This window comes from Neoarius graeffei, chromosome 28 (assembly GCF_027579695.1).
Source record: "Neoarius graeffei isolate fNeoGra1 chromosome 28, fNeoGra1.pri, whole genome shotgun sequence".
NCBI lineage: Eukaryota > Metazoa > Chordata > Actinopteri > Siluriformes > Ariidae > Neoarius > Neoarius graeffei.
Window position 1 is genome coordinate 20,432,632 of NC_083596.1, and position 231,648 is coordinate 20,664,279.

General features: G+C 41.3%; 1 protein-coding gene and 1 pseudogene across 1 annotated transcript; both read left to right on the forward strand.

Moving 5' to 3' along the window:
- Positions 1–66,961: 66,961 nt before the first annotated feature.
- Positions 66,962–192,682, forward strand: spns2 (SPNS lysolipid transporter 2, sphingosine-1-phosphate). The gene is made up of 13 exons (XM_060912930.1): positions 66,962–67,488; positions 102,473–102,538; positions 141,057–141,193; positions 157,337–157,488; positions 163,625–163,691; positions 171,978–172,120; positions 172,344–172,472; positions 172,628–172,817; positions 177,030–177,095; positions 177,644–177,742; positions 182,030–182,193; positions 185,162–185,198; positions 189,623–192,682. Exons 1-13 carry the CDS (start codon positions 67,251–67,253, stop codon positions 189,632–189,634), a joined length of 1,500 nt encoding a protein of 499 aa, XP_060768913.1. The 5' UTR covers positions 66,962–67,250; the 3' UTR covers positions 189,635–192,682.
- Positions 192,683–221,021: 28,339 nt separating this feature from the next.
- Positions 221,022–223,843, forward strand: LOC132875433 (uncharacterized; annotated as a pseudogene).
- Positions 223,844–231,648: the final 7,805 nt, after the last annotated feature.

Below are 231,648 nucleotides of genomic sequence, written 5' to 3' on the forward strand. Positions count from 1 at the left end.
AGTAAGTAGCTTCTCATCTCTGAAACAACTGTCAGAAGATGTATCCTGTGGTCTTGGAAAAGATGTTACTGTGTTTTGAAGGGTCAAATTATTGGCCTGCATCAAGCAAAGAATACGACTAAGGAGATTGGTGAAATGACTGGAATTGAGTTAAGAACTGTCATATGCATTATTAAAACCTGGAAGGATAATGGTGAACCATCAACTTTGTGGAAGAAATGTGGTCAGAAAAAACTCTTGACTGAAGATTAAACGCTTAGTGAAGTTGAATTGTAAAAAATTGACAGTAGAACTCATGGCTATGTTTAACGAGACCGTCAATGACGGCGTAGCTCACTCTGGTCTGGTCCAGAAGGGATGATCTGAAGTGGGCCACCTTACACAATAAATGTTGCAAGCTATATATCTCATCTCATTATCTCTAGCCACTTTATCCTGTTCTACAGGGTCGCAGGCAAGCCGGAGCCTATCCCAGCTGACTACGGGCGAAAGGCGGGGTACACCCTGGACAAATCGCCAGGTCATCACAGGGCTGACACATAGACACAGACAACCATTCACACTCACACCTACGGTCAATTTAGAGTCACCAGTTAACCTAACCTGCATGTCTTTGGACTGTAGGGGAAACCGGAGCACCCAGAGGAAACCCACGTGGACACGGGGAGAACATGCAAACTCCGCACAGAAAGGCCTTCGCCGGCCTCGGGGCTCGAACCCAGACCTTCTTGCTGTGAGGCGACAGCGCTAACCACTACACCGCCCTCAAGCTATATATAAGTTATATATAAGCTATATATAGAAGCTATATACACCCTAGGAATACCTGCCTATTTGCCAGAAAGAATCCAAAACGGTGAGGAAGTGACCAAGAAGAAGCGATTTTTGTTGAACTGCTCATTAAGGATTAATTAGCCCATATCTTCATTATTAATTGCAATTATGCAAATTTGGGTAGAAGCCATATGCACCTCAGGTAGACCCACCTTCCTGCCAAAAAGAATAAAAATCGGTGAAGAATTGAGATAGAAGAAGCGATTTTTGTGAAATATGGATGATGCTGGACGGGCAACACATGATGGCGTAAGCTCATCGCCTGTCGGCCGGATGAGCTAATAATGAAAGTAAGAGTATTTCTACATGCACAATACAACAACTCACAGTATTGGGACTAAACAGCTATGTGGCCATAGTGAGGCTAATCAGAAAAAAGGCTTCAATTTGCTCGGGAGCAAAAAGATTGGATTCTGGAGCAATGGAAAAAGGTCATGTGGTCTGATGAGTTCAGATTTACTCTATTCCAGAGCAATGGGTGTGTCAGGGTAAGAAGGGAAACACATGAAGTGGTGCACCCATCATGCATAGTGGCCACTGTACAAGCCTCTGGAAGCAGTGTTATGATCTGGGGTTGATTCAGTTGTTCAGGTCGAGGCTCAGCAACGTTATGGGGCAATAAAATGACATCAGCTGATGATCCGATGTACTGAATGACCAGGTCATCACATCAATGTATTTTTCTTCCCTGATGGCACAGGCATAAAATTAGGGTTCAGATTGTGAAAGAGTGGTTCAGGCAGCATGAGGAATCATTTTCACACATTAAATAGCCACCATAGAGTCCAGACCTTAACCCTATTGAAAGTCTTTGGGATGTGCTGGAGAAGACTTTATGGAGTGGTTTGAATCTCTCATCGTCAATACAAGATCTTGGCAAAAATTTAATGCAACCCTGGATGGAAATAAATGTCGTGATGTTGCATAAGGTTGTAGAAACAATGTAATGGCGAATGTGCACCGTAATCAAGGCTAAGAGTTTTCCCCCCCACATAGTTGGTGATAGAGATTCCCCATAAAGAAGTCAACAATGGCATGGTAAAAACAGTACTGGGCTTCTTTTCCCTAACCACCAAACCCAAGGCTTCACCAAATTTTTGATCCCACAATCTTAAATTATGTACATTGTAGTTAGATAGTTGACTTGTGCTCTATTGAAGTTAAAACAAAATAGAAAATGAGCACATTTCTGTTTAATGTCCTGCCAAAGCTTTGGCCTCAACTCTTGTTTTGCAGAGATATTTTCCCACATTTTTGTGTTCTTTGCTTTGAAATGTAGAAGTGGGAAATGTTGAGCTGAGGTCAGATTTCCAATCAGACCAAATGTGTAGTGTATATGATTTGTTTATCATTGCAGTACCCAATCTTTCTCTCTCTGGTAGCCATAGACCAGAATGCAGGCAAACAAGCACAGGGGGTAATTACAAAGATCACAGTGCCTAAAAATACTCTAACATAGAGAAACGCCACGATCCGATTACACCAGACTTCCAGAAAGTGCTTTGCAGAGGTATGTGCTCTTTGGCTGACATAAATGATGACTGCTAGCTTGCTTTTGTTATATTCTACTGATATTTATGGCCAAGTATTTCCAACATGACAAACAATAAAAACAGAGGATTCCATCCATAAGTCCTCTTTTAGCCCAGAATGGGAAAAATACTGGCATAAGATTTCCTTTAAAAGATTGAAAAAAAATGTGCACTAGAGTTTACAAGTGCTTCTGAGAGAGCACACACTAAAAAAAAATCAATATTGCACAATGTGGAGCTCATTTTATGACTGCTGAAGGTATAGTATGTGAAAATATGTGACAATTCCAGTGTTATTGTGTACTTGTGCATAGACGGGGTGGAAAAGTAATGAAGTATATGTACCCTTGTTACAGAACTTAGATTAGCATAGTGTAGTGTAGCTGAAGGATTCGCAGGTGAGAACACTTGACAGGGACTGTGATGTGAACACTCCTTCAATGGCCCCTGCTTCACCAAGCCTGTCTACTTGGGGGTTACACTTGACTGGTCCATCACATACAAGGACCATATCACCAAGACCAGGGCAAAGGTGGGATCAAGGAATGGTATCCTCAGGAAGTTGACCAATACAAAGTGGGGTGCCGATGCTAAGACAATCCGTACCATAGCCCTGGCTTTATGCTTCTCTACAGCAGAGTATGCTTCACTGGTCTGGAGTAGATCAGCTCATACCACCAAAATTGACCCAGCTTTGAATGCTGTTTGCCGGGCTGTCACTGGCTGCATGAAACCCACTAAGGTAGATGACCTTTACTTGCTGTGTGGCATTACACCCCTAGCATAAGAAGGACTGTTGTATCCCAGAAAGAGAAGCTGAAACAGGAAAGTGACCCTCACCACCCTCTTTTCAATCATGTGTCAACGGGAAAGAGGCTGAAATCAAGGCACAGCTTCATACATTCTGTTGAGCCATTGAACAACAGCCCTCACAACCAGCGACTGTCCCTGTAGACCAAACATCTTGTCCAAGCACATCACAGGGTGTCCATCAGCCTGAAGGAAACCCTTCCCCCTGGCTCCAGCAAAGTATGACCCTTCTGGTCATGTCTTGACTGTATGAGAACTGCTGTAGGCCGCTGCAAAATCAATCTAGTGAAGTGGGGTATAGAGAGAATGATGACACCAGCTGCCTGTGTGGAGAGGAGCAGACTGTGCAACATCTACTAGTTTGCCCACATCTGCCAGATCCCTGCACTCAAGAAGACCTGGAAGCATTGTCCCCCTGTGTGAAACAATGTGTCCAACACTGAATAGGGACAGTTTAATCTAAAGTTGTTGCGTAGTGACTCGAGAAGAAGAAGACTGAACTTATACCTTAATGGTACTTTTGGAGTCAAATTAAATCATACTACTTAAAAAAAATTAAATGGTCAACTTTGTTACATATATTTCTGATCACTGTTACAGAGTAACATAAATCATGCATTTAAGCAGAGAAAATTGTATGTGTAAATATTAAAGAATTACATTGAGACCAAATCAAATATAACAGTACCTGCCAAAAGTCTACACTTCAGGTGCCAAATACTTAGAAAGCAGCAATGTCTGAGAGAGGGGAGACAGATGAACATCCCTGACCCAATTTTTAGGAATCTTCAGTTTTAATATTTCAAAGGAAATCATCTGATAATGATCTGCAAATTATGCAAACCAAAACTTGTAGAGACATCAGCATTTTGCAGCTCAACATCCAACCTGTGGAAACCAGTGGAGATCCTGGACTCTGGGTGGCACCAAGCAAAGAAGCCTTTTCTCAGGGCATGATGTACACTTGCCTTGGGATATTTTATCTTCAGGTGCTCATTTAAGGTCAGGTCCCACGATACTGATAACTATAACTAAAATCAGTCCCCTGCAGTTTATGTGGTTGGCGGTCACACCAGACCGATGACGATACCCAGGCCTGGGTTTATCGGTATCAGTGAGATTGCTTCTGGAGCAATTTTTCCAGGCCTGAACCTGATCCAATAAAACATCTGACCAATCAGGTAATTGTTTACATGTGACGTTGTCTGAGAATGTGCTGTTTTTTCTGGGCATCTATGTACATCCTTGTTGCATCATGAAGTCACGGAATACGGATTCATGTAAAATAAAAAAATACAAAGCATGGATCTTTTATTCACGGTTGTGATATCTTCCATGAAATATCAATAGTAAATTAATAAAGCAAACATATAAATACAGGGAAGATATTTTAATTATGAACTTAGGTAGTCCAAACATTTCATTGTTTTAGACTTCTTAATTTTTATCCGGGGGCAGCACGGTGGTGTAGTGGTTAGCGCTGTCACCTCACAGCAAGATGGTCCGGGTTCGAGCCCCATGGCCGGCCAGGGCCTTTCTGTGTGGAGTTTGCATGTTCTCCCCGTGTCCACGTGGGTTTCCTCCGGGTGCTCCAGTTTCCCCCACAGTCCAAAGACATGTAGGTTAGGTTAACTGGTGACTCTAAATTGACCGTAGGTGTGAATGTGAGTGTGAATGGTAGTCTGTGTCTATGTGTCAGCCCTGTGATGACCTGGTGACTTGTCCAGGGTGTACCCCGCCTTTCGCCCGTAGTCAGCTGGGATAGGCTCCAGCTTGCCTGTGACTCTGTAGAACAGGATAAAGCAGCTAAAGATAATGAGATGAGATGAGATGAATTTTTATCCGTAATGCATCATCCGTATGAAATTGGTAACCAATCTGTAATATACTGAAACGTCCGTGACCAATCCATAAATTATTAGCATCTGTATTAAAATATGTAACCACGCTGTATTTTTTGTATCCTTTTTTAAAAATTATCATTTCTGTAATCCGTAGTCCATGACTTATCCATATTTTATCAACCACCGGAGTGTGTGCATGGGTTGTTTTGAAGTCCAAGCTGTACAGTATGACCCGAAATAATATGTTACTACTTGGAAAAAACTTCCATGACTATTCTTAAGTTGCATGCATTTATTTGCCTGAGTGGCAGGACCAAATGATATTATAGTTGGGATTATAGTTGTGGTGTGACTGCTCCAGACTGGAACTAAATTCAGGCATAATTGTAGTTATACGTATAGTTATTGGTGTTGTGGGACCAGGCCCTTACACAAGTTGTGTTGCTGTGCCAGGCTAAGTTATATTAGCATAGCTTACACTTAACTCCACCATTTCCCCAAACTTCATGTAGTACTACCAAACATTTTATTTTTTCTCCATGGTTTTAGGTGGGGTATAGCTATACTTAGAATGCTGTGAGGAAACAGATTTTGCTGGTCCCGTATTATGTTAAGGAAGTACAACACACCATTTGGCAATAAGTTAGAGGCTTGGGTGTTTGGAAGAGGTTTAATTGCAAAAGTGTCAATAATTTGACTTGTTTTACCATTTTCTAATGCATTTTAATGATCAACTTGATCAAGTTGAATAATCATTACATTTGATTCCTGTGAAATCCACCATTTTAAAATTTGGCCAAATTCCAAATGACTTCCTATTTACTATGTAGCTACTGTATATGCACTACATATAATTTAACATAATGATAGAGTGCCATCTAGAAACCACATAAGCACTTGCCTTTAATCCCAACAACAATCAGGGATAGAATATGCAGAGTTAAGAAGCAGATCCCATCCCCTGTCCCCCTTGTAATATAATTTTAAAATGGAAAACAAATTCAAATTAGTAATATGATGATATAGTATTGAGTAATGGGAAGAATTTTTTGGGACTCCCCCCCCCCCCCCCCCATTTCCCCCCAAATGTGGTCACCTGCTTATTCCCATCCACCAGCCAGCTCTCTTCTATTATACTAGTCATTATTGCCCGTGAACCTGATTTCCTCTGAATAGTGCTCTTCACAGGGGCTAAATTGCTCCCCGTGTCTCCTCAATGACAGATTTGGCCCTAGCGGAAGTCTCTGGTGAGGAGCGCTGATTGCGAAGTCCCGTACAATCGAAACTCCCAGGCGAGTGGGGGAGGGGATTCCCCACCAAGGCTGCATGCAGTATGTTAGCGTGAGCATGTACCCTATGGGAAATGAGTAGTGTGTTGGATTAGTGCTAATCCTATGTTTTGGAAAATCGAAAATGTTGTCTTGGGCCCCTCTGGGGTGTCACCAATTCATGTGCAAAGTATGGAGTCAATTTGCATAGGTGAACAGACAGAAAGCCTTCCTTTAGTAGTATAGATGATAGCAACTAACCAGAAGAGATGAAGGCTAACACATGCTTCCTCTGAGACATGTGAAGCAGCCAACCAGATCTTTTTGAACTACTGATCATGTTATAATACACACAGAGGAAAGCTCTATTTACCCTCTTCCACATACATTAACTTACAGATACCCACAATAGGCTAATCCATCCATTATCCGTAACCATTAATCCTGTGCAGGGTTGCAGGCAAGCTGGAGCCTATCCCAGCTGACTATGGGCAAGAGGTAGAGTACACCCCGGACAAGTCACCAGGTCATCACAGGGCTGACACATAGAGACAAACAACCATTCACTCTCACATTCACACCTACGGTCAATTTACAGCCACCAATTAGCCGAACCTGCATGTCTTTGGACTGTGGGGGAAACCGGAGCACCTGGAGGAAACCCACACAGACACAGGGCGAACATACAAACTCCACACAGAAAGGCCCCCGTTGGCCACTGGGCTCAAACTCAGAACCTTCTTGCTGTGAGGCGACAGTGCTAACCACTACACCACTGTGCCGCCACAATAGGTTAATGTCACTGTGATTGACGGGGTGACAGAGTAACACCATCCTATCCACCCATCAAGCTTGTTGCTTTGGCTCCTGGCCACTGATGGGGACCTCAGTGGGAACTCACACTCTCCTGATGAATGCTTGATGGCAACATTTAATTAAAAAAAATCTAATTGGAGAGCTCTAACAAAAATTGCATGAAACATTATCTCTATTTCTACTTAAATATAATCTGATGTTAAAGAAAGCAGTGCTTGGAGGTTATGTTAATGTAGAGAGAAAAGAGGAAGACAAAGAAAATCAGTGTGAAAGTCTCAGTTCTGAAGAAGGAACTCATGTTTGGGGTTGGTTGAGGTTTTGCAAGCAGCCACTGTATGAGGAAATCACTTCAGGATAGTAGCATTAATAATTTAATTAATAGAAAAATGGTGTCTCTCTAGCACTGTCTTTACCTGTATATCATCCCTCTCTCCCTCTGCCTCTCCTGGCTATATTTAGACTGTCTGGTTCTTTCCTCCAGTAGAGATGGCCCAGATATTCACACTTATTTTTTGCTGACATAAGTGCGTTTTTATTTCTTATGGTAACACAAAACACCTCAATAGTTGTAAAGAATACATGTTTCACTCAAAAGATAAGAAAAACAATTAGCATTGTGACTATACAGCCATGGGAAAGAAAGAAAACCCTTCTTCAATTGTATATTTTTATTGATCTGGGCCTATATAACAATTGTGTGGTCCTCACCAACTTCTACAACAAATACCCTCAGGTGCCAACAAACAACAACAGATTTCAATATGTAATCTTTTTTTCCCCAAAAAGTAAACCAACATTCAGAAACTAGGTGTGCAAAAATAAGTACACCCTTCTTACTTCCATAATCATTAAGAAAAAATTAGCAGCAAGGTGTTATGAAATGTACAAGATTAATTAAACATCAAGAAGTGTGACGACTTCTATAAAAGCAGAACTTTGGGTAGTTTGGTGTTCTGGAGCACTTAGGTAATGCTCTACATCATGCCAAAAAGAAAGGACATCGGTCATGACCTCAGAGAAGTGACTGTTGCTGTTCATCAATTTGCAAAGGATTATAAGGCCATCTCCAACAATTTGAATTTCACCATTCTACAATGAGAAGGATTGTACTTTCTCTGTGCAAGGTGTACTTACTTTTTCTCATGACTATACATATCAATAGCTGGTATCAAATGGTGTAGACTGTTTTAAAAATCAAATTTCTAATTAGTTTCATTCAAACACTGTTCCATCCACCTTTGTTATAAAAAAAGGTGAATTGACCCATGTGTATGGACCATGCCTTTTAAAAAGATATATTTCTCACTCATGTTGAGTGCCCTTACAAAAAAGAAGTATATTCAAGTGTGCTTCTAGTATACTTTGTTTAAACTAAAAATAAGAGTACGCTTTCAGTTTACTTTTTATTTACTTATCAGAGATATACTTAATAAAGTTATACATAAGTATACTTGGCTTATACTGAAAATTATATAGAAAAGTCTAAGTATATTAAGCTTATACTTAAACTTTTGATCAGGATATACTTAACAAAAATGTAATAAAGTATTAAAATATTTGTGCCTTATGTTTAAGTGTACTTGGCCTGTAGTTGTGCTTCAGCATTGACAACTTTTAGGTATGTCTGTGGTTCCATGTCAGTTTTTTTTTTTAAATTTCTCCTGAGTGGGATAATTAAAATTTTTTTTAAATTTATTTATTTATTTTTCTTTAGAGCTTGGATGTCAATTTCAGTTATCATTGCCATGTTTTTATACTTTGTCATTTAATACAATGTTGCTTTAAATGTTGATTTTTAAAGAAAATGAATATGTTCTTAATCCTGAGTATCTGTTGCTATTTTGTGAATTCTTACTTTTATAATGTCATTGTAACTTAAGGTACAAAATACTTAAGTTGTCTACTGGTAGTGTGCATGAGGTAAGGGTTAGGGCTAGAAAACTAATAGTATACCTAGAATGGTAATTGCAGTATACTTCAAAACTAAAATGTTGACAAGATGCATATAACCAGTAACTAATAGTATATTTGCAATATGCTATAAAGTGTACTTTTATAAACTAAAAAGTGGACTAGAAGTGTGTAACGAGTAAACCAATAGTATATTTCCAGTACACTACAAAATATACTTTAGTAAACTAAAAAGTGGACTAGAAGTATAAAACAAGTAAACTCATAGTATATTTCCAGTATACTATGAAGTATGCTTTTGTAAACTAAAAAGTGGACTACAAGTATAAAACTAGTAAACTATTAGTATGTAAGTTTACTTGTGGTATACTTGCAGTACAAAATAAAAAAAAAATACTAGTTGTATACTGAAAGTTTACTTCTCTTAGAGTTAAAGTATACTTTTTATAAACTAAAAGTGGGCCAATTTAGTCCCAAGAAGTATTAGGTTAGTTTACTTACAAGTATACTGTAAGTACATTGATCTCAGTATACTTGGTACACAAACGTATACTTAAGGAAATATACTTTACTTAAGTCTACTTAATCAAATGAAATTGAAGTATACTTCTTTTTGATAAGGGTGGCTTGGGAGCATGTTTTTATTTTAAGGAAAGCAGAAAGATGTCACTTTTGATTCATGGCAGATCAACCACAAAACACCAAGCCATGACATTCCTGCTGTCTGTAATTGTAGTTTGGTGTTTACTGCCTGTTTGGTTGTTGGAACATCAGTAGCGTGCATGCAGTGACCTTGAGTCAGCCAGACATGCAGAGGCAGACCAAAAGATCCTGGATATCTGGCTGAACGTATGAGTAATGTAAAAACCCAACAAATAAATGTGTGAATGTGTGCTGACTCTTCGTGTATGGAAGCATGCTGTGTTCTGAAATGAGGAAGTAGTCCAGCACTCGCTGGCACTATGCTCAGACGGTATGACTTCCAGGCTAAAATAAGAGCGAAGTGGGAGTCCAGAGAAAGAGGTCATAAGAGTTGCAATGCTACTGCGCAGTTCAGACACCCCTTGGCTTCAACAACGGCAAGTAAAATAACACACTGTGTGTGTGTGAGAGAGAGAGTGCAGCTTTTCAGAGATCGAGAAGCTAACAGCCTTGGCTTAACAGGAATTGGTCTAATTAGCTGTTGAAATCATTAGATAGAGAGGGGAACCTGGTTAATGGAAACCATTAAGCCAATTTGCATTAGGAAGTGTTTGTTTTCATTATGAAATTGTTAAAATAAGAAGAATATTAAGTAAATTCAAATTACAGGTTTATATTAATGCGCTTATTCCACTTATGTTAACATTTCTAAAGTAACAACTTAGACAAGGACTTTTATAGTTGGCACTCTACGTATAATTTTGTATGCTTTATGTAGAGTGCCAACTCTATAAAAAAAAGTGTCAGGTTGCAGGCACTTATGGATGTACCGTATGTGCAGGGGAGAGCAGGGAAGCAAACAGGAAACGTAGCCAAATCGCAAAACAATACTCGAAGTCAGAGGCAGGCAGGGGTCGGTTGGTCAATCGGCAAACAGAGCAATGAAGAGAAGACTAGGAAAGGTAAACATAGCAAGGGTTGAAGAAACTAGAGACAGGCAGAATTAGAAAGGCTTGGTATGACTGGGTAAACTTAGAACAATACTTCGCTGTGAGAGAGGCTTAAGTAGCGTAGCTGATTAACAGGTAATGACTGTCAGGTGTACTAATATGCCGGAGACAGGGGACGCTGTGAATCTTGGGCGTTGTAGTCCTGAGAAGCCATGTTTGAAGTTCATTTCGAGTTGTTGCTCTCAACGCCATTACTGACAAAAAGTCCTTGTCTAAGTTGTTACTTTAGAAATGTTAACATAAGTGGAATAAGCGGGCGGCACGGTGGTGTAGTGGTTAGCGCTGTTGCCTCACAGCAAGAAGGTCCTGGGTTCGAGCCCCGGGGCCGGCGAGGGCCTTTCTGTGTGGAGTTTGCATGTTCTCCCCGTGTCCGCGTGGGTTTCCTCCGGGTGCTCTGGTGCACTGGTGACTGGTTAACTGGTGACTCTAAATTGACCGTAGGTGTGAATGTGAGTGTGAATGGTTGTCTGTGTCTATGTGTCAGCCCTGTGATGACCTGGCGACTTGTCCAGGGTGTACCCCGCCTTTCACCCGTAGTCAGCTGGGATAGGCTCCAGCTTGCCTGCGACCCTGTAGAAGGATAAAGCGGCTAGAGATAATGAGATGAGATGAGTGGAATAAGCGTGTTAATATAAACCTGTAATTTGAATTTACAAACAGAACTACTCTCAGAGCTGCTCTTCTAGAGAATTAATCAACACCTTCTGACCAATCAGAATAGAAAATTCAACTATACTGTGGAATAAATTATTTACAAAGTTTATCTTAATTATTTACATGCATTAGTTTACAATAGATAATACTATAAAGCCTATATTAACCTATAAACATCATTTTGGTTATAAATACACTTTGAAATATAAACATTAAAATACAATGTTTATAGGGCGGAACAGTGGTGTAGTGGTTAGCACTTAGCCTTACAGCAAGAAGGTTCTAGGTTTGAGCCCAGTGGCCAATGGGGGCCTTTCTGTGTGGAGTTTGCATGTTCTCTCTGTGTCTGCGTGGGTTTCCTCCAGGTGCTCCGGTTTCCCCCACAGTCCAAAGACATGCAGGTTAGTTTAATTGGTGGCTCTAAATTGACTGTTAGTGTGAATGGTTGTTTGTCTATGTGTCAGCCCTGCGATGATCTGGTGACTTGTCCAGGGTGTACCCCACCTCTCGCCCATAGTCAGCTGGGATAGGCTCCAGCTTGCCCACAACCCTGCACAGGATAAGCGGTTACGGATAATAGATGGAATACAATGTTTATATTTTAAATTAAATGAAAATTTTAATACTCCACAAGTCACATGTTCAAAAATAAATTGCATCATGAGTGTGTTCACAGTGCTGAGCATCAACAGTGTAACACCACTGTTGAAAAATAAATTGTTCTATATTAATACAAACGTTGTATTTTTTAAAAGTATACCTAAAGGAAATGAATGATATACCCCAATCAGCCAGAACCTTAAAACCACTAACAGGTAAAGTGAATTGCATTGATTATGTTTGTTACAATGGCACCTGTCAAGGGGTGGGATATATAAGGCAGCAAGAGAACAGTCAGTTCTCAAAGTTGATGTGTTGGAAGCGGGAAAAATGGGCAAGTGTAAGGATCTGAGCGACTTTGACAAGGGCCAAATTGTGATGGCGAGATGACTGGGTCTGAGCATCTCCAAAAGGGTACATCTTGTGGGGTGTTCCTGGTATGCAGTGGTTAGTACCGACCAAAAGTAGTCCAATGAAGGACAACCGGTGAACTGGTGGCAGGGTCATGGGTGTCAAAGGCTCATTGATTTGCATGGGGCACGAAGGCTAGCCCATATCGTCCAATCCCACAGAAGAGCTCCTGTAGACACCTTTCTGTTTTAGTAACCATTAACTTTTTCAGCAGTTTATGCGTCAGTAGCACTACAACTTAATCAAATACTGTCTGGTAGGGAGATGATTCTCATCTCATCTCATCTCATCTCATCTCATCTCATCTCATCTCATCTCATCTCATTATCTCTAGCCGCTTTATCCCGTTATACGACCTGGACAAGTCACCAGGTCATCACAGGGCTGACCCATAGACACAGACAACCATTCACACTTACATTCACACCTACGGTCAATTTAGAGTCACCAGTTAACCTAACCTGCATGTCTTTGGACTGTGGGGGAAACCGGAGCACCCAGAGGAAACTGACGCGGACATGGGGAGAACATGTAAACTCCACACAGAAAGGCCCTCGCCGGCCACGGGGCTCGAACCCGGACCTTCTTGCTGTGAGGCGACAGCGCTAACCACTACGCCACCGTGCCGCCCTGGAGATGATTCTATAGTAGGTAAAAGGGATTTTGAATGTCCATGATGGACATTTTGCTGGATGGAAACAATAAAAACTTTGTGGCAACCATATCAATCAGATTTAGCTAATGATACTATTTACACAAGTAGATAGTCATAAGCTCTTTCTACCATCAAGTCAGCATTACAACTAGTGAGGAGCTGTGTGCCATGTTATGGACAGACACTGTGGGACGGAAGAATAGATTGATACCTATATCGAAAGGCTTGTTAAGAAGAAATCTGTTATTATTATGAGCTACTATCACTTTTGGTATTACCTATCACACTACATCAGTCTTCGACTCATTCAATATCATGCTAGCTGAATGGAATATATCTGATATACCACTCAAAGCCAGCCAATATTATTTAAATATGTCACTCAGATCTGCGATGTATTTCATATGAAAAATGTGAGTTTTTCAAAATGAGAAGATAAACTTCATATCTTGAAGCCAACATGTGATTTTCTTTTTATTATATAGACACATTCACAAACAGAAAGTACCCAAATTTATCAAAGCAATTCATCAATATCCTTACGAGGGACATACTGAGAAATGTGTCACGGTTGTAGTTCTCCATGTCCCGGTTGTAGCTCATATGAAAAATATGAGTGGTATATTTCCCAGTAAAACACTCGTGTTAATGTAATATCAACAAATATTGTTGAGTATTAATCTTTGATTATAGATGAAAAAGGAAGACACCCACACCCACATCCATGTGTAGCCATGAATACGTCTCGATTTCCAATTCCATGAGCAATGTTAATATTTGCTGCATCACTGCTTTCCTAGAGTGCTGAAATAACAAAAGGAGAGAACAAGGAGAAAGAGAAAGACAAACAGTACAAAGTAAGCAATAATAAAAGGACAGAAAGTGGCTTTGACCCCAGATCAGCAGAATATATCCAATAAGCATCATCAGTGCAAAGTCCTTCCAACAAACGTTCCAGTTCCCAAAGCCATTCTAGTGCTTGTGGTCTGAAAATGAGTGGCTTAGCATCGAAACTAAAATGTAACCTCATCTCTGATCTGTGTGCCCAGGCTAAACCACAATCCCAGGGTAAGAATAACTCCATCCTGTTCCAAAACACATCAAAATTGAAAAGTGTTTGTAATGAAAAGTGGCACTTTTTCAAGTTTATGGGTTATGAAAACAGACAGGTTTGAAAATGATAAACAGGAAACAAGTGTTGACAAGGCCACCTCAGAGAAAGGGGTTGGAGCATGCAGAGCTTTGCTTGCACATTATCACTGATTACTTGCTGTGTAAGTGCTGTCTTGCAGAAATGTATCAGTGGTATGACACTGTCAACTCTGTTGACCAATACCGTAAAATTAACCCAGTAAAAAAAAAAAAGAAAAAAAGATGGCATTTAGCAAACTGTGGGTGGTAAAAGAGAGCAACTGGACTTGCTTGAAGATTCTTGAAGACATTTCACCTCTCATCCGAAAGGCTTCTTCAGTTCTGTCTGACTAATAGGGAGTATCAGGTATTTAACATAAAGCTTTGACCACTTTTTCAGGAGTTGCTCCCAGCCACTGGTTCAGATATGTGGATGACACCTGGGTTAAAATCAAAACCCATGAGGTGGAAGCCTTCTCTAAGCACAACAATGCAATGGATATCAACATCAATTTCACTCTGGAGGATGTCAGTGGGAATAATCTAGCCTTCTTGGGTTGTGATGTACACATTAGACAAGACAGAACCCTTAGCATCGAGGTCTACTGGAAACCCACACACACAGACCAGTACCTACTCTTCAACTCACACCACCCACTGGAACACAAATTGGGGGTCATTAGGACCTTGCAACACAGGGCTCAGAACATTCCTACAACGATAGAGGGAAAAGAGAAGGAGCAAAATCACATCAAGAAAGCACTTCAGAACTGCGGGTATCCTAACTGGGCTTTCTTCAAGAGCAGAAAAAGGAACATAACGGACAAGGAAGATAACAGGAACAAATGCAATAACATTGTCATTCCCTACATTTCTGGTCTATCTGAGAAACTCAGGAGGATCTTCTACAAACACAACATTCTGGTACATTTCAGACCCAGCAACACCCTGAAGCAGAAACTGGTCCACCCTAAGGACAGAATACCCAGACACAAACAGGACAACGTACTGTATGCAATTCAGTGCAGTGAGGAATGCACGGACTCATATATTGGGGAAACAAAACAACCGCTTCACAGGCACATGGCTCAACACAGGAGAGCCAGTTCCTCAGGCCAGGACTCTGCTGTGTATCTTCATCTTAACAACAAAGGACACTCATTTCAGGATTGCAACGTATGCATTTTAGCAAGAGAGGATCATTGGTATGAGCGAGAAGTTAAAGAAGACATTTTTGTCAGCCTGGAACGACCATCACTGAACAGAGGTGGTGGTCTAAGACACCATTTATCAGCCACCTACAATGCAGTCCTTGGCACACTTCCCAGGCAACTGAATGCACACCAAAACCCAGCTGTTTTCAGTGACTCACAGGAGGACAGAGAGAACTAACAACCCATTGATCACCCCAAAGACTCTCTAGGCCATTCACCCCCAGCCCCCAGTGACCCACACCAACAGGATGACTCGACGACACCTTAGGATTGCTTTTCATCCATGAGAGGATAAATACCTGATACTCCCTATTAGTCAGACAGAACTGAAGAAGCCTTTTGGATGAGAGGTGAAACGTCTTCAAGAATCTTCAAGCAAGTCCAGTTGCTCTCTTTTACCACCCACAGTTTACTATGACCTGGATGACTGAGAATCTTCACAGACATGGCATTTAGCAGACACTCTTATCCAGAGTGACATACAACATGCCCAGCATGCTTCCCAGGAAGCAGTTGGGGGGTTAGGTGCCTTGCTCAAGGGCACTTCAGCCTTTCCTGCTGGTCTTGGGAATTGAACCAGCAACCTTTTGGTCCCAAAGCTGCTTCTCTAGCCATTTTGTGTATCATATGTTGTTAAATCAGACTGTTTCTCAACAAAAGACGCAAAACAAACATCAGGTCACTTCACATTATCCCAGATGCAAGTGTGAAACTGTATAGGTGGAATTTTTAGATGCATATGATGTCTAGTCCGAGAACACACATGCTTACACACCAATTCATTCAGCCAATCTGCACATTTTTTTTATCTGACCCACAGAAAGCTATCAGAAACAGAATGGAGCAAAGGTACACTGGGTCAGACTGACTGTCTTTAAACAGGAACTGGAAGTGTATAGGCCAGTTCTGCTGTAGACAGCAATAACTGCTGCTTGTGGCTCAGCCGTCTCCTCTTGAGATATGGTCTTAGACAGCTCATGGACTCTGGGAGCTTCTGGAACAATGGACAAATTAATGATCTGACTGGTGTGTCTGTTAGAAACATGATTAAGGTTGTATTTTTACGAACAAAGCTTGTATGGGCAGGGAGTTGGGGGATGGTGGTGGATAGGTACAGGGTTCCCTTTACCCAGTCAAAGGAAATATCAATAAATAGCCTCAATGAGGCTGTAGCTCATACCGGCCAAGACGCCCATAAAATCGTAAATATGGCAGGTGGCACCACCATCTTGACAACTTTTATGCACACCCACCTGGGGAACATTGTATGTGAGTTTGATCAAAATCCAGTCAATCCTGTAGGCAGTGTAGAGATTTTTGTAAATTGTGCACGGACAATGGACGGATGACGGACGACGCGTGATCGCATAAGCTCATCTGGCCTGGCCTGCGGCTGGATGAGCTAAAAATCACTTGATGAAATCACTTTTGATAAAATTTTGAGGAAAGGTGGGACATGGACCAAGGAACAGTTGATTAGATTTTGATGCAAATCCGGATATGTACGTGGATCTAGGATTTATTTATTTTTTGTCTTTTCCCAACATAACTCAAAAAGTAGTGAATAGATTTTGATGAAATTTGGTGTATAGCTTTTGTATTATCCTAAGTTCAAGTGAGTTGATTTTGATGTTGATAATATGTGGCTTGGCGAAGGTATGCACTCTACTCTACTGAGTGCCCTTCTAGTTCATATATTTTTCTCCTTCATTTTCACTAATCACTTTATCACTTTTGCTCAGGGTGGTGGTGGATCCTGACCCTATTCTAGTCCTTTCCTGCATACTGTCCACGTCATGGGCATTGCCACCATTGAATGTGAAGGGGACGTGTCCCCTTTACATTTCATAATTCTTCGTTTGGACCCCCCACATTTAACATGAAATATTAGTTCACCCAGCGCCATTTCTATTGCTTCGTGAAAGAATCCATTCCACTTGATCGATAAGAGAATACACATACCACTGAAAATCCACTCCAGGTTTTCCGGGCGTTAACTACAACAACTCACAGCGCGCGAGTGAAGTGAATCTCAGTGCAAGCAGAGAAATGTTGGTGCAGCTGCTCGAAAGTGGAGGAGGTGACGTCAGGCCCATTGCCACCTCACAATGTCTAGCTTTTGCTAAAACCTTATTCTTTTGTGAAATGCCCTCAAAATTAACCTTAGGCCACGTTAAATTAACGTTCAACTAAACAATGAAATAAGCTTAGCCTAATGGGGTATTCTTGGTTGATGATGAATTGTTTGCAGTATTTGCTCCCTCCCCAGACACAATGGACATAAGGAAATTCTTTACAAAGAAGCGGAAAGTCAGTCAAAATTTCCCCACAGGACAGGTTTTTTTGTCCCAATGGAAATGTTAGTGCAGTTAGCTGGCTAGTCAATGTTAGGAGATGTATCAGCTAGCTTAATGTTAACTATCATTTAACTCAAACCCAGTAGGCCTACCTTATTGTAATACCAAGAATGAGGTCAAGTCTGCTCTGATGATATTTATTGATTCCCTGTTGTGATTTGAAGAACTTGTTTTGTCTGGTCTTTGCCAGTTTTCTGGAAAGTAACATGGGAAATCAGTGTATGGGGAAGGAATAGTAGAATGGAGAGGGATGTTATTCCAGGTGGATTGTGAAGGAAAGGGGGATAAAAGTTATGAAGTGGTAGAAATTGTGGTGGCACCAATGTAAGAAGGAGTTATATCTATAAATCTATTTGTTATATTAATCTGTAAATGTTACTGTAGTACCGCCATTGCATGTAAGTTGACAAAACTGCACTTGTTCATTGTGTGAAGTTATCTTTTATGTGTCATTGCTTGACAGTGTAATTTTGTGTTATGAAGACTGCATGATGCCATGTCATTTTTGTTATGAGTATCTCAGAAAAAAGTAAAATGCACCCACTAAAGTCACTGTTGGTGGTGAACAAAATTGCACCTGTTCATTTTGTGAAGTTATTTTTTATGTGTCACCATTGCTTGACACAGTGTGATTTTGTGTTATGAAGTTTGCATGATGCCATCCCTTAGCAAAAAGTAGTATACTTAAAGTTAATTTTATTAAGTATGCTTCAGTATAAGTATAGCAAGTATACTACAGACCATGTACTTTTAGTGTACTAGAAAGTATACAAATTTAATACTTTTTCAGACTAAATTGGAACATTTCAAGTTTATAAAAGTATACTTTAAAGTTCATTTTAAGTTTGCAAAAGTACACTTTAAAGTATACAACAAGTACACTCATCTATATACTATCAATGTACTTGGTATATCCCTCTCGTATGCTTAAAGTATACCACAAGTACACTTATCGATATACTGCCATTGTACTAGTTATATACTTCGAGTCCCTATTTTTAGTTTATTATTGTATACTTTAAGTACACTGTTATAAACGTTGGTTATTTCACTAGTTTACTTGTTATACTTTAAGTTTGCTTGGCATATTACTTGTAGCTTACTATTTATATACTGGAAATATACTCCTTAAAGTATTCTTAAAGTTTACTCATACTGTATGTACACAAGAGTGTGATGCATTTACAAAATCACAAGACAGAATGTTGAAAACAAGTTTGATATATTTTCAAACATTTCAAACATTTCAAAAACAAAGACCTATGAAATCAAGTCCTTCCTTACTGGAGAAAATAAAAGAAAAAAGTGCACATTTGCATGTAAAAATGTAAACATAATGGTCTCTTGATCAATAAAGTCAAGTCAGAAGTTTTTCTGGTTTTGTGTATGATTTTAAGGTACATAAAGATAATGCAATTGAGCACACATACTATATACTGTAAAGTTTTAAACGCCAGCATTATATTATATTAATATATAAATTAAATGTTAAGCATGAGTCAATGACTTGACCTTATCATGCACTTGGAGCAAGATATACTAAGTATTAGTACTTTGTGGCAGAAAAACGTAAAGTATACTAAAGTATAAGTTTTAGTATTAAAGTGTAAGTGTAAGTCTTAGTATTAATGTACTTAGTCTTAGACTTTTGTTTATACTTTTCAGTATAAGCCAAGTATACTTCACTATACTATTCTTAAGTATATAAAATATAGTTTATAAAAAGTCAACTTCAAGTATACTTCCTCAGTTTTAGTAAAAAATAAGTATACTCATAGTACACTTGAATAAACTTCTTTTTGCTAAGGGATGTCATGCCTGTTCATTGTGTGAAATTATGAATATTCTTAACAGTTGTTACATCTAAAACTAAATAAAAAAGGAAACACAAAATAAAAAGTAAAATGCACCCATAAAGTCATTGTTGGTGATAAATTGTCACATTCATCTCATTATCTTAGGCATAGCAGTGGGTTTAAAAACAGGCTGATGAATATATGGACTAGTTGAATGAGGACTTATTGTTGAGTCTCTAAAATAGTCATTGAATTAAGTGACTTTTGTAGGTAAAATTAGGTGTTTAACAACCTGTTAAAATACACCAAAATGCAGGAAATGGCATCTAATTAATTAAAAATTTTCTGGGGGAGGACCCCCAGACCCCCTGCCAGTCCCCCCCCCCCCCCCCCCCCCCCGTTAAAAATGCTTCTAACACCCCTGGTCCACATTTATGAACAGCTATTTTAAGGTTGTTGTTTTTTTTTTTTTAAATATAACACATCACTTACAAATTACTTAAGACCATTACTGCAATTTAACATAGTGTAAGTCAGACTCCAATAAACACTTTAGCTTTTTAGTTTATTAAACTATTTCTTTTAATTGCAGATTGATTTTTTTAACAGACAAAATCAGAATTATCTTGCTGAGTATAACTGAGTAAATTGTGTACAATCAAATAATTTAGCTGTATTTTCTGTAATTTTGGTCATCAACATTAAGTATTTTAGACCTGACTGTTAACAATTTTTGTTTATTAATAAAATATATACATATTTCTTACATTTCAGGTATAATATTTTCTTCTTTTTTAATTAATTAATTAATTAATTAATTAATTAATTAATTAGCACTAGTAGCGCTGGCACAAATTGTTACTCTCAGGATCTTTTTATCTACTGCTCTTATTATTATTATTACCTCGCCTGGGATGGAGTCCACCAGGGGGCAAGGTATTGTTTTTGGTGGATTTTCTTTGTTTCTTTGTTAATGATGTTACGGGAAACGGCTGGACCAATCTTCACAAAACTTTCAGGATAGATTGGTCTCAAATAGAACCTCAAACATTTGGGGGGTCATCCGGTGAAGGTCAAGGTTTTTGTGGCTACTGCTTCATATAGAGGTGGTAGCCACTATGTCATCGTGCTGTAAGAATGTAAGAGTGTAACAATCTTGCAGTACGATCTGTTCTGATTGGCTGAGAGCAGCAGAGAATCAGAATCAGAACCATGTTTATTGGCCAAGTATGTTCACACACAAGGTCAAAATCAAGGTCAAGGTCACCAAAAAGGTCAAAATAATTTTTTCACGATATCTTCCTTCATATTCATCATAAGTGCTACCAGGCACTGTTTGTTTTGCCTGGCAACACATTATTATTATTATTATTATTATTATTATTATTATTATTATTATTATTATTATTATCCTAATGTTTTTAGAAGGTTACTGCTAAAACCCGTGACATGGAATGTAACATGACGTGACATCACTCGGGCAGTGACCTCCCCGCGATACAGGATGGGACAGACCCATGATATACAGGACAGGATGGACGGGACGGGACACCTACCTTATTGTCCATGATGGGATATAATTTGTTAATTAATAAATAATTCATTGAAAAATTCTTGTGTTGACTTGTCATTTCTTCTTCTCATGTAATACTCGTAATCTAGGTGTCATCCTGCCATTGTAATACTGGGACGTGACAGGACAATGAAACGGGATGGAACGGGATGTGGCATGACGTCATAAACAATGACAATGAAACACCAGTTCCCATCTATGCAGGGACTGTATTCTTGCATAGAGGTTGGTGCAATTAAAGTTTATTCTTGCATATGGTTTGGTGCAAACTATACCATGACACATGACAGGACGGCTATGGTAAGATCCCCCAGGACAGGACGTGACAAGAGTTCAATGTCTGTGAGCGATAATAGGTCACATCACGTCCCGTTCCGTGTCAGTGTCTAGTAATAGTCTTTTTAGAACGCTATTTCTCCCTCAGTTTTCAACCAATCATCACCAAATTTCACATGAAGAATTTGCTTGCTTGCTTTGCTTAAAGCTGTCCATCGATATCGACGATGATGTCACTCCATGCCGTCTCTCTCTTGGTGAGTTCTTCATACTTGCTGGCTCCAAGCACCACACCCTGATACAGTGCTTCAGCAGGCGGGCTAAACCATGTGAGGGGCCACATTACTGTGGTTAAACCTGCGCTTGGGTGTCAGCATAGGATCATAGACTAGACACCCTGCAACCCCATCGTGAGCCAGTCGTCTTGGTCTTTCCCTTGCCACTGGAGCTATCACGGGGGGCCAAGATAGTGGACTAAGGGCTGTGCATCCTCCTTCCACTTAAAACCTCCTTTGCACATGTTTCACTTCACATGAAGAATATCTCTGGACTGAATTACATTGCTATGACTTTTGGTAGTGATTCGGATCACCAAACCAGAATGATCCATGAAAAATGGGATTTTTTTCAATTACTTAAAACTCTGTCAATTTCCATTATTTTTTCAATCAGTTTTTTTTACTTTGTTCAGGGCGACAGGACACAACTTCTCCTCACTAAGCATCATTCTCTATCTCTTACTGTTCCAGATCTATAGGGTACGGTGACTAGACGTCCCGGTTTCTAACAGCTAGTGCAAATTACTGTCACTTTAGTTACAGTCTCTCTCTAGTTTATTTATTTACTTACTTACATAACATTCCTACTCATGGACAATCCATTAACATTTTTTTTAACATAAGTGATGGGTGGCCAAAATAAGAATTCACACGACATGCGATTTTAGATAGTAAAAAACCTCTAAAGAATCTGGATGTTAAAAAAAACCCATATAATTTATGCAGTAAAGGTTTGTAAACACTGCATGCACAGTCAATCTGTGTACTGGCCTGTTTTTGTGAGGTGAGAGGAAACAGTAGAACCCAGACAGGAACTTTGCTCAGACAGTAACCCAAGCTCAGGATCGAACCGATGACTCTGGAGCTATGAGATGGAATACTGCACTTTTTTTTTCATTTTCTCTCTAATTTGGTCTTGGCCAGTTCTCTCCAATGCCGATCATATGACACCAACCATCTAGAGAGGCTGAATGCTAACACATGCTGCCTTCAAGGCACATGAAACCAGCCAATCAAAACATGTCAAACATCTGCTCATGTTGCATCACAGGGAAACACAACATACTCAGAGGAATGTGTTATCTGCCTTCTTCCTCATACAAGTTCACATATGCTCCTGCTTGGCCACTGTCATTGTAAATGATAGGGGAGAGGGAGAATGCTGTCCCTCCCATACTGAGAGTATGGCCAAATTTGTTCTATTGAAGTCCTGGCCATGAGATGACTCGTCCCTCGTCCTGACGATAGGTTGAATGGTTTTCTGTTGCATCTTTTTATGTTGAACCCTTTGGAAGAGAGTATCTGGAATCTAAACTTCTTTGGTGATGTTGATGTTTCAGTGTCTAAATTTAGTGATGGAAAAATGAATCGTTAATTTTCTGGCTGTTTTCAGCTGTTTCCACTTCCAAAATCTATTCCATGCATGTGCTGCCTTGAGAGTATTTATGCTTAATGTGCAAGCCTAATTGGGTGGGCGTAAATCTTGTTTTGGTTCATTTTAAAAATATCCTATGTGCACATGTCTACATGGATCATTTCAAACATTTTAAATAATTCAGATGTACAGTGTCTTGCAAAAGTATTCATCCCCCTTGGTGTTTGTTCTGTTTTGTTACATTACAAGCTGGAATTACAAGCTGGAACAAGGCAAAACTGCTCCAACTCCTTCAAGTTAGATGGGTTGCGTTGGTGTACAGCAATCTTCAAGTTATGCCACAGATTCTCAATTGGATTGAGGTCTGGGCTTTGATTAGGCCATTCCAAGACATTTAAATGGTTCCCTTTAAACCACTCCAGTGGAGCTTTAGCAGTATGTTTAGGGTCATTGTCCTGCTGGAATGTGAACCTTCATCCCAGTCTCAAACCTCTGGCTGAGTCAAGCATGTTTTCCTCAGAATGGCCCTGTATTTAGTGCCATCCATCTTTCCTTCAGTCCTGACCAGCTTTCCTGTCCCTACAGATGAAAAATATCCCCACAGCATGATGCTGCCACCACCATGCTTCACTATAGGAATGGTGTTCATGGGGTGTTGGGTTTGCGCCACACATGGCATTTCCCATGATGGCCAAAAATATCAATTTTTGTCTCATTTGATCAGAGAATCTTCTTCCATGTGTTTGTGGAGTCTGCCACATGCTGTTGGGCAAACTTCAAACGTGATTTTTTTAAACGATGACTTTTTTTCTGGCCACTCTTCCATAAAGCCCTGCTCTGTGGAGTGTACGGCTTAAAGTGGTCCTATGGACAGATACTCCCATCTCCACTGTAGATCTTTGCAGCTCCTTCAGTGTTATCTTTGGTGTTTTTGTTGCATCTCTGATTAATGCCCTCCTTGTCTGGTCTGTGGGTTTTGGTTTTGCTATAATGGATTTAATGGTGCTCCCTGGGATATTCAAAGTTTGGGATATTTTTTTATAACCCAACCCTGATCCATATTTCTTCACAACTTTGTTTCTGACCTGTTTGGAGGCTCCTTGGTTTTCATGTTGCTTGTTTTGTAGTGTTGCAGAGTCAGGGTCCTTCTAGAACAGGTTGATTTATACAGACATCATGTGACAGATCATGTGACACTTTGATTGCACACAGGTGGATCTTAATCAACTAATTATGTGACTTTTGAAGTGAATTGGTTGGACCAGCTCCTGTTTAGGGGTTTCATACGAAAGGGGGTGAATACTTATGCATACTCCAGATTTCTGTTTTTTCATCTTAACTGTTGTTTGTGTCACAATAAAACAACAATTTGCACCTTTAAAGTGGTCGGCATGTTGTGTAAATCAAATGGTGCTAACCCTCCATTTTAATTCCATTTTAAATCCATTTTAATTCCAGCTTGTAATGCGACAAAACAGGACAAACGCCAAGGGGGATGAATACTTTTGCAAGACACTGTATATACATACACAATAAGATATTTCCTGAATATGAGAGGGCATTTAAATTGTCGTTCATACATGAGCTCAGAGCAGCCTGCTCTCATTGGCCCATGGCATAGCAGGGGGAAAAGTTATGATAATGTATTATCTGTCATCCTGCACTGGGGCTGTGCTACACAGGAAGGAAAGCAGCAGTGGAAAGGGGCCAACAGGGTCGGGGACAAAGTCACACAGAGACACATCACAGCCAGAGAGCGCCTGGGAGATAGCGATAGAGAGAGTACAAAATTGGAGACAAAAAGGAAGAGGTAAAGATAAGACACCAGGTCCTGGCAATTTGTAGAATATCAGGTGTAAGAATATTTGAAATTTCAATATATTTATGTCTAAAAAGTTTCTGAAGCTGAGAAAAAGAACTTTATATATTATAATATAATCGAGTGAAATTGCGAGAGTAATATTAAGCCATGTGCCAAAACTAATATAGCAGTAGATGTATCACTGTGCTTAAGAGGCACAAAGTGCCTCCAGTTTGTGAATATCTGCTTCATTTATGCAAAGACTCAGATTAGAGGTGAAAACGGAGGCCAGCAGGAGGACAGGGCATAAAAAAAGAAAGCAACAGGGCACTGAGGGTGTCAGCCTGAGGCCTCTTGCTTTGATCCAAGAGGGCTGACTGGATTAAAACACACACACACACACACACACACACACACACACACACACACAAGACTACAGCTAAGAGAAGAGAAGCTGACCGGCATGCTAAAGAGGGAGAGAGCCAGAGACAGAGAGAAAAAAAAAAAACCCAGAGCAGATAATACCGATTAGAACTACAACAAATAGATAGAAAAGAAAGGTATTGATTTCTGCCAACATTTAGTGATAATATTCAACGTCAAGCTCTTGCTCTCATACAGACTTCACCTTTCTCTCTCTTTCTCTCCCTCCAGTTTCTAATGGGTCGACCATTTCAGCTGAGTCAGAGACTATTTACTATTCAAAGCCCTGATGTCCTTTGACAACTAAAAAGCCTGGAGTGTCCAGCCTGCCCGAGCGTCTCGTATTCACGTATCCAACTCTCACTGTGGCCTCAACCACCATGTGCGTCATTATAGGTCTGCACAAGCCACGTTTTTAAAAACAGTTTTCCTGAGGAGCTCGCCCAAAACACTGACTAGGTTTAGTCATAGGGAAAATGGCCAGCACTCACACTGAAAAACAACTATTTGTGCACATGTTTCCATTTTTAATTCGATTCGTCAAGTGTTATGGTGCACTGACTCAAGTAATTTTTTTTAATCGAAAGCATGTTATGCTGCTCTAGTCATTTATTGTTAAATTATGAAACCAAATACAATAAAAAAAATGATGCTGTCTGCCAGACATACCTTGCTGTGTAAGATACAATGTGAAATGTGAAATTGTGGATTTACCAATTTAAAGGAGAAATCCAGTTGGTTTTTTTTTCAACCGACTCTTTATCTACCACATTTATATGTACAATTACCATAGATAAGAATTTTTACCTCTGCCAACTGTGTTGGAGGAGGTTACATTTGTTTGTTTGTTACCTCGCCCGAGTCCACCAGGGGGCGAGGTATTGTTTTCAGTCGGGTTTCTTTGTTTTTTTTGTTAATGATATTACGGGAAAATGGCTGGACCAATCTTCATGAAACTTTCAGGATAGATGGGCATTGGTCTCAAATAGAACCTCCAACATTTTGAGGGTCATCTGGTCAAGATCACCAAAAAGGTCAAAATCGTTTTTGTTGTGGCTACTGCCTCATATAGAAGCGCTAGCCACTACGTCATCATGCTGTAAGAATGTAAGAGTGTAACAATCACGCACTGTGCATGTGCATACACATGTTCTGATTAAAATGGCCGGTGAGTGTATACAATTTGGTTCACCATTTGAAATAAATTAGACTGGGCAAAAATCTCAGAAATACCTCCAGAAAAAGGTCTAGCGGCAAATTTGAGGAAAAGTTGGTAAACATGCTATTTCCCATAATTTGAGGGTGCTGATTCCAAATATTTTGTTTACCAAGCTGAATTTTGAGTTTTAAGCCTGCTAATTAGCATAATAGCATAGCAGTCATACTAGGCGAATGAATATTTTTTGTTTGTGCGATAACTTTTGAAAGGGTTGATGGATTGTCACCAAATCTTCTATGCTGATGCTCTAGCATGTGTACATGAATGTCTACATTTTGGAAGCCAACGGTTTAAAGATGGCTGACTTTCAAGATGGCCGACTTTCAAAAAATGTTAACAAACAAGTCCCATATTAATATGCAAATTACAAGGCTTAGCACTCAAAATCCAGCTTGGTAAACACAATATTCAGAATCAGCACCCTCAAATTATGTAAAAAAGATGGTTTAACAACTTTTCCTCAAATTTGCCACTCGAAGTCCAGTCATACTAGGCGAATGAAGTTCTCTTTAATTGAACATATTTCGTAAAAAGTCCAGTAAACAAATATCAACATAATGTATAAATATGACATAAATATTATAACAAAAGATAGAAATCACCACATGATCCTTGATTAGCATTATAGTAAAAACAAGGCTATATTGCAACTTTTTAAAGCTAACATTTTTCATTTCATTCATTTGATGAACAGAACTGAAACAAATTCCTAATACAGATGTTTGCTAGAGTTGGACTCTAGATGACTGGTCATTTTTATTTCAGCAAGTCATTAGTCACTGTTTGCTATCATCAGCTTTGATCCTTTATTGAGAATAGTCTACTGCTTCACTGAAATATTGTGATATATTACATGTCATCGAGATGCTCTCTAGTCATTCCTCCTACGGTGGTGGACAAAAATGGAAGAGCATGCTTGTTTGAGTCCTTCCATGTCTGGTCCTTCTGGAGATTGTATCATTTCCCAGAAATCGAAAAAAGATACAATTTACAAAGGAACAGCTCAAGGCCTACAATCACTTAAGGCATCTGCCGAAGAAAGACAGAAATTTCAAGATGCAGCTAATATTGATCAGATCCACAGGATTTTGACCATAGGGACTAGGGATGAAGGTGAAGTATATTGGCATAAGAGCTGTTTCGCAACTTTTACCGATAAGGGTAAAATACAACGACTAAATAAACCATCACATTCAACCATAACTACACCTCAGACTAGTTCAAGACTACGAAGTAGGACATCATCAACCGACCGGAAGCTCTGCTTATTTTGCCAAGAAAGCAAAAAGTCGAAGAAAGAAACACTATGCTCTGTTATGACATTTAAAGTCAGTCAACAAATAATTGATGGTGCAAGGTGTGACCATGCTCTTTCTGTACGTGTGGCAGGGGTAAGTGATTTGATAGCTGCTGAGGGCAAGTACCATCCCAACTGTTAGAAGAAATTCATTCGAAGAGTATCGCAGTCAAGAGGAGAAGCAAATGATGAGAAGGGGCGAATATTGATGTGGCAGCAGTTTGGACTAGGGATACACACCTTACTTCATGTAAGTTAGCAGTTCTTTCTCTAAACTTCTTATCTCACAATTTTAACACAACTTAAAAGAACAAACATCAAACACACCATAAAATCCTGATGTGTGACTTTTTCTTTCCACAGTGACTTTTTGCATTGACGAGGAGAATGTTTCAAGTGTCCATGGAGTTGGAGAGGCACTCTCTGTTAATCTTAAACTGCTGTAAATAAATTTGATTTGTATTCATTCTTAGTTTGATTTCAAGTTTAAGACTAATTAAAATTGTTTATTTTCTGAATGCTGTTTGCTTTGTTACCTTTATCCCATCTGTTATTAATAAACGTCATATTATGACTCCTGCTCTACGTTGTTTTATTACCTTGATTCCATGCAATATGTTAAGAAAAGATTTTGTTATGACTCCTGCACTATTTTAGCACTTAAATATGAAATTCGAGCCTAATGCTATGTTGTTTAACTGATTAGTTTAGAAATAATAATAATAAATGAAAAAAATCGTTTATCTCATTTTAATATGCAAATTAGAAGGCTTAAAACTCAGAATTCAGCTTAGTAAACAAAATATTCAGAATCAGCACTCTCAAATTATGTAAAAAACATGGTTTACCAACTTTTCCTCAAATTTGCCGCTAGAACTCCTCTTTTGTGAAAATTGTACTAGTCTAAATGGACGAGACTAAAGAAATCACTTTCAGACATGTTTATGTTTCTTACAGAGGGAAAGTGCATTCCACTGAGCTCGAGCGCCTGGCCATTTCCAAGAAATAAGAGTTTGGGTCATGGCGACAGCGTGTGTATATCAGGCTCGGTTCGGAGGTTTCAGTTTCGAAAACTGTACAGTAAGAGAATAATATAAAAGTACAGACACTTGGTATATTTTACTTCTGTGATTTTTTAAAATTGTTCATTTTTGTGGCTACTGCCTCATAGAGTACATATATGTGCTATATTTACTATACAGACATGGTATCAGAAGACAGTTTTATTTATAAGTGGTAGCCACATGTACCCATAGGGTACCTATTTTTTTTGCAATATCTTCCTTCATATTCATCATAAATGCTACTGGCTGAGGTTTGTTTTGCCTGGCAACACTTGTTTGTTTGTGTATTTGTCTGTTCTCAACATAACTCAAAAAGTAGTGAACAGATTTTGATGAAATTCTGAGGAAAGGTGAGCCATGGACCAAGGAACAATTGATTAGATTTTGATGCGACTCCGGATATGTATGTGGATCCAGGATGTTTTTGTTTGTTCCCAATGTAACTCAAAAAGTAGTGAACGGATTTTGATCAAATTTGGTGTACAGCTTTAGTATTATCCTTGGTTCAAGTGATTTGATTTTGATGTTGATGATATGTGGCTTGGCGTAGGTATGTGCTCTACTGAGTGCCCTTCTAGATTTTAATGTGTCCATGTACAGATTAAAAAAAATGGAGAACCACCTTAGTCAAAACTTAGATTTGAAGTCTTTGGGCAGTTATTAAATTCAGTCAAGAAACATAAAATATATGACTATTTACTGTGAATTATAGTGGCGGCTTATCCAGAGGGGTGCAGTGTCCTATATTCGCCTAGTGTATAGAACCTTGGGGTGGTGTTCAACGACAGACTCTCCTCCTCAGCGAACATTGCTGCAGTTACCCAGATGTGCAGATTTCTCCTTTACAAAATCCAAAGGGTCCGCCCCTTCCTTAACACCTACTCTACTCAGCTCCTGGTCTAAGTGCCGATCCTCTCCCATTTGGTCTACTGCAACTCTCTCCTTGCTGACCTTCCAGCTTCTGCCATCAGACCCCTGCGGCTCATCCAGAATGCTGAAGCCCACCTGGTCTACAACCTCCTTCGGTCCTCCCACATTACTCCTCTGCTTGCTACCCTTCATTGGCTACCTGTTGCAACTCACATTAAATTTAAGATGGTGGTGCTAGCATTCAAGGGGTGAGGTCCAGCATACCTCCAGAGACTGATCCGATTCTACACACCAGTCAGATCCCTATGCTCTGCTGCTAATGGTCTCCTGGCTCCTCCTCCTTTCCACTCCTGCCCAGCCTGCTCAAGACTGTGGTCTGTCCTGGTTCCCTGTTGGTGGAATAACCTTCCCATTGAGGTCAGAACTGCCGACTCCCTGACCACCTTCAAGTGCAGACAGTCTTCAGGCTGCACCTTTTCCCTGCTTCCTTGCCCACTGTGTAATTGCATAGCTGTCTTGACTAACCCAGGCTGTGTACTGTCTAGCCTGGTCATGATGACTTAGTGTTAGCTGTTGGAGTTTTATTTTTCTCTCTTTAATTGTACTTTTTCAGCTCATTTGTATGGTTGGCTTGTTTTTCTTGGCTCTTTGCTGTTTGTTGTTACTTCAACAGAATATTACACTTAGTGTTATTCTGACTTGTTCATTTAATAATAAGTTCAATTTATATAGCACCTTTCTCAAAACCCAAGGTCGATTTACAATTATAGGGAAAATTTTTTTTTGCAGTGGCACTATACTGCAAAAAATGATATTTTATCAAGTTAGAATATCTTGAATCTCATTGAAACGGATGGCACGGTGGTGTAGTGGTTAGCTCTGTCACCTCACAGCAAGAAGGTCCTGGGTTTGAGCCCAGCGGCCGACAAGGGCCTTTCTGTGTGGAATTTGCATGTTCTCCCCGTGTCTGCGTTTCCCCCAAAGACATGCAGGTTAGGCTAATTGGTGGCTCTAAATTGACTGTAGGTGTGAATGGTTGTTTGTCTCTATGTGTCAGCCCTGTGATGACCTGGCGACTTGTCCAGGGTGTACCCCGCCTCTCACCCGTAGGCAGCTGGGATAGGCTCCAGCTTGCCTGTGACCTGTACAGGATAAATGACTACAGATAATTAATGGATGGATGGATGGATGGATGGATAATTGAAATGATGTAGCATTTCCTATTAGAAGAACACAAGACACCAACTCTGAGATTATTAAAACTAGTTTTAGGTTGTAACCAACTTATTCCAAGATGTCTTGTCGAGTAAAATTATCTGTCCATGCAGCAAGATAATTTCACTAGTATTAAGTAATTTTCTCCTCAAATTCAGTTTTCAGTTTTTTGCAGTGTAGAACTTTCTTGTTTAGAAGTTCAGCACTTTTGCACTTGTTGTACATTGCTCTAGATAAACGAGTATGCTAAATGCCTGTAACATAATAAAATGTAATGTAATGTAATGTAATGTAATAAATATATATATATATATATATATATATATATATATATATATATATATATATATATATATTAGTGCTGTCAAGCGATTAAAATGTTTAATCACGATTAATGTCGCGACTGTCATAGTTAACTCGCGATTAATTGCAATTTAATCTCACATTTTTGTCACACGAAAAACCATTGTAATTCTCTTACCAGCATAAAAAAGTGAATGGGCTTGTTTTGTACCAATGTTTTTTTTATTGCAAAGCATAACACGTCTTGACACAGCCACTGCAAAGTGAAACCTAAGTTGAGCACCATGGCTCTTCGTCCCGAGGCTAGCAAGAGAACCAAGAGTGAAGAGATCTACTGCTTGAGTTAGTCTATCAGAGAGACAGGTTACACAGTGACGGTAGGCTTGACATGCTTGATTATAATATAAAGTACACTATTATATTAACTTTAAGTTGTTCGTTGATAAATATTGCATTGAATCTGATCTTTACTGTTTCAGCTCACTTAACACATTTTGTACTTTTACACTTTCTGCCTGTTGATGCGTCGCGCTGTCCAGAGGCGGCCAAATTTGCATATTACAGGAAGGATTTGTGGGATAGCATTGAGTTTACAGTTCAGAGGGATCTGGCTTCTTTAGACGCTGTCTTCTTAAAACTGAATAAATATTTAAAAAGAGCCAAATGAGCCAGTCTTTTGAACGGCTCTTTTCAAAGAACGGATCACAAAGATGCGGATCCCATCAAAGAGCCATAAATCCCATCTCTATATATATAAATAATACACACTGTATCAGGCATTCAACAAACCTGAATAAACTCATTCACAACTCCAGACAGTTTAAAAATTTAGTTGAAAAGCTAATTACCTTCTTTAAGTTACCAACAATTTTAAAAATGTTGCTATTTGACATATCAACCAATGTTCCATCGAATTGTGGTGCAGCATACTCACTTCCCCGTTTAGCTACATAGTGGTCAAAAATGGGAACTGCACCTGCTTGAACAGAGGCCCAATGGGGCAGGAATTACGCTACTCCATGCTTGCTCGTAACATTTTTAGTGGAGTGGACAGGACAGTTAACGAGAGGGTTGCCAAATTGGGCTGGATTTACAATACGCGGCCAAACATTTTTAATAGCAAATAATCTAAATAATTTTTTTTTTTTTAATCCACAAACTAAGTGCAGACAGTGTATTTATGATGTACAGAACCATTCATGTTGTAAGATAAATTGGTAAATGGAAAGAGAGATTATGGCCTGGATAATGTCCAAACATCAGAAATACACATACACCATGATGACCTTGTTTCCCATGCGGATGACTTTCCAAATAACTACTATCTAGCTATCACAGCCAATACAAGTGTGATAGCCTCTTAACTTATGTTGTTATTATTGTCGTTTTGCCCCACAGAAATCTATGGTCAGCTTCGAACCCACACATATCATTGGTAATTTATGACTGAAGAAGTACTCCCATCTCTGAAATGACAAATTATACAGACTTACTGCTCAATTGATAAATATCTTTGACTGAATATCTGACATACATAATATAAATACATTTGATGTTTGACTGCGAAAATGTTGCTTGACAGAATACAACTTTCCCAAGACTTTGATTATAAAGTTTGAGTTTCTGGTTTTCTGTTCTTTTTTGCAGTACTGGGAAACATTGAAATTCTTATTCATGGTTTTGACAAATATGCTACAGAGAGACATTAGATTGAAGAATAAAAAATTCCTTGAAGTTCATAATAATAATAATAATAATAATAATAATAATAATAACACACACGTTTTCTACTTTGTGAAATTAATTCCCTGCATCTAAGACTTTCATCCAGAAACATTTTTTTTTAAATCAAAAGATTCCACTTTAACCCTCTTTTCCTCTCTGATTCCAAGAATTGGTTCGAAATCAGCAGAACTGTGTTGGCTCAGCTTCAGAGAGACCTTACAGATGAATGCGCTCATGCTAATGGTGATGTCATGATCTATTATCATTCCTGTACATTTACACCTGCTACTCAGCACGGTGCTGTATGAAAAGGCAGGTTGGGTTTCAGCCAGGACACTTCCGAGTCAGTCACAAATCATATTACAGGTCATGATGAGCACATGGAAAAAATCAGATGAATAGGAACGAAACCTTTTGCTTCTCTTTGGAATGGCATGTGTGCAATTTGTCTGAAATAGAATTGTAATCCATGTACATTATAGAGCTGCTTTATGGTCTACAAGATTACATGACAGAGCTGCTAGACTCAAAAGTTGACACTTCAAAATATTCATTTCAGATATGGTTTTAGTGAAATACATGATCAATAGGATCATGCAGCTAGTGCTCCATGTCTCTATAGCTGTAGCCATTTTCTTATCTCATCTCTTAATCTAGGTCCACTACCCCAACTTTTTTCAATTTAAAGGAATACACCAGCTGTTTTTAAATCTAATGTCTATCTAGTGCATCTGGAGTGTCCATATAAGTACCCTGGACAAGAATTTGCATATATTTCCCAATACTGAGAAAAAAAAGTCTTATCTACCGTAAGTTGTTCTCTCCAATTTTTCAACACTGGAGCACTATAGTAACAAGTCCATCCATTGCCGCTTATCCTGTGCAGGGTCGCGGGCAAGCTGGAGCCTATCCCAGCTGACTATGGGCGAGAGGCGGGGTACACCCTAGACAAGTCTCCAGGTCATCGCAGAACTGACACACCAAGACAAACAACCATTCACAGTCAATTTAGACCCACTAATTAGCCTAACCTGCATGTCTTTGGGGGAAACCGGAGCACCCGGAGGAAACCCATACAGACACGGGGAGAACATGCAAACTCCACACAGAAAGGCCCCCATCGGCCACTGGGTTTGAACCCAGAACCTTCTTGTTGTGAAGTGACAGTGCTAACCACTACACCACCGTGCCGCCCCCGAACAATTTATACTTATGCTTAACATTGTAGAATGTCCTTAAGACAAGTTAGATCCTTTTATTGCTTAAGTTATTGTAGCTGTAAACAGTTGTTCACTCATCAGCCTTTTTATTTCACAATCTTGAAGTCAATGAGACAGAAAGTTTGCAGCTTTGTCCTGAAGATTCTGCTGTATCAGGAAACTTACTGACTATTATGATATGTTTTTCTTTGTTAAACAACAGTGATTTTTAAAATCTGTAGATAATGTGTAGCATTCACCATACAAGTCAATGTAAATGAGCTAATACCATGGAAACAATAACATATTAGAAACAGCACATTAATTAACAATTATTCCATGAAATCGAGTCATACATGAGCTGATAGCTGACGAGGCGCGTAATGCCGAGTAGGCTATAAGCCATGTACAATGAGATTGAGTGGAATAACTGTTTTATTCCATCCACATTCACTGGATTTTGAGAAACAGATCATTTTTATTTTTACATTTTGCAAATTCGATAAATAAAACCTTTATACAAAACGTCCAAGAAAATAATTTCCGCTTAGCGGACACATGACAAATTGCATACATGCAGAATTTTAAGACTTAAAGGTTTCCGTTTCTGGTTGAGAGTACGCTGTACGCATTCTGGCTGCCGCTTCTCACCGGAGCGTTTTATTTTTTTTCATTTTCCCTTTTGTTTTTCTTTTTTGTGTTTGTGTAGTTTGATGCTTGTTTTTTGTTTTTTTTGTTTGAGTGTTTTGTCCGCTGGTTGTGGCGTAGCTCCGGACCCAGTTTTGGGCGTCAGTTCCTTCCAGGCCTTGGTTCGCCATTGGTGATGCCTGTTCTGCTCATTATGAACTGCAGTGAGCTCGTTGCTCTTTTAACATCAGGCTTGTCCAGTGCTCTGTGCAGTGGTGCATCTGTGCTTGGTGCGGTGTTTCGAGTGATGTTGCCTGGTGGTGTTGCAGCGGCTGTGCAGGCGGTGTAGGATTTATCTTCATGCACGTTTTGGTGGGACTGTGGCAGCTACACCATTGGAATGACATCCTGACCTTCTTTTGGTGGCCTTTTTTTTTCTTCCTAATTGTAAAGCGACCTTGGGTATGAGAAAGGCGCTATATAAATTCAACTTATTATTATTATTATTATTATTATTATTATTAAAGATAAAGAATGTAAACAAACCAGCAAAATCTCATCTCATCTCATTATCTCTAGCCGCTTTATCCTTCTACAGGGTCACAGGCAAGCTGGAGCCTATCCCAGCTGACTACAGGCGAAAACCAGCGAAATGACAGGAACAATTTGTGAAAAATGCTATAATAATTATAATAATTCTTGAAAAATAAAAAAAATACGTTCTTGCCATCAAATACTTTCATTCCATATTTTGTTGCTTTTTTTGTATTTTTTGAGGTTTTGTTTTCAAGTAGAGTTTTTATTTTGTCCTCGGTTGGTTCAGCAACACGCTCCACCATTTTGTTTTCTCTCCTCACGATATATGAGCTGATATCCTAGTCATAGAGTAGCCAATCAGAGCGTGTGATTGCCCATATCTAATGAATGTGGATAGAATAATACTATTTACTTTTTTCGCAGTGCGGTTTCCATCAAATCCTGCGCTCTGATTGGCTGGCGAGTGGGTCCGTATCCTACGTTACGGACCCCGGTAATGGACCTCTGGCGACTCGCTTGTTCACAACAACAACAAACATAGTAGCATTTTTTTGTCAACATTTATCTTTTTTTTTATAAGATTTATTTATAAGATTATCAAAAATCTTATAAATTTTTGCCAGCATTTCTCAGGAGAATAGCATTAATTTTACAGCATGGATAGCGATAATGACAGTGTTCACAGCGAAAGCGAGTTTTACTACCCTGAGGAAGAAGAAATAAAAGAAAACATTTCAGGAGAAAGCTAAAAACCTCTAACTTGCTAATGCTGAGCAAAAACATGGCTGAATCCTGAATGATTCCTATTTGTATAAATAGGGGACTACATAGGTGGCAAAATGTAGTTTTTTTCCTGCCATGGAAGTGCACTTGCATACCGAGGAGAAAGCAATTTGCATCACAGCAGTGAATGAGGATTCAAAATGGCGGCTCGGCTCAGCTCGGTTTTCACTTTCGGGCGCTCTCATTTTCTGTTAGAATTTGGTAAAGAAAAAATAAATATATTATTTACCAGCTTAAGATCAGTCTGTATGGTGAAATACCATGACCTCGGCCTTGAATACTGACCTCGGCCCAGAGGGCCTCGCTCAGTACTTTCAAGACCTCGGTCACAGTATTTCACGATACAGACCTCCCAGCTGGTAAATAACATTATATATATGCTTGTGGTTTAGGTCACAGCCAGAACTGCTGTCAGAGCTGTTGTGATAGAAAAGTAGTCAATATTTCCTGATTCAACCACACTGTAGTGTTATTTAAAATCGGAGGTGGCCAGTAACGAAGTACATTTACTTGAGTACTGTACTTAAGTACACTTTTTGAGTTTCTGTAATTTACTTGAGTATTTTTTTTTTGGAAACTTATGACTTTAACTTCACTACATTTGAAAGACGAATATCGTACTTTTCACTCCATTACATTCTTTCAAGCTCCTCGTGACTATGAAGCAGCTTTGAAAGTGGATGTTTTTTTCTTTTCTAAAATGTGATTGGTTTTTTCGCAGGTGACACTGAAACAGACTCTCAGTAATCACTAGGGTAACGTCCGTAGACTGGATAAAATCAAGTTCAGTGATTTCTCCACAGTGTTATTTACGTAACACGATCAGTTGATGGCAGAATGGAAGGAGGCGGTTCTTCTGGGGAACGCACACACTCATGGCTATAGCTAGAACCCATGTTTCAGTTTTCTGAAAAGAATAAAGAGTTGTTTCGTTTTAAATGTTTGCATTGTTTGCCGAAAACAAACCACATCACAGCCAACAAAAACTCGCCGTCCAACCTGCGGAAGCATAATGAGATATATTCAGAGCATTTTTTAAGGATTTTCCACTAGGAGACCAACTGGTCTGGGCAATACAATCACAGGCCCCAGAGTCCATGTGGCTGCACCGCTGCGGCATATTCTGTGATGCAAATTGCCGAATTACGAATCCTCGTTTCAGCCAGCATGATATCAACATAGTTAATGCAGTGCCAAGTTTTCCTTGTTAAATGTATACTTACATGGTACTTGGTTAATTAATTGCAACTGATTGAACCAAATGATAAGACATAACTTGGTTTAAAATTTGGTCTCCCAGTGAAGCTGGTTTGGCATTGACTAGGAGACCAAATCTGGTAACTATGTTAAAAATGCTCTGGGTATATTAAAATAAAGGTATTGAAGACAAATGTCTCCCAAAGAGCATACATAAGTACATACAGTATAAAAACGTCTATTCTAGGATATAGATTTGCATGTACATTTCCTTCCCAGATTGAAATTAGTTTCAGGTTGATTTTTAGTTCATTACGCTTCAGTGAGAATATAGAATGTTAAGTTTAATGAAACTGGACCGGTCACTTCCTTGTTAATGAGACTTATCACTTCTTAGGAAACAAAACAGAGGCTTCCTTCTTAGATAATAACTATGGCATGTTATCCAAAACAGTGCACGTACACACACACACACACACACACACACACGCACGCAAACATAACCTTTGATCTTCCCAAAGGCGTGTGTTGCTTTGGCTTATCAGTTACGGCATATACATACAATACCCACAAGCTACTGGTTGAGCCTCATGAGGCCAGCAGGGAGGGACATATCCTGGAAATGTACTTGTAGAACAGAGGAGTTAAAGGTCAAAGGCCACACTGTTTCATTTGTCATGTTTTAGTTGTCTATTTTCCTCCCTAGTCCCAGGTCATGGAAGTCGTATTAATTTTTGTGAAGGCTGCTGTTTCTAAGTACTGTGGATTGGACAGGAACTCATAAAGTATGATCAGACCCATCTGGTTATGCCACTGTTATAATGATATACTGATCTAGTGCAAGAATGCAGTCCTTAGCTGAACAAATCTATCCCTCTGATATAAGCAAACTGGAAAATGCCACTTCAAAGCTTCAAACCACCTTGTTGATGACTTCCCTTATCAAAAAGAAGTATACTTCAAGTTCATTTGATTAAGTAGACTTAAGTTAAAGTATATTTCCTTAAGTATACTTTTGTGTACCAAGTATACTGATATCAATGTACTTACAGTATACTTGTAAGTAAACTAATCTAATACTGCTTGTGAATAAATTGGTCCACTTTTAGTTTATAAAAAGTATACTTTAAGTCTACGAGAAGTAAACTTTGAGTATACAACTAGTATTTTTTATTTTGTACTGCAAGTATACCACAAGTAAACTTGTATACTAATAGTTTACTAGTGCTATACTTGTAGTCCACTCTTTAGTTTACAAAAGCATACTGGAAATATACTATGAGTTTACTTGTTTTATACTTCTAGTCCACGTTTTAGTTTACTAAAGTATACTTTGTAGTATACTGGAAATATACTATTGGTTTACTCGTTACACCCTTCTAGTCCACTTTTTAGTTTATAAAAGTACACTTTATAGCATATTGGAAATATACTGTTAGTTACTGGTTATGTACATCTAGTCCACTTTTTAGTTTTGAAGTATACTGCAATTACCCTTCTACAGTGCCTTGCAAAAGTATTCATCCCCCTTGGTGTTTGTCCTGTTTTGTCGCATTACAAGCTGGAATTAAAATGAATTTTTGGAGGGTTAGCACCATTTGAGTTACACAACATGCCTACCACTTTAAAGGTAAAAATTGTTGTTTTATTGTGATACAAACAACAATTAAGATAAAAAAACAGAAATCTGGAGTGTGCATAAGTATTCACCCCCTTTTGTATGAAACCCCTGAATAAGAGCTGGTCCAACCAATTTACTTCATCTCATCTCATTATCTCTAGCTGCTTTATCTTGTTCTACAGGGTCGCAGGCAAGCTGGAGCCTATCCCAGCTGACTACGGGCGAAAGGCGGGGTACACCCTGGACAAGTCACCAGATCATCATAGGGCTGACACATAGACACAGACAACCATTCACACTCACATTCACACCTACGGTCAATTTAGAGTCACCAGTTAACCTAACCTGCATGTCTTTGGACTGTGGGGGAAACCGGAGCACCTGGAGGAAATCCACGCGGACATGGGGAGAACATGCAAACTCCGCACAGAAAGGCCTTCGTCGGCCACGGGGCTCGAACCCGGACCTTCTTGCTGCGAGGTGACAGCGCTAACCACTACACCACCGTGCCGCCCAATTTACTTCATAAGTCACATAATTAGTTGATTAAGATCCACCTGTGTGCAATCAAAGTGTCACATGATCTGTCACGTGATGCATGTATAAATCAACCTGTTCTGGAAGGACCCTGACTCTGCAACACTACTAAGCAAGCAACATGAAAACCAAGGATCATTCCAAACTGGTCAGAGACAAAGTTGTGAAGAAGTATAGATCAGGGTTGGGTTATAAAAAAAATCCCAAACTTTGAATATCCCACAGAGCACTATTAAATCCATTACAGCAAAATGGAAAGGATATGTTACCACAACAAACCTGACAAAAGAAGGCCCCCCACCAAAACTCACAGACCAGGCAAGGAGGGCATTAATCAGAGATGCAACAAAGACACCAACAATAATGCTGAGGGAGCTGCAAAGATCCACAGCGGAGATGGGAGTATCTGTCCATAGGACCACTTTAAGCCGTACACTCCACAGAGTGGGGCTTTATGGAAGAGTGGCCAAAAAAAAGTCATTGCTTAAAAAATCATGTTTACAGTTTGCCCAACAGTATGTGACAGACTCCCCAAACACATGGAAGAAGATTCTCTGGTCAAATGAGACAAAAATTGAACTTTTTGGCCATCATGGGAAATGCCATGTGTGGCGCAAACCCAACACCCTGAGAACACCATTCCTACAGTGAAGCATGGTGGTGGCAGCCTCATGCTGTGGGGATATTTTTCATCTGCAGGGACAGGAAAGCTAGTCAGGACTGAAGGAAAGATGGATGGCACTAAATACAGGGCAATGCTGGAGGAAAACCTGTTTGAGTCAGCCAGAGGTTTGAGACTGGGACAAAGGTTCGTGTTCATCCAGCAGTCTCAAAGGACAATGACCCTAAACATACTGCTAAAGCTCCACTGGAGTGGCTTAAAGGGAAACATTTAAATGTCTTGGAATGGCCTAGTCAAAGCCCAGACTTCAATCCAGCTGAGAATCTGTGGCATAACTTGAAAATTGCTGTACACCAACGCAACCCATCGAACTTGAAGGAGTTGGAGCAGTTTTGCCTTGAGGAATGGGCAAAAATCCCAGTGGCTAGATGTGCAAAGCTAATAGAGACATACCCCAAGAGACTTGCAGCTGTAATTGCAGCAAAAGGTGGCTCTATAAATATTGAGGGTTGTTTTTTTTTTTGGGGGGGGGGATACTTATGCACACTCCAGATTTCTGTTTTTTCATCTTAATTATTGTTTGTGCCACAATAAAAAAAACAATGTACACCTTTAAAGTGGTAGGCATGTTGTATAAATCAAATGGTGCTAACCCTCCAAAAATCCATTTTAATTCCAGCTTGTAATGCGACAAAACAGGACAAACACCAAGGGGGATGAATGCTTTTGCAAGGCACTGTAGGTATACTATTAATTTTCTAGCCCTAACCTGATATGGAACCACAGACATACCTAAGAGTCAACAATGCTGAAGCACAACTACAGGGCAAGTACACTTAAACATAAAGCACAAATATTTTAATACTTTATTGCACTTTTGTTAAGTATATCCTGAGCAAAAGTTTAAGTATAAGCTTAATATACTTAGACTTTTCTATATAATTTTCAGTATAAGCCAAGTATACTTATGTATAAATTTATTAAGTATATCTCTGATAAGTAAATAAAAAGTAAACTGAAAGCATACTCTCTTATTTTTAGTTTAAAAGAAGTATACTAGACGCACACTTGAATAAACTTTTTTGTAAGGGTTGTAGTAGCTGTGTCAAGGAAATTGCCATAAACTATTACTTAACAAGAATCAAAATACTTGTCTCTTGTCCCCAAAAGATGTTTCTAGTATCTCTTCCTGTTTCCTGGAGTTGTTGACCCGTGTGCTTCCTACAAGATAGCTGTGCTGTCGAAATTAATCTTAATTATCATACAAAATCCTTTCACTTGTATCATTTGCTACTGTACATCCTACAGGTAATGACAAGGTGATGTTTGTCAAATGAAACATAGCTTTAATTCTTACTGAGGGGAAAAATAAATAACATTCATCATTAAGGTCATACTCATGGCTTTTTAAAAATGCAATTTCAGGCCACACTATATCTGTTGTCTCAATGGAAAAACAGCTTAGAAAACATAATCATAGTTAACGTACACTCGCAGGTAAAATGGTAATAAACTATAACTTTCCTTGGCTTACCCTTATCTTTTGTATCTTTCCCTGTGTCCGAAATCACTCACTACTCACTATACAGTGGACTATATAGTGAGTTCACCATTTTGTAGTGCTGTCTGAATGTATAGTGAGAATTACTGCACCCTATATAATGGACTCACAGTATCCCACAATGCACCGTGAAAAGTACCAATGGGCACTAACCAAGCAATATATACCATCATGCACTGTGGTCAAGCTGAAAAAAAAAAAAAAGTGTGTTGGGGTGAATGGACAGAAGAAGAAACACATTATAAATGGACATTTGAGTACAATTAAAAATAGTAAGGGAATTGAAACTAAGCTAAAGCGGAATAAGACAGATAAAATACAAGAATAAAAGTTACAGTGCAGAGCAAAGAATTAATCAAAAGCCTCAAATTTGATTTAATAAGAAAGTATTCAGTCTTGATTTAAAAGAACTGAAAGATACACCAGACACAAAGTACTTTGTATTTATTAATGTGGGAAATACGCTCAGTATAATATGGATTTATCACAATAACACATGCATGTACTTATTATTTTGAAAACCCGCCAGCCGACTGATCTGGCATGTTTCAATTGTGCGACAGAAATGACGTAAATAACGGCGCGACAGAGTAGTGTCTGAAAGTGTTTTTTTTTGTCATTTTACCAATGAGCTCACTATATACAGTGGTGCTTGAAAGTTAGTGAACCCTTTAGAATTTTCGATATTTCTGCATAAACATGACCTAAAACATCATCAGATTTTCACACAAGTCCTAAAAGTAGATAAAGAGAACCCAGTTAAACAAATGAGACAAAAATATTATACTTGGCCATTTATTTATTGAGGGGAAATGATCCAATATTACATATCTGTGAGTGGCAAAAGTATGTGAACCTTTGCTTTCAGTATCTGGTGTGACCCCCTTGTGCAGCAATAACTGAAACTGAACATTTCCGATAACTGTTGATCAGTCCTGCACACCGGCTTGGAGGAATTTTAGCCCATTCCTCCGTACAGAACAGCTTCGACTCTGGGATGTTGGTGGGTTTCATCACATGAACTGCTCGCTTCAGGTCCTTCCACAACATTTCGATCGGATTAAGGTCAGGACTTTGACTTGGCCATTCCAAAACATTAACTTTATTCTTCTTTAACCATTCTTTGGTAGAACGACTTGTGTGCTTAGGGTCGTTGTCTTGCTGCATGACCCACCTTCTCTTGAGATTCAGTTCATGGACAGATGTCCTGACATTTTCCTTTAGAATTCGCTGGTATAATTCAGAATTCATTGTTCCATCAATGATAACAAGCCGTCCTGGCCCAGATGCAGCAAAACAGGCCCAAACCATGATACTACAACCACCATGTTTCACAGATGGGATAAGGTTCTTATGCTGGAATGCAGTGTTTTCCTTTCCCCAAACATAACGCTTCTCATTTAAACCAAAAAGTTCTATTTTGGTCTCATCCATCCACAAAACATTTTTCCAATAGCCTTCTGGCTTGTCCATGTGACCTTTAGCAAACTGCAGATGAGCAGCAATGTTCTTTTTGGAGAGCAGTGGCTTTCTCCTTGCAACCCTGCCATGCACACCATTGTTGTTCAGTGTTCTCTTGATGGCGGACTCATGAACATTAACATTAGCCAATGTGAGAGAGACCTTCAGTTGCTTAGAAGTTACCCTGGGGTCCTTTGTGACCTCGCTGACTATTACACACCTTGCTCTTGGAATGATCTTTGTTGGTCGACCACTCCTGGGGAGGGTAACAATGGTCTTGAATTTCCTCCATTTGTACACAATCTGTCTGACTGTGGATTGGTGGAGTCCAAACTCTTTAGATGGTTTTGTAACCTTTTCTAGCCTGATGAGCATCAACAACGCTTTTTCTGAGGTCCTCAGAAATCTCTTTTGTTCGTGCCATGATACACTTCCACAAACATGTGTTGTGAAGATCAGACTTTGATAGATCCCTGTTCTTTAAATAAAACAGGGTGCCCACTCACACCTGATTGTCATCCCATTGATTGAAAACACCTGACTCTAATTTCACCTTCAAATTAACTGCTAATCCTAGAGGTTCACATACTTTTGCCACTCACAGATATGTAATATTGGATCATTTTCCTCAATAAATAAATGAGCAAGTATAATATTTTTGTCTCATATGTTTAACTGGGTTCTCTTTATTTACTTTAAGGACTTGTGTGAAAATCTGATGATGTTTTAGGTCATGTTTATGCAGAAATATCGAAAATTCTAAAGGTTCACAAACTTTCAAGCACCACTGTAGTCCGCTATATAGAATTCCCTAGATAGTGAGTAGGGACTAGTGAATGAGTGAGTGATTTCAGACACAGTCATTAATCTATTTTTAACCAGGGTGTATCTTTAAAAGAGATTTAATGTCCTTAATTGTACTGAAATGACTTTTGAAAGTAATGCTACAGTATAAAAATAAACTAATGTGTACTTTTCTAAGTACTTACAAAGTGTATACTTAAACGTACCACCTCAGCAACAAGACACAGTACAATTTAGTACGCTTTTTTTTCAAATGAAAGTGTAGTTATATCTGTTATCATACTTACAGTGGTGCTTGAACGTTTGTGAACCCTTTAGAATTTTCTACATTTCTGCATAAATATGACCTAAAACATCATCAGATTTTCACACAAGTCCTAAAAGTAGATAAAGAGAACCCAGTTAAACAAATGAGACAAAAATATTATACTTGGTTATGTATTTATTGAGGAAAATGATCCAATATTACATATCTGTGAGTGGCAAAAGTATGTGAAGCTTTGCTTTCAGTATCTGGTGTGACCCCCTTGTGCAGCAATAACTGCAACTAAACGTTTCCGGTAACTGTTGATCAGTCCTGCACACCGGCTTGGAGGAATTTTAGCCCATTCCTCCATACAGAACTGCTTCAACTCTGGGATGTTGGTGGGTTTCCTTATATGAACTGCTCGCTTCAGGTCCTTCCACAACATTTCCATTGGATTAAGGTCAGGACTTTGACTTGGCCATTCCAAAACATTAACTTTATTCTTCTTTAACCATTCTTTGGTAGAACAACTTGTGTGCTTAGGGTTGTTGTCTTGCTGCATGACCCACCTTCTCTTGAGATTCAGTTTATGGACAGATGTTCTGACATTTTCCTTTAGAATTTGCTGGTATAATTCAGAATTCATTGTTCCATCAATGATGGCAAGCCGTCCTGGCCCAGATGCAGCAAAACAGGCCCAAACAATGATACGACCACCATCATGTTTCACAGATGGGATAAGGTTCTTATGCTGGAATGCAGTGTTTTTCTTTCTCCAAACATAACGCTTCTCATTTAAACCAAAAATTCTATTTTGGTTTCATCCGTCCACAAAACATTTTTCCAATAGCCTTCTGGCTTGTCCACGTGATCTTTAGCAAACTGCAGACGAGCAGCAATGTTCTTTTTGGAGAGCAGTGGCATTCTCCTTGCAACCCTTCCATGCACACCATTGTTGTTCAGTGTTCTCCTGATGGTGGACTCATGAACATTAACATTAGCCAATGTGAGAAAGGCCTTCAGTTGCTTAGAAGTTACCCTGGGGTCCTTTGTGACCTTGCCGACTATTACACGCCTTGCTATTGGAGTGATCTTTGTTGGTCGACCACTCCTGGGGAGAGTAACAATGGTCTTGAATTTCCTCCATTTGTACACAATTTGTCTGACTGTGGATTGGTGGAGTCCAAATTCTTTAGAGATGGTTTTGTAACCTTTTCCAGCCTGATGAGCATCAACAACGCTTTTTCTGAGGTCCTCGGAAATCTCCTTTGTTCGTGCCATGATACATTTCCATAAACGTGTGTTGTGAAGATTAGACTTTGATAGATCCCTGTTCTTTAAATAAAACAGGGTGCCCACTCACACCTGATTGTCATCCCATTGATTGAAAACACCTGACTCAAATTTCACCTTCAAATTAACTGCTAATCCTAGAGGTTCACATACTTTTGCCACTCACAGATATGTAATATTGGATCATTTTCCTCAATAAATAAATGAGCAAGTATAATATTTTTGTCTCATTTGTTTAACTGGGTTCTCTTTATCTACTTTTAGGACTTGTGTGAAAATCTGATGATGTTTTAGGTCATATTTATGCAGAAATATAGAAAATTCTAAAGGGTTCACAAACTTTCAAGCACCACTGTAAATAAGCAATCTTACTCCATTCAAAACAGATGCATAAAATAAAAAATCACTTAATTTCTTTATATTTTGTGTGCAATCAGATGAATAAACATTTTAAATTTTCAATTTTTTTGTACACCACGTTGCCTCATAGTCTTCATTCCACTTGTGCCTGTTCACATTCTTACATTTAGACACAATGCTACGGTACAAGCATAAAAACCAAGGAACGCTACAGAACAAAAGATGTGTGAACTGATATGAATGCTTGAGTTGATCTTTCGTAATGAATGGGTTTGGCCGAAGGGGAAGCTTAACAGAGCCTTTTGTCTAAGAAGATTAATTGGTCTCACACTAGCCAGACGAGACAAATTTGGTGAAATTAGCAGAATTTTTTAAAAAATTCTAAGGGTTAAAAAAGGACACAGTTGTAAATATACTACATTCTCCTGAACGCTCATTCAAGCTGATGTCATGTTATTGTGAAAATTGATATGGAATAAACCAAATATGAAGGATGATTCTTATCCACCAGTATTCACACTCTTCTCAAGGCTCATCACTGTTAAACTCTAATATGTATTGTCAGTGGTCATTAGTTCGAGTTAATGGCTTTTATTAAAAGTAACTGAATAAATGATCTTAATGATATTAATCATGAGCTGTCCAGAGTGCTGAAGACGATTACATGTCCTTCACAAAGACGAGTTCGAGATCCAAAATGAGACACGAGAACATGCTGATAATTTGTATGATGATTATCTTTTGTAACTTGTGTTATACCAGATATTTAGGAGTATCTACCTTTTCAAATTTGAGTTACAAAATGACAAAGTTTAGATAAGACAGAGCGAAATGTAGCCAGGTCGAATCACTTTGAAAAACTCCTTTAGAGCCTGTCTTCCTGAAAAAAAAAAAAAAAGATTGTGCACAAGAGCATGTAGCTCTGCTGAGGTTTAATCTGCCTAACAGAATAATCAATAATCTATCCAAACATATACATCAAACAGATTGTACTGTAAGGTCGATTATCTCATGCAAACTATGGCCTAGGTTGCACTAATACTGCTGACCCTTTTCAAAAAGAAGTATACTTCAAGTTCATTTGATTAAGTAGACTTAAGTTAAAGTATATTTCCTTAAGTATACTTTTGTGTACCAAGTATACTGATATCAGTGTACTTACAGTATACTTGTAAGTAAACTAATCTAATACTTCTTGGGAATAAATTGGTCCACTTTTAATTTATAAAAGTATACTTTAAGTCTAAGAGAAGTAAACTTTGAGTATACAACTAGTATTTTTTATTTTGTACTGCAAGTATACCACAAGTAAACTTATATACTAATAGTTTACTAGTTCTATACCTGTAGTCCACTCTTTAGTTTACAAAAGCATACTGGAAATATACTATGAGTTTACTTGTTTTATACTTCTAGTCCACTTTTTAGTTTACTAAAGTATACTTTGTAGTATACTGGAAATATACTATTAGTTACTGGTTATATACATCTAGTCCACTTTTTAGTTTTGAAGTATACTGCAATTACCCTTCTAGGTATACTATTAGTTTTCTAGCCCTAACCCTTACCTCATGCACACTACCAGTAGACAACTTAAGTGTTTTCTATCATAAGTTACAATGAAGTTATAAAGGCAAGAATTCACAAAATAACAACAGATACTCAGGATTAAGAACATATTCATTTTCTTTAAAAATCAACATTTAAAGCAACATTGTATTAAATGACAAAGTATAAAAACATGGCAATGATGACTGAAATTGACATCCAAGCTCTAAAGAAAAATAAATAAATAAATAAATAAATAAATAAGGCGGCATGGTGGTGTAGTGGTTAGCGCTGTCGCCTCACAGCAAGAAGGTCCGGGTTCGAGCCCCGTGGCCGGCGAGGGCCTTTCTGTGCGGAGTTTGCATGTTCTCCCTGTATCCGCGTGGGTTTCCTCCGGGTGCTCCGGTTATCCCCACAGTCCAAAGACATGCAGGTTAGGTTAACTGGTGACTCTAAATTGACCGTAGGTGTGAATGTGAGTGTGAATGGTTGTCTGTGTCTGTGTCAGCCCTGTGATGACCTGGCGACTTGTCCAGGGTGTACCCCGCCTTTCGCCCGTAGTCAGCTGGGATAGGCTCCAGCTTGCCTGCGACCCTGTAGAACAGGATAAAGCAGCTAGAGATAATGAGATGAGATGAGATGAGATGAGATAAATAAATAAATTAAAAAAATTATCCCACTCAGGAGAAAAAAAAAACGTGTATGGAACCTAGACATACCTAAGAGTCAACAATGCTGAAGCACAACTACAGGGCAAGTACACTTAAACATAAGGCACAAATATTTTAGTACTTTATTGCACTTTTGTTAAGTATATCCTGAGCAAAAGTTTAAGTATAAGCTTAATATACTTAGACTTTTCTATAAACATCAGTATAAGCCAAGTATACTTATGTATAACTTTTATTAAGTATATCTCTGATAAGTAAATAAAAAGTAAACTGAAAGCATACTCTCTTATTTTTAGTTTAAAAGAAGTATACTAGACGCACACTTGAATAACCTTTTTTGTGAGGCCAACTGTAGTTAACAATGCTAAACTTTAACTTCGAAGTCAAACTGCTGTTGCACAGCAAGGCTGCTGTGTAATACTCACGGGCTGCAGTCCAAGCAGCTGGGTTACGCTGGCCTGTGATGTCCAGCAGAGAGTTAACCACAGTGTAGCACACCGTAGCTGTTCTTTTCAATTTCTTTTCACATGAGTGGCTTGATGGCATTTATGCCAAAGCGATGCCAGCACAAACTGTCCAAGTCAAGTAAATAAGGAACCTATTTGAGAGAAAGATTATATGATCTATAATTGTCTTACTGTGGTGTAATTTACGGCTTCTGGATGCTTCCGTATGAACCCAGAATTTGGGAAATGCAAGAAATTAGTATTTCTCTGAAGATACCAGATGACTGAGAGTAACATCAGATATTACATTACATTACAGGCATTTAGCAGACGCTCTTATCCACAGAGACGTACAACATACCCAGAGCAGCCTGGGGAGCAGTTGGGGGTTAGGTACCTTGCTCAAGGTCACTTCAGCCATTCTTGTTGGTGGTCTAGGGAATCAAATCGATGACATTTTGGTCCCAAAGCTGCTTCCATTCGGCCACGGCTTCCCCTGGATATGAGACCAGCAGCCGTGAGAGTCACTGGCTGGCTGAGTGACTCGCTCACACAGATTATGGTTTCAGAATTATTACTGTATTTCTACAATTTATGCTTTGTTTTGGAAAAAAGAACAATAGTTTGAGTGGTTTGGCTGTATCAAGGGATTATAGCCAGGAACCTTGCTCCACTGTAAGAAAAAAACCCCATTTTTTTTTTACGATGATAACACTAGTGTGATTAATATTAAGACAATTTGATTCGTGTGACTTGAATCTTGCTATCGAGCTTTCAGTTAAAGCTGTACTGCCTTTCAGATTTTTCAAGTGTAGGTCATAAAAAGAATTTTCCCCGACAGATAATTATTTTTGTTTAGTGGACCGAAAGATACTGAATTTGAATCACAGACTTCCAATTTTATTAGGGTTTTTTTTTAATAGAACAATTAATGAATTTAGGGCCATGTGACCCTAAATTCTCTGCTATTTTTTCCTGCTTCACCATGACCCAATTCAAGATACTACATCATGCATGACATAGTGGGCTTTCCCCGTTCACGCAAGGCATTGTGGGATACAAATTTGAAACAGGAGAGAAAAATGGAGGACGTGAGTGTGTGAATGAAACATGAAAGACTCTACAGTAACGGAAAGCAAGAAGAAAAGATGTTATGTTATCAACAAAGGAAAGGAAACTTAGGACCAAACTAATAAATATCGGTGCTCAGCGAGCACCTTGGTGTGATCAGCTGTTTGTTTAGCGACAGAATGATGTAATTGTCAGTGCACAGTCAAAGGTAAACCTGCGCATGCACGCACGAACTTCCTCTGTCTGCTTGACTGCACAAAGCAAGCAATTTCATGCACATTATTTGCTTTAATCCCCTCAAATTAAATAACTTCCCAGCCACAGAATGGCCTGATATTTTGTGAGATATTACAGAAATAAACATACATCAAAATGGCCGTTTCAGAGAGAACTATATTTCACAGATTTTATGAAATCGAAAGGCCGTCTAGCTTTAAACCCTTTCCATTCAAGCGTCCATGCTAATTCGGCTTATACTGTAACTATATAGAGAACAGTAAAGGGATTGGACTCTGATCACAAGTAGATGGAAAAGGATCACACAGAGACTGTGTTTGCAAAAATTCAAGAAAAGTGTTTGAAGTTAGAGTTCCCATATGCACGGGATCATAACATACCATCATCAATATTCTACTCATGTCCTTTCGGCTACTGTGACAGCTGTATTTACAGCTCATATTTTGTATGTGTCTTTATTGTATGAAACAACAACTTTTGCAGCTGTTGTATTTTATGTCCTCTTTCGTACCATGTTCATGCATTCTTGCGTTACACAGCAGACCTGGAGAAACAACAGCTCATTTTTACTTTTTACACATGGATGCTTTATTATAAGTTTATGTAGGTCATCTTTTGCTTTGCACATTTGTAAACTTTCCTTGACTTCATCTACAAAAATCAGTGAAAAAAGGGACCACTATCGGACCACTCCTGAGCTGATATTGTATTATTTGGGTGGTGGAAGATTTTCAGCACAGCAATGGCACTGATATGGCAACATCAAACAGCGACATCTTTGATCATGTGGTTCACATTAAGTCCATTCCTAAATCCAATCAGCAATGACGAGGTTTCTCACCTGACCTCAGAGCAGTTGAATAGGATACTTTAGGTTTGGCTCCTAGACTTAATTGCTCATTACCTTTAGCTCTTATACAACCACGATTCCAAAAAAGTTGGGACAAAGTACAAATTGTAAATAAAAACGGAATGCAATGATGTGGAAGTTTCAAAATTCCATATTTTATTCAGAATAGAACATAGATGACATATCAAATGTTTAAACTGAGAAAATGTATCATTTAAAGAGAAAAATTAGGTGATTTTAAATTTCATGACAACAACACATCTCAAAAAAGTTGGGACAAAGCCATGTTTACCACTGTGAGACATCCCCTTTTCTCTTTACAACAGTCTGTAAACGTCTGGGGACTGAGGAGACAAGTTGCTCAAGTTTAGGGATAGGAATGTTAACCCATTCTTGTCTAATGTAGGATTGTAGTTGCTCAACTGTCTTAGTTTTTTTTTTGTCGTATCTTCCGTTTTATGATGCGCCAAATGTTTTCTATGGGTGAAAGATCTGGACTGCAGGCTGGCCAGTTCAGTACCCGGACCCTCCTTCTACACAGCCATGATGCTGTAATTGATGCAGTATGTGGTTTGGAATTGTCACGTTGGAAAATGCAAAGTCTTCCCTGAAACAGACGTCATCTGGATGGGAGCACATGTTGCTCTAGAACCTGGATATACCTTTCAGCATTGATGGTGTCTTTCCAGATGTGTAAGCTGCCCATGCCACACGCACTAATGCAACCCCATACCATCAGAGATGCAGGCTTCTGAACTGAGCGCTGATAACAACTTGGGTCGTCCTTCTCCTCTTTAGTCCGAATGACACGGCGTCCCTGATTTCCATAAAGAGCTTCAAATTTTGATTCGTCTGACCACAGAACAGTTTTCCACTTTGCCACAGTCTATTTTAAATGAGCCTTGGCCCAGAGAAGACGTCTGTGCTTCTGGATCATGTTTAGATACGGCTTCTTCTTTGAACTATAGAGTTTTAGCTGGCAACGGCGGATGGCAGGGTGAATTGTGTTCACAGATAATGTTCTCTGGAAATATTCCTGAGCCCATTTTGTGATTTCCAATACAGAAGCATGCCTGTATGTGATGCAGTGCCGTCTAAGGGCCCGAAGATCACGGGCATCCAGTATGGTTTTCCGGCCTTGACCCTTACACACAGAGATTCTTCCAGATTCTCTGAATCTTTTGATGATATTATGCACTGTAGATGATATGTTCAAACTCTTTGCAATTTTACACTGTCGAACTCCTTTCTGATATTGCTCCACTATTTGTCGGTGCAGAATTAGGGGGATTGGTGATCCTCTTCCCATCTTTACTTCTGAGAGCCGCTGCCACTCCAAGATGCTCTTTTTATACCCAGTCATGTTAATGACCTATTGCCAATTGACCTAATGAGTTGCAATTTGGTCCTCCAGCTATTCCTTTTTTGTAACTTTAACTTTTCCAGCCTCTTATTGCCCCTGTCCCAACTTTTTTGAGATGTGTTGCTGTCATGAAATTTCAAATGAGCCAATATTTGGCATGAAATTTCAAAATGTCTCACTTTCGACATTTTGATATGTTGTCTATGTTCTACTGTGAATACAATATCAGTTTTTGAGATTTGTAAATGATTGCATTCCATTTTTATTTACAATTTGTACTTTGTCCCAACTTTTTTGGAATTGGGGTTGTAAGACTCGACACTTCCAAACAGCTTGCTGAAAGATATGCAAAACATATAATAGGCTGAAATCTGACATAGTTATGATATGAAAGTGAGAGCATAAGAGAGTAATTGGCAGTTTGTTAAATGCAAATGAATCATAATGCTGCAGGACGGTGGTGTAGTGGTTAGCACTGTCACCTCACAGCAAGAAGGTTCTGGATTCGAGCCCATTGGCTGACGGGGGCCTTTCTGTGTGGAGTTTGCATGTTCTCCCCATGTCTGTGTGAGCTTGGAGGAATTTTAGCCCATTCCTCTGTACAGGATGTTGGTGGGTTTCCTCACATGAATTGCTCGCTTCAGGTCCTTCCACAACATTTCGATTGGATTAAGGTCAGGACTTTGACTTGGCCAGTCCAAAACATTAACTTTATTCTTTTTAACCATTCTTTGGTAGAACGACTTGTGTGCTTAGGGTCGTTGTCTTGCTGCATGACCCACCTTCTCTTGAGATTCAGTTCATGGACAGATGTCCTGACGTTTTCCTTTAGAATTCGCTGGTATAGTTCAGAATTCATTGTTCCATCAATGATGGCAAGCTGTCCTGGCCCAGATGCAGCAAAACAGGCCCAAACCATGATACTACCACCACCATGTTTCACAGATGGGATAAGGTTCTTCTGCTGGAATGCAGTGTTTTTCTTTCTCCAAACATAACGCTTCTCATTTAAACCAAAAAGTTCTATTTTGGTCTCATCCGTCCACAAAACATTTTTCCAATAGCCTTCTGGCTTGTCCACGTGACCTTTAGCAAACTGCAGATGAGCAGCAATGTTGTTTTTGGAGAGCAGTGGCTTTCTCCTTGCAACCCTGCCATGCACACCATCGTTTTTCAATGTTCTCCTGATGGTGGACTCATGAACAATAACATTAGCCAATGTGAGAGAGGCCTTCACTTGCTTAGAAGTTACCCTGGGGTCCTTTGTGACCTTGCCGACTATTACACGCCTTGCTCTTGGAGTGGTCTTTGTTGGTCGACCACTTGTGGGGAGGGTAACAATGGTCTTGAATTTCCTCCATTTGTACACAATCTGTCTGACTGTGGATTGGTGGAGTCCAAACTCTTTAGAGATGGTTTTGTAACCTTTTCCAGCCTGATGAGCATCAACAACGCTTTTTCTGAGGTCCTCCGAAATCTCCTTTGTTCATGCCATGATACACTTCCACAAACGTGTTGTGAGGATCAGACTTTGATAGATCCCTGTTCTTTAAATAAAACAGGGTGCCCACTCACACCTGATTGTCATCCCATTGATTGAAAACACCTGACTCTAATTTTACCTTCAAATTAACTGCTAATCCTAGAGGTTCACATACTTTTGCCACTCACAGATATGTAATATTGGCTCATTTTCCTCAATAAATAAATTACCAAGTATAATATTTTTGTCTTGTTTGTTTAACTGGGTTCCCTTTATCTACGTTTAGGACTTGTGCGGAAATCTGAAGATGGAATATTTATTTAGGTCATATTTATGCAGAAATATCGAAAATTCTAAAGGGTTCACAAACTTTCAAGCACCACTGTATATAAGTTTTCTGGTTGAAATAACGTTCACTGATGTACCCTACTTTAGCTGTTTAAGGGTTTGGCGTTTTTACTGTATGATTTTTCAGTCATTAATAAGGAGAATCAAGAGAGAAAATGAGGACGATAACCTAAAAAGGAAAAGAGAGTGAGATAACTGAAGCAAGTAGCTTAGCTGTCTTCGAGCATGAGCTTGGGTCTGCTGTCTACTGTCGACATGTTTTCCATATGCCTGCATGGGTTTCCAGCAGGTTCTCCAGTTTCCTTCCACCTTTCAAACCAGTATCAGAATCAGTTTGATTGGCTAAGTATGTTCACACACACATGGAACTCCAAGAAGAAGAATCCAAGAAGTCTTTATTTGTCACACGTACACTCAAGCACAGACTTAAGCACAGTGAAATTTAACCCATCTGAAGTAGTGACACACACACACACACACACACACACACACACACACACACACACACACACACACACACACACACACACACACACACACACACACACCTAGAGCAGCAGGCAGCTATGCCACAGCACCTGGGGAGCAGTTGGGGGTTAGGTACCAGGCTCAAGGGCATTTCAGCCCAAGGTCGCCCCGTGCAAACCTAACCTGCATGTCTTTGGACTGTGGACCTGAAGGAAACCCACATAAACCCGTCGGCCACTGGGCTCAAACCCAGAACCTTCTTCCTGTGAGGTGACAGTGCTAACCACTACACCACTGTGCCGCCCATTTAGTTCTAATACAGTAATACAGACAATATACAGACAGTGGCCCTCATTTACGAAACAAACATACGACAGAAAACTGGGCGTACACTCATTGTGGATGTGAGCAGAGGCTATGATCAAATCTCACCTTGTGTACACAAGTTTTCGAGTCAGTACAGACGTGTGGTCAGGAAAGTAACTCCAGCTGAGTGGAGAATTGTTATTAGACTATACAGTGATGCTTGAAAGTTTGTGAACCCTTTAGAATTTTCTATATTTCTGCATAAATGTGACCTAAAACATCATCAGATTTTCCACACAAGTCCTAAAAGTAGATAAAGAGAACCCAGTTAAACAAATGAGACAAAAATATTATACTTGGTCATTTATTTATCGAGGAAAATGATCCAATATTACATATCTGTGAGTGGCAAAAGTATGTGAACCTCTAGGATTAGCAGTTAATTTGAAGGTGAAATTAGAGTCAGGTGTTTTCAATCAATGGCATGACAATCAGGTGTGAGTGGGCACCCTGTTTTATTGAAAGAACAGAGATCTATCAAAGTCTGATCTTCACAACACACGTTTGTGGAAGTGTATCATGGCATGAACAAATGAGATTTCTGAGGACCTCAGAAAAAAACATTGATGATGCTCATCAGGCTGGAAAAGGTTACAAAACCATCTCTAAAGAGTTTGGACTCCACCAATCCACAGTCAGACAGATTGTGTACAAATGAAGGAAATTCAGGACCATTGTTACACTCCCCAGGAGTGGTCAACCAACAAAGATCACTCCAAGAGCAAGGCGTGTAATAGTCAGCAAGGTCACAAAGGACCCCAGGGTAACTTCTAAGCAACTGAAGGCCTCTCTCAAATTGGTTAAGGTTAATGTTCATGAGTCTACCATCAGGAGAACACTGAACAAAAATGGTATGCATGGCAGGGTTGCAAGGATAAATCTACTGCTCCCCAAAAAGAACATTGCTGCTCATCTGCAGTTTGCTAAAGATCACGTGGACAAGCCAGAAGGCTATTGGAAAAATCTTTTGTGGACGGATGAGACCAAAATAGAACTTTTTGGTTTAAATGAGAAGCGTTATGTCTGGAGAAAGGAAACCACTGCATTCCAGCATAAGAACCTTATCCCATCTGTGAAACATGGTGGTGGTAGTATCATGGTTTGGGTCTGTTTTGCTGCATCTGGGCCAGGACGGTTTGCCATCATTGATGGAACAATGAATTCTGAATTATACCAGCAAATTCTAAAGGAAAATGTCAGGACATCTGTCCGTGAACTGAATCTCAAGAGAAGGTGGGTCATGCAGCAAGACAACGACACTAAGCACACAAGTCGTTCTACCAGAGAATGGTTAAAGAAGAATAAAGTTAATGTTTTGGAATGGCCAAGTCAAAGTCCTGACCTTAATTCAATTGAAATGCTGTGCAAGGACCTGAAGCGAGCAGTTCATGTGAGGAAACCCACCAACATCCCAGAGTTGAAGCTGTTCTGTATGGAGGAATGGGCTAAACTTCCTCTAAGCCAGTGTGCAGGATTGATCAACAGTTACTGGAAATGTTTAGTTGCAGTTATTGCTGCACAAGGGGGTCACACCAGATACTGAAAGCAAAGGTTCACATACTTTTGCCACTCACAGATATGTAATATTGGATCACTTTCCTCAATAAATAAATAACCAAGTATAATATTTTTGTCTGAGTTATTTAACTGGGTTCTCTTTATCTACTTTTAGGACTTGTGTGAAAATCTGATGATGTTTTAGGTTATATTTATGCAGAAATGTAGAAAATTCTAAAGGGTTCACAAACTTTCAAGCACCACTGTATATTCTGACTGGCATATGCACCCACATCTTCATCACTTAAAAATATGTAGCGTATAGCAAAATATTATATTTTGTAATGACCTACAGTACTGTGCAAAAGTCTTAGGCACCCTTTTTTTCATACAAACTTCCTTACAGATTTCTATTTTATGACTTCTACATTATCAAGTCAGTACAAAAACATTTTAGAGTCCCAAATGTTTGTTCATTTTCCAGCACAAAATTAAATATTACAGAAAAAAAAAAGTTTGTATCTGAGCAGCATATTACATAAGAGAGCACTTTTCAGATTAAAAAAAGAAAACATAATGAAGGCTGCTGGGTTTTGCTGCAAAATTAAGAAGTGAGTGTGACAGTCAGTGTCCAGAAGAACTGTGGCTGGTTCTGGAAGATGCTCAGTAAAACCTACAGCTCATTTCCGCATAAAACTCCACTCACTGTACCTGAGACTATTTTTTTTAAAGCAAAGGGTCGTCTCACACCAAATATCGACTTTGTTTCATTTATTATGGCTTACTGCTGTTTATAGTATTTAAAAAAAAATTTAATGTTGAAACATTTCATTTCCTTATTTTAAGCCATTTTTGGTCTACAGCCTAAGACTTTTGCACAAGACAGTATATATTGAACATACAGGTATGTTCAAATTGTTTGCAGTGAATGGGGTTAACAGGTTTTTTGGCACAAGATTAAATTGTATTTTATTTTGAGAGAGTGATGAGTGGTTATTAAATCATCTTTGCCTCCCAAGGCATCCAGCGTGGTGATGTTCCAGCACAGGGGGCGGAGGGCATGCTTTCTCTCTCTAAAGAAACTCCACAAACGTGTAATTTTTGGTGGCAATTTTAAGCTCTGACCATTTTTCTTCACCTAGCCTGGATGTAAAGATTTGCGAGATAAACTATTATGTCATTGTTACTTTATACAGTATATATGCTGTAGGTTTAACAGTTATTCCACGAAATCTAGTTGTTAAACGGCACTCGTATTTGCTTCATTGTTTGTTTAGTGCTGTTTTGGTTAACCAGGGAATTTAAAGATCAAGGACACTTACCAAACATGGTTCCAACTGAACGTTAAAGTCCTGAGTTGGTCTCTTGGGGAGTTCAGTGTGGAAAGCTGTGGATTATCTGGCTCCCAGGTACCTTATAATGAACACAGACTGGAAAAGGAAAGACAGCTCAAGTTAAACTAAAAGAAGACCAGTGATAACATATGAACTTTGGAATTTTTTTTTTTTTGTATTTTGGGGGTTTTGTTTTCGAGTTTTTATTTTGTCCTCAGTTGGTTGAGCAACATGTGCCACCATATTGTTTTTCTCTACTTATGGTATATGAGCTGATATCCTAGTAGTACAGTAGCCAAACAGAGCGCGCAATTGCTCATATCCAGTGAATGTGGATAGAATAAATAATGGATATATAAATTAAATTAAATATTCCAACATCACCTGGATTTCGATTACTGATGATAACATTGTTGACGCCTCCCTGGGGAGGTGTTCCAGGCATGTCCCCCTGGGAGGAGGCCCCGGGGAAGACCCAGGACACGCTGGAGGGACTATGTCTCTCGGCTGGCCTGGGAACGCCTCGGTGTTCTTCCCGAGGAGCTGGCCGAGGTGTCTGGGGAAAGGGAAGTTTGGGCTTCCATGCTTAGACTGCTGCCTCCGCGACCCGGTCCCGGATAAGCGGAAGAAGACGAGACGAGACGAGACATTGTTGACCGCAGCAATGATTTCTTTCCATACTGCATTTTTTGGACTCCCTGTGATGCTAATTTTCAGGCTGCCAAATAGAAATAATTCCTTCAGTTGGACTTGAGACGTTAGAGCTTCTATATTGAGAGTGGCAAAGTTTCTCTTCTTGCCTTATCCATGGTGTAAAGGCTAGAGGCGTGGCTTCTAAACCAAGAATATTTAGGAGCGTGATTATTTAAATGACAATGGTTTTCAGTGACCAAATTTATAAATGTCCGATCATTCTTTTGCTGTGATTGGCAAGATACGCTGATTTGCACCCAGATGTGTGCTGGTTTCTATGCTAGATTGATAAATGAGGGCCAATGGAGCACTTGCATGTGACGTCACAGCCGATCCAGATTGTGACAGACACCATCGTGTCGGTCAAACGCCATATTCCGCCTTCTACTTCTACTTCTGGTTCTACTTCTGCTTCTACTTCTACCTTTTCTTCTGGAAAACCCTACTATATACAATTCTACTACAACGGCTGCGGCTACAAGCTCTCCCTACCTGTGCACGTTTTTTATGTTTTGTGTGTGTATTTTTGCGTGTTGTTCGTCTGTACCGGACTTCAATATCCACTACAACCGTATGGACTTACTGGACATTGGTTTCCAGCAGAAAATGACGGTTTGTAGCGATTTACATCGCATGCACAACATTCCGGACGAGAAAAAAAAAAAAAAACATTCCGGACGAGATTGCGAGACCAGCGGGGTCTCCGTGGATTGTTATTGGAAGCAAAGCGAAGGAGGCGGCGCCGGGAGCGGAAGCAAAAGCGAGGCTACAGGCAGAGCCGGCCTGTTGACTAAGCTCAGAAAACAGCCACTCAAATCTCCACTGCCAAGCCTCTACCTCTCCAATGCCAGATCCATGTAAACAAGACGGACGATTTGGAATTACCTTATTCTATTCTATAATCGGCTGGTCAGTGCTATACTCAATACTTAAGTGACTTACCCATCCAATGAGGATTATTTTCTTGTTTACAAGATGCCACATTTGAGTCGCTGACAAATCCTGAATTTCTGTAAAGAAAACTGTCCAGAGATTTATAAGCACGCAGTGCTTCACCACTGAACAGCGAGGGAAAGTTGATGAGGTAATCATACACGTCCAGGTATTCCGCTGGCAGTTCAAAATCCGGTCGTGAAAACTCCGTCCGGGAAAACTCCGTCCGGAAAGCCATAAGGGTCACAAATCTGTAGATCGTTTATTTTAGACATATAGTAAGTAAGTAAGTAAGTTTAATTTGTATAGCACATTTAAACACAGCATACACTGACCAAAGTGCTGTACAGAGTCAATATTTAAAAGACAAATGATCAAAAGAAAAATAAAAAAAATAAATAAAATAAAACTATAATAATAACAACATATATCTAGTTATCTGTTCATTAGAAAAATGAGCCGTGTAGTCCGTCGGTTGAAATTGATCCATTCTGTACATGAGTGCAGCAGTATTCAGCGGTGTTTTTGACCGACAAGATGGGGGTTGTGTACTTTCCGGTCACGTGACTGCAAGATCTCTATAGACACGTAATTTATAGACAATACACAATATATAAGCAATATGTAGATTATATAACTGACATACAATATACTTAGAGAGCAAGTGTGTGTGGTAGTCCAAACCAAAACAAGAAGAAGAAGAAGAACAAGAAAAGGAAGAAGGAGAAGAAGAAGAACAACAACAACAAGAACACGATGAAGAACAAGAACCAGAAGAAGAAGAACCACAAGAAGAAGAACAAGAAGAGAAAGATAATAAGTGATAATTTGAGATGGTATGATGTTTTGTTCCCATTAAGTTCAACAGTAACAAGTGTTGCCAGGCAAAACAAACCTCGCCCGGCCTTTCCGTAGACCTTGACCTTCACCTTGACCCAATTACCCCCGAAATTTACACAGGTAATCTACAGACCATTGCCCACCTACCCTGAAAATTTGAAGTCAATTGGTGCAACCGTCTAGATGCTAGATTGTTAACAGACAGACACAAAAACAAACTGCACTGATTACAATACTTTACCCTGTTTACTCCACCGCGGTCGAGATAATAACGCATCAGTCCAGGGGATTAAAACCTGTCGTGTGAGTATCAGTACAGTACATTACCTGTAGATGTGAAGCAGAGTGTAATAACTGTCTGATAAAACAGGTCTGATATAACAGCAGCTATGATACTGGCCAGCTATTAATGAGGGTGATGGCATGAGGAAAGAAACTGTTCCTGTGTCTGGTAGTTCTGGTAAACAGGGTTCTGCCGTGCCAGCTGGAGGGGAGGAGCTGAAAAAGGTTGTGTCCAGGGTGTGAGGAAGCTGTCATGATTTTCTCTGCTTGCTTCCTGATTCTTGAAGAGAACACATCCTAGTGGCTTGGCATGAGAGCACTACGACAGGTCTATTAGCTACTATAGGTTGCCCCTGAGGGTGTGAGTGTGTATGAATGTGTGTATATGGTGCCCGGTGATGGACTGGTATTATGTTCAGGGTTCATTTTTTGTGGGATAGAATCCTGATCCATCCAGGATAAAACAATTAATGAAGATGTATGAATGCATGACTAATAAAAACTTCAGTGAGAGCACTTTATGAAAGAACAGACATCGACCTGATAAAAATCGCAAGTGCTGTAAGTGAGTGAGTGTGTATGTATCTTGGCACGGCACAGTGGTGCAGTGGTTAGCACTGTCACCTCACAGCAAGAAGGTTCTGGATTCAAACCCCATGGCTAATGGGGGCCTTTCTGTGTGGACTTTGCATGTTCTCCCTGTGTCTGTGTGGGTTTCCCTCACAGTTTTTATTTTTATTTTATTATTTATGTATGTTGTGTGCAGAGGTGGACAAAGTACCCAACTTCATTACTTAAGTCAAAGTACAGATCCCACTGGTTAAATGTTACTCTGATACACGTGAAAGTTGTACAGTTAATTTTTTACTTAAGTTAAAGTACTGAAGTACTTGCTTTTAAAAATACTTAAGTATTAAAAGTACATTTTCTGTCAACGCATCGTTATATTATTGCCACAACGCATACAAAACCTAACACCATTACCAAAGACAGAAATGTGAATTCACAAAATGAACGCATGCTGTGCCATCATGGTGGTTTAACGTTAAGCTAGCTAGTCAGTGAAGCTCCACCTGACATGCTAGCAAACTCTTTTCAAACTCAAAATCATATTGGATAGCTAATGCTACTAGAAAATAAATATTTCTACATTCTGTTTATTTGGCAAAGATTATGCTAAAACATATTTCTGAAAGGACTTCAGATAAGTTAATGTTATTCATGTTAGCGTAACTCTGTTTTTACATGCTAACGAACAGTGTCCAAATTAACTAGCTATGTGTTAGCATTAGCCATGAACAAGGCGACGGCAACTTGGCGGGCAAATCCATAGAAAGTCATTTGACTAACCAGACTGCATAGCTATTGCAACGTTATCACTAGCTTGAAAAGCACAGACAACTTTGTTGCAAGGTTTCTCTGGGAATAAAACGTTTATATACCTCAATCTGCTTCCGCAGGTTGGACGGCAAGTTTTTGTAGGCCGTGATGTGGTTCATTTTAAGCAAACAAAACAAACATTTCAAACAAAATTAATCTTTAATTCTTTCAGAAAACTGAAACATGGGTTCATGGACCATGAGTGTGTGCGTTCTCCAGAAGAACCGCCTTCTTCCATTCTGCCATCAACTGATCGAGTTCAAATAACGCTGCTGAGAAATCATTGAACTTGATTTTATACAGACTATGGACGTGACGTGACCCTAGTGATTACTGATAGACTGTCTCAGTGTCACCTGTGGAAAAATCAATCATGTTTTAGAAAAGAAAAGAAAGAAACATCGACTTTCAAAGCTGCTTCATGGTAACGAGGACCTTGATAGAAATGTAGTGGAGTGAAAAGTAAGATATTTGTCTTTCAAATGTAGTGAAGTTAAAGTCAGAAGTTAAAAAAAATAATACTCAAGTAAATTACAGATACTCAAAACATGTACTTAAAGCATATACGCAGAACCATGGCCTCACTTTTCGTTTATAAATGCCTTGAGACCTCAAGAATGGCACAGGAATAGTTTTAAGCGTTAACAATAAATCTAATATCGTAATTTTTATGATTAAAGTGATTCATATAGGTAGCGGGGGTGGCACGGTGGTGTAGTGGTTAGCGCTGTCGCCTCACAGCAAGAAGGTCCGGGTTCGAGCCCCGTGGCCGGCGAGGGCCTTTCTGTGTGGAGTTTGCATGTTGTCCGCGTGGGTTTCCTCCGGGTGCTCCGGTTTCCCCCACAGTCCAAAGACATGCAGGTTAGGTTAACTGGTGACTCTAAATTGACCGTAGGTGTGAATGTGAGTGTGAATGGTTGTCTGTGTCTATGTGTCAGCCCTGTGATGACCTGGCGACTTGTCCAGGGTGTACCCCGCATTTCGCCCGTAGTCAGCTGGGATAGGCTCCAGCTTGCCTGCGACCCTGTAGAACAGGATAAAGCGGCTAGAGATAATGAGATGAGTTGAGATATAGGTAGCGGTCTGAGTGAATGACCTTGACGACTGTGACATCACAGCAGGAAGTCTATCGGTCTCATCACCACTTCTGCTATACTAAAACACAGAGCTGACTGCAACTTTGATCCTCCATTTTGAGCTAATTTATCGCCATGCCACATAGATGTGTTGCTGGCTGGTGCAGCAACATGACAGAAGGTGGATTTATGTTGCATTCATGGCCCAAGAATGTTCAAACTGCAAAGATTTGGATGCGTTTTGCGAGAAGTTCACGCACACATTGGGTGGCTATGAAGTGGTCTCTCCTCTGCTCTGCACATTTTACTGAAGACTCATACAAGACCCCTGATCTGTTGAGGAGTGTTGGCTATAAGCCAGTATTGAAAGAGGGTGCAGTAGAAACAATGAAAGGAAAGTATTTATTTATTTATTTATTTTAAAAGCAAAGTAAGTTCAGTTGCACCAGTTCTCCTGGAGTGTGAGCTGAGGGTTGTTGGTAAAACCTGGGATGGAACGGGACGGGGCATATTATCACTCAGGCAGTGACCTCCCTGCAGTTGTTGCTAAGGGTAGTACCGACAGCCTGCGACTAGTTGGAGACACAACAATTGCGATAAAATATGCGAATTAGTGACAATTTTCACTTGGAATCATACTGAATTGATATTCGCATATTTTATCGCAATTGTTGTGTCACTAACTAGTCGCAGGCTGTCACAGCCCAGTGAGATACACTTGCACTTGCACTCACGGAAACTGACTTGAGAAGGGTTCGTGACAGCTTTGCGACACCAGCGACGCATTTGTGGCTATTTTGAGAGAAATTTTGTCGCATGGATTTTTTGAACATGTTCAAACTTTCAGTGATGAAGGAGCGATACTTTGCGACTCATGCGAGGAAATTGAGAAGCCCCGCGAATGTTTCAAGACACTTTTGAAACTCTCTCACAAATGACGTTGGCAATTTGTCGCAAGCTGTCGCAGCCCAGTGAGATACTGGCTTAAAACCAGTGATGTTCCGTTCTGGGTTTTAGTAATTGCCAGAGCCAAGCAGTAATGGCGGAATACACAGTATGGAGAGAATGAGTGTAGCAGCCGTCTTATTTCTAAACTGGATATCGCTGCCATCTCGCCCTTATGTGGAAGAAGCGAATGAACGGAGAACTGAACGGAGAACTGAAAGTCAGATTGTTTCAAAACAATCGGCCATGAGATCGGCCTTCAAGAAGCGAGAACACAGACGGGTAAGCTCCGACTCTCATTTGGATATAAAACAACAAAAACACGTTGTTTACCTGCATTTAGATTAATACATGTAACTTGTATTGTGTGTTTAAGTTACCGGTATAAGATTATTTAATTTGCTTCAGAATGTGATTGTCTCAGTTTATCTGATTATTTAATGAGCCTTTTACGTTTGATCAGTGAAAATGCATGCATGTACATGTATGTTGCATAAGTTATAGCACCTATCCTGTTTTAATGAGAGTCAACCCACAATCAATGAAGTCAAATCAGTCTTACAGTAGTTGAGCAAGTGGGTAACGGTATTTCTTACTTTCACCATAAATTTTTATTTATATGACTTTGGCCTATAGCTGTCAAAGGCCTCGGCCTTAAAACCGGTTCCCGCTGTGACGTCACTCACTCAGGGCTGGCTGGCTCAGCGGGGCGGCTTGAATCCCAAATTTGCGGTCGATTTTACCTCTCAAAAATATATATTTTTTATTCCTATTTATGCAGAATACAAGAGTCAAGGATGGAGATACTATCCACTTAGAAATTTATTTAAAAATAAAGGTTCTGCGTATATCATTGTTCAAGTAAATGTACTTTGTTACTGCCCACCTCTAGTTGTGCGTGTTGTATGTTCTATTTTATGTAGTCTTGGGTGGATGGGTTTTTTTCTTCACTATTTTTATGTGGTTTTGCACTTCTCATCTCATCTCATTATCTCTCGCTGCTTTATCCTGTTCTACAGGGTCGCAGGCAAGCTGGAGCCTATCCCAGCTGACTACGGGCGAAAGGCGGGGTACACCCTGGACAAGTCGCCAGGTCATCACAGGGCTGACACATAGACACAGACAACCATTCACACTCACATTCACACCTACGGTCAATTTAGAGTCACCAGTTAACCTAACCTGCATGTCTTTGGACTGTGGGGAAAAACGGAGCACCCGGAGGAAAGCCACGTGGACACGGGGAGAACATGCAAACTCCGCACAGAAAGGCCCTCGCCGGCCACGGGGCTCGAACCCGGACCTTCTTGCTGTGAGGCGACAGCGCTAACCACTACACCACCGTGCCGCCCGGTCTTGCACTTTAAAGCTTTTGTAAGCTTGCTTTTAACTTGTTATTTTTTAAAAGCTAATTAGCTTTTAAAAAATAACAAGTTAAAAGCAAGCTTACAAAAAAAACAAGTTAGCTTTTAATTCTTGTACTTGGTACAATGGAGCTGACTCTAATTCTGATTCTAATTCTGATTCCAATTCTAATTATCTCTCATCTCATTATCTGTAGCCGCTTTATCCTTCTACAGGGTTGCAGGCAGGCTGGAGCCTATCCCAGCTGACTACGGGCGAAAGGCGGGGTACACCCTGGACAAGTCGCCAGGTCATCACAGGGCTGACACATAGACACAGACAACCATTCACACCTACGGTCAATTTAGAGTCACCAGTTAACCTAACCTGCATGTCTTTGGACTGTGGGGAAAACCGGAGCACCCGGAGGAAAGCCACGCGGACACGGGGAGAACATGCAAACTCCGCACAGAAAGGCCCTCGCCGGCCACGGGGCTCGAACCCGGACCTTCTTGCTGTGAGGCGACAGCGCTAACCACTACACCACCGTGCCGCCCGGTCTTGCACTTTAAAGCTTTTGTAAGCTTGCTTTTAACTTGTTATTTTTTAAAAGCTAATTCGCTTTTAAAAAATAACAAGTTAAAAGCAAGCTTACAAAAAAAACAAGTTAGCTTTTAATTCTTGTACTTGGTACAATGGAGCTGACTCTAATTCTGATTCTAATTCTGATTCCAATTCTAATTATCTCTCATCTCATTATCTGTAGCCGCTTTATCCTTCTACAGGGTCGCAGGCAGGCTGGAGCCTATCCCAGCTGACTACAGGCGAAAGGCAGGGTACACCCTGGATAAGTCGCCAGGTCATCACAGGGCTGACACATAGACACAGACAACCATTCACACTCACATTCACACCTACGGTCAATTTAGAGTCACCAGTTAACCTAACCTGCATGTCTTTGGACTGTGGGGGAAACCGGAGCACCCGGAGGAAACCCACGCGGACACGGGGAGAACATGCAAACTCCACACAGAAAGGCCCTCGCCAGCCACGGGGCTCGAACCCGGACCTTCTTGCTGTGAGGCGACAGCGCTAACCACTACACCACCGTGCCGCCTGGTCTTGCACTTTAAAGCTTTTGTAAGCTTGCTTTTAACTTGTTATTTTTTAAAAGCTAATTAGCTTTTAAAAAATAACAAGTTAAAAGCAAGCTTACAAAAAAAACAAGTTAGCTTTTAATTCTGTTGTACTTGGTACAATGGCAGCTGACTCTAATTCTGATTCTAATTCTGATTCCAATTCTAATTATGAGTCTATAAAAACCCAGCCACTGGGTTTATCCAAGACAGTGCGTACTTGGTGCCAGCCTAGATAAAGCGTGGAATGAAGGACCAGTGTGAACTAAACTGGTTTATTGACCTTCTGGAACTATTATTTTTATCTCATCATCTCTAGCCGCTTTATCCTTCTACAGGGTCGCAGGCAAACTGGAGCCTATCCCAGCTGACTACGGGCGAAAGGCGGGGTACACCCTGGACAAGTCGCCAGGTCATCACAGGGCTGACACATAGACACAGACAACCATTCACACTCACATTCACACCTACGGTCAATTTAGAGTCACCAGTTAACCTAACCTGCATGTCTTTGGACTGTGGGGGAAACCGGAGCACCTGGAGGAAACCCACGCGGACACGGGGAGAACATGCAAACTCCGCACAGAAAGGCCCTCGCCGGCTACAGGGCTCGAACCCAGGACCTTCTTGCTGTGAGGCGACAGCGCTAACCACTACACCACCGTGCCGCCTATTATTTTTATTATCTCAGCTATTGAAGTAGCCACTAGTTGTAGTCTCTGAGAATCTCCATTACACTTTGGACTTCCTGTTAGTCACGTTCACTGAGCTTGGACCCAAAAACAAGGCGACCAAACACATTTCTTGGGTCTGAAGTGGACATTCTTTTCATTCCAGCCGCAGTTCAGGTGCCTGTGTTTTGGGTGGGGCTTCCTGCGTTCAGCCACGCCTCTCTCGGCTGCCTCTTAGCGCCTGAGAGCACGCGAGCCGACTGTCACTGCAATCTGACGGCCAAACATGAACCGAGCTCGGCGATCTGAACTCATCCCCTCCGACATTAGCACTTTTTACATCTTGATTGCTTTTTTTTAAGTTGCTCAGGGGAAGAGCTGCGATCTTGGGTTTTGTATTATTATTATTATTATTATTATTATTATTATTAGTTATAGTAGATCAGAGCTCCTGTACAGGCTACCTGAGACACTGTCAGGTCACATCCCTTGCGCTGGATCGCTCGTGCGACAAGATGTGTGTGGAGAGCGACGGCTGCGAGCTGGAGGGCTGCGGCGGTGCGGCGGCGGCGGAGGTGCGCACGCTCTCGGGCAGCATGAGCGCCGCGCTCAAGGCGAATCCCGAGCTGCGCGCGTGCAAACCGGGCCAGAAATTCCGCGCCGCGCTGCTGCGGTGCCGCTCTCCAGCAACCGCCGCTGGGATCCTCAGCTTCGGCAACGTGCTCAATTACATGGATAGATACACGGTAGCCGGTAAGAAGCTGATTTTTCTCTTCAGCTGTCTTCTTTGTGTGGATGTGGAGCGCACGGGAATGGACCGTGCACCCTCTGCGTTTTTATTTTATTTCATTTTCCTCCACAATCTGATTTAAAGAAGGCACTGAAATAAATACTCATTTGGCTGATGGTTCACTAATTAAGGCGTTGAGTAGTTGCAGAACAGAAGGTTCTGCGTTCGAAATTCGAATCCCAACACCCATCAATTTAAAGGTATTTTATAAAAGCATCAACCAAATGAGCGCATATCCTGGCTTATGTTTCACTTTATAGCTACTAGGCTAAGTGTACATCTATTTACAGTGGGTTTTTTTTTGCACTTCTTTATTTTGAATCCTGCTGCCAGTAAATTTCTGTAAAATTTACACTCAACTTTTTGTTTTTTTTTAAAAGTGCTTTAATGACTCTTAGATCCCCAGTGATGTAATCAACACAGCTGGATATCAATAACGGCTTCGAAGACTTAAGCCTAAGTGACAGGATATTGACTAAGTTTGCACAGTGTCTGATCAATAATCTGACTTTTGTGAATCTGTGAATCTTTCATCAACGCAAAACAAATGCCTTGTGCCTGAAACTCAGGTTGGATGTATCATGAGGAAAGAATGGCTAGTGAGTGAGTGAGTGAGTATTAATTAATAAGGCGATCAGGTAATTCAAGCCTGTGACTAAGGATCTGTTGTGTCATCATATAAGCATCTGTATTTATTCGTAGAAGGAAGTTTTACTAAAACTTGTCTACCGAGCAAAATAGAGCTCAGGTGTCAGACATGATTACGTGATATGCACAAACACAGTTATAAAATAATTTATAGTGAGGCTCATGGGGCGGCAGGGTGGTGTAGTGGTTAGCACTGTCGCCTCACAGCAAGAAGGTCCTGGGTTCGAGCCCAGTGGCCAACGAAGGCCTTTCTGTGTGGAGTTTGCATGTTCTCCCCGTGTCTACGTGGGTTTTCTCCGGGTGCCCCGGTTTCCGCCACAGTCCAAAGACATGCAGGTTAGGATAATTGGTGGCTCTAAATTGACCGTAGGTGTGAATGTGAGTGTGAATGTCTGTGTGTCAGCCCTGTGAGGATCTGGCAACTTGTCCAGGGTGTACCCCGCCTCTCACCCATAGTCAGCTGGGATAGGCTCCAGCTTGCCTGCAACCCTGTAGAACAGGATACAGGGATACAGCGGCTAATAATGGATGGATGGATGTTTGTGCTTGCTGGGAATTTGTCAGCATGATCTGCAGATGAATTACAACAAGGTTGTTCCTTGTTGATAAAGAAAGTGATGAAAAGGAGATTTGTGATCAGTTTCAGACATTGTGTAATGATGGAAATGGAGTTAGAATGATAGGAGAAATGTTCAAGTCAATTAAGTATTGATGCTGAAGAATCTAAAGCTGAACGGCACAAGATATATTTCTGCTCATTTAACATGTGCATATTTAATAACGGTTTGACGGTGATCTTAGGTGACGAGCCAGCTTGCGTTTCTCATCTCATAAATAACTAATGGGCTTATTTCCAAGGAAATTAGAGAGAACAAAATAATTTGGACCGCACATGATTACGTCTGTCAACTCTGTTGTTGAAGTAGGGTATGTTTTCATCTCAGTTTGTTTGTCTGTTCCCAACATAACTCAAAAAGTAGTGAACGGATTTTGATGAACTTTGGAGGAAAGGTGAGCCATGGGCCAAGGAACAATTGCTTAGACTTTGATGCGAATCCGAATATGCGGCTTGGCGGAAGTATGCACTCTACCGAGTGCCCTTCTGATTTAAACCTGAATTTGGGATGAGATCTCAGTCCATATTCCATAAACTTGTTGAGAAAGCATGTTATTTTCTGTGTCTCAGTGAAGCCTTTTCATTCATTACTGTTGAACTTAATGGGGGAAAAAAATCATACCATCTCAAATGATCACCTATTATCTTTCTTCTTCTTCTTCTTCTTGTACTTCTTCATTCTTGTTCTTCGTTCATGTTCTTCATCTTCTTCGTCTTGATCTTGTTCATCTTCGTTCGTCTTGTTCTTTATTTGTCTTGTTCTTTGTTTGTCTTGTTCTTTGTTTGTCTTGTTCTTTGTTCGTCTTGTTCTTGTTCTTCATCTTGATCTTGTTCTTCGTCTTCATTCGTCTTCTTCTTGATCTTGTTCTTCGTCTTCGTTCATCTTGATTTTATTCCTTGCCTTGTTCTTCATCTTGATCTTGTTCTTCGTCTTCGTTCGTCTTGATCTTGTTCATCTTCGTTCGTCTTCATCTTGATCTTGTTCATCTTCGTTCGTCTTCATCTTGATCTTGTTCTTCGTTCGTCTTCATCTTGATCTTGTTCTTCGTTCTTCTTCTTCTTGATCTTGTTCTTCGTTTGTCTTCTTCTTGATCTTGTTCTTCATTCGTCTTCTTCTTGATCTTGTTCTTCGTTCGTCTTCTTCTTGATCTTGTTCTTCGTCTTTGTTCATCTTGATCTTGGTCTTCGTTTGTCTTCTTCTTGATCTTGTTCTTCGTCTTTGTTTGTCTTCTTCTTGATCTTGTTCTTCGTCTTTGTTCGTCTTGATCTTGGTCTTCTTCTTCAGCTATCCAGAAAACCAAATGCGCTTATAATATGCATGTAGACATACATACATATGTTTTTTCTCCTCTAAGAGAACACCTATAGGTTCTCAGACAAGAGCTCAAGTCCCAAACCGTAGCTCTGTTCCACCCTAAACTACTCTATCATTTGGATTAAATGCAGTTTAATAAAAAGCTGGGATTCTGGCTGTAAAAATTCATCCAGAAAACACATTTGAGAAGAAAACTGCTGTTCCTGAGCTCACTGTCTCTGTTGTGGTCACTCATTACTGTTGCAAAGTCAGTAACACGGACCACAGACTGATTAAGTCGATGGAAGAAAGAAAGCGCAGACTCGACTCGCTGCTGTAAAACTTCTAAAATGAGCAGCAGTCGTTGTAGTTCAAGCGATGAATTCAGACAGGCTGTCATTATGTGCAAAGAAAATCTCTATTACAAGGCTGCAACTTGTTTGTATTATATTAGAGGCCATAGATGACATGTTTATTCATGTACAGAGGGACACGAATGGACAGTAAACGCACATTATCCAACAGGGTTGAGGATCATATTGCGATATGAAGAGGAAATGCTTCTAGTTAGAAGTTGTGCTTGTCAGAGGACAGAAAGCAAAAGCCATGAATCTAGTGTAATGTAGTGCCTGAAAGTCTATAGAAATCATCTGCAGTTTGCAGTAAACACAGCCAACCTCATATCTACAGTGCCTATGTGGGAAGAACTGAACACTCTTGCAGCACTGGTGCAAGTGGTCATGTGATTCCTGAGAACCGGAGTATATACACTGAGACGCGATGAGGAAAAACATTTTTTTGAAAGCATATCTTATCTGAGCATCTCCAGAACTAAAGCTAGTGTTACATCAGTCAGTCAGGAAGCATTAGTAGATGAAATGGATTGATGGGTGAATGTGGAAAAACAAACTTTACGTCGTCACTAACGCAGATTTGAACGTAGTAGTCCAGTACACTTTTTATTCAAGTTTGTAAAGAGAGATATGCAGAAGGAAAGAGAGAGAGACGGAGAGAGAGCGAGAGATGTGCTGTATGTCAAGGACTGCAGTGAGAATGCAGCAGAAGATGGTGTGTGAAGTGCGAAGTGTGTGGGGGGTGCGCATGTGTGTGTATTGTATGCTGCAGCTGTGTATTGCACAGTGTGTCGAGCGCTGGGGTTCTCCTCTGCACCTCCCTGCCTGGCTCATGCATTATGCATAAGGGGAGTGTGTGCAGTTGTGTGTACACATGTGTGTGAAGGACTTGGAAAGGAGAGGAGAGGGTTGATGCAGCTGTCCTGCAGTGTTGAGCCTGACCACTCGTGTGTGTGTGTGTGTGTGTGTGTTGAAGAGAGGAGAGGAGGGAGTGGGGGTCACGGAAATCTCCTCCCATCTCTGTTCAATCATTTCCACTGCAGTCATACTGCCAAGAGCATCAATGTAATGAGACTCAAACCTGCGTGTATGTGCATGTGTGTGTGTGTGTGTGTGTGTGTATGAGGCAGCGATGCAGCTCGAAGAGGGGCTTAGGGAAAATTTCGAGGTAATTCCTGACCTCATGCCTGAATCACTACATTGCCGGTAAAAACAGGATTGATTACCCCAGAGAACTAGAGACTGGTTCACGCTGATGAGGTCATAAGTTTGGATGCACAGAGACACACGGTGGAAGAAGGAAGGACTCTTTTGGTGGTCACATACTCGTAGAACTCGGCGATCTATTCAAAGCTTGTAAAGCTCATATTGGTTCAAGCTGTGTTCAAAGCGTCCTCAGTGGCAGGCCATGCTGCAAAAAAAAAAAAAAAGCACCGTGAACCCTTTACACGTTAACATTCTCATACTCATACTAGTTTTATTCCAGTGTTAATTTTTAACAAGGCATTTCTTCTAAGACGAAGTTTTATGAGCTGTGACAATGCTGAGGGGGGGAAGCAAAGGAATTAAAGCAGATCGCACATTGCTTTCTTGCTCCGAGGGAACCCATGATAAGTGCTAAGGGTTAGAGAAGCAGCTTTGGGACCAAAAGGTTGCTGGTTCAATTCCCTGGAATGGCTGAAGTGCCTTTGAGCAAGGCACCTAACCCCCAACTGCTCCTCAGGATATGTTGTATGTCGATTTGGATAAGAGTGTCTGCTAAATAAACGCTATGTGTATCAGTCAAAATTAATAATAATTTAAAAAAACCACACACACACAGAGGAATACTTTTTTTTTTAAATTTGCGGTTTGGTGTCTGTCTTTAATTGGTACCTGTGAGCGATGCGAGGTATGGTGAGGTTCTAATTTGGCGCTTGACCACATGGTCAAATAGTCGTCGCGGTGCAAAGGCTGTTTTTAGGAAGGAAATGGAAAATCAGTGTGTTGTGAGCTGATTGCTGTGTGACTGAGTGTGGAATATGAACTGTGTGTGTGTGTGTGTACACAGATGCAGATTTACACCACACTGCACCCTTGTTGTCTGCTTTATTTCCCCATTGGCCCGTTGCTGCGTCTCTGTGTAGCGTGATCTCTAGCGTGCCAGACAAATCAAACTGATGAAGTGAAGGTTCGTGAACTGTTTTTAAACTGATTATATTTGTGGTTTGGCTTCCGTAGAGTTGCGTTTCGGGGGCTGGCAAGACACGCCGAGGGCAGACATGGAGTAAACCCCCTGGCGTAGGCTCAGATTATCCTCCAGATAATCTGGGATTAGAATTTGAAGGAAGTGGCCACTTCAAGTTATTTGATCTCGAGACGCTCCCCGTGTCCGCCAGCTCATCTGCATGTTTGAAGAAAGCACTTGAGCAGTGCTTAAATACCTCCAGTTGCCATGTACGGGTCAGGAAAACGGACACAGTGAAAGACATGTTTTATTCGAGATGATCCAGTTTCACTTGCCATCTCTAATAACACTGAGAGAAAATCCTCTATTTCCTCCCACGCACACAGACGTATATATACACGAACGCCTACACTTGTGGCCTGGCTGTCATCTCCAGCCCTGTTTCCTTCTGCCAAGACATGAGAAGGCGATAACACCTATCAGCACATGCAAGGCGTGCTGCATTACGTCATGTTTGTCACTTCTGTGCCCCACCACACGCGCACGTACACACACACACACACACACACACTGCTTCATTTACAAATTAACTCTTGCTTTAGCAACTCCTCTTATCCTTACCTTCATTAAGATCTGATCCTGGATCTGTCCTAAATATGGACAGGGTGGAGTGTGCTCAAAAAGAATCATTGACGTCGAGAACGAGAAAACTCCTACGTACAGCCGAACACAGCCGCGTATTTACACACATCCACTACAGATTGCCAGCCTGCGTCGGAATAAAACTTTGAGGTCGGCTGCAGCCATTTCAGCCCTGATTGCCACCTCTTTTTCTCTTTCTCTCTCTCTCTCTCGCTTTCTTTCTTTCTCTCAATCTCTCGCCCTCTCTCACCTTCTTTCTCCCTGCCTCTTTGTCTCTCTCGCTTTCTCTCTCCCTCTCTCTTTGTCTCTCTCTCACACTTTCTTTCTTTCTCTCTCACCCTCTCTTTCTTTCTTTCTCTCTCACCCTCTCTTTCTTTCCTTGTCTCTCTCACCCTTTCTCCCTCTTTCTCTCTCACACTTACTTTCTCCCTCTCTTTGTCTCTCTCTCACTCTCTCTCTTGCCCTCTCTCTTTCTTTCTTTCTTTCTTTCTTTCTTTCTTTCTTTCTTTCTTTCTTTCTTTCTTTCTTTCTTTCTCCCTCTTGCTTTCTTTCTCTCATTCTCTCTCACACTTTCTCCCTCTCTCTTTGTCTCTCTCACACTTTCTTTCTCCCCCTCTTTGTCGCTCTCTCTCTCTCTCTCACTTTCTTTCTCTCTCACCCTCTCTTTCTTGCTTTCTTTCTCTCTCTCTCTCTCACACTTTCTCCCTCTCTCTTTGTCTGTCTCTCTCTCTCTCTATTTCTCTCTCACACTTTCTTTCTCCCTCTCTTTGTCGCTCTCTCTCTTTCTCACCCTCTCTCTCTCTCGCCCTCTCTCTTTCTGTCTCTCTCACACTTTCTTTCTCCCTCTCTCTTTCTCTTTCCTCTATTTACTACCCGCATATTAAAACGGCTCCCAAACAACACCACCTTAGATCCTTGGGGGGGGGGGGGGGGGAGCCTTCGTAATTGGGTTTTATGGGTTTGTCTTGCTTTTTCTGGAACCCTCTCAAAGAACAAATGGCTTCCACTTCTGCTAAAGTTTCTTTCCATACACTTGGACCCACTGCATGCCTTTTAAATCCTATCTGTACAGTATAGTAGGTTTCTCCAACATATGTTTTCATTACTGCTAGGCCTACGCGCGATATACGTATACACAGGACATGTGTTCAGTTTTAAACTACAGATGCTGTGTGTGTTTTTATTTGGAGGAAAGTGTGTGTATAGACAAGAGTTACATCATCTCAACAGAATGGGCATTAATGTGGGAACAGCTAGGTAGGTGGCGAGCTTTGGTTTTAATCCGAAGTCTTCCTTGTGTCACGATTTACTGAGATTTTCAGCCCCTGTGTGTGTGTGTGTTTTTGTTGGGTCATATTTAGCTGACGGCAAGACCTTCCAAAGCAAGACCAGCTGGAAATAAGCTGTGCCTCTTCCTCCGTTTTTGCTCTGTGGCTTTCCTGTGGTTGCCGTAAGCATTAGCCTGGCACGCTACTGCACTTTCACTGACAACCAAGGGCCTCCTCAGGAGGTCTGAAAGCTGGAGAGAGAAATGCTGTCTCTGTCATGTAAAACATCTTGAACGTGGGCGACATTGATACAATTTCTCTGACCCCTTCAAAATACATCTTGTTTCAACCTACTTTTAGACAATTGTACTAATAATGACAATGCCCTACTTCACTAGTGGGTCATTTTTGCTTTTTCGACCAAAGAAAACGCTGAATAAATAGAAGCAAAAACACCTGCCAGTGCATTTCTCTCATTGCAAAACAAGTCGAGAAAAGTCTTGTACAATAACAAACCATTGAATAATATCGAATTACCTATATAATAATAATAATTCTGTCTTTGAATATATGCAAATCAATCTATTATTCCTCATTACGAGGAAACAAATACTGTATAAGGCTGTTCAGCTGCTTGTTCAGCTGATTTCTCCACATGATTATTAAAGGAGAACTGAAGTCATTTTTAAACTTGCTTTATTTCTTAATTAACATGTTATTCAATTACGTTTTCATTTTTATTAACCTTATATCGTGACTCGTATTGGCATATTATATACTTATCGGCCTTTTCGGTTTTTAGCCATGTTGAATTTAGTTCGTTTGGTCCACGGCAGGCGTCGCTTATCCGTGTGATCTTCACGGGACGTGAAGTGTCAGTGCCGCCATTTTGAAAACTGTTTTCCAAACGAAACATTGCACAAAAACGAGTTTAAAATGATGATTACTGCCTACTTTTTTCAAACTTTCCTGATTGCTATGAAAACAAACAAAACTTCAGGCTTGATTACGTCAGCATTCGAAAGAGGGTGCGCGCGTCTTTTGACAACGTTGGCAGGTGTTCGTCACTTTGATTTCCGCTGTCCGTTTTACTTCCGTCCTACGATGTCTCGCACAGGTCTCAGTGAATCTCGTTTACGGCCATTGCTTTGACATATGGACTGATATATTATGTAGCATATTTCAAACACTCATAACTTGCTATAGCAGTGACAGAATAGCTATCAAAAATGCATTCGGATATTTAATAAAATGAGAGAAATAGAATTTTGATAAATTTGACTTCAGTTCTCCTTTAATCCTGAGCTTGAAATTGCCTTATCTGATTTAAAATAATGCATTTCTAGAAAGAAGTCGACCTTGTGCCTCAAATAAAAAAAAAGAGATGATTTCAAGGTCTTATATTCAGTTTATAAAACACAGAGGTGGGCAAAGTACCCAAGTTTATTACTTAAGTCAAAGTACAGATCCCACTGGTTAAATGTTACTCTGATACATCTGAAAGTTGTACAGTCAAATTTTTACTTAAAAGTACCGAAGTACTTGCTTTTAAAAATACTTAAGTATTAAAAGTACATTTTCTGTCAATGCATCGTTGTATTATTGCCACCTAATGCCTCTGAAGCAACCGACTGGATTTACTGACTAGTTTGTAGAATCTGTAAACCTGAAGTTTCACCTAATGCTAGCAAACTTTTCAAACTCAAAATCATCTTGGGTAGCTAACACTACTAGAAAAGAAAGATTTCTACATTCTGTTTATTTGGCAAGATTATGCTAAAGTTAACGTGATTCATGTTAGCGTAACTCCATTTTTACATGCTAACTAACAGGTGTCCAAGTTAACTAGCTATGTGTAAATGGTAGCCGTGGACAAGGCGACGGCAACTTGGCAGGCAAATCCATAGAAAGTCATTTGACTAACCAGGCTGCATAGCTATTGCAACGTTATCGCTAGCTCTAAAAACACAGACAACTTCATTGCAAGCTTTCTCTTGCATACATGAAAATCCCTCACCTTTCGGCGAAATTCGCCGTTTTGAAACCAAAATGGGTGACCTACGTGAATCGTGTAGATCCGATGAGAAAAAAAATTGGGGGGGGGGGGGGCGCAAGGAGGTCGCTTCGCACCCATAGACAGTTCATGCCGGTTTGCGCCTCCTCCTCCTGCTTTGATATGTACTGCACACATCAGTCAGAGTGCAGACCAGACCACCAGAAGCTGGAAACTGGATTGAGTCATCGGACTGAATTTCCAAACTTTCTTGATTGCTATCAAAACAAACAAAACTTCCAGCTTGATTACGTCAGCATTCGAAAGAGGGCACACGCGTCTTTTGACAATCCCTGTGTCCGAAATTGCTCGCTACTCACTATATAGGGCACTGTATAGTGGAGACGCCATTTTGTAGTGCTGTCCATGCTGAAAGAAATCAAAAGTCTCAAATTTGATTTAATAAAAGACAGCAGCAAAGAAGAAAGTATTCAGCCTTGATTTAAAAAAAAAACTGAAAGCTGCAGGTACTTCCATATCTTGGCAGGCTGAGTGGTATGCTGGGGCACCTCTTGCCAGCAGACCAGGATATCCAGAGGGAACTTGTGCGGTTCAGTGTTGACCTGACCATCCCCAGCTTTAAGGAGGGAGAGAGCATCGTGGAGTGGTGGGGTCATGTCATCGACAAACCAGACAAGTACCCCTCCCTGGATGCAATGGTTAAGTGTTGCCTCTCCATCTTTCATGGACCTAGAGTCCTCATTTAGTCTGATGAATGATGTAATTGATCAAAGGAGTGGCAACATGAATGTGGAAACATTTAATGCAATACAGACGGTCAAGTACACGCTGGGGCGGCACGGTGGTGTAGTGGTTAGCGCTGTCGCCTCACAGCAAGAAGGTCCTGGGTTCGAGCCCCGGGGCCGGCGAGGGCCTTTCTGTGCGGAGTTTGCATGTTCTCCCCGTGTCCGCGTGGGTTTCCTCCGGGTGCTCCGGTTTCCCCCACAGTCCAAAGACATGCAGGTTAGGTTAACTGGTGACTCTAAATTGACCGTAGGTGTGAATGAGAGTGTGAATGGTTGTCTGTGTCTATGTGTCAGCCCTGTGATGACCTGGCGACTTGTCCAGGGTGTACCCCGCCTTTCGCCCGTAGTCAGCTGGGATAGGCTCCAGCTTGCCTGCGACCCTGTAGAAGGATAAAGCGGCTAGAGATAATGAGAGAGAGAGAGAAGTACACGCTGACATCCAGGGGGAAGACAGCTATGCAGCTCTTTAGAATGGAGGATGTGAAGTTTGGGGAAGTGGACAGAACATTGTGCAAGAACATTAACTCTGCAGCAGCCACATACAAACACCAGCAGAGGGTGAACAAGGAGGAAAGGCAGCAGAGCAAGTATGGCTCTCAAGCAACTTGCAGTGCTCAGCAGGCCAAGAAACAGACTGCTGAAGGAGAGAAGCGGGCAAGGCTGAAACATGTGGCAACTCGGCGAAAGCAGGCCATGGAGACACTGGTGGTCCAGGCAAATAAAAGCAAAAAAAGATCACTATTCCTTGTGTGTTCTCCACTTTCTTCGTTCTATTATTCACATTTTTTTTCCAGGGCATAATTTCATTATAACTACATGTATTTGAATTTGTATTTGTACTGTATGTCCTTGTGCAAATGTCAATACAGTATACTTAGTAAGGACGCTATAATATTTATTCTGAGGGTGAACCCCCCAAACAAAATAAAACAACACCAGAGGCCACGTCGCCACTCGCGCACCCTTCTCACCTTTTTCACCCCTGACCCGTTTTCATGCCTGCGCTTGGAATAAAACGTTTATATACCTCAATATGCTTCCGCAGGTTGGACGGCGAGTTTTTGTAGGCCGTGATGTGGTTTGTTTTCGGCAAACAAAGCAAACATTTAAAACGAAACATATCTTTAATCCTTTCAGAAAACTGAAACATGGGTCCATGGGTGTGTGCGTTCTCCAGAAAAACCACCACCTTCCATTCTGCCATCAACTGATCGTGTTCAAATAATACTGCTGAGAAATGATTGACCTTGATTTTATGCAGTCTATGGATGTGACGTGACCCTAGTGATTACTGATCGGCTGTCTCAGTGTCACCTGCGAAAAAACCAATCACGTTTTAGAAAAGAAAAGAAAAAAACATCCACTTCAAAGCCGCTTAATAGTAAAGAGGGCCTTGACAGAAATGTAGTGGAGCAAAAAGTACAATATTTGTCTTTCAAATGTAGTGAAGTCATAAGTTTCCAAAAAAAAAAAAACTCAAGTAAAGTACAGATACTCAAAGTGTACTTAAGTACAGTACTCAAGTAAATGTACTTTGTTACTGTCCACTGATTTAAGGTTTCTATTATTCAATTTGTAGTCTATTGTACTGTACGTTTCTACCGGATGTCATTTTTGCAGTGCATAACGATACTTACTCTGTCCACATTCACTGGATATGAGCAGTCGCGCGCTCTGATTGGCTACTCTACTACTAGGATATCGGCTCATATACCGTGAGTACAGAAAAACAAAATGGTGGAGTGTGTTGCTGAACCAACCGAGGATGAAATAAAAACTCTACTCAAAAATAATACCCTAAAAAGCAACAAAATATGGAATAAAAGTATTTGATGGTAAGAGCGTGTCTTTTTTTTAAAGAATTATTTTAAAAATTATTATTGTCGCATTTTTCACAAATTGCTACTGTCATTTCGCCAGTTTGTTTATGTTCTAAGCGGAAATGACTTTGTCGGACGTTTCGTATGAAGTTTTTATTTATCGAATTTGCAAAAAGTACAAATAAAAATGCGCCGTTTTGTCAAAATGCAGTGAATGTGGATAGAATAAAAGTTATTCCACTCAATCTCGTCGTACATGAGCTGATAGCCGACGAGGCACGTAGCTACGGTTTTTGTTAGATCTTTTCACATTTCACAAACGGGGGGGACTTTTAAGCAATTGATCTTTTAATACTGACCAAGTAAAGAGCCCACACCCAGGCGTTCAGCTCAGTGTATAATGTGTGTGTGTGTGTGTGTGTGTGTAGTCGTGTATAAATACACATGCATGACACTCACTGACAGATATTCTAGTTTTTTTGTGTTTTTTTTTTTCTTTTCTATTGCAGTCTCACAAAGACACAAGTGTAAGCATTCAGTGACCCATCGTACTAAAATAAGCAGATCGGTGGCTGCTCGAGGCTCACAGAAACCACCGTGTGCATTGTGGTCTGTGTTTTGATGGGTTCCTCTTTCACCAAGTCATGCTCTTTAAATGAAGCGTTGCTGCTTCATTTCCTTCTATAGCAATAGCTGTTGAGCTTGTAATGACCCCGATGGCGCATTTGGGGTCTGCTTTTAGCTCGATGCATGCCTGAACAGATCCGGAGATTTTGTGTGTGTGTGTGTGTAAGTGTGACGGGACGAGGTGGCAGGTTTGATGGACAGATGAGAAACAGGGAGGAATTGGAGCGGTGACCCCTGAGGCGAACACACCTGCGTGAAAGGGTATGCCAGAGAGGTTCTAGGTTCTATGGATCAGAGTTGTATGAGATCAGAGATGACCTCTGACCCCAGAATGATGTGTTTGGTATGATCTGGGACCTGAATCTCATCAGAGCACATCAAGCTTATCATCTCATACTCATTCTGCTCAATCAGGTAAAAAAAAAAAAAATCCACAAAGCTCTTCAATACGATAACAGTATCATTACACAAAACTGACTTCTAGGAATCGTTATACATTGAAGCTGTCCGTGTGCCCGATATATAATTGGATTAGATCTGCAGTAATATCAGGGTGGATGATGTGTGTGGACAGAATTTATGCCTTGTGTCATTTATAGATATATAAATATACACAATCCCAGAAATATCATCTCCAAACAAGTAGACATTTGTGGACTAAAAGCAGCAGAGTAAAGCTTGGCTTTGACTTTAAAGTCGCCATTGGAGTCTTTCCACAGTGGCTACACTAATATTTACACTGGCCTTTATAGCATAGCAGTGTTTGTCGAGTCTTTATAAAGGAAGAGATCTTGTCATCTTTGCCCCATTCACGAGTCGCCGAGTAAATAATCAACCTCACCCGGGGATTACATAGCCTGTTTATCTCCAGGCCAAGAAAGAGCCGATCATCTGTTGCGTGTACGTGTTTGTTTGTTAAAGCGTACATGCAGTATGTTCGTATGTGAATTTGCCTTTGTGCGCTTTTATGACTTCGGTCATTGCAGTGTCTCTGTACTCGTGTGTGTGAGACTGATTTCATTTGTCCTGAGTAGTCGTTATTGTAATAGCTTGATAGATACTGTGCATTAAAAGGCAGACAGGGTGTCTCAGGAGTATGTTCTGAGAACTGTGAGTAAATTACAGCACTGACCCCCCCGTCCTGTCACTCTTCTGATCTATTTGTTAATGAAGAGGTCAAAAGTCAGTCCTCTTGCAATTGCTCCTCACCGGATAGAACTATTTTCAATCTTAGAATGGAAATGAGCTTAGATTTTCTCAAAAAGACGAACCCCCCCCCCATCTAGAGAACTCTATATAGAAATTTTCAGTCAAGATCTAAAACAGCTATCTAATGCAAATACAATATAAAACTGTACAGGACTCCATCCATTATCTGTAACCGCTTATCCTGTGCAGGGTCGCAGGCAAACTGGAGCCTATCCCAGCTGACTATGAGCGAGAGGCGGGGTACACGCTGGTTGACACACAGAGACAAACGATCATTCACACTCACATTCACACCTACGGTCAATTTAGAGCCACCAGTTAGCCTAACCTGCATGTCTTTGGACTGTGGCGGAAACCAGAGCACCCCCACGCGATCATGGGAAGAACATGCAAACTCCACACAGAAAGGCCTTCGTCGGCCACTGGGCTTGAACCCAGAACCTTCTTGCTGTGAGATCACTGTGCCACCCCTGAACAGGACTCAAAAAAAAAAAAAAGTATATTAATTATTTGACATGGATATCTAATCAAAATCTGACCTAAAACTACACAAAGCTGAATAAAACTAAACTTCGCTGTTGGTATTAATTATATAACCTTAAATAAATACACAAAATAAAGTATAAAAAGCCTAAATTTACTAGCTGTAACTTTCTTTTCTAATAAGCTTGCTTTATTTTCCCAACTTTTTGTGTCCAAATATTTACTCAGGACAAAAGCGATTGAAATCGGTTAAGTATGGAGTCATACTGCTACAACTGGCAACTGCAAAACGGCTATACAATGTAATCAGAAAACAGAGAAAGGTAAAGCAATGCGTGTAGAAACAGTCATTTTCGACAGTTTCTTTACAGTTATTGAGAGAAACAGACACCGGTGTGTCTCTGTATGGATCCTTTCCATGTTGTCAGACACTTATAACAACATTAAGAACCTGTAAGTGGTGAAAACAAGCAGTTTACGGTACGTTGACGTGGATAGGATTACATCATATAGCTGTTTTCTGGTTGCTGGTTATAAAGTTCTAACTCAATACCGGTCCGATTTCAATCGGTTTTGTTATTTGTAAATATTTGGACGCAAAGAGAGAGGGGAAAATAGGGCCCCTCAAGCACACAGTGAAATGTCTCCTTTGCATTTAACCCATCTGAAGCAGTGAACACACAAGTGAGCAATGAGTGCACACACACATACTGTACATACCCAGAGCAGTGGCAGCTATGCTACAGCGCCCAGGGAGCAGTTGGAGGTTAGGTGGCTTGTTCAAGGGCACTTCAGCCCAACCTCAGGCCAAGGCTGCTCCATTTTAACCTAACCGCATGTCTTTGGGGGAAACTGAAGCAAACCCACGCAGACACAGGGAGAACATGCAAACTCCGCACAGAAAGGCTCCCGTCGGCCACTTGACTCGAACCCAGAACCTTCTTGCTGTGAGGCGACCGTGCTAACTACTACGCCACCAGTCTTAATGAAGTTTCCCTTTAAAGGAAAGTAAGATCATGGTACAGTATGACCTTATGAATTAGCAGAACTCTTCCTGCATGTGTTTAAAGTGCATATCACGGGTAAATTCAGGAGCAAGATCAATGTAATTCTCCTATTTTATATTAAACTTTGGTCAAATATCTGTCACATTTTGTGCAGTTTTTTTTACCTTGCGCAATACCAGAAAAATTCAGTTGAAATCAAGCATTTGAGGCGAATTGGTCGCCTCTGAAAAAACTTGGCATTTGGATTTCCCGGCAAACATTGATTTTCATGACGTCGCATGTGGGACGCCTCCCTCTGAATCCTACGTCAGCGCTGGTTTATTTATGAGAAAATGACCTGGTGGTTTTCTGCAAATTTCTTCAACGTTATCGCATAATTATTAAAATGGTTAACAGATGTATGGTAGGAGGGTGTAGCAACACCAATCTTGATGGGATTAGTACTCATCGTTTTCCACATTGTGCTCAGGCGACAATTCCATATTTCAATGCAAAATTGCTAGCTGCTAAACTTGGTCTACACAGGCTGTGCACTGAAACCGTGCAAAGCTCGCGCAGCCTGCTGGCGCTTCCGCAGGTGACGTCACGAATCTGGCTCCAGACTCCCTTGGGATTTTTCCAGACGCGTTTTGTTATTTTATTTTTTTTTCTGCTGTAGACAGATGGCCTTGTGCAAAATTACCCTTCTGGATGAGCGTGTAAAGGGAGATTCTTTTTTATAAAAAAAAACAAAACAAATTTGGTCCAGGATATGCACTTTAAGGGCGTGTATTTATTTAGAAGTATCTCCTTTTGGTTTCTGCAACTGCACACATCTTTGTGTGGGTGTGATAACATGTTATAAATGCTTGTTCCTCAGGTTTTAAATTCCATTAGTGTTACCTCAACACTGGTATCAGCGCGTTAATGGATCAGGACAATGTTAACTCTAGAGACAGGTGTGCACTGGACAGACTGGCTTCCTCTCACCTGCGATTTTAGTCCATTAATCTGCCTGAGGTTGGTCAGTCACGCCTTGGGTTCCTGTCCTGCTCAGGTGATTTCAGCATTCCAATAATTCTTTAACGCTGCTTGTTCTGAAAGAAGATACACTTTAAATCCTGAAAAATATGCACACACGTACTGTGTGAACTCTGTGTGTCCAAGACTCAATCACTGCCGGATGAAATGAAAATGTCTTCCGTGAAGGTATGTATGTGTGTGTGTGTGTGTTCGTTCATTTGTTTGTTCTCACGGTTGCGGAATGTAGCGGTGACAGTGTTTGGAATGTACCGGATGACTTGTTTGGCTTTTTCACACAAACAAGTGCCTTTAATCACTTTTCTCATCTCACACATATCCATCACCTTAAAGGTTATTGAATCAATCCAACCTCACACAGCACACTGAAATATAAACACTTCATTACATTCCTATCATTTCACACACCCATTCCACCTCTTACTCACCACTGTCATTCAGCCAACTAATTTATTTTGATTTTTTTGCATGTTTGCAGAGATGGAATATTACAACAGATCGTTTCTCGCATGCTAGCAGAAGCTGGGCGAAGCTAGGACATGCTCTGTCTGGGGTCGTGCATCCTTACAGTGGAGAATTAAACTGCGCTGGAAAAGAAATGAGCTTAATCTGGAATTGATGAAAGAGAAAGGGAGATAAATGGCAGAGCCGGAGTCAGGCCCTCTGAGAGAGCTGTGCAAAGGGATCGAAATAGCACTTTCCCCCAGCGAGGAAACCGATCTAACAAGAACGGTGTGTGACTTGGTGTTGAATGGGGTGAAATGGAGGTTTATGGAGCTACAGTCAATTACAGCTACCATAGTAGCCCTTGCTTACGCTCTACATATGTTTCTAATTCAGATATGGATTCAGTCTTGGCATCTTGTGTGTGCGCGCGCACACGCATGCAATCAGAAACTGCCGCGAGTGCTCATGCGCTTTTATATTGGGTCAGCTTTCACATTTCTCTTTCACAAATACTGATAAAACGGGTTCAATTTGATGTACAGTAGGATGTGTGGATACTTTATCGTGTACCGGGAATCGTGACAAACCCACAACCTTGCTGCAAAAGGTGACCTACACTACCGTTCAAAAGTTTGGGGTCACTTTGAAATGTCATTTTTGAAAGAAAAGCACTGTTCTTTTCAATGAAGATCACTTTAAACTAATCAGAAATCCACTCTATACATTGCTAATGTGGTAAATGACTATTCTAGCTGCAAATGTCTGGTTTTTGGTGCAATATCTCCATAGGTGTATAGAGGCCCATTTCCAGCAACTCTCACTCCAGTGTTCTAATGGTACAATGTGTTTGCTCATTGCCTCAGAAGGCTAATGGATGATTAGAAAACCCTTGTACAATCATGTTAGCACAGCTGAAAACAGTTGAGCTCTTTAGAGAAGCTATAAAACTGACCTTCCTTTGAGCAGACTGAGTTTCTGGAGCATCACATTTGTGGGGTCGATTAAATGCTCAAAATGGCCAGAAAAATGTCTTGACTATATTTTCTATTCATTTTACAACTTATGGTGGGAAATAAAAGTGTGACTTTTCATGGAAAACACGAAATTGTCTGGGTGACCCCAAACATTTGAACGGTAGTGCACGTACTGTATGTAGCTTCGATTAGGAGCTGAGGTACTTCAACCATTCTCTTTCAGAAGTTTATGTCGATATTCGGAAACAACAAATTTGTGAACGTGTTCTTCACAAATACAAAAAAGGAAGCACGCTGTTCTATTATTCATTCATTCATTCATTTATTTATTTATTTATTTCCTTCACAGAAAGCTTGCGTGAAAGGTTCAAAGGGCATCTGGTTGAGAACAGGATCCCATGGGATGCAACCTCCGTGAGCATGTGTGGGTGTGATGACGTTTTGTATGGGTGTGTGGGTCTTTCCTCGAGAAAACGTAGCTGGATTGGCAATGCCAAATTGCCGCTAGGTGTGAATGAGTCAGTCAGTATGTGTGTACACAATGCCCTGAGATGGATTGATGTCCCATTCAGGGAATATTCCTGCCTCACACCCAGTGTTTAACTCTGATCAGGATAAAGTGATGAGATATGAAGCTTGCGGGATGAATAAAGACCACATTTAACATGAATGCATGAATAGAATCCTTAGTAACTGCCTGGTTAGGGTCACAGTAGCTTAAATTATATTTAAATCAGTTTGGATAGAATGAACACACTTTAGTAAATTTGTTCAAAGTACAGCAGGTAGGAACAAACAAACACATCATAACTGTGTAAACTGGATTACAAACAGCCCTGTATGACCAGTTATGAACTGGAGTGATGTAGCTGAGGTTGAGGAACTGTCCGAGCCAGAGTTCACACACCATACTGACCATACTGGCATTTCTACCTCTGGGCTTTTATCCCCAGGGATTTCCAGTGTTTTCAGTAGTATAATGGCAACGTTCATATTTAGGCTGGTTTAGGCCACGCCCATTTTGGGTTTAACTCTGAATACAGATATTTTGCGCTCTAAGCCGATACCGTGTGCAAACTACGTTGGCATTTCATTACCGCAACTCTCTATTGGCATAATATGTGAAAGTCAGCATAGAAAATATAAAATATTACTAAAATACAATTCAAATATTATTGTAAAATATGACATGGTCGGGGCGGCATCGTGGTGTAGTGGTTAGTGCTGTCGCCTCACAGCAAGAAGGTCCGGGTTTGAGCCCCGTGGCCGGCGAGGGCCTTTCTGTGTGGAGTTTGCATGTTCTCCCCGTGTCCGCGTGGGTTTCCTCTGGGTGCTCCGGTTTCCCCCACAGGCCAAAGACATGCAGGTTAGGTTAACTGGTGACTCTAAATTGACCGTAGGTGTGAATGTGAGTGTGAATGGTTGTCTGTGTCTATGTGTCAGCCCTGTGATGACCTGGCGACTTGTCCAGGGTGTACCCCGCCTTTCGCCCGTAGTCAGCTGGGATAGGCTCCAGCTTGCCTGCGACCCTGTAGAACAGGATAAAGCGGCTACAGATAATGAGATGAGATGAGATGACATGGTCGTTATTGTGAAGTGAGTCCCATCTCAAATTGGAAGCATCAGGCTAAAATAAATGTTTATGCATGCCAGAAAAGCACTGCAGTGTCAGAAAAGCTGATAATCTTATCGCCCTTTTGTACTTTTCCAGGATGTAGTCAAACTGCATCTGCTGTCCAGCGCTAGCGGTTTTTGCATACAGGTTTTGCATTTTAAGACTTTCGCCCTTCAGAAAAAGGCTGCTATTAATTCTGAGACAAAAGGGGCAGGAGAGTGTAGTGTACACAGCTGTACATATCTCATCTCATCTCATTATCTCTAGCCGCTTTATCCTTCTACAGGGTCGCAGGCAAGCTGGAGCCTATCCCAGCTGACTACGGGCGAAAGGCGGGGTACACCCTGGACAAGTCGCCAGGTCATCACAGGGCTGACACATAGACACAGACAACCATTCACACTCTCATTCACACCTACGGTCAATTTAGAGTCACCAGTTAACCTAACCTGCATGTCTTTGGACTGTGGGGGAAACCGGAGCACCCGGAGGAAACCCACGCGGACACGGGGAGAACATGCAAACGCCACACAGAAAGGCCCTCGCCAGCCACGGGGCTCGAACCCGGACCTTCTTGCTGTGAGGCGACAGCGCTAACCACTACACCACCGTGCCGCCCGCTGTACATATCAAAAGGTAGGAATTAATTACATGATTAGTGTAATTTGGTGAATTAAATGATGCATGTGCTGTATATACAGTATTTATGGCAGATTTAGTTCTAGCTGAACTGCATTCCATTTTATTTATATAGCGCTTATAGAAGAAGAAGAAGAAGAAGAAGCTGTCGTCATATATACACTCAAGCACAGTGAAATTCCTCCTCTGCATAATGCAGAGGAGGAATTTCACTGTACTTGAGTGTATATATGACGACAGCTTCTTCTTCTTCTTCTTCTTCTTCTTCTTCTTCTATAAGCGCTAAATGCAGACTGCATTTAACCCATCTGAAGCAGTGAACACACACATACCCAGAGCAGTGAGCAGCTATGCTACAATGCCCAGGGAGTAGTTGGAGGTTAGGTGCCCTTGCTCAAGGGCACTTCAGCCATGATACAGAAGGAGGGGAAAGTGCTGTTCATTCACTCAACTCCTCTAACATTTGGTCTGCTGGTCCTGGGAATCGAACCAACAACCTTTTGGGCCCAAGGCTGCTTCTGTAACCTCCAGGTCATGGCTGCCCCATGGGATTATCATTATTATTACTGTTCAGCTGTACTGTAAATGTATTGCCATGTTGTTCATTATGAGTACATTGTGAATAAAAGTCCAGGACAGTTTTTGTTTATGATTACAGCAGCAGTTCTGATGCACAAATCTGTCCATGGGAGATGATCTAGTTCTTGTTCTGCTGGGACAGTCCTGAATTACCATCTTGTTTCTAAAGCACGTGTTGTGGGAATGGTAGATTGTCGTCAGCTGTCCATCGCTAGTGATGATGACTGCTTCATTAGGATGCACAGAGACGCAGATGGGCAGCGAGGCCTGCACCAGAGCGACAGAGTCATCCGCAGCGATGGTATGAATGGCTCGAACGAGCCGCCATGGAATGCCTGGGCTCGTGAGCTCTCGTATACTATTCTCCTCTCATATCAAAGCACCTTGCACAGTAAGGTAAGACAAATGATGTCGTGCCCCCATCGTGTTCTCTCTCTGGACCTCCAGACTTGATGCCAAGTGGTGCACAAAAGTGCCACAGATCTGACGGGTATGGAAATTGCCCCACAGTGACAACTGACTTGCCGAGTGATACCATCCGTTGGCCATTTGAGCGGCTCTTCCGCATGCCATCAGGTGGTGTGCCGTTGACCTTGTTGGGTTCATTTGCCACATTGAACCCAAAAAAGTGCCATGCTGCCAGCGCCCTATTGGCGATGTACTATTTAATCCATAGCTGGAACCCAGGCAGGTGCTACCACTCCGGGTCAAAGCGGACCTGGGAGCAATGGTGATTAAGGGATAACTCCACTTTCCCCAATACTCAAGTCGTCCCGGACCGGAGACTCCCCACCGGCTGAGTTTAAAGTCATACCCAGGACTCAAGATTATGACTCAATTCAGGAATGGGGAACTAAAATCGTAACTGATCCGAACCACACATTCTGAAATAGATTCTTCCTGAAGCAGTGCTTTTGCGTCTTCTTTCTTCCAGCACTCCTCCACTCTCTCTGGCCGCTCTGACAGGAGAGTAAAGGCTGCAGTTTGCTCATGCTAAATTGAGCTTGAAAAACCAGCCTTCAGGCTTTTCCAGCTTTGCGAACACTGAAAACATCAGACTTGTCCAATTTAGCTCTTCTCCTTTTCTTGGTCTTACTCACTCCTTCCCATTTCTTCACGTCTGTTTGGATTCTTTCTCACTCTGCATCTCTTGTAAATTCTGAGAGTACTCGACCTGCTGCACGAAGCCGTATCCATCTTTCTGGTTGTCATGTTCAGAGCTCAGACGTTAATAAATTAAACATCTAACATCTGCATGGCTGTATCTCGCCCCAATCAACGAAAGTCTGGCAACTAGTCGAGAAAAACACTATTCGCAAAGCATTTCCTTTCAGAGTCTTTCATCATCCCATAAAGCCTGTGAAAAATCTCTAATTCCATGACTGTTGCTACGTAAACACATTGTTTTAGACAATTCGATTTACTGTCTCACGTTCTCTGCCTCAAAGATGTTAGCTAATTAAAGCAAGCATCCTGCGCTGCACATGGAAATGCAAGTAATTAAGACGGCTAATCAAGCAATTTAGTCCTCCATTCAGAGATGATTATTCTCAGAACAGGGGCTTTGCTGACCCTCTGGGCAAATCCCACCCACACCACACGCTGCTCTTGAAAAACTGACTCGTGTATCAGAGCAAGAAAGAAACGATAGGTGTAAAAACACACGTGATTACATGCAGTCACTTAATGTATTGCAGTATTTAAAAAAATAATAAAGTGGAGCATCAGGATTATTAAAACTCCACAGTCAGGAATCCACGCACAATTGATATGAACAGGCTAACAGCTAAAGGAGGAAGAAAAGTGTCCCGGTGTTAGCATCTGAGCTAATTGGTGGCTCATGATCATCAGATACACCGTGAACTGGCCTAGTGGTTAGCGTATCCGCCTCTCGAAGGTCACGGTCAGGTCATACGATCATAAAAATGGTACCTACTGCTGTCTGGCAAGGCATGCTGCAATACAGATGCGAGTGGGGAGTCAAACTCTTGCGGTTACCAGAGGATTAGACCCCACTGTAACCCTAGCTGTATAGGTGAGAGGCCGAGGGCTATAGAAGCTGAGATTGGCGCCACCTAAAGTGCCTTAGGAGCCTTTCCTGAACATCTGCCAAGGAAGACCAGGTCCTGGCACGAGACGAACTTTGACTTTTTTTTTTTTACTTTGACTGTCAGATATAATGAGTTATTGTTCTTGCTATAGTCTGAGGTCTATCAGACGATTATCAGGGTTAGTGCCAGTGCTAGCTCACACATGTTAATGCTATGGTAATTGACCTGCTTGTGTGCCCTTAAAGGAACAGTCCACCGTACAGGCGTACTAACACCTTCTGCGCACTTCGGCAGCGCATTGATACGGAGCTCAGATATCAACGCGCTGCCGAAGCGCGCAGAAGGTGTTAGTACGCCTGTCATTATAGTGCGGACTTTCCATAGCATAGAAAATCGCTACGTTTCAATTTTTTTAACTGAACTTGTTTCATATCACTGGTCATATAAACCTATGTAAACAGGAAAAACGCGGAAGAGTTTGGTCGCATCTAACTACAGCCCCAAAAAATACCATTGGCCATGCTGAGCCTAGCTACATTGCTAACAGGAGTGACAGCGCGTCTGACTGCGTCTGACTGACTGGGAGGTCGCGCAAAGCTCGGAGAGGTACGGAGCAGCTCGTCTCAATTCAGATAAGAGCATATTTCATTATGGAAGTACGGTGGATTGTTCCTTTAATGTGTCATCTCATTATTCCAAAGCGATCAGTCTGTCCAGTTTAATGAAACACTCGTACGTTTTTATGGCAGGAGGAGCTAAACGCTGTGTAGGTGTAGCCTTTTCTTCTATTAGCATATCTATCATAACACTACTGCTGTGTAAGGGTCAGTGGGTGAATATGAAATACTCTTGCTTTGCTTCACTGGCTATATGTCTGGCAAGTTAGCTCACAAGTCGCAACATTGTGCATTATTGATGTGCTATGCTACATGTCTGGCTAGCATCTCTGGAAGACACACTCACTCACTCTAATTTGCTTTTCGGTCATAAAATATTTACCAGTAGTCTGTTAGAAAGGAAGGGACAGTGTACATACAGTGCATCCTTTTGTTATAAGAAGTGCTTCTGTTTTGGAAAAATTGACCAATGTATTTATTGCTTCTCTGGCTACAAGTCTGCTATGTGTGGTTTTGACATTTATGCGTGTGGAGTGAATATTCATCTTGACTAATCGTACCCTCACTGGATGACACAAACACCAAAATGTGGGGCCCAAAGGATAAAAAATTAGGAATGTATGTATTGCATACATGTCAACCTATACGGAATGTCCGTATTTTATACGGATTTGATTCAATAAACATAGTATACGGGCGTACAAATAAAGTTATACGGATTCTTTAAAAAAACTTCAATATTTATTTAGAGCTATAATCAATTCCCACGATGATAAAAGAGCGCATAACATTTACAAACGTACCGTACACCACAGAAAGCACAAACAGCCAGTAAAGAGTCTTATAAAATCGCGCATTATCTTGTGGTAGCGAGACTTCGTTCCACTTCTGATCATGCGCACACCACATTGCGAGAATCCCGCCAACCGGGAAGTAACATTTTGTTTGAAAAGCGTATTTCCACCTGAGCGACTTTCAATAGCGACTGAAAAGATTCTGAATGGGCACTCCGGCAAGATCAACACAGACACTTGCTGTGACATGCAGCCTAGTGAGGTATTGGTGCAGAGTGCTAAAAAAGCTGTCATGGAGTACAATTCAGAACATTAGAGTAACACTTTGTGTTTTTGTCAAACATTGGAGCTTTGTATTCATTCTGAAGGTTTATTGTTATTAATATTGAATAAAAAGTAACTGGGATATATCATTGTTAATTATCATTCAAATTTTAGGTAAATTATTTTAATTTGCATCTTATAAGGATTTTATAAGGGAAATACGGATTTTGGAGGTTGGTTATACAGGTTTGATTGACCAAAGGTTGACATGTATGGTATTGGGTACGAGTGTACAGAGCATTGCTATTCAACTGCTAATACTTTTCTAGATATATTAGCATGCATGTCTGTTGGTTTGGTGAAATCACTTGCGCTCTTTCCAGTGCTGCTATTCCTTTTTAATATTGATGAAGGCTGGTTTAAGCTATTGGTATAACTTGGCAACTAGGACTAGAGCAGCTAGTGTTAAACGACATCAGGAAACTTCCATCCATCCATTATCCGTAACCGCTTATCTGGTGCAGGGTTGTGGGCAAGCTGGAGCCTATCCCAGCTGACTATGGGCGAGAGGCGGGGTACAACCTGGACAAGTCGCCAGATCATCACAGGGCTGACACATAGAGACAAACAACAATTCACACTTACGGTCAATTTAGAGCCACCCATTAGCCTGACCTGCATGTCTTTGGACTGTGGGGGAAACCGGAGCACCTGGAGGAAACTCACGACGAGAACATGCAAACTCCATATCGAAAGGTCCCTGTCAGCCACTGGGCTCAAACCCAGAACCTTCTTGCTGTGAGGCGACAGCTAACCACTACAACACTGTGTCGCCCATCAGAAATCTTTTTTTTTTTAATATTATTTTACAGCTGAGATTAACCGATTACAATTTATAATTTCTTTCTTTGACAGCGCATTTTATTGGTGCACTATGTGCAAATTACAGGTGGCATGGTGGTGTAGCCATGGGGTAGGAACGTAGGAGTGTGTGAATGGTGCAAAGGACTGGTGTCCCATCCAGGGTGGGATAGGCTTTCGTATCACTGTGACCCTGACTAGGATATAGTGGGCACTGCAAAGAAATGAATTAATTGCTACATGCTAATTACCCACCCTAACAATGGCCATGAAATCTCAGATCAGCAATACTGTCACACAGTAAGGATCCATGAGCTCACCACTCACAGTGCAAGAATAATAATGAACTTCTGGTCCAGAACAGAATGGGAATTTCTTCACACACCGCATGCATGCTCTTTCTCTACCACATGTACTGTTCTCACACATCTGCCCCGTGTTTGCACAGAGAGCGTGGGCGTTTATGGAGCGGAGTGGAAAAAAGGAAAAGAGTTCCCCCTTGTCTGCCTTGGGCACGTGGCCAGCACTAGGCAGGAGGAGGAAGGACCCGCCGGTCAGGAGCCCGCCGACCACAGTCGGGCATATTTGTGGCGAACCCTTTCTCTGCTGTTGTACTCATTTATAGTGTGCTCACTGTAGAGGAGCTAGAAGACAGACCATGATTTGTGAGATGGGCTGTTCTCCCTTCTTCAAATACACTTAATTGCTTACACACACACCACACACACACCACACACACACACACGTTTCCCTAAGCTGTGGGTTTTATATTGATCCCTGTGACACATCTAGAGGGATTGCCCCACGCTTGAGGGATAGGAGAGGAGACCAGACGAGAGAAGAGAAAGATAAAGGGAGCAGCAGGATGCGGCTCTGTCAGCAGCAGAGCTGTGAGCCTGTCGTTTCACAACACGAAGAGGAACGGGTGAGAAAATGCCTGTGCACGCAACAGAGAGGAAACGTTTCCTTACCGCAGAGCATAGCGTTACATTTACACAGGATATGGAAACGTATGCTCGGCCAAGGAGTTCTCATATGCAATTTGACCTCACGATGCCTTCTCTTTTCTTATTACTCTAAGCTCTGCTTATTTTCCTGCCCTATACTCCCTTATCCTTTTCCACGATTCATCTCTCCTCCACCACAGTAAATAGGCCAATCAACTCTCTGCCCTATTCATAACCTACTTCTCGAAAATAGCACGATGGTGGGTGTGTGTGGGTTTTGCAGTTCTCTCAAGGGACTGGCAAAATAGGTCTGTCCTACTCCTATAGCGTGCTTCTCCGTGTCTGACAACTGCCTGAGAAACGCCGGGGTCTACACAGTGACGTGCTGACACTAAAATACCTAGCCTTGGGTGTGTGAATAAAACCCCCCTCCTTGGTCAGGGAGTGCCGAAGAGAGGAACAGTCGCGGTTGTGTTTGCCCAGGCCGAATTGATGACTGTGTTTTGGTTTTGGCCCTGGAAAACAAATTGTCGTGTCATTTTGGTCAAGACTCCTCAGAGGGGAAAGAATTCAGGCTTCCCAGTTACGAGACTGGTGATATTTCATAACAAAAAAAAAAAGCAAACTGAAAGAGCGCAAGCTATCCTCTCATTTTCTTTTGCTCCCACTTGGCATAAACTCACATTGCAGTCTCGCTTCATCTAAACAAGGCAGAGTGATTCAAACCAAATATATTTTGAGGATAGGTTCAAGGATGCATCGGCCAAGCATGTACAATTACCCCGCTCTTAAAGATCAAATGTGGAACATGTACATCAGTAAAAACTTCAACTATATACAGCTTGGCCATGACCTTGAGGCCACCAGAAGCATTTTGTTTAACCCCCCACCAACACAGAAATGCACTTCTCTCCAATGTATTGACCTGTGGATGGCAGACGGACAATTCATGGATCCCCTGAGGCAAGTCAATGTGGTGAAAGCATCAATAGCACTTTGTCATCCACATGCATAATGGTTTCATTTATACATAGCTTGAATGGATCTGTTCATTTATCCAAGTAAGCTGGACTGAAAATAGCTGATGCTCACTTTTTTTTTTTTTTGGCATTTAAACAAGGCATTTGACCCAATCTGAGAAGCAAACATTGGAATTAATAGGTCATGCTTACCGTGTAGTCATTATATTGTTATTATAGGCGGCACGGTGGTGTAGTGGTTAGCACTGTCGCCTCACAGCAAGAAGGTTCCGAGTTTGAGCCCAGTGGCCAATGGGGCCCTTTCTGCACGGAGCCCTTTCTGCAATGATCTGGCAACTTGTCCAGGATGTACCCCGTCTCTCGCCCATAGTCAGCTGGGACAGGCTCCAGCTTGCCCACGACCCTGAACAGGATAAGCGGTTATGGATAATGGATGGATATTATTATCCATTATTATACAGGACACTTTTTCAATGTTGGGTCATACCAGAGACCATCATAAAAATGGTACTACCATCTGGCAAGGCACGCTGCAATACAGATCAAACTCTCGCGGTTACCAGAGGACTAGCCCCCACTGTAACCCTAGCTGTATAGGCGAGAGGCTGATTGCTATCAAAACGGAGATCAGTGCTGCACCGATGCACTTTAGAGTTGGTTAGGGTAGTACTGGGACAGGAGACTGCCTTGGAAGACCAGATTCTGGCACGAGAGGGATTTTGACACTTTTTCGATGGAATAAAAACATGCATTCTATTCCATTCTAGTGGGTTTCGTTCATTTGATTTGATAGCATGTAATATTGCTAGCATATCACTTATTCTACATGTATTACGTCACTCTACCCAATGGAGAATGAGTGTTCAATATGGTTTACGGTATTGCATGGTTGTCAAGACAACATGAGGTCACACGTCGGAGCTGATCCGAATATCCAATGAGCGTTTTCTGCTATGCATGCACACAATCATTTCTTTGTTCACCGGGAAAGAGAAAGACACACTGAACTTTGCATTGAAAGGCTACCAAAACTTCATTAGGTATTCTTGATGCATATTTACTAGAGAAAAACATACCAATGGCCATCGAAAAACTAGAAAAAAGAGTGTGTTTGTAGTATAATAATAATATTGGCTGTCCTTTTTTCCATTCAGCTAGCAACTAGTCTTCGACTCGTTCTATGTCATGCTAGCTGAATGGAATATATCTGATATACCACTCAACACCAGCCAATATTATTTAAATAACATAACTTGAATATAAAGAACATAATAATAAAATAATGAAAATTGATCATTGCCTACTTATCAGATCCATCAAAGCACAATCTATGCTGAAATGATGCATCTTGCTGTAACGTTTATGGAAATAACCCAACCCATCACTCGCAACCTTCTGCATTCAAGTATGAATTCACACGGCATAATGGAGTTGCAGAAACAGGCAGGGCGGCATTCTTTCACCTAAGTAAGTATGTGTTGCGGTTCTGCATTGTGCCACAGTGATTCCCAGAAAAAGCCTTCTGGCTCTGTGGTATAACCACTTGCAAACAACACTTGTTCAGAAGCACATAAAGCTGTGTGGGCAATTACACCTGTGTTACATGTATCAATAAATAACTGTCATGACTGTATAGTACACAAAGAGCTATGTTTTAGTTATACGTTATTTCATTTTTCACACAATCCTGTCTCTGTCTTCCTGTATCTGCCTTCACTGGTCATTGGCCAACCTTGACCTCTCTTCATCTGCATGTCCAGACTATGTTACTATGGCAACAGAGCTGGGTGGCAGAAGGTCGATGATGCCAGTTTGGCCATTTGGGCCATTTGCATGCCGCTGTTGTTACCCACACACGGCTGGTCCTGCCAGGCAAGTGATAGGAGCACTGACCTCCATAAAGAAATGATGCAACGTGTGGTCAGAGTTGTTGTCTTCCATTTCAGCCTGGCTGAAGATTTTAGACTGCTATTTTCCAATTTTTGAAAGATTTTCCTCTAAATGGTTGGATGCCAAGTATGGTCCTGGTAGATGATTCAGGTTGCTGTTGCATCAGAACTTGTTGACTGGAAAGAGCAAGACATTATCAAAAGAGAAGAAGAATTAGGGCAAGTGCAAATCTACAATATACTGCATTATTATACATACAGGACACTCTCGATGGAATAAAAACATGTTCTATTCCCTTCTAGCGGGTTTCATAGCATGCAATATCGTTAGCATATCGCTTATCCTACGTGTATTACGTCACTCTACCCAATGGAGAATGAGCGTTGAATATGGTTTATGATATTGCATGGTTGTCAAGGCAACATGACGCCACACGTCGGAGATGTAAAACTTCTGCGCTAGCGAGCAACTGTGACAATTTGTAAACAAACATGGCCACCAGGTTTGGTTTGTTAAATAGATTTTGAGAGAATTTTGAAACAGAAAGACGCTTTGAACACCCGAAAGGAATATGTATGTATAATAATCTATACTACTAAAAGAAGGCTGTCTGTATGTCTGTCTGTCTGTCTCTCTCTCTCTCTCTCTCTGTGTTCACCTATGCAAATCGACATGGCTGGACACACATACTCCATACTTTGCACATGGATTGGTGACACCCCAGAGGGGTCTAAAACAACATTTTCGATTTTCCAAAACATGGGATTAGCGCTAATCCAACACACTATTCATTTCCCATAGGCTTCATGCCCGTGCTAACATGCTGTGCACAGCCTCAGTGGGGAAACCCTCCCCTACTCACCTGGGAGTTTCAATTGTACGGAACCTCGCAATCAGCACTCCTCACTGGAGATTTCCGCTAGGGCCGAGTCAACGTCGCTGAGGAGGCACGGGGAGCGATTTAGCCCCTGTGAAGAGCACCATTCAGAGGAAATAAGGTTCATGGGCAATAATGACGAGTAATAATAACATTGGCTGGCTGTTTTTCGTGGTATATCCGCTATACTCCATTCAGCTAACATGATCTTGAACTCATGCTAGCTGAATGGAATATATCTGATATACCACTCAACACCAGCCAATATTATTTACTGATAAAACCAAACAGTAATGCATTATATGGATTGAACAGATGTGCTCGAAACAAATGGGAGGTGCACTATTCTTATTTCGCCATCTGATTGAGACAACAAAAACATTGCATAAACTGGACTTTCATGAGAGTTTGGTGCAAAGAATATGAAGTTCACGGGACGAAGAGTCAGTTACAGCCCTTACCAACAGGTGGAAACAGAAGAAAATGAATTTGTTCGAAAATATTGTGCACAATTACAAACAAAAACAATAACTGTGCGAACAGGATTAAACAATCTCTAGTTGAGAGCAGTGATTAACTCGAGTGATGTAGCTGAGGTTGAGGAACTGTGAGAGCAAGAATTCACATACCATGCTGACAATGTTATCATTTCTATCTCCGTTTTTTTTTCCAGTGTTTTGTCCATTGTTTCCAGTGTTCACACCAGATTTAAATCCAACAACAGATATTTAAGTTATTCCACAAAATCGAGTCGTACATGAGCTGATAGCCGACGAGGCGCGTAATGCTGAGTACGATGAGATTGAGTGGAATAACTGTTTTATTCTATCCACATTCACTGGATTTTGAGAAACAGAGCATTTTTATTTGTATTTTTTGCAAATTCAATAAATGATTTTATACAAAACGTCCGACAAAATAATTTCCGCTTAGAATGTAAACAAACTGGCGAAATGACAGTAGCAATTTGTGAAAAATGCTATAATAATTCTTGGAAAATAAAAGCTTTTACCATCAAATACTTTCATTCCATGTTTTGTTGCCTTTTTTTATTTTTTGGGGTTTTGTTTGCGAGTCGAGTTTTTATTTCTTCCTCGGTTGGTTCAGCAACATTTTGTTTTTCTCTCCTCACGGTCTATGAGCTGATATCCTAGTAGTAGAGTAGCCAATCATAGCGTGCGATTGCTCATATCTAGTGAATGTGGATAGAATAAAAATATTTGTAGCACTAGACAGATACAGATAAGCTTCAGCCCTACTGTGCGTCTAATATGGCTGATTCCTAAATGATCTGGAACACCTGCCAGTTCAGATTAAACTTGGTTTGATTTGTGAATACATCATTCAAAATCTCTTCATTGTATGGTTTTCTTTTGAAGAAATGAATAGTTCCGTCATGAGCACCTTTCTTTCAAGTAACACAAAGGAAAAACTTGAATTTCTTTAGCTGGTTTATCACACTAATAACGCTCTGTACAAAGTAGCGTTGGGCATGGTGAGTAGAGAGCGTTTTTGGCGGGCAATCTAGCACCATCTGGCACAGGGATCCCCTTCTCTGTGGGGGATTTGAGAGCGAGACCGAACAGAGGTGTGTGACTGGATAATTACAGCATTACCTGCCTCAGACATGAAACAGAAGGACAGGGACCGTGTCTGAACAGCGTTATCCAGACCTTAGCTGGCAGCAATTGTTATTTTAGCTCCGAAATCAGTTTCCAAGAACTTTATTTTCCCTACAGACATTTCATGCTCCTGTACTGGGTATTTGGTGTTGATTTGCTTGGTTCAGGTGTCTTGAGAGCTGCAAAGATGAGACCCATTATGGGAAAGAAGTACTATAACACTGCAAAGGTAAACAGTACTCACTGGTATCCAAAGACGTCTAGCTTTAGAGGATAACAGAACAGCATTTCTTTACAAACGGACCGTTTTTCTTTAAAACACTTCTCGATTATGCAGATTTCTTTTTTCAAAATGCATGACTGATAGCTGAATGAGTACATATAATGGAATGCTTACAAATTTATTTAAGATGATGCTTAATATCTGTCATTAATTCAGGGCTCGAATCCCAACAAACATGACTCTTGCTGATGATGTGACCGTTACAAAGAGAATCCTGATTGGCTATGATGGAATGCGAACAGGTGGCGGCGTCTTGCGCGACAGGAATGTTGCATCTTGCGAGAGCGAGTTCACACCTGCCCATGTCTTTTTCTGTCTGGTGACAAACCAAAATGATGGCAAAGCTCAGGCAATAGCAGTAATGAGAAGTAGGCCATGTGTAATAATACAGTAACGGATTAAATTTAAAAAAAAAATAGGGTGCAGTACAAGAAAACACTCTCAATGGCGTATAGCAGCATGTGTGCAACCGACTTGCTGCCGCCTTTGTTGATTGAAACAAACCACTGAAACGTTCACATAGCTTGTCCTTGTACTGTTGGACACAAAGTTTCTAAATTCATCATCATCTTCCTTGTCTAGCACTGTTGCTAGTGGACCCGATTGATCCACATGTCATATTAAAGGAGAACTGAAGTTATTTTTAAACTTGCTTTATTTCTTAATTAACGTGTTATTCAGTTACGTTTTCGGTTTTAGTAACCTTATATCGTGACTCATATTGGCAACTAATCGCAATTAAATATTATACTTATCGGTCTATTTGGTTTTTAGCCATGTTGAATTTAGTTCGTTTAGTCCACGGCGGACGTCGCTTATCCGCGCGATCTTCACAAGACTTGCGCGAGACTTCGAAACGTGAAGTGTCAGCCAGGTGTCAGTGGCGCCATTTTGAAAACTGTTTTCCAAACGAAATATTGCACAAAAACGAGTTTAAAATGACGATTACTGCCTACTTTTTTCAAACTTTCCTGATTGCTATCAAAACAAACACAACTTCCGGCTTGATTACATCAGCATTCGAAAAAGGGCGCGCGCGTCTTTTGACAACGTTGGCAGATGTCGGTCACTTTGATTTCCGCTGTACGTTTTACTCCCGTCCTACGATGTCTCGCACAGGTCTCAACGAATCTCGTTTACGGCCATTGCTTTGACACATGGACTGATATTACATAGCATATTTCAAACACTCATAACTTGTTATAGTAGTGACAAAATAGCAATCAAAAATGCATTTGTATATTTAATAAAATGAGAGAATTTTGATTAAAAAATTTGCCTTCAGTTCTCCTTTAATTGGAGCATAATTTTATGCCGGATGCCCTTCCTGCCGCAACTCTCCCATTTCTGGGCTTGGAAACAACCATTCACACACGGACAATTTAGAGTAGCCAGTTATCCTAACTGTATATCTTTTGAAACCCATACAGACACAGGGAGAACATGCAAACTCCACACAGAAAGGCCCCTGTTAGCTAGTGGGCTCAAACCCAGAACCTTCTTGCTGTGAGGCGACAGTGCTAACCACTACACCACCATGCCGCCTTACACAACGTTTCTAAATTATGCAAATGAAATGACTTAATTATACAACAAAATCCCTCATGTTGAATTAACACCATTAGAGTTTATACAAATCCAGCTGGACACCAAATAAGTACTCTAAACACTGTGGGTGTTAATTCTTTTCAGCACTGGGGATGACTTGGCTGAGTTATACGACAGAACTAACGATGCAATTGCAGCTTCCTTCTTGCTTAATTTGTTTTTATTTTCCAGGGAAAAAAAATCCCACTAAGCTAGATTATAAATAGCCTGTTATTACATGTGAACAAGACAGGTGGTGAAGATGGAATGAAAAAATTGAATACGTAGCCTCTGAGACTGTTAAAGCTGTTGTAGATATGACCGTTCGATGTCCAGCGACGCAAATAGAAATCTAATACCATGCTGGTGAGGTCTTCAGGGGCATATGTAACAAATCAGGATTTCTCACTTCGCTGATTAAGTACAGCCACAGTGCGCTTTTGGAAATCTATCTACCTGCAGGGTTTATTTCCAACCCTAATCCTGTATATCTGATCTTGCTACTTGAAGTGGAGCTTAAAGGTAGACTGTCTTTTTCAGATTTTTTCAAGTATAGGTCATATAAAAATAATTTTCCTTGACATCCAGTTACTTTTGTTTAGTGGCTACTGAATTCAAATCGCAGACTTCCAATTTTATTATTTTTTTTAAATAGAACAATTAATGAATTTAGGGCCATGTGGCCCTAAATGCTCCGCTATTTTTTTCCTGCTTCACCGTGACACAATACAAGATACTACGTCATGCATCACGTGGTGGGCTTTCCCTGTTCGCGCAATGCATTGTGGGATACAAATTTGAAACAGGAGAGAAAAAAAATGAAGGACGCAAGTGTGCGAATGAAACATGAAACTGTCTACAGTAGCGGAAAGTGAGAAGACGTTATGTTGTGAAGGAAAGGAAATGCAGGACCAAAGTAATAAATATCGGCAATCAGCGAGAACCTCGGTGTGATCAGCTGTTCGTTTAGTGACAATGATGTAACTGTCAGTGCACGGTCAAAGGTAAACCTGCGCATGCACACCCACACGGACTTCCTCTGTCTGCTTGACTGCGCAAAGCGAGCGATTTCATGCACATTATTTGCTCAGGAATCGTATCAAATTAAATAACTTCCCAGTCACAGAATGGCCTGATATTTTGTGAGATATTACAGAAATAAACATACATCACAACGACCAAATTTCAGAAGGAACTAAATTTCACTGATTTTATGAAATCGAAAAGCCGTCTAGCTTTAAATACTTAAGCGCATTTGAGTATATGTAATGTACGATCGTGATACAACATTGACACACTGCAGCTGAACTTATATACAGATGTTTCGAAATGCCTGATTTGGCTGGACAGACTTGTGTGCTTTCTTAAATTAAATTTCTGACATGCAGATTGCTTCAAATTTGCTGTTTTCTTCACCGAGAACGGACACGAGGAGTGACATTTAAGAATGACTACTGGCTTTATATTGCCTGAGTGAAACGGAGTTGGGCAAGGTGTGGTTTCAGTGTTAGTTGTTCATGAGCGAGAAGCGAAGACCTAAAAATGACATCATAAGGGGTGATAAAACTCCATAAAACAGTGTTTATAATATATTAGAAAAATCATCGTGGTCAGTATTGCCCAACTAGACTTGTACACTATTTAAAAGGCTTTAACCCCTTCAGTGCCTTTGGACGAGTCACGTACGTCATGAAATCTTTTACCGCTGTGCCTTATGACAGAAGAACGTTTTAGGCGTTGACTGTAATTCATATCTGCCACTGTGAAGTAAAAGTAATGTGCTGTGTAAGGTGTTTATGACGAGTAGCGTACGTCATAAGGCACAGCGGTAAAAGATTTCATGACGTACGTGACTCGTCCAAGGGCACTGAAGGGGTTAAGGTACTCTTGTGTGTTTGGACACTAGCACTGATATTCATTCTCTCTCTCTCTCTCTCTCTCTCTCTCTCTCTCTCTCTCTCTCTCAGGGGTACTGGAAGACATTCAGAGCCACTTTGAAGTAAATGATAGCGGAGCTGGCTTGCTACAAACAGGTAAGTCTGTCCAAATCCCATAATTACACTGTGTTTCAACCAACCACTAAGCACTAAAACACTAAACATACACACAACCACACATACTGAAACACTCTTCTCATGTGTGAAGGGACCTATTACCAGAAGCCACTGAACTACTTAAATTGACACCGACTGGCACATCAAAAGGATAAAAGGTCTGCCACCTCTCCTAAAGGTTCGCTTTTTCTCTATCCGTCCCCGACTCCTCTCTCCGATTCCGGGTAATTGCCTGAGCTTAAAGCTTACATTTCGGTATAGCAGGAGGCTTGTGATGTGGACTAAAGACGGCCCCTGAATAGGGATCCTCCACAATAACTCAATTTGACACGTTCAGTCCAAGAAAGCTTTCCTGCAGTATATTAGAACCGCATATATTGAATTTTATTTCCAGTAACGTTGAGAAACAGGATAAGTAATCATGGAGCAACGTGTTTTCTGAGCTTCTGAATTCCCTGTCTGCTTCCTGCCGCTGCGAGGAAAGACCTGGTTTATACTGGAGCACAGTGCGCACTTGTAAAGTCAATGATTCTTTCAGTTTTTTTTTTTGAAAAAGTGAGGATTCCAACAACGCAAACTCAACAACGCAGCCCTTTGTCCGCAGTCATAAAAATATTAGAGACAAATAAAAGAAAGACAAAGTAAAAGGAAAAAAAGTCATCGCAAAGAGATGCTTATCAGCTGCTGAGATCAATTGCTCAACGAAGATAAGTTCAACTGTAAATTCCTCGTGTCAGAAACAAAACGAAAGACACACTAGGCTTTTATTGCTTGTTTGTGGGATGGTACGGTTTCTGGACTTTTGGAAAGTACCACCACCATGAGAAGGACACGTTAATGGAGTTGGATAGAGTTTTGGTGTCGTAATACACAGCCGTTTTAGGAGGAGTTATTTTCAGTTGGGGTTCAGTTAGTAGGTCAGTAGCGACTCAGTACCCAATGGTTGTGTTAAGTCCAGACGCTGGGTGTTGTATTAGGCAGGAGGAGCAGGTATTTCTGCTGTGTTGGTACAAGCAGGGCTATTCTGAGGGATTGGGTAGGGCTTCCTGAGCCAGGCCACCTCAATTAGGCTTTTGTAAGAGAGAGTCGTTATGTGGAAGTCCCATTGGATGCTGGGAGTCGACTGCATTTGGTGACCTTGGCAAACATAGATGCACATGTACACGGGATTTTTTTTTTTTTAACACCACACACACGTACACACATACTGTACACCTATAATGCCTCATCGTGCCAGGGGAAATCCAGGAGCAAATTTAGATAGTGTTTGTCTATTAGTTTTGTTCATTTGTTCTGAAGATATTAAAATTTCCGGCCCATTGGGGCTTGAAAGATATTTCCTCATAAAAATTGCTTTTTGAAGTTGCTAAAGGTTTTCATTTAAAAAAAAAAAAGTCTTTGGGCATCTAGGTATGGACTCTCTCTTATCTGCGTAGTTTCAATATGTCGTTTATTTAAAACACTTGAATTGATTGAGCTGACAAGATGGACAATTAGTTTAAAGACCCAAGATGGTGCTCATTTGATCACTTTTTTAAAAAGAGGACAATTACAGCCGGTCTGAGAGAAAGAACAGGAAAGAGAGGGATAAATAACTATTACTTTTGACTGGACGATTGCTTGGAAACGCTGGCGATTTAGCTCAGTCCCAGCAGGGAGTGCACGCTGTTGGTTCATTCTCAGCAGGAGGGAGGAGCTACTGGCTGCACACAGCAGAGCGGGGATTAGTCGGGAGCCAGTGTGACATTTGTTTGGATGATTCTTCTGGAGAAGGGGAGGCGAAAACTGCCCAATATGTCTTAAACACTGCATGATTAAAATCCGTCCCAAAAAAATGAAACCAGTAGAAATGACATAAAATGTAGGAAAACGAGGTGACAGCTAGGTAGACGTCATATAAATCCAGGCACATTTATAAAGTTAGCTACACTCTGAAATCCTCATTCTGGCCAAATTTCATTTTGGCAACATCGTGTATGAATCCTTCTTTGTGTAGATAATTCTGTTCACTGAACCATTGTTACGTTAAAGGAGCCAGTTCAGCCTTCCCAGGATCCAATTTGTTGTTTTTGTTTATATACGGACCACTACGTTTTGAGAGCATGTGACCTGCTAGCTTTCTGTGCGCACTGTAGCAAAACCTCCATAAATTCACCGTTAGTGATCCCTTGGAAACCCAACATGGATTTTTTTCTTCATCTGCATGTCATGCGTGAAATCTTTGAACCCAATATGCCTGATATTTTATTTCCTTTGTGGCCGCCCACAACACAGCCGAGGCCAGTTCTGATCCATTAGAATAGAATAACCATAGGAAAACGGAATTGGTTAAAATAATTTAAAATCTAACTATTTTTTTGTCAAAATAGCTTCAATTTCATGTTACAAGGATGTGACCGAATTGTTGCGGCTTGTTTGCACATTATTGTGGATTATCGATGGCATCAAAAATGGCGATTTGCTACTTAGCACAGAGGCTTCTGGGAAGGTTGAGCTGGCCCCTTTAAAGCTAGACTTCCTTTCAGATTTTTCAAATGTAGGTCAGAAAAATAATTTTCCTGAACACCCAATTATTTTTGTTTAGTGGACCGAAAGCTACTGAATTCAAATCACAGACTTCCAATTTTATTAGTGTTTTTTTTTTTAATAAAACAATTAATGAATTTAAGGCCATGTGGCCCTAAATTCTCCACTATTTTTTCCTGCTTCACCATGACCCAATACAAGATATTACATCATGCATCACGTGGTGGGCTTTCCCCGTTCGTGCAAGGCAAATAATTGTGGGATACAAATTTGAAACCGGAGAGAAAAATGCAGGACGTGAGTGTGCGAATGAAACGTGAAAGACCGACTACAGTAACGGAAAGCGAAAAGAAAAGACGTTACGTTGTATGCGAAAGAAAGGAAACACAGGACCAAACTAATAAATATCGGCGCTCAATGAGCACCTCAGTGTGATCAGCTGTTCGTTTAGCGACAGAATGATGTAATGGTCAGTGCACGGTCAAAGGTAAACCTGCGCATGCACACACACGGACTTCTTCTGTCTGCTTGACTATGTGACGCGAGCGATTTCATGCACATTATTTGCTCAGGAATCCCCTCAAATTAAATAACTTCCCAGCCACAGAATGGCCTGATATTTTGTGAGATATTACAGAAATAAATATACATCCCAATGACCAAATTTCAGAGGGAACTAAATTTCACCGATTTTATGAAATCAAAAGGCCATCTAGCTTTAAAATTTCAACAAATACAGTACATCAGCTCTGATCTGGGATATGTGTTCGTATTTGCGTTTGTCAATTGCTCGAAGCTATTCTGTAGTAAAACTTAAAGTACTACTAGCGAAATAGATTTTCTAGCTTCTTATTAATGTGGCTAATTTGTTCCCAGCTAGCTTCCTTGTTAATTTGCGAGCTAGCTATGTTGTTCAGCAAACAATAATCTAGCTGTAATCAGGTACTTTGAATTCTGTCTTCAGGTAAGCCTACAAGTTAGCAAGCACTAGTGAATAATCCAGTGTCACATGCTAAGTATTATGATGCGAGATGGTGCTAAAGGGCATCCTGAGCAGCCATACTAAGGTTTATTTTTCAATCAGCGGCGACCAACACAAAGTGAGCACTGATGTACAATCAGTGAATCACTAACACACGCTAATTCAGTGTTGTGTGCGAGTACACTACACACAGCAAAATTTTGTAGGGTTAAATTAACATCAAGTCCGGACAGTAACAAATGAGCACCTGGAAGAGCTCATTCAACCCTGGTGATTTTGCTGTATACACTGGGGTACAATGCAGATTGAATGTGTGTGTATTTAGATCTGGCTCAGCGTGAGCTCTGACCTCAGTCTCACACACTGCTGCAGAATTTCATATGCATCAGCCACCGGCTGCATGTGCATGTAGAGTACAGCGTGGGTGTGTGGGGTCACCTGGGAACATCTGAGACATGCACGAGTGTGGGTGAGTGAGTGGGAATACTGGTGTGTCTTCTACTCTAGTGTACCATTAAAGTCTGGGAGAGGTCACGGATAAACCTCTTTGCATCTTTACAGCAATAGAGATGGCCCTGAACTTTTTTCTTTTTTTTCTTTCCTTTAAATCAAGTGGAAAATGCACTACTACAACTTGGGTGTATTAGTTGTATATTAAAAGGAACATATGACTTTTTTTCAGTGCTTGTGCACATATATTTGGGTATCTGAAACCTACCAAGCCACAAACTCTGAAATAAGACGCCCAGTTAGTTTCTTTTGTCCTGCCCATTTCAGAAAACATGTCCTTCAACAAGTCGTTCAGATTCGGCTCCCCTTTCTATGTCTTAAATGGAGCTCATTAGAATTACATCAGGTGGCACGGTGGTGTAGTGGTTAGCGTTGTCGCCTCACAGCAAGAAGGTCCGGGTTCGAGCCCCGTGGCCGGCGAGGGCCTTTCTGTGCGGAGTTTGCATGTTCTCCCCGTGTCCGCGTGGGTTTCCTCCGGGTGCTCCGGTTTCCCCCACAGTCCAAAGACATGCAGGTTAGGTTAACTGGTGACTCTAAATTGACCGTAGGTGTGAATGAGAGTGTGAATGGTTGTCTGTGTCTATGTGTCAGCCCTGTGATGACCTGGCAACTTGTCCAGGGTGTACCCCGCCTCTCGCCCGTAGTCAGCTGGGATAGGCTCCAGCTTGCCTGCGACCCTGTAGAACAGGATAAAGCGGCTAGAGATAATGAGATGAGATGAGAATTACATCACTTCCTCATCTGAGTATCTCCACTGTGTCCAAAATTGCTCCCTACTCACTATATAGGGCACTATATAGTGAGGACGCCATTTTGTAACGCTGTCCGAAACGATAGTGAGGATTATTTACACCCTATATAGTGCACAGTATCCCACTATGCATCACCAAAAGTAGTGTACAACCGATGGTCACCAACCAAGCAATATCCCATCATGCATTGTGGCCACGTTGAAAAATCTAATTAAAAATCTCAAATTTTATTTAATAAAAGGCAGCGGCAAAGAAGAAAGTATTCAGCCTAGATTTAAAAGAACTGAAAGATGCAGGTATTTTGTATTGATTAATGTTGGAAATGCGCTCAGTACAATATGGATTTATCACAAAAATACATGCATGCGTTTATTATTTTGAAAACCCACCAGCCGACTGATCTGGCACGTTTTAATTGTGCAACAGTAATGACGTAAATAACAGCGCAACGGACTAGTGTTCGAAAACGTTTTTTCATTTTACCAGTGAACTCACTATATAGTCCTCTATATAGTAACTCCCTATATAGGTAGTAATGAACGAATAAACGATTTCGGACACAGGGATGGTTTGAGACATGCCTTTTTTCCAAATGAATATTCATGAGGAAAGTGCTACCTGATTGGCTCTCAGAAGAGGGTGGTGGAGTGAGCCGTGGCTCATTATCATTTAAAGGAACAGTCACTCAAATCAGCCGTTTTGAACAGGGCTGTTTAGACAGGGTGAGAACGGAGCTGTGGTGCTTTATCATTATCGTATTTTGACCTAAGCATGTCACAGACATTTCATTAAGACCTCAGGGAACTGGGTCAACTTGTGGGAAAGGGGTATAATAGGTCACCTTTAAGACTTGTTTTAAAAAGGATTATCCGAATCATGTATATTTAACAGCTATTCCAGGAAATCAAGTTGTACGGTACGTGAGCTGATGCTTATAAGCCATGTATGACGAGATTCTATCCACATTCACTGGATTTTGAGAAACGGAGCATTATTTTTTGCAATTTCGATAAATAAAAACTTTATACAAAACCATTTCGGCTTAGAATGTAAACAAACCAGCGAAACGACAGAAGCAATTTGTGAAGAATGCTATAATAATAAATTTGTAAAAAATAAAAAGATACGTTCCTACCATCAAATACCATGTTTTTGGGGTTTTGTTTTCGAGTTTTTATTTCATCCTTGGTTGGTTCAGCAACACGCTCCACCATTTTGTTTTTCTCTACTCACGGTATATGAGCTGATTGGCTACTCTACCTCTAGGCTATCAGAACACGCAATTGCTCATATCCAGTGAAAGTGGATAGAATAATTTTTATTGCAACATAAATGCGTTTAGTTGCGTAGTTATCATCTTGGGTGATTTACTGCAAGAGCAAAACATTAGCTATGGAAACCCAAAAGATCTATCAAACTGGGCATAAAGATGTTAGAGTCCAGTTGGCACAAATATATTTAGATTTTTTTGAATGATGAACGTTTCAATGAGTTTCTTGATTGTAATCTGTGTAAGTTAATCTAATCTCATCTCATTATCTGTAGCCGCTTTATCCTGTCCTACAGGGTCGCAGGCAAGCTGGAGCCTATCCCAGCTGACTACGGGCGAAAGGCGGGGTACACCCTGGACAAGTCGCCAGGTCATCACAGGGCTGACACATAGACACAGACAACCATTCACATTCACACCTACGGTCAATTTAGAGCCACCAGTTAACCTAACCTGCATGTCTTTGGACTGTAGGGGAAACCGGAGCACCTGGAGGAAACCCATGCGGTGTGTAAGTTAATAGCTAGCTAATTACCCTTCTGTTCCCCCACTACTCAGTGACCTGTTGTCTTACTGTACATGTTATGTTTGACTTGCTTGGCGAAGCAAAACTGTCAACTGAATGGTCCTTCTAAGTTAACACATCTGGTCCTGACTTGGCCTCCACAGCTGAGAGGATCTAAATCCGCCTCCATTTTCGCCTCACTAAAATACCAAAGCCATCCTGTAAGAAATATGCAGCTTTCCATATAGCTCAGAACTACACTTGTCTTTAAGCCTGCGAAGTTTATAATGAAGCAATAACAGAAGTGGCATGATATATGAAATGTTTTATATGCCGACCTCTATCTGTTCTGACAGTTTGTTTTCAGTTTTCACAATGGACCCATAGTGTAGTACTAGCATATGAACGCCTGTGGCTCAGCCAGAGTATCTGGTGTCTATCAGCCATGAGGTCATACAACAAATAATGACATGCATATGCCTGCCCTCAATAAAAAGCACCGTATGCGATGACACCTGTATGTGAGAGAACTGATACAGTAAATGCTCAGCTATCTCCAGTTATGTTTAAGCCAGACACAAATTTTCAGCAAACAAATGTGAAATTGCAAAATCAGATGCTGCATTTGACATGAGATGATAGACAGACCTCATGAAACTTCATCTGTGCCAAATGGGCACTCCTGATCTGTATGGTATGTGCTTTAGGCTGTAGCATTCACACCTGTCAGCCATCTTTTCAGTTTTCACAATGATGAGCATTCCATGAGTCTTTCCTTAGCACTGCGATGAAAACCATCATTGTCATCACACCCTGGGAAGCTGGTTAGACTGAGTTAAGACCAGTGGTTCCTTTTTCAACAAATAACCTTAACCACTGGGAGGTAAACTACAATGAGCGTGAAAAGGCCACCTTTCTGCTGTGCTGACATCAGCGCTGTAATGAATGGGAGGTATCAGGGTCTCTTAAGAAAACAGATCTAACAGCTGCTAGCCAGGATACCTGCAGGGCATTGTGGTTAATTGAAAGTTGAGTGGAGGGGGGCAGAGGGAAGAATGGAGAGACAGAATGGGGAAAATGGAGAGGGCTGACTTTGGATGAAGTTACTGTCCTGAAGCAATGTCAAAACTTTCCTTTTGTTTGATGAGAGACGGAGGTATTTGAGAAGAGAGCAGCTTCAAAATAGACTAGATACGTCTGGATGTCAGTGGGATTTCCAGTTTAGAGTAGTTTGAAACAAATTGGAAGGAGGAGAGAAAAGAGAAATTAAAGGGGCTGGCTCACCCTTCCTAGAATCCAATTCGTCGTTTGTTTACGTACATGCCACTGGGTTTTGAACAACATGCATCAAAACCTCCACAAATTCACTGTTTATGATCCCTTCGAAACCCAACTCGAACTTTTTCTTCATCTACGTGTTATGCATGGATATTTTGAACACAGTATGTCTGATATCTTCTTGCAAGAAAGCCAAGGCCGGTTCTGGACCATTACAGTGGAATAACCATATGAAAACAGAATGGATCAGATTCAAAAGAATTTAAAATATAACCATTTTGACAAAAAAAAAATCTTCAATTTCATGTTACAATTTAAGATCTATGGCCAAGAATGTCGCAGAATTCTTGTGGATTGTTATTGGAATATCGCTAGCATCGAACATGGCGACTTCTTGATGCAGAGGATTCTGGGAAGGGTGAGCCAGCCCCTTTAAGAACAGAACTAGCTTTGCGAAATAATTTTCAAGTTCCTTTCAACATAATTTCCCATGATTGACTGTTCTGGTGTGAATAAATGTAATACAGTAAGTCCATCCATCCATTACCGCTTATCCTGTGCAGGGTCGCGGGTAAGCTGGAGCCTATCCCAGCTGACTATGGGCGAGAGGCGGGGTACACCCTGGACAAGTCACCAGATCATTGCAGGGCTGACACATAGAGACAAACAACCATTCATACTCTCATTCACACCTACGGTCAATTTAGAGCCGCCACTTAGCCTAATCTGCATGTCTTTGGACTGTGGGGGAAACGGGAGCACCCGGAGGAAACCCACGCAGACACGGGGAAAACATGCAAACTCTACACAGAAAGGCCCTCGTCGGCCACTGGGTTTGAACCCAGAACCTTCTTGTTGTGAGGTGACAGTACTCACTACTACACCACCGTGCTGCCCAATGTAATAAGTAATACTTCACCTTTAGTCATTTGCTTTATTGACCAGTAGCTTTACTACAGTGACAATGTACACGTACGAAATTGTGATTCTTCATATTGCAGCGCAGAATATCCAAATTGGTAACAGAAATAAGTTTATACTTCTCAACCAAAGAACAAATTATTCCATAAAAAAAATGCGGCAACATGCTACAAAGTCAGTCACATGACTGGATTAGGTGCGATCTTTTACTTTTGTTTTGTTTCTTGTTTAGCTAGTTTGCATGCAATAAACTGTGACAGGTTGGCATGCACCTTTCAACAAACCCTTAATACCAGTATACCAAGCTGAACGCTTTGTTCCCAACAAATTCTCAATATACCAAAGCTGATGGGGGACTTGATTTAATACTCGTAAATGAATTTCAAAAACGAAACTAGGAACGAATTTCTATTCCATTTTTCATCACCAATTTTGCAGCGTTCAACCTGTGTAGCTGCAGACTTTGGACTCGTGAGTCCATTTTAACTGTTTACAAAAAGGTTGCGATTCTGATGTCACATCTCCTACAAATCAAGGTTTCCTGCTTAACCTGCGTTGATCTCCAAGTTTAAGAGGTCATGGCCTGAAATTAAAGGAGACAGGTGTTGTGTGCGTGTGCGGTGTGTGTCCGGAGCCACTGTGGCCTGAATATGTTCAGTTCTGAGCACAAAAGCAGGTCTTAGTCTGCTGTGTCGTCTGCAGCTCATGTCGTCTAGCCAATACATCTGGCACACAGGTCTGATTTAGTTACAGTGGCCGGAGTGTGTGCTGTCAGACAGGGCTGTGTTGGGTGTGGGTGAGTGATTGTGGCACAAATGGTGGGCTATTCTAAATTCAATTCGATTCAGTTTTATTTGTATAGCAGTTTTAACAATGGAAATTGTCACAAATCAGTTTTACGGAAAAATATCAATTCCAGCATATGAATGACATTCTAGGGAGGTCAATGACACCTTTGGGAAGACAGATTCGACATAGAAGGAGCTGGATAACCTGTCCACAAGGAGATACAAGAAATACGGACTACACACACACACACACACACACACACACACACACACACACACACACACACACACACACACACCTCTTGCTACTGTAGATCTACTGTATGTTTGCCTAGTCACACATTCCTCATTCTCAGTTTTCATTTTAATAGAAGCTGTTTCAGTTTTTGATTTCTTTGGCTGTGACTGAGAAGAACTATGTATTATCAGCTGTGCTGTCCTTTCACACACAGCCCGCAGCTGCTTCTCTCCCTCTCTCCTTCTCCTTTTTCATCCCTCTCTTTCTTTCGGACCTCTGCGTTCGTGTAATTAGGTGCCTGACATGACACGGTCTCGTTTCTGCTTGGCAGCTGTTGCAGTTCCACTGTCAGCTTGATAGGCATCTTATAATAGAGAAAAAAAGAGAGCAGAGCGAGTGCAAGGAATAGGGAGGAGAGACAGGATAGTGATAAAATAAATTGATCGAGAGATTTAGGGAATGAGCAAAATAGAAACAAGGAGCCGCTCGCTAGCCCACTTAGTGAGACACCGAGATCTAATGATGTGTGGCTGGATCGATTCTTTATCCTGCTCGGATTTGGGGAATAAGCAGACGCTGGAGCTTGTCTCCATCTTGAATGCTGTGGATAGCCAGGGTATTCAGTGATGCACACAGATCAGCTCTGAAAGGGGGTGTGCTTTTTTTGAATCACCCTGAAGGACTCGAATGATGGGCTGCTTATGAGTGGAGTGTAGCTTCTAGCCATTCACTGGGAATATGGAATCACTGTATTTTCCATTTGCCCCAATCTGTATATTTATAGCATCAGATTAGATTTTGACACACACACGCCTCTTTCAATAATGCAGCTTCGCCAAGGTATACACCATTGATTGACATATGCATCAATAAATCAATACAAGTCTGGTCTACGCCCCAGCACACACATTGCACACCCATGCATGGTATGCTAACTCCATCATCAAGGTCAAGTGGAGAGAGCAAGGAGTGGCCACATTGGTGGCAGCTTTCTGTCTTGTAACAAGCCTTGGCATCTAAATTCAGACTTCCAAAAAAATTATATGCTCTGTACCAAAAAAAAATGGTCCATGGTTATTACAAATCTGTCTGCAACAAAGGAATCATTCAGCATTAACTTACATTGCATGATGCTAAATTAGTTTTTTAGTCATTGATAAAATTATAATGACTACTTTACATTACTGGCATTTAGCAGACACCAGTGTTGTAGTCGAGTCACTAAACCAAGTCCGAGTCCAGTCTCGAATCCCCAGTGTTCAGGTCCGAGTCAAGTCCAAGTCATTAAAAAAAATGGAGTCAAATCCACTATTGATCCGAGTAGAGTCCGAGAACAAAACTCCAACTGCACCATTTGATGGTAGCTGTTTCAGCGCCATTACATGTCGTACAAACAGGTGAATGTGCTTCTCTTTGTCAGGGAGTGCGAAGTATTCTGTCAGAGATGGTTGAGAGACGGATGTAAGTGCAGAAGGTGTGTTTTATTAATACAAGTGAAGACAGGTAAACAATGCAGAACGGCAGGCAAAATCGTGAAACAGGCAACAGGTCGAGCGAGGCACAAACAGGCTATCGTACTGTAGATTAGGCAGAATCAAAGATGAGAAACAGGAAATCAAGGATCAGGAAACCAAACAAGGAAATAAGGCTCGGTAATGTGTTAGCAATGCAACTCAATACTTCGCAAAGTAAGTGTGTTTTCACAGTTTTTTTTTTTTATGTAGGCGTGCAGATTGTGCCTTAATCCTGTGCAGGTGCGAGTCGTTTACGACTCCGCTTGGTGCATGCGCTCTCCGGAGCGCACCTGAGAGTCTATCTGATGCACACGCCAAGGTGCGCAGGTGTGACACTCTTGCATGAAATTAGTACAAAATTAAATCTCTTATGCCAAGTTACCAAAAAAAAAAGTCCTCATCTCCAATTTACAAGTCCGAGTCATCAGTGCTCAGGTTCAAATCAAGTCACGAGTCTTTAAAATTGGGGCACGAGTCAAAGTCCTGGACTCAAGTACTACAAGCTTGGCAGACGCTCTTATCCAGAGCGGCATACAGCATACCCAGAGCAGCCTGGGGTTAGGTACCTTGCTCAAGGGCACTTCAGCCATTCCTGCTGGTTCAGGGAATCAAACTAGTGACCTTTTGGTCCCAAAGCTGCTTCTCTAACCATTAGGCCACAGCTTCCCCACTTTTATTTATGTATTTATTTATTTAGCGCTCTGCCTCACAGTGTACATTACTGTATTTGTAGTGCTACCCGTTCGTATTTTCCTGCACGTCCTACAACAGTTATCTAAAAACCTGGGAACCTCACTGGAGAAGTGTGTCAGTGTGTAATTAAAACACACACAAATGTACACACACTATTGAGTCTGATGGTTTTTAGGCTACAAGTTCAAACTTTTAGGTTGGAAACTGTTGCCACACACACACACACACACACACACACACACACACCGACGTGCTCTGTTATTTGAGCATTGGTCTGTCATTAGATATATAGCTCCTGTACTTATAACAGAAAAGGAAAGCTCCGCACCCAAAACAGTCCCAGTATACCATGTTCCACAATCCTGCTGCTACCATAAAATACCAGAACAGTCCCTGGGATTGGAAACAACTTGGCCGCTGCATTTTGGTTTGCCGAAAAATGCAACATGCTCTTGAAGGAGCAAATATAGTCAGCATACCGCATAATATACCCGATTTTCCATTTCTGCCTCCCAATGGAAGACCACTGTGATGTTAATGACTAGATTTGAATTCCTGGCAGCCAAATGCATAAACATTATTGAGCTGAGGGTTTTGTGCGTAAACTTGAATTTGCACAGAAATGTTTATATTGCTCATTCATGCAGATACCTACATTTCAAACTTGACTCGGTTCACCAAAACACCCCTAAGCTGTGAAGGATTGAGTTAGGATTTACTTTCATCGGCTGCCATTTCTTCATCACACACATGCACACAGAAAGCGGCAGCTCCACATATGCGTGTCCTGCAAATCACACAAGCTATCCCCAAAAACTTGGCAGCTTATAGTCTGGGTGTTTTCTGAGAGCGGCTTTTAACCACTCGCATTCCAGCGAGTCCAAAAAAATGCTTGGTAGGACTCGGGGAAGTCCTGCTCCGCAAAACACATTCATCAAGTGATGGACATGGTCATGGGAAGCCTAGACACACACATGCTTGTAAACCGAGAGCACTGAAGTCTGGAAGTGTGCTGAAGACAGTGACTGGATGGAATGTGAAGGGTGTCTGCTGCTGATGTGTGTGTTTGTGTGAAGCGGTATGCAGGGTAGTTAGGTGTGATACTCTGGAGCAAAAGGATCAAATCTCGCAAAAAGTCCAGCTGCTCGGACATGTTAGCCAAAGAATATGGCGAAAGCCTCTTAATGTCTTCGGTTACCTCTGGGTTTTCAACACACGTTGTTTGAGTGTCTTTATTAAGAGTCTGAAAACACCATTTTTGGTCCCATACATTGGTTTTACTACTGTAGAACTGTTACATAACAGCTCCTGTACTAATAAGTAAGGAATAAAACATAACAGGGTGTGCTGTTATTGGAAAATCATCAACAACAAGGTGGTGTCATGTAGCCTGACGCGAAGTTCCTATTACCACTCCAGAATTGATGTCCTATAGTGTTTTATTCTTTTTATACCACAGCAATTTGTTAACGAATAACACTGCATGCTTTTTATCTATTCATAGTTACATTTAAAGGGATCCTCCAGTGGATTTATTCTCAAACTTATTTTAAATGAAAATAGTCACAGATTTCAAAAATCAAGCTTTCATTTGCGGAGACCAAATAGTCTCATCTCATCTCATCATCTCTAGCCGCTTTATCCTTCTACAGGGTCGCAGGCAAGCTGGAGCCTATCCCAGCTGACTACGGGCGAAAGGCGGGGTACACCCTGGACAAGTCGCCAGGTCATCACAGGGCTGACACATAGACACAGACAACCATTCACATTCACACCTACAGTCAATTTAGAGTCACCAGTTAACCTAACCTGCATGTCTTTGGACTGTGGGGGAAACCGGAGCACCCGAGACCAAATAGTGTTTGAGAAAAATTAATTTTCTTTAAAACGCCAGATGCACTTCCTGTGGTGGTGACGCATGCGATGACGTCAGGTAGCGGTCGCTTGGAGCAACTCGGCTGTTTATATTCTCTGTTTCCATCGTAGTTTTACAGGTATTTTACCAAATTGATCAGTTTTTAAATAAGTACGCCTCATTGTGTAGCATATAAATGTCACAATGATGCTAAAAAGAAAGCACAAGCTGGAACTAGACTTGCTCAGCTGTAGCAGAGGGTCACTGACAGAAACTAGATCAGACGTGAGGCCTCACACTGCAAAATGTTTTTTTTTTACATGATCTACAGAAAGTGTGTGGCTGCGTGCTCTAAAATCTCGGTTTAAAATTGCTCAACTTGCAGCGTGACATGACACTTCATGCTCTAAAATCTGTTTTAAACCATGCCACACACTCTGTTAATTTACCCAGCACCAGCTGTAGATCATGTCAAAAAAAAAAAAAAGATTTTAGAACGTGACGTGTCATGTTGCGCTGCGAGTTGAGCCATTTTAAGCCGAGATTTTAGAGCGTGCAGGCACACACATACTACGCACATGAGACACACTTTCTGTAGTTCATGTGAAAAAAAATATTTCGTAGCGCAAAGTCTCATGTCTGATCCAATTTGTCGTTGACTATCTGCTACAGCTGAGCAAGCACACTTTGCATTTTCTCTGCAGAAATGCAGTTTAGTTCCAGTGCGTGCTTCCTTTTTCGCATCATTGTGGCCTTTTTATATGCTACACAATGAGGCATACTTATTTAAAAACTGATAAATTCAGTAAAAATACTTGTAAAACTAGCAAAACTACGATGTAAACGGGGAATGTAAAACAGCTGAGTTGCTCCAAGTGACCACTACCCGACGTCATCGCGTACATCATACTGTAGGTCATCACTGCAGGAAGCTCATCTGGCATTTTAAGGAAAATTCATTTTTCTCGAACGCTATTTGGTCTCTGAAAAGGAGTTTGATTTTTGAAATCTGCGACTACTTTTACTTGCAATAAGTTTGAGAATAAATCCGCAGGAGGATCCCTTTAAAGTTCGTTTTTATTACTTATGGAAATGGTCGCTCGCCCAACAGGCTCTTTTGAAGTTACGGTATCAAGACGAAACAAATGCAGCTTGTCATCAAGTTAAAGCTTTAGCTTGGACTGTTCAAAAGCTCTGATCCTGGAGACTCCTTCCAAAATGCTTCTTATAGAAAGATGTACAATATGTCCTTCAAGTCTTTGTGTAAATTTTTATTACTTGTCCAAGTTGTGATAAGGCATTAAAATGAGTGCACCTCCTGATACCTTCTGGCCAATCAGATTTGGAATTTCAAGAACCTACTGTACCTTTTTTTTTTTTTTTTTAAATGCAGAACCCAGAAACTGAAACCCAGACTTACTGCAGTAATACTCAGAAGTGATATTCTGGCACAGCGAAGCGAATCCTACACTCCCATTTTTCAGTCCGAAGGGAAACATTTCAACATTTTTACACTCATTAACTGTGCGGTGAACATTAATTCTTCAGCATGTTTCCAGATCAACATCTCTGATCCTTCTCAAGCAATCATTGACTCATCATCTGATGTCATCAGTGTGCACCTGATTGACATTGAGATGGCGTACCATCCATAATGCAATCACACAGACTGTTATGTTAACACTTAAAGATCACAGTGACTTAATCCTGAATCTCCTCCCACCACCGCACGCAGTCACTTCAACCTGAACATCCCTCGTGCTTATGAAAAAAATTTGTGAATGTGTCAGGGCAGCACGAGTGCTCGCAGCAATTTAGAGCACAGAGACGCTGATGTGCTCGAGTGCTAAATCACTAGTCCTCTTATCTCACCCTCTGAACTATGAATAGAGCTTGACACAGACACTGGCAACACTGCTGTAACTAAACTGCTCTGCGATATGATGGGATGTCATTCTTAGTATGGGTTCTGTTGCAGATTGGTTTCATATGTGTTCAAAGGATCTTGTCCACACACATCAGGGAACTACCATCGATGAGAGGAGATTTGTCATCAGCTGAAGGAGATGGAAGTTTAAAAGCTCCAAAATATGGACTCCATTGGTCATGCAGCAATTTCTCTGGAGCTTAGGTCATTTTTCATGTAGAAGAAGAAAGGGGATACAAAGTGTGGCAGGACCAATGGGCCCTATCCAGTTTCCACAGTTATGTAAACTTTCCTTTCTGCCTTCTTTAGTAGGAAATGACAGATGACTAACTTTTACGAGAGGGCAGACATGTTGGTTCAACAACCTGAGAAAGACAAGAAACCCGACTCGGAACTTTTTGATCGCACCTTGTGGTGGTTGTTGCTCTGGTGTTGTTTGTTTCTTCATAGTACCTGTTGATCTCCTCTCATCGATGGTAGTTCCCTGATGTGTGTGGACAAGATCCTTTGAACACATATGAAACCAATCTACATAGTACCTATTGACGTTTTGGCTGTGCAGGTCCATGGTAGGTAAGCAGGTACTTTATTGATCCATAAGGAAATTTAGGACGGAGCTCCTGAGTAGGCATTGGCACCAGAAGCGGAAGAAACACCCAGTTACCTGGGCTAGAAAGTGTGCACATTTTGGGGGTGTAAATATTAATGTTAATATTAGTGTTAATATTAATTACTGTTACGAAAAACAGTTTAGGATTTTGGAATTGGCCCATTTTACCACCCTCTTTTGTATATGCAGGATTTGCATTTGAGGGTGGCATGGTTAGTACTGTCACCTCACAGCAAGAAGGTTCTGGGTTTGTATTTAACTTGGTGTAGTTGAAAAAGGACCATTTGGTACATGGAACTGGCGTACTGTGAACCTCAAACACCTCCGTCAAAATGCAAATCCTCCATCCATTATCTGTAGCCGCTTATCCTGTGCCGGGTTGTGGGCAAGCTGGAGCCTATCCCAGCTGACTACGGGCGAGAGGCGGGGTACACCCTGGACAAGTCGCCAGATCATCACAGGACTGACGCATAGAGACAAACAACCATTCACACTCACATCCACACCTACGGTCAATTTAGAGCCACCAATTAGCCTAACCTGCATGTCTTTGGACTGTGGGGGAAACCGGAGCACCCGGAGGAAACCCATGCGGACATGGGGAGAACATGCAAACTCCACACAGAAAGGCCCCCGTCAACCACTGGGCTCAAACCCAGAACCTTCTTGCTGTGAGGCAACAGTGCTAACTACTACACCACCATGCCGCCCATGATTTTTTTTTTTTCAAATCAGTTTGTTTTTATTCTGTTCAGGGAAGCAGGGCGCAACTTTTCCTCACCAAGCATTTATTCTCTATCTCTTACCGTTCCAGATCTCTAGGGTACAGTGACCAGATGTCCTGGTTTGTAACAGCTAGGGCAAATTACTGTGACTTCAGTCATAGTCTGTATCTAGTTATTATTGACTGTTTGACGGTTTCAAACGCATGAAGAAGGCGAGAAATTCCATGAATTGACTTTGAACGAGGCACACCTTTTAATTGAAAAGCATTCCAGGTGACTCCCTCATGAAGCTGGTTAAGATAATGCCAATAGAGCGCAAAGTGTCCTCAAGGTAAACGCTGGATACTTTGAAGAATCTAAAATATGAAACGTATTTTATTTATTTATTTTTAAAAGGAGAACTGAAGTCATTTTTAAACTTGCTTTATTTACGTATTTGCTTTATTACGTTTTCGGTTTTAGTAACCTTATATCATGACTCATATTGGCAACTAATTGCAATTAAATATTATACTTATCGGCCTATTCGGTTTTTAGCCATGTTGAATTTAGTTCGTTTAGATCGCTTATCTGTGCGATCTTCACGAGACTTGCGCAAGACTTTGAAACGTGAAGTGTCAACGCCACCGTTTTGAAAACTGTTTTCCAAACGAAATATTGCTCAAAAACGGAGTTTAAATGACGATTACTGCCTACTTTTTTCAAACTTTCCTGATTGCTATCAAAACAAACAAAACTTCCGGCTTGATTCCATCAGCATTCGAAAGAGGGCGCGCGCGTCTTTTGACAACGTTGGCAGATGTTGGTCACTTTGATTTCCGCTGTATGTTTTACTTCCGTCCTACGATGTCTCGCACAGGTCTCAACGAATCTTGTTTACGGCCATTGCTTTGACATATGGACCGATATATTACATAGCATATTTCAAGCACTCATAACTTGCTATAGCCGTGACAAAATAGCTATCAAAAATGCATTCGTATATTTAATAAAATGAGAAATAGAATTTTGATGATAAAAAAAAATTGCCTTCAGTTCTCTTTTAGCACTTTTTTGTTTACTACATAATTGCATACATGTGCCAGATGTTAGTTCTTAGTTGTGGTGTCTTCAGTATTGTTCTACAATGTAGAAAACAGTCCAAATGAATGAGTAGGTGCATCCAGACCTTTGACTGGTACTGTATGTTAACTAACGTTATTTATCCTCGTCAGAACAAGGCACTTGGCAGCACATTGGCGCTTCCAATTGCCCAGTGGATGAACTAATAAATTTATGATTTGTTATCAAAATAGTGGTTCGGTAGCTTGTTATACTCATCCGTGGTGACATCTCTGATCTCCATCCACCATTAATCCTGTTTAAGAATGCCTATATCCTCCAAAATAAGCCCCATTATACCTTTTTAGTCATCTGCAAACATGGAAGGTATTAATCATTCAGCTATTTTGTCAAATAACAAAAGCTCCTTTTGAAGATTCAAAAGACATTTCGGTGTCATTAGATATCTCCACTATCTTTTTTGTTTTGTTTTTTAATGAAAAGCAGTATTTTTCATAGAACTCTCTTTGTTCCCAAAAGGCGCCTCTGTTGCATGTTTGTTTTGGCTCCACTCATTTCTGCTTCTGCATACAGCATGCCAAACCTTTCGCTCTATTCAGGCTCGTATAGTATACGTGCACACAGTGTGCTTTCATGGGAAAGTCGGCTCTCTCTACCTACAACCCACATACATAGCAAATCAGAGCGCTTCCTGTAAACTGTCATTTCCTCAGAATGTGCACCTGCAGCTTCTGTTCGCTGTCATTTGTTTGAAAGGCAGAATGAATCAAAAGAACAGATTAGCCTATAGTCTCAGGTAAGACACTTTAAAACAGCTACGTTCTCCAAAGCATAATAAAGGGCTGCTGGAAGAGCAAGTATCTTTGTGCACTTGTTGACGGAACGCTTGAGGGTAAATGCCGTAAACTTTTAATCACAGATTACGATTGGCCAATAGCCAGCTGAAATACAAAGCCAAAAAACTCGTCTCGGTTCTTTAAAAGAACTTGAATTTGCTTACATTTTTGAAATGCTTCATAACTTTGTTGTTCATCGTTTGCATTATTTAGCAGGCAGGATCAGATTTCTTTTCTAGTTCAAAGGAAGAGTCCTCAACTTTTGATTAATCAGTTGTAGAAATCTACAATTTATTGAATGCTTGTCATGCCTCTTTTCCAAGAAAAGCTGTTGGTAAATACATGACTCACTGCTCTAAGGAACTGGACCAGAATAGAGCAGGTTCTCTTTGATGGTCATCAAATGATGCCTTTTAAAATTCTCAAAAATATCCAACCGATAGCCATCTTCTCACCAACCACTGAAAAGAAGCTTGTATTTGTCACATGCACACTCAAGCATAGTGAAATTCGTCCTCTGCATTTAACCCATCTGAAGCAGCGAACACACACAAGTGAGCTGCTACAGCTCCAGCTCCCGGGGAGAATTTGGGGTTAGGTGCATTGCTCTTTGGACTGTGAGGGAAACCGGCGCACCCACAGGAAACCCACGCAGACATGAGGAGAACATGCAAACTCCACACAGAAAGGCCCCGTTGGCTGTTGGGCACAAACCCAGAACCTTCTTGCTGTGAGGCGACAGTGCTAACCACTACACCACCGTAACGTCGAAAAGCTCAGAACATTGAGTTTTCATCTTGGTGGCAGAATGTGAGAAACCCAGAAAAAAGGCCCAGTGGGTTGTCAGTCATCCAGAAGGATGCAAGAAATCACTCCAGACTCAATGATCCTGTGCTCAAATGTAAGAAGAAAAAGGCGGCGGCTTTATTTGTCTAATATAAATTACAAGCACATCCATCCATTATCCATAACCGCTTATCCTGTGCAGGGTCGCGGGCAAGCTGGAGCCTATCCCAGCCGACTATGGGCGAGAGGCGGGGTACACCCTGGACAAGTCATCAGGTCATCGCAGGGCTGACACATCGAGAGACACTTACAAGCACAGTGAAATTCGTTATTTTGTATATTCCAGCTTGTTAGAAAGAGCAGAGAGGGTTAAGGGCCTTGCGTAAGGGCCCAACAATGGCAGCTTGGTAGTGATGGGGCTTGAACCCCTGACATACTGATCAGTAACTCATTGAGCCATCACTGTAATTAAGCTTACTTATACTTCCGATTATTTTTTCAAGACTCCTACATATAAGGCTACTACAGACAGAAAAAAAAGATTTGCTAATTTTTTTTATTATACGTCTTATAATAAAGAATATAATCACTTCACAGCATGATTTTAAATCCATCCTGACTTTTGAGTTCGCTGCAGAAGTTTATGGAAAATGGTATTTTATGTCCCCTGGCCATGAAGAAATACATTTAGAATATTTTGAATAATTAGCACAATTAACACACTTTGCTACTCTAGAACAGATATCTTTTAAAAAGAAAGATGGATGGACTCCGGGGCAGAATGTAGCTTTGGGGTAGTAATAATAATACACATCACACACGTTGTCTCTAGCCGCTTTATCCTTCTACAGGGTCGCAGGCAAGCTGGAGCCTATCCCAGCTGACTACGGGCGAAAGGCGGGGTACACCCTGGACAAGTCGCCAGCTCATCACAGGGCTGACACATAGACACAGACAACCATTCACACTCACATTCACACCTACGGTCAATTTAGAGTCACCAGTTAACCTAACCTGCATGTCTTTGGACTGTGGGGGAAACCGGAGCACCCGGAGGAAACCCACGCGGACACGGGGAGAACATGCAAACTCCACACAGAAAGGCCCTCGCCGGCCCCGGGGCTCGAACCCAGGACCTTCTTGCTGTGAGACGACAGCGCTAACCACTACACCACCGTGCCGCCACGTAATAATAATAAAAATGTTTACAATGATAATTTAATCATAGGGAACTTGTGCATAGCTAGGCAAATATAAAGCACCGAGACACTCGGAAGGAACGGCAAGTAATGGAGGTGCACTTTATTTCTGACAGTCGGTTAACACACACACACACCTTAAAGTTGCAAATGTTAGTAAGCAAACATGTCAAGGCATGTGTAAGGCTTTGAATATAGTATTACTCATTGTTCTGTCTGTCTGCTGCCCTAAATACTCAAAACACTGCTTCTGTGATATCATTTTTACGCCATGAAATCAAACATGCCGACCCTGACGTCTAACCAAACAGGACTGAAGTCATTTGCAGCATTCAATAGCAAACAGTCTTATCTCCTTGAGAAAAATCTGATTAGGAGAGCAAAATATTGAAACAAGATGTGTGAAGACCTCAGTCCTCGCTTGGACTTTCTCCTCTGTAGATTTTATCTCTGCCGCATTGTGTGATGCTTTCATTGGGTAATTCATCCAGACTTTGAGACAGCTAGCTCTTGTCTCAGTCACGGCAGTTTCTTCAGCACCAGGGTGTGTGGCAATGGTTTATTCATAGCAGATAAAAGGAGATTTTAATCACTTAGTGAATGGCAGAACAGTGCTGTGTGTGTGGCAAGTTTGCTGACAAGTGATCGGTTCTCACTGATCCGAGATGTCTTCAAGGAGGAACTCTGAAACATGCAAGTGCAGCAGTCAATAATGTGCTTAACATGGCCATGACAACTTCAAGGGAGGTTCTACTTGGAACCTTTTCTGAAAAGTGAACAGTAAAGTTCTCCATGGTGGTGTAGTGGTTAGCACGGTCGCCTCACAGCAAGAAGGTCCTGGGTTCGATCCCAGTGGCCGATGGGGGCCTTCCTGTGTAGAGTTTGCATGTTCTCCCCGTGTCTGCGTGGGTTTCCTCCGTGTGCTCCGGTTTCCCCTACAGTCCAAAGACATGCAGGTTAAGCTAATTGGTGGCTCTAAATTGACCGTGAATGTGAATGGTTGTTTGTCTATGTGTCAGCCCTGCGATGATCTGGTGACTTGTCCAGGGTGTACCCCGCCTCTCGCCCATAGTCAGCTGGGATAGGCTCCAGCTTGCCCGTGATCCTGCACGGGATAAAGCGGCTACAGATAATGGATGGATGAAGGTTCTACATAGAAACATCAGGATACCCCTGTTCATGATTCAAAATGGTACCCAATAACCAAGGTTCCTCACAATGGGAACGGGACAAAGCAGCATTCAAAACAACTGGAACAAGGCCACTGACTTGAATTGAGTTCACATTTGTAAAAATTCTAATGGTTTAATGACATCTTTCCAACTCAAACATGAAGTCAAATATTTAAATAATATTGCCTGGCTTTTTTTTTGTGGTATAGCAGATATATTCCATTCAGCTAGCATGATGCTGAATGAGTCAAAGCTGAATGGAATATATCTGATATACCATGAAAACAAGCCAGCCAATATAATAATAATACATACATACATGGGGTGGCACGGTGGTGTAGTGATTAGCGCTGTCGCCTCACAGCAAGAAGGTCCGGGTTCGAGCCCCGTGGCCGACGAGGGCCTTTCTGTGCGGAGTTTGCATGTTCTCCCCGTGGGTTTCCTCCGGGTGCTCTGGTTTCCCCCACAGTCCAAAGACATGCAGGTTAGGTTAACTGGTGACTCTAAATTGACCGTAGGTGTGAATGTGAGTGTGAATGGTTGTCTGTGTCTATGTGTCAGCCCTGTGATGACCTGGCGACTTGTCCAGGGTGTACCCTGCCTTTCGCCCGTAGTCAGCCTGGATAGGCTCCAGCTTGATTGCGACCCTGTAGAACAGGATAAAGCGGCTACAGATGATGAGATGAGATGAGGCATACATACATACACACATTCCTTTCGGGTGTTCAAAGTGTCTTTTTCTTTCAAAATTCTCTCAAAATCTTCCGTATTTAACAAAGCAAACCTGGTGGCCATGTTTGTCTACAAATTGCCAGTCACTCGCAAGCGTGGAAATTTTACATCTCCGACACATGACATGTCTTGACAACCATGCAATATCGTAAACCATATTCAACGCTCGTTCTCCATTGGGTAGAGTGATGTAATACACATAGGATAAGCGATATGCTAACATTGCATGCTATCAAACCAAATGAATGAAACCTGCTAGAAGGGAATAGAACATATGTTTTTATTCCATCGAAAAAGTGTCCTGTATGTATAATACAGCATGTTTCTAGCAGGATTTTTTTTCTCCCTTGTATGAACTACATCCAGGCTTAAGGTTTCCTGCCAAACCGTGCGCCTAGTCACGATGAGCCTTCTACCCAAACACCCACAAACATGCTTGTATCCAAAAATCAATTAGCACTATGCAAACAGGCCACTATTCGCTACCGGGAAAGGCTGCGAGTCTCCGTGTACTTCTGCTTGATGGCAAGGCTGCGAATGAGTGGACAAAGAAGTGCAGTTGTGAGACCAACAACAAAGCGAACCCAAGCCCACACATACACGTGCATGTATTCACACATACGCACAGGTACCACCTCCTGTGTTGTCATAGTAACATGTCCAAAAAAAAAAAAATGAAATGGAAAGGCTCTAATCTGGCATTGGAGTGTGTGTGTGCTTAGTCATCAACTGCCTACATGGCAGCTCCCACTTATATACTGACACACACTCATGAATATCAAGTATGAGTTATGGATTGTCAGATGACATTAGCTTCCTATAAGAAAATGTAAATGTTAAACTAACGCTTTTAAATCAATCCGTCAAGTAAGTAGAACGGAAAGAAGCTTTGAAAGGTGTACACCGTGCTTCGCGGCTGAATAAGACAGGAACGCGCAAAGCTGATGAAACACAAAGCAAGCGTTAGGTAAAAACTTAAATAAATAAATAAATAAATAAAGGAAGAACGAGAGCACCCTAATCTGTTCCATAGCATATCCAATCTGCTGTGGAGGATACACTATAGAACAGTGGTGATGTGGTTGGATTTTGGTTGACTTTGTAGTAATGAGGTCACGTACTACTTCTACAAATGTATCCTAAACCTCCGTAGCTATTTGTACACTAGCAGAGATGCCAACATGTGCGATTTGGGCGTAGTGGCTACGGATTTGAAGCATGATTACGGTGCTACTTGTAGACCTGAAAATAATGTTTTTCATACACTGGTTGTCCGTGTATCGATCAAATCAACATATTTTCAGCGTTCGGACTGTTGACGTGCCATTGTTTACACTGATTCGAATAATTCCTGGAATTTAGCTGCATTGTGATTGGCCAAGAGGTGACCTGATTCATGCTCTCGGCCAATCAGAATGCCTGTTAAATGCATTGCTCAGAAACATGCAGTAGTGATGCATAGTCGCTTGACGAAGCAAACTGCCTTCGTCAGTTGTGTCCCGGAACTGAAACTTTGAAATTTTCTGACAAACTAGTGCCATGGATTGTGAATGATGGATGGAGTCTCAGCCTAAAAAGAGGAGGCTATGTGAACAGCAGTTTCTAGCTAAATACACAGCCGTGTATTGTACAGTCAAAACTGGACAATCACCACGCCTACTGTACTCTGTATAGGCGCAATTTCAGCGTACGACATGGGGAGAGGAGCGATATGTACCGCCACACGAAAACCACCAAACACAATCCCTACAAATCAGCTGTCGAGACAACAAAAAGTTAAGTCCAGTATTACATAGACTGGTGCACAGTTCAGGAAGTAAATACAGTATTAATAATTTTGTTGTTATTGAAAGATCTAGACATAAATCTTGTGTCTTTTACTCTGGCTTTTGTTGTTGATCATGATGAAACTACTGAAACACTGTATTACAGTACAAGCTCCGTTACCTGAACCCCTTTTATCTGAACATCCTCTTAGTTAGCCAAACTTTTTTCCGCCCAGAGAGTTTGGATAATTGAGCTTATACCATACAGTAAACCCTGCATTTGAAGAGTTTGGTTCCAAAACACTATATATCCAATTCCATCGTTTCGAGAAAAATCACTTTTTCTGATTACGGGAAGTGATAAAAGGAAAACCACTGTATCCGGTTTTAAAATTTATTGACTAACTCCTTAATGATAATAAAGTTCAAAAATGAAATCCAGAACTAATTAACCACTTTTAACTGAACCAAGTAATTATTTTTTTGTCAAGTCGCTACATATCCATGCCACAGCATTTCCCCCCAAAATGCCACATATCTCTTTCTATTTAAAGTGCATTTAACCATGTTCTTTCATGACAAATAATGTTTTTTTTAGATTATTTTATCAAAATTATTCATAATTCAGCGTGAAATTGTCCAATAAATACGAGAAGTGCCAAGGCGATTTCCTACTTCATGGGCACAGCCATCTTAGAAGACTTCACACCAATGGCGGCCTCTGATTGGTCAAATGGATATGTCTGGTTTTGAGAAACATCAGTGATGGTGCTTTTTGCGTTTTGGAATGAAAGGCCATGGGCGGCACGGTGGTGTAGTGGTTAGCGCTGTCGCCTCACAGCAAGAAGGTCCGGGTTCGAGCCCCGTGGCCAGCGAGGGCCTTTCTGTGTGGAGTTTGCATGTTCTCCCCGTGTCTGCGTGGCTTTCCTCCGGGTACTCCGGTTTCCCCCACAGTCCAAAGACATGCAGGTTAGGTTAACTGGTGACTCTAAATTGACCGTAGGTGTGAATGTGAGTGTGAATGGTTGTCCGTGTCTATGTGTCAGCCCTGTGATGACCTGGCGACTTGTCCAGGGTGTACCCCGCCTTTCGCCCGTAGTCAGCTGGGATAGGCTCCAGCTTGCCTGCGACCCTGTAGAACAGGATAAAGTGGCTAGAGATAATGAGATGAGATGAGATGTTTTCGCCAAAACTGAATATGGTACGAGTAAGATATGATAATTGCTGATGGTTTGGTGGTGGGAGTTTAAATTTTTCAAATTTGATGTTTATTGCGTTTTGGAACCAAACTCATTTATTTTCCTCAAAAAGTAGCTCAAGATGGCCTAGACTGCATCTCTGAGCTTTCCTGAAATTTGATTTCTGGGGGCCTCGGCAGTCCTCAGACCCCCGGTCTAATAGGAAGCCTTGCTGCACTCGGAAATGCTAGTCTTTTTCATTTGTCAATGTTGGCATCTCTGAATTAGGAATCTTCAGGATTTTTTTTTAATGTGACACGTTACAATTAAAGCATTATAAATCCTGGGAATGAAAAACCATCCTGAAGGATTTGAGATCGAGACCTGAACACTATACCCCAGTACTAAAAACACATCTCCTAGCCTTAAACCAACGTCTACACCCACACAATACAAACACATGTGGGTGAACTGTACATCACCCTGAGTAAACCCTTGTAATCATCTCATCAGCTCCCGCTCCTCCTCAGGTATGCGCTTTAAATCGTGTAATTACAGTAATGGCCTTAATTCATGCTGGCCTTCCTCTGGAGCCGTGGCACGTGTGCAGTGTGCATCATCATTGTTTGAATACTGCAGGTATTAGAGCGATAAATGAAACGGTGCCAGTTTCGGCTTCAAGCTGGTACAGGTGTTGTGGGAAGAACAGCTTACAAAATGTTTCATGTGGTGTCACATTAGTTTAAAGCAGTTGATTAAGCATTAAGTTATGCATGTGACAGTGGTTGTTATGCAGTTAAAAAAAGATTCTCGCCCTGGAGGGTGACAGATCAGAATGTGCCAGAAATGTCAGAGTTGACTCAAGACAGAAGTCTGTTTATATATAAATATATAAATATATATATATGGTATGTATATATACATTTAAGTCACGGTTTAATGCATGCTGGGAAAGATCACAGAGCTTTTTGCAAAAGCAAGACATGATATACTCTCCGTGTTCGTTACATCACAGCGAATCAGTAATGTGAATATGAAGTATTTATGTGAACATCAGTCATTACACAAGCTCTTTGAGGAGGTGTGGGGGAAAGAAACGAAGTATCATAAGATATCAAATGGCAAACACTGGAATCCATACAAATAATCTTTTAGTTACAGAGGGATGTAAAATAATAGTTATTTAATTATAGCGTGGCGGCACGGTGGTGTAGTGGTTAGCGCTGTCGCCTCACAGCAAGAAGGTCCTGGGTTTGAGCTCCGGGGCCGGCGAGGGCCTTTCTGTGCGGAGTTTGCATGTTCTCCCCGTGTCCGCGTGGGTTTCCTCCGGGTGCTCCGGTTTCCCCCACAGTCCAAAGACATGCAGGTTAGGTTAACTGGTGACTCTAAATTGAGCGTAGGTGTGAATGTGAGTGTGAATGGTTGTCTGTGTCTATGTGTCAGCCCTGTGATGACCTGGCGACTTGTCCAGGGTGTACCCCGCCTTTCGCCCATAGTCAGCTGGGATAGGCTCCAGCTTGCCTGCGACCCTGTAGAAGGATAAAGCGGCTAGAGATAATGAGATGAGATGAGATAATTATAGCGTGCAGTGTTATAATCGTGATTTGCACACCACTATCTGAATCAGTGTTAAAGATTTAGAGCAATTAAGTTTGTCACAGGATGTCCAGTCGTCATGGTATTATTAAGGTCCATGTCAGATAATGCTGAAGTTAATTACAATGACTCCTTTTTACTGTCGCAGCACAGTAACTGCAGAAATAAAAACAATTTTATATTTAGCAAGTGAAGATTTTCTGCAGAATATACAGTAAATAATGATCAGTAAGTTTATGAGACAAGCTTCCTCACATTGGCTAGAACATGTTATATCGCTCATCAAAAAATTCCTGTGCAGGGATTGGTCAAAGATGGCTCACGTGACATAAAACAGTTCCACAATTGATTAAGCATTAAAAAAAAAATGGATACGGTGTGAGTCAGTCATGGTATATCCTGGATATACCATGAACCGACGTCACAATTTAACGCTATATGGCCAACTCGAGTCACAGCTGTGGCTCCGTGAGCATTTCTGCGTGTGTAGATCTACGGATCATGATCATGCCTAGCGAGGCAGGCGATAGCATGGTACACTGCACATATGCAGGTCGAAGGTTGCTCTGATTTAAACAAACATGGCTGCCTCCAGTGAGTTTATGCCGAGATTCAATTTTAACGCTTTTAGTTTGGAATTTTTTGATGAGGGATATAAATCTAATATACCATGCACTGAGAGGCTAAAGTTGAAATTATGGATTGTCTCAGGTGACTGGCATAGTACCGTTTTCTTCAGGGCTGCACCCCTCACAAAGTAGTACTACACCAGTGACCTCAGAGAATCCATAATTTCAACCGGAGCCTCTTAGTGCATGGGATATTTAATTACTACAATATTGTTATAGCTATGATTGGCTATAACTTTGACGATAATTAGCAATTCTCAAAACATTAGCATTATTGACAATTTGAGCATGCAAATTACATTCAACCTCTGACTGTTTAGTGTATTGTTGTTGTTCGTATTATTATATATATTAATCTGGCGGCATGGCGGTGTAGTGGTTAGCACTGTCGCCTCACAGCAAGAAGGTTCTGGATTCGAGCCCAGTGGCCGGCGAGGGCCTTTCTGTGTGGAGTTTGCATGTTCTCCTCATGTCTGCATGGGTTTCTTCCGGGTGCTCCGGTTTCCCCCACAGTCCAAAGACATGCGGTTAGGTTAACTGGTGGCTCTAAATTGACCGTAGGTGTGAGTGTGAGTGTGAATGGTTGTTTGTGTCAGCCCATCTGGTAACTTGTCCAGGGTGTACCCCGCCTCTCACCCATAGTCAGCTGGGATAGGCTCCAGCTTGCCTGCGACCCTGCACAGGATAAGCGGTTAGGGATAATGGATGGATGGATATATTAATCTGCATTAATAAGGCAAGTGGCCTAGTGGTTAGCATGTCTGCCTCTCGATCAGGAGATCGCGAGTTCTACGCCTGGTCAGGTCATACCAAAGACCATCATAAAAATGGTGCCAACTGCCATCTGGCAAGGCACGCTGGAATACAGATGCGAGTAGGGAGTCAAACTCTCATGGTTACCAGAGGACTAGCCCCCCACTGTAACCCCAGCTATGTAATATAGGCGAGAGGCTGAGGGCTACGAAACAGAGATCGGCACCACCAAACGCGCCATGAATGGTGTAGGAAGGACTTTGATTAAGGCTGTTTTTGCGACACATCAACTTGTGATAATACTGCCCCCCCACACACAACCCCCATTAAAAAGTCCAATGCAGGCATTACCTCATTGCGAAGTCTTGCCAACCTTTATTGGTCTCAGTCAGCTTTGATCCTTGTCTTCCCTGTTGACTACTGTTTGGATTTGGCCTTGATTCGGATATTACTGCCTTTGCGTGTTTGCCAGTTGCTGTTTGAATTTGAATTCTGGATTTGTCTTGCACATGGATCATCGATCATCTTGGCCATCGATGGAGGAAGATGCAGTGCAAATGTCGAAAGAATTGGAAGTTGATGATAAGGATCAGAAAGACGAACAAGTGATGCAAAAAAAAATGTGACGGACTTTGGGACAAATTTTGTGACAGAAAAATGTGACAGACTTCGTGACCTCGACCATCGCCTGAGTCCTGTTCGTAACAGAAACATTGCAAAAACCTTCGGCTTTCTAAATATGCCTGCTGTAGAATCTCTATTGATTATGGCGGTCACACAATTGACTCAAACTGGCTGAAACAACAGGCATTGACCGGACTGTTCTCTTTTTATTTTTGTTTCAAACTAAAGTTCATTACAGTCCATTGTCCTGCAGTGTTCAAAGCCGTGCCCTCCTCCTTCCTAGTGCAATGAGTCTTCACAGAATAAACACTATCATAACCTATGAGGATGTATGCAGAAAACATGAAGAAAGCATGGATGCACCAAAGTGTGTGTGTTTTTTTTTTTTAATCCAAAGCTAATGGCACAGCAGTAGGTCTTTGCTATAATGATATAAATAAACCAAAAAGACAATGGCCTACTTTTCACAAGAAACAGGAAGACAGTGAGGAGTGTGATAATGTATAAAAGATATCGACCCTATTAATAACCCTTTTTACGTCACGAGTATACAACGCAATTGTTTAAGCAACACGCTGAAGCATGTTTTCGTTCATGTAAAGGAGATAAAGGAGTGACTAAAAATCTGTCATCTTTCCAGCAGAGATCTTAGTCATCTTTTTAGCAAAAGATGACTTGAAGATGACACAGAACATTAACATGTTCTTCAATTCGGTCATCAGTATGCCAAAGGAGATATTTAGTTTCACAAATTGGTATGACAGTTTATATCCAGGATGACAGTAGAAGTGTCAGTTACTCTTATGACCTAAACTTAACGACAATATCTTATAACACCGTATGAACGTAATAAGAAATGCCACACATGCATAATTATAAATTACCACGTCTATGACAGCACCATAATGGACTATGTAAATATATGATAAACTAGTTATAAAGAGTCTTATTATATGGCATGAGCTACTTCTGGTAAAATCGTGCGCTCTGATTGGTTCCTTGGCAGGCAGAATTTTCCCGTAATGCCCGTGGGCGATTACGGACTTTCTGTCCAAGGCGCTGGCTTTCAATGTTGCAAAAAACAAACAAAAACAAGTGTTGTCCGGCAAAACAAACCTCGCCTGGTAGCACTTATGATGAATATGAAGGAAGATATCGCGAAAAAACAAATTTTGACCTTTTTGGTGACATTGACCTTGTGTGTGAACATACTTGGCCAATGGAGCACTTGCATGTAACGTCACAGCCGATCCAGATTGTGACAGACGCCATCTTGTCGGTCAAACGCCATATTTCCGCCTTCTACTTCTACTTCTGGTTCTACTTCTGCCTTTTCTTCTGGAAAACCCTACTATATACAATTCTGCTACAACAGCTGCGGCTACAAGCTCTCCCTACCTGTGCACGTTTTTTATGTTTTTTGTGTGTATTTTTGCATGTTGTTCGTCTGTACCGGACTTCAATATCCACTACAACCGTATGGACTTACTGGACATTGGTTTCCAGCAGAAAATGACGGTTTGTAGCGATTTCCATTGCATGCACAACATTCCGGACGAGAAAAAAAAAAATTCCGGACGAGATAGCGAGACCAGCGGGGTCTCCGTGGATTGTTATTGGAAGCAAAGCTAAGGAGGCGGCGCCCGGAGCGGAAGCAAAAGCGAGGCTGCAGAGCCGGCCTGTTGACTAAGCTCAGAAAACAGCCACTCAAATCTCCACTGCTCTACCTTTCCAACGCCAGATCCATGTAAACAAGACGGACGATTTGGAATTACAGCTGGAATTACCTTATTCTATTCTATAATCGGCTGGTCAGTGCTATACTCAATACTTAAGTGACTTACCCATCCAGTGAGGATCATTTTCTTGTTTACAAGATGCCACATCTGAGTCGATGACAAATCCTGAATTTCTGTAGAGATAACTGTCCAGAGATTTATAAGCACGCAGTGCTTCACCACTGAACAGCGAGGGAAAGTTAATGAAGTAATTATACACGTCCGGGTATTCCACCTCTGGCAGTTCCATATCCACTGACACGGTCGTGAAAACTCCGTCCGGTAAGCCATAAGGGTCACTAATCTGTAGATCGTTTATTTTAGACATATATCTAGTTATCTGTTCATTAGAACAATGAGCCATGTAGTCCGTCGGTTGAAACTGATCCATTCTGTACACGAGTGCAGCAATATTCAGCTGTGCTGTTGACCGACAAGATGGCGGCTGTGTACTTTCCGGTCACGTGACTGCAAGATCTCTATAAACATGGTTCTGATTCTGATTCTCTGCTGCTCTCAGCCAATCAGAACACACCGTACTGCTCTCACACCGTACTGCGCGATTGTTACACTCTTACAGCATGACGGCATAGTGGCTACCACCTCTATATGAAACAGTAGCCACAAAAACCTTGACCTTGACCGGATGATCCCCAAAATGTTGGAGGTTCTATTTGAGACCAATGCCCGTCTATCCTGAAAGTTTCATGAAGATTGGTCCAGCCGTTTTCCCATAATATCATTAAAAATAAAACAAAGAAACCCCACTGAAAACAACACCTCGCCTGCTTACACCGTAGCAGGTGAGGTAACAAAAACAAAACGAAAAAAATTAACTGGAAATCAAAATGGAATCAAAAACAGCCGAAACACAAGACAAACAAGAGTCACTGAGTTATTCAAGAAATAAGCAACGAAGAGCATTCAGAAACCGCTAACAAATTCGGTTTTGAAATCGCTAGCCGTTTATTCTGCATGCGTGACTCAACTATGTTACAAATATGACGTGACTCATTATAACGACCATCTATTGTAATCTTAGAAATAAAAAAGAGCCATATAAACTCGCTTGCTTGGTCTTTACGGGAAAATATCCCGTATGCGAGGCTCGGGCCATGCCGTCACGGCCTTGGTCTGATATTTTCCCGTAAAGACTTTGCGCTCGGTTAATAAGTCATATGTTAAGGGTTGAAGTAAAGTGTTATAAAACAGATACTATTTTTTTTTTATTCCCAGGAACTGGAAAAGGAATTTGAAGTAGTGCAGCAAAAAATGCCAAGTGACATGAAAAGATGTTGAAGGGAAATCATGAGTGCTCATTCTTGGAAGGTGTGCTGACCTCACATTTCCTATAATAAATCTACTAGATGGACAGGTCAAGCTAGCCAAATAACCGAGGTATTACTGAAATAAGGAGAAGACTAGCGTCTAGCCGGATAGCCGCGCTAATGAGCCGGATAGCTTCAGGTCAGAACAACCTAGAAAGGATCTGCACTGTCTTTATTAAAAGTTCGTCTGTGACGGAGGACACAATGGGGGCATTATGACCGGAATTAAACAAACAGTTTTCTCATAACCATCAAACAGGGTGAGAAATATTTAATGCATGCATGTCATGTTCTGGTGAGGCAAAATTTGATCGGAATGGGTGGAGAAAAGGTGTGTACTGAGCCTTTTTCTCTTTTGCTAATGTGGATGGACAAGAGCATTCCTGGGTTGTGCCATCTTATTTTAAGTCATGGTTACATTCCGAAAGCCTTGAACTGTGGTATTTTTTTTTCCATCCTTTTAATGAAGTGGTTTAAGTTTTCTAATTGTGGCAGCTTAGCTCCTGCGCATTTATACCCAGTTCTGTTTCATGTTAAACATATTTTCAGAATGAAACAACGTCTGTGACATTTAGCAAAATGGGCGTAACTATCCGTTGTGGAGTTAGGAAGCTTAGGTAGAGAGAAACACCCAGGTCTTCTTCATCAGCTGGGAATCCAGGGTGAGTCCGAGTGTCATGCATAGCTTTACATCTTAAACAAAGAAGCCCAGCTTCTTGAACGAATACTCATGCTTTGGCATTGTTAAACAATGCAAGGTGATGAATATTTTAGGAGCACATACTGTATTGTCATCTTGTATCAGCCTCATCTTGCATTCATTTCTGATGTCTTTTGGGTCCTCGCACACCAAGATTCCCCATGTGAGTGCACACAGGGAGTCGAAGTCATTATCAGAGACATTACCAGAAAACCAAGTATCAGACCTTAGGTTAATGGGAGGTTAGGCAGATAACACACTTTTAACACTTCTGCGTCTTCTGTCTGTCACTACCTCTATGCACGTTTGACACGCAAGTGCTTACTGAAGAGTCTCTCATGTGCAAGTGGAGAGTTTGGGAGGCGATTAAGAGAATAGCATATTGAGTTTGGTACTTTGACGACTGGAACACGTAGATGCAGTTAGAGCAAATGCAATTGATTAATTTTGCATCGCAATGAAATTTCACACTCAGTTTGATTCGTATATACGTATAGTTGGACCCTGATTTATTGCTCCAAGTCAAGTCAATACACTTGGGTATCTAATGTTAGAAAATGTGTCAATTTATCTATTAATAACTATTAAAGGAGAACTAAAGTCATTTTTAAACTTGCTTTATTTCTTATATCGTGACTCATATTGGCAATTAAATATTATTCGGTTTTTAGCCACGTTGAATTTAGTTCGTTTGGTCCACGGCAGGCGTCGCTTATCCGCGTGATCTTCACGAGACTTGTGCGAGACTTCGAAACATCAAGTGTCAGCCAGGTGTCGTTGCCGCCATTTTGAAAACTGTTTTCCCAAACGAAATATTGCACAAAAACGAGTTTAAATGACGATTACTGCCTACTGTTTTTCAAACTTTCCTGATTGCTATCAGAACAAACTAAACTTTCGGCTTGATTACATCATCAGCATTCGAAAGAGGGCGCGCGCGTCTTTTGACAACGTTTGTCACTTTGATTTCCGCTGTACATTTTACTTCCATCCTACGATGTCTCGCACAGGTCTCAACGAACCTCGTTTACGGCCATTGCTTTAACATATGGACTGATATATTACATAGCATATTTCAAACACTCATATCTTGCTATAGCAATGACAAACTAGCGATCAAAAATGCATTCGTATATTTAATAAAATGAGAAATAGAATTTTGTTCTCCTTTAAAGCATCGTTAGTAATAGGTCATGTAGTAGGATCTATCATTGCAATTTTCCACAAGCTACTTTTTTTTGTTTTTGCATTTCATCCGAACAAAATGGACTAAAAGCTTTTTAGCAGTCCAGTAAACCAGAACAGGGCACATAAGCTAATTTGGCATTACAAAATATACCAGAGACACGATACATAATACAGATGAGGAAGTACATATGTAAACATTTCCTTCCATAATACAATAACAATCATGTACGTAGTTTCTATTCAGGGTGTTGTACATTACTTAGACACACCTTGCCCATCACTTTGGACATTAATCACAAATTAGTCACCGAGACTATTAGGAAGAAGTTCACTGTAAGTCCCCATCTTACTCAATGACACATGGCATCACACCAAAAACAATCGGTGTTAATGTTGTCTGATGATGGTATGAGGATGTTAAGTTGATGTATTATAAACACTGATGACACATTGATGAGATATACAGGGCTGAGACAAACACAGGAACTCGTTTGTGTCCATCCTGTGGATTGCAAGTACGTTCAGAAACAGATGCTTGGAATACTTTAATATGCAGCATGTTTCATATTTACTTTGACTTACAGAGAAAAAGCAGTGCTTTTTATCATAAATACGATCACTTTTTAATATGAACCTAAGTCAAAGATATACATTTCATGTTAAAACACGCACCATGTGATGGTTCCACTTTCGAAGCAAAGCACTTTGACCTAAACAGACCGCAGGAGTTAAAACCACAATACAGTATAACTAGAAGTTTACAAGCTTAACCCATTATTTTACAAAATGAGTCTTGCGGACACCAGAGCATTTCTCCTTTTTGCCCAAAGCCTTGCTCCATCAACCAAAAACAACACACTGTTAGTGCTTACAGCATTGGTAATTGTAGCTTTTCTCAAAAAATTGGAAAGCTATCACAAATCCAAAGCAGTCATCAATATTTAGAAGAGAGAAGTAATATATAATCGGTAGGTTATTTTAAAGCACTGCATGTCAACAAGTTCACATTATACAATGAATGGAAAAGTCACTGGTATTTAGGATTGTTTAATAAGTACCTTATAAATCTCATTTATAGCTTATATCTCAGGGCTGCACATTTCTATGGGGTTCTATGAGTTACAGAACCAATCAAAAGTTTGGACACACCTACTAATTCAATGTTGTTATTTTTTTCTTTATTTTTATGAATTAAAAGCCACTTCATATCTTAAAGTAACGATGGATGTCATTTCACTTTACTTAGTTGAGTGATTCTTGACATAATACGGATTACTACAGTTGCGGTACTGAATAGGGCTATTTACTGTATTTTTATTATTTACTATTTCCTGTTTGATCTCGCTCATTAAGAAGGCAAGAAACTCGTCCACTGATTAACTTTTGACGAGGCACATTTGTTAACTGAAAAGCATTCCAGGTGACTACCTCATGAAGCTGGTTAAGATAATACCAATAGCGTGCAAAACATCAAGGTAAACGCTGGCTACTTTGAAAAATCTAAAATATGAAACGTTCTGATTTTTTAAACACTTTTTTGTTTACCACATAGTTGTATATATGTCCCATTATGTTATTTAATCATTTTAACATCTTCACTATTGTTCTACAATGTAGAAAATAGTCAAAATACAGAAAAACCTGTGAATGAGTAGGTGTGTTCAGACTTTTGACCGGTCCCGGACCTCTGAATGTACAATTTTCAACTGTGAATCTACGTGGAATAATAAATTCACCTTTATCTCCATTTAAAAAAAAAAGATGATTAATAATGAGAAAACGCACTCCTGTTATGCCATGTTGCTAGCTCACTGGTTAAGCGCTAGCAAGCTAGCTCAATTTCTCACAGCAGGAGTTTAGTATCAGAGTCCCATTTTTTATGGTCATATTTTTAGTGATTGTTATAACTATCCAAACTTAATGAAATATATCAAGGTTTTGTTTACTGCCAACATTAGCTTTGTTTTCTGGCAAGCTACTTAGCATATATACTTAGCACTTGCACCTCTATTCATGAAAGAAATGGCTGTTAATTTGGTAAAGTAAAGCAAAAAGATTGAATTAACACATATTGCATAGCCCAACCTCTAAATTATATTTTATACCTCAAAAAAAAGAGAGAAATCTTAGTTTCAGACTACTTTTCCTGAAGTCACTGCTAGCTACTTTAGCATGAATTAGCTGACCAAATGACTTTAATGTGGTTATACAATGTGAACTTTGACTTGGAAAACGTAGTTAACGGCGGCACGGTGGTGTAGTGGTTAGCGCTGTCGCCTCATAGCAAGAAGGTCCGGGTTCGAGCCCCGTGGCCGGCCAGGGCCTTTCTGTGCGGAGTTTGCATGTTCTCCCCGTGTCCGCGTGGGTTTCCTCCGGGTGCTCCGGTTTCCCCCACAGTCCAAAGACATGCAGGTTAGGTTAACTGGTGACTCTAAATTGACCGTAGGTGTGAATGTGAGTGTGAATGGTTGTCTGTGTCTATGTGTCAGCCCTGTGATGACCTGGCGACTTGTCCAGGGTGTACCCCGCCTTTCGCCCGTAGTCAGCTGGGATAGGCTCCAGCTTGCCTGCGACTCTGTAGAAGGATAAAGCAGCTAGAGATAATGAGATGAGATGAGAATGTAGTTAACGTGATTTATGAGAGCTTGGGTGCATTATCTATTTTTTATCTCAGGCTTGAGAAGGGAAGCTTTCAGGACCAGATTTTGAACAACAGTGTTTGGTTGACTCGTAGAAATATGCAAAATGTCATATGAAAATCTATGTCCTTCACACTAGTCACGTTCAACTGTGTAAGCATGACATTTCACATCCGTGCGTGAGTTATACTGTAGAACTCTGGTCGAGGTTGAAGATGCGTCACTATACTGAACCTCCCAAAAACAGTTTACGCCCAAGACTTATGCTTTCTTAATATAGACTTGTACCTAAGAACTGCTGCTGTAATCATAAAGGCTGTACTGAATATCTTTTCAATACAGTACTATGTGATATCTTGTATTGTTTCCAGTTGTACTAAAGTAATGAGTTATAATCCTACTATCCGGTGTCACCCTGAAGAGGATGAGTTCCCTTTTGAGTTTGGTTCATCTCTCGTTCCTCGTGTCATTTCAGGGAGGGTTTTATTGCCATCGTTACCTTTGGTTTGCTCATGTATGCATTCCGATTTCTGGAAACCAGCTTTGTGAAATTGTCTAGTGTTAAAAATACTATCCAACTAAAGTTGAATTGAGCACACACCCGTTTCTTACTATATCTTTACAGAGATCATGTTGAAATAGTGGTGCTTACATTTAACTCCTGCTGTTAAGACTTTAAAGCCTCGAAACAAATAACTCCACCCTGATCACAGTCCAATTCTGACAGCATTGTGAATTCATTTTCTTCTTCCTATTTTGTTTCTATTCAGAGTCACCCTGCTTGTTTGCGTTATCAAGTCAGCATCTAGTGTAGTTGCTGGTCTCTATAGTCACATAACCCATTGTCTTTTGGAAAACTGAATTTCATTTCCGTTTCCACGAGATCCCTCTTTCTGTAACTAGCAATAGAGAAAATGAAATGCCAACAGTGGAGTTTCAGTGCACACTCATGGCTCTTGTAGCAACTGCAGTTTCGCTGAAGATAACAGCTGTAATTTGAGGTGTCATATTGTGTATCGTGAGCAAATATCCATTCATTAAACTTCTCATGAACACGAGAAATAATTTCTAGACCTTCTCACAACCTTGATCATAAGTATCTACCTTGGACTAGCTGTTGCTTGGACACAGGATAGAGAGCAGCAGGGGCTTGTGGGAGGGGAGTGGGTTGTAAAGCCGAATCAAGCCTTGAATTGTCCTCCCACGTTAGATTAGTGTACCAAGTTTGATGGATATTGGAGGATCTACATGCATTTAAAATTTTCATATAATTTCTCTAATGGTTCATGTGATTTGCACAAGAAGACCTCTGAAGCACATTCATCTGTCTATCTATCATGATTCTGGATTTGAAAAAAAAAAGTGCTATTATGTGTACCTATTCTGTGTAATAGGTGTTGTACTGTATCTCGTGAAATTTCTCATTTTCTCTCACAGTTTTCATCTGTAGTTTCATGGTGGCGGCACCCATCTTTGGTTACCTTGGTGACCGATTTAACAGGAAGGTCATTCTGAGCTGCGGCATCTTCTTCTGGTCGGCGGTGACACTACTGAGCTCCTTTATCACAAAAGAGGTAAGAGGTCTTCTTCATATGATCGTGAGAATAAAACTGTCTTCACATATATATCAAAAGTTTGAACAGGAAAAGGTGACTTTGACATGCTCAGCAGCTTTTCATTAATTGCTTTCAAGCGCATCAGTGTCGGAGCTTGAGATAAATGTGGTCCATTTGGTGAAGCAGAAACACATAATGTGCTGTTAAAATCTAGGTCATAAACTTACTCATTAAGGCCTACCAGCACTTAAACTTATAGCACTTAAGTCCAAAGATAACGGCTAACCCAGAGGTGGCGCACGAATACACTACGATTTAACAATTAGGATGTTTCAAGCCGCCCCGTGGCCGGCGAGGGTCTTTCTGTGTGGAGTTTGCATGTTCTCCCCGTGTCCGCGTGGGTTTCCTCCGGGTGCTCCGGTTTCCCCCACAGTCCAAAGACATGCAGGTTAGGTTAACTGGTGACTCTAAATTGACCGTAGGTGTGAATGTGAGTGTGAATGGTTGTCTGTGTCTATGTGTCAGCCCTGTGATGACCTGGCGACTTGTCCAGGGTGTACCCCGCCTTTCACCCGTAGTCAGCTGGGATAGGCTCCAGCTTGCCTGCGACCCTGTAGAACAGGATAAAGCGGCTAGAGATAATGAGATGAGATGTTTCAAGCCAATCTTTTATTCTTTAAATACTCCTGGACTTTACATGATGAACCATTAGAAATAACATACACTGTACGTAGATTAATAAATTAATTGATTTTTAATACTAGAAAAAAACAGCATGACCTAGGAACATTTGCATACGTTGACATCTTTAAAGGAAATCCGAAGTCATTTTTAAACTTGCTTTATTTCTTAACGTGTTATTCAATTACTTTTTCGGTTTTAGTAACCTTATATCGTAACTCGTATTGGCAACTAATTGCAATTAAATATACTTATCGGCCTATTCGTTTTTTTAGTCATGTTGAATTTAGTTCGTTTGGTCCACGGCAGGCGTCGCTTATCCGCGCGATCTTCACGAGACTTCGAAACATGAAGTGTCAGCACCGCCATTTTGAAAACTGTTTTCCAAACGAAATATTGCACAAAAACGAGTTTAAATGACGATTACTGCCTACTGTTTTTCAAACTTTCCTGACTGCTATCAAAACAAACAAAAAACTTCCGGCTTGATTACGTCAGCATTCGAAAGAGGGCGCGCACATCTTTTGACAACGTTGGCAGATGTTGGTCACTTTTGATTTCCGCTGTACGTTTTACTTCCGTCCTACGATGTCTCGCACAGGTCTCAACAAATCTCGTTTACGCCCATTGCTTTGTCACATGGACTGATTATATTACAGAGCATATTTCAAACACTCATAACTTGCTATAGCAGTGACAAAATAGCTATCAAAAATGCATTCCGATATTTAATAAAATGAGAAATAGAATTTTGATGATAAAAAAAATTGCCTTCAGTTCTCCTTTAACCTTTTAAAAAACTCCCAGGTCTTTTTGCCATCTTTTATCCCTCTTTCCTAGAGGTGCTTCATGTTACCACTTTTGAATAGCACTAGCTTGAAATGTTTACGTCTCTGTCCAGTCGCACTTAAACATTGTTTTTTTTTTTTGCCATCAACTTTTATTTAAAACAAGCCATGTTGTCAGTTCACTGTTCAGACCAGAGACGGTATCTAAAATGAAAAATATTTGAAAATCTGAGATATTGTCTATAGCCCTGTAGCTTGTCTCTGGACTGATGAGCTGCCTTCAGCTAAATAAGTTACAAAATGCATGCGAGTCGCTGCTACAGAAGCTCAAATGTTTCAAAATCTATAGTAATTTTTTTCATATTTATCAGTTCTATTACAGTACTAGGTTCGGTCTAATGAAATACTTTGCTGGGTTGCATCCAGACCGCAGTCTATCACTTAATGACCCATGGTAAATTTTTTTAAGTAGTGTTATATTCCCTCCATCCCACAGGTTTAATCTATATCTCAGCTGGCAGCCACTTAATGTGGCCACCTGGGTAGATCACATCATGATATGGCTGAGCTTTTAGTTCAAGTTAAATATGTGACCGTTTGCGTTCCGTAGTCCCTTTCTTTACAAAAGCACTTGTTTCAGTATCACAGTTTAGGTGGGATTTATTACCAACCCCTTCAGTCAAACTCGGACAGGATTTAAGATTCAGGATCGACAGCACACATTAACATGCTTTGTGAGCTGTGTGTGTGTGTATGTGAGAGAGACCCAGTCTCCCGAGAGGGCATGAGACAGTCATTTAGAGTGACTGCTAATTAAGAGAGAGGCAACAAAATGACAGGAATGTTTAGCGTGGCCCAGAATGAGGGTGTGTACAGGGCAAATTTTGATATTTGACATTGAAAATTGACTTTCAGACCATTTTCTGGTTTCTCTCTAACATGCTAAGCTGCATTTGTGTGTGTGTGTGTGTCAATATCGAGGAAAAAAATGACTGAGGGATGAGGGACTGACTCGTTATAGCTGTTATTCGGTAGATAAGAGGAAATAGATTATTTTGCCGATGTTCCACAACATTAAATGTAACTGTAAATGGATAAAGGTACAATGTCATTGATTAATAAATTTAAAGAAAGTAATTGGCAGGAAAAATTGCTGTGGCATGGCAGGGCTTGTTATTGGAAAAGAATCCGCTTCGTTGTGGTTTGTACACCTCTACTCATTCATAGGTTTTTCTGTATTTTGACTATTTTCTGCAGTGTAGAACAATACTGAAGATGTCAAAACTATGAAATAACACCTGGAACATATGGAATTGTGGTAAACAAAAAAAGTGTTAAAAAACCACAAATATTTCATATTTTAAGGGCGGCACGGTGGTGTAGTGGTTAGCGCTGTCGCCTCACAGCAAGAAGGTCCAGGTTTGAGCCCCATGGCCGGTGAAGGCCTTTCTGTGTGGAGTTTGCATGTTCTCCCCGTGTCCGCGTGGGTTTCCTCCGGGTGCTCCGGTTTCCCCCACAGTCCAAAGACATGCAGGTTAGGTTAACTGGCGACTCTAAATTGACCGTAGGTGTGAATGTGAATGGTTGTCTGTGTCTATGCCCATGTTTACATTAGACCGTATCAGCGGATCATCAGATTAACGTTTTTAAAATGATTAGTGTGCACACAGCAACACCAATACACGATTTGCGTGCACACAGCAACACCAATACACGGATACGCTCGGCTCCGCAGGCATCCTGCGCTCCAAATCACTCCACCCTGAACAGCGAGTGCCCTCTGGAGGGTGCGCACTCCGGCCCTGCGCAGCTCACAGAGCGCGCGAGTGAAGTGCACAAGCTGTGATTCGGGACTGAGCCGCTGTGTGTGTGATCCCAGCGCATATCACTTACCATTTGCAAGTGGAAGAATGGCAAGCCTAAAGACAATCATAACTACACAATGGGCAGTATTTGCATCAGTATTTGCAGTATTTTCATACTTTTATACTCTTTAATGAAAGGTGATACAAGGCGGAAGTCCGCGCCGTTTTTCAGCAGTCGCGTCACATGACCAACGCCAGCGAATCAGGAAGGTGGATGTCACAGTGACGTTGTCCAATGACGACGCCAGCTAGAGCTCAGCACAGCGTATCCGCGTATTCTCAATGTTTACACAGCACCGGATCAGACACGATCTGGATTGAATACGTGGACGCTGGCGGATTCCCGTTTCCCGGCATTTCCAGGCGGTTTAATGTAAACGGACAGTGCATCCGCGAAGAAAACGAGACAGATACGGTCTAATGTAAACTTGGCCTATATGTCAGCCCTGTGATGACCTGGCGACTTGTCCAGGGTGTACCCCGCCTTTCGCCCGTAGTCAGCTGGGATAGGCTCCAGCTTGCCTGCGACCCTGTAGAACAGGATAAAGCGGCTAGAGATAACGAGACGAGATTTCATATTTTAGACGCTTCAAAGTAGCCAGCGTTTGCCTTGATGACGCTTTGCACACTATTGGCATTATCTTAACCAGCTTCATGAGGGAGGCACCTGGAATGCTTTTCAATTTAAAAAAAAAAAAGTCTGCCTCGTCAAAAGTTAATTAGTGCAATTTCTTGCCTTCTTAATGAGTTTGAGATCAAACAGTACATAGTAAATAATAAAAACACAGTAAACAGCCCTATTCAACGCCACAACTGCAGTAATCCATATTACATCAAGAATCGCTCAGCTAAGTAAAGAGAAACGACATCCATCATTACTCTGACATGAAGTGGCTTTTAATTCATAAAAATAAAGAAAAAACATTGAATTTGTTGGTGTGTACAAACTTTTGACTGGTACTGTAAATTTCATTCCTTGAATTAAAAACACTTTTCACTTGCAATAAAATTAGTGCAAATATAAAAGGTTATATAAACATAACATGATAGTCCTCCCTCCTGGCTCTTCCTGCCTTTAGTAAGTAAGTGAGTATCTTTCACATAGCTATTTATTACCATACACCGACCTTCTGCCCTACAGCTGATGAGCTCATCTCTAAAACTCCCACAAACTTGCATCAAGACTGCTCATACCCGAGAAGATCAGCTGAGCCCAATCGATAAAACTCTACAAGCTCATCTCAAGATGAGATTCTTTTGGATTAATTAAAACTAGCATTTTTGGGTGATTACACTGAACTTAGACAGCAGCGTTCCTCTTTTTTTCCCGAGCTACATTATCATAATCTCTCTTTTTAACAAAAGACTACATCTGCAGCTGGGTTGCTGATTTGTGGGTGTTCATGTAGAACGTTTCGAAAGTCATGTTTATGTATGCAATTTTCAGGAATAAGAATGCAGCTCAGCCGTTTACACATCCTGAACGAAAATAAAACCAGAACTGTCTTGTTCCTCAAAAGCCACAATATACGATTAACCTGATTTGACTCATAACCTTTGCATATAAATAAAAACAAAGTGCAAAGTGTCATAGTGGTGACGCAGGGAAGAGAAAAAAAAGTTTGCTTGAATAGTTTGTGCATAATTATCTGCTTTCTCAGCTGAACGAGTTGAAAGGATTTTCATATTCTTATATTCAAAGGCAAAACTCTGTTTAGGATCCTACATTGGATTTTTCGTTGGTACATGTAGGAAAGGGGTCTAAATAAAAGTATATCATTTTCACATCTTAGTTTCAGTTTTCTGATGTTTAGAATATTAGCGTCCCTCTCTCTGATTCTTAAATGCCACTTTAAAGGCTGTATAGTGCATTATTCTACTACATCATTATGTTATACCCTTTGTAGTGAGCATGCATAGGTTAAATACCATATAGCTTGCTTTTCACGTTCATATTATAAGAGATCAGTTGAAGATAAATTTGGATGTGGATTCCTAAATATCTGGAACAAAAACATTGTGGCTTAAAAAAAACAACACACCTTTATAATTTTGACTCAGAAAAATTATTCTGGGGCGGCACGGTGGTGTAGTGGTTAGCGCTGTCGCCTCACAGCAAGAAGGTCCTGGGTTCGAGCCCCGGGGCCGGCGAGGGCCTTTCTGTGCGGAGTTTGCATGTTGTCCGCGTGGGTTTCCTCCGGGTGCTCCGGTTTCCCCCACAGTCCAAAGACATGCAGGTTAGGTTAACTGGTGACTCTAAATTGAGCGTAGGTGTGAATGTGAGTGTGAATGGTTGTCTGTGTCTATGTGTCAGCCCTGTGATGACCTGGCGACTTGTCCAGGGTGTACCCCGCCTTTCGCCCATAGTCAGCTGGGATAGGCTCCAGCTTGCCTGCGACCCTGTAGAAGGATAAAGCGGCTAGAGATAATGAGATGAGATGAGAAATTATTCTATGGACAGTCACTGGATATGAGCAACTGGGTGCTCTAATTGATTGGCTATTCTACAACTAGGATATCAGCTTATATATCGTGAATAGAGAAAAACAAAATGGCAGAGCATGTTGGTCAACCAACCAAGGATGAAATAAAAACTACTTGAAAACAAAACCACAAAAAAAGGAAGAAAACTTGGAATAAAAATTATTTTTTCCCCCCAAGAATAATTATTGCATTTTTCACAAATTGCTACTGTCGTTTCACCGGTTTGTTTACATTCTAAGCGGAAATGATTGTCAGAAGTTTTTATTTATCGAATTTGCAAAAAATAAAAATGCTCTGCTCCTCAAAATCCAGTGAATATGACTCAATCTCGTTGTACATGGCTTATCAGCTCATGTACAACTCCGCTTTCGTGGAATAACTGTTAATTAGCCCATAGCATAACAACACAGTGTAGCGCTGCTGCTAACATACCGTCCGTTCCATCCGCATCAGTATTAAACTCCTTACAATTTAAAAACATTTAAATGAAATAATTTAAAAGGAAATCTACAACCCTAGTATGTATGCACCTATTTGCATGATCACATCTATCCACCCTCCACGTGTGTTGCTGTTTAATATTTGTCTCAACCCCACATCGCCAATTCTCCCCTCCTCCTTCACTCCTCCATCCTTCACTCTCTGCAATGCAGCTTTCTGCTCCTACACACACACACACACTTTCTGTTCCAGTACAGCAGCTGCTATAAGAACCAGTTCAGTACAGCAGGACATGAGTGTGTATGAAGGAGGATTGCCCAGCTTTACTATCAGTTGCATCTGTCTTTCTGGTCACGTACTCCAGAGTAATTCCCTATACCTGCTGGGAATTACATAACACATGACAATAAAAACACAGTAGTAACCCCACCCTTTTTCTCTGCACTGGTATATTGAAGGCTGTCAGATGGTGCAAGGGATGGATAAAAAACAAAGGATAAAGACTGGAACATGGGGTGAGGAGACAAAGCTGGACAACCTTCATAAGAGATGAGAAAAAAAAATCATTATTGCTCATGCACGACCACATGAATACCATTACTCCATTACTAAGAACTGCCATCGACCGTCTCAGGGTCCAGTCGTGCTCGTGGCTCGGATTAGCAGTGACGAAACTAAACAAATTTGGAAGTTCACTCACAAATAATCCAGTTTTATAGCCACCTCTAGAGAAATTAAAGGTGATTTCATCAATTAAAGGTTTGCTTTCTTCTTCAGGAACTAGCAGCTGTCTTCAGCTTCATGAAATCAACCCAAGAGACATCATACATCCGAGAGTGCAGGGTTCGATTGTGTGAAAATCTCATCTCTCATCTCATTATCTCTAGCCGCTTTATCCTGTTCTACAGGGTCGCAGGCAAGCTGGAGCCTATCCCATCTGACTACGGGCGAAAGGCGGGGTACACCCTGGACAAGTCGCCAGGTCATCACAGGGCTGACACATAGACACAGACAACCATTCACACTCACATTCACACCTACGGTCAATTTAGAGTCACCAGTTAACCTAACCTGCATGTCTTTGGACCGTGGGGGAAACCGGAGCACCCGGAGGAAACCCACGCGGACACGGGGAGAACATGCAAACTCCACACAGAAAGGCCCTCGCCGGCCACGGGGCTCGAACCCAGGACCTTCTTGCTGTGAGGCGACAGCGCTAACCACTACACCACCGTGCTGCCCTGTGTGAAAATCATTAAGAGAAATCCTGTATTTGCAACATTTGTTACCTGTAGTGCTGTTAAATTTGGCTGGGCATCCTGCAATTGTCAGAATGCAGGCACTTACGGATGTATGTGCAGGGGAGAGTGGGGAGCAAACTGGAAACAAAGCTAAATCGCAAGACAAGAAGCGTAGTCAGAAAGCAGGCAAGGGTCGGTCGATCGGCAAACAGGGCAATAGAGGCAAGACAAGTAATGCAAATAAAGAGAGATAGCAAGGGTCAGAAATACTAGTCGGGTAGAGATTGAACGGCTTGGCATGGACTGGAGAAACACAGAACAATACTTCACACTGAACGTGTGTGTGTGTGAGAGAGAGGTGTTAGGACTAGGACTGTTTTGGCCTCTAGAGGCCGCTGTTATTTCCTTTTCATGTCGTGTTTATTTTGGCCTCTAGAGGCCGCCACTGTTCCTGTGTCTTGTGTTTGTGTTAATTGCCTAATTATCTTCACCTGTGTCCTTAATTAGTTTGTCTATTTATACCCCTGAGTTCAGTCCTCTTGTCACGGAGTCTTTGTGCTGTTATGTTTATCTCCAGTTTCCTTTGTACTGTGTTTTTTATCTTCTTAGCTTTTGAATTTTTGCACTTTGCTTTTCTTTTGGATTATACTCTTTGGTTTTTTTTTTGTCTTTTGTTTTGCCCTGTATATAGTGTATATAGTTTAAATAAACCTTTTGATTCTTTTTCTACTTCCGCCTCACGCCTCTGCATTTGAGTCATCCCCCTGGTGGCCTAGTGGGGGTTTGCTGGATTATCACACCAACGAACCAGGTTCGAATCCCAGCAAAACCCTAACAGAAAGACTCCGTCATGACCGACTCAGCAGAGGCTGCTTCAACTGTCTACCCGGCCAACCTTCAGGGAATTATGGCAGCTTTGACACGCTTCGGAGCGACCATGGACGCTCATGGACGTACGCTCACCAGCCAACGTGAGGCCCTCGCTCGCCACGAGGAACTGCTTCAGCAAATTGGGAAAACCCTGGCACAGCTGACATCTCTGCCTGCATCTCCTGCTCCTGATCCAGTTCCTGATCCAGCTCCCACTCCTGCTCCAGTGCCTCCTGCAATGCTGCCTTCTTCACCTCGCGAACCCAGCCTTCCTGCACCACAGAGGTATGACGGCAAGCACAGTGAGTGCCGAGAGTTCCTTACCCAGTGTCAACTCACCTTTGAGCTTCAGCCTACCACCTACACTACGGATCGCCGCAAGATTGCCTTTGTGATCACCTTATTAGCTGGTAAGGCGCGAGCCTGGGCTACTGCTATCTGGCAAAGACAGGGACCTGAGTGCTTTGATTTCCAGCTGTTTTCTGAAGAGATGCTTCGGGTCTTCGATCAGGCAGACATCAGTACCGACGCAGCCCGAAAGCTCATGTCCATCCGGCAAGGAGGATGCGTCGCAGATTACGCCATCTCGTTCCGAACACTCGCAGCAGTAAGTGGATGGAACGAGACTGCCCTGGTGTCAGCCTTCCACCATGGTCTGTCTGACCCCATCAAGGACGGTCTGGCCTCTATTGGATGCCCAAGTGACCTCGAAACCCTCATCTCACATGCTATTCGTCTGGACAACAGGATGAGAGAACGCCACCAAGCCTTGAGCCCCCCCAGCCTCCCTACCTCTACCTGGAGACCGTCTACCTCCTTCAGTGACTGTCCAGAACCCATGCAAGTGGGTCGTACTCGCCTCTCCGCATCTGAGAGGGAGCGCAGAAGGAGGGACAAGTGCTGCATCTACTGTGGCAAGCCTGGTCACTTCCGAGCATCATGTCCCGAACTCTTGGGAAAAGGACCGCCCCGTCCAGCCGAGGGAGGGTTGTGACGGGGCCTACCCTCTCTCCCGGACTCCCTGGCCAAGGAATCTACATCCCGGTCTCCATCTCCTGGGGTGAGTCTGTCCACTCTTGTCAAGCTTTGATAGACTCAGGGGCGGCTGGGAACTTTATGGATATTCACTTCGCCCAAAGCATCAATATTCCGACTGCACCTCTTGAAGTCCCACTGTCTGTGTCTGCCCTCGATGGCCAAGCGTTAGGTGATGGAAGAGTCACCCAAGTTACTTCTCCAGTTTTCCTCCAGTCTCAAGGTCACAAGGAAGAAATATCCCTGCACCTGATTCCTTCACCTGAGTTCCCAGTTATTCTAGGCCTTCCTTGGCTTACTCGCCACAACCCTCGCATAGACTGGGTAACAAGCCAGGTTGTGGAATGGGGCCCTGCATGCCATGCCTCTTGTCTGCTCTCTAGCTCTCCTGTGTCTCCTGCCAAGCCCCCTGATCTCACCGAGTTATCTCAAGTTCCCACAGAGTACTGGGATCTCAAGGAGGTATTCAGCAAGAGCAGGGCCGCCGTTCTTCCTCCGCACCGGGCCTACGACTGTGCCATCGACTTGCTCCCTGGGACTACCCCTCCTCGTGGCAGACTGTTTTCACTCTCTCAGCCAGAACGCAAGGCCATGGAGGAATACCTCAAAGATGCCCTGGTCTCTGGGTTTATTCGACCCTCCACTTCACCTGCTGGAGCCGGCTTCTTCTTTGTCGGCAAGAAGGATGGGGGGCTCCGACCATGTATTGATTACAGGGGCCTGAATAAGATCACTGTGCGCAACCGATATCCCCTTCCGCTGATGTCCACAGCTTTCGACCTGCTCCAAGGCGCCACCGTCTTCACCAAGTTGGACCTACGGAACGCATACCACCTCATCCGTATCCGACAGGGAGACGAGTGGAAGACTGCCTTTAACACCCCGTCTGGGCACTACGAATACCAGGTGATGCCCTTCGGACTCACCAACGCACCAGCTGTTTTTCAGGCCCTAATCAACGACGTCTTAAGGGACATGATTAACCTATACGTTTTTGTCTACCTCGACGACATCCTTATCTTTTCCAAGACCGTGCAGGAGCACCGCCACCATGTCCGCCAGGTTCTCCAGAGGCTGCTACAGAACAATCTGTTCGCCAAGGCCCAGAAATGCGAATTTCATGTTCCCGAGGTCTCCTTTCTGGGATTTATTGTACGGACAGGCCAACTCCAAATGGACCCTGCCAAGACCCTGGCCGTCCGGGATTGGCCTACTCCCAAGTCCGTTAAGGAGGTTCAGCGGTTCTTAGGATTCGCTAACTTCTACCGCAAGTTCATCAGGAACTTCAGTTCTGTGGCAGCACCCATGTCAGACCTCACCAAAGGGACAGGTGGATCTTATGGCTGGTCTCCTCAGGCAGAAAAGGCGTTCAAAGACCTCAAGGACCGCTTCTGCACGGCACCCATTCTGGTTCTCCCGGACACCTCCCAACCATTCATCGTGGAGGTGGACGCCTCGGACAGTGGTGTCGGCGCGGTGCTCTCTCAACATTCGGAAGGAAAGCTGCACCCCTGCGCTTACTTCTCCCACCGCCTGAGTCCTGCTGAGTCCCGGTACGATGTGGGGGATCGAGAACTGCTAGCGGTCAAACTGGCCCTTGAGGAGTGGAGGCACTGGCTGGAGGGAGCACAACATCCATTCCTGGTTTGGACTGACCACAAGAACCTGGAGTACCTCCAGCAAGCCAAGAGACTGAACCCTCGACAGGCTAGGTGGGCCCTGTTTTTCAGTCGGTTTGACTTCACCCTCTCATACCGCCCCGGCTCCAAGAACACCAAACCTGACGCACTGTCCAGACTGTTCTCTGCCACTAACAGGGAGAATGAAGTCGGGCCTATTATCCCTGTGTCCCGGATTGTGGCCCCTGTCCGCTGGGGTATTGAGGAGGCTGTCCGACGAGCCCAACGCCAGGACCCCGGTCCTGGGACGGGGCCACCAGGCCTCTTGTACGTCCCACATCAAGCCCGGGCCAAGGTTCTCCAGTGGGGTCACTCTTCCCCTCTCACCGCCCACCCGGGAGCTCGGAGGACCCTGGACTTCCTGAAAAGACGCTTCTGGTGGCCTAACATGGAGAAGGAAGTAAGGTCATTTGTCCTGTCCTGTGAGGTTTGCACCAGAACCAAGAACCCACGACAGCGTCCCCAGGGTCTCCTGCATCCTCTGACCATTCCCCGGCGTCCCTGGTCCCACGTGGCAGTCGACTTTATCACGGGTCTCCCTGAGTCACAAGGTAACACGGTCATTTTGGTCTTAGTTGACAGATTCTCCAAGGCCTGCCGCTTCATACCACTGTGCAAACTCCCCTCTGCTCTTGAAACTGCGAAACTTTTGTTTAATCATGTCTTCCGAGTCTTTGGTCTTCCACAGGACATCGTCTCAGACCGAGGGCCCCAGTTCTCCTCCCGAGTGTGGCACGGGTTCTGCAAGGTCATCGGAGCCACTGCCAGCCTCTCCTCTGGGTTTCACCCACAGTCCAATGGTCAGACGGAGAGGCTCAACCAGGACCTGGAAACCACCCTGCGAGGCCTGGCTATGGATAACCCGACATCGTGGAGCACCTGGCTGCCATGGGCGGAGTACGCCCACAACACCCTGCAGTCATCGGCCACCAAGCTGTCGCCATTCCAGTGCCAATTCGGGTTCCAGCCACCTCTGTTCCCGGACCAGGAGGAGGACGCGGGGGTGCCCTCGGTCAACCAATATGTGAGACGGTGTCGCAAGACCTGGAGCAAGGTCAGGAAGACCCTCATACAGACCTCCAGAACCAACCAGACTCAGGCCAACCGCCATAGAAGACCTGCACACGCTTTCCGCCCTGGGCAGCGTGTTTGGCTGTCCACTAAGGACCTTCCACTGCGGGTGGAGAACCGCAAGCTTGCTCCTCGCTACATTGGCCCCTTCAAGGTGGTGCGCAGGGTGAACCCTGTCTCCTACCGGCTCCAGTTGCCCCGGACTCTGAGGATCAACCCCACTTTCCATGTTTCCCTGTTACGGCCTGTACTGACGTCTACGTATGCCCCTGCCCCTAGGAACCCCCCACCCCCCCGCATCTTCCAGGGGCAGACTGTGTTCACTGTGAATCGCCTGCTTGACTCCCGCCGGGTCCGCGGCGGGTTGCAATATCTGGTGGACTGGGAGGGCTATGGTCCTGAGGAGCGCTGCTGGGTTCCTGCTCGGGATGTCCTTGATAAAGAACTATGTCGGGACTTCCATTCAGCCCATCCGGATCGCCCTGGGAACGTCAGGAGACGCTCCTAGAGGGGGGGGTCCTGTTAGGACTAGGACTGTTTTGGCCTCTAGAGGCCGCTGTTATTTCCTTTTCATGTCGTGTTTATTTTGGCCTCTAGAGGCCGCCACTGTTCCTGTGTCTTGTGTTTGTGTTAATTGCCTAATTATCTTCACCTGTGTCCTTAATTAGTTTGTCTATTTATACCCCTGAGTTCAGTCCTCTTGTCACGGAGTCTTTGTGCTGTTATGTTTATCTCCAGTTTCCTTTGTACTGTGTTTTTTTATCTTCTTAGCTTTTGAATTTTTGCACTTTGCTTTTCTTTTGGATTATACTCTTTGGTTTTTTTTTTGTCTTTTGTTTTGCCCTGTATATAGTGTATATAGTTTAAATAAACCTTTTGATTCTTTTTCTACTTCCGCCTCACGCCTCTGCATTTGAGTCATCCCCCTGGTGGCCTAGTGGGGGTTTGCTGGATTATCACACCAACGAACCAGGTTCGAATCCCAGCAAAACCCTAACAAGAGGCTTAAGTAGCGTGGCTAATGAGTTTGTAAATGAACGACAGCTGATTTCAATAAGCCGGTGACAGGGGGCACTGTGCTCTCTGGGAGTTGTAGTTCTGAGTGCCCATGTTTGTAGTTTGGCTCGTTCTGTTGTTCTCAATGGCTTTACTGACAGCAATTGGCATAATTTGCATGTGTGTGTGTGTGTGTGTGTGGAGAGGACAGAGAACAAAGAGAAATAGTATCAGTATGAGTGTGTATGTGGGGGAAAAGGAACTAAAGATAGAATCTATATATGCCTTTTCCTCAAATGAAGAAATAAGTTCGGTGTGGCGACTCATGAGATTGTTAAAAATAAATGAGATTATGGTGCAAGTGCTAATACAGAAAAGAGTAGTATATTTAGCTCACCGCATCCATATACAGTACCAGTTAAAAGTTACGACACACCTACTCATTCAAAGGCTTTTCTGTATGGTGACTATTTTCTACATTGTAGAACAACACTGAAGACATCACAGCTATGAAATAACATATGGAACATATATGGAATTATGTAGTCAACAAAAAAGTGTTAAAAAAAGCAAAAGTAAATAATAACTAGATAGATACTGTGAGTAAAGTCACAGTGATTTGCGCTAGCTCTTACAAACCAGGACATCTGGTCATCATACCCTATAGATCCGGAATGGTAAGAGATAGAGAATGATGCTTAGTGAGGGGGAAAAAAGTCCGTTTTTCATGGATCATTCCGGTTCGGTGATCCAGATCAGCACCAAAAGTCATAGCAACTTAATTCAACCCATAGGTATTCTGCGTGGGAAGTTTGGTGATGATTGGTTGAAAACTGAGGGAGAAATAAGTGATGGAAAAAAAAGCCCATTTTTCGTGGATCATTCCGGTCTGATGATCTGGATCAGCTCTTAAAGTCTAAAAGTCTAAAGTCCTTCCCACACCATGCAATCAGGCACATTAAAAGTCATAGCAACTTAATTCAACCCAGAGATATTACCCATGTGAAGTTTGGTGATGATTGGTTGAAAACTGGGGGAGAAATAAGTGATTGAAAAAAAGCCCGTTTTTCATGGATCATTCTGGTTCGGTGATCCAGATCAGCACCAAAAGTCATAGCAGCTTAATTCAACCCAGACGTATTCTGCATGTAAAGTTTGATGATGATTGGTTGAAAACTGAGGGAGAAATAGCGTCCTAAAAAAACGTCAGGATAATAATAAGAAGAAAGTAGAAAGGTCCTGAGTGAGAGTGACAATTTGCGCCAGAGCTGCTAGCGCAAATTAAAAACACAGTAAATAGCCCTATTCGACAACTATAGTAATCCATATTATGCCAAGAACCGCTCAACTAAGTAAAGAGAAATGACATCCATCATTACTTTAAGACATGAAGTGTCTTTTAATTAATAAAAATAAAGAAACAAAACATTGAATTTGAAGGTTTGTCCAAACTTTTGACTGGTGTATGTATACTCATCCATATCCTAACCACCCACACACACTTAACCAGAGTTTCCACATGAATATCTGTAACTGCACCCCACCTTTCCAAGCATTTCCAAACAAGAAGGGTTGTGTCTCTCTTCCTTTCCTTTCCTCTAATCATTAAACCAGCAGGCCTGGGTCAGAGTGCAGTACCCAGATGTCCTTCTTCTCCAAGATCATTGTGAGCAGTGCCTATTGTTATAAAAACACTTCCCCTGCAGGCAATTTAAAGCAAGATGATGTGAAAGGTCATCGTCGTTTAATTCTGCAATGAGGGTTTGTGTCTTCTTGGGAAATCCACACCTAGCTGTACAGTTCTGTAAAAGTGGGCAGATTTATGAAGGAATACTGCTGAATAAGCAGATCAGCTAGGCAGGAGAGAGCATACAGTAAGTCTTTTTGAAAGAGAAAAAGACTAACGGCACAGAATGGGATCTAATATTCAGACATGAAAAGGATGGAAATGGAGACCGCATATAGTGTGCAAAAGTCTTAGGTGCATGTAAAGAAATGCTGTAGAACAAAAATGGCTTAAAAATAATGAAATGAAGTGTTTCAGCATTTAAAAATACTATAAACAGTAAGCGGGTGGCACAGTGGTGTAGTGGTTAGCGCTGTCGCCTCACAGCAAGAAGGTCCTGGGTTCGAGCCCAGCAGCTAGCGAGGGCCTTTCTGTGTGGAGTTTGCATGTTCTCCCCGTGTCTGCATGGGTTTCCTCCGGGTGCTCCGGTTTCCCCCACAGTCCAAAGACATGCGGTTAGGTTAACTGGTGACTCCAAATTGACTGTAGGTGTGAATGTGAGTGGTTGTGTGTCTCTATGTGTCATCCCTGCGATAACCTGGCGACTTGTCCAGGGTGTACCCCACCTCTCGCCCGTAGTCAGCTGGGATAGGCTCGAGCTTGCCTGCAACCCTGTAGAACAGGATAAGCGGCTACAGGTAATGGATGGATGGATGGATGAATAAACAGTAAGCAGGAAGCTATAATGAATGAAACAAAGTCAATATTTGGTGTGAGACGACCCTTTGCTTTAAAAATATATATATAGTCTCAGGTACAACGAGTGCAGTTTTCTAAGGAAATGAGCTGTAGGTTTTACTGAGCACAGTTCTTCTGGCCACTTTGTCACACTTGCATCTTAATTTTGCACCGAAACCCAGCAGCCTTCGTTATGTTTTCTTTTTTTAATCTGAAAAGTGATGTCTTATGTAATACGCTGCTCAGATACAAACTTTTTTTTTCCCTGTTACATTTAATTTTGTGCTGGAAAATGAACGTTTGGAAATCTAAAATGTTTTTATACTGACTCGATAATGTAGAAGTCATAAATTAGAAATCTATACAAAGTTTGTATTTTGCACAATATGGTACATGTAGGGCATACTATATACAGTAAATCAATGTATAAAGGTGCAACTTGGCTCATAGTTAATATTGACTGGTAAGATCTGTCTAAATCCTCCTGCTTATTATAGCATCATCCTTTTTTTTTTTTTTTAACACATTGCCTGTCTGTTCTTGCAGTACTATTGGTTGTTTGTGCTGTCCAGAGGCCTGGTAGGCATCGGAGAGTCCAGCTACTCCTCCATCTCTCCCACCATTATCGGAGATCTGTTCACCAACAACAAGAGGACCATGATGCTGTCGGTCTTCTACCTGGCCATCCCGTTAGGAAGGTAATCTTCATCTGGAGTATCTCGAGTTTGTTTACATCTCAATGCATTTAGAAACCTACCGAGTCAGAAAACTAGGGGTCTATGAGGTCTGACAGGCTTTTGTATTGATACAAAGCACAACAGCCCATCTGTGTCGCCATTGGCACTTTACAACAATGTTTATTCAAGAACTGGAGATAAAGCAGCGACTGTGCCATGCATCACTGACTGTTACATACTAATTTGCTGAGCGAAACCCAGCCTATCCTAGTTGGGGGAAATCCAAGCAAGGCAGTAAGATGCATACAGGGTAATGAACTGCTATGAAAACTACAGCTACGACTGAATTGGCAACCATACTCGAGAAGACTTTGCAAATCCCAAAAACGGGAAACTATTTTTAGCTGTAAGATTATTGTGACTCCGTATGGCCTTTACAGGATACTTTTGACATTCTTCTTTCATTCTTATGAGAGTTTTGTTCTGTGCCAGACCAATTTGAAAGCAGACAGGATGGCCAGGTTCAGGCTTAGACAGCAACATTTATCGGCACCGCTATCTCAGCTCAGCAAAGGTCAAATGCACATAATTAAGCCCAGTGGCGCACAGCATCTTTTTGTACGGTCGCTGCCAAGGCTGACAAGACACAAAGATAGGCAGGACCTGCGGCTAGAGACTGACATGGCAAAATCGATTTGCATGGATGACTCACTCAGGTAAATAAACCCAAAGCACTCGTTTTTCGGCTCGAACCGGGAAGAGTCTAAGAAGAATAAGAAGCCATATATTGATGATGATGTAGTCTTTATTTTTTTATTTGTGAAAACTCCATAAAGTGCTTCGCATTGTTTAGTGCACTTCATGGGATTGGATTGTTCCATACCTAAAGCCACTGAGATAAGATGTGCATTAATAAGCAGACACACTGCAGAGTTAGTCTATCCTTCATTTGGTCAAGTCAAATTATAATACATTTTACAGTTATTCCATGAAATCGAGCCGTACATGAGCTGATAGTCGACGAGGCGCATAGCACCATGTAAGCCATGTATGACGAGACTGAGTGGAAGAACTGTTTTATTCTATCAACATTCACTGGATTTTGAGAAACGGAGCATTTTTATTTTTATATTTTGCAAATTCGATAAATAAATACTTTGTACAAAACGTCCGACAAAATCGTTTCCGCTTAGAATGTAAACAAACCGGCAAAATGACTGTAGCAATTTGTAAAAAATGTTATAATAATAATAATTCTTGAAAAATAAAAAAACATATGTTCTTACCATCAAATACTTTTATTCCATATTTTGTTGCTTTTTTTTTGTATTTTTTGGGATTTTCTTTTTCTTTAGGGTTTTTTTTGGCAGTTGGCAAACCAACCTAAACGTGCATTACCGCCACCAACTGGGCTGGAGTGTGGAACAGATGATACTGGGAGGGAAAAAAACTATTCTTTTAGCTGTTTCTGTTACTTTTAAATACTTGATGATAATTTATGGGGTTTTGTTTTTGAGTAGAGTTTTTATTTCATCCTCGGTTAGTTCAGCAACACACTCTGCCATTTTGTTTTTCTCTACTCACGGTATATGAGCTGATATCCTAGTAGTAGAGTAGCCAATCAGAGCGCACGATTGCTCATATCCAGTGAATATGGATAGAATAAATTCAGATGTACAGGGTGGCACACGACAAACGTTCCAGGGTCCCTGATTCAACCCTGAGCTTTGGTTACTCTCTGGATGGAATTTTGCATGCATTCCTCCAGATTCTCAGGTTTCCTCCCACCTACGAAAACATGCAGGTAGCATAGCTACTAATGGAACATTTACAGTACACATGCCATGCGGAAAAATTCAGAACATGAGTAACACTCCTGTGGTTTGCACCATCTGGACCGTTTCAAAATTTAAAAAAAAAAAAAAAGTTGAAACACAGTGAACATTCCTCCATTCAAGTATCCGGCCACAGAAGTGTTTGCAGCATGGCTATTAATAGAATCGATAAAACATTGATTGCTGTAAGAGGAAAGACCCGGATATATGCAATGACTGCCACATAAGCCCTATGGAGGTCTTGGAGGTTCAGACCTAACAAAGCGCTCATCGATAGAAACAATAAGAGGCCAGAGATTGGGGTTACAAACCTGCCTGCCTCACTTCCTGTCTGGCGCACTGATTGTTTATCTGCAGCCTGGTTATTATGACCGTTTCCAGGAAATGAATTCAGGCTTGAGCTTGATCCCAAGCAAGGAAATGGATTCTCCTCTTGGAAAGGAAAACTTTTCTCTCACCAGTAAATCTCTGAAATGGTCTGTTTTTCAGTCTGTTGGCCATATTAGACTGATTAATTTTTACACAATGAGGTTTACCTGCATTGTTGCCATGTGCCTGGGAAAACGGGAAGTATTCACGAGATGGAATGTTCTGACCCAAACAGGGCGAGGGGGGAAAAAATGTGAGTGGTCTGGCTGTAAAATTATTATTTTACTATCAGGCTGCAGCTCATTTGAATACTTTGACCCTTTAAACTCCCAGTTTGTTCTTCAGTAACGACAGAAACTTATTCAGTAACTACGCAACTCTTCTAATGTGACATACTTGTAATTTTTTTTTTTTTTTGGGGGGGTCATTTTTAAGATTGTATTTTTTTACATTGTCAGTATTTTAGTCTTGTCTTTGTGTGTGTAGATGAAATTTCTGTGCATTTTGTTTCCTTCCCTGCTTGCCTTGAGTTGCCCTTTTGGGGATGAATAAAGTATTTCTGAAATGAATTGAATACAGTGAAACGAAGAGGAAATGTTTGTAGTAGAGATTTTCATGAAAATATTTAGCAGCTTATACTATCCCTGTGTCCGAAATCACTCCCTACTCACTATATAGGGCACTATATAGTGAGGACACCATTTTGTCCGAAACCTCATATCATCTCTAGCCGCTTTATCCTGTTCTACAGGGTCGCAGGCAAGCTGGAGCCTATCCCAGCTGACTACGGGCGAAAGGCGGGGTACACCCTGGACAAGTCGCCAGGTCATCACAGGGCTGACACATAGACACAGACAACCATTCACACTCACATTCACACCTACGGTCAATTTAGAGTCACCAGTTAACCTAACCTGCATGTCTTTGGACTGTGGGGGAAACCGGAGCACCCGGAGGAAACCCACGCGGACACGGGGAGAACATGCAAACTCCACACAGAAAGGCCCTCGCCGGCCACGGGGCTCGAACCCGGACCTTCTTGCTGTGAGGCGACAGCGCTAACCACTACACCACCGTGCCGCCATCCGAAACCTTAGTGAGGATTATTTACACCCTATAGAATGCACTCAAAGTATCCCACAATGCATCACGAAAAGTAGTGTACAACCAATGGTCACTAACCAAAGCAATATATCCCATCATGCATTGCGATCACGCTGAAAGAAATCTAATTAAAAATCTCAAATTTGATTTAATAAAAGGCAGCGGCGAAGAAGAAAGTATTCAACCTTGATTTAAAAGAACTGAAAGATGCAGGCACTTTGTATTGATTAATGTGGGAAATACGCTCAGTATAATATGGATTTATCACAAAAACACGTGCATGTATTTATTATTTTGAAAACCCACCAGCTGCCTGATCTGGCACGTTTTAATTGTGCGACAGTAATGACGTAAATACCAGCGTGACGGACTAGTGTCCGAAAACGTTTTTTTCATTTTACCAATGAGCTCACTGTGTATAGTCCTCTATATAGTAATTCCCCATATAGGGAGTAGTGAACGAGTGAAGGATTTCAGACACAGGGTACCTTTTATGTTTACTGATGCATTACAAATGTTAAGTACAACAGAATTGCTGTTCTTTGTCTGCATTTCAGATCTTAATCTCTTGTCATTTTAAAGTCAAAGCCATTGAATCCCATGTCTGCATCTTTGTAAACTGCATTATTCTCTTCTTCAGCTTTAGTTTGTCTGCATATGATATCTAAATCCTTTTATCCTCCAAGAGCAGTGATATCTGTTTATCTAGTGACTCAGCAAGGTGAGAAATGTGCTGAAACGGCTTTGGCTGATCTCGCATGACCTTTCAGAGAGCAGGCAAATTCACCGTTCCTCACATATATTTGGCTCCTGTGTCCAACCATTTGTCCTAATATATTTCAGTGTTTATCATAGTATATCATCATTGGAACGTTTGTTTTGATCTTCGCAATGGTATCTCGATTCGATTAAAACACATGACCTCATGGATTAAAGTGCACCTCTTGGTTAATCATAAATCTTAATGGTTATGATAACTCTAAGGAGCACTCTTGGTAAAGAGTAAAGCCCTTTCAGAAGCTAATAGAATGAATTTCCTGCACCTACATCCAAGGACACTGGGGAGTAGATGAAAGTCAGGGGACTAAGAATTAGATAATGAGTCACTTTGGGTAGATAGATTTACACGCGCTGTGGAAATATTTTACGAATGAAACAACAAAACAAGGTAAAAGGAAACGCTTTAATGTCCGAAAGCATCAAATATGCCAAATCGTTCGGACAGAAGAGTCACCATCATCATCAGTACATGTTTGAGTTTCCTTAGTAGTCACAACATAACCAAGCAATTATGACCGGAGTAAACAGGACACAAAGTAACGACTTGTTTGTTTGTTCTGACTAAACCGCCATGACTCATAGATTCTTCAGATATCAGGAGACTCCGTTCCACCTTGAGTGAGGAAATTACACTCAAGCAGACCTTGCTCATGAGGAATTTAGAGGTTGTGATAATTATAACTCCAGTTCACAAACACTGTGATCAAAAATGCAGAAGGATGGAGCTGATAGAAACGAGATGTTTCTCGAATTAAGGAGATACTTATGTTACCCACAGTGCCGTTCAGCCGTTCAACTGTTCAACGTTCAGCCCAGCACCAGTTGGTGCTCGGTTCACCTCTTCAAAATGAGAGCAATGCACCAGCGCTTTAGTGGGTTTTTTTTGTCTCTCTCTGTCCAGTTGTCTCACCTCTTCATCTATGCACTCTGCTCAAACAAGCTTCAAATTTCATGCTAACGCCACCATCAGTGCCATTGTTCTTGCCATCTCCTAGATCGCTAACTAGCCAAGCCGAGTCTGCTAACTTCTAAGGAGAATAAATTAAAAATACAGCAGCATTAGCACCAGGATCAATATTAAATGTGCTTTATGTTGGAGTTTTCTTTTAAGGTCCATTATAAGTACATAGATGACTAGAATGGTACAGTAAATGGATATTCTGTGGCATGTATCGTATAATGCTGCCTATAACGAATAACAAAGTATACAAGGGAACATAAGCTGTGCACCTACTCGTAAAATACAAGTGAGAGAATGAAAAAGAAAAAATTTAGATGATAGGTTTTAAGTGCGGAATGTACAGAATGTGCTAAGGAGATAGTGCCAAGCAGAAACATTAATCATAAAAACAGTCTTGATGTTTGAAATGAGAATCCTTTCTCTTTCTCTCCGTCTCTGTTTTTAATGAATAATGGTCGAGACTTTCACATTGCTGGAGGTAATCGCCAGTGCAGGGCCATTACCAGCGGCATTAGTATGCTTAACGTCTGACCTGAGAATAGTCTGCTCTCCCAGCGCATGAATATTTCACCTAATGTGACTTATCTGGGGATAGCAGGAGAACAGAGTTGAGAAGTGGATGACAACAATGACAAGGAATGAGGCGCACCAGAGAGAAAGGACGTGGAGACAGAAACAAACATCTCTTTGCCACATATTTATGTTTTACCTTGAATCGTATTCATTTTCTCAAAGTTATTGAGTACTTACACACCCTACATTTGTCAAATTCAACAAGGCTTGGACTTTGTGTGTTAATCACATTAGAAAATGTAATGCTTTTTGTAATATAATCAACATCAAATCAAGCATGGACCAAGAAAAGGTGTATAGTCAGGGGTTAAGTCTTTTTATGGGCCAGTTGAACCCCTTTGGAATTGTTGGTTACTGCTGAATTATTCATCATAAAGCATTTTACTAATTCAGTAACGGCAGTAAACTCTGGACATGCCAACAAGGGGTTAAGCCAGGCCATTCTGGCCGAATACTGGACACCATTGGTCAGCCGATGATCACTGAAAAAGAAATACTTTACTCACATGACCACGTTTTCTTGTCTTTGCTCTAGTGGTCTTGGCTACATCCTGGGATCCAGTGCTAAAGATCTCGCGCAGGACTGGCACTGGGCTCTGAGGGTAAGAACTATCTCTACTATCTTCCTTTGTAGTGGAATTATCTGTGTTTATGAGTAAATGGGGTGAAAGTAGATATTTAAATATTATTGGCTGGTGTTGAGTGGTATATCGGATATATTCCATTCAGCTAGCATGATATTGAACGAGTCGAAGACGAGTTCAATATCATGCTAGCTGAATGGAATATATCTGACAGACCACGAAAAAAGCCAGCCAATATTATTATTATTATTATACACTCTTCATATCAGCATTCTCGAAGGCCAATGCTAGCTTACCCACGATTCGGTGCTGTTAATGCGGCAGTCCAGTCACCTTCCAGCCAGTGTAGCATTCATTACTAGTCTTAGCGAAGGTGAACGCTAGCTTACCCACGACTTGGTGCTGTTAGTGTGGCAGTCCAGTTACCTTCCAGCCAGTGTAGGATTGCACATTAGCATTAGCGAAGGCCAGTGCTAGTTTCCCTGCGACTTGGTGCTGTTCATGCAGCAGTCCAGTTACCTTCCAGCTGGTGTAGTGTTAGCAAAGGCCAACGCTAATGCAGTCAAGCCGTATATTATTATTTTCCCTGTGTAATTTACTCAGTTGCTTTTAAAATCAACATCAACAACTACACACAATGGGGTTACCTGGCAGCCAAAATTCTCTCAAGATCTTTCGTTTTTCACGAAGCAAACCTGGCGGCCGTGTTCGTTTACAAATTGTCACAGTCGCTCGGTAGCGCGGAAGTGTTACGTGTCCAATGTGTGACGTCGTGTTGTCTTGACAACATGCAATATCATAACAATATTGCACGCTCATTCTCCACTGGGTAGAGTGATGTAATACACGTCTGATAAGCGACATGCTAACAATATTAGATACCGTCAAACCAAATGAATGAAACCTGCTAGAAGGAAATAGAACACACGTTTTTATTCCATGGAAAAAGTGTCCTGTATGTCTCATCTCATCTCATTATCTCTAGCCACTTTATCCTGTTCTACAGGGTCGCAGGCAAGCTGGAGCCTATCCCAGCTGACTACGGGCGAAAGGCAGGGTACACCCTGGACAAGTCGCCAGGTCATCACAGAGCTGACACATAGACACAGACAACCATTCACACTCACATTCACACCTACGGTCAATTTAGAGTCACCAGTTAACCTAACCTGCATGTCTTTGGACTGTGGGGGAAACCGGAGCACCCGGAGGAAACCCACGCGGACACGGGGAGAACATGCAAACTCCGCACAGAAGGGCCCTCGCCGGCCACGGGGCTCGAACCCAGGACCTTCTTGCTGTGAGGCGACAGTGCTAACCACTACACCACCGTGCCGCCCTGTCCTGTATGTATAATAATTAAATATGTTGCATGCTGAAAAAAAAAACCATATTTGATGAATCCCAAAATACATTCAACAGACCATTCAGACATTGCAAGCCTATAAATAGAGTGCTGACAGCCAAGCAAGTGAAGGTGCTTTAGTTTAATAATACCGCCATGTCCCCAAGATCCTCACAAACCGAACATATCAAATCTCCCTCCTAATGCCATGCTCAGGTCTCAGTACTCCCTTCCACCAAATATAGGCTTTCACTGTTCTGTGATTGAGCAGGGGGACATACAAAGGCAGGTTTGTTTCAGGGTATTTTTTTTTTCAATACCCTACATATAGCGCAGTAGTCTTTGAAAACAACACCCTGAATACCTTCTGTGTAATGCTGGATTTATTCAGGTGCTTAAGTGGACATTGACTGTTCTCTCTATGAGGACAGAGAGGACTATAGGGAGCCCTCAGACAAGCAGTGAAACAAGAGAAAGAGAAACGCAGAACGGAATTTTGTGAAGGAAAGAGGCCCCCATGGAAATGCCTCAGATGCTTCCTTCTTCGCCAGTTCCTTAGCTCGTTCCACCAAACTAAGTGGGCGCCTGTTTTTGCTGCTTGAACTTTCCTTAAACTTTAACAGGTGAGTGCTTAACGTTAGCAGGTGTACTCCATTGTAGCAACCTATTGCGCACTCCTGAAAAGCAGCACCAGCCTATGATGGTTATAGAAGTGACTGGAGTGTGTGGCCGAGCTCTTAAAGACATGTCATAGCCCAGGAGTAATAGGGTTATACACGGAACAAATTAGTAACAAGCTGAAAATTTCAGAATATGTTCAGAATACCTTTAGGAATAACATACTAAAAGTCCCCGGAAATCCCCCTTGTGCTCTCTGAGAAATTCAAGATGGCGTCCAAAATGGCCGCCAAATGGAGATCTGCCCATATCTCAGGCCCAAAACAAAATATTAATGCAATTAAAAGGTCAGAATATATGTTTTGTAGGGTAGGAGAGTAAATTCCAACATGTGTGTATTAATTACATTGTGTATTAACATTATATAATAACAATGTACACATTATTATAACAGTATATTTGTGTATAATGTGTTTGCTTGCCATGTCTGGTTAGATTGTCATATTTTTGGCACTTCACCAGTTCACATTTATGAATGTGCACAGTACTATGAATGTGTGTAGGTTTCATCCAGTCCGATCCTTGAATCAAGTATCAATCTTGAAATGCCCTGGCCTATAAATTCACATCCAAGAAGAAATAACAATGACTGTTATGACAAAATAATCGTTATGGTATCATGAAGATCTCATCTCATCTCATTATCTCTAGCCGCTTTATCCTTCTACAGGGTCGCAGGCAAGCTGGAGCCTATCCCAGCTGACTACGGGCGAAAGGCGGGGTACACCCTGGACAAGTCGCCAGGTCATCACAGGGCTGACACATAGACACAGACAACCATTCACACTCACACCTACGGTCAATTTAGAGTCACCAGTTAACCTAACCTGCATGTCTTTGGACTGTGGGGGAAACCGGAGCACCCGGAGGAAACCCACACGGACACGGGGAGAACATGCAAACTCCACACAGAAAGGCCCTCGCCGGCCCCGGGGCTCGAACCCAGGACCTTCTTGCTGTGAGGCGACAGCGCTAACCACTACACCACCGTGCCGCCTATCATGAAGATATCTCGTATGTTTTTGAAATGGCTTCAGTTCTTAATGTTTAGGACTAATAATTACAGACTTATAATTGTAAATCTATACATGTGCTATTTAATGTACACTACCGATTATAGAGTGTGGATCCATTGGTTACTCGTTCACTCCGTATCATCCTATTCTGTTCACAGAACAACAAACACAATTACTAGGGGTTGGAGCACTTATTTTCATTAATATTAATTAAAGTAAATTGGTGGTGTAAAATGAAAAATGGCATGTTAAAAGGTCATGCTGAGTTCAGTCATTTTTAAAAGGTCATGCTGAGTTTTGTCATTTTTTGTCCGAACACACTGGCATTGCTAGTAGTAAAGACTGGCGCTAGAAACTCAAAGATTAATTTTTTTCCACCCTTAAACAAGCTTGAATAAATTCCCTGCTTCACTGATGGTACAACAAAGGTCCAAGCATTACAAATGAGGCACTGAGAAGTGCTTAAGTCTACTCATTGTTTATAAGCAAGAGCTTTTATTGAGGCAGACCTTTTTGTCATGAAAGTCGCCGGAATGTTGAAGAAGTGTACTGAAACAGCTTGCCATTGTAGTTTTAGAAGATAGAGTTCTCAAATTTAATTTCCCTTTAATATTTTATCAAAGCTTAAAGATGCACTAAATATTAAGGAAATTGATGTCTAATTGTTGTCTTACATTATGTTCATGTATGTAGGTAGCCTACTAAGCTAATCTGTCAATCATGTCAACCATCAAATTCCATGTAATTTCCACATTAATGACCTTGTAATCTTGGTTAATTTTAATTTTAACAGTGTGACAATGGTGAATTTGCATTGCTTGTATGAGAGAACATATAATTGAACATTTTAATTGCATTTATATTATGTTTTATCCCTGAGATATTGAAAAATCTCCAATCGGCGGCCATTTTGGACGCCATCTTGAATTTCTCAGAGAGCACAAGGTGGATTCCCGGGGACTTTTAGTATGTTATTCCTAAGGGTATTCTGAACATATTCTGAAAAATTCAGCTTGTTACTAATTTGTTCCGGGTTGGACTCAATTTTGAGCTAATGCTCTTGGGCTATCAGTACTACACACAGAATTAAGAAGCACTGTTACATCTCCTCAAACCATCAGGAGAGTTATATGACGGATATATTGGTCTTGGGGCGGCACGGTGGTGTAGTGGTTAGCGCTGCCGCCTCACAGCAAGAAGGTCCTGGGTTCGAGCCCCGGGGCCGGCAAGGGCCTTTCTGTGTGGAGTTTGCATGTTCTCCCCGTGTCCGCGTGGGTTTCCTCCGGGTGCTCCGGTTTCCCCCACAGTCCAAAGACATGCAGGTTAGGTTAACTGGTGACTCTAAATTGACCGTAGGTGTGAATGTGAGTGTGAATGGTTGTCTGTGTCTATGTGTCAGCCCTGTGATGACCTGGCGACTTGTCCAGGGTGTACCCCGCCTTTCGCCCATAGTCAGCTGGGATAGGCTCCAGCTTGCCTGCGACCCTGTAGAAGGATAAAGCGGCTAGAGATAATGAGATGAGATGAGATGAGATATTGGTCTTGGACTAATGTTTTTCCAGTGCTTGTTTTCGAAAGGGGTAGTCAAAACAGGAGCACACAGTTAGTTGCATTGTTTAAGACTGACCCTGTGCCAAGAAGACGACTGGAAGAAAAAAATAGGATGGAAAGGGTTTAAGAGGTGGGAAGTTAATCATCAACAGCTCTTTTAGCAAGTAGAAAAACAACAATCAGATGAACACGGGTTCCCAAAGAGCCTTATCCTGCTTTAGAGGGGAAAAAAACATTCTGTCCTGTTTTACACATGTTTTGTACAGCTGAGTTTAGACGAGCGGCCTTCCTTTCTTGGTGAGGAAAAACTGCCGGAGCTTAGGGTGAATTGTTTTTGGATAGTGCACAGTGTTACCTGCAGAGAAACACAAAGGAGTGCACGAGGAAGAAGGTTATACTGTTTGACTTTTATTCCCCACTGGCTGCAAGCGGAAAGTGGGATCTGCACCTTGACCTTCCTGTCTTTCAGTCTATTAGCTTTTCATTTTAGTGTTTACTTTCCGAGGATTTCAAGTATGTTTTTAGATTCATCACAGAAAGTCCGAACTGAACCTTGACCTTGACTTCATGTTCAATCAGTTTGGATTGTTACAGGTGTTTTCCACATTAGCGTGGGGTACTTCACTTTCCGTCATCCCCTTTGCTGAATCTGTTTTAATATCATACAACTTTTAAATTTACACTCAACTTTCTCTCAATTTTGATTTTTATCCCAAGTATTGGTACATTTTGTTTACGGTACCATGTCATACCATACTATATGGTAGAAAACCGCTATTATTCTATCCACATTCACTGGATATGAGCAATCGCGCACTCTGATTGGCTACTCTACCGCTAGGCTATCGGCTCATATACCATGAGTAGAGAAAAACAAAACGGTGGAGTGTTTTGCTGAACTTACCGAGGACGAAATAAAAACTCTACTCAAAAACAAAACCCCCAAAATACAAAAAAAGCAACAAAATATGGAATGAACGTATTTGATGGTAAGAACGTCACATCACATCACATCACATTATCTCTAGCCGCTTTATCCTTCTACAGGGTCGCAGGCAAGCAGGAGCCTATCCCAGCTGACTATGGGCGAAAGGCGGGGTACACCCTGGACAAGTCGCCAGGTCATCACAGGGCTGACACATAGACACAGACAACCATTCACACTCACATTCACACCTACGGTCAATTTAGAGTCACCAGTTAACCTAACCTGCATGTCTTTGGACTGTGGGGGAAACCGGAGCACCCGGAGGAAACCCACGCGGACACGGGGAGAACATGCAAACTCCGCACAGAAAGGCCCTCGCCGGCCCCGGGGCTCGAACCCAGGACCTTCTTGCTGTGAGGCGACAGCGCTAACCACTACACCACCGTGCCGCCGGTAAGAACGTATCTTTTTTTATTTTTCAAGAATTATTATTATAGCATTTTTGACAAATTGCGCCTGTCATTTCGCCGGTTTGTTTACATTCTTCATCTTTGAGCAATAAAATTTCATCTCATCTCATCTCATCATCTCTAGCCGCTTTATCCTGTTCTACAGGGTCGCAGGCAAGCTGGAGCCTATCCCAGCTGACTACGGGCGAAAGGCGGGGTACACCCTGGACAAGTCGCCAGGTCATCACAGGGCTGACACATAGACACAGACAACCATTCACACTCACATTCACACCTACGGTCAATTTAGAGTCACCAGTTAACCTAACCTGCATGTCTTTGGACTGTGGGGGAAACCGGAGCACCCGGAGGAAACCCACGCGGACACGGGGAGAACATGCAAACTCCGCACAGAAAGGCCCTCGCCGGCCACGGGGCTCGAACCCGGACCTTCTTGCTGTGAGGCGACAGCGCTAACCACTACACCACCGTGCCACCCCATGGCACTTTGTATAAAAAATAAAAGCACTAAAGTCAATTCGTGCAGCCAATGATAGGTTTTTAAGAAGTGCGCCTCAATGGAAATGATTTTGTCGGATGTTTTGTATAAAGCTATTATTTATCGAATTTGCCAAAAATAAAAATGCTCTGTTTCTCAAAATCCAATGAATGTGGATAGAATAAAACAGTTATTCCACTCAATCTTGTTGTACATGGCTTATAGATAACTCGGCGCTACGTCGGCTATCAGCTCATGTACGACTCGATTTCGTGGAATAACTGTTAAATATACCCCTTTTCAACCAAGGCAGTTTGAGGGCCGTTTTGGATCCGGTGTCTAATCTTGAGCCGGTTCTTCACGTTTTGACAGCCAAAGAACTGGCTCTCGGCCCAGAACAACTGGTTCGATAGCAGCACCAACACCTTGCTGGTCTAGAACCAAGAACTGTTTATATCAGAGGTTGGGGTTGGGGTTGTCATGACCAACAAGACCAACCAAAACTTTGTGACTGCCATTTAAAAAAAAAAAAAAAACAGAGCTAGTGTAGTCTGCGTAATCTAGTAGTCCACTATTGTCGTTGTGCTTAGCACTAGCGTGTACATACATACTGTATTCGGTGATATAATGACGTGGCACTATGGTTGCACTGTAGCCCATGGAAAAGCAAACCGATTCTTAGAAAGTTTGCAAGTTGAACCAACTCTGAACCAGCACTAGCACCAGTGGAAAGGGGGTTTTGGATCAGTTAATCTGTCCCAAATGCTAGCCATGGACATTAATAAGAGGCCACATAACTGATCTGGGATCAGTTAAGGACAGCATAGAAATAAATGGTAGGTAAAATGAGAATGAGTAGGAGTTTCGAGAATGCTTATCAGTGCAGTTTCTGATGCAAGGGAACCCAAAGACAGATAAAGTTGAGCAAATTGAGAGTGTAGAATAGAATGTTAACGTTGCTAAAAGTGTAAGGTGTTGTGAATAAAAGCGCAATATACACAGCTTAGCCTGAAGCTCCTCACCGGGGTCACAGCTTAATACATCAAGCGGGAGCAGTCAAGTGGAAGACACTCGCTCTTTCTCATTGTCTGCCATGCAGATTCATAATGCAGCAACTGTAAGAGTGAAAGTAAACACCACACACACACACACACACACACACACACACACACACACACACACACACACACACACACACCTGGGACCAGAGCTCAGTATTATGGGAGCATAAAGCATTTGTCAGAGGATTCAATCTGACAGACAGAATTGCTTTTGCTTTTAAAAGGATGAACCTCTCTGCACTGCTTCCCTGCGGAAACATGCACACATGTGCACACACTAATACACACACGGCTGGGTGAGACGCTAAAAGATGATGAAGGAGATAACAGCGCAAAGCCTGGTGGACTGTAGCTGTGCTCTCTGTCTCTCTCTCTCTCTGTCTTTCTCTGTGTGTGTGTGCGTGTGTCTCTCTCTCTCTGTCTCTCTCTCTCTCTTTCTTTCTCTCTCTCTGTGTCTTTCAGTGTGTGTCTCTCTCTGTCTTTCTCTGTCTGTCTTTCTCTGTCTCTCTCTCTTTGTGTCTCTCTCTCTGTGTCTTTCTCTGTCTGTCTTTCTCTCTGTCTCTCTCTCTCTCTCTCTCTCTCTGTGTCTCTCTCTCTGTCTCTCTCTCTCTCTCTCTCTCTCACACTCACTCACTCACTCACTCACTCACTCACTCACTCACTCACTCACTCACTCACTCACTCACACACACACACACTTGATCATTCTAACCTTCACCAATAGTTTCCAGCCAAGCAGGTGTTTGTCGCTAAAGAGCTGCTCTCTATTTTCTCTAGGTGTCTCCGATGTTAGGAATGACTGCTGGAATCCTCATCCTGGTCTTCGTTCCCGAACCCAAAAGGGGCAGCGTGGAGCAGTCGACCAGCAACCTGAGGACCCACACGCCATGGCTCTGCGACATGAAGGCTCTCCTTAAAAAGTACGACTCATCCGTGATTCAGTATCTCGCTTTCTGTTCTTTTTTTCTCGAGTAAAAGGGAGAGAAGGGGAGGGGATCGATCAGGATATGAGAAAAACAGACGGAACATGTATAATGAGACACTTTTTTATCAATCTATCAAGCCCATACAGTGTAAGTTAGGCCCTTGGTAAGAAAAAGAAAGAAATAGCATGCTCATCACGTGCATTTCTATTCCCTTTAGCCAAAGTTATATGTTCTCATCTCTTGGGTCGGCTGCCGTATCATTTGCAACGGGGGCCTTCGGGATATGGATCCCTCAGTATCTGGTCAGGGCTCAGAAATTGCAGGAGATTACAGAGAGCAAAGACAGGTAACACACAGACACACACACAGAGCAAAATATCACTATTTGGAATTTCTATACTTCTAAAAATGCAGTTAATGTCAAAAAGTTTATTTTTTGCTCAATATTGGCTGACATGACTCAGAAAGAATGAGGTTAGAGTGTTGTTATTATGCGCCTAGTCTGATCTTCGGGGTCATCACATGTGTGACGGGTCTGCTCGGTGTGGTGATCGGTGCTGCGACCACACGCTTCTGCCGACAGAAGACAGAGCGCGCCGACCCGCTGGTGTGTGCTGTCAGCATGCTGGGCTCGGCCATCTTCATCTGCCTCATCTTCGTCGTGGCCAAGAAGAGCATCGTAGGAGCATATGTAAGTGCACACTTAAGTTCTTACGGTCAGGAGGAACCAAAGAGTTAACTCTGGGATGGAACTGTGAGCTGTGTCAAGGCTTTTCTCATCCAACATTCAGCAGTGATTTTCTGTCTCACTCAACACTCACTCCCGACTCATTATCTCATCCAGCTCGTGAACCGAAATAAGGTCAACCCTGAGCTAAGGAAGTAAGTCTTCCATTATTGATCGACTAAGAGTATTGTGTAGATGTGGCGTCGGGACTGAGACCAAATCTGCTTAGCTTGAACGTTTTTATATAATTCAAGTAGTAAGTTTCAGCATCAGTGGCTCGCATTATAATAATCTTATATACTCTGGTGTTAAGGCGGCACAGTGGTGTAGTGGTTAGCGCTGTCGCCTCACAGCAAGAAGGTCCGGGTTCGAGCCCCGTGGCCGGCGAGGGCCTTTCTGTGTGGAGTTTGCATGTTCTCCCCGTGTCCGCGTGGGTTTCCCCTGGGTGCTCCGGTTTCCCCCACAGTCCAAAGACATGCAGGTTAGGTTAATTAACTGGTGACTCTAAATTGACCGTAGGTGTGAATGTGAGTGTGAATGGTTGTCTGTGTCTATGTGTCAGCCCTGTGATGATCTGGCGACTTGTCCAGGGTGTACCCCGCCTTTCGCCCGTAGTCAGCTGGGATAGGCTCCAGCTTGCCTGCGACCCTGTAGAACAGGATAAAGCAGCTAGAGATAATGAGATGAGACTCTGGCATTAAAACACTCTATGTTTAACATTTTAGAACTTGAAGGATGAACTACAGGTTGTGGTTAGATTGTCCGTTAAGGATTTTAACCGGGAAAGAGTGTTAAACTAGCAGGGATAACTATAGTGAAAAGGAACTTCATGCATTTTGTCAGCGAAAAGGGAGAAAAATGTTGCAACAGACCTGATAAGCTTCTGCAAAATCGCAAAAACAAAACATAACAAAACTCCCTATGATTTAAGATTTGACTTTAAAGGAGAACTGAAGTCATTTTTAAACTTGCTTTATTTCTTAATGTGTTATTCAGTTACGTTTTCGGTTTTAGTAACCTTATATTGTGACTCGTATTGCCAACTAATTGCAATTAAATTAATTTAAATTATTAAATTATATTAAATACTTGTCGGCCTATTCGTTTTTTAGCCATGTTAAATTTAGTTTGTTTGGTCCATGGCAGGCGTCGCTTATCTGCGTGATCTTCACGAGACTTGTGCGAGACTTCGAAACGTCAAGTGTCAGCCAGGTGTCAGCGCCGCCATTTTGAAAACTGTTTTCCAAACAAAATATTGCACAAAAACGAGTTTAAATGATGATTACTGCTTACTTTTTTCAAACTTTCCTGATTGCTATCAAAACAAACACAACTTCTGGCTTGATTACATCAGCATTCGAAAGAGGGCGCGCGCGTCTTTTGACAACGTTGGCAGATGTCGGTCACTTTGATTTCCGCTGTACATTTTACTTCCAGGGCGGCACGGTGGTGTAGTGGTTAGCGCTGTCGCCTCACAGCAAGAAGGTCCTGGGTTTGAGCCCCGGGGCTGGCGAGGGCCTTTCTGTGTGGAGTTTGCATGTTCTCCCCGTGTCCGCGTGGGTTTCCTCCGGGTGCTCCGGTTTCCCCCACAGTCCAAAGACATGCAGGTTAGGTTAACTGGTGACTCTAAATTGACCGTAGGTGTGAATGTGAGTGTGAATGGTTGTCTGTGTCTATGTGTCAGCCCTGTGATGACCTGGCGACTTGTCCAGGGTGTACCCCGCCTTTCGCCCGTAGTCAGCTGGGATAGGCTCCAGCTTGCCTGCGACCCTGTAGAAGGATAAAGCAGCTAGAGATAATGAGATGAGATGAGATTTTACTTCCATCCTATGATGTCTTGCACAGGTCTCAACAAATCTTGTTTACGGCCATCGTTTTCACATATGGACTGATATATTACATAGCATATTTCAAACACTCATAACTTGCTATAGCAGTGACAAAATAGTGATCAAAATGCATTTGTGTATTTAATATAATGAGATAAATAGAATTTTGATAATAAAAAATTTGCCTTCGGTTCTCCTTTAAAAATATTTCTACCAGCACTTGCTGGTTAAGTCTTAATTAGTTTGAGTGTCCATATTGTATTTACAGGATTAGCGTAGATTAGTGATGTGATGGAGAAAATAACTGGAAGTGTAGTTGAGGCAGATGTTGAATGCCGCACACCCTGTTGAGTCACTCCGCCCACATCAACACAGGTGCATTCATTTCTAACCACAGAAAATGAGCAAAAAATGGCCAAACGAGCCAAATGAGAGGGAACATGGCTTACATCAATTCAACCAGCAATTTGACAATGCTTTATGACTGTTATTCCTGCACCTGCAGGGAAATAGTGCTGGGGTTTTTTGGAGTCGTTTTTTTTTACGTGCCATGGAAATGTTCATGTAATAGGAAAATTGTGCTGTAGTACTGAAAGTCTGTCTTCCATGGAAGACTTACGGTACTACATATTAGCCTTTTATAATGTTAATATTCTCTATAGTTTCCACTAAAGATATATTCATACATTCTTTAAAAAAAAATATATTATCCTCGCCATTTAATTGCATTCAAAAAACATTCAACAATGCGGCTCATTAAAAGAACTCGGTAATAAACATCATTGTCACGAATTTCCCCCATCAGTTCACAGCGCTTTAAACGCTGTTTTCCTGTTTTCGGTTTTGACTCCATGTCACATGCTTGTCACGTACTTTCTGTTTTGATTTTAAGTCTCGTCTCCGCCCCGACCTGTGATTGCTATCTATCTATTTAAACCCTTTTGTGTCTTTTTCTAATCGCGAAGTTTTATCATGCCTTTCGGTTGCCTTGTTTTCGAGTGCTGTGTATTCCTGGTTTTGACCCTGACTCAAATTTTCTTGTCTTGCTTATGGATATGCCCTGTTCTTTGAGCCGCGCTTGGGATATTGACAAAGGTTATTGGATTCCTCGTCATACGTACCACTTGCATCCCGCCTCAGCTCATTCAAAACTCTTCGGTTTGTCCGTCTACTGGAACCCCAGGAATCCAGAAGATCCCTAAAATGAACAGTTTCCCTTCGAATTTTGAAGTCGAACCCTTTAAAAAAGTTGTACCTTTAGCATTCCAAGAAGCCCAGAAAGACCTTTCTCAATGGTGTTGTTAAAGGTTTACAGCCATCATAAAAATCCTAAATGATGAATCCAGACATTCTAACAGTAAAGGAAATGTTATGGTGACAGATGTGGAGTCAAAGAACGTGGATGGATGAGAGAGATAGGCCTAGTAAATGAGAGACGAGAGAGAGAAAGAAGAGGAGAGACGTCCAGCAGAGACAGCTGCCATCTTGTCTGCAGACAAACTGATCAGCCTTCATCCTTTAACTGGAGTCCAGCAGGGATTACAGTATCAGTCTATCTGTCTGTGTCAGTCACGGTGTCTGAACCTTAACTATCATGCACACACACATACACATACATACATAAACACACACACACTCTTCCGTCTCATCCTGATCATATCCAGTCTCAAAAAAACAGGCTCTGACCACAGCATCTGCCACATACAGTCCAATAGAGTCCCTACAATCTCAGTTCCGAACCTCATTTAGCTCGATGCCACAAACACCAGGCGTTCCAGCTGCCACCAGCCGTGTCTGTAGCTCAGGGATACAACACGCCGATCACTGATGAAACTCGATGCTTGCATTTTAATTTGACATTAAGCAATTCACGCAGCTGGGGAAGCAGACGGAACTGAACGCTTGTTATTTGCCGTGCTGCAAGAGCTCTTTTGCTTTTTTCTCCTGAGACCGTTGAAAGGGAGATGTCTGTTGAAATAACTGAACTTTTCACAAATTGCAAAGTTCAGCTTCTCGGTGAAGAGTAGACAGTGTGGGGAGTCTGTCTCTGTTTTATGGTCTGAGGGGGAAAAAAAAAAACCAATATGCTCAATTGCTCCAAAATTGAGCATTACGTTTCCAAATAATGCAACCACAACATAATTGCATGTTTGCATATTCCAAAAGTTTTATGTTTTTTTTTAACCCGTTTTTAATTTGGTGGATGAGAGTAGCTAATTTTATCTTTGGCCCACAATGACCTGACATAAGGACTTTTTTTTTTTAATTGAAGGGTTTTTTTAAAAATGTTTTTTGTATTGTACGTGAGGAAGTAAATGATGATTAATAAACATTCTCTCCTTCATAGATCTGCATCTTCATAGGAGAGACTCTGCTCTTCTTGAACTGGGCCATAACAGCAGACATTTTAATGGTATGTAAACAAATCCAAGTTTTTATCCTCTGTTACTGATATAAAGCTGGCCATCTTTTGGGGTGTGTGTCTGATTTTGACTGCGTGCGTGACTGTAAGGAGGGTCGTTATGGGCTGGGTGGGGGCCAAGGCATAATCAGGGCATCTGATTGAGCTTAATTTGAACTGTGCTTGCGGAAAATGAAACGGAATAACAATCAAGGAGAGAGGTCGTGTATTTTACGTCGGGGTGAACAGAGTGAGGAATTGACCGAGGAGCCAGAGGGAGGAAGAGAAAGAAACATCATTAAGGTGACTGACCTAAATGAAATAGCACTTCTTGTAAATTGCAGAAACCAGCTGACTCTAGACTGCTGAGTGTGTGTGTGTATGCATGCATGTGTGTGTAGTCAGAGAGGTGCTAACACTTTACTGCACACTTAGGCACCACTCATCTTCTGGAATTTTTATATTTCATTTTTATATACTTCTGGAGGGATTTATGATATTACACACTGACCTCCTGACCTCTCCTGTTTTGTCTCTCTTCCCTTTATATCCCTCTGCAGTATGTTGTCATACCAACCAGAAGAGCCACTGCAGTCGCCTTTCAGGGCTTTACGTCCCATTTACTCGGGGATGCAGGGAGTCCGTATCTCATCGGCCTGGTAAGTGAGAATCTCCGACATTTAGGCCTACAATACCCACACGCCACGAATCTTTATTAAAGCTTCTACACTCCTTCCCACACAAACCAGCTCCCATGCTCTGAAAAACTCCTGATCGATCACATGTAAATTACATTAGGTCTAGAGCAGTACTGCAGTTTCAATCCAAGCACATGCTCTAGACATCATTACACTTCCCCTGTAGAAACATACTGTAAAGAGAGTACATATAGTTTGTTACTTTCCACCCCTGCACATTAACCGTTAAATTCTTAGAATATAAAACAAACAAATTTGTAATGAGGGGGAAATGCAGATAAGACGCTCAGATAGTTTAATGACCGTGATGATGAGAAGCTTAAGTTGTGAGAGGCTTTCCAGATGTTTGTTCACAGGTCTGTGCCAGTGGCAAACCGTTACTATTAGAACTGGGACTTGAGCTCAGCCAAAACTTAGCCAGACACCAAAAAAGCAACAGAGCAAAGGATTTTGCAAAGGATTAGCAGCAGGCTTCCAGGTCGCTCCGTTGTGTGTAGCTGTCGATGTTGATTTTAACAGTAACTCAGTAAATTACACAGGGAAATGAATACTTACGTATGAGTGAAAAATACTGGCAAGCATGTGCACGTGGAAGAAGAGTCTAGAGACAGAAATCTTAGTTTCTCGGTTGTTAGCCTGTGCTACTTGCTTTCAATAGCACTGGCTTGACTGCTTAACACTACTGATGAACGCTACACCGGCTGGAAGGGGACTTCACTGCTGCACTGACGGCGCCGAGTCAAGTTTAAGCTCGCATTGGCCTTTGAGAAGGCCTAGGGTGATGCATTTTTGATCCCTCCCACTATAAATCAGAATCTGATTGGTTAATTCATCTGTCACGTCCTACACTGCCATGGCCTTCTGTCCCGGCAATGAAGTCCTAAACTCTTCTCAGCCTAGAGACAACAAACAAAAAATATCTCATTGGATAACTCGATTTTAATGTTTTCAGGATGGTAATACTTTCATTTCTGAAGCAAATTTGATAGAAAATGAGGCCAAATTAGAATTAGAAGAGAATAATTATCATGAAATTATGAAAGAGTGAAAGAAATTAAATATAACATTTGAAATGCTGATATGTTTGGGCCTTCTCTGAAGGACTAGAAGGCCCTGATGGTTCCCCTCTGCCTTGGACAGTCCCAATGCACATGAGCACCTTAAAGTGCACCTCTGTGGAGAGTTTTTTTTTGTTGTTGTTTTGTTTTTTTAAAGAAATGTTACTTCATGAGTATGAGTTCCCAAATTCTCATTCCAGTAATTCCTCCTCCTAGGAGGCTGCATGCAGATACAGGGATTGTAAATGCTATTTACTGGCACGTTCAAGGACATAAACACACACAACGGTTCCCTTTCACCTCTTTGAAAACAATAGGTCCTCAGACTAGCCATGATTTTTATGCCCGGTACCATTATGTTTAACTTGCTATCAAAGGAAAAACATGTCCTGGGAAGAAAGCGCCATTAAGGCGGCAACACCAAACCAAATCGACTGGTAAACCGGGACTTCCATTAGAACAGGAAAACACTCCGCAGCATTGAGCCTGCAGACTTCCCTTCAACTCCTGTTCGGCATTCCTGGCATTCTGCGAAGGAATTCTGGAAGCTTTTCCAAGTTAAACAGTAAATCCTGTACATGCTCATTGACAAGTTCATAACCCCTGACATGCATGTGATTGAGCAGAGAGCAATCCTTAAGTTCAGGGCTATTGTTCTGAAATTCCTTCTTATCCAAGAGATAATATGTATCTGCATACTGTTTATTTTTTTTAAACAGTTTCTCTAAAGATATAGCAAATAATGTAAATCAGTGAGACAATGCCATGAATAGAAACTATCAATCCAGCCCCAATTACTTACACACACACCCTCGGACATACAAACCCTCAGGTAAGTCTGACCTGCCTATAATAAGCTGTTTATATAGCACAATCTCTCAATCATATTATAATATTGGAATTACTCGAGTGTGTGAGCCTTAGGGGATTCTCAGCGTGTATAATTACACCAGGCCCTTGGCTTGCTAATCCTTAAATGGCAAGCCACCGCCTCTAGCCCATTCTGCTCTGATAGAAAGTTTTATTACACAGTAAGAGTTATAATATCTGGTGCCAGAACAAGCCCAGAGAATATGAACAAGCCCAGCCATGAGACTCTTATGCACTTACAAAGTCTCCTATGTATCACGCACTTACAAATAGTCTTGATTAGCAGCACTTGATGATGAAAAATAAGGGTGCATGGTCATGGCTCATGCTGCAAAGGAAAGCTTTGCGCATATCAGTCCTGCTAGTGGTCGGAAAGCATCCCACATCAAATATGACTCAGCTATTTCACGCCAGAGTCTAGCATGGTGGTGTGAAGGGAACAGTGACGCACAGAACTCGCAAAATGCTCCAGGCTATGGACAACAAATTGCAGAGACACAGAAATGTAGGTCCAAAGGCTTGAGAAAACCACACTGGCGTGATCAGATCTTAACAACCGCATGGTAATTCTCCATGGACTTTTATACATTCTTCGTCTTTACACTTAGCACTTAAAAACCTATGAGGTTTGTAGAGAACATTTACAGTAGGGAAAAGATTAAAGTCGGGGAAACACTAAATATAAACACGGCCACATTTCACTCGGTGAAAAATATGCATCATGCCTCATTTGTGATACCTACTGGTACGCGACAAGGTCCAGCAAAGCCCAGGGCTTGGTGGGTGGCGGTGTAATAATGTCCGCTATCAGCAATAATCTACCACAAAAGAACATTGTTTTAAAATATAGTTATACATGCCATACATAATCTCAAAATCTCACCCTCTCTTTCTTGGTCGATTAAAACAGCTGATGTGTTTTGGCAGCCTGCTTAATTTCCAAAGAGCACACACATATTCCTAAGTGCATACTGAACTTCATTTATCAGCACATCCTGTAGACTCAGCAGTCCTTCCCAGCCTTGTGTGAGAAATATTTCAGCGCTGATGCTAGCGAATTAGCAGAACAGGTTGCACGGACTGCATGGGGTGAGAGGATTCTCAGGAACACGCGTTAGCATCATTTTATGACGTTAACATATGAATGGTCAGTGTAACAAAGCAGTCACATGAATCGGTCGTTATATTCACAAAAATGCCTTTCGTGTGAGGAGGAAAATGGGCTAATGTGTAATAAAAAATAGCCTCAGTGAGGCTGGATCTCCTACCGGCCACTGTTGTTGTGTGCGAGTTTGAAATCCGATCAGTCCTGTGGGAGGAGTAGCGATTTTTGTGAAATTGCATATGACCCCTGTGTTGCCGCATCCGTGGCAGGTGGCACCACCTGTTGAACAATTCTTGTTGGGATATGTCTTTAGAGTCTTCTGGGTGAGTTTCAATGAAAAGGTCCTAGCAGTTTACAAACAGTAGTGTTTGGTGTGACGAGTCACCCAAAAATTTTAGACACTCATAAAATCGTAACTATGACAGGTGGCACTATCGCCTTGACAACTTTAATACATACGAATCTGGGGAACATTCCATATGAGTTTGATCAAAATCTGATCACTCCTGGAGGAGGCATAGCGATTTTTGTGAAATTGCACTTGACCTCTTTGTAGCTGCATCCATGACAGGTGGCGCCACCTGGTGAACAACTGTTGTTGGAAAATGTCTTAAGAGTCTTCTGGGTGAGTTTCAGTGAAAACATCCTAGCAGTTTACGAAGAGTAGCGTTTAACGCGACGAGTCACCCAAAAATTTCAAACGCCCATAAAATCGTAATTGTGACAGGTGGCACCACCGTCTTGGCAACTTTTATGCACACCCACCTGGGGAAGATTGTATGCGAGTTTGATCGAGTAGCGATTTTTGTAAATTGTGGACGGATGACTACGACGACAGACGGACGACGTGTGATCGCATAAGCTCATTCAGCCTGGCCTACAGCCGGATGAGCTAAAAATTGAGATTTTAAGGGGAACTGAGCATTTAAACAAAGGCTTTGTGCAGGCAATCCACACTCTAATCAATATCGCAATCATGTTTGCATAACCTTGTTATTGATTACAGAATGGGCTTGTGACTCTCCTATTATCAGCTTTTAATTGCCAACTAAAGCAAACACTATACAAGGATATTGCACTTAAATACTTAGAGAATTACAAACACACTTCAGTCTATGGAAATCATATTTGGGAATCTATACTACACTATTGTTTTCTAAAGTATATGCTTTGTGTCTCTGTGTGTGTGTGTGTGTGTGTGTGTCGCTTCCTAAGATATCAGACGCTCTGCAGGAGAGCTACAAAACGTCAGTGCTGTGGCAGTTCCTGAGCTTAGGCTACGCCCTCATGCTCTGCCCCTTCGTTATCGTCCTTGGGGGGATGTTCTTCCTCGCCACAGCCCTCTTCTTCCTTGACGACCGAGAAAAAGCAGAGAAACTGTGAGTGCCTTTGCTCTGACTCATAACGGCTTTTGAATTACAAACGTGTTAATACAAATGTTATTCCTTTATGAAGCTGACACTTGATACACACAGGTTTTTTTCCCCCATCCCATTCATTCATTGATCCCTCGATTTGATCCGAGCACTGAAAGCGGAGCGGTAAATTTTCATTATCATCACATAACAGGAGTCTAGAAAAATGGCTGTTGCTATGGCGATTATGGTGATCTTGGCAGTGCTTGTGCGCTGGTGAATGGCCTCAGGTGGAGGAGCTAATCCAGGAGGATGAACGAGTGGAAAACGGGATGAGGGAGAGATTACAATCTGCCTCTTATCTAAACAAAGAGATTTCTACAACACAGATGACAGACTGCAGTAACCCCAGAATAATAACCTATGCTGCGATCGAAAGTTTAAACACCCCTGCTAACTAGTTTTGTAGAAAGTTTTAGAGATCAGTAGATGAACAAGGACAAATTTCAGTTTATTTCAAGCAAAAGCAACTATAGAGAACACGTGCCCTTGAGCTCACCAGTAAATAGCTTCCACTGATCAGAATATCACACGTCTGATCTCAGGCTCGCGCTCTGGGAATTTAAGGGTGACTTTTAGTCTAGTAAAATAAGAATCATGGAGAAAGAGCTATAAGTCAGCAAAACTGCAGTGCTATTCTCTGTAAAGCTATTTTCTTACAATATCACAATTCACTGCTCATATGTAGAAAGCTACAGCTTGCCATGTTTACAATCAAATAAAAATCGTGCATTACAAAACCGTGTGTCATCCGAGGACTTGGAAACATCTCAGTGCCTTAAAAGGCAAAGACGAACAGAATTTCCGAACCATGTGCACGCGATACAACTCTCCTTTCTATTATCGAGCAAACTTCCTGTTTTTGCTTCCATTTAGAAATTACTTCCTTCCAGTCTAGTTGGAGACATTTTTAGGTGGGGTGGCATTCTTACAATCTATGGCTGTCTATGGATTCCCTCAGGACCAGGACTCATTATTTTCCCACGATGGGATTCGTGGTACTTGGGCTTAAACCAGTCTATCTAATCACGCAAAATCAGTATTCCAGCTAATCTATAATGGCAGGTTCTCAGTATCGAGTTTCTAGCACAGGCTGTATGTGTCATAAATTACATGGTACTATATCCGGTTACAGCAGCGTTTTATATATTGGCTCAATCAATATTTTTGCCCTTATTTATTAAATGGATGGTCATATATACTGTATAAGTCTTGTATAGATGCAAGATGTGACTATTAGAAGTTAACAACTCCCTCATGGAGTCTGCGGTCTGTGTATTACCACATCATAGTGCAGTGTAGGTTAGTGACTCAACTGCATTACATCCTGTATATTAACCGCATTAACCTTTGTCATATTGAGGAACAGATAGTACTCGATATACAGCGCAGAACAGGGCACACTTCCTGAGAACTCGACATATTCTGAAGAACTCTACTCCACTCACATTGGCATTCATAGATAAGCATTCTCAAGCTGTACATTGTCGACAGGGGTGTTTTAAAAAAATAATCACTCGTTTCCAAAGCTGCTCGAAATGGGAGAAACTAAAAGCCTTTAGTCAGAGGATTTTGTGAATAAAGTGCACCTTTAAAACTCTTAAGGCACTATTGTACTTTTAAGGGCACGTTTCTATTGTGACGAAAATGTCACTGTACTTTTAGACCTTTTAGATTAGGGTGAATAAACACGACAAGAAGAACATGATGTTTTCCAAAGGGAACATAAAAAGCCATGACCTTTCATAATCCCTCTCCCAAGAAACCCTTAAGTATGAAAAATATATACCAGATCAGAATCAGTTTAAAAATAGGGCTCTGATTATTCAAGCCTGTAGTCCACGATTCGCAAATATCTCTTATAGGACTTTAAGACAGTTCAGTCTGCTGTCCTTGGTGACCCCCAACCTCGATATATACATACGGTATAAATAAAAGGCCAAGTAGGAGAATGAACAGCGTTCACTCGCATGATGGGATCTATTTCTGTGCCTCCTAGTCTGTGACTTATTATTTCTTGGTTTTAGTCTTTTTTTGGCTGAAAGGGAGCCGTTTATAGAACAGAGAAAGACACAGATTGCTCACAGATGCACTCACAGTCATATAGACACGCGCACACAAACTCACACACACAAACACATGCGAGGCTCATCCGTCCCATTGGTTTTTCTGCCGTGGCATCGTCATTAAGTGCCCTCAAGGGCACAGAATGTACGTATATGGGCTTAACGTACCTATGACATATATAGCAGATTGAACAAATATGAGTCAATATCATATTAATATTAAACAACAGATCTCGCTTATAAAAAGAAATAAATATTATGATGAAACGGACTGTAAAGTAAATAATGTGGATTGTACATTGGTGAACTTGACCATATGCTGGAGTTTGTCTGAGATGCAAATTAATTCTGTCGAAGCTGTAGTGCAGTAGTAGCAACTTTTAAATGTGTGATTAATGGGTTCAAAGAATATCCGTTTGCTTAATTGTCAAAAGATTAGATCTTCAAATTATGATGATACTACATCCAGCGCATCATCAGCCAAGAGTCTAGAGAGCGAAATTGCACTTTGACTGCGAGGGATGGTATACTCTGTCTGTCCTGTCAGTCAGACCAACACGAGTTAATCATGGATGTCTGAGTTCATGTATGCGGAAGAGGGCGGACAGCACTTTCCTCAGTGAGTGTTACGCTGCCCTGTAACGCAGCATGAGCAGTAGTTGAAAAAAGGTGTGGAGGTTAGGTCTCAGAAAAAGCATGTGTTTGCTCCACCCTCCCAAGTGTTAGCTGTCATGTGATAGGTCAGGGTAAGCTCGTGGGTGGGAATCGGCTAAACCAAATCGGGGAGAAAATAGATGGAAAAATTGTGTGTAATGATTATCTGTCATATCTCATCATGTTTGTCTTCTACCTTTTTGTTTCTCAAGGACGAAGGAGCTCTCCCGATCGCCGTCTGCAGTCAAGGTAAGACAAAGTCAAATTGCACTTCACTGAGTCACCTAATTTGTTTCCAAAAGCTTTCAAAGTAATTTTCTAAGGCAGTGTGTAATTTCCCGTAGTGTGGCATTTACTTACGAAGAATCTGATTTTTCATTTCTCGAACTCCGAGAAGAGCATGGGGAAAACCGGGGAAGGAACTGATCACATTTTGCCGTTAATAAGATGAGAGACCAAACAAATCCCCATTTAATATTTATAGAATTTATTATTGTTAATCTATATTTTAAAATGACTTTACCGAAAAGAGGACGAGTCCATAAAGATTCTTGGTGTGTTTGCTGCAATGAAGGAAGAGAATAGAGTTGAATAAAATGGAACCATAATGAGATTGATCTCCCTTCTCACATCTGTCGTGTGTAGTACACGGGCCAAGCTGATATCTAGCACCCATTCATGAGCACATTCCTGCCCTTCCTCCTCCTCTTATCAGCCTTACACACTCACACTTCACTCGTGCCAGTGCGTGTAATTGCCAGAACCCCGCTTGCTTAAGAAGAAAAGGTTGAAGAAAAAAGGGAAGAAAACAAAACATATTGCAGGCAGGGAAGCAGCCACTTTGAACTTCCCAGAGTTACAGACGTTTACAATGGGTGTTTGGGTGTACCCAGCTAAAAATAACAAAATAAATGTCTGGAGAGAGTTACCGGGTTGGTTTACTGTTTTTAATGCCGTTATGACTCCACTTTGGAAGGTTATTGGAAGGTTGAAGTATGCGCAAGACCAACTCTTGTGCTTGACCAGATCCCTGCAGGTCGGCCCGAGCCACATTTTCTTAACGAATAAATGGCACGTAATGTTCAGACATGCATACATATAGGTGAGATTCTTTGCGTTTCTGAAACCAGCAGCAGGGATTGGCCCCATGATCACTTCACTCCCAGCCAAGTTTTGCAGCAGTAGTTACCATCTACGTACACTCACCGGCCACTTTATTAGGAACGCCCATACACCTGCTGCTTTCTGGAGTTCTCTAATCAGCCGATCCCTTGACAGCAGCACGATACATAAAATCATGCAGATACAAATCAAGAGCTTCAGCTAATGTTCACTTCAAACATCAGAATGGGGAAAAATTGTGATCTCAAAGTGTGACTTTCACTGTGGCATGTGTGTTTGTTAGGGTTTGGCTGGGATTCGAACCTTGGCCCTTGGTGTGATAATCCAGCAAACCCCCACTAGGCCACCAGGGGGATGACTCAAATGCAGAGGCGTGAGGCGGAAGTAGAAAAAGTATCAAAAAGGTTTATTTACAATATGTACAAAAAATATCCAAAATACAAAAACGCTCAGAAGATATAAGGGAAAAAATAAAAAATCCAAAAGTACAAAACAAAAGCCAAAAAACAGAAAAGAAAAGGCAAAAATACCAAAGCTCAGAAGATCCAAAAAACACAGTAACTACTAGGTCCAAAAGAAAAGCAAAATGCAAAATAAAGACCACGGTACAGAGGAAACTGGAGATAAACATAACAGCACATAGACTCCGTGACAAGAGGACTGAACTCAGGGGGTATAAATACACAAACTAAATTGAACACAGGTGAAGATAATCAGGACTAAACAGGCAATTAACACAAACACAAAACACAGGAACAGTGGCAGCCTCTAGAGGCCAAAATAAACATGACATGAAAAGGAAATAACAGCGGCCTCTAGAGGCCAAAACAGTCCTAGTCCTAACAGGTGTTGGTTTGAGCCAGATGGACTGGTTTGAGTATTTCAGAAACTGCTGATCTCCTGGGGTTTTCACACACAACAGTCTCGAGAGTTTACACAGACTGGTGCGAAAAACAAAAAAACACTGAATGAGCGACAGTTCTGTGGGTGGTTCTGTGGGCCTTGTTGATGAGAGAGGTCAGAGGAAAATAGCCAGATTGGTTCAAGCTGCCAGGAAGGATATAGCAACTCGTATAATCACTCTTTGCAACCGTGGTGAGCAGAAAAGCATCTTCTGCAACAGCAGAAGACCACATTGGATTCCATTCCTGCCAGCCAAGGACAGGAATCTTAGAATCATGAACAAGTTCCTATTAAAGTGGCCATGGCCAGTGGGCGTGTATGTATGTGTGTGTGTGTGTGTGTGTGTATATTTATATTTGGAGAAATAACTATTCCTTGCTGATTAAAAGCCATGCTGATTGAGAGGTTAAACTCATTCCCTAATTATAAGCATGGTAATAAAATCAAATCAATACAGACCCAACCATGAAGATCAATACAACTTTCCACAAACATGGCATAACTACCATAAACACTCAAATTTTGGTTTCTGTCTTCCTTCTTGGCTTAAATTCTTATCGTTTTTAAAAATCATTTCATGAACAGGTGCATAGATATGCATAGAAATTAAGGTGCTTTGTGGAGAGATCATCGAATATCCATTAGCATCTTTTATGCAGACGACACAACAGGAAGCAAGAACATATGGCATTTTTAAAGGGAAAGGGAAAGTCAAAGGCAAGTGGAAAGCTGTGCCATTTGCTGAAAGCTATTTGCTGAAACTGTAGTGCTGAAATTATGATCCATTAGCTTTTTACTGGTGCAAATCTAGACAGAGATCAGATAAACGCAGATCCAATTAAATACCTCTCCTGTGACCTGGTCCACGGCAATACAAGAAGTCTTAGGACACGCTCTCAACAGTCCTTAGTCTCTCAGAAGAACCCTTAACCGAAGTGATCTTGTAAAGAGAGATTTAAGGGCATTGCTTTTGATTTCTATTCAGCAAAGCTGAACTAGTACATGGACAAGTGAAGACAAGACCTGACTGACAAAGCCATCTACGTGGCATCATGTTTATGCTTTGCCTTTTTGTTATATTAATATTTAGAAGATTAATTAAATGGTCAAAATTTTCTCACAATCTCATTCTAACCATTGAACTCCACATATTCATAGTTATAACACATATAACTGTGCTGCATATCTGTGGAGCTGCTAGAGTGATGTGATGATTTATTTTTATTTTTTTTTAATCAAGGTGTGGCTACTAATTAATATATTAAGCCCATGATTAAGTTTAAGTTTCCTGAGGTCTGTTTTACGATCACAAAAACCGTAACTCATATCAAATACCCAATGAGCGAGCCAAAGAAATCTGTATCTGCTTCATTTTAAATGACTGATGAGTCCAAAGCATGGAGATGTTTGATATCAACACCAATCTTGGATTGATGCATAAAGACATACTGGAGTGACAGGGATTGCAACACCTCACCCAAAGTCTCCAGGCGAATTCCACAAATAAACAGAAAGTATGTTATTCTGCAAAATATTAAGCTGTGGGCTTAATTTTAGTACGTTATCATCATGTAGTTGCAACTTCATGAGATACTTAATTTGTGGCTTCATGAATATATTTATTCATAGTCATGCCTTATATATAGATTAAAAAAAAGAAAAACACTATTGCACCTGAGACTCCATACTTTTCAGGTGTATATACATCCATCCATTATCCGTAGCCGCTTATCCTGTTCTACAGGGTCGCGGACAAGCTGGAGCCTATCCCAGCTGACTATGGGCAAGAGGTGGGGTACACCCTGGATAAGTTGCCAGATCATCACAGGGCTGACACACAGACACAGACAACCATTCACACTCACAATTTAGAGCCACCAATTAACCTAACCTGCATGTTTTTGGACTGTGGGGGAAACCGGAGCACCCGGAGGAAACCCATGCAAACTCCACACAGAAAGGCCCCTGTCGGCCACTGGGCTTGAACCCAGGACCTTCTTGCTATGAGGCGACAGTGCTAACCACTACACCACCATGCCGCCCCAGTGTATATACAGTATAAGTAAATTTTCCTACTTTCGGTGTTCAGAAAGGTGGAAGGAAATTAATTTGCGAGACAATAGTCTTAGTAATTTAATGCGATTAAGAAAAATTTTTACACACAAATTCATTATTGCTTAAAATCCAATGTTAAAGCAAATTAGACTGAAGCAGTTATTGTAATTAGAATAGTGTCTGCTGGTGTGTATGCACTTGGGGGATATTATACTGAAAACAATAGAGCTCTTGGCCTAAAGCTCGAACCCGTGTCTAGTTCCAGCCACTTTCGTGAAGCTGAAAATGTGCATTGTTACAAGCATAAAGAGATAAAAGCTCCAAATTAACGCTCAGCTTATTAAACACTGTGGATAGGGGGAAAAGCAACACGAGTATGTGTGTGTGTTTTTTTTTTTTAAGAACCTCAATACTAGTAAAAGTATAATGTTAGAAGTTCTGTATATGGCTTGAAAAGGAGTTTTGGAGTCTTTTTTGTCAGCGTGACCCACATGCAATAGAAGACAGATGGCATGGTGGCTTCGAAGTGATAATTGCATGGGAACATCCTGTTGGGAAGCCACTCACTCACTGATTCTTTCTCTTTTTCATAGGTCACCAAGTGAGAGAAGGTCTGGAGTGGGAGGATTGAGAGCGAGCCGAGGAGTGGGTGAGATGAACAGAAGGGAGGTGGAGAGAAAAGGAGAGTAGCTAACCCACTCAACGCATATGCTGCACATCACCATCATCACCATTGTCGATCATCATCTTCACTCTTGCCATGCTCTTCATATCTGTTGGATGGAAGCTGAACTTGCTTTGCTGCAGAGGCACGATCACATCCCACAAATGAAGTGACCCAATGTGGGCAAGTCAGCCATCCTGTAGCTGGTGGGCAGCTCTCAAACCAACATGTAAAGGCCAGTAGGATTCCGGAAAGGGTTGAAGGAGGGGCTTCATAAGCCCCTTTGTGCCATACTACTGAATACGGACATACTCTGTGTCCTGTCACGCTGCCTGTCAATCTGCACCAAGTGCCATAGCATCACATTCCCAGAACTGACCACGCCTACAGCCAAACGGAGCTCACTGATCAGTTGTGTAAATACGGAAATGAAGGAATCGGTGATCTCTGAGTCATCTAGTGGAAATGGCTGTACGGCTTAGCCTGCCTTAATAACGCTGGCATGGACAGATGTCTGGTCTCTGGTCATCTTCTTTATGCCTGTTCTTTTTCGTACACCTTTCTTTGTCTTAGCACTTACTATTTTATTGCCATGCCAGTCAAATGATGCAATCAGACTACATAATCATTTTATTAGGTTCATAAATAGGAAACCATAAATAGGTGTGTCATAGAGGTCGCTTGGTTAAAAAATGAAATGCCATAAAATGTATTAAAACACTGGAGTGTAAATATGAACCTGTCCATCGGAATTTTTGCAAATCCGTTTATTTTTGTCAGACTTTCTACCATCCACACCTCAAATAAAATGCCAAGGATTAAAAAAAAAAACAATAACAAGTGGGGGAAGCCTTTAGTGGCTTGTGATGATTTTCTTTGAGGGATTCTTTACAAGGTGCCAGCTCATTCCATGGAAAAAGAGGCAGAGGATAAGATTTAACAAGCTCTGGTGTGTGAGAATAGTCGTCTTTGTATGCTGGGTTCCAATATTCATTCGGTAGATATCCCTTTCTGAATGTGAGAGAGAGAGATTGAATAGTGATGCGTCTAACTTGTCACGAGGCAAACAGCTACTGAAATCTATCCAAGGGGAAAAAAAGGTTTCTTTCAAAGGTTAGGTTGAATTTGTTGGGTCGGGAATATGTAACCTTTAGGTTATTAAATACGAATAGAAAAAAGAAGGTGGTAACCACTTCATTTCGTTACGCCATGTTACGAGAACGCTTGTAACTTTGGTAACAAAACTATTACAAACAGGTCAAACTTTGGGACTTTTTTTTTTACAGGGTGACTCTTATTGATGAAATATACACTATGTTTCATAGATAGTGACATTTTATTAATGTTTGAAATGCTACCAAGTAGACATAAATAATTAAGTATTTGTATAAACTAGGAGAAGCACTTTGCTTTTAAAGATGTCCTGGGTAAGGGAAAAAAATATTGATAGCCCACAAGAGTTTACCGTTTTTTTTGTTTTTTTTTAAATTGTGAAAATATATATTATTGCTGTTTCTCAAATGATTTGTAAATACAGTTTGTTGTTAAAAAGAAACAATATATGTATATGCAATTTCCTAAAAATCCATCATTTCCAGAAAGCTTTGATAAGAGCAATGATTTATATATTTTCACACTGAGTTGTCGTTTTTAATAATTAGGTTTTTTTTTTTATTTTAGTGCATATCCGTGTCAAGAAACCTTTCACCAAATGGAAATGATCAGGCTTTGAAGCTGTTGTATAGTGCAGACGTACTCAAAAAAATTAATTAATAAAAAAAAAAAGAGCAAGTGGGTCCGCGTTTTTTCACATTGAAAAAAGCACCTTGCATCTAGATTGAAGTATCATTTGTTCCGGAAGAGAGTGACAAACAAAAAAAACAAAAACGCTGTATTGTGAAGGTCTGACTCATCACTGGGACTGCAGGACACCATGTTTATTTCTTGGAGCTTTCATCATGCCAGGTGAAAAGCTATCTGAATGTGATTCTGTCCAATCTAATGTGTTTGCACATGCAAATTCATTTTAATGAAGCTTTTTGTATTCTTCTTTTAAGGATGTCTTTTTTTTCCCGTTCTTTTTACAAATATTACTTTTATATATGATAATGCTATAAAAAATAGACAATTATGCAGTGATTTTAATATATTGTAAACTCGCTTTGATGCAAGGTATTTATTTTTCATTTATGCATTAGCATTTCTACAGAAATCTCTACAAATGGAAAAGAAGCTTCTGGATATTATGATTTTTATTCTCCATTTGTTCTTATTAGTAAAAAAAAAAAGAAAAAAAAGCCTGGATAGTTTATTCATCATCTCAAAGAACTGTATTCATATATACTCATGCACACACCAGCTCATGCGCACATACAGTACCAAACAACAGCACAGCTGTAAACATCAATTTTCAGTGCACCCAATTCCTCCAAGACCAATTAAATGTCACTTTTTATTTATGCATTTTGCACATTTGGGTGTGTTCAGGGTTAATTTTTTTTTTCTTTTCCCAAATCCAATAGTTGTACACTGGCATTATGTGCTATAGGGACTGTACCTATTTAGTCACATTTACATACTCATGCGACATGTTTATTTTTGGTTGTTTTTGTTGTTGTTGTTGTTTATTAGATGATCTACAGGTTTGAGAATCACAATGCCAAAATACGATCACCATCAGCGACATACAAGACCCTTTTTTTTTTTTTTTTACAATATCGCTTTAATCAAAGAGTCATGGAGTTGATGGTGTACATTGAGAATGTTCTTTCTTGTCATACAAGAGTCATGTATTAAAAACCTGTTTCTGATGTCAAGCAGAAACTTAAAGGGAATTTTATTTTTAAGGGCAAGCGTGGTTGAAGAGAACAAAAAAAAAAAAAGTCCAATAAAACACTTATTACTATATAGTTACTGTGATGCTCCAGCTGGAGTGATATGAATTGTAAACATATATGTAAGTGATGAAAAATAAACTTATTTAATCAAACCATGAAGGATTGTCTGGGTTTTTTTTTTTTCCCAACATCTTGTTGAAATACAAGATGTGGATAATGATGTACAGGGATAGTTGTCTTTATTCAAATGCACATTCCAAAATTGGAATAAGGAAACGATTGAATGACAAACTGAGAAAAACAAAAACAAACATATCTCAGTCAATAATCTGGCAGCAGGACACTCGATCTAGGGGACTTCACAGAAAGGATGCATGCATGAATGGGCCCTAATGTGAAACTGCGAACTGCAAATACCTGAGTAGGAAGAATGGAGGACTTTCACAGGCTCAGAATAGAAGTGTTTCTCTTCTTCATTCCTCCAAAAAGAGAGGTGGAGAGAGGCTGAATTTTCATCAGGCATGGAAAGAGTCAATCTGGATGTTTGGGGACCTGAATGAAGTCCTACATTGTAGACAAATTTGTTCTGCAACTCAGTTGCCCAGTAGGTTTCTGTTCTTAGAAGGGAAACGTTTAGCTGCCAACCTGCAAAGAAGGTCGCTACTGTGTTGACCACACACACACAAAATTCTTACACAAAAAGATAAAAAGTGGCTATGTATGAAGAAACACAGGACGACATATCAGCTCAGCAACAAACTGCACACACTAACTCTTTTCACAAATTCACCTATCACACATGAAAAAAATATATATATATTTGCCCAAGGTGAAACACATTCACCCAAAACTACATGCAAAAGCAAAATGAACTGGTCACAGTTGAGTACAGAATTACCTCATAACCTGCAACCCAGAGCTGGCTGGTATACAGTGGTGCTTGAAAGTTTGTGAACCCTCAAAATTTTCTATATTTCTGCATAAATATGACCTAAAACAGCATCAGGTTTTCACACAAGTCCTAAAAGTAGATAAAGAGAATCCAGTTAAACAAATGAAACAAAAATATTATACTTGGTCTTTTATTTATTGAGGAAAATGATCCAATATTACATATCTGTGAGTGGCAAAAGTATGTGAACCTTTGCTTTCAGTATCTGGTGTGACCCCCTTGTGCAGCAATAACTGCAACTAAACGTTTCCAGTAACTGTTGATCAGTCCTGCACACCGGCTTGGAGGAATTTAAGCCCGTTCCTCCGTACAGAACAGCTTCAACTCTGGGATGTTGGTGGGTTACCTCACATGAACTGCTCGCTTCAGGTCCTTCCACAACATTTCGATTGGATTAAGGTCAGGACTTTGACTTGGCCATTCCAAAACATTAACTTTATTCTTCTTTAACCATTCTTTGGTAGAACGACTTGTGTGCTTAGGGTCGTTGTCTTGGTGCATGACCCACCTTCTCTTGAGATTCAGTTCATGGACAGATGTCCTGACATTTTCCTTTAGAATTCGCTGGTATAATTCAGAATTCATTGTTCCATCAATGATGGCAAGCCGTCCTGGCCCAGATGCAGCAAAACAGGCCCAAACCATGATACTACTACTACCACCATATTTCATAGATGGGATAAGGTTCTTCTGCTGGAATGCAGTGTTTTCCTTTCTCCAAACATAACGCTTCTCATTTAAACCAAAAAGTTCTATTTTGGTCTCATCCATCCACAAAACATTTTTCCAATAGCCTTCTGGCTTGTCCACGTGACCTTTAGCAAACTGCAGACGAGCAGCAATGTTCTTTTTGGAGAGCAGTGGCTTTCTCCTTGCAACCCTGCCATGCACACCATTGTTGTTCAGTGTTCTCCTGATGGTGGACTCATGAACATTAGCCAATGTGAGAGAGGCCTTCAGTTGCTTAGAAGTTACTCTGGGGTCCTTTGTGACTATTACATGCCTTGCTCTTGGAGTGATCTTTGTTGGTCGACCGCTCCTGGGGAGGGTAACAATGGTCTTGAATTTCCTCCATTTGTACACAATCTGTCTGACTGTGGATTGGTGGAGTCCAAACTCTTTAGAGATGGTTTTGTAACCTTTTCCAACCTGATGAGCATCAACAACACTTTTTCTGAGGTCCTCAGAAATCTCCTTTGTTCGTGCCATGATACACTTTCACAAACGTGTTGTGAAGATCAGACTTTGATAGATCCCTGTTCTTTAAATAAAACAGGGTGCCCACTCACACCTGATTGTTATCCCATTGATTGAAATCACCTGACTCTAATTTCACCTTCAAATTAACTGCTAATCCTAGAGGTTCACATACTTTTGCCACTCACAGAAATGTAATATTGGATCATTTTCCTCAATAAATAAATGACCAAGTATAATATTTTTGTCTCATTTGTTTAACTGGGTTCTCTTTATCTACTTTTAGGACTTGTGTGAAAATCTGATGATGTTTTAGGTCATATTTATGCAGAAATATAGACAATTCTAAAGGGTTCACAAACTTTCAAGCACCACCGTAAATGGGCTAGAAGGGTAAAGCTCAACCTTTGTTTCAAGACAAAACAAAAAAAAAACCCTACAAAATAAAATAACCATGTTGTGTATTTAAAAATAAATAAATAAATAAATAAATAAATAAATTCTTGGCTAATGGCATGGGTGCTTGCTTGCCATTCAGTTCCATGCATGAAGTGCTTTTTCAGAAGAGATACAGCATGACTACAGACTTGGACCGTAAAAAAAAAAAAAAATAGGAAGCACGACTGGTCCTGTGTGTATGCATAATAGCATCTATGAAATGCTGTGTAATATATGTCTTAGACCCTATGGTTTTAGAATGGTAACACCAAGGTTCTGATGATTTAAGAAGGAACCTTTATTTGTCATATGCACACTTCAAGCACAGTGAAATTCATCCTCTGCATTTAACCCATCTGAAGCAGTGAACACACGCACTCAGAGCAGTGGGCAGCCACACCAGAGCGCCCGGGGAGCAGTCAGGGGTTCGGTACCTTGCTCAAGGGCACTTCGGCCCAAGGCCGCCCCACGTCAACCTAACTGCATGTCTGTGGATTGTGTGGGAAACCGGAGCACCCGGAGGAAACCCACGCAGACACGGGGAGAACATGCAAACTCCACACAGAAAGGCCCTCGCCGGCTGCTGGGTTCGAACCCGGAACCTTCTTGCTGTGAGGCGACCGTGCTAACCACTACACCACCGTGCCGATGATTTAATCCTCCCATTCAGTACCACTGCTGCAATCTACTGTCAGAGGGCTGCAGATTTTGATTTCCCTCCATGTTCAAGACACAACCCACCAAAAGTCAAGATCAGCAGACAAACAATGGCAGACAAAAATCCCATCTCATAATTCAATACACACCTTAAAAAGCAGCAAACATCTGGCTTTTAGTGCCAGAAGACATTTAGCAAGCTTGGGACAGTCAAACGTATTGATCATGAGGCCTTTTCCCTTTAAAGGTCACACAGGAAACTTAGCATTCAAAACAACGTCAAATCCGAGAAGCTCGGTTTTAGAGTTATAAAGCAAAAGAGTAACAAAGCATCAAGAAATGGGACATTTTAGTTGACCACATCATAAGAAGACACTCTGAACAGATTGTACATTTAAATACACTAATTAAATAACAAATCATGAAGTCTATACTTAACCTGAGTCTCTTCATATGACATCCAGATTTAGTTTTCAAAACAAATTTGCCATATGGGGGCACGAAAAGGTGAAAGGGGGAACATTTTCAAAGTCAACACACCCAAGCATGGATCGACAGGAAATACCAGGGTGTAGTCAGGAAGACATGGTTCCCCTAAAGTCAGCTGGAAATTCCACATGCGCTTTCCTTATAACTGTTAAAACAGTCTAACGAAAAAAAAAAGCAACAGAGCAGGTAATTTGGGGTGTGTTTCCAACCTTAAATAAAGAAGAACATTTATGGAAAAATACGACTCTTCGTTGTTGTTTTTTCAGGGTGCTATTATTTTTCATCCACATCTATTACTACCAGATGGTTATCTTTCATGCTGTCTTTTCAGCAGGAGTCAGTTATACAAGTCCGGACTTTATGTCTGCTCACCATCTAAAGTGCCTAATTTAGTTGCTTTGAAAAGTATATGTCAGGAAGTAGATCTACTGTAGATAATGAATAGTGAGCTAGTCACACAAAGCAAGCATTTCCTCAAATCCATTTTGACAAATTGTGTATTTGTTGTGGCCAGTGAAGTCAAAACAAAGGATTTGGCAGTAATGAAAAGCCAGGACACACTCAAAATACGTAAAAATACAGGTCTGGTTCATTAAACGTGCACTCAAAAAGACAGCATTCTTTAAGACTACTTAAGTCTTTAGATGTTGACACCTGTCAAGTTCCACCCACAAAATCACAAGGTCTTCCAACCTGTGTTTATCTCCACTCAGGAGGTTAATGTAATCTCAACACTGTCAGAAATAGGGGTACGGTAGGAGTCCATTTCTGACCCCCAAGGCACAATCTACACTAATGTACCACCTCGGACTCAATATTGGACTTTGAGGTAACTATGTGTACCTTTTTAGGGTCAAAAAGGTCCATATATGTTCACAATCAGGATAGCTCATCTCATCTCATTATCTCTAGCCGCTTTATCCTTCTACAGGGTCGCAGGCAAGCTGGAGCCTATCCCAGCTGACTACGGGCGAAAGGCGGGGTACACCCTGGACAAGTCGCCAGGTCATCACAGGGCTGACACATAGACACAGACAACCATTCACACTCACATTCACACCTACGCTCAATTTAGAGTCACCAGTTAACCTAACCTGCATGTCTTTGGACTGTGGGGGAAACCAGAGCACCCGGAGGAAACCCACGTAGACACGGGGAGAACATGCAAACTCTGCACAGAAAGGCCCTCGCCGGCCCCGGGGCTCAAACCCAGGACCTTCTTGCTGTGAGGCGACAGTGCTAACCACTACACCACCATGCCGCCCCACAATCAGGATATAAATGGTATAAATAAGTACCTTAGAGCAGGGGTTCTCAAGTTTTTCTACTTTAAGGCTCACCTATTCATACTTGTACTGAGTCAGGGCCCATTAAAAAAGATCCCCAATTATTTTGGCTCATCTATTCTATTAGGCTCTAATAATCTATTGTGAAGTGTATTAATGGGATGCAACATCACGCCCTGTTACACAGGAATTAAATAAATGCAATAAAAACACACTGTTTTTAATTGTAGGTATTGTATTTAAAACTGCATGGATGTACCAGAAGCGAACATAAAACTATGCATGCAGGGCATTCTCAGTCAAAAGGGATTAATGATCCAAAAGTGGAGTCTTGTCCATTAACACAAGAACTTATTGCCATGTTTATATACAGCAACCAAGCAAGTTATTAAAACCAAGAAGTACACTTAAAGGAAGTGGATATACCGTAGAAACCACTCAATGGGATTAGATCCTTACAGGCTAACAAATAATTATTTTTCCTATGAAAGAAAAGTTTACTAGCTAAATTTGACATTAGCAGAATAAATTTTGATCCTATTGTAGCCGTAACTAAATACAAAGATAATAGTTATGCATAGTATTAATTAACTTAATGTGAATGTGGGTGTGAATGGTTGTCTGTGTCTATGTGTCAGCCCTGTGATGACCTGGCGACTTGTCCAGGGTGTACCCCGCCTTTCACCCGTAGTCAGCTGGGATAGGCTCCAGCTTGCCTGCGACCCTGTAGAACAGGATAAAGCGGCTAGAGATAATGAGATGAGATGAGATGAGATGTGAAGATAATTAACAGATAATAAACAGATTTCAAAGTTTTTTTAAAAAGATTGTGTTTATTTTTAGTCGTTTGTATTCGTAATTATTTGTATCTGTACATGCACGACCCCACCAGCTCTGCTGATCAACTTATCGTGTTTAAATAAAGTTATTCACTCATTATGAGTTGGAAAATCTGTTGAGTTCCCTGACATCTCAAAGTACCTGGTGCTGAAGACATCGTTCTACACGGACACACAGATGAAAACCTGGAAGAGCTTGGAGAAGAACAACTTTTTATATGTGGCTGGGTTAAAGATCTGGGGATCAGGACACTACAAGATAAATCCTGTATCGTTTTTGTCCAGGTAAATAGGAGTTTCTGTGCTTTTTGTCTGTGTCTTTGGGATGGTTGATAGGATGCTACAAGTTTTGGTATCGGGTGTAAACAAACCACAGCTGCTCGATTCCCAAGCCTTCCTGCTCTTCTCTTCCAGCAGGCATCACAGATCCATAGAATTTACCCACAAGCATATTTATTTATAGGTCTCTCTCTCTCTCTCTCTCTCTCTCTCTCTCTCTGTGCGCGTGTGCGCATGGGGTAAATGTAGAGGAGGAATGTGAAAAAATAAAGGCTTGTTCATCTTAATTTACTCACAAATGTATTTATTCCACTTGAAAAGTGTTCGGCAAACCAGCTACTGGATTTGGGACACTATGACATCCTGAACTATTTAGTATTTGGCTTCAAACTTGAAAAAAATTTGTGACCCACTAATGGGCCACAGCCCAGTGGTTAAGAAACACTGCCTGAGAGGGTACTGCCCCAGTGACAAGCCACAGTACACCTAAAGGTACAACGATGTACTTTGCTTTCTGAGATTGAAGCAAGCATAACCAAGGACAGGATACTCACTTGCACTGTCAGAAACAGGGGTACAGTAGGAGTCCATTTCTGTCTCTCAAGGTACAATCTACACTGATGTACCCCCTAGGGCTCATTATTGGACCTCAAGGTAACTACGTGTACCATTTTAGGGCCAAAAAGATACATATATGTTCCCAAGCAGTGTATAAAGAGTACAAATAAGTACCTTAGAGGGTTCTACCCCAGTGGCAAGCCATCGTGCCCCTAAAGATACAATAAGGTACTTTCTTTTCTGAGAGTTCGTGGCTTACATGCTACTGCAAGAATGAGGCTGAAACCTAGCATCCTGCCATACATCAATATACTTTGGCATTTCGAAGGAATATTAGAGGAACATACAGAGAAGAAATTAAGGTGTTTACCATATATAAGGTTACCAAACCCCAAAACGAAAGAGAGAAACATCAGAGAAATATTCTAAGTTTTAACCTGGGTGTAGGTGCAACATTTTTTCTGTGCCTGTCCCAGTTCCTATGTTGGTGCCAAAAATGTAGGATCAGTTATGTTTTAATATAGATGATATTTTATGAAATTATCAGCATTGATATAATGCAATCAATGTGAGTCCATGAGCCCAAAAACTGAGACTTTGGGGTAGGCATGGCCTAAAGGTTAGCAAAGGGTCACAGATTTGGTTCCCTGGACCAGCAGGAAAAATGTGATGGAGTGGATGAATAGATCTCTCCCTCTGTATCCATAACCACCAACTGCTCCCGGATGCTGGAGTGTAGCTGCCCACTGCTCTGGGTATGTGTGTGTGCTCACTGCTCACTTATGTGTGTGTTCACTACTTCAGATGGGTTAAATGCAGAGGAGGAATTTCACTGTGTACATGTGACAAATAAAAGCAGAGGAGGAATTTCACTGTGTACATGTGACAAATCATTTGGATAGATCTGTTTCTGTCCTAAGGGCAAGGATTTTTTTTTTTTACAAATCCGTGCCCTGATTTTCAATATTAAAATGATATTCTGGCAAAGAAGCTTTTAAAGCAACAAAATGAACACAGATGTACAGTATATACACAATAGTTAACAATTTTCTTGACTATAAGGAAACATTTCAAATGAAAGCATTTTCTATAAAGCAGTGTGAAATTGTATTTCATCATCATTGTTACATTTTTTAGTCGTATAACACAGCAATACTCTCTATATCTCTATCTGTATTCAGATTTCAACCCAAAGAATCAGAATCATTTTATTTGCCGTACACATTTAAATGTACACAATACATTTAACACAGCTTACAATACACACATCACACACATTAAACAGAGTGGTACAACTGTGATATATAATAAATAATAAAGCAATGATTATATATACTAATGACAATATTAATACATAATAATATGTTTAATAAATAGCAATAATTAGCAGTGACCATAGGTGAGAGTTATGGGTAGTGACCGAAAGAATGAGATCGCAGATACAAGTGGTAGAAATGAGTTTTCTCCACAGGGTGGCTGGGCTCTCCCTTAGAGACAGGGTGAGAAGCTCGGTCATTCGGGAAAGACTCAGAGTAGAACCGCTGCTCCTCCACATCAAAAGGAGTCAGTTGAGGTGGTTCGGGCACCTTGTTAGGATGCCCCCTGGACGTCTCCCAAGGGAGGTTTTCTGGGCATGCCCCACTGGGAGGAGACCCTGGGGCTGACCCAGGACACACTGGAGAGATTACATCTCTCGGCTGGCCTGGGAACGCCTCGGTATTCCCCCGGAAGAGCTAGTGGGGGTGGCCAGGGAGAGGGAAGTCTGGGCTGCTCTGCTTAGGCTGCTACCTCCGCAACCTGGATCTGGATAAGCGGTAGAAGATGGATGGATGGATAATTAGCAGTATTTATGAAATAATAATAATAGTAATAATAATAATAATAATAATATTATTATTATTATTATTATTATTATTATTAATAATAATAATGTTGTATCCAAAGTGGGCATGGCCTAAACAAGTAGTAGTAGTATTTGTTGTTGTTGTTGTTGTTGTTTTAATTAAATATGAATGATCTCACTCGGTTATTATATTTTGCTTGTACCTGCTTGTGATATTTTCTAACAAATTTATTTGGTTCAATATCCCAAAATATAAGCAAATTAGTAGCCCAATTTTAATCACCACAACCCTGACCAGGCAGTTCCTAAGGATGAATGAATGAATGAATGAATGAATGAACTCTAAACGCACCACAAAAACTTATGTCCACATTTATGAAAGTCGTCTTTCTTTGCTCTGAAAGCTTCATATCTGATTGCTCACATGCATGAAATTAAAAACCTCCTGCTCATGTCCTGTGGGATCTCAGTTCCAGTGCACACCACTCAAATATGTTTTTGTATTCTCTTATTTGTATCTGCATTATCTATTTATAACACGTTGTCTGTTTGATCAGATTAATGCATTCGTCTTTGGGTATATCCCATTAAATTATAGAACCAGATCTTATCTTGGCGTTCACATAAACCAAAGTTGCCAGAACTCTCACCCGATTTAACACCAGGAAATGCTTTTGTGTATAAAGTAGCTCACCTGTTATTAAAAAAAAAAAAAACATCTTGTACTTGCTAATACTCACAAATGAAATGAGCTGAAATAAACAATGCAGCTACAGAACGACCTCATTGTGCCAGGTAAACAAACAAATGAGCAGGCACACACCAAGTCTTTTGCCAACTGCCAGGAACAGAACATCTCCCACAGGTTTCTAAAAGTGAATATCTCTCTGTTGATTAACAATTACACATTGTACAAAAACATTCATGTGTGAAGTCCTGATTGACTGACAGGCCTTTTCACAGCACCTTAAATAGTTGCATATCATTCAACTCCCTCCATCACAAGGCTTCAAAAACACACAGTGTATAGCAATTATAGAAGGCGTTTGTGTGTGTGTGTGTAATAGCAGCTCAGACAGGCGTTCTGCCTGCAAGGCAAACCACAGGTTTATGTTAATCTGCTTGTTCAAAAACATACATGATCAGCATTTCTATAACATCTTACACAGGGCCTTACATTGTGGACGCTGCATATACACGTTATTTAAATAGTGTAACCACTGAAGTTGTCAGTAGACATTTATTTAGTGCTTATGAAAAGCACCTCCAGTTTGTATCAGCCAGAAGTAAATTTATGACATTAGTTTTCACACAAACAAGTCTTCAGGATAGAGGATTTTACACTTTCTGGCTTGTCTAGTTTCGATGGATTGTTCTGGTCTTAAAAAAGAAGCTGCTGTTCGAACGATATAAAACATAACTATAAACAGATTAAAAGTATATACTGTAATAGTATGTGTGCCGGTATTGTTATTCAATAAATTAAAAAAAAAAAAGTTAGCATCGGAAAATGGCTGTGCTATAAGAAAGCTAAAACACTTCAGGGTGTGCTGTTGTCATATTTTATTCCTTTATGACAATCCTACAGATACTGCAGCAGTGTTGAAGTAATGTTACCACAAATGTGTCTGTAGGGAGCCGAACCTGGATAGAGTGGATATTGAATATAAACTAATGAATTTTACATTTGATTCTACTGAAAATTGGCACCACTCTTGCCACAGCTTTATACCTGGGTTGGATTTTGGCTCACTCGTAAGTTGTGGTTAAAAGTATCTGCCAAGTGAATAAATATAAATGTCTAAAATTGAAATGCCTGCATTAGAAAATAAAAATAGATTTCATCTATCAGCACGTCTTTTCTTCATAAAAGGCTTGGTAACTGGAATACAAGTTCAGCAACAGAGGAAAAAAATAAACTTTGCAATCATGACACCCCTGTTTTGGTAGTGTGCAGTATTAGAGCTAATTTCTGGAAAAAGTATGACATGGGGGAAGCCATGGCCTAATGGTTAGAGAAGCATCTTTGGGACCAAAAGGTTGCTGGTTTGATTCCCTGGACCAGCAGGAATGGCTGAAGTGTCCTTGAGCAAGGCTCCTAACCCCTAACTGCTCCCCAGGCTGCTCTGGGTATGTTGTACATCGCTCTGGGTAAGAGTGTCTGCTAAATGGCATTAATGTAATGTAATATAACATCCCCCATTTCCCTCTGTGGTTATACTACAGTGTCTATCTCTCTCAAGTTATATATCAGTCCTGAGATACCAGTGATGCTGGTCTTTCTTGCTAATCAAATCTGCCTGATCCATCTTCGTGCCCTATTTCTGGCTGGAGTCTCATCACATGGCTACTGTGGAGGACGGCCCCATACGGACAGCCTACAGATACACTTAGAAGACAGCTCTGGACACTTACAGTTTTGCTATGATGACTGAGGACTACAATTGACATGATAACTTTAGGACTGCGGTTGTCATGAACAGTTTTGCACTCAAGTCACCATCAATGAACAGTTGATAAATGTCAACAAAATAGACTTCATGCTAAAACTATAATGAATTTCCATGTTACACAGTTATACTTTGTGACTATATAGAAGCGAGTTATTTATAATCATGCTGTCTGTTTTCACCCAAATGAGGATGGGTTCCCGTTTGAGTCTGGTTCCTCACAAGGTTTCTTCCTCATGTCATCAGAGGGAGTTTTTCCTTACCATAGTCACCTCAGGCTTGCTGATCAGGGATAAATACATTTATTGGGGATAAAATTAGTTCATACGTTTAAAATCTTTGTTTTTCTGTAAAGCTGCTTTGAGACAATGTCTGTTGTTAAAAGTGCTATGCAAATAAACTGACTTGACTTATAGATAAGGTTAAAAAAATAGAATGAATATAGTTACTCAACAGTCTGAAAACAGCCTACCTTTTTTCTCTGATGCACACTTTTCAGGATTCGCAATTCAGTCTGTATACGCTTGGCCTGTTTAACTTTCATATAATTAAACACTGAGGCGAACAGCAGCCTGAGCTTTTCCTCCCGCCATTTCTAAAAAGCCTTGAGCTGAATTTAGACCGATTCTTAAACATCTGTTCAGCATGACATAATTAAGCCTCCAACTGTGTGTATCCCATCTATTTCTGGTAGAAAACAGATAAATATATCTGTGGTGTGTTTTATAACAAATGTTTTAAGATAACATGCTTCTGTGTTATGTGGGAATCCAAATGAAATAAGCCTAGACTCTTCTTCTTCTTCTTTTGGCTGCTCCCGATTAGGGGTCGCCACAGCGGATCTTTCGTCTCCATTGCTCCCTGTCTTCCGCATCCTTCTCTACCACACCTGCCACTTTCATGTCCTCTCTCACCACATCCACGTATCTCCTCCTTGGCCTTCCTCATTTTCATTTGCCTGGCAGCTCCATCCTCAACATTCTCCTTCCAACATGTTCTGCATCTCTTCTCAGGATGTGCCCATACCATCTCAGTCTCATCTCTCTTAGCTTAATTCCCAAGCTCTCCACATGTGCTGTCCATCTGATGTGCTCGTTCCTTATCCTGTCCAACCTCCCATCGCAAACCTTAACATCCTCAACTCCGCCACCTCCAACTTTGCCTCCTGTCTCTTCGTTAAGGGTACGGTCTCCAATCCATACATCACAGCTGGTCTCACTACTGTCTTATACATCTTACCTTTCACTTTTGCTGGGACTTTCCTATCACAAATGACTCCCGAAATCCTTCTCCAACTGCTCCACCCTGCCTGCACTCTCTTTCTCACCTCACTATCGCAGCCCCCATTTTCCTGCACAGTTGACCCCAGGTACTCGAATTCACCAACTTTCTTTACGTCTACTCCCTGCATCTTCATTACACTCTCATCCCCATTCTCATTGATGCACATGTATTCTGTTTTGCTACTGCTCACCTTCATTCCTCTTTGTTCCAATGCATACCTCCATCTCTCCAAACCCAACTCAACCTCCTTTCTACTTTCACCACATATCACAATATCATCCGCAAACATCATGTTCCATGGTGACTCTTGCCTCACTTTGTCCGTCAAGCTATCCATCACTATGGCAAACAAAAAGGACTCAAAGCAGATCCTTGATGGAGTCCCACCTTCACCTTGAACCATTCAGTTGTTCCAACTGCACACCTCACTGCTGTTTCACTGTTCTCATACATGTCTTGCACCACTCTAATATACTTCTCATTCACTCCACTCTTTCTCATACAATACCATAACTCCTCTCTCTGCACTCTATCGTATGCCTTCTCCAGGTCTACAAACACACAATGTAGCTTTCTCTGGCCTTCCCTGTACTTCTCCATTAACATTCTTAAAGCAAAAATTGCATCTGACGTGCTCTTCTTTGGCATAAACCCGTACTGGTGTTCACAGATTGCTACCTCTCTTCTCAATCTCGCCTCCAATACCCTTTCCCATAGCTTCATTGTGTGGCTCATCAATTTTATTCCTCTGTAATTACTGCAGCTCTGTACATCTCCCTTATTCTTGTATATTGGGACTAGCACACTCTCTCCATTCATTTGGCATTTTCTCATTCTCTAGGATCTTATTAAACAATCTCGTTAGGAACTCCACAGCCATCTCGCCCAAACATCTCCAAGCCTCAATCGGGATACCATCTGGTCCGACTGCTTTCCCAGTCTTCATTCTTTTCATGGCTGCCCTCACCTCATCCTTACTAACCAACTCTGCTTCCTGATTTGCTGTGGCCAATGAATCTTACCTTTTCTCTCTTGGATTCTCCTCATTTAATAAATCCTCAAAGTACTCTTTCCACCTTCTTAATACACTCTGTTTGTCAGCACATTTCCATTTACATCTTTCATATCACTCTTACCTGCTGTACATCCCTCGCTTCCCTGTTTCTCTGCCTAGCTAGTCTATACAGGTCTTTCTCTCCTTCTTTGGTCTCCAGTCTTTTGTACAACTCCTGGTATGCATCTGCTTTCGCCTTCGCTACTGCTCTTTTTGCCTTCTGTCTCGTCTCTCTGTATAACCACCTGCTTTCCTCGTCTCTCTGATCGTCCCAATTCTTCTTTGCTAGCCTCTTCTCTTTTATAATTTCCTGCACTTCTTTGTTCCACCACCATGTCTCCTTGTCTTCCTTCCTCCTTCCTGATGACCACCCTAGCACCTTCCTTGCTGCCTCTCTTACAACAGTAGTATTCCAACCTTCTGGTAGACTTCCATTACCACTCAATGCTCGTCTCATTTCTTCCCTAAACTCCTTCTGATGTTCAACCTCTTTTAGTTTCCACCACTTAATCTTCAGCTCCACTATTTCACGCTTCCTCTTTTTCGCTTTCAAGCTCATCCTGCACACGACCACTTGATCTTGTCTAGCTACACTCTCCCCTGCCATCACTTTACAGTCTCCAATCTCCTTCAGGTTACCCCTTCTGCAGAGTATGTAGTCCACCTGTGTATATCTTCCTCCACTCTTAAACATTACCCTGTGCTGCTCTTTCTTCTCGAAGTATGTACTGACTATTGCCAAATTCATCCTCTTTGAAAAATCAACCACCATTTGCCCTTCCACATTTCTCTCTCTTACACCATATCTGCCCATCACGTCCTCATCTCCTCTGTTTCCCTCGCCAACATGTCCGTTGAAATCTGCTCCTATCAGCACGCGCTCCTCTCTCGGTATACTTTCTACCACTTCATCCATCTTTTCCCAGAAAGACTCTTTCTCTTCATTCTCACATCCAACCTGTGGGGCGTACGCACACACAATGTTGATTACCACTCCTTGAATCTCCAACTTCATGCCTATCACTCTGACACCCTCTTCACATCAATCACACTGTTGACCAACTCTCCCCTCAAAACAATATCAACACCATTTCTCTTTCCATCAACTCCATAATAAAACAACTTGCATCCATCTCCAATATTCTTGGCCTTGCTTCCTTTCCATCTCGTCTCCTGCACACACAAAATGTCCAACTTCCTTCTTTCCATCATATCTGCTAACTCTCTCACTCTGCCAGTCAATGTTCCCACATTCAGTGTTCCTTCCCTCAATTCTAAGCTCCTTCCCTTCCATCTTTCACGCTCTGTCCTAACACACCTCCCCCCTCTCTTTCTCCTTCTCTGTTTTGGCGCAACAGTAGCACACTTTCCACCGGCACCCTGTTGACCAACAGTACCAGAGGCGGTTGTTGTTAACCTGGGCCCCGACCGATCTGGTATGGTATTTCTCTTTTCATTCCGCATGTTAGATTTGGCACAGTTTTACACCGGATGCCCTTCCTGACGCAACCCTCTCCAATTTATCTGGGCTTGGGACCGGCACCAAGAGTATGCTTATGCACCCCCAGTGGCTTGGTTCCTAGACTCTAAACTCTAATATTCCATATTAAGAAGAATAAATTGGTTTTCTTAATTTTTGATTTTGTCTCTAAATTAATAACAGTGGATATAAAAATTCTACACACCCCTTGTTGAAATTGCAAGGTTTTGTCTCTCATCTCATTATCTCTAGCCACTTTATCCTGTTCTACAGGGTCGCAGGCAAGCTGGAGCCTATCCCAGCTGACTACGGGCGAAAGGCGGGGTACACCCTGGACAAGTCGCCAGGTCATCACAGGGCTGACACATAGACACAGACAACCATTCACACTCACATTCACACCTACAGTCAATTTAGAGTCACCAGTTAACCTAACCTGCATGTCTTTGGACTGTGGGGGAAACCAGAGCAAACCCACATGAACACGGGGAAAACATGCAAACTCTGTACAGAAAGGCCCTCGCCGGCCACGGGGCTGGAACCCGGACCTTCTTGCTGTGAGGCGACAGCACTAACCACTACACCATCGTGCCACCTGCAAGGTTTTGTGATGTGAAAAAATTAAATCAACATAAATCATGTCAAGATCTAATGTTTTAATGTATTATATTAGCCAACAAAATTCAAGAGAAAACAAACTAGGAAAACTTGCAAAAAGCAGGTGATAGAAATGTGCACACCCTTTTATTTCACATCTTTATTAGATACATATCCTTTCAGCTTTCATCCAACTGCTGAAGCTATGAAGGGTTACCAAAGAATCTCCAAAGTATTAGATGTACCACGGAATACTGTGAAGGCCATCATCAACAAGTGGAGAAAATGGGGCATAGTGACATTTCCAAGACCAAGACGTCTCTTCAAAATTATCTAAAGGACAAGATGAACACTTAACAGGGCGGCTACCAAGAGACCTATGGCAACATTAAAGGAGCTGCAACAAAATCTGACAAGTACAGGTCATTCCCTGAATGTGACAACGATCTCTTGTATTCTTCCCAATCACTCCAAACCATGTGGCAAAAAGTGTTATAGTCTGATGAGAACAAGGTACTTTTTGGGCATAATTAGTACTGTACAATGCATAATACTATTGTTATAATTTATCTTCTTCTTCTGCCAGATTTTTGGACCATTTCTTCTCCTGTAGTTTTTGAGATAGAGACCCCAAATCAACTTTAATCTGTGCAGTATGATCAGGAATGGTGTGATTGTATACAGCTTTTGGATTGACACACCTGTTCTCTCGTTGTTTTGTCATTTTTCTGTCTTTTTTTTCCCAGAGAAAATGAACGGGGCTCACATTTCGAGTTGTCCTGCTCGGACACACTTCATCGGAGACACACCAAACTTGATGAGATATCTCAGGCCAACTCCCCCAATACATACATACAATTGGGTCTGACCCACACTTGTCTTTTCCTTTCTTTTCACTCATCCCTTTTCCCCCCATTCACTTCCATTCATTTTTCATCCATTCAAATGAACGGAGTTCTGCTCAGTAACACTTCACCACACATCCATCAAACTTCATATGGCACCTCAGGCCAACTCACCCATCTCACACACACACACACACACACACACACACACACACACACACACACACACACACACGCACACACACAAAATGTTAACTGTCTGCTGCATCTTACACAATACACCACATTCTCTTTAGGGAATGCACCTTCTATTCTAAGTGATACATTTGGTGCAATTTCCATTGTGAAGCATGGTGGTGGCATCATCATGTTATGGACCTGATTCTCTTCAGTTAAAGCTCTGGTTAAGATAGAAGGAATCTTGGATAGCTCCAAATACCAATTGACTTTGGCATAAAACCTGTAGGCTTCTGTTTGACAGGTGAAGATTAAGAAAAATTCCAGCACAGTGATGACCCAAAGCACAAATCCAAGTAAACAAAGGAATGTCTCTTACATTTTTTTTGGCTGCTATGTCATATTAAAGGTGGGAAAAGAATTGATGATTTATATTCTTTTATTTTTTACATCACAAAACCCTGTAATTTTAATACGGGCATGTATACTTTGTATCCACTGTAAATGACACAGATAATGTAGTCACTTTTCTTGAGAACTAAGGAATGAAGAAACGAACACCACTTTTACAATCTAGTTCAGTAAAATCAAGTGAATGATTAACACAAGGCCTTTTGCTCACTTGAATCATACTCGATGGAATTCACTGTACCAGTTTTGTTCTCTGTTTTCTAAGCTAATGTACATTCAGGGCAATTTGTCTGCCCATATACTAGGATAAGTGCTAATGTAAGTTTTTAAAAAATTTTTTTAAATTTTAATATGTACATTTACGCACTAAAATTCAGGATATGCTAACCTTTTCTATTCTGCATTCATTAATACACTACTACTCTGGCTTTTCATTTATTCTTAAGCCTGGATGTTTTAGTTACTAAATGGGTGTTGTGAGGTTTGGGGACACACCTAACATAACATCCAAATAATGCAAAAGACAATCCCAAAGAATTCTAAACAAGCAATATAGACTTGACTTTTTTTTTTTTTTTGCATTCATTCACCCCTACAAATTGGTGAAAAGAAATCTGATGAACTATTCAGGTTTTTGGTTAAAATTTAGTATCATATCTCCACTTAAAATTCAAAACGTATATCTCATCTGTTCTGTCTACAGCAGTAAAGTGACTAAAGGACAAAGGCAGTAAAGGACAAAGTGACACTACAGAACAAAACATAATCTCTTTAAAATTATGTCTTATAATATTTCTTAGCCATGAAGTAGTTACTATGAGTTAAGCATTAATAATGTAACATTTGCTGCAATATGTTGTTTATCTGGGTCTTTGTAAGCAGGGAATTTTATGTAACAGGACCTTCATATATTGGAGTTACTGTCATATATTGCTAGCATATATCATTGATCATCAAGGCAATCTCTTTTTTTTTCCTGATTTCCAAAATTCAACTGTCACTGACTAAAGTACATAAATCGTACAGCCATGTGCAGTATGTATGTATTGCATATACTGTACGTATATGCAGTACATGGATCCTATGTTATAGCCTGGGTGGGGTTTTCATAAGAGTCATTAAAAATGGAGCTGAAGCAGAGGATTTTTAGTTCTGACACTGAGTTTTCTCTGTGGCCCCAAGGAGTGAGAGATCTTTCTTTTCTTCTTCCTTCAATTTTTTTTAAATACAATGAAATCGTAAAGCAACGATGCTTTACGATGCATCAGTCCAGTACTGTGTAAAGTGCTGGGTCAAAAGTGGGCTTGCACATGTTGTTCCTACACCATAAATTAATCTTTTCATTGTTTGACAGTTTCTGAGGTCTTCAGACATTCAACAAACCACACTTGCACACAGACTTCTGGCAATCCTCAGCTGATCCTACAGAAACCTAATATTACTTCTCATATTCCAGAATTCCTACCAGTCGTTCCACTTGACTCAGCACCTGTGATTCTGCACCCTGTTCATGTCCATCCATCTTTTATGTCATGTATAGCTAATGGATTTACACAGAGGCTGATTCTAGATCAGAGCTGATGCCAACCGTCCCGCTTGTACTTTGCACAGTAGCCTCTGTTCTTGAACTCATTTTGAACATGGTGTATTGCTACAATAACAGCTGGAAGAGAAATGCCTCATTTTAGAGTCATGCCAAAAACTCTCTGTGACAAACAGCTTCTGTCTTTGAGGAACAGAACACACTGCTGCTGCTGTGTGTGCAGGCTGGTTTGGCTTGGACTGTGATTACCAAATGTTTTTATATGGTGTCTACACGCACAAAACCTTTATTTTGTTTCTTCTTCATTCTTTTCCTTTTTCTTTTAATTTTGCTTTCTTGCTACTTTTCCTTCCTGCAGTTTGCTGTCTACTTCTGTTCCAATTACCGTCCCAAACTTTGTGCTTGAATACATTCACTGAGAAGTGGAAGCAGGTGTGCAGCGTACATGTACTTTAGTGTTTGCTTAAAAGCCTCAGATATTACAAATCAAGAAAGAAGGAAAGAGAGAGAGAGAGAGAGAGAGAGAGAGAGAGAGAGAGAGAGAGTGTGTGTGTGTGTGTGTGTGTGTGTGTGTGTGTGTGTGTGTGTGTGTGTGTTGCACAAAAAGGGGACTTAATCTCAATATTTTTGAACAGTTGTATTTACGTGACCTGGTCCATAAATCCTGGTGCCATTTAAACTGTTATCAAAACTGGTGGAATAATTTCAAAATGAGGTTAAGGGATATGCAAGTTACATTAATTCCATGATATATTGCATCAAATATGAACATTTATCTTAAGCAGAGAAAACAGGACAAAAAAAAAAGACACACACACACACACGCAGGGACTACAACCCCAATTCCATAAATTTGGGACAGTGTATAAAAAGTAAATAAAAAACGGAATATGACGATTTGCAAATCTATGAAACCCTATTGAAAATAGCACAAAGGCAACATACCAATTGTTGAAACTAAGAATTTTTATTGTTTTTTTGAAAAATACATGTTCATTTTGAATTTGATGTCAGCGACACTTTTCAAAATAGTTGGGATAGGAGCATGTTTACCACTGTTGTATCATTTCTACTTTTAACAACACTTTGTAAACGTTTGGGAACTGAGGAGACCAATTGCTGTAGTTTTGAAAGAGACATGTTGTCCCATTCTTGCCTGATACACAATTTCAGTTGCTCAACAGTTTGAGGTCTCCTTTGTCATATTTTGCACTTCATAATGCGCCAAATGTTTTAAATGGGAGACAGGTGTGGACTGCAGGCAGGTCAGTTTAGCACCCGGACTCTTACTACATAGCCATGCAGTTTTATTATGGGCAGAAAGCGGTTTGGCATTGTGTTGCTGAAAGAAGGAAGGCTTTCCCTGAAAAAGATGTCATCTGGATGGCAGCATATTGCTCTGAAACGTGTATATATCATTCAGCATTAATGATGCCTTCCCAGATGTACAAGCTACCCATGCCGTTAGATGCTGGCTTTTGAACTGTGTACTGATAACAAGCCAGATGGTCCCTTTCCGCTTTAGCCTGAAGGGCGTAGTGTCCATGATTTCTAAAAAGAATTTCTACTTTTGATTTGCCATACCCCGGGACAATTTTCCACTTCGCCTCAGTCCATTGTAAAAGAACTCAGGCCTTTTCAACATTTGATATATTGTCTTTGTACTATTTTTCAATTAAATATAGGGTTTCCAAGATTTGCAAATCATCATATTCTGTTTTTTATCTACATTTTATACGGTGTCCCAAATTTATGGAATTGGGGTTGTATATATAAAAAGACCCTGACCAGGACCGGCACTTCCTGTAGATGAATGAATGAATGAATGAATGAATGTTAGCTAAGTTTTGAGGTACAACTTGAGGTACAAAACCCTAAAACTAACTTTGCCTTCCATATGTAAAATAAGGTCAAACTTTCTACTGCATACAAAAGTCCAAATAGTGTACAGGTACACAAGTCTGAATGTACATAGAGGTAACTGTTAAGATGTATTTAACAGCCACATTACCTAATGCTCTGTATTGTCACTAGAACCATAAATCAGGGTGACTTTTCAAACCATCAGAACACTTAAAAAAGATTTCCAATGGTTCAATTAATTTAAGCAGTTCACTCAAGGGATACGGCCACTGTTTAAATCTGTCCACTTGGACATCTTGCACATGACATGCATTCTTTGACATGCACTGGGGTCATGCAGCTGGCCTGTGAACCTTGACCTTTCAGCAGACTCTGGCAAATTGATACCGCAGGATGCTGTTGCACACAATGTTGTAGACCAAACTGTTAAGAAGCCCACATGGTGTTCAGTAGATTATTTCTGTCTGTCTGCTGATGCAAAAATGTAGACTTTGAAATGAGAAACTATGCCACATCCTGGTACTGGTGGAAAACCGCTATTATTCTATCCACATTCACTGAATATGAGCAACCGCAAGCTCTGATTGGCTACCCTACTACTAGGATATCAGCTCATACACTGTGAGTAGAGCAAAACAAAATGGCGGAGCGTTTTGCTGAACCAACCAAGGACGAAATAAAAACTCAACTCAAAAACAAAACCCCAAAAAATATAAAAAAGCAACAAAATATGGAATAAAAGTATTTGATGGTAAGAACGTATCCTTTTTCCCCAAGAAGCATTTTTCACAAATTGCTAATGTCATTTCGCTGGTTTGTTCACATTCTAAGTGGAAATTATTTTGTCGGATGTCTTGTATAACGGTTTTATTTACCATTATACAAACAAGGCTATGCACCTCATCGGCTATCAGCTCATGTACGACTTGATTTCATGGAATAACTTAAATATACGGTAGTAGCAATATTCTGTAGTGCAGTATTGCATCACTCAAGCTCAGCTTTTTGGCTGAACTCGTGATTATGTATCAATTTTAAATTTGCATTCATGAATATTTGGTCGCTTCATTACGCAGCATGCAATACATGCAGAAAAGTTAATGTCAGAATTCAATTCATCTTAGATGTGATTCTTGTATAATCGCTATGGATGAAACAAAGCCCACCCCTAAATATCATTGTATAATTCTTATTCTGCTACTACCAGTAGAACTAATTAGTATACTATCAGTACTAATACTGTAGATACAGTACTTCATACTGGTGAGTACCAAACCACTGGATGAGACTGATGTCATTCTTGAATGAGTCAGCTCTTTGAGCCGACCCTTTTAAGTGAACGTTGAGGGTTGACTCACATATATGAGCCTTCTTACCTCCACCAATGTTGTTGGAGAAGGTCATGTTTTCGTCTGTGTTTGTTTGCTGTTTCCAATGTAATTCAAAAAGTAGTGAACAGATTTTGATGAAATTTTGAGGAAAGGTGGGCCATGGGCCAAGGAACAATTAATTAGACTTTGATGCAAATATGGATATATATGTAAACATAGTACACATCTGGATATTCTAATATGTGGCTTGGCAGAGGTATGCACTCTACCGAGTGCCCTTCTAGTTTTGTATATGCAAGCAATTCTGTCATGCTTGCAGTGCAATTTAATCAAAAATGCTTCAGTGGATCATTTCAACACCTGAGCTGTTCATTAACATGACTGGTGAGGCGTGTGTTTGATTCTGAGTTGTGTGCATGATCCAGCATGACAGGAAGGATCCACTGCACTAATGAAGATGCACTCACTGTATGTAGTCAAGTGTATTAGTTATCAGGATAAATGGAAATGAAACATAGACAGAGAAGGCACAAAAACATTACTATAGGGACTGCCTTTCATATTTTTATAGGTCATAAAAAGAATTTTCCCTGACACCCAATTATTTTTGTTTAGTGGACCAAAAGCTACTGAATTTGAATCACAGACTTCCAATTTTATTAGTTTTTTTTTTTTTAATAGAACAATTAATGAATGAATTTAGGGCCACATGGCCCTAAATTCTCCGCTATTTTTTCTTGCTGCACCATGACCCAATTCAAGATACTACATCATGCATCACGTGGTGGGCTTTCCCCATTCACGCAAAGCATTGTGGGATACAAATTTGAAGCAGGAGAGAAAAATGGCAGATGTGAGTGTGCGAATGAAACGTGAAAGACCGACTACAGTAACGGAAAACGAGAAGAAAGACATTATGTTGTGAAGGAAAGGAAACGCAGGACCAAACTAATAAATATCGGTGGTCAGCGAGCTCCTCGGTGTGATCAGCTGTTTGTTTAGTGACAAAATGATGTAATTGTGAGTGCATGGTCAAAGGTAAACCTGCGCATGCACACACGGACTTCCTCTGTCTGTTTGACTGCGCGAAGCGAGTGATTTCATGCACATTATTTGCTCGGGAATTCCCTCAAATTAAATAACTTCCCAGTCACAGAATGGCCTGATATTTTGTGAGATATTACAGAAATAAACATATATCACAATGAGCAAATTTCAGAGGGAACTAAATTTCATTGATTTTATGAAATCGAAAGGCCGTCTAGCTTTAATGTATTTCACAGTGCACATTTTAGTGCCTTGCTTATACAGTATTACTATTTTTTAAACAGATTTTATGAAATGCAATGTAAAGTTCATTTGCTAATGAGAAGGTAGGGTATGATTTCAACCATAAAACAACAAACACTGGTCAAAATATTTCATCCTTTTCTATTTCAGAAGAAGGAATTGCAATGAATCATCCATCCATCCATCCATCCATCCATCCATCATCTGTAGCCACTTATTCTGTTCTACAGGGTCGCAGGCAAGCTGGAGCCTATCCCAGCTGACTATGGGTGAGAGGCGGGGTACACCCTGGACAAGTCACCAGGTCATCGCAGGGCTGACACAGAGACAAACAACCATTCACACTCACATTCACACCTACGGTCAATTTAGAGTCACCAGTTAACCTAACCTGCATGCCTTTGGACTGTGGGGGAAACCAGAGCACCCAGAGGAAACCCACATGGACACGGGGAGAACGTGCAAACTCCACACAGAAAGGCTCGAACCCAGGACCTTCTTGCTATGAGGCGACAGCGCTAACCACTACACCACCGTGCTACCCGCAATGAATCATTTGGGAGCCAAATGATTCAGTTCTTATTGTTGACCCGAGTCAAATGATCCAATTCATTTAAAAGAGCCAAAATTCCCATCACCACCTTGGTGACACTGGTATAATGGACAGTTCTATATAAAATATCATTCTACACAACCGAGGATAATCTCTGAACTACCATATAATCATAAAAGGGATTATAAAATGCAACAGTTTTAAAGCAGGCTCTGTGTGGAACGCAGAAATGGCACAAGCATGCTGTGGAACACTATTTATTTTACCTTACTAAATATAAAAGCCAGACAAGAGAGGGACTGAGTGCAAGAGAAATATAAACATTGCTGATGGTGCCACTGGGGCTATCACAGCTACACACCTGTGCATATGTGCTTATGTATGTGTGAATGTTTTAACTATCATTGCGAACAGCGAGTGTTTATTTTTTCATAGCTATGCACCTGGCTGTGAGCAACTAAACATAGCCATGAGACAAATTGGAGGGAGTGAGACAAAAATTGGCACTTCATAAGCAGAATCTTTGTAATTTCAAAGATTCTGCTTATGAAGTCTTCATTTTCCACCTGATTGTCCCAATGGTACGACATCCATCACTCTTACCTTCTTCCTGTTTTATTCAGTCTGTTCTTCCTTGCCTCCCAATATGCTCCACCAGTACCTTTTTATCTCCCCAGATTTGTCACAGCTGCAGCAGGCATGATGGTGTTAAAGGAATAGAGCATGCTGGGAAAGCAATAGCAGGAGACAGATTTGTAGGCTCTGGATGGCAGGGGATCACAAAAGAAGCAGAAACAGAAAAAGAGTACTGGGTGGAGCTCGAGACGATGCTGTAGATACAGTAACTCACCAGTAAATGAACATCTTGCATAGGAATGAATGGGCAACTTCAAGCTGTCATTTCAAGCTTATCTTCCTTCCTTTTTTTTTTTTAAATGTCTGTATTAAAATGATTTGCATTCCAATAGCCCGACATTCATAATGTTTTTTTTTCAAAAGCAAGCAGGGTGAAGCAAGATTAGTTTACCCAGGACCAATGGAAAGATTTTGCTTTCAAAGCCTGACTATGACCTAAAAATTATACACAGACAGAAATCTTATCCTCAGGTGTTGTAACAAATAGTCCAGTGTGGCCTAAGAAGGCGATATCAGTGTTCAAACATCCGAGAGAGTAATTGACACATCATTCAGTAAAGCTCTACAATTCTCTCCCATTCGCCAAGGCATGCTAATGGCCAGGTTTGAGTTACAGTCCTTATCTTTAGGCTGCTGGAGTGCTAACAGAGTCGATTCTCTGATTTCTATAAACTCACCATGCCCTTTACATGAGCCAGTATTACGATCAGGGACACTGTATAGCTGGGGAAAAGCCCTGAATGATTCCGGAGTTCAGAGTGAAACATGTCCTAAAGGAAAAATCCACCCTGAAGGACTTGTATATTAATTTTTATAATTAATACATGGTCTTCAGTGACACCCAAGATTTGTTTTCAAATGAAATCCTGAGTATGTTTTTTTTTCTCCCCTAAATTACCCACAATGCTCGTCAGCTACCTGCTCCTCTCTCACCTGTACAGTCAAACAGGTAAGGTTACAAAGCTTCAACTTTCATGGTAATATTACCTTTTTGTACCAACACTATTATCCATCCATCCATTATCTGTAGCCACTTATCATGTCCTACAGGTTCGCAGGCAAACTGGAGTCTCTCCCAGCTGAGTATGGGCGAGAGGCAGGGTACACCCAGGTTATCGCAGGGCTGACACATAGAGACAGACAGCCATTCACACTTACGGTCAATTTAGAGCCACCAATTAGCCTAACCTGCATGCCTTTGGACTGTGGGGGAAAACCGGAGCACCCGGAGGAAACCCATACAGATACAGGGAGAACATGCAAACTCCGCATAGAAAGGCCCTTGCCGGCCACTGGGCTCGAACCCAGGACCTTCTTGCTGTGAGGCAACAGTGCTAACCACTACACCGCCCTCAACACTATCATATTCATTATATTGTAGATCACTAATTATCCAACCACTGCATTCTATACTCCAAAGTTTGCTTTCTTCACTTCTTCTATGATGGATTTCTCATTAATATGACTCCTGGTAGTGCTGGGAAAATTGAGTGAGAAAAGAATCTCTTGCGTTTTTGTTTTTAAGATCTCACAGTGAAACCTAATAATTATCGCTTGTGTGAGATCATTGAGTTTTTCTTTCTTCTACAACCCCGATTCCAAAAAAGTTGGGACAAAGTACAAATTGTAAATAAAAACGGAATGCAATGATGTGGAAGTTTCAAAATTCCATATTTTATTCAGAATAGAACATAGATGACATATCAAATGTTTAAACTGAGAAAATGTATCATTTAAAGAGAAAAATTAGGTGATTTTAAATTTCATGACAACAACACATCTCAAAAAAGTTGGGACAAGGCCATGTTTAGCACTGTGAGACATCCCCTTTTCTCTTTACAACAGTCTGTAAACGTCTGGGGACTGAGGAGACAAGTTGCTCAAGTTTAGGGATAGGAATGTTAACCCATTCTTGTCTAATGTAGGATTCTAGTTGCTCAACTGTCTTGGGTCTTTTTTGTCGTATCTTCCGTTTTATGATGCGCCAAATGTTTTCTATGGGTGAAAGATCTGGACTGCAGGCTGGCCAGTTCAGTACCCGGACCCTTCTTCTACGCAGCCATGATGCTATAATTGATGCAGTATGTGGTTTGGCATTGTCATGTTGGAAAATGCAAGGTCTTCCCTGAAAGAGACATCGTCTGGATGGGAGTATATGTTGCTCTAGAACCTGGATATACATTTCAGCATTGATGGTGTCTTTCCAGATGTGTAAGCTGCCCATGCCACATGCACTAATGCAACCCCATACCATCAGAGATGCAGGCTTCTGAACTGAGCGCTGATAACAACTTGGGTCATCCTTCTCCTCTTTAGTCCGAATGACACGGCGTCCCTGATTTTCATAAAGAACTTCAAATTTTGATTTGTCTGACCATAGAACAGTTTCCACTTTGCCACAGTCCATTTTAAATGAGCCTTGGCTCAGAGAAGACGTCTGCGCTTCTGGATCATGTTTAGATACGGCTTCTTCTTTGAACTATAGAGTTTTAGCTGGCAACGGCGGATGGCACGGTGAATTGTGTTCATAGATAATGTTCTCTGGAAATATTCCTGAGCCCCTTTTGTGATTTCCAATACAGAAGCATGCCTGTATGTGATGCAGTGCCGTCTAAGGGCCCGAAGATCACGGGCACCCAGTATGGTTTTCCGGCCTTGACCCTTACACACAGAGATTCTTCCAGATTCTCTGAATCTTTTGATGATATTATGCACTGTAGATGATGATATGTTCAAACTCTTTGCAATTTTACACTGTCAAACTCCTTTCTGATATTGCTCCACTATTTGTCGGCGCAGAATTAGGGGGATTGGTGATCCTCTTCCCATCTTTACTTCTGAGAGCCGCTGCCACTCCAAGATGCTCTTTTTATACCCAGTCATGTTAATGACCTATTGCCAGTTGACCTAATGAGTTGCAATTTGGTCCTCCAGCTGTTCCTTTTTTGTACCTTTAACTTTTCCAGTCTCTTATTGCCCCTGTCCCAACTTTTTTGAGATGTGTTGCTGTCATGAAATTTCAAATGAGCCAATATTTGGCATGAAATTTCAAAATGTCTCACTTTCGACATTTGATATGTTGCCTATGTTCTATTGTGAATACAATATCAGTTTTTGAGATTTGTAAATTATTGCATTCCGTTTTTATTTACAATTTGTACTTTGTCCCAACTTTTTTGGAATCGGGGTTGTATTAAATACCATTGCTACTACTCTAGCAAAGCCCCCATGTGACATTAGCACTGTACACAACCTCTTACTTCCAACCAACCAGCAAATTAACTCCATAATCACTAAACACAGAGATATTTCAGAAGAAAGACATTTATTGTGTTTTCCAATAAAACAGACTACTGTTCTGGTGTTAGGGGAGGAACCAAGCATCTATGGTTTAACTGTTATTATCATTACAGCTGTCTAGCTTTTTGTTTGTTGTTAGTGCATGTTGTTTATTCATATGTTCTCATTTATGTATACTGATATCTGGAAAAAAGATTCAGCCTCATTTTTGTGTTTTGTACTGTATATATGATCTTATTGTGTGCATTCGACATTGTGATTGAATCTCATTTTCCTGTGTAACTTGCTACACCAGGAAGTCAGCTGACCGTCAAAGTGGAGTCCTACATTTTTTATGAGGTTCATTGGAATAACTTACTGAGGTTGTTAACAGATGAGATCAGATACTCTGCTCCTTAATGCTCAGGTGAAACTTGTATAAATTCCTTTTACACCTGCCTGAGAGCCAATCACAATGCAAGCTTCTGCACAGACACCTTTTGTCTCATATTTGATGGTGTACTTTCCGTTTAAAAAAATTAAATTAAATTTTAAAAAAAACAACATTTTTAGCCACCTACATGGTAAAATTTCTCAATATTATTTCCTAGCACTTCCTGCAATCGGGGGAAAAAAAGTTTTCCAAGAAGCTAGATTAATTTTTCCATAATTCATCAGGATGTATAGAGTTTAAACCTGTTCATGTTCAGGAATTAGTCTCTGACAAAGTTTTACATTAATGCTACATTGAAGTAGGTCCTCAGATGTTATGACTTTCACTTAATATCAGCATCAGCCCTGAGCATATGCTCATTGTCCATGCAGTTAGATATAAAGATGTGGACAAATTTGTTGGCGCCCTTCCACAAAAAAAACAAAACAAAACAAAAAAAACATAACTATCTCTGAAATAACTTGAAACTGACAAAAGTTAATGACATCCATCATTGCTTATTTTATGTTTAGCTACTAGATGGAATTCGCCCATCAGTTTCGATTCTGCAAGCAATTAGCTGTTTTTCATTTGCTAATTATCAGGGCTTTGAGTGTGGTTTTGAGCAAATCTCTCCTCCTCTTCTACCACTCCCATAATCTGTTCATTATGTGTCTCTACACCATTCCTGTTTGTGTTCTCACCCACAAAAGGCGCTTCTGTCTCCATGGCCCCCCATAAGGATGATGCCTCTCCAACCTCATCTACCTCCACCGACACCTTCTGGATCACTGCTGGATTATGGAACTGCCAGTCTGCCACACGGAAGGTTGACTTAATCTCTGCCTGTGCCTCCCTCTTGTCCCTCCACATCCTTGCATTGATCGAGACCTGGATTTCACCTGACAACACCATAATACCTGTAGCCCTTTCCACCTCCTTCTCCTTCTCTCACATCCCTCACCCATCTCACCCATAGTTGTCATGGTGGTGGCACTGGTTTGTTGATCTCTTAGTCGTGGAAGTTCTTGCCTCTTCCATGCTTCCACCTCTCCATTTCTTGCTTTGAATTTCACTTTGTTTCAGTCTTTTCTCCTGTTAACCTGTTATGTAATTGTTGTTTATCATCTTGTGAGAGGTTTCTTTGATGAACCGGACATCCTACTCAGCTCCTTCCCAGAAGATGGCACCCCATTGATGCGCCTGGGAGACTTCAAACTTCACATATAAGCTTCCCACTCTGCTGCCTTCCTTCCACAACTCCATTCCTTTGAGCTCTCTCTGCTGAACTCACCTCCAACCCATAAAGCTGGCAACCTTCTAGACCTGGTCTTCCTCAGAAACTGCTCTAACTCACATCCCAAAGTTACCCCTCTCTATCTGTTTGACAACCACTTCATTTCATTTCCCCCCCTCTTCCTCAGCACCCATCCCCCCCCACTGGTACAGTTCATCGTAACCTCCGCTCCCTCTCTTGCCTCCTCTCTTGCCTCTTCTGTCACTGCTTCCCTCCCCCACCTTTGAATCCTTCTCCAATCTCCCCACTGAATCCGCTGCATCTTCTCTGCTCTCTTCTCTCTCCTCATCACTTGACACATTATCTCCTCTTGTCTGCAGGCCAGCAAGATCTTCCCCTCCTAGTCCCTGAATGTCTGAAACACTTTGCTCCAACAGAAGCAGTCTACGAGCAGTAGAGAGGAAGTTAAGAAAATCCAGGGCCCCAGCCGAACTGTCTCGCTACCAGTCCCTCCTTGTCAAGTTCACAGCTTCACTCAAATCAAGTTTTATCACTCCAAAATTCATACCTCCAGCTCCAACTCTCATCAACTGTTTTCTCTTCTCTCTTTAACTCTTCACCAGCTGCACCTCAGTCTTCCATCACTGCAGAGGACTTTGCAGTCTTTTTTTTGAGAAAAAGATCATGGCCATCCACAACTCCTTCACCACCCCTGCATCCCCTCCCTGTCTCTTCCTTTTCCCTCTTTCCACTTCTGATGTCTCCCAGCTCCTGCTCTCTCACCATCCTACCACCTGCCCTTGATCCTATCCCTTCATCTCTCCTCCAGTCTATCATTCCTGACATCCTTCCATTTATCATCTCCCTTGTCAATTCCTCCTTGTCCTCTGGGTACTTTCCCTCCAGATTCAAATGGGCTCACATCATTCCTCTGCTGAAAAAAACCCACCCTAGGCCCCTCTGTCATCCAGAACTACCACCTGGTTTCTCTTTTTCCCCTTTCTATCAAAGATGCTTGAACATGCTGTTGCTAACCAACTCTCCTCTTTTCTCTCTTGGAACAACCTCCTGGATCTTCACCAGTCTGACTTTGGAGCTGGACACTCAACTAAGACTGCATTTCTTTCCATCAGTGAGGCACTTCATGCAGCATGTGCCACCTCCCTCTCCTCTGTCTTGATTTTCCTTGATCTTTGTGCTGCATTTGACACTGTTGATCACCCCATTCTCCTGTCATCCCGATCAGCTCTGGGAACTGCAGGACAGCCTTAGACTGATCCAAGTCCTACCTCTCCGGTCACTCCTTCCAGGTTACCTGGTCTGGTACTATATCAGCACCATGCCCACTTACAACTGGTGTCCTTCAAGGTTCAGTCCTTGGCCCGCTTCTATTCTCCCTCTACACCCAGTCTCTCGGCTTGATTATGTCTGCTCTTGGTCTAACCTACCATTGGTATGCTGATGACACCCAATTGTTTCTATCTTTTCCTCCTTCTGACACACAGATCTCCACTTGCATCTCTGCTTGCCTGCGTGACATCCAGAGCTGGATGGACAATCACCTGAAGCTCAACCCAGGCAAGATAGAGGTCATCTACATTCCTGCTCCATCCTCTCCACCCCTGGACATAGTCATCCCCCTGGAGGACATCTCTAGGTCACCTTCACCCAGTGTGAAGAACCTAGGGGTCATGTTCAATGACAGACTCTTCTCCTCAGTGAACATCGCTGCAGTGACCCGGACGTTTAGATTTCTCCTTTACAACATCCAAAGGATCCACCCTTTCCTCACCACCTACTCAACACAGCTTCTGGTCCAAGCACTGATCCTCTCCTGCTTGGACTACTGGAACTTCCTTGCTGGCCTTCCAGCATCTGCCATCAGACCCCTACAGCTCATCCAGAATGCAAGCAGAGGGGTAACATAGGAAGAATGGGGGAGGTTGTAGACCGGGGGGGCCTACAACCTCCCCCATTCTTCCTATGTTACCCCTCTGCTTGGTGACCTGCACTGGCTACCTATTGTAGCTTGCATCAAATTTAAGACATTGGTGCTAGTTTATCAGGCTGTCAAGGGATTAGGGCCAGCATACCTCCAGAGTCTGATCCACCCCGACACGCCAGCCAGATCCCTATGCTCCACTCCTCCTGGTCGCCTAGCCCCTCCTCCTCCTCTCTGCTCCTGCTCAGCCCACTCAAGACTGCTGTCTGTCTTGGCTCCTCGTTGGTGGAATGACTTTCCCATTGAGGTCAGAACTGCCAACTCCCTGACTACCTTCAAGCGTAGACTGAAGACTCACCTCTTCAGGATGCACCTCTCCCCTTCTTCCCTGCCCACTGTGTAACTGCATATCAGTCTTGACCAACCCAGGCTATGTACTGTCTAGCCTGGGGTTTGCCAGTGGAGTTTTATTTTTCTTTATTTAGTTGTACTTTGTCAGTTCATTTGTCTGGTTGGCTTGTTTCCTTGGGTGTTTGCTGAGTGTTGTTACTTCAATAGAATATTACACCAAGTGTTATTCTGTCACTTTTTCAGTGGGCAATAGAACTTTCTTGTCTAGAAGTTCAGCACTTCTTGTACCTGACTCTTGCACTTGTTGTACGTCACTCTGGATAAAAGTGTCTGCTAAATGCCATGTAATGTAATATTTAACATAAATCAAACTTCGCTTTTGATTCAACTGAATATTTTACACAATATACCAAATTAAAATGGTATGGACAAAAATGATGGTACCCTTAATATTTTGTTGCACAAACTTTAACAGAAATCACTGCTAACAAGTGATCTCTGTAACTCTCAGTGAGACTTCTGTACCTGCCAACAGGTAGTTTGGCCCACTCTTCCAAAGCAAACTGCTCCAGCTGTCTCAGGTTTGAAGGGTGCCTTCTCCACACTGCATGTTTCAGCTCTTTCCAGAGATGTTCGAAAGAATTCAGATCAGGGCTCATAGAAGGCCACTTCAGAATAGTCCAATATTTTGTTCTCCGCCATTCTTGGGTGCGTTTCGCTATGTGTTTTGGATCTTTATCCTGTTGGACGACCCATGACCTGTGACAGAGACAGAGCTTTCTGACACTGGGTAGTACATTTCACTCCAGAATGCCTTGATAATTTTGAGATTTCACTGTGCCCTGCACAGAATCATGGCACCCCGTGCCAGACACAGCAAAGCAGCCCCAAATAATAACTAAGCCTCCTCTATGTTTCACAGTAGGTATGCAGTAGGTATGGTGTTCTTTTCTCTGAAAGCTTCATTTTTTTTTCTTCAGTGGACATAGAGCTGATGTGACTTCCCAATAAGCTTGATTTTTGTCTCATCTGTCCAAAGAACATGCTCCCAGAAGCATTGTGGCTTGTCAATATGCATTTTAATAAATTCTAGTCTTGCTTTTTTGCTTTTAAGTTTTTCTTTCAACAATGGAGTCCTCCTGCATCTTCTTCCATTGAGTTCAGTCACTCAAAAAGTGACAGATGGTGCAATCAGACACTGATGTACCTTGACCTTGGAGTTCAACTTTTATCTTTTTGGAAGTTGTCCTTGGCTCTTTTTCTACCATTGGCACCATCCTTCTGTTCAATCTGTGATGGATTTTCCTCTTGCAGTCACAGGAAATCCAGGAAGGTTGGCTACAGTCCCACGGAACTTAAACTTCTTAATAATATTTGCAACTGTAGTCACAGGAACATTAAGCTGCTTGGAGATGGTCTTGTAGTCTTTGCTTTTAACATGCTTGTCTATCATTTTCTTTCTGATCTCCTCAAACAACTCTCTCCATTGCTTTCTCTGGTCCATGTTCAATGTGGTGCACATGACGATCCTAAATGGCAGTAGACTGAATGACTGATTACAAGATTGAAGACACCTGTGATACTAATTAAGGTTAACCAATTAGTTTGAACTATCACTATAATCCAATTATTTATAATCTTTTCTTGGGCTACCAACAAATCTACCCAGGCTATTTTAGAATCTCATCTCATCATCTCTAGCCGCTTTATCCTTCTACAGGGTCGCAGGCAAGCTGGAGCCTATCCCAGCTGACTACGGGCGAAAGGCGGGGTACACCCTGGACAAGTCGCCAGGTCATCACAGGGCTGACGCATAGACACAGACAACCATTCACACTCACATTCACACCTACGGTCAATTTAGAGTCACCAGTTAACCTAACCTGCATGTCTTTGGACTGTGGGGGAAACCGGAGCACCCGGAGGAAACCCACGCGGACACGGGGAGAACATGCAAACTCCACACAGAAAGGCCCTCGCCGGCCCCGGGGCTCGAACCCAGGACCTTCTTGCTGTGAGGCGACAGCGCTAACCACTACACCACCGTGCCGCCCGCTATTTTAGAATATCTTTGTAAAATAAACAATAAACAATTTCTTTTCACACTTTTTTTTTTGCTTTATTCTATGACATACCAAAGGCATGCAAGTATACATGAGAAAGTTGCTTTTAATTTCATTACTTTTCAGGAGGAATAAAGCATTGTTTCAACGAGCTGTAAGGGTACCAACAAATTTGTCCACATCTGTATACAGAGGGGTGACAAAAAAGTTTACGGAGTGTCAGTGCACAGTTCTTCTGACTGATCGTCTGACCTGTGATGAAACATTTCCATTCAAATCTTCTATCCCTGCACCACGGTGGCTAACTGAATGGTTTGATGAGTATGAAAATAATGTAAATCATATGTTTTGGCCTCTACAAGCAATGGTGCTCAACCAAACCAAACACCTATGGAACATTTTGGACCAACATGTTAGACAGTAAGGGAAGTGAATTAATTTTTTTTTTTTGGAAAAATATTGCTCATCCCTCCAGTACAGTCCAACAGACTCATAAAATTTATGCCAAGACACACTGAAGCTGTGCCAGCAACTTGTGGTGGCTCAACATGTTACCAACACAATTTACGTTGGGATTTTTCTTTAATTTGTCATGTGTTTGAACACCATCTCTGAGGTGGGACAACTTGAATTGCATCCTTTGTGCTAATTTGATCTTTTTGGAAGGAAAGGTTTTATAGTATGCATTATATATGTATAGGTCTGGTTTGTGTTTTTAGCAACCCATATGCTAACAAAGATTTCCTATTTTAGTAATAATCTGCAGTCTTAAAAGAAATATTTCTGTCATTACTGACCAACAGACCTGAAATGTCACACTTTGTGGTACTCTGGATATGAAGCTGGCTACTGTTTTTAATAGCAGCTGTGAGCCAAAAATTAAGATATGGCAAATACAAAAATAAGGCATTGAAGATGGTCATTAAATATAATTTGAACAGTGATGGATTAACAAAACTGTATTGATTCTTTAACATAATGCATAAAAGTTTTCTTATATTCAGGATTATTTAATATTTGCCCCAAGGCAAAATGATAAATTACAGCATCTCGATGCAGGGCCATTACAGACATTTAAGAATTAGGATACACTGCCACCTGGCGACAGTCAGTAGTACTGCAACTATACTGCTGTCTTCTAGGGCAGGGGTTCTCAACCTTTTCTGCTTCAGGGCCCATTAAAAAAAGATCACCAATTATTTTGGCTCATCTATTCTATTAGAATCTAATAATCTATTGTAGTGTATTAACGGGATGCAACATCACTTCCTGTTACAGATGGGAGCCCAGGAATTAAATAAATGCAATAAAACAAACTGTTTTTAATTGTAGGTATGGTATTTAAAACTGTATAGATGTACCAGAAGCCAACATAAAACCCAGCATGCAGGGCGTTCTCCGTCAAAAGGGATTAATGATCCAAAGTGGAGTCTGGTCCATTAACACAAGAACTTATTGCCATGTTTGTGTTCAGCAAACAAGCAAGTTATTAAAACCAGGAAGTACACTCAAAAGAAGTGGATATAGAAACCACTCAATGGGATTAGATCCTTACACGCTAACAAAGGGTTTTTCCTATGAAAGAAAAATTTACTAGCTAAATTTGACATTGGCGGCACGGTGGTGTGGTGGTTAGTGCTGTCGCCTCACAGCAAGAAGGTCCTGGTTCGAGCCCCCGTGGCCGGCAAGGGCCTTTCTGTGCGGAATTTGCATGTTCTCCCCGTGTCCGCATGGGTTTCCTCCGGGTGCTCCGGTTTCCCCCACAGTCCAAAGACATGCAGGTTAGGTTAACTGGTGACTCTAAATTGACCGTAGGTGTGAATGGTTGTCTGTGTCTATGTGTCAGCCCTGTGATGACCTGGCAACTTGTCCAGGGTGTACCCTGCCTTTCGCCCATAGTCAGCTGGGATAGGCTCCAGCTTGCCTGCGACCCTGTAGAACAGGATAAAGCGGCTACAGATAATGAGATGAGAATTTGACATTAGTATAAAGAATTTTGATTCTATTGTACCCGGAACTAAATACAAAGACAATAGTTACACACACTATTAATTAACTTAATGTGAACATAACATATAATCAACAGATTTTAAGTTTTTTAAAAATTGCGTTTATTTTTAGTCTTTTATATTTGTAATTATTTGTATCTATGCATGCCCGACCCCACCAGCTCTGCTGATCAACTTGCCGTGCTTAAATAAAGTTATTCATTCATTCATTATGAGTTGGAAAATTATCCATCCATTGAGTTCCCAGACATCGTTCTACATGGATACACAGATGAAAACCTGGAAGAGCTTGGAGCAGTACAACTTTTTATATATGGCTGGGTTAAAGATCTGGGGATCAGGACACTACAAGATAAATCTTGTATCGTTTTTGCCCAGGTAAAGAGGAGTTTCTGGGCTTTTTGTCCATGTTCAACAAACAAACCACGGCTGTTCGATTATCAGTCCTCCCTGCTCTTCTCTTCTAACAAGCATCACAGATCCATATAATTCACCCACAAATGTATTTATTTATTCAGCCCACTGCACACACATGCACAAAATGCAAAGGAGGAATGTGACAATAATAAAGACTTGTTCTTCTTAAATTTACCCACAAATGTATTTATTCCACTTGAAAGGTGTATGTCAAACCAGCTACCAGATTTAGGATACTACGACATCCTGAACTATTTGGCTTCAAACTTCGGGGAAAAAAATTCGCGGCCCAGGCCCCAGTGGTTGAGAAACACTGTTCTAGGGTGACTGAACTATATCTAGCAAACACTGATTAAGTCATTCCATAATTAGTGGCATGTACAAGATTCTTAGTTTTTGTTTCCCATGGTATGTTAACCTTTAATGGCTGTATTCAGCCAAGTTAAATTCAGCATGTGATGTGTAGTGAGGAGTTGGCAGCAAAATTGTCCACATTAATACTTCAGACATAACTCAGCATTGTTAGTACAACAGTACTTGCCTGCAACATGCCTCATCATTTTAACCAAAACACTGGCATCATTTTTATTAAATGTGAGAACTCAAATTAGTAAATTAAAAGCATACAAAAACCTGCATCTCACGCTCATTTCTTTGTGGGAACATGAATTGACAATGCATTCCCTCGCCCCTTACTCTAACCATCACAACTAAATGCTTAACCCCAACCCTTGCCTTACCCTAACCCAATTCTAGTCTGAATCCGAAAAACAAACAAACATCAATCCTCAAACAGCTCTTTGAAGAAGTAAGGACCAGCCAAAATGTCCTCACTTCCCAACTCTATTGGTTAAAAATGTGTTCCTGTCCTCAATATGTAATACATATTAACTCTGTTATAGCAATAGTTCCCGTCCTCAATATGTATATTACTACATGAATAGTTTGAGTGTGTGCTAGAGTGCATCAGTTGCCCTCACTTTCATAAAATCTGATGCATTTTTGTTTGGGTGTTCCTTTTCACCAATAAAGGCATCCTGTAAAATTTTTTACCATATTCAAAAGTCTAATGGTGGCACCATGAGGTTCATTTTTTTGCCAAAAAACGCTTATTTTATGTTTTCGCGTAAGGTTTGAATCATAATGTTGGACTCCATTTATTGATTTCTTGTGAGCCAGAGATCATGTTAAGAACCTTTGCAAGGGATTGAGAAGCATTAATGTGATTCATAATACATTTGTATTGTTTAAAAGTAGCTGAACAATGATTCAATGAACAGCTAAAACTCAAACTGTGCTTGATACATACATGTCAACCTATACGGAATGTCCGTATTTTATACGGATTTGATTCAATAAACGTAGTATACGGGCGTACAAATAAAGTTATATGGATTCTTTAAAAAAACTTCAATATTTATTTAGAGCTATAATCAATTCCCACGATGATAAAAGAGCGCATAACATTTACAAACGTACTGTACACCACAGACAGCACAGACAGCCAGTAAAGAGTCTTATGAAATCGCGCGTTATCTTGTGGTAGCGAGATTTTGTTCCACTTTTGATCATGCGCACACCGCATTGCGAGAATCCCGCCAACCGGGAAGTAACATTTTGTTTGAAACGCGTATTTCCACCTGAGCGACTTTCACTCGCGACTGAAAAGATTCTGAATGGGCACTCCGGCAAGATCAACACAGACACTTGCTGTGACATGCAGCCTAGTGAGGTATTGGTGCAGACTGCTAAAAAAGCTGTCATGGAGTACAATTCAGAACATTAGAGTGACACTTTGTGTTTTTGTCAAACATTGGAGCTTTGTATTATTCTGAAGGTTTACTGTTATTAATATTGAATAAAAAGTAACTGGGATATATCATTGTTAATTATCATTCAAATTTTAGGTAAATTATTTTAATTTGCATCTTATACGGATTTTATAAGGGAAATACGGATTTTGGAGGTTGGTTATACAGGTTTGATTGACCAAAGGTTGACATGCATGTTGAAAATATATTTAGAATATGTACTAAAAATGTGTATCTAAGATATTTGATATACTCTATAAGGTGCCATAATGTTTCATGAAAAGTGATCGAAATTTTGTCATAAAATAGCATAGCCTGGCAAGCCAGACTAAATGTGAATATTTAGTCTGGCCTCGATCTGTAGACATTTCCGAAGCGGGTAGGAGGAACAAACCGCTGTCTTTCAAACTGTCTCTGTGCGTATAGGCCAACGCTCTGACCAATCAGCGCAACAGTGACTGTGACGTAGTCAGAGCGACAGAACGCAGTGGGGGAGGCCTTGAAATAAATAATTTTTCAAAATGTGTATTAATTAATAAACAGGTTCTAGATATTAAGAAGTTTGGAGACAATGACCACAAGTTTGGAGTCTGTACCACATACACTCGTTTTTTTTCCAAGTGTTTTTCAAGGGTTTGCTTAAACTGTTTTTGAGAGTTTTTATTTAGTGGTGTTTGGTGAAATAATTTCCCTTAAAGTTAAAATAACGGGAAAATAAGAAACAATCAAAAAGTAATGTTTCAAAGCTGTTTATTAATTCTTCGTACTGCACAAACTAGCCCCATCCTTTTGGCTACGAGCGGAGCCAGCTGGTAGATCAGACTTTTGCCATAGCCGGTCGGCAAAACAGCGAAAACGTCCTTCTTGAAAAGGAATGAGCGGAGAGCCTCTTCCTGCTCATGTTTCAACGAAAACTCCAAGTCTAATTCTTCTAAAACTGATTCCAAAGCGGAGTCAAACGCGCGCTGTTCAATAGCCGTAGCCATCTTTCCTGTTGCGCTTTCTCCAGCGTCGCGCAGCTTTGTCGTCACTCCTGCAAAAGCCCGCCCAAAGAATCCAAGCAAAAATCTTGCGTTGTGATTGGTGGGTACGATTTGATGCCCAGGGTGTTTTTGTTTATATGGTGCGAGGCTAGACCCATTCGCTAGGCAAAAAATATTTTTGGCCACTAGGCGGTTGGGTCTAGTTTACTAGGCTAAAAATAGCAGCTTTTTCCATAACTTTGAGCTCCTGGTGCCACCATTAAACTTTTGAATTTTGTCAAAATATTTCACCCAGTGTGTTTTCTTACCAAAAGGAACATAAAAACAAAAATGCATCATGATCGGACGAACTTTTCATTTTTAGGGGGCAACTGATGCACCCTAGTGTGTGCAATACATTGGTAATAGACTAGACTCTTCGGTCTGTATTTTTTTTCTTCAGGCTTAAAGACAAGTGCTTGTATATAAATGTGGTAAGCTAGGTGCTATTAAAATATCCGTCTAGCAATTCTGCCCAAGAAAAACCTGGGAACCAGATAGA

What these genes read in the sequence shown, in the direction of transcription:
- spns2 (XM_060912930.1), top strand. Translation starts at nt 67,251, where the DNA reads ATGTGTGTGGAGAGCGACGGCTGCGAGCTGGAGGGCTGCGGCGGTGCG. An exon ending in ATGAAGGCTCTCCTTAAAAA is followed by an intron (nt 172,121 to 172,343) that starts GTACGACTCATC and finishes TATTCCCTTTAG; the next exon opens with CCAAAGTTATATGTTCTCAT. An exon ending in GTCCGTATCTCATCGGCCTG is followed by an intron (nt 177,743 to 182,029) that starts GTAAGTGAGAAT and finishes TCGCTTCCTAAG; the next exon opens with ATATCAGACGCTCTGCAGGA.